General features: G+C 44.1%; 10 protein-coding genes and 1 long non-coding RNA gene across 14 annotated transcripts; 3 read left to right on the forward strand and 8 right to left on the reverse strand.

Annotated features, from left to right (window-relative positions):
* Positions 1-353: 353 nt before the first annotated feature.
* On the forward strand, positions 354-80,330 carry DNHD1 (dynein heavy chain domain 1). The gene is made up of 41 exons (XM_064575855.1): positions 354-414; positions 675-1,509; positions 4,713-4,886; positions 9,924-10,127; positions 10,204-10,314; positions 11,951-12,107; positions 24,260-24,745; positions 24,879-24,930; positions 30,142-30,407; positions 30,479-30,722; positions 39,440-39,597; positions 40,083-40,575; positions 45,846-45,973; positions 46,080-46,272; positions 46,671-46,765; positions 47,260-47,467; positions 48,859-48,984; positions 49,300-49,397; positions 49,499-52,385; positions 52,596-52,770; positions 52,934-53,126; positions 53,368-53,656; positions 61,904-63,518; positions 63,708-63,916; positions 64,132-64,336; positions 64,413-64,515; positions 68,119-68,268; positions 68,518-68,700; positions 68,837-69,268; positions 69,446-69,922; positions 74,582-74,861; positions 75,093-75,245; positions 75,420-75,598; positions 75,728-76,690; positions 76,890-77,076; positions 77,228-77,350; positions 77,435-77,636; positions 78,443-78,534; positions 78,699-78,848; positions 79,010-79,818; positions 79,980-80,330. Exons 1-41 carry the CDS (start codon positions 354-356, stop codon positions 80,328-80,330), a joined length of 14,496 nt encoding a protein of 4,831 aa, XP_064431925.1.
* Positions 72,811-112,073, reverse strand: RRP8 (ribosomal RNA processing 8). Of its 3 annotated transcripts, XM_045894231.3 has the most exons (8): positions 111,935-112,073; positions 111,171-111,443; positions 109,000-109,366; positions 108,319-108,772; positions 108,102-108,231; positions 107,611-107,717; positions 107,430-107,526; positions 102,554-107,203 (listed from the first exon to the last, which is right to left on the reverse strand). In XM_045894231.3, the coding sequence occupies exons 2-8, from the start codon at positions 111,267-111,269 to the stop codon at positions 107,084-107,086; spliced, it is 1,374 nt and encodes a 457-aa protein (XP_045750187.1). In that variant the 5' UTR covers positions 111,270-111,443; positions 111,935-112,073; the 3' UTR covers positions 102,554-107,083. The 3 variants fall into 3 exon arrangements, 2 of the variants coding, with proteins under 2 accessions (XP_045750188.1, XP_045750187.1); XM_045894232.3 differs by lacking the exons at positions 102,554-107,203; positions 111,935-112,073 and adding an exon at positions 72,811-101,938 and having other exon boundaries at positions 111,171-111,481; XR_010406998.1 differs by lacking the exon at positions 111,935-112,073 and having other exon boundaries at positions 107,147-107,203; positions 107,430-107,512; positions 111,171-111,481.
* ILK (integrin linked kinase) lies at positions 112,009-118,285 on the forward strand. Of its 2 annotated transcripts, XM_045894233.3 has the most exons (12): positions 112,009-112,143; positions 115,480-115,645; positions 115,800-115,895; positions 116,096-116,192; positions 116,291-116,374; positions 116,476-116,561; positions 116,704-116,813; positions 116,922-117,049; positions 117,132-117,253; positions 117,352-117,451; positions 117,558-117,688; positions 117,874-118,285. In XM_045894233.3, the coding sequence occupies exons 1-12, from the start codon at positions 112,055-112,057 to the stop codon at positions 118,021-118,023; spliced, it is 1,359 nt and encodes a 452-aa protein (XP_045750189.1). In that variant the 5' UTR covers positions 112,009-112,054; the 3' UTR covers positions 118,024-118,285. The 2 variants fall into 2 exon arrangements, with proteins under 2 accessions (XP_045750189.1, XP_054368052.1); XM_054512077.2 differs by lacking the exons at positions 116,096-116,192; positions 116,476-116,561.
* TAF10 (TATA-box binding protein associated factor 10) lies at positions 118,254-119,666 on the reverse strand. The gene is made up of 5 exons (XM_045894236.3): positions 119,404-119,666; positions 119,116-119,270; positions 118,813-118,877; positions 118,607-118,721; positions 118,254-118,424 (listed from the first exon to the last, which is right to left on the reverse strand). The coding sequence occupies exons 1-5, from the start codon at positions 119,633-119,635 to the stop codon at positions 118,335-118,337; spliced, it is 657 nt and encodes a 218-aa protein (XP_045750192.1). The 5' UTR covers positions 119,636-119,666; the 3' UTR covers positions 118,254-118,334.
* A 484-nt stretch (positions 119,667-120,150) lies between these two features.
* On the reverse strand, positions 120,151-127,646 carry TPP1 (tripeptidyl peptidase 1). The gene is made up of 13 exons (XM_064577051.1): positions 127,492-127,646; positions 127,321-127,392; positions 126,903-127,042; positions 125,576-125,726; positions 125,238-125,365; positions 124,907-125,085; positions 124,530-124,728; positions 124,189-124,382; positions 123,893-123,957; positions 123,339-123,459; positions 123,097-123,255; positions 122,799-122,924; positions 120,151-122,630 (listed from the first exon to the last, which is right to left on the reverse strand). Exons 1-13 carry the CDS (start codon positions 127,533-127,535, stop codon positions 122,490-122,492), a joined length of 1,719 nt encoding a protein of 572 aa, XP_064433121.1. The 5' UTR covers positions 127,536-127,646; the 3' UTR covers positions 120,151-122,489.
* Positions 123,402-124,330, forward strand: LOC135362380 (uncharacterized). Its single transcript, XR_010406999.1, has 3 exons — positions 123,402-123,526; positions 123,652-123,957; positions 124,189-124,330. It is a non-coding gene; the product is annotated as an uncharacterized LOC135362380 (long non-coding RNA).
* A 757-nt stretch (positions 127,647-128,403) lies between the features above and the next one.
* On the reverse strand, positions 128,404-163,989 carry DCHS1 (dachsous cadherin-related 1). Its single transcript, XM_045894229.3, has 21 exons — positions 163,721-163,989; positions 147,812-149,719; positions 141,503-141,691; positions 141,174-141,405; positions 140,797-141,033; positions 139,427-140,452; positions 139,012-139,205; positions 138,703-138,799; positions 138,459-138,616; positions 137,396-138,260; positions 137,062-137,301; positions 136,847-136,972; positions 135,994-136,203; positions 133,878-134,756; positions 133,645-133,758; positions 133,266-133,477; positions 133,023-133,177; positions 132,699-132,829; positions 132,300-132,583; positions 131,808-131,946; positions 128,404-131,473 (listed from the first exon to the last, which is right to left on the reverse strand). Exons 2-21 carry the CDS (start codon positions 149,597-149,599, stop codon positions 128,862-128,864), a joined length of 9,888 nt encoding a protein of 3,295 aa, XP_045750185.1. The 5' UTR covers positions 149,600-149,719; positions 163,721-163,989; the 3' UTR covers positions 128,404-128,861.
* A 23,946-nt stretch (positions 163,990-187,935) lies between these two features.
* MRPL17 (mitochondrial ribosomal protein L17) lies at positions 187,936-189,569 on the reverse strand. The gene is made up of 3 exons (XM_045894228.3): positions 189,241-189,569; positions 188,841-188,909; positions 187,936-188,499 (listed from the first exon to the last, which is right to left on the reverse strand). Exons 1-3 carry the CDS (start codon positions 189,535-189,537, stop codon positions 188,224-188,226), a joined length of 642 nt encoding a protein of 213 aa, XP_045750184.1. The 5' UTR covers positions 189,538-189,569; the 3' UTR covers positions 187,936-188,223.
* A 36,074-nt stretch (positions 189,570-225,643) lies between these two features.
* Positions 225,644-226,574, reverse strand: LOC123857415 (olfactory receptor 6B9-like). Its single transcript, XM_045894226.1, is given in 3 exon segments — positions 225,644-225,690; positions 225,693-226,406; positions 226,409-226,574. Coding segments are annotated over 3 exon segments (927 nt in total).
* A 24,363-nt stretch (positions 226,575-250,937) lies between these two features.
* On the reverse strand, positions 250,938-251,896 carry LOC123857413 (olfactory receptor 6B9-like). The gene has a single exon (XM_045894224.2). It carries the CDS (start codon positions 251,880-251,882, stop codon positions 250,938-250,940), a length of 945 nt encoding a protein of 314 aa, XP_045750180.1. The 5' UTR covers positions 251,883-251,896.
* A 9,885-nt stretch (positions 251,897-261,781) lies between these two features.
* LOC123857414 (olfactory receptor 226) lies at positions 261,782-262,721 on the reverse strand. The gene is given in 2 exon segments (XM_045894225.1): positions 261,782-262,478; positions 262,480-262,721. Coding segments are annotated over 2 exon segments (939 nt in total).
* Positions 262,722-286,654: the final 23,933 nt, after the last annotated feature.

Consider the following 286,654-nt stretch of genomic DNA (forward strand, 5'->3'; position numbering starts at 1 on the left):
TGCCACTTTTTCCTCTCCACAATCCCCCCAACCTCATCCCGACCAAGTAGTGCTCTGTGCTTTCTGCCCTCAACAGCCCCCGACAGCCCATGGGCAGATGGGACTGGGGCTTTGCGGCCGCTGAGTGACGACCTGTCTCTCCCCTTCAGGCCATTGCCAGGCTCCACTCCCAGTGACGGTTCCTTGCTGTTACCACGGTTCTCTGAGTGAGCCCTCTACCGGTGTGTCAGTTTGCCTCTGCAAGTGATCACTCCTGTGTGTGCCAGTCTCTCTGTGTGGGCAGCTGTGAGTAGCGTGAGCCTGTGCTTGGGACCCAAGTCCCAGTTCACCAATTTCTCCAACAGGCAATTGGGATGGAACCTCACCAGCACATAAGTCTCTCTTCCCTTCCATTGCTTCCTGTACCCCTTACAGGTGAGGGGAACTGTACCCTGGGTGGTGGGAAGGAACTCTTGTGCAAAGAGGGCCCCCGCCTGTTTTGGGCCTGCTTCTTACCAGAGGCTTTTGGGAAGCTGTAGGGAGAGTTGTCTTCTGCTGTTCTGGCTCTGCCTGCAGCTCCATCCATTTCCCTGTCCTAACTCTTTCCCCTTCCCCCAGCACCTTAGACCCTGACCATCCCTGGCCCAGAGCCTAAGGCCCCTTCTCTTGCTCCTCTCCTGGGCTGGGCCAAGCAGGTGAGACCCAGCAGCCAGGAGCCTGGAACTGGCAATCAGAGCCTGAACAGTGGGCGAGGTCAGTTCGACAGCAGTTGAATGCCCAGCTCCTCTTGGTCTCAGAGCAGAAGGCAGGTCCGTCTCCTGAAGACGCGGCATCTGAAGACCATGAATCCCAGCACTCCGTCTGTGTTCCAGAAGCAGAAGAGCAGCCCCAGGACCATCAGAGGCAGCAGAGGAAGTTCCTGAAGGCAGTGAGCCAGTCACAGCAGCCCACGGTGCTGGAGCTCCTGGTGGCGGAGCTCCAAACTCTGTTCTCAGCTGTGCTGCAGGACGGCAGCCCCGCAGCTTGGCACTACCTGCATGCCGTGCTGCGTCTGCTGCCTCCATATCGTGCACTGCTTGTCGGTCGCCTTGATCTGCTGCCCTTCCTGGAGCAGCTGTCCCACCGGGCCCCCTGGGTCCAATCCCAGTTCCAGCTGGACCTGCTAGATGCCATTGAGCAGGCCTTCCCCCCAGATACCTCTTTGTTAGAGGGTGCCTCCCATATTGAGTGCTGTCCCCAGAAGCAGAAGTTCCATCGTGGGCCCCCACGCCCAGCCTGCCCTTTTGTGCAGGCCCGGTGGGGTGGGCAGCAAGTAGGGGAGGAGTTGGCTACATGGCTGCGACCACTGACACTGCCTGAGCTACAGCACAGCCTGGGTATTGTTGGTGCTCAGGTGGCCCTGAGAGAGGCCTGGTGGCTAGATGGCCTTAGCCTCCTGCCCTTGGCACTGGCGACAGACATCCCCATACAGTATGAATGCAGGGGCACTGACAATGCAGTGGAGGAACCTGTTGGAAGAGCAGAGACTAAGTAAGTGAGGGACCCAGACTGGGGCTTTGAGCGGACGAGAAAAAGAAGCTAGTTTATGGGTTCCTCTAGGGTCACTTGGATGTCTAGAGCCAGATCGCTATTGACTTTAGGCATTAGCCTGACCCCAAGCCATGCTGGTCGAAGCTGCTTCTCTCTTCCTTTTTGTCTGCAAATAAATTGAGTGGTCTTACTGTTCATCCCCATTGGGCAGTGCAGAAATTCATGAAAATCAAGAGTCAGCTATAAGGAAGCCAAAGCTTCAGAAAACAGCTTGAGTTTCCAGAGTGTCCATTCTTTCTCAGATGGTGCTAGAAGCTTCCTTAGTTCTTTTTCTTACTCATTCATAATCCCTGAGCCTCGCCTCTGGGCCTACCCAGGACTGGGTGCTGGATGTTGGGTACAGGTCCTTCCCTCAGGGTGTTCCTAGGTGAGTGCATGTCTGAGGGACCTTCCCACTCATGTCTATGTGAGCTAAGCCAGCCCCAGAGCAGATCAGAGTTGGCAGCACTGCCAAATGGGACTTTCATTCTGACCCTTCCAGAGTCTCTTCCTGCCCTGCCGGTGTGGGTATCCTGGCCCCTTGAGTGCTGATTGTTCCCCCCACCCCCCCACCTGGTTCTCATTGCTTCTTTCAGGATTTCACAATACCTACAGAGACCTCCTCTTCTGAGAGTTCTCTAACTCTAGTCTAAGAATTTCCCCCCATCCTCTGGCCTGATTTTCTAAGTGCTTTGCAGCTTGTCTAGGACATATTCACTGTGTGGGAAGAATAGTAGCTTTACCTTTAATCTAGGTTGGCTTCCTCAGTTTTTGCTGTAAGTTTATGGCTGGGTCAAAGTTTTTCCTAAAAACTTAGAGCCATATGGTGGACAGATAGATAGGCTCCTGGGGCCCTGATGGAAGGGGCCAGTGCCAACAATTTATGTCTTCAATACCCCCAGGAGACTCTTTTTCAAAGACCTGCCCTGTGCTCTGAGTAGGTTTCCTTTCCTGGGAAATATAATGGAAGTGAGAATGGGCTGAGATGTTAGGAAGGGGTCAAGTTCTATGCCTTCTCATTGAACCTGGTGATAAACCCCTGAGGCCTAGCTAATGTGACTTAATTTGCATGAAGTTCTCCAGGCCTTTTGCCCTAGGCATCCATTCATTCAATAAGTATTATTGGATATCCAAAATGTATCAGGAACTGCTAGATGCTGGAGATACAGAAGTGAACAAAACAGACTCAAATCTCTTTCTTTGGAGTTTTACAGTTAGGAGAGTAGGTATTAAATAAGTTGATACTAGTAAAATATAATTACAAATTGTGGTAAGTGCTAAAAAATCAGAGAATACTGCCTTTCTCTTGGCTGTTCCTCTGTGTGTGTGTGTGTGTGTGTGTGTATACAGGTAGGGGAAAGCACATCAGAGGGGTTTGGGTTTAGATTGGAGTTATTAACAAAATATCTTGCAGGTTATGAGGGGAAATAAGAGGAGAGTTTCAATGAGGAGGAAGCAGTTAGTAGAATTAAATGCTACTGAGGCAAGTAAGAAAAATCTGAAAAATATTCATTGGTTTTAGTAACAAGGAGGAAGTTGGTGAGTGTGATTTATTTCAGGGGAGTTTTGTGAGGAGGAAGCCAGATTTTAGTGCATTCAGGAGCAAATGGGAGATGAGAAAGTAGAAATAACATTTTACTATTCTTTCATGAAGCTTGGTTTGAAAGGGAGAGAGAAATAATAGGACAGAGGGAAATAAAAGTGTCTGGATAGGACTCTTAAAAAAAAAAGATGGAGAGATGTTCATAGCCCTTCAGGCAGTGCTTGAGCAGTGGGCATTTAATAACTATCTGTACAGTGAATGAGTAAATATAGGCTAACGGTAAGAAAAGGAAGAGCCTGAAGATACATCACGAAGAAGCAATCAGGGATCCATAGCACAAATGGAGGAATTAGTTTTGCAGAGAAGAAAGGACATTGCTTCCTCTCAAGTTGATTAGGAGGGGATTAGGATGGGAGTCTGTGCAGACTCCCTGTGTGGGAAGGCAGCTGAACTAGAGGAAGTTAGTTCATGGCTGAGAGCCCCAGTTTTCTCTGGGCAGAGAAGGAGGCCGAGAAGGGGATGGGACGGGGGCCTGGCAGGGCTGGGCATAGGGGTAGGTGGAGGCCTGTGGAATAGCAGCTGAAGAGTCTGAAAGAGAGAGCCGCTTGAGGACTTGTATGAAGATATCAGAGCAGAGTGAGCCCATAGTTGAGATTAGATACCAGAAATCCATAGAGGAGCTGATATTCCTGGTTCTGCAATCTTCTGAACCAATTTAGATCATGTAGGACATTAATTGTTGAGGAAATGAAACTTTAAACTGTTACACCATTAAGATATCCTGATCCAACATCAAAGTTACAAACCCTATTGTTGATACGAATTTTAGAATAGGATTGCACTGTTATCCCTGGGGTACCTTGTTCTGTTTATCTAGGTTTGGGTCAATTAATGACGTTAGTATACTTGACAGATTAAATCTAAGTTTAATTATTCAGATTTTTTGTTTGTTTGGCTCGTGCTCTGAGGTCACTCCAACCAGAATTATTAGTCCAGGTGATTAGTTTTTGGTGTCTTGGATAATTAATTTTCATATCAATTTTGTTGGCTGGTGTTCTGGAAAGGTGAGAAGATTGAGAGCACCAGTGCAGGCTTGAGGGGGACGAAGGATGCACCATTGGATCCTGACTGGAAAGGAAAGGCTGTGAAACTAGAAGTTGGGTGGTGATGGGGGAAGAGCAAGAGTCACAGGCAAAGAGATCATGCAGAGTTGGAAAGCAGGCATAATGGGGCAAAGATAGATCTAGAACCTTAGGAAGGTTCCTATGGAGGAGAAATCCAGGACTGTGGGCTTGCAAGGTGATGAGTTGGGAAAACAAAGTTTTCCTATTACTTTTATTCAGTATTCTGTAATACTGACTTCATAGTAATCACATTAAGTCCAGAATGGTTATTCATGTATCAGAAAGGGAGGGGTTGTTCATACATAGGTCTGTGTGAATATAGCTGTTTGACTATATTTGCCCAGTATGTGAGTACTGTGGGTATAGGTGGTAGACAGGCTCTGGCAAGACCACATCACGCCCTCCTAGGCACCTGATCTAGCTTCTCCTTTCACTGGCTAACAGTGCCAACCTGACCTCCTGCTTGGTCTCTTTTCTCCTGATTTTTTATTGTATAGGCCTCAGCTTGATTCAGAAGTTCCTGGCAAGGAGACCTTCCAGAAGAGAAGCACTAGCTTCTCACCTCAGACTTCCCTCCTGGGTAGCCAGGTGAAGACCATTCTGAAGACAGAGAGATACCTGAAGAAGATCCACTTCCTCTATCTCAATGTAGCTCCCAGCCGGTACTTTAGGTAAGAGGTGTGTCCTGACCCCTTCTACTCTGACCACTCCCTGGTTTCCATCCATGCTGTCTCCTGTCCTTCCTCCTCTCTAGCTGCCTCTCCTCTGTCTTCCAGTTTCCCTCCCTCTTCGCTTCTCAGCCTCCTCCTTTCCATTCTGCACCTCTGTTTTGCTCCCCTTTGCTCTCACAACCTTTGGTTTTAGTCGTCCTCTTCTACTTTTGGTTCTGTCTTCTTTATTCTCTCCTAAGAGGATAGAAACATGTGGTCATAGCCTCAGAAGGGAATTTAATGGTTGTCTCTCCCAACTCCAATACAGGAGTCAGGTGTTTGAATCTTTATAGTGAGACAAAGCTTTGAGTTTGCCAGGGTATCCCCTTCCTTAGACTGAACCAAAATCTGCTTTCTTTTAACTTCTACCTTCTGGTCCTAGTTTTATCCCTGGGGCTATAAAAACAAGTCTCTCCTCCTTCCACATGACTCAGGAGGCTTTCATTTTCTTCTTTTAGCTCTAAAGTTTACATATTTTTTAAAGCCTGATTCAAGTCCCATCTCTTCCCAGAAATAACAACAATTACCATTAATTAAGTTTTTCCAGGCATTGTGCTAATAATAATAAACACATGACGTGTTACTTAACCTTCACCTACCAGGTAGGTGCTATTATTATTTCCATATATGAGATGAGTGCCCTGATGCATAAAGAGGTTAAGTAACTTGTCACAAAGTAAGTGGTAGAAACAGACAAACCTAGGACTGTCTTAACTCAGAAGTCCATGCTCTTAAGACGTACATCGTATATCCTCCCAGAAAGCCTTATTTCCTGCATACACTGCTCTCTTTCTCCTGAGTTTATGTAGCCCTACTGATCCGTATTATCCATGCATTCATTAATCAGTTCATTAACATATTTTCACTGAGAGCATTGTGCCAGTTGTTAAGCAATTGTCTTTTGGCTCTAACTTTCCTCTCCTCTCCCTGCTTCGAGATACTGGGGCTGAGACTCTGCAAACTTTATTCCTCCTTTTTCAGCTGACCACCTGTTTAGGTTTGATTAATAGAGGGTGTTAGAAGGAGACTGGACAGCAAGATAAGAGAAGGGTATTTCTCTTTCCCTCGCTTGCTCTTTCTGTCAGTACCGGTCCTTCACCCTGGCGACAGTAGGCACTTCTGAATTAGCTTCTTCATGATTCTGAGCTGGGGGGCACCTACCCATCAGAGTTCTGCATCTTGACTGCATGGCCCCTCCTCCAAACTCCTTCGGTACCAGTAGGAGCCCAGCAGCATCTCCTTACAAATCCAGATCCCAACTCCACAAGCCCCTCCTCCAGGCCCAGAGCTTCTGAGAATCCAGTTCCTTCCCTTTGTTCCTCTAGTTCTAGAGTTGGCATCGATTCCTGTGGTTATTGTATCTGTGCTATCTCAGTGTTCCCTTTTTGCTTTTCATTTCTTCAACCCATTAAAAAAAAAATGCTGTCTGTTAAATTCACTTTGTTGAAATGCCGAGTTTGGTTTCTGTTTTCCTGATTGGACCCTTACTGATCTCATGAAAGGAAATGAACTTCAAATATGGAATTCTGAGATTGATTTCTCAATGTCTTTGACCTTGAACAGTACTGAACTCTGTGCTAATGGGATATAGGATACTAGGAATCCATGACATGTAGTGACATCAAGACTAATTAAATTATCACTTGTGGCTGAATGTGATGAACTACCTACTGATACCCAGGCGCCACCACACTTGACTGACTGGAGGTAATGGTAATGGTGTCAATGTGGGATGGGGTGCTTACTGGCTGTGGCAGAGAGCTTACACAAGAGAAAATTACAAGCTTAGAACGTGAAACTATCAGCTCCATCATAATCAGAGAAGCAGCACCATCAAAGATAATTAGACATAGAGAGACAAGAAACCATGAGCAAGAGAACTAAAAAGGCAGTGGATAATTATAGGACCAACATCTGCCAAAGAAGGAAACCCAGTGAAGTGTCTTTAGCATTTGGTGGTGCTTTTCCCCAAACAGAGATGCCTGTCGATTCCAGTATCAGCAATTGTGTGTCAGTTTCACTATCTGTTCCTGAAAGACTGAGAAGAGGAGTTGAGCTTTGCACAGGCACAGACAGCCAAAGATCAGAGGCTGCAGCTTGGGGCCCACACCCAGGAGGGATGTGTTTTCTGCTTCAACCTATAATGTCACCAGGGTCCCAACCCAGAGCCCAGGGCATTTAGCTTCGAGTTCTCTGTTGTGTTCATACAGATGATTTTCATATTTTATTCACTTATTTTGCCTTTTTCTAGTTGTTCTCAAGTGAGGGTGTTAGTTCCAAATTTCTAGTTGTACCATCAGTAAAAGCAGAACCTTGGCATTTATTGTTTCGTTTTGTTTATTTGTCGAGTATCAGGGTTTTTTTCAATGTGTTTGAATTTGCCCAATTTTTCTTGTATTTGCCCTAGATTTTTTTATTACATTTTTTATTTCAATTGTAATATATTTAAGATTCAATGTTATATTGGTATTTTTCCTAGATGTTGATTCATACTCAGAAAGGAATTTATTCCTTTACTTCCTTAGAGCCTTTGCTCAACTGTCCCATCTTCACCCTCCACCTTCCCCTGGCACTGCCAACCTCCTTTGCCTCTGCTTTTCTTCCCCTCTCATTTATTACATTTATCATCAGGGCAGGGATTTTTGTTTGTTGTGTTTAACAATGTATCCTGAGTTTAGAACAGTTTGGCATAGAGTAGAGACCCAGTAACATTTGTTGAATGAATAAATGAATGAATGATCCAGAGTAGGAACAGATTTAAAGGCAGTAAATGATGAGTTCAGTATAGAACTTGCTGTGTTTCATTAAGGCATAGAGTTTGCAATGTTTTGGAAGCAGGTGAATAGTCTCTAGCATCGCTTAATACTCTAACTGATCTGAGCCCTTTGAGGGCAAGGACTATGTAGTAGTTATTTCTCTGTCCTCATCTCCAACACAGTGCTTGGACAGAAGGGAAACTTGATAAATGGTTTAACTAAACTCTATAAAATCATAAATGAGAAGAAGAGGAAAAAAGCAACTTTAAAAAAGGAAAAAAGAAGGAGTAGTGTTCATTAGAAAGGTCATAGGGGAAGGATCCCTTGGGAGAGCCTGGGATCAGTTGGGATAGGAGGCTATCCTGTGGGAATCGAAGAAGCCCAGTGGTTAAGAGGGGTGGCTTGAGTCAGGTAGATTTGGTTTTAAGTCCTATATTTTTCCCTTAACTACCTTGGACAAAGTTCTAACTCCTCTTTACTTCAGAAGAAATAGTTTGGGGGAAAGGGTACTTGGGAAAATCTAGTCACTTTGTCAGAAAGGAAACAAAGCTTTTATATGACTTGATTTAGTGAGTTCATTCTGGTATCTATCTAAACGCTCTTTTTTTTTTTTTTTTAAGATTTTATTTATTTATTTTGAGAGAGAGAGTGCATGAGAGAGCATGAGCCGGGGGATAGGCAAAGGGAAAGGGAGAGAATCCTCAGGCAGACTCCCCGCAAAGCTGGGAGCCTGACGCAGGGCTCAATCTCACAACCCTGAGTGAGATCATGACCTGAGTCGAAATCAACAGTCGGACGCTTAACTGACTGAGCCACCCAGGCACCTCTCTATCTAAATTCTCTTAAGTCATTTGCTTAATAATGTATTCTAGAAAGTTGAGAGAAGAGATAGAGGAGGGCCATTTTATCTCTTAGGCATTATAGGCATAGGACCTGAGACATAATAGCTTTTAAAGGGCTCTAAAATATACTTAATACTTAAAAATATTATTGGTTCCAAGTTATGAAAATAAAACTGCAAAATAAAAATGGATAAATTTGCTTTATTGAATGTGCCCAAACATAGCATTATGCTAACTAGTCTCCTGCAACTAGATACTATTGTATAGCTGCATATAAATGCCACTTAGTGTGGGATGTAGGTGCATTGTGCCGAAGTAAGAGAACTTAGTAGGATTTTAAGATGGCTCTGGAGGCACTTGTCTGGTTCTCTAGGGTGCAGTTTTCCTCTTGATTTGTGTGTGTCTAGCCTTCTAGTCACCCCCTGCTTTTCCTCATTCTCATTTACTCCAAAGAGCACCCCCTAATGATCTCTGTGTGTTATTTCAGTACCTAGAGATATACATATTTTATCATTTCTAAGATGTACTTTTTCTCACATTTTAACATCTCTGAAATTGTGATGCATCTTACGAATTGGTGGAATCACATTGGCAGCATTTTAAATTTTAGTGTTTCATTAAAAAAGAATGCTGCAGCTTACAACTGATGGCATCTTAGATTTGATAAGATGTAAAGTATCTGGATCTGGAGATACGAATGCCTTAGAACTGGCTAGGTGCCTTTTTCTTTTTTCTCCTCTATCTTTGGCTTCCATTTATTCTTTTTTTTTTTTTTTAAGATTTATTTATTTGAGAGAGAGAGAGAGGAAGAGAAAGCACACACAAGTGTGTGAGTGCGCAGAGGCTGGGGCAGAGGGAGAGAGAAACTCAAGCCGACTACACTGAGCAAGAAGCCCACACTACGGCTTAACACTGGGGCTCAGTGTCACGACCCGGAGATCACGACCTGAGCTGAAACCAAGAATCGGGCGCTTAACTGACTGTGCCATCCAGGTACCCCTGGCTTCCATTTATTCTTAATAATATTTGTTTCCTCAAACAAATATTTAAATATTTAAATATTTAACCTCAGTCGGTTAAGCGGCTGCCTTTGGCTCAGGTCATGACCCCAGTACCAGGCTCCCTGCTTGGTGGGGAGTATGCTTCTCCCTCTGCCTCTCCCCCTGTTCGTGCTCTCTCTCTTGCACGCACGCTCTCTCTCTCAAATAAATAAATAAAATCTTTAACAAAATATCTGTTTCCTTTTTTTAGTTTGAACATCATTCTGCTCTCTTTCCCCTCTTGCAACTCTCCTCTGCCTTCATCCCTGCCTCCGTGTTTCTGCTCTCTCTTCTTTGGTCCCTTCCTGAAGCCTGCACAAGTTCCCAGGGCTCCTGCTGATCAGAGCTCTTTTTTTAAAGGCCCTATAGCCTGATGGTGGTGCCACCAAAGAAGGTGAACCCTGAGCACTACATCTTCTCTCCCTTTGGGATCCTGCATGTGCATCCTGTGGAGGGCAGTGAGACAATGACGCTGGGCACCTGGCACCGCCACTCTGTCCTCTGGCAGCAGCTCCAGTCCATTCCATTCTTCAAATATTGCCTCTTATACAAGGCCTTGACCCGGTAGGTGGTGCTGGTATGGGGTTTGGGGACAAGGGCTGCAGGGAGCAATAGCATGTCCCTGCCCTCTGATCTGTAGTTGGAAGAGGAGCGTGACGTTACAGGGGCTCCACCGGTGCCGGACTTTCCTCGGGAAGCACCTGCTCTTGGCTGTGCCCCACTTTGGAGCTGGGCTTCTGCATATTAGCAGGTAGGGTCTTCAAAACGCACTGCCAATGGATGTTTTAAAATTATTTTGACAAAAAGTATTAACGTGCTCCTTGTAGAAATTTTGGAAAACACAAAAAAGCATGAAGGAAAAAAAATCTTTAATCTTAACCACACATAACTAACCACGACAGACATTTTGTTGCAAATCCTTCTAGTCTTTTTTTCTATCACCTATATACAAATGTGGTCATACTTGACATATTGTTAAGTAACCAGGTTTGGTTTTTTTTCTGAATAATGTATTCTGAGCATATCTTCTTGCAATTGTGTATTCCCCACATCAACTTGCCCCAGATCATACAATTATTAACTATTGGATCTGGGGATATACCTTCAGTGTGTGAATCCAAAGTCTCTACTTTTTCCATGTATCTTTTGGATTCTTTTGGGGGGGTGGGGGACTTAGTTATTCCTATTTTCAGTACTTTTTTTTTACTTTTCCTATGCTCCTCAGCCACTTCTAATTATCTTCTCTGACAGAAGATGCAAACTCAAATGTCTATGGGGCCTGTGCGGGAGCTCTGGAAGAAATGCAGTGGGTTAGGTGCAGTACATTAGGGACTGTGGGGAATGCAATCTGGAGGCTACATGTAAGTAGGACAGTCACTACTCAGTTCCAGCTGACTGTTACCACTGGGAATATGGGTACAGCTTGCCAGCTGCCTTATTTTTTTTTTCAGGATTTCCTGGAAATATGCATTTTGTTTTAAAGTGCTTTAATTTTACCTAGTTAACTCAAATTTTTATTAAAACAGTGGGTTGGACAACTCTTAGTGGAACATATGAAAACATTTTCAATCTGAATTTGACCCACAGCCTACCAGTTTGCAACCTTTGCTCTAGGGATCCTCCAGTCTAGCCTAATCATCATGGTATAATTAAAGGCATGAGGGCTTGAAGGCTGGACAGATCTGAATTTAAATCCTGAATACTAGCAAGGGATTTTGCTCTTTGAGCCTCATTTCCTGATATGAAAACTAGGGATGAAGATTTCTACTACACAGCTATGGTGAGAATAAAGTGAGATTGTAAATATAAAATACCATGTTAAATGCCTCTTAATAGGTACCGAATAAAATGACACCCATTATGATCATCCTCTGCTTATTTGGGGTCTTTCGTCTTCTTCAGGTATTTTTAGAGATGTAGAGTTCTCGGAGAGGGTGGGGTGGTAGTGGATAACAGAGGCAGATTTTCTCAGGGATAGCCCATGGAGAAGTTGGAGGTTCACCACCTTTAATCCTAAAACTCATCTGTCCACCTAGACTTTTAGGGCCCTTAGCTTCCTCTATTCCAAGGAAGAAGCCTGTGTAGTCTCTCCTTCTAAGTCAGACTTTGGGATCATTTGACCCTCTCCTAGCAGAAAGGTCACTTAGTATTAACATTTGCACATACCCCAGGCCTTTCCCAAAGAATTCCCCAGCCAGCAACTTCCTCAGCTTGAATTCTTCCAAAGAGCTCTCCAAGAGGAAGCTGTCACTGGAGGTCACTAGGAATATTATGACCCTTCCTGACCTTTGCTTATTCTGAGGTGAGCTGGGCTAGAAAGAGGTCAAAGGTATTCAAGGAAAGAAGGCTGAGATGCCGGCTCTGATGAGCTTCGCCCTTGATCCCAGGCTTTTGCAGGAGCTGCGCTCTGTATCCTGGCTCCCCCAAGAGTCGGATCGATGCTATGAGCTGCTGGACTTGCAGCGGGCTCTAGCCAAGGAGAACCACAAGGCTCTGCGGCTGCTCAGTCGCTGCCTGCACCTCTGCACATCCATCCTGCAACTGGTAAGACGCTCCAGCTTATCGTGACCCTGTTCTCCAAGGTGAGCTTGCCAGAGTTCCAGTGTCCTCTTGGCTTAAGCTTCTCCTGGGATCCCCTGTGTGGTCTGGATGCTGCAGTTGGCTCGCAGCCAGGGTCCTGCGCAGCAACAGCAGTTTCTGTTGTGGAGTGGATGGATCGATTATAGATGGGCAGAGGCTTGGACTCAACCTTTTCCCTAAGGGTTGGTCGTGGCCTTGAGCAGGGAGGAGAAGAAACATAACAATACTTTTTCTTCAGTTGTTTGTGCCGAGGGCATTAGGGAATTTGAAAGTTGGAATCTGGATCTTTTATGCTGCTGGGCTTATCTTTGAACCTATTTGAACCTTTGGCAGGCCACTGTGGCTGGTAGAAGCATCCAGTGATGGCGTCCTTCCTAATTATGCCTACTTTGCATCTGTAGTACATGCCCCCTGCCTAGGGTTCCTGGAGGCCCTGCTGTGTGTTCGTTTCTGTCGCTATCATTTGTTGTCTGTCAGGTAGGGCTGGATATTTACACAGTTGTCTGGCTGATCACCATCTGCAGGGATCATCTAGTTCCAAGAGAGGGGACCCACCCAGATTTTGTGAACATGAGAAATAACGTAGAAGAGGCTCCTTGTGGCTCCTTTAGCCTCCAGACAGTAACAGCTGGACCTGCCATTGCACTGAGCTAAACAGGGCAGAAGGTGGGGGCAAGCTCTTCTACGGCCTTTCTCTACCTCCTAGTTCCTAAATCCCACTTTTGTTTTAATGTTACAAAACTCGTTATAATTTTTTAACAGTCAGTAGTTTATTTTGTTAATTAAGGTATAATTTATATGCAGTAAACAAATTTTAACTGTGCAGTTTGTTGAAATATTTGCATATATATACATCCATGTAACCACCACCCAGATCGAGATACAGAACATTTCCAATATCTCAGCAAGCTCCCTTGTACCTCTCCTGTCAGTACCCCCACAAAGGTAACCAATACTCTGGTCTTTGTCACCATAGATTTATTTAGTCTGGTTTTGAATTTCATATAAATGGAATCAGCATGGCTGGCCTTTTTTTTCCCACTCAACATAATGTTAGTGAGATTTATCCATAATCTTCTAAGTAGTGATGGTTCACTTTTTTGTATGCTATGTAGTATTTCCCTCTCTGAATGTACCACAATTTATTTATTCTCCTGTTGATGGACATTTGAGTTTGTTCCAGTTTTTGCTATTATGAATAATACTGATATGAACATTATTATTTTTTTTTAAGATTTTATTTATTTACTTGACAGAGACAGAGAGACAGCTAGAGAGGGAACACAAGCGGGGGAGTGGGAAAGGGAGAAGCAGGCTTCCCGGCCAAGCAGGGAGCCAGATGTGGGGCTCGATCCCAGGACCCCGGGATCACAACCCGAGCGGAAGGCAGATGCTCAACGACTGAGCCACCCAGGCGCCCCTGATATGAACATTCTTGTACAAGTCTTTTGGTGGATATAAACACTCATTTGTTTGGAGTATATGTTCTAGGAGTGAAATTGCTGGAATAGGGTATATGTATATTTTGCAGTGCCAAACAGTTTTCTAGAGTGGTTGTACCAGGTTTATATTACTCTAGCAATGTAGGAGATTTCCAGTTGCCCTATGTTCTCACCAACACTTGTATTGTCAGGGTTTTTAATTTTAGCCAAACTGGTATACAGTGGTATCTCATTATCATTTTAATTTGTGTTTCTATGATCACCAAGGTTGTTGAGCATCTTTTCATATGTTTATTGGCTGTTTTGGTATCCTCTTCTGTGAAATGTCTTACTCTCTCGCTCATTTTTAACTGGGCCATCTGTTTTTTTTCCTATTAATATGTAGGAATTCTTTATATATTCTAGATATGAGTCCTATGTCAAATATATGTATTATAGATATTTTCTCCCAGTCTGTGGCTTACCCTTTTACTATTTTAATGGGTAAAATTTTACCATTTTTACTATTTTATTTTAATGGTGTCTTTTGATTAACAGTTCTTAATTTTCTTGAAGTTCATTTTATCAACCTTTTCTAGTTGGTGCCTTTTGAGTCCTGGTTTAAGAAAACTTTGCCTATCCCAAAGTCATGTAGCTATTTTCCAGTTTTCTTCTAGAACTTTTATTACTTTTTCTTTCATATTTAGGTCTATGAGACATTTCAGATTAATTTTTATGTATGGTGTGAGGTAAGAGTCAAGTTTTATTTTTCCTATTTATTGAAAAAAACCCATCTTTTCCCCACTTAATTACAGTGGTGTCTTTTTCTTAAATCAGATGACTATACGTGTGGGTCTGTTTCTGGACTCTCTTCTGTTCCATTAGTCTATTTATCTGTTTTTTTAAAAAAATTTTAGTTAAGTTCAATTTAGTTAACATAAACTGTATTATTAGTTTCAGGAGTAGAATTTAGCGATTCATCTGTTGCATATAATATTACAGTGCTCATTACATCAAGTGCCCTACTTAATGCCCATCACCCAGTTACCCCATCCCCCCACCCATCTCCCCTCTAGCAACCCTCAGTTTGTTTCCTATAGTTAAGAGTGTTTTATAGTTTGCCTCCCTCTCTGTTTTCATTTTATTTTGTTTTTCCTTCCCTTCCCCTATGTGTATCTATTTTGTTTCTTAAAGTCCACATATGGGTGAAATCAAATGGTATTTGTCTTTCTCTGACTGACTTATTTCGCTTAGCATAATACATTCTAGTTCCATCCACATCGTTGCAAGTGTCTTTTTGTCAGTGTTACACCATCTTAATTATAGTAGCTTTATGGTATGTCTTGATATCTGGTATTATAAGTCCTATAACTTTTTGTTATACAAGTTTTTTATTATACATTTATTATACAACCTATGCTAGGTTCTTTGAATTTCCATATAAGGTTTAGAATCAGCTTGTTAATTTCCACAAAATAATTTTACTGGGATTTTTTATTGGCTTGCTTTAAATTTGTAAATCAGTTTGAAGGAGCATTGATATCTTAATAATATTTCACTTTCTAATTATAAACATGGATCTCTTCATTTATTTTGATTTCTTTAATTTCTCCTACTAAGGTTTTATAGGTTTCCTGTAGAGGTCTTGAATATATTTCATTGGATTTATTACTAGATATTTGATATTTTTTTGTTGCTATTATAAATGGTATTTTAAAATGTTATTGTTTTCTAAAAAATTTTTTTAAAGATTTTATTTATTTATTTGACAGAGAGAGACACAGCGAGAGAGGGAACACAAGCAGGGGGAGTGGGAGAGGGAGAAACAGGCTCTCTGCCAAGCAGAGAGCCCCATGCAGGGCTCCATCCCAGGACCCTGAGATCATGACCTGAGCTGAAGGCAGACACTTAATGACTGAGCCACCCAGGCACCCTAAAATGTTACTGTTTTCTAATAGTTGCTGTACCCTATACAAAAATTAGTTCATGATGGATAAAAGACATAAGTGTGAAAAGAAAATCCAAAAAGCTTCCAGAAGACAGTGTAACATTTTTATTATCTCAAGGTTTCTTAAACAAAATATAAAAAATATAAACCATAAAAAAATCAAGACATTTATCTATACTACAATTAACTTTTTAAAAAGCACCACAGAGTGAAAAGACAAGCAAAGGCAACATGTAGAGCCACTTTCTATGCTGTTGTGTGGGATGGAATGGAACTTGTCCCTGTTGGCAGTCACCCCAGAAGTTGGGGGTGATGTAGGGGAAGGAGAGGATTGGTCATCATCCCACCTGGTAACTGAATTGTTACAGAACCAAGTTTGTACTCTGTGCCCAATAAAAGCTGCCCATTAAACTGTAGCATTACTAAATAACTAAAATTTGAAACATTAAATAAATAATGATATAAAAATGTAAGCATTTGGTAGATAACCTTTATCAATTTTTAAGGATATTTCCATCAATTCTTAGTTTGCTAAGAGGTTTTATCATGAATGAATGTTGAAATTTGTCCAGTGATTTATTTTCTGCTTCTATTTAAATGATTATGGGAATTTTTCTCCTTTAATCTAATATGGTGAACTGTCGGTGTTAGACCACTTTTGCATTACTGGGATAAACCCATTTTCTTTCTTTCTTGTATAACTTTTTATTTTTATATAAGTTCAGATTTATTAGGAGAGTTGCAAGGATAGTATAATAAATTTTCATCTACCTTTTACCCAGATAGTTCGTTTGTCTCCTTTATCATTCATGCTTATTCTTCCTCTATGTATGTATACATTATTTTCCTCAACCATTTGAAAGGTTTAAGTTGCAGATATTAAATTCATTTACCCTTAAATATGCCAGTGTGTTTCTCTTAAGAACAAGGGCACTTTCTTCCATAATTCTAGTATAATTATCAAAAATTAGGAAATTTCACTTTGATACAATTTTTATCTAACTCACAGTCCTTATTAAAACTTTGCAAGTTATTCCAAGAATGTCCTTTATTTCTGTTTTTTTTTCTTGTTTTTTCTTGTTTTCTTGTTTCCAGTCCAGAATCCTGCATTGCATTTAGTGGTCACTTCTCCTTATTCTCTTTCCTATGTCACAGTTCCTCTGCCTTCTTTTTGGTTCCTTGTTTCATCATGGGACAGCTCTACAATAGGGTCTTCATTTCAAGGCCACCTCCCTCACCACATCAGACCAAGAACAGCCTTAGCTGAGCTCTTGCTTGGCAATTTCCCCTTTCCTGTTTTGCTTCCTGCTCTCCCTTAGAGGCTTGTTTCCTGAAGACCATGCCTTCAATAAATCACATTTCCCCAAATTTGTGGGGAATCCAGTCTAAGAAAATTATATTAGACCAAGTTCATTCATTGTTTTATGCAAATATTCTACAGCCACAGTAACTTTAAAAAAAAATTTTTTTTAAACTGGGTATTATTTGTTTCAGGGGTAGAGGTCTGTGATTCTTCAGTCTTATATAATACCCAGTGTTCATTACAACACATGCCCTCCCCAATGTCCATCACCCAGTTACCCCGTCCCTCCACCCCTCTCCCCTCCAGCAACCCTCAGTTTGTTTCCGGAGATTAAGAGTCTCTTATGGTTTGTCTCCCTCTCTGGTTTTGTCTTGTTTCATTTTTTCCTCTCTTCCCCTGTGATAACTTTTCTTATCCACTTTATCTTTCAGTTTCTGAGAGATATATGTTAAAAAGCCCCTCTTTTAACTATAGATTTATTAATTTCTCCTTGCTATTCTTTCATTTTGCAACATGTGTTTATTTATTTATTTATTTATTTATTTATTTATTTATTAAAAGATTTTATTTATTCATTTACTTGAGAGAGAGAGAGAGAAACAGCATGAAAGCGGAGAGGGTCAGAGGGAGAAGCAGGCTCCCCGCCGAGCCGGGAGCCCGATGCGGGCCTTGATCCCAGGACTCCGGGATCATGACCTGAGCTGAAGGCAGTCGCTTAACCAACTGAGCCACCCAGGCGCCCTGCAACATGTATTTAAAAATCATGTGTGCATCCTCAGTGGTGAGCCAGTTTATCATAGGTGATAAAGAGTCAATTACCTTTGGAACAGTTTCAGAAGAATAGGTATTAATTCTTCTTTAAATGTTTGGTAGAATTCCCCTGGGAAGCCATCTGGCCCTGGGCTTTTGTTTGTTGGGAGATTTTTGATGACTGCCTCAATTTCTTTAGTGGTTATAGGTCTGGTCAGGTTTTCTATTTCTTCCTGGTTCAGTTTTGGTCATTGATACATCTCTAGGAATGCATCCATTTCTTCCAGATTATCTAGTTTGCTGGCATATAGTTGCTCATAATATATTCTTATAATTGTTTGTATTTCTTTGGTGTTGGTTGTGATCTCTCCTCTTTCATGCATGATTTTGTTGATTTGGGTCATTTCTCTTTTCTTTTTGATAAGTCTGGCCAGGGGTTTATCCATCTTGTTAATTCTTTCAAAGAACCAGCTCCTAGTTTCGTTGATCTGTCCTACTGTTCTTTTGGTTTCTATTTCATTGATTTCTGCTATGTTCTTTATTATTTCTTTTCTCCCACTGGGTTTAGGCTTTATTTGCTGTTCTTTCTCCAGCTCCTTTAGGTGTAGGGTTAGGTTGTGTATTTGAGACCTTTCTTGTTTCTTTAACAAGAATAAAATCTTTAAAAAAAAATTTATTTATTTATTTGAGACAGAGAGAATGAGAGACAGAGAGCATGAGAGGGAGGAGGGTTAGAGGGAGAAGCAGACTCCCCACTGAGCAGGGAGCCCGATGCGGGACTCGATCCCGGGACTCCAGGATCATGACATGAGCCGAAGGCAGTCGCTTAACCAACTGAGCCACCCAGGCGCCCGAGACCTTTCTTGTTTCTTGAGAAAGACTTGTATTGCTATATACTTTCCTCTTAGGACTGCCTTTGCTGCATCCCAAAGATTTTGAACAGTGTGTTTTTTCATTGGTTTCCATGAATTTTTAAAAATTCTTCTTTAATTTCCTGGTTGACGCATTCATTCTTTAGTAGGATGCTCTTTAGCCTCCATGTATTTGAGTTCTTTCTGACTTTCCTCTTGTGATTGAGTTCTAGTTTCAAAGCATTGTGGTCTGAAAATACGCAAGGAATGATTCCATTCTTTTGGTACCGGTTGAGACCTGATTTGTGACCTAGGATGTGATCTATTCTGGAGAATGTTCCATGGGCACTAGAGAAGAATGTGTATTCTGTTGCCTTGGGATGGAATGTTCTGAATATATCTGTGATGTCCATTTGGTCCGGTGTGTCATTTAAAGTCTTTATTTCCTTGTTGATCTTTTGCTTAGACGATCTGTCCATTTCAGTGAGGGGGGTGTTAAAGTCCCCCACTATTATTGTATTGTTGTCGATGTGTTTCTTTGCCTTTGTTATTAACTGCCTTATATAATTGGCTGCTCCCATGTTAGGGGCATAGATATTTACAATTGTTAGATCTTCTTGTTGGATAGACCCTTTAAGTAGGATACAGTGTCCTTCCTCATCTCTTATTACAGCCTTTGGTTTAAAATCTAGTTTGTCTGATATAAGGATTGCCACCTCAGCTTTCTTTTGGTGTCCATTAGCATGGTAAATGGTTTTTCACCCCCTCACTTTCAATCTGGGGGTGTCTTTGGGTCTAAAATGAGTCTCTTGCAGATAGCATATTGATGGGTCTTGTTTTTTAATCCAATCTGATAGCCTGTGTCTTTTGATTGGGGCATTTAGCCCATTTACATTCAGGGTAACTATTGAAAGATATGAATTTAGTGCCATTGTATTGCCTGTAAGGGGACTGTTACTGTATATAGTCTGTGTTCCTTTCTGGTCTATGTTACTTTTAGGCTCTCTCTTTGCTTAGAGGACCCCTTTCAATATATCTTGTAGGTCTAGTTTTGTGTTTGCAAATTCTTTCAGTTTTTGTTTGTCCTGGAAGCTTTTTATCTCTCCTTCTATTTTCAATGACAGCCTAGCTGGATATAGTATTCTTGGCTGCATATTTTTCTCATTTAGTGCTCTGAAGATATCATGCCAGTCCTTTCTGGCCTGCCAGGTCTCTGTGGATAGGTCTGTTGCCAATCTAATGTTTCTACCATTGTAGGTTACAGATCTCTTGTCCCGAGCTGCTTTCAGGATTTTCTCTTTGTCTCTGAGACTCGTAAGTTTTACTATTAGATGTCAGGGTGCTGACCTATTTTTATTGATTTTGAGAGGGGTTCTCTGTGCCTCCTGGATTTTGATACCTGTTTCCTTCCCCAAATGAGGGAAGTTCTCTGCTATAATTTGCTCCAATATACCTTCTGTCCCTCTCTTTCTTCTTCTTCTGGGATTCCAATTATTCTAATGGTTTGTCTTACGGTATCACTTATCTCTCGAATTCTGCCCTCGTGATCCAGTAGTTGTTTATCTCTCTTTTTCTCAGGTTCTTTATTTTCCATCATTTGGTCTTCTATATCACTAATTCTCTCTTCTGCCTCATTGATCCTAGCAGTTAGTGCCCCGATATTTGATTGCACCTCATTAATAGCCTTTTTTATTTCTACCTGGTTAGATTTTAGTTCTTTTACTTCTCCAGAAAGGGTTTCTCTAATAACTTCCATGCCTTTTTCAAGCCCAGCTAGTATCTTTAAAATCATCATTCTGAACTCTAGTTCTGACATCTTACTAATGTCCATATTGATTAGGTCCCTGGCAGTCGGTACTGCCTCTTGTTCTTTTTGTTGAGGTGACTTTTTCTGTCTTGTCATTTTGTCCAGAGGAGAACAGATGAAAGAGAGAACAAAATGTTAACGGGGTAACAACGTCCCCAGAAAATATACTCTAAACAAATCAGAAAAGACCTGAAGCCAGGGGAAAAGAAAGGGAAAGAAAGAAAAAAGAAAAAAAAAGAAAAAGATAAAAACAAACAAAAACAAAACAAAACAAAAATAGAATATGATCAAATATGATCAGGCTGGTGCATAGATCAGTGCCACACACTAGATTTTGGGCATATTTTGGTCTGTTAGAGAAAGTGCCTCCCAAAATTGTAAAGAAAGAAAAACTTATATATGTACAAAAATAAGGGTTAATATGATGAAGGGATGGAATATGACTGTAAAGATGAAAGTTATAAAAGATTTTATAAAAGGAATTGATAAGAAGTTGGTTGAAAAAAGAAAGAAGAGGATTTTAAAAAAGAGGGGGGGAGAGAATGTGATCAGGCAGGTGACTAGAACAAAGCCATACACTAGAGATTTAGGGTATATTTTGATCTGTTAGAAGAAACTGTATCCCAAAATTTTAAGAGAGAACAATATATATATATATATATATATATATATACCAAAAATAAGGTTAACTACTATGAAGGGATAGAATGTGACTCTAAAAATGAAAAATAGAAAAGATTTTTTTAAAAAAAGGATTGATAAGATGTTGTTTGAAAAAGGGAATAAGAAAAGTTCAAAATAAAACAAAGAAAGAAAAAGAAAAAAGAGAAAATTTAAAAAATTAACTTTGAAAGACTAAAGAATCATGGTAAAAAACCCATGAATTTTATGTGCAGTATTCCCCTAGCCCTGGAGTTCTGCCATTCTCGTTGATCGGTAAACTTGGTCTTGGCTGGCTGTTCTCGCTGATCTTCTGGGGGAGGGGCCTGTTGCCGTGGTTCCCAAATGTCTTTGCCAGAGGTGGAATTGCCCTGCCCTTGCCCGGTTAGGGCTAAGTAATCTGCTCAGGTTTGCTCTCGGGTGCTTTTGTTCTCTGCAAGCTTTCTGTACAGCTTTGGAGGTGGAGAGTGAAAATGGGGGCCTCCCAATCTCAGTCCTGGAGGAGCCGAGAACTCGGGCCCCACTCCTCAGTGCGCCCCCAGAGAAAAGCAGTCAGTCACTCCAGTCTCCCCGGCCTCTGGCCGCACTCCATGCTCACCTGGCCTGTGACCAAGCGTTTTTTATCTCTGGCACCCGACCCCCATGTGGAGTCTTCAAACCCAGCAGATCCCTGCGCTGTGCTCCCGTGCTGCTCCTCCCTGGGGAGGAAGGGGAGTCTCCCCTGATCTGCCACTTGTTGGGTCCCTGCTGGAGGAACAGTGGCCCGACTGTGCTGCGGATCACAGTTTATGGCAACCCCGAGCTGAGAGCCCGCGCCTCGGCTCCCTCTCTGCAGCGGGCTTCCCCGCTCCGATACCTGGGAGCTCTGCTGCCCTCAGGCACCCCCAGTCTTTCTGTGACCCCGAGGGTCCTGAGACCACACTGTCCCAGCGAGTGTTCCACCCCCACTTAGCCACTGGAGCGACGTCCCTCAGCGGAGCTGACTTCTAAAAGTTCTGATTTTGTGCTCTGCGGCTCTATCACTTGCCAGAAGTGGCCCACGGAGGCCCCTCCCCCGCCGTCTATTCTCCGAATATCGCCTCAGATTCACTTCTCCGTCCGTCCTACCTTCCAGAAAGTGGTCGCTTTTCTGTTCAGAGAGTTGCTGCTATTCCTTTCTTCGATCTCCTGTTGAGTTCGTAGGTGTTCAGAATGGTTTGATCCCCATCCAGCTGAAATCCTGGGACCAGACGAAATCCAGATCTCCTACTCCTCCGCTATCTTGCTCCCCCCGCCCACGTTCCACTTATATTTTTATAACAATGTCTCTTTCATCTCTTTTTCTAAAAGCCCTAATTGCAAACCCACACTGTCACCAGCATTCCTGATCTCTCTTTCCCTACTCTGTTTTCTTTTCATAGCCCTATCACCTTTTTACATATAGTATAAATTACTTACTTATTTTGTTTATTGTATCTCTCCCCCTGCCTCCAAAAGGGTAGGGACTTTTATTTGTTTCATTCACTCCTATACCTCTAGTGCTCCTCATAGGTTATGCCATAGAGTAGTAGGTGCTCAGTGAGTGTTTTGAGTGAATGAATGTCAAGTGTGGATTTGTATCCACGTCTTTCTCCCAAGCACAATAAGAACTTTAGTGCTCTTCTGGTTTCCTTTCTCACCTCTCATCCTCTCCTCACCCTCCATCCTTCCTAGTATGCTTTATGCTTATGTTAAGATTCCCTGGAATTTAATTCCGGATGGTTGTGAGGATTCTTGTTTTGCAGCCTACTCATTTAGACTTGGCAATATGTTTTACAAATGTCTTTGCTCATCAAAGCTTCTTGTAGCTCTTGTATTCATTTTCCTCTCTCAGAAATATACTTTTGTATATTTTTTTTCAGAGAGAATCTGTAGATGGTAAATTTGGGGGGTCTTTGTATATCTAGAAATGTCTTTATTCATCTCCAATCTTCAGTGATACTGTGGCTACATACAGAATTCCAGGTTTAAAAAATTTCCTCGGGGCGCCTGGGTGGCTCAGTTGGTTAAGTGACTGCCTTCGGCTCAGGTCATGATCCTGGAGTCCCTGGATCGAGTCCTGCATCGGGCTCCCTGCTCGGCAGGGAGTCTGCTTCTCCCTCTGACCCTCCCCCCGCTCATGTACTCACTCTCTCTCATTCTCTCTCTCTCAAATAAATAAATAAAATCTTTAAAAAAAAAATTTCCTCATAACTTTGAAGGTATTGAAGATGTTACCCCTCAGTGGTGAGGTTTTAAAAATGTATACTAATTATGATCTGGTATAGTAATTATTGTTGTTGTTTGTGTGGTTTTATCCTAATTGGTGCTCAGTAAGCCCTTTCAGTGTGAGTGCTACATTCTTTTTATAGTTAACTTTGGAAGTAGCTGTGCCAGGCACTGGGTTAAGCAAAGAGAAATGAAATAAGATGTGACGAAGGCCTTCCTCGAAGAATTTGCAGTGTAGTGGACAAATCACACGAGTAACTAGATAGTGGTGATGCACTGGACTAAGGGCTACGAAGTGGGAAGCACTTAGTACAGAGGGTATTTCTAGAGCATGGAAGAGAACATCTCACCAAGTCAGAGGGCACGTTTGTGCATGATGTGTAGCTTAGGCCTCGAGTGCCTTATGTCTGGGTCTCCAAAGACTGGGATTTGAACTCAGGGTGAGTGTAGAATACAATCCACACACACCAGTTAGTTCTAATCACAGGCTCTACCAGACATCAAAAAGGACAGGAGAGCGTCAGGGACAGTCGGTCCATCTGGCCAAGCATATCTTGCTGGTGTCTCCCCTCTGTCCAGAGAGGTGGCAACTGTCAGCGGCTGTGTAGGCCAAGAAACCTCCCAGATGTGAGAAGGACCCATAAAGAGGCTCTTAGACTTTTACCCCACATTTCCCACCCCCAGTGGAAAGTCTCAGGAGCCAGAGACCCCTTCCACTGTCACACAAAGGAGTGTTATGCTAGCCAGCAGGCCACACCTCCCAGGCCATGTGATTGGAATCCATGTCCTGGAATTATTGCTGAGCCTTACTTATCCAGTCTTTCTCCTTCTCTATGTAATTTGTGCGTTGTAAACCCCTCTGTTTACACATGCACAAATTCTATTTGAGGTCTACCCCAGGGGCTTTTTAGTAGACAGGCCTGGCCTATCAAATTAGCAGTGTGACCTCTTAATGTATGTTCTTCATTTTGCATCTTTTCTGGTCACTGAAAGATTTTGGGGGCTACTCTCTATTAAAAAGCAGCCCTCCTTGGGAATATGTAGGTGCTAGGTTTCAGGCTCTGAGACCCGCGAGTTTTGCAGAGGCCAGTGGGTAGCCCGTTTGTCCTCCATCCTCCTTCAGTTCGTTGCCCACTCTCTATGCTGACAGGTTCACGAGGATACGTATCACATGCAACAGGGCCTGCAGGAGCGAGTGAAAAACTGCAAGAGGATCAGGACGGACCAACGCTCCGTATACCTTCAGAGGGTAGAGTGCCAACAGCTGGAGCAGAAGCTGAAGCAGGCAGAGGCCTGGTTGCTGCGGCTGGGACAGCTGGCCCGCCTAGTAGACTACATGATTTGCCAGAGCCTTGTGTCTATCGTAGAGGAGGAGATAACCTCCTTTGTGGCCAACATGCTGCAAGTGAGGTGGTGGGTGGCATGTGGGGAGGTGGGCAGAGGCAGGCAGCAGACACTGACATGTAGCCCCCTGACCTCTCCTGGCCCTTCCTTACAGGCCCCAAGGAAGAAACCCTTTCTCTCAGCCCAGCTGGTCTTTGACAATCATGGCCAGCTGTCTCATGAGCCGTGTATTGAAAATATGATCCAGATTTTAAATGTGGGCCTGCAGTCTGTCAAGGCCTCTGTCCTGAAGGTATTCTGGATTGGGCAGGGGGCTGGCTGTAGGAATTCCCAATTCCTATCCTCTGTGTAATTAGAAGCTCTCAGCCTGGTCTGAACCCTCACTGGTTTCCATTTCTGCCCCCTCTACATACCTTGGCATGAAGGTAATGCAATCTCCAGACCTGAAGACCCCCTGCGACTCCTTGTATTCTGAAGGTATTTAAGTAAGGAGACTTAGGCAGGGGGCAGGGAGGGTGGAAGGAGGGGGACAGGCACATGCACAGTATCAAGGGCATGGCCATAGAATCAGACCTTGGGTGTGGATGGAACAGCTGTATCTGGGTAGTGCACACAGGTGTTGGGGGGGCATGTTTTTGCTCACTCAGGTGTGTGCTTGTGTGTATGTGTGTGCATGCAGTCGAGTGGAATGAGAGGTGTATGAAAGAATGTGAGTGAGTACATTGTCCTTCCTCTGGTTCATCCAAACTCTGTGAGGCTTTTCTCTAATGTTGTAATGGCATTTTGTTTCCTGTTAAATTTGATTGCTAAGTTAATTTGTACTTACTTGAACTCTGCTTGTTCAATATTTGCTTTATTTCATACAGCTCTTTTTTATTTCATATAGGATAATCCATTAATATTATTGAGCCATTATGGTTACCAGTTATTACTGGTTATCAGTCCTCAAACTTGTGAACCACCAGGGAGGAAATACATCTTCACACTTCCTTTATTTGGAATACTAACCCAGTTACAAATAAAATCAATACAGGCATTCAGTCACATCTGACATGTAGGTGCTCCCCCCGCCCTTAATTCAACTAGTATGTTTTCATGAAGATGATTTAAAGACATGAAGTTAATTTTAGGAAATAGGTGACAGGGGAGGAAAAGGTTCATTGAAAGGAGTCCATGTCTTTTACGGATGACACCAATTTGGGCACATTCTTTTCTCAAGTGAATCTAGGATAATGGGTAGAGACAACTGATGTTTGTTTACATGATACAGTGGGACCAAACATGTTAGTTTACTAACCTATAACATGGGAATAAGAAGAATACCTAACTTGCAGGATTAAAAGAGGTAATATGTCTAGTGTAGTGCTCAGCACGTAGTGATACATGCTATAGATAGTAATTTCTTACTGTTACTAGTATTAAAGATAGAAATAAACCAGATATTTCACATTATTCTCCCATTTAATACTAATTCGTATTTTGGCATACTGTAGTAATTTTCTTTGAATGGCAAAACAGATAAAAACCTTAAAAATTTTATTCTAAGTTCTAATGAAAGTGAAAATGTTTACTTGCAGTGTCTTGGGTTACCCCTTCTACTTTTTTTTTCTTCGTGGGCAGCAAAGCAAAGTTTACTGGGCGATAGGCCAAAGCTCCCAAAGAGGGAGGGGACCCGAGAGGTTTGCCCACCCCTTCTACTTTTAAAAGAACACCATAGACTGATATATTTAGGGGTTAAATGTCCTGATGCTTGTTATCTTACGTTCACATGTTTTAGGGGAAAGAGAGGAGGAAAAACAAACAAAGCAATGTGACAAAATGTTAATAACTGTTGAATCAAAGTGGATGGATAAAGGGATTTGTAGTACCTTTAAACTTCTCTACATATTTGAGATTTTTCGGAATCAAAATTTGAAGGAAAAAAAAAAAAGATCAGCATGGAAAATCGAAGTAATAACATGGAGGAACCAGAACCAAAGTTCTGATTTAGGGATTTTCTTAAGTTCTTTATGAAAATTGGAGTAGCATTTAATAAAAGTAAATACTGAGTAGTTAAAACACAACTAGTAGTCTTTAAGAAATGTACATCTATCTGAGAAATCTTTTACTTAAGTGAGGCAAAATTTGCATGGCATTTTAACCAAATTACAAAATGATTTTGGTGCCTCTGTGTATATTTTCAAAAATATGAAAAATCAGCCCCTTACAGTAGAAACTTACACACTGACTAGGTTCTGGTCCCTAGAAGAAGACCCAGCCTATTACTAATAAAACAGGTGCAGCATATCCTGCAGTCTTAGGCTGCATTCTCCAACATTTTCCAGAGAACAGTCTTAGTACTGGAACATTTTGCAACTAAAAAGAGATGATCAATATTGTTATCTGATGTCCTTACAATCTTATCAGGAATTTTCTGCAATTTAAAACTGGGAAATTACAACTGGATAAGATTTTTCTCATCTGGCAGGTGTCAAGTTCAGGAACTTAAAGTTTTTATATTAACTTTACCAAGATCAGTGTATCTTTTTGATATTTTATGATAAACTTTTTTGTATATGTTTTGGTTGGGATGGCTTTGAAGTTAGCTGAGAGATATAATGCAAAGAATGAACCGGTCATTATTGTATTTTTTTGCCAGGGGGCTGCATGTGGCTGGGGGCGGGGGGCGGGTGTCTTGGGTGTGTGAGGTATGAACAGTATGACCAGCAAGAGAAAGAATAGAGGTAAGCAGTGTAGCAGTGAGTGGATTGATCATTGAAAGAGAAGAGAGACTTTTTTCTTGCCACTCTGTGACTAAGAAATTCTGAAGAGATGAAGAGTTGTATAAATATGCTTGACAAGCCGCTTTGCTGCTGTGTGTAAAATGTCTGAGTGACTCATTCAAAGGAACCTACAGTGAACGTCTATATTATTTGGTTTTTCACCGTTGGATTGACATTTTAAAATGCAGCTCCATGTTGACTTTTGTGTTTCTTTGATTTAGTTGATATCAGACTTCTTATCATAAGCAAGCTTTATTTTACTCTTATGTTGGCTATGAAGTAAGTTATTAGTGATTTCCGTTTTGTTTTGTTGGGATATCGCAGTCACCAAGTTGTGTTAAAAATACACTAGCTTTTCTTCCCATTGCTCAGAATCACACATGAATCGACTGTATCGCACCATATTGCTTGAGCGCTCTCGTGGGTCTTGGCACCTTGAATCACAGTTCTTCAACCTCGTCTTGTGTTTTGGAGCTCACAAAACGGAAAGTGACCAAATTCAAAGACAGAAAAGCTGTGGCAGCACCATGCTTCACAGAAATGGAAAAACTAGGTTGTCAGGAAGAGAGCCCTGTCTCTCAAGTTGCTGCTTATCCTTTTATCTCAACTTCTCTCTGTGCTTCTTCCCAGTTCCCCTGACTCTCCCCTAAAACGAGCTGTCTCTGCCTCCTTTGAACTTTCTGCTCCCTTATAACTTGCTTCCAAATGACTTGGGCTTTCTATGGTACCAACTCCATCCTTGACTCGATACGGTCTTTCAGTTTTCCTGGATGTGTGACTGACTTATTTCAAATTTTCAAGACCAGGAATATATTGATTCAGCCTATCCTATAGAGAGAACCACATATCCATAAGCTCTGGCAAAGGGGAATTGGGTTATGGTACAAATTAATTGGTTTTAGCTATAAGGAAAAGCAGATCCTCTAAGAAGGGTGTGTTTGGTGGAGGCTCCAATCTTCAGCTATGCTTGTATTGGCTACAAACATTCATTATGTAGGCCTAAATGTGCACATTGGTTTTGGGTAACATATTTCTGACTTAGAACTCGGTAAGCAAAAAGGGGAATTTATTGACTCCCATAACTAAGAAATACCTGGATGCAGCTAAATTCAGGCTCAGCTGGATTCAAGGCCCAGGCAATGTCATCAAGGCTTTATTTCTCTTTCTTAGTCTTTTGACTTTGCTTGTGTGTTCAAATTCTGAGTCACTGAGAATGCTTTCAGTGGAAGTAACAGAAGACCTAAGAGTAGCCTAACAATAACAACAATTATCTCACATAGCAAGAAGTCTCTAGGTAGATGCTCCCAGGGTTGGTTCAGTGGCTCAAAGATGTCATCAAGAGTCAGGCTCCTTATATCCTTCCCCTACTCCTTTCTGAGGTCAGCTGTAGGTAAGGGCAAATTCTCTTAGAGGGGTGTGTGTGGCAGGGGAGGCTGAATTAGAAACGTTTTCATCCCAAGGCCTCATAGTTGCAAGACAAGCTCCAGCTCCAAGCATCCCATTCTTATGCAAGATCAGGGGAAAAGGGGAGGAACATTGGAGGGAGATCTCTCCTTGCCTGACTCTCACATTTTATCAGGAAAGGAAATCTTCCAGAAACTCCCCAGCAGACTCACTTTTATATCTCATTGTAAAAATCTAGGTCATGTGGCTACCTCCAGCAGCAAGAAGGGCTGGGAAATCAAATGGCTGACATTTCTAGTTTCTCACAGAAGATGGGCTCTTCCACTGCAGAAGAAGGGAGAAGGGAGTAGCTCTTGGGTAGTCAGCCAGTATGCCTTCCAAGGTTCCATTCTTCCATTCTCAAAACGTGGCAAGCAAGAGAGTTACCAGCATTCTCTATAGCATCATTTCATACTGTATTATTTCCCTCCTAATAATTTATATTTAATAAAACCTTATTTAATTTTAGTTCTACAAGTAACAATATATTTAAGCTAACCAGCAGTCTTTATGTTGATTGGTCTCTCAGTAATTGTGTGAAGCTCATTCTCTATTTAGATTCCTTAGGAAGGGTTTGTGGGAGCAAAAATTTATTTTCCTTTTTTCCTGGATACCTGGACATTTTTTTTTCTTGAAATTCAGTAATTTTAGTAGAATATGTCTTGTTGTTGAACATTCTGAGGCAGTGTCCTCAATTATGCTCTTTCAAAATGTAGTTTCTGCTTTTGTTTTTTAAAGATTTATTTATTTATTTGAGAGAGAGTACTGGGCATCTAATTTCTGAACATTTCGATGCTTTTCCCCCCTTTTTGCACAAAGTTTTAACACAAATACTGAAATTGGCAATTAACCAGTTTCTAAGAAGTTAAAGGAGAAGCCAGGCTCAAGGATATTCCTTAAGACAGATACTAAGGACAGCCATGTTCAACAGCTTTATCCACTCCTCCTCTGTTCTACAGAGGCTGGAGTTCTACGAACTACATTTCCCAGATCTCCTTGCAGCGAGGTGTTGTATGTGATTTAGGTGTGCATGGGACTTCAGTTCACACAGAACTGAGGTAAGAGTGGGAGAGAGGCAGCGCCTATGCCTTCCATTCTGCTGGAGGCGATCGTGACAGAGGTAGTGTGCTTCTGTGGCTGGTGGTGTGGAAGGGACATCCCAATTTGCCAGGCAGCACTGAGCCATGGATGCTTAGCCTAGAGTGTTTGTTTTTCAGTTCTTCCAACTATCTGCAAACCATTTAATATTCTATAATAATTCCCTTACTGCTTATACTAAATAAATTCTGTTTTCCAAACCTGAACCCTAAATAATAAATTCCCTCAGTGGGTCTGTGTTTGTGATATAGATGTATGTGTAAACTCACTCAGGAGCAAGGAGTGTGTGTGTGTGTGTGTGTGTGTGTGTGTGTGTGTAGAGACAGAGGTTGTGTGGGGACCCTGCAGGGTACTCAATGGACAATTATGGCATGTGCCCCACTAGAAGAAGATGAAGAGGAAGATTCGAACACGGAATTGGTGATGCCCAAGCTCCAGGGCCAGCCCAGCGATGCTGTGCACATCTTCTGTGGCCCGAATATAGGGTTGGTGTGGCCCTGGAAATCTCACACTATTACCGAAGCCCTAGAGGTCCGTGGGTACCGGCTACGGGGCCAGTACTTGCCCCCCAATTATAAGCAGCTGCAAGAGGATCTGGACAACAATCCTCGGATCCAGCAAGCACTGACTACGCAACAGGCCTTGCTGGAGGTGAGAAGAGAGGTTTAAGGCGGGGGGTGATGCCCACTAATTCCTGTCATAAGCACCTTGTCTGTGCCTAGGGCATGCTGTGGGAGGTGAAGGAATTCTGCAGGGAACATCACTGGATGACAGGCATTCATCAGTTCCTGCAAGCCTGGGGGCCTCAGAAGCTGGAGTCCATGAGAGGTTGTCCTCTCAAGAACTACGTGATGCTGGTGGGCTGCCTGAACATTTGGCAGACCCATGTCTCCAATATACCTGACAAGTTGGTCACAAAAGGCAGATTGATGCTGCTGAAATGCCATCACATACAGTCAGAGATGGGTGAGTGCTGCTTATCCTCTTTCCTTTCCTTCTGCCTTCCTTGTCTCATCCGCTTGGCCCTCCTCTGGCCTGGAATGTCCTCCAAGTGCTTTTGGTGAAGGCCCCTCATTGGACCTGTAGAGCCTCCCAAAGGCCCAGGTCCCAGGCCCTTCCCTTTGCAATGAAAGGTGTGACCATTACAGAGGATAGCCTCTCTATCTGCTTTGGCCCTGCTCACTCCCCATACTCTTCAGGAGTCATGTTTCTGTCACCTGACACTTTCTATTTTTCTGACCTGGAAGTAGTTTAAATCAAATGTGACTGAGAAAAATCTTAACGTACTCCTTAGGCTCGTGAGCTCAGTTTCTTTGCAGATATTCTCAGGAATCAGGAGTGCCCCTCCCCACGGATGCAGCGGAGTCAAAATTGACAGTATAATTTGCATGTATAAAAAGTTATTCTCTTTAACTGTTATGGTCTTACTCTGTAGTCATAACTTCTGCAGATGCTGAGAGAATGTATTCCAATTGAACGTGAAAGCATTTTTCATTTAAAGCAGCACTTAGGGTCTAATTCAGACTATTTTGGGTATTTGATCAATTCAAAATTCATTCTACAGTTCTGGGTTGTTTTTATTCTCAAGTGCCCTCTGTTCTTCTTCTCCCGCAAGGTGGCATCTGGCATTAGAGAGGGCTGCTGGGCTGTGTGCTCTTCTTTGCTGGCTTCTGTCTGCCCTTACCAAGTGTAATACATCTCTGCCTGGCCTCTGCCCTCCTTCTAACTAGCTGCTTCTGGTGCAGCTGTGGCCTGAGCTGGTGTAACTATATATGTTCTCTTGGCTGGTGGAGCCCATAGTGTCTACCTTTGCTGACTTGGGCCTCCATTAGCTCCTGCTGGCTTTGCAGGCCCTTGGGATTTTAGTGAACCCTTCATCTAGTCTTCGTCTTAGGCTGGCTAGCCCCATAGCTTCTGCTTTAGGGTCCCTCACCCCGCTGCATGGAACCCATCCAGGCCCACTGGTTATTAACTTTCCATTGTCTTCTGTGTCTCCTGCCATTTGGGACTTGTGGGGGACTTGGGAGCAATGTATTTGGCCCTCTCTTTGCCACAAGGCACCACACTGTGATTTCTACGCTGGCATGACTATCTCATGTTGGCACATGGGTACTCTGCAGTGGTAACTTCCTGAAGTTCCACATGGAAAGCGGAGCTCAAGCCCACTCTGTCATCTGTTTCCTCTTCAACCCATCTGGGTTTCCTTCTTGTCTTGGTTTCCCTCTGTCCCCTGAGTAGGCCAAGGCCCAGCTGTCGGGTCTCCCTGGGTCTCTGAGAAATCCTCTTTAAGACTTCATTTTGTTCCTGTTTTTTTCCTCCCTTCCAACAGGAAGGATGTCTCGTGCTATTGTTTACTAGCTAAAGTGTCTCTGCCTAGAAGCTGGTCTTAGAAAGGCTCACAGTGGGGTAGACCGGAAGCCACTGATTTGTTCTTCTAGGGAACAGGAGGTGGTTCTGTTTTCTCACCTAGCTCCCAATAACCAATAGTGTCTGCTTCCTGCAAAGAGTAGATACTGTCAGACCCATGGCCTGCATGCGTGCTTTCTTTATGAAGGTGGGTGGCCTTGGGGGACCCTGAAAGAGCTTGCTTGAAAATGCTTGCCTGCCTTGCCCTTTGTCTTTGCTCTTCAACAGATGAAAACGCATGCCTAATTATGCATCTTTTGGGCCACAAAAATTCCCCACTCTTCCCTCCCTCCACCCCACCTAAATGTACAGGGGGTTCAGGCTGGCATGGCAGGAACAGGGAGGGCCTGTGGCTGGCCTGCTTTGTTTCTGACCCCGTTTTGGGAAGGCTTTCTCCAGTGTTGTTCGGGAAGTCTCTGTTCTTCCTCGTTGGTTAGATTCTTGGTCCTTAGTCCAAGATCAACTGGCCTCTTCAAAAACAACAGATGGAGAGAGAAAAACATGGGGTTCAGAATCCTGGGTCTGCTTTTCACTGGTTTGTGTGACCTCAGGTCCCTGGGCTTCATTCAGTTTATTTGTTTGTAACAGGGATATAATAATGCAGTCACTCACAGGGTTCTGACAAGGAAGAGTAAATGAGATATTATTTGCAATGTTTCTAGCATTGAGACAGGCATGCAGTAGGTGCTTAATTTTTTCACTTAACCTTATCCCCTTCTCTCTACCCTTATCCTTCTTGTGATCTAGTTTTGTCTGCTTATCCTCCAACTCTGTTCCTCTTCTGCCTGGGCTTCCTTGAACTGTGAATGACGTAGTCACTCTTGTGAGTTAGCGCCCATCCTTTATTCTTCCCTCTCCCGGACTCCACCACATCCAGGCTGTCACCAAATCCCTCCCATTTTCTGCCTGCTAAATCTCTCTTAAGTCTGTTTCCCATCCGTCTCCAATTTCTAACCCCCAGCAGCCCTGGTATTTCCAGCCTATCGCTGATTTAGACCGTCCCATGTCACTGTTGAGCTCCTCTCTGCCCTCACCTGTCTGCCCCTGTGGCTCTTAAAAGCAGCACCAGCCCAGCTACTGTGATGGGCCCCAGGGATCATTTGTAAAAGGTTAAGTTCTCTTCTTGGTGTTCTCTTCAACCTCACGTGCCCCTCCAGGTGTTCCCCCCCTCTCAGTTTTCTCAGTCTCAGTTCTTGGTATTGAGTCCCATTGGTTACTCCCTTCAAGGCTCCAGAAGGGTCATACCCAGTGCGTTTCAATTCTCTGTCCCTGGAACTCACTATCTCACTCTCCAGTTGCGGATGCTCATAGAGGATAAGTCAGTTTATTTTCACCCCTCACAACATAGAACAGAGTGCAGCAAGGCTGCCTGAGTTTGAATCTTTGCTCGGCCACTGTGTGATTTTTTTTTTAAGTTTTTGTTTGTTTGTTTGTTTGTTTGTTTAAAAGATTTTTAATTTATTTATTTGACAGAGACACAGCGAGAGAGGAAACACAAGCAGGGGGAGCGGGAGAGGGAGAAGCAGGCTTCCCGGGGAGCAGGGAGCCTGATGCGGGGCTCGATCCCAGGACCCTGGGATCATGACCTGAGCCGAAGGCAGACGCTTAACGACTGAGCCACCCAGGCGCCTCTTTTTTAAGTTTTTATTTAAATTCCAGTCAGTTAACATAGAGCATAATATTAGTTTCAGGTGTACAATATAGTAACTCAACACTTCCATACAACACCCTGTGCTCATCACAGCAAGTGCCCCCCATAGTCCCCATCATCTATTTCACCTATCCCCCCACCAACCTCCCCTCTGGTAACCATCAGATTGTTCTCTACAGTTAGGAGTCTGTTTTTTGGTTTGCCCCCCCTCCTCTTTTTTCCCCTTTGCTCTTTTGTTTTGTTTCTTAAATTCTACATATGAATGAAAGCATATGGTAATTGTCTGTCTCAGACTGACTTATTTTGCTTAACCTAATACTCTCCAGCTCCATCCATGTTGTTGCAAATGACAAGATTTTATTCTTTTTATGGCTGAATAATATTCCATTGTGTATATATACCACATCTTTATCCATTCATTAATCGATGGATACCTGGGCTGCTTCCATAATTTGGCTATTGTACATAATGCTGCTATAAACATCTGGGTGAATGTATCCCTCTGAATTAGTATCTTTGTATTCTATGGGTAAATACCTGGTAGTGCAATTGCTAGATCTTAGGGTAGTTCTATTTTTAACTTTTTGAGGAATCTCCATACTGTTTTCCAGAGTGGCTGTACCCAGTCTGCATTCCCACCAACAATGCAAGAGGGTTCCTCTTTCTCCACATCCTTGCCAACACTGTTGTTTCTTGGGTGCCTGGGTGGCTCAGTTGGTGAAGCCTCTGCCTTCAGCTCGGGTCATGATCCCAGGGTCCTAGGATGGAGTTTTGCATCTGGCTCCCTGTTCAGCGGGGAGTTGGCTTCTCCCTCTACCCCTCCCCCCTGCTCGTGATCTCTCTCTCTCTCTCTCTCACTCTTGCTCTCTCAAATAAATAAATAAAATCTTAAAAAAAAAGAAATTGAGAAAAAAAAAGACTTGTTGTTTCTTTTTTTTTTTTTTTTTTTTTAAAGATTTTATTTATTTATTTGAGAGAGAGAGAATGAGAGACAGAGAGCATGAGAGGGAGGAGGGTCAGGGAGAGAAGCAGACTCCCTGCTAAACAGGGAGCCCGATGCGGGACTCGATCCCGGGACTCCAGGATCATGACCTGAGCCGAAGGCAGTCGCTTAACCAACTGAGCCACTCAGGCTCCCCAAGACTTGTTGTTTCTTGTGGCATTAATTTTAGCCATTCTAACAGGTGTGAGCTGATATCTTATTGTGGTTTTGATTTGCCTTTCCCTGATGATGAGTGATGTTGAGCATCTTTTCATGTGTCTGTTGGCCATCTATCTGTATGTCTTATTTGGAAACATGTCTCTTCATATCTGCTGCCCATTTCTCAATTGGATTATTCATTTTTGGAGTGTTGAGTTTTATAAGTTCTTTATATATTTTGGATACTAACCCTTTATCAGATATATCACTTGCAAATATTTTCTTCCATTCTATAGGTTGCCATTTACTTTTGTTGATTGTTTCCTTTGCTGTGCAGAAGTTTTTTATTTTGATGAAATCCCAATAGTTCATTTTTGCTTTTGTTTCTTCTGCCTCAGGAGTCATATCTAGTAAGAAGTTGCTCTGGCCCATGTCAGAGAGGTTATTGCCTGTGTTCTCATCTAGGATTTTGATGGTTTTCTGTCTCACATTTAGGTCTTTAATCCATTTTGAATTTATTTTTGTGTGTGGTGTAAAAAGTGGTCAACTTTCATTCTTTTGCACATAGATGTCCAGTTTTCCCAATACCACTTGTTGAAGAGACAGTCTTTTTCCCATTGGATATTCTTTTCTGCTTTGTTGAAGATTAATTGACCATGTAATTGTGAGTTTGTATCTGTTTTTTGTGCCAGTACCATACTGTCTTGATCACTACAGCTTTGTAATATAACTTGAAGTCTGGAATTGTGATGCCTCCAGCTTTTCGTTTCTTTTTCAAGATTGCTTTGGCTATTCAGGGCCTTCTGTGGTTCCATACAAATTTTAGGATTGTTTGTTTTAGCTCTGTGAAAAATGCTGTTGGTATTTTGATAGGGATTGCATTAAATGTGTAGATTGCTTTGGGTAGTATAGACATTTTAACAATATTTGTTCTTCCAATCCTTAAGCATGGAATGTCTTTCCATTTCTTTGTGTCCTTTTTAATTTCTTTCATCAGTGTTTATAGTTTTCAGAGTACAGGTCTTTCATGTCTTAGGTTAAATCTATTCCTAGGTGTCTTTTTGTTCTCGGTGCAGTTGTAAATGGGATTCATTCCTTAATTTTTCTATCTGCTGTTTCATTATTGGTGTAGAGAAATGTAATGTCTGCACGTTTATTTTGTATTTATTTTGTATCCTGCAACTTCACTGAATTTGTTTATTAGTTCTAGCAGCTTTTTGGTGGTCTTTTGGGTTTTCTATATATAGTATCATGTCATCTACAAATAATGAATGTTTGACTTCTTCCTTGCTGATCTGGATGCCTTTTATTTCTTTTTGTTGTCTGATTACTGTGGCTAGGACTTCCAGTACTATCTTTTTCTTTTTTTTGAGATTTTATTTATTTGAGAGAGAGTGCACAAGGAGGGGGAGGGACAGAGGGAGAAGCAGACTCCCCATTGAGTGGAGAGCCCAATGCAGGGCTCAATCCCAGGATGCTGGGATCATGACCTGAGACGAAGGCAGACGTTTAACTGACTGAGCCACCCAGGTTGTCCCTACAGTACTATCTTGAATAAAAATGGTGAGAGTGGACATCCCTGTCTTGTTCCTGACTGTAGTGGAAAGGTCTCAGTTTTTCCCCCATTTAGGATAATATTAGTTGTGGGTTTTTCATAAATGGCCCTTATTATGTTGAAGTATGTTCCCTCTAAACCTACTTTGTTGAGGGTTTTTATCATGAATGGATGTTGTACTTTGTCAAGTGCTTTTTCTGCATCTACTGAAAAGATCATGATTCTTATCCTTTCTTTTATTAATGTGATGTATCACATTGATTCATTTGCAAATATTGAACCATTCTTGCAGCCCAGGAATAAATCCCACTTGATCATGGTGAATGATTGTTTTAATGTATTATTGGATTCGGTTTGCTAGTATTTTATTGAGAATTTTTGCATCTGTGATCATCAGGGATATTGGCCTGAAGTTCTCTTTTTTAGTGGTGTCTTTATCTGGCTTTGGTGTCAGGGTAGTGCGGCCACATAGAATGAATGTAGTTTTCCTTCCTTTTCTATTTTTTGGAATAGCTTGAGAAGAATAGGTATTAACTCTTCTTTAAGTGTTTGGTAGATAACACCCAGTGCTCCATTCAGTACGTGCCCTCTTTAATACCCACCACCAGGCTAACCCATCCCCCACCCCCCTCCCCTCTAGAACCCTCAGTTTGTTTTTCAGAGTCCATCATCTCTCATGGTTCATCTCCCTCTCTGATTTTCCCCCCTTCATTCTTCCCCTCCTGCTATCTTCTTCTTTTTTTCTTAACATATATTGCATTATTTGTTTCAGAGGTACAGATCTGTGATTCAACAGTCTTGCACAATTCACAGCGCTCACCATAGCACATACCCTCCCCAATGTCTATCACCCAGCCACCCCATCCCTCCCACCCCACCCCCCACTCCAGCAACCCTCAGTTTGTTTCCTGAGATTAAGAATTCCTCATATCAGTGAGGTCATATGATACATGTCTTTCTCTGATTGACTTATTTCGCTCAGCATAACACCCTCCAGTTCCGTCCACATCGTTGCAAATGGCAAGATCTCATTCCTTTTGATGGCTGCATAATATCCCATTGTATATATATACCACATCTTCTTTATCCATTCATCTGTCGATGGACATCTTGGCTCTTTCCACAGTTTGGCTATTGTGGACATTGCTGCTATAAACATCGGGGTGCACATATCCCTTCAGATCACTACATTTGTATCTTTGGGGTAAATACCCAGTAGTGCAATTGCTGGATCGTATGGTAGCTCTATTTTCAACTTTTTGAGGAACCTCCATACTGTTTTCCAGAGTGGCTGCACCAGCTTGCACACGTACTGAATGGAACACTGGGTGTTATACGCAAACAATGAATCACGGAACACTACATCAGAAACTAATGATGTAATGTATGGTGATTAACATAACATAATACAATTTAAAAAAAAAGAACAAGGCATTTGTACTCTGCAAAAAAAAAAAAAAAGTAAATAAATAAATGTTTGGTAGAATTTGCCTGTGAAGCCATGTGGTCCTGGAGTTTTGTTGCCATTGTGTGATGTTGATAATGTCGTTAAACCCCTCTGAGGCTCAGTTTATTAATCTGTAAAACAGGGACAATAATATTATCTACTTCAAAGAGTTTTTGTGAGGATTTAAAGGGTTAATACAGGTAAAGTAGTTGATATTGTATATGGCATGTAGTAAGCAAGCACTCTATGCTGTATTTTGTGGTATACTGCATTTCATATTTATTTTTTCTTTGTCTCCTTCTTCTTCTTCTTCTTCTTCTTCTTCTTCTTCTTCTTCTTCTTCTTCTTCTTCTTCTGCTTCTTCTTCTTCTTCTTCTTCTTTCTTCTTCTTCTCTTCTTCTTCTTCTTCTTCTTCTTTTTTTTTTTTGTAAGTAGGCTCCACGTCCAGTGTGGAGCCCAGTGTAGGGCTTGAACTCATGATCCTGAGATCAAGACCTGAGCTGAGATCAAGAATCAGATGCTTAACTGACTGAGCCACTCAGGCGCCCCTGCATATCATATTTCTATATTGTATTTTGCTCTCCTGTGCATATTTTAACATCTCTGAACTTAAGAGGTGTATTATAAGTGATGGAATGTCAGATTTTAAATGGCATCAATTTTTTCTTTTTGTGTGGTATATAAAATAAATGGTGTTTATTATAATCAGTGGTATCTTGGTGCTGTCAGTGATTTGGTGAGGCCTCATGCCAATGTTACTCCTGCCCTTGGAAACGGTGGAGTTGTTCATATCACCAAAGGCAGCCTCTAAGATTACCTTCTAGCCCCATATCCACCTGACAGCTTCTTCTTTTAATCCTTAAAAACAAAGAGCAGATTACACATTCTTCTTGGTACCTCTTCTACTGGAGCAAAGCCACTAAGGCTCCGCAAACAGAAAGCTTTCATCGCAATAGGGCATTCTGCTATTCACGAACATGTCATTCCCGTGCCTTTGCACGTGCTATTTCATCTGCTTGGCGTGGCTTTGCTCTTTGGAGCATTAGCTACTCGACACATTCAGCTCCAGTGTTCCCTCCCAGGGGAGGCCTTTCCCAGCCTCCACAGGCCTCCTCTCCTTTCACTATATCAGGCTCAGGACTTGCAGAGCATTTATCACACTGGTTTGTGATTGTCCATGTGTTTGTCTCTGCCACCATACTGTGAACTTCTGAGGGTGGGAACACTTTCTGTCCCACCCAGTCACTCTGGTCTCCTGGTGCCTGGCACAGCCTTTAGTAGCCGTGGACAGCTGTGGACAGCACCAGTGAAGAGCCGCTGACCAGACACTGGGCGGGGGTCCAGTAAGTGTTCACTGAGTGAAGGAATGAATTCATGGTCTGGCTTCCCCATTACTCCTTCCCCACTCTGGACCCACAGCACTTCCCCAGCACCCCTTCTCTTTCATATAGCCCCCTACCATCTGACCCTCTCCTGTCTTCAGAATCCAAGCTGGATAGCATCAGGAAGGACATTCTTACACATGTGCAGAATGAGTGCTGGACCCTCAGTCAGCAACTAATAACAGAGCTCATGGATTTCACGGAGGTCTTCCAAACCATCAACTCAGACATTCATACCATTGCACGGTGCTCCCAGAAGGTAGGCTCTTCCTGCCTTTCCTTCCCAGCTTATCCAGGGGCCCATTTTGCTCACATGCTCAGCACACTCTTCTTCAGGTCTCTGGTGAGCTCCCAATGGGGCTTGATGCTTTTAAACTAGGCTCACGTATGTGATCTGCCCTTACTAACTCTCACCCTGTTCTCATGGCCCTCAGTTTCCTCACGTCAGGAAAAGGCCGTGGCAAGATGAGAACCACAGTCCTGCTTTCAGAGATAGTCCTGCTCTCTGTGACAGTCAGCTAGGGATCTATTGCCCTGTCATGATTTGGTGTGGGCGGAGCTGCACTGTCTTCACAGAGACCTGGGTCAGATGGGATCTGATCCCACAGTGCCCCTGATCCCAGTTGGGTTAATGGTGGCTGCTGGGGTCTGGAGCCTCTAGAAGGTGGGAGTGCCCCTCAGGGGTGAGCCCAGACTGGTGCGCAGGGTTGTGGGGGTGCTGGTCTCATGCTGTGGCCCCTGCAGTTGAACGAGGCCAATGAGCAGTACAACATGCTGGAGGAGCGAATGGAATACATACGGTCACTCCACGAACTCATCCGGAACCACTTTAGCCTCTTTAGTGCTGAGAACGAGGCACTGGACATCTCGGTGAGAAGGCAATTCCCGAAGTCACCCATGCCTCCCAGCCCCCCTCCCCCCCACACGCTTCTGCTTGACCGCATTCTGCTTGCCCCACAGCTCCTGGATGTGTGGGAGGCATTTCAATTTGAGAAAAGCCAGGCCTCAGAGTTCCTGCTCAGCAAGCGGCATGCCATCGTGCCCAAGCTACAGCAGCTGATAGCCGCGTCACTGGTGGAGCTGGAAGGCCTGATTGACAAGGCCCTCTCCGGCCCCTTCATGGACCCTGCACAAGAGCAGAGGAGCACTGAGCGCCAGCTCATCTCCCTGGAGCGTCAGTTCCAGAACACAGCCAGCCACCTCAGTGAGCTGCACCATGCCTATGCCACCTTCACTGGTACTGAGGATCCCTGCCCCCCACACCATCCTGTGATAGACCCTGCAACTGAGATAAGGGTCCTGTGTCCTGAGTGTCCCTAAGCAAGTCTCGGGAATCACATAGCTTCCTTTTAGTCTCTTCTATAAATGAAAATTGCAGGATAAAATCTTGCATTGGCTATGTCAAGGGTTGTGCTTAGGGTGGGGAGACGGGGGCTCACAGGACGTCACAGGAAGGCAAATAGGTGAATGTTCCATTAGTATGTGATGGGGTTAGAGGGCTGAAAGCCCGTGCAGGAGAAATGAAAAGGTGCCCTCCTTGTAATTCTTAGCCTATTCAACCCAGTTCCAGGCTGCAGGGCCTAGATAAAAATAGGTCTTGATAAGCCGTAGCCACTGCTCCCAGCCAATGTGGTGTAGATGGGCAGCTGCTGTGGGTCTCCCTGACCCATAGGCTGAGACCAACAGAACTGTTGAGCCCTCCGTACAATGGTGCAGCTAGGCTGGTTCCCTTCTGCACATAAAGAACTTTGTGGGCTCAAGTTTCTTTTCTCAGGTGCAGTCACTTCTATTGGTTACTTTTATCCCCTGGAAGGTCACATTGCTTCTGAGTTGCCTCTTGGTCAACTACCAACTATTGCCAACTCTGCCTGTGGGCATCCCCAGTCCCAGGGCCATTGGGCCAGATGTAAGGTGGAGGACACCCTGGACCTTCCTCAAGCAAGGAACTTTTTCTTTGGCCAAGTATGGAGAGACCCTTGTCCCATACTCTAACTGACATAGACGACAGAGCTTGAACTTTCTTCTAGGGATTGGGGATGTTTGTGGAAAAGAGATTGGGAACCCAGGCCCTGTGATGCTAGGCCCAGGAAACCCCACAGTACTGCTTTTAGCTCCTTCTTCCATCCCCGGCTCTTCACCAGACTCCCAGTGTTTGTTAAAAGAATCCAGGATCTTAGAGCTAGATTATTAATACTATTCTTTATTGTTCATTACATATCTTTTATTTTACTCAATACTTTTGACATTTGCTTGGTTTTATAACCACGTTAACAACTATTTTGACATCTAAGGTTTACTGATTTTGTTTACCCACTACCAATTTTTTTTTTTTTTTGAGATTTTATTTATTTATTTGACAGAGACACAGCGAGAGAGGGAACACAAGCAGGAGGAGTGGGGGAGGGAGAAACAGGCTTCCCATGGAGCAGGGAGCCCGATGTGGGGCTTGATCCCAGGACCCTGGGATCATGACCTGAACCGAAGGCAGACACTTAATGACTGAGCCACCCAGGCGCCCCACCCACTACCATTTTTTTAAATTGAAGTATAGTCGACAATGAATGTTACAGTAGTTTCAGGTGTATAACATAGTGATTTGACAAATGATTCTATATATTATGCTGTGTGGACCACAAGTGCAGCTACCATCTGTCCCCATATAATTCTATTACAGTACTGTTGACTATATCCCTATGCTGTCTCTTTCATCCCAATGACTTCTTCATTCCATAACGAGAGCTATATCCCCCTCCCCTTCACCCATTGTGCCCAACCCCCACCCCCTTCCCTCTGGCAAATCTGAGTTCTCTGTATTTAGGGGTCTGTCTCTGCTTTTTGTTTATTCTTTTTTTTTTTTAGATTCCATATATAAGTGAAATTGTATGGAATTTGTCTTTGTCTGACTTATTTCACTTAGCATAATACCCTCTAGGTCCATCCGTGTTGTCACACTACCATTTTTAGAAATACCACATCTTTTCATTATTTTCATTCTTTCCTTAAATGGCTATAATATTTCTTTGATACTTTGAGTATTTATTTTTTCTAAGAAGGGAGTTAGAGATGTTAAAATTTCTAAGATCTTTATGCCTAGAATGACTTTATAATGTCCTTACATCACAGCTTGGCTAAATACTGAATTCTGAATTCACAAATTTTTTTCCCCAAACTTAGGCTATTGCATCACTGCCTTCTGATAGTTGGCATTGTGGGCAAATTTGATACCAATCTAATTTTTTTTCCTGGATAGGTAATCTGTTTATCAGTTATTTGATAATGGCTGTTATTATATTTGCTCTGGTCTCCTTTCAGAATTCATACTTATATTTTGGATTTTCTGGATCTCTTCTCCATTTCTTTTATCTTCATCATGAGTCATTCCTTTATTCTGAATCCTGGAGAAATATCATGAGCTTGTCTTATAAACTTCCACTCTCTGTAATTTCCATTGCATTTTAAAATGCGCACACATATTGTATGTGTATGCATGCTTATGTGCACATATATATGTATGTAAGTGAATGTGTATGTGTATATAAACCTGAATGGATCTTGGTTGCTAAGATCATTCCCTACCAGGGCTCCTCAGAGAGTGGATGATTCCAGGGCTATCACAGGGTAGGTACAAGATGAGCCTAGAATATTTTTTTAACCCAGAAGGTAAGAGAGTAATAAATTCCTTTAATAAGTGATGGGAGCATGTCACAAGGACACAGAAGGGATGCCACTGGCCAAAACTGGGACAATTTAAGCACCAAAGTACAAAGTAAACTATTGGAAAAATAGGAATTGATTATCCACACTAATAATAAATAGATAAATAAATCAATGAGGGAGAAATGAGGACTTGCACTTATAGTAGAGTGCCAAGAGTCAACTGGAGAAAATCTGTAGGGAAAAATCATCATTTTGCAAACATTCTAATAAATATTGGATCAGGTAAGGATCATTAGTGGATGTCAAATCTGGGGGCAAATTTGATGAGGAGTAGAACATTTGCACAGTCTTAGAGATTCTCCTACAGAGACTACTTATTAATTGCAAGGGAGGGGAAAAAACACCTTAGCAATTATTTAGTAGAGAAACTGGGCAACATTTTGACCAGGTGATCAAAGATTAACATCACCAATGAGGGACAGATGATCATGTACCTCCAGACATGATACCCAGAGGACACAAAAACTATTCAGTAGTCCAGCTGAAAATTAATAACTTCAGTCATGAAAGTCATACAGAACATGAACTTTCTGTTAACAAAAAAAAAGAGACAAGGGGGTCAGTATACTTCAAAAATGTCTGTTAGAAAAGATAAAGGCTGTGAGGCATGTTCTAGATTAAAAGAAGTTAAAGGGACATGACAAGTAAATGTGGTACTTGATCCTGGGCTGGATGCTGTACTTGAGGGGAAAAATGCTATATAGGACATTATTAGGTCAGCTGACAACATTGGAACACAGACTGTAGATTAAAGAATTCTATCAATGTAATATATGAAGTTGATCACTATACTATAGTTATATAAGAGAATATCCCTCTTCTTAGGAAATACTCATTTGAGTTTTCGGATAATAGGGCCATGAAATATGTAACTTACCCTTCAGTAGTTCAGAAAAGAATTATGTGTTTGTGTATACATATGCCCATACACACACAGAGCATGGAAACACAACTGATAAAGAAAACGGGTAAAATGTTAACAAAAAGTGAATCTCAGGAAATGGTATATAGATATTCTTGTTACCGCTTTTGCTTGCAACTTTAAAAGATTTGAAATCACAGGGCGCCTGGGTAGCTCAGTTGGTTAAGTGTCCAACTCTTGATTTGGGCTTGGGTTGTGATCTCAGGGTTGTTGAGATTGACCCCCTCAGCGGCCTCTGCACTCAGGGCGGAGTCTGCTTAAGATTCTCTCCCTCTCCCACTCCCCCGCCCCATCTCCACTCGCGTGTGTGCTCTCTCTTTAAAAAAAAAAAAAAAAGTGAAATCACTTCCAAATAAAGTTTTAAAATGCAGTGGAATTTACTGAGTAGATACCACAGCAAATGTCTGTCAGAGGATATTTGCTGTTAATCCTCAAGTTTGTCTTTCTCCTCTCATGTGTCTGGAGATATAATGCCTGTTCTTTCTTACAGAGGAAGTTCCTCATTTGTCCACTATTTGATGTTGAGACAACTGCTACCAAAGATTATATGAGTCTGTAGCCAGATCTTTTGAGTTCAGACAAAGAAAGATTGGAAGAGTTTAAATTCACTATCATTTTTTGGGGGGGCCTGCATCAGATGAGAGCTCTGTTAGCGTGATAGTGATTCTAAGCCTTTCAGTATTCTGCTCTCCATGATGGATGATGTTTACACATGTAAGATGCATGATTCCCAGCATCTGGGCTTTATTTTATCACTTTTTCTCTCACTCAAGAAAGTATACTGGAACTCAAATGAATGAGAATGACAATTTTACTGCAATATCCTTAAATCTGGTCTGATAGCTTTTAATTGCAAATCTCAGGACTATAATAATAATAATTATTATTTTTAAAGATTTATTTATTTGAGAGAGAGAGCATGCACACATGCATGCCCAGCAGGGAGGGGCTGGGGGAGAGAAACCTCAAGCAGACTCCCCACTGAGTGTGGAGCTGACGTGGGGCTCTCTCTCACTACCCATGAGATCATGACCTGAGCTGAAACCAAGAGTTGGACAACCAACTGAGCCACCCAGGTGCCCCCTCAGAACTACAATTAATATTACCTGTAAATTACTTTTGACACATACCTCACAACCGAATATAAATTATTGGTCAAGAACTAATGCAGCAGCTTATGAGATGAAGGGAGGGAATGATGACCCGAAGTACACAAAATAGGAAGCATCTCCATTTACATTTTACGGCCTTCTCTGTGGGCCCAATCTTTAGCATATGCATCTCTGTGGATTTGTCCATCTGTCTAACAGATATTTGTTGAGTGCCTGTGCTGTGCACGGGGCTTGCAGTGTATCAGTGGACAAATCACAGACCTCCTGCCCTCACAGGCCCAATATTGTAGCTGGGAGAGAAAGACAACAAATTATAAACGTAAAATATAACCAAATTATATGGGGTATTTTAGAAAGGGCGAAGTGGCCCAGAGAAAAGAAGAGAGCAGGTAAGAGGTGTCGGGGATGGCGGGGAGGGTAGCAGTTCGTAACAGCTCGGGCTCCACGGGTCTCATGCAGAAGGACTTGGATTTGGTGAGAGAGTGAGGTATATGGTTCTCTGAGGGGAGAGAGTTCCAGAAGAGTGACCTCCAGTCAGAAGCCCTCAGCAGGAGAGAGCATGCCTGGTGCATCCGAGCAACAGGAAAAACTGTCCCTTGGATGGTCCCCACCCACATTGTACTGGACAATTGTGGCTTTCAGACCATTGTTTCTGCCATTATGGGCTCTTGACTGACCATTCCCCACCACGCCCCTCCCCGCGCAGCCCCCCCCCCCCGCCCCCCCGCCCAGGCCTCATCCTGCCCTACCCCACAGGGGACGAGAGTCCTGTGCCCTTGCCAGTCCGCGGGACCCGTCCGATTGTCCTGCAGCAGCGCATCTGGCATCTGTACCGGGTCATCTCTGAGAGCATCAGCGAATGGAAGTGCGTGGCTTTTGCCAAGGTTCTGACACCGCCCTCGGAGCCCCTGCCTGAGTGGAGAGTCTGCCGGCGGGCGCGGGGGAAGGTGGGGAAGGGGCTCCGGCTGACATGAACCTTTGTTGCTCCAGTTCAGCATGACTATGGCCCAGGAGAAGACAGACGGCTGGCTGACGGAGGCAGCCCGGATGAGTACAAGCCTGGGGCTGCACAGCCCAGTCCTGCAGTGCTGCGTGCGCATCCTGGAGGAGTTTCGCAGCTACCTGCCATTACTGACCAAGCTGGGCAGCCTCCAGCTGCAGAGCCTCCAAGCCCTTCTCAGAGGTGTGTTTTGGGTAGAGTCAGGGGGAGGGGAAGGAAAGGACGTGGGGATTAGAACGATGTAACAACTCGGTTCCCTGCTCCTCCTATAGGCAACATCTTTCCTCCCTGGGTTGCTCCCTGCCTTGCTCCCACAGGGACCAACATTTCTGAACCTCTGCACCATCATGTGGGTCCTCTCTGCTGACTTGGGCTAGACTCAGGCTCGAGTCTTAGCTGTGGGCTCTGTGTTGTGCTCTGGACCCTATGTTCTGAGTTCTTGGCTCTGTGTTGTGCTTTCAGATCTGCTCTCTGGGGGCTGGGCTGGGCTGGGCTCAGGGCTGCAGATCTGGGGCTCTGGGATATGGGCCGGGCTCTGCCATGCACTGGGTGTTGCTCCGACTTGTCCCCTCTACCTCCAGCCTTAGGGCTAGACAGTCTCTACAACATGGAACTCCTAACACTGGGCCAGCTGCTCACTTTTCCGCTGCTGGATTTTGCAGATCGAATCAATCAGGTGGGGCCCTCCAGAGAGAAGGAGTTGGTCCAAACCCAGGACCTATTTGCTAAGCTGTAATAGATCCAGTTAAGTTCTAGCAACCGCTCGCGACAGGGGGTCGTAGATACTGGCTTGTGGGTGGGAAGGTGGGAAGTTGAGTTTGCTGTCTTGCCTGGAGGTTGTGGGGGTCTGATGGGTGGTTTCAGACTCTGAGAGTATGCCCCACTCCCAAAGTTGTGGGCACACAGGATTGCAGATGTCCCCCAACACCTGCCCAGTTCCAACATGAACTGATTAAGGTAGCGTCCCCAGCTGAAACCTTGCAAAAGAGTGGGTTTCAAGGCAGCAGTTTTAGGTCAACGCCTGCTGCGGATGGCATGTCTGAAGCCAAATGGTCCTACTCTCAATCTCTGACACTTCCACTCCCTTGAGCCCTGGCCCTTGAGTCCCAGCTTCAGGGGTATCCCCTGAGCCATCACCCAGTGCTGGTCCCTGAGACCCAGCTGTTCCAGATCTGGCAGGGTGAAAATGAACGAGTCCACGCCCAAGAAACCCTACGGCGGCTGCAGCGGGTCTGGGAGTCACGCCAGCTTCGCCTCATCAACTTCATCCTGCATGTGCCCTACGAGCCCCCAGCCTTGGAGCGCTCCAAGAAGCAAGTGATCCGTAGCCCCCAGTGGGAGGTGGTGGCCAAGGACAGCGGCACCTTCATCCTTTCAGGTGAGACCCAGCCCTTGCGGCCCAGTTGATAGGCCGCTGCCAGGGGCCACATTTGTCCACTGTGTCCACCAAGCCCTGTGGGATCTAGCTTCTCCAGCAGGGCCCCATCCTTACTGGACAGGAGGAGACATCAGTCTGTCCTGAGACAGTGTCTTTCATGTAGCTCCTATTAAGTCTTAATCTTGGGAGCTCCCTCCTCCTGCCCAGTGCCTGCCTCTTCAGCAAAGGTCCTTCCCTTTCTGGGTGTACTAAGAAATCCCTCACCGTCATGTCTCTCCATTTTCCAGTGCTCCTTCCTCCAGATTGCATCCTGCTGTCTGATCTTCTGCCCACTCATTTCCTCTTTTGTCGTTCCTACATGAAACCTACCTGCCTTCTCTGAGCCAAATACAGGAGGTGTGGGGGTTCACAGACCGAAGTCCTGTCCCTCAGGAGCTCCCAGTCCAGTGAAAGAGGACAATAGAATAGAGATGAGTGCATGGTGGAGAACCTAACCGAGGGCAGTAGAATCTCAGAAAGAGGACCAGCTTCAAAGGACCAGGGAGAGTCAGAGGAATCTTCTCTTCCCACAGGCAAAGGCCTCATGCTGACCCCTGAAGGAGTAGGAGTTTGCCAAACTTACAGGGAGAGAAGAGCATGCCAGGCAGAGGGAACAACATATGTACAGGCCCCGAGATGGCATAGTTAGGGAATTGCCAGTAGGAGAGAAATTCTCTTATCCAGCCCACTTGAAACCCAACCGGCAAATTCAAAGTTAAATAGGAAGATCATAAAATATGATGTATATATGGCTTAAGATTTTTACTTTAGCTTAAAACATATAAACATACATTGATTTACTAACCTTTTATCCAAAGGATAAGAGCTTTACTTTGATTTGTCGTTGACTGATAGAAGTTCCTCATCGCCTTTCCTGCATTAATGCATTGTCCACCATTTCCGCTTTCAATTTCTGTAAAGTTGGGCAGTGACATGAAGACACTTGTGAAGTTGCTAGAGTCCAGAATTTTTCTAGATTTTTATTATAATTTCCCAAGTTTTAAAAATTGACTGGCCTATACCTAATTTAATATCATGTTTTTATCAACTCACCTTTACTGAAGGCTTTCCATAGTTTCTGTAGAACCAGCAACTCCTTCCCCACCCATATTTCAGTGCTTAACATATTAGATCAAATTCTGTACTTAAGATTATAACTCACATGAACAGGCTTGCAGACACATTCTGACTCTCGGTGAGCATACTTTTCACCTAGTGGAAGAAGACATGTTTGGGTCTTCTAGAGAATAGCTTGAGAACTGTGAGTTTCAGTGTAATTTGGGTAATAGTCATCCCTGCCCTTGCCCCATCTGACTGCCAGCTCAGCTGAGCTGGAACCCACTCTTCCTTAGATTACAGCAGCCTGCAGGATTCTATCCAGGAAAGTCTTCAGGTGTTGTTCAAGATCCTGGCCATCCAAAAGTCAGGAGACTTAAACAAAGTAGCTTTGGAGTGGGTAACCATCATGCATAGCCTGAGTGAGTGCCGGCCTCTAGCTGGGTGAGTGGGCGGGACCTGAGGTGGGACAGCCTGGAGGGATGGGGTAAGAGGTGGGGTTTGGGTGGCGGGGGAGATCAGAAGGACAGAGTGAGGACCCCCTTCAGAGCCACTTCTTGGGCTGAGGTGACCAGGCGAAAGTTTATTCACGGCGGAAGTTTGCTGTCTTCCAAGCAAGATCCCTGGGTCCTGCTGAGTGTTTTGGGGGGGCATCCTGAGAGGTCAGGACCAGCTGGACCCCCTCGCAGAAGCTAAACCCTAGTCTCCATCCAGTGTTCCTCTGGCTGCTCACACAGGTGCCCTGCTGGAGGTGTGGGTGACTTTCCAGCAGCAGTGGATTTTTCTGAATAAAGTTCTGCACGAGATGAAGATCGAGTTTCCTAGTCCTGACCTGGTAGGGAAAAAGAGTGAGGCAGGTGGACAAGGGCTACTGCGCTGTGGGGCTCAGGTGGGGAGGGAGAGCTGCCCTCACTTTTACCCCCTCTCTCACCGCAGAACTCCCGGTTCAAGGCCACGGATGATCAGTATCGGACCCTGATGCAGATCTCTGTAGATGACCCCCTGGTTCTGTCACTTATAGTGCCCAGTGTCAAGCGGAGCCCTCATTTCCAAGGGCAGCAGCTGCAGCAGCTGCTGCAAGCAGGCTCCGTGGAGCTGGAGGGCATCATTATGGCTCTGAAGAACGTGCTCTATAGTGTGTGTGCTCATTTCCCCCGCCTCTTCTTCCTCAGTGATAGTGAGCTGGTGGCCCTGCTGGCTGCCCCACTGGAGTCCTGTGAGGCTCAGCTGTGGGTAAGACGCTGCTTTCCTCATGTGCACGCCGTGAGCTTCACGTCCAGCCCACCTGACGAACACATGGGTGACCGGGAGGCAAGCCCCAACACATCGACTCAGGTGGAGGCCCTGGCAGTGCTGGGGGCAGGTGGGGAGCAGGTGAAGCTGCAGAGGTCCATTCCCCTGCATCCAGATCTCCCCAAGTGGCTGGCCTCCCTGGAGAAGTGCCTGCGTTCGGCACTGGTGCACAAGTTGCAGGGCTGTGTGGCCTCCCGCCTTGCTCTGGGCCCACCGATGGATGAGGCCTTCAAGCAGCTGCCCCAGGAAGACCAGCTGCCCCCACAGCTGTTCGCCCACCACTGGTTCCACCTGGTCCAGGCCTTCCCTTGGCAGTGTGTGCTGGTGGCTGAGGAAGTGCTGTGGCGGGCAGAGGTGGAGGAGGCTCTGCTCGGGGGGAGGGCCTCGGCCATGGTCCCCATGCATGTGTGCAAGCTCGAGACCCTGGTGCACTTTATACGGGCCCAGAGGGCCTCCCAGGGCGAGCAGCCCCTGGCTTCTGTCCGCCAGACCAGCCTGCTCAGTGCCCTGCTGGTCATGGCAGTGACTCACCGGGATATAGCACAGCTCCTGCAGGAGCACCAGGTCAGCGATCTGACAGATTTCCACTGGGCTCGCCAACTCAAATACCACCTGGGTTCACCTCACATCGTTCCCCAAAGCCCCCTGCAGAGTCTCAAGACGATTGCATCGGCTGCGACTTCTCCGTCGCCAGCGGCGTGCTGGGTAGACGTGCTAGGCCGGTCCTTCCTGTACAATTATGAGTACCTGGGTCCCAGACTGGGGTCTCTGCCCAGCCTGTTGCCTGAGCGGCCAGCCCTGGTACTGCTGCTGGCCCTGGAGGAGGTGGCCTGTGGGACTCTGCTGGGCCCCGAGGGAGTAGGCAAGGCAGCCACGGCGAAGAGCCTGGCACGGGCCCTGGGGCGCCAGCTGGTGACGATGCCTTGCCTGCCTCAGATGGAGGCCCAGAGCCTAAGCAACTACCTGCATGGGGCCTTGCAGGGCGGTGCCTGGTTGCTGTTGGAAGCCGCCCAGCGCCTGCCCCCTGGCTTGCTCTCCGCCCTGGGCCGGCGCCTGGCTGACCTGCACCACCTCTATGCCCCGCTGTACCAGGAGGCCTCCCGCAGCATCAGCACCATGGACCCCACGCAACCCCAGCTCCTCGGCAGTGGCTTCTTTGAGAAACACCACGTATACGTGCGCCTTGGCTATGGCTCTCTCCTGACGCTGCGCTCCCTGAGCCCTGCCGTGCCTGCCAACCTGCGCTTGCTGCTGCGGCCTGTGGCCTTGACTCTGCCTGACCTGCAGCGAGTGGCAGAGCTGACCCTGCTGGGTGCAGGGATGCGGGATGCCTCCCGCATGGCTTCCTGCCTATCGAGATTCTTCGCCCTGGAGCTCGAGCTGGTGTCTGCGCCCCTGCCTTGCCGCTTGGCCCTGCTCCAGCACGTACTGGAAGACATGATACAGGATTTAAACACAACCAAGGAGGAGCCCAGGTCCCAGCAGGCCCACAGCCTGGCTGTGACCGAAGAGGCTGCCCTACTGCGTGCCCTGCTACGCTCACCGCTGTTCAGCATCCTCACTGGTATCCGCCTGCACAACCTCCAAGAGCTGCTCTATGGGCTCTTCCCTAATGCCAGGCAGCTGTTGGCACAGCCTGTGGCCCACGCGCCGAGGAAGCCACTGCTGGTGGAGGAACTGCAGCAGATGGGCATTCATCCCAGCCCTGACAGTCTGGGGTCCCTGGAGCAGCTGAGCCAGGCTCTGGGCCGGGCTCTGGGTGTTTTGCTCCTGGGCCCTGCCGGCAGTGGCAAAACCACTTGTTGGCACAGCTTATTTAAGATCCAGAATCGGCTGGCGGCCAGGGAGGACGCCTCAAGCCAGGGCTGCCAGCCGGTGGAGATCACACACCTGTACCCCAATGTCCTCAGCCCCCAGGAGTTCCTGGGATGGCTAGAGGGCCCCTGCTGGCACCACGGCGTCTTCCCTAGGCTGCTGCGTGCAGCCAGTCCGGGTAAGACTGTGGGCCCAAAGGGGCCACCACAGGAATCAGTGGGGACCCAGCACTGGATAATATGTGATGGGGTCGCCAGTGCGGCTTGGCTGGACTCCATCACCTGCCTCCTGAAAGACGCCCCCCAGCTCAGCCTCCCCAACGGTCAGCAGATAGCACGACCCCCAGGTACTTTTCTCCTGATGGAGGTGGGAGATGCAACAGGCGTGTCCCCCACAGTGGTGAGCCAGTGTGCCCTGGTCTGGTGTGGTGGGGAGCAGACGTGGCAGGGGATGCTTAGCGTCCTGATGGCAGCCCTGCCCCACGAGTACCGCCTGCAGCAACACACGGTCACCGAGCTCAACCACCTGGCCAAAGTGCTGGTGCCAGCGACGTTCCAGTTCCTCACCCGCCAGGGCGCCAGCTCTCTGCTGCATGTACATGGGCAGCAGGCCGTTTGCCCAGGTGTGGCTGAAGTCACCAGCCTGGCCCGTATCTTACGCTGTCTGCTGGACCCCTACCTACGCATAGATGAGGGGCAGAAGGCACATGTCTCAGGTGAAGGGAAGGGAAAGGGAAGGGACGGTTTGGAGATGAGGGGCCTTGAGGAGAGCTGGCAGAGAGCTGGTGCCTGGAGCATGGGCTCTTCGGTGGGCTTGGGCCAGGGGACCGGAAGTGGACAGTGACAGCCAATCTCTACTCTCTCCCCACCCCCCACCCCCACTTTTCCTACCCGGGCTCCCATTCTGGCCATGGGGACCTTTGCAGAAGACCTCAGCTTTAGCGAGGTGGCCCAAAGCTTCAAGTCCTCAAAAAGCAGCTCTCTGAACTGGTCCCAGGTTGACAGTGATGATGTACCTAATCAGCGCAAGGAACATTTGCTGGCTATCAGCAGCTTTCTTTTCGCGTTGATCTGGGGCTTTGGAGGCCACCTTCCCTCCAGGTATCTGCAGGGGCGGGGCTGGGGGGTGACGCGGAGGGCTGAGATGGACTGGCGCATGGGAGTTAAAAACCCAGGTGACATCACTGTCGGGGGGCGGGTGGAGTGTGTGTCACAAATGGTACTGTGGTAACTGACCCTTTTGCTCGTACACCCATCTGAACAGGCTCTGGCCCCTCTTTGATTCCTTCTTGAGGGGTTCTATCAGTTGCCTCTCCAACTATCCTGAGCCACCGCCTTCAGCCTTGGTGTTTGATCTACATGTGTGCCCTGATAATGGGACCCTGGTCCCCTTCGCTGGCCATTACCTGGGCAGCTGCATCAGGGGAACTCTGGGCACCTTCCACCCTTCTCCGCAGGTGTGAAGACAGTGGGGCAGCAGCTGGGGTTGGGGCTCAAGGAGATATCCTGGGGGAGTCCATGTTCTCGGCCCAGCTAAGGCCCACCTGCTCCCGTTCTTTGATATGTTCTCACAATCACGAGAACATGTGAAGTGTTCTGCGAGTGCAGCTCTAAGCCGAGACCCCTAGACTTCGCTTTCAGCTAAATTACTCTCCTAAACTGGTGCTGCCCCAGTAAAGCCCTGCTCCTGTCCCACAGACTGAACGGCTCTTGTATGTGGTGGACCTGCTTCTGTCAGAGGGACACCCCGTGCTGCTGGCTGGAGAGGCGGCAACCGGGAAGTCCACCTTTGTGGAGGTGCTTGTGGGGCCCCAGCATCCGTACGTGCGCAGCCCCATCCACCCTGCCTTCACTCCCATCCACCTTCGCCTGCTGCTGAGTCGAGGGGCCCAGGGCCAAGCACAAGCTGCCCCATGGCCTGGGCAGCACCTGGATTCTAAGGGCTCCCTCCTCTTCCTGCTGGAGGATCTGCACCTGGCCGCTTCTGGTAAGGAGCTGGGTGGAGGGAAGGAAGGAGTCGTTGTGATCTCTTAAGGCTGTAAAATCCCTAATAATACTTGCTGACTCCCAATTAGACACCTACAGACCAAATCTCAGCATCCCATTCTTCGTATCTGCTCATATCTGCTCATTGTTCATGTGCTCCCCGAACAATCACACCATCTCTGTGTTTGGCTGCTAAATCTTCATCCCCAGGTCAGGCTTTTCTTCTAAGCACTAGACCTGTTTATCCAACTCCTTACTGTGTATCTCTACCTTGTTGTCCCATTGGCACTTCAGACTCAACTCATCATCTTACCCCTAAAACCTGCTCCTGTCCTCTAAGTAACTAGTACAACCATCCATCCAGTCACCTAAGCTAGAAATCTTGTTGGCATCTCCCCCTTTCTTACCAAAGTCCATTCACTGTGTCTCTCAATTTGGCATTCTAAATATCTCTCAAATCTTTCCACTTATTTCCAGTCCATCTTCCCTGGTTCAGACAGTCATTACCCGGACCATTGGGAATGCTCTTGCAAGGCTCCTTACAGTGAGGCTTTCTTCTCTAGGCTCTTACACTCTGTACTCTAACTGGACTCATCTATGTACAGGCATTCAGTAAGTCAAGCTTCCTCTAGCCTCTGGGATTGCTGTCCTCTCTGCCTTCCCTACTCTATTTATCTGGCTAGGTCCTTGTTCTTTACAAATAATCTTAGTCACTATCTTCTTCAGGAAACCTGAGCCTCCTGGCTAGGTTAGATACTCACCTTGTGTTCTGTACAAAAGTCTGTGACAACCATGGTTTTATGATTATATGTTCACTTGTTGATCCTTCCAGTACACTCTGAGCTTCATGAGAAGAGAGATTTGTCTTACTCATTTTGATAGACTCAACAGGAAGCAAGTGCTCAGTAAGAGTTTGTAGAAGCAAAGATTAGAAAGGAAAGGGGAAATTGTGGTAAAAGTTTGGAATATTGAAGTTTAAAGTTTCTAAAGTGGTGTGCTTCTAGATGGTGACAGGTTTGAATATGGCCATGGGAATGGGCAGAAATGGAGTCAGGGAAGTGAGTGGACTAAAGCATTAGCTGGATTGTCCAGTTAGACACTGAAGTCTTTTATGGGATGTAGAAAACTTGAATCAGGTGGTATACAATTTATTGAGGGCTATGTTCTGCACATTTTATCTAGATCATCTTTAGTGTTTATAAAAGCCCATTAAGGTGGAGATTTGTTTGGGTGCCCGGGTGGCTCAGATGGTTAAGGGTCTGCTTTTGGCTCAGGTCCTGATCTCTAGGTCCTAGGATCGAGCCCCCATGGGGCTCCCTGGTCGGCGGGGAGTCTGCATTTCCCTCTCCCTCTGCCTCTCCCCCTGCTTGTGCTCTTTCTATCTCTCTCTCTCAAACGAATAAATAAAATCTTTAAAAAAGATGAAGATTTGTTATGATCATTTTAAAGATGAAGAAACTGAAAGATTTTATAACTTGCCCAAGACACTCTAGCCAGTAAGTGTCAGAACCAAGATTAAAATTTAAGTCTGTGTAGCACCAAAACCTGTAATTTTCTACAACTCTATTATTTGGGCCTTTCAGTGAATTTGCACAAATAATTTGTTATTGTCAGTGGAAAATAGAAAGAGTAAATTCAGATCTGTGGATAGCAACTGAGAAGAGATTTCAACAGGAAGGTTGAAAACATTGCAAGTAGTGTTGTGGAGTGAAGTATATTACAGCCGGCAGCGTAAAAGATATCCCAGGGTGACAGCCACTAAAACATCTAGTATAAAATAAAAAATTAATAAATGTACAACAAAACAAAAAACTGTGACCCACTGTCTGGAAAAAACAGTCAATAAAAACTGACCTTGAAATGGTCAAGAAGTTGAATCCAGCAAATATTTATAGCAGCTATTACAGCTATTATAAAAGTCCTCAGGTACTTAAAGGAAAATATGACCTGAATGAATGAACACATAGGTAATCTCTGCAAAGAAATGGAAACTACTAAAAATAACTAAACAGAAATTTTAGAAGTGGAAAATACAGTAACTGAAATGAAAAATTCACTGTATGGTTTAATAGCAGATTGGAGCTAGCAAAAGAAAGTCAGTGAATCCTGAAAAACAAAAAAATATTGAATATGAATAGAGCTCCATACACACACACAACTGGAGCTCCAGAAGGAAAGGGGAGAGAATAGGGCAGAAAAAAAAAACCTGTGAGGAAATAATGATCAAAACTTCCCCAAATTTCTTGGAAAATACTGACTTTTCAGATATAGAAAGCTCAGTTATCCCCAAGTAAAATAATAAAAAGAAAACCATCCCTAGGCACATCATAGTCATGACCTGAGCCGAAGACAGAAGCTTAACCCACTGGGCCACCAGGCGCCCCATCCCACAGATTTTGATAACTTTTTTTTCATTATTTTTCAGTTCAAAATATTTTCTAGTTTACCCTGTGGTTTCTTGGATGCATGAGTTATTTAGAAGTGTGGTTTTTATTTTATTTTATTTTATTTTATTTTATTTTATTTTATTTTATTTGTTTTTTAGAGAGTGTGAGAGCGAGGGGTGAGGAGGGGCAGAGGAAGAGGGAGAGAGAGGATCTAAAGCAGGCTCCACACCCAGCACAGAGTCTGATGCAGGGCTCGATCTCATGACCCTGAGATCATGACCTGAACTGAAATCAAGAACCAGACGCTTAGCTGACTATGGCACCCAGGCACCCCTAGGAATGTGTTGTTTAATTTCAAAGAATTTGGGAATTTTCTAGGTATATTATTGTTACTGAGTTTTATTGTTGTAGTCAGAGAAAATATTCTATAAATTTTAATCCTTTGAAATTTGTTGACAGCATATCATCTCTCTCTTTCAAATAAATAAATAAAATCTTTAGGAAAAAAAAATAAAAATGCTAAAAGGGACACCTGGGTGGCTCAGTCAGTTAAACAGCCGACTCGATTTCGGCTCAGGTCATGATTTCAGGGTCTTGTAAGATCAAGGCCTGCGATGGGCTCCACGCTGGGTGGGGAGCCTGCTTAAGATTCTCTCTCTCCCTCTCCCTCTGAACTGCATGCCCACCCCCCTACCCTGGCTCCCTGCCCCTCGTGCTCTCTCTCTCTTAAAAAACAAATGCCTAAAAGATGTTCTTCAGGTAGAAGGGAAATAGTATCATATGGAAACTCAGATCTACAGAAAAGAATGAAGAGCACCAGAAATGGTAAATATGTGGGTGCATATAAATAGCTATCTTTTTCATCTCTTAATTTCCTTAAAACAAAGTCAACAGTTTAAAAATTTTTATTTAAATTCCAGTTAGTTAACTTACAGTGCAATATTGGTTTCAGGAGTAGAATTCAGTGATTCATCACTTACACATAACACCCAGTGCCCATCACAAGTGCCCTCCTCCATACCCATCACCCACCTAGCCCATCCCCCACCCACCTCCCTCCATCAACCCTCAGTTCCTTATCTTGAAGAGTCTCTTATGGTTTGCTTCCCTCTCTCTCCCCCTCCCCATATGTTCATCTGTCATTGGCAATGGTGTGGATGGAGCTAGAATGTATTATGCTAAGCAAAATACATCAGAGAAAAACAATACCATATGATTTTACTCATATGTGAAATTTAAGTAATAACGTTTCTAGATGGAGTTGGTAATGTAGACAGAGGTAGAAAATAAATTGGGACACTAGTAAAAGGATAGGGTAGGGAGCAGGGAGTAAAAATTATACTATTGTAAGGTTCTTACATTCGTGCAATATGAGATAGGAAGTGGGAAAGGTCAGGTATGAAGTGTGAAGTGGCATGATATTACTTAAAAGTATCAAATCATTAGGGAGGCATAATATTACCCTGGAAAAATCACTAAATAGGGGTGCCTGGGTGGTTCAGTCGTTAGGCGTCTGCCTTCGGCTCAGGTCGTGATCCCAGGGTCCTGGGATTGAGCCCTGCATCAGGCTCCCTGCTCTTGGGAAGCCTGCTTCTCCCTCTCCCACTCCCTCTGTTTGTGTTCCCTCTCTTGCTGTGTCTCTGTCTGTCAAATAAATAAATAAAATCTTTAAAAAAAATCACTAATAATAGCAAAGAATATAATTTAAAATATATAATATTTTAAATATACAAATACTTAAGTTTTGTAAAAGGAAGCAGAAAATGAGCAATAGAGAAATTAAAAATAAAAGAGACAATTAGAAGACAAATGATAGTATGATGGACTTTAAACCAACCATATGAATAATGACATTGAATGTAAACTCCTAAGCACTCCAAAAAGTCCTTCAAGACAAAGGGTATTACCAGAGAGAGAGAACTGGATATCTCCTCCTTAAAAGATTTAATTAATAAAAAAGACATCAAAGTTCTAAATGTGAATGCACCTGAAACAGCTTCAAAATATATAAAGAAAAAAATGGATAGAAACGAGAAAGAAATAGCAGGTACAAAAATCATAGTAGGAGATTTAACACTCCTCTCAATAATTGATAGAACAGGAGAGAGGAAAAGGAAATAAGGTATAGATCTACATAACACTATCAACTGTATGTACATTTACAGAACGTCATACCCACCAACTGCAAAATGCATTTTCCTTTCAAGAGTACATGGGGGGCGCCTGGGTGGCTCAGTCGGTTAAGCGACTGCCTTCGGCTCAGGTCATGATCCTGGAGTCCCTGGATCGAGTCCCGCATCGGGCTTCCTGCTCGGCAGGGAGCCTGCTTCTCCCTCTGACCCTCCCCCCTCTCATGTGCTCTCTCTCTCTCTCTCATTCTGTCTCAAATAAATAAATAAAATCTTAAAAAAAAAAAAAAGAGTACATGGAACATTCTCCAAGATAGATGATATACTGGGCTATAAAATAAGTCTCAACAAATTTCAAAGGATTAAAATTTATAGAATATTTTCTCTGACTACAGCAATAAAACTCAGTAACAATAATATACCTAGAAAATTCCCAAATTCTTTAAAATTAAACAACACACTTTTAGGGGTGCCTGGGTACCATAGTCAGCTAAGCATCTGGTTCTTGATTTCAGCTCAGGTCATGATCTCAGGGTCATGAGATCGAGCCCCACGTCAGGCTCTGTGCTGGGCCTGCTTAAAATCCTCTCTCTCCCTCTTCCTCTGCCCCTCCTCACCGCCCCCTCACACTCTCTAAAAAATAAATAAAATAAAATAAAATAAAATAAATAAAATAAAATAAAAACCACACTTCTAAATAACTCATGCATCCAAGAAACCACAGGGTAAACTAGAAAATATTTTGAACTGAAAAATAATGAAAAAAAAAGTTATCAAAATCTGTGGCCTGGTGGCCCAGTGGGTTAAGTTTCTGTCTTCGGCTCAGGTCATGATCCCAGGGTCCTGGGATCGAGTCCCACATCAGGCTCCTTGCTCAGCGGGGAGCCTGCTTCTCCCTCTGCCTGCCACTCCCCTTCTCGTGCTCACTCTCTGTCAAATAAATAAATAAAATCTTAAAAAAAAAAAAATCTGTGGGATGTAGCTTAAGCAGTATATCCCCAGAATGCAAAGGTGACTCAACATTCAAAAATCAGTATAATTCATGACGTTAACAGAATGAGGAAAAGTTTAAGATCATCACAATAGATAAAGAGAAAGCACTTGATAAAATTCAACTCTGTTCATGGTTGCAAACTAGGAATAGAAGGGAACTTTCACAGTTTGATGAAGGGCATCTATTAAAACCTATAGCTAATTATATACTTAATGGTGAAATATTGAACACTTTCAAAGATCAGTCACAAGGCAACAACGTCCACTTTCACTGCTTCTATTCAATATTGCACCAGAGACCCACATCAGTGCAATAAGAAAAAGAAATAAAAGCCTTTAAAATTGGAAAAGACAAAGTAATACTGTCTCTGCTGACATATAATATGATTTTCTACCTAGAGAATCCTAAGGAATCTACAACAACAAAAACAAACCCTACAAAACTGCTAGAATAAATAAGTGAATTTAATTTAGCAGGGTCAGGGCGCCTGGGTGGCTCAGTCGGTTAAGCATCTGCCTTTGGCTCTGGTCATGATCCCGGGGTCCTGGGATCGAGCCCCGTGTAGGGCTTCCCTGTTCAGCGGAGAGTCTGCTATTCTCCCTCTGCCTCTCCCCTCCACTTGTGTGCTCTCTCTCTTTCTCAAATAAATAAAATCTTTAAAAAAAATTTAGCAGCGTCATAGGATACATAGTCAATCTATTGAAATCGTTAGTATTTCTATATCCTAGTAACGAGCAAAAATTTTAAATATAGTTAAAATATCATCTGAAAGCTTAAAATATTTAGGAATAAACTTAGAGATGTACACTGAAAATTACTAAATATTGCTGAGATAAAGGAAACTTAAATTAATGGAGAGATATACCATGTTCATGGGTCAGAGGAGTCAATATCATTAAGGTGCTCATTCTTCCCAAATTGATCTATAGATTCAATGCAATGCCAATCTAAATCTGAGCAGACTTTTTTTTTTTGTAGAAAATGACAGGATTGATAAACTCATTCTGAGACTTATAGAAATGCAAAAGGCCTAGAAGAAACAAAACGACTTTGAAAAAGGGGAACAAAGTAGAAGGGCTTACACTAGTTATTTCAAGGCTTCCTATACAGCTATAGTAATCAAGAGAGTAGGGTACTGGTATAAGGACATGGATACAAACAGACTAATGGAACAGAATAGAGAATCTGATATATGAACATATATGGTCAACTGGTTTTCAACAATTGTGCCAAGATAATTCAAAAGGGGAAAGGATAGTCCTTTCAAGGAATGGAGTTGAAACAACTACATATCTGTGTGGGTGAAAGGGAACCGTACATCCTACCCCATGACATACACAAAAATTAATTATAAATCAATTCAAGACCTAAATGTAAAAGCTAAAACTATAAAACTTTACAAAAAAATGTTAGAGAAAAATCTGTGTGACCTTGGTTAGATGAAATGATTTCTTAAATAGGACACAAAAATTGAATTTTAGGAAAATTAAAAACCTATGCCCTTCAAAAGACACTGTTAAGAAAATGAAAAATGGGCCATACACAGAAATATGATACACATATCTGACAAAGGACCTGCCCAGAATACATAAAAAAGCTCTTACAACTCAATAAGAAAACAAACTCCATTTTTTAAAAAATGGATAAAAGAATAGATACTTCACAAAGGTAAGATTTGTGAGTGGCCAATAGCACATGTTGCAGTATTATTCTGCAGAGTCAAAACATGGAAACAACCTAAATGCCCATCAGTGTGTCACTGGATCTACAATTCTGGTATTTTTATACTGGAATACTACTATTCCAATAAAATGCAACACACTGATGCACACAAAACATGGGTGAATCCCAGAATCATGCTGAGTAAGAGAAGCCAGACGTGGCAAACTACATACTATATGATTCCCTTTATATGAAGCTTTAGAACAGGCAAAGCTATGGGGCTCCTGGGTGGCTCAGCATCCAACTCTTGGTTTCGGCCCGGGTCGTGGTCTCAAGGTCATGGGATTGAGCCCTGCTCAGGCTCTGGGCTCGGCTTGGCGCAGAGTCGGCTTGGGATTCTCCCTCTCCCTCTGCCCCAACCCCTGCTCGTGCTCACTCTCTAAAATAAGTAAAATCTTAAAAAAAAAAAAAAAGAACAGGCAAAGCTAATCGATAGTGATAGAAATCAGATCAGATGGAAGTTCCTGGGACAATGTGGTAGGGGGACTGACTGCAAAGGATCATGAGGTAACTTTCTGAGATGATGAAAATGTTCTAAATATCATTGGGGTAGCAGTTACATAGATGTATACATTCGTCAAAACTCACTGAACTATACATTTAAAATGTATACATTTTATTTTATATAAATCATATCTTAACATTGACTTTACAGAAAAGCACATGTGCTAACTCCCACCTCTGCGTGTGATGGTTGCACTTTCCCCCTCTTGTGGTCAGATCAGGTTTCCATCCATCTCAGCTTCCAAACCTTCCTACCGTTAACGAATAATTGGTCACAGAAGTGGGATTTGCGGGGAGAAGAAAGAAGAAATTACTTATGTGTAGGGAGAGTGTGGGGGAGAGAGATCAATTTACTCAGACATGACCGAGTCCCAACGCACCAGGTGTACAAAATTCCTTTAGAACCCTGTGTGCGCCAGAAGTAAAGCCAGTGATGCAGGGACAGGAAGAAGAGAGTGACACTGTCATGTGCACCCCTGCATGTCCTCACTGTTGGTCTTCATGTCCCACAGACCCAGAGAAGAGCTGCCAGCCAGTGTTGGAGACTCTGCGCCAGGCCATAGATGGCACGGTGTACGCCCACAGCACCTTGGAATTGCAGACGCTGCAGCCTGTGGTCAACTTCCTGGCCACGGCCACAGTACCAGGCTTCTGTGAGCGCCCACTGTGCCCACGCCTCTTTCGACTCTTCACAGTGCTGGCCCTGGGGAGCGTGACCCAGGCCATGCTGCTGAGCAGGCACACACCGAGCATCCAGGCCTGGCTTGAGCGCTTTCCCTCTGTGGAACGGGAGGGGCTTCTAGCAAAAGCCTTGGTCCGGGCCTCGGTGGAGGCCTGGGAGGCCGTGGGCAACTGCTTTCTGCCTTCCCCCCTCCACCCACATTACCGCTTCTCCCTGCACTCTGTGAGCCAACTACTGGGCAGCTTACAGCTGCTGCCCACCAGGATGGGCTCCCGGGGCTTTCTGGACTGTCCCAGCCATCAGGAGCACTTGCGCCGGGTGTCAGGCTTGCGTGGCACCCGCCTGACGATTATGGTGGCCATGCGCAACATGGTGCGTCTCTGGTTGCACGAGGCCCAGAGAACCTTTTGTGACCGGCTGGACAGCCCTAGGGAACGCTCTCACTGCGCCAAGCTGCTCCTAGAAGTAGCTCAGAGTGTGTTCTGCTGTGGGCCAGCACCCCAGAATGGGGCCAAGGGCTCTGAGGAGGAGGAGGAGGAAGAGGAGGAGGAGGAGAGGGTGCCTGAAGTGGAATCCGAAGGGGAGCTGGCCCAGTGGGAAGACTTAAGCAACAGCGACAGTGAGACAGAGGAGGAGGAGGACCCTTATGGCCTGCAGGTCACCACCAGCTCACCCTCCTGTGATTCGGGTCTAGCACCTTCCATAGCACCAGTAAGGAGGGAGACCATAGAAAGCCTAAGTCCGAAGATAAGCCAGCAGGAGGGCACAAAGGCTTCTGGCTACAGACTCCAGTTAAACAGAAGCAAGAATAGGTGGCAGAAAACCTCCCGGAGGGACACGGCCTCACCCCTTCTGCTACCAGTGCTGCTACTCCGCCCCCAGGAAAAGCCCTCAGACCTGGTGTTCAGTCAGGAGCTGATCCTGGGGTCCAGCTCTGAGAGCCCCAGCTTGTACCTGGAACGGCAGTGGGAGAGCCTGGAGGAGCAGCTGTCCACTGCAGCTGCTCAGTTGAAGCTGAACGCCCACCTTGCCCGGTGCCACTCCATGGCCAAGCACGTGGCCCGCCTGGTCCGGGTGCTGGCCAGGCCCCGGCAGCACGGCCTGTTGTTCTCAAGGGCTCTGGGTACTGGGCGCCGTACGGCCATCACTCTGGCAGCTAGCATCTGCCAGGCCCGCCTCTTCCATCTGCCGTCTGGCGCAGAGGACGCCGTCCTCCAGTGCCTACGGGAGGCCAGTTGGCATGCTGGCGTGTTAGGCCAGCCGGTGGCCCTGCTGGTGCCCAAGGGTGTGGATCTTACCACCCTTCATCGTCTGCTGGCCCTGGCAACCTTGGGCAGTTTCCCTGACCAGTATACAGAGGCAGATCTGGACAGCATTGAAGAACATCTCCCCAGGGAGAACCTTAGTGTCAAGCAGAACAGCAAGAAGGAAACGCTGTTGCAGAGGTGAGGTCAGGAACCCCATGGGAGGGGCTGCTCTGCTCTCGCTCTACACTGGCCAAAAGGCCAAAAAGAAATCTAAGAGCTGCTGTGAGGGCTCAGAAGATGAGGGCTAAGGGGTCAGGTTTGGGACTGGGGCCTAGATGGGCAAACAGGGATAAAGGGGAGGATGGTATCTGAGCCCCTGGCCCGCAGGTTCTATCAGCAAGTCTGCAACCACCTGCATATGTTCATCCTGCTTGGAGATGACCAGGCCCACAGACAGCTGCCCTCCACCCTTTTCCTGAGGCTTCTTCAACTGGCCATTGCTAGCATTGACCGCTATGAACCCTGGGACCAAGACTCCCTGATCAGTGTGGTCCGGTACTACCTGGAAAGCACTCAGAATCTATCCATTGATGATGGTGAGCCCTTTCTACCTGTTCTCACTACTCCTCTCAACCAGGTGTTAGTGAGGACTCAGGTCAGTCTCTCTCTCTCTCTCTATATATATATCTCTCTCTCCCTAGAACCTAGTGATCCCCTTCACCTTTTCTGCCTTCCTTCCTGAATCAGAAGAGGGTCCCTTTACTTTCCCATTCTCCTATAAACTCACAAGCTAAATTCATGCCCATTTCAGACTCCTTGAAGTGCCCAGACCTCCAGGCGTCAATTCCCAGGGTGGCCAAAGCCATGGCTCTCATTCACCTTTCGGCTGTCAGCTACTATGGACACCTATGCCCTGAGTTACCACTCGTCACCCCCAAGACTTTCCTAGACTTTCTGGACGCCTTCATGCTGCTGCAGCAACAGATGACCCTGCAGATTAAGAACAAGTTCCAGCGGTGAGTGCTCCCATTTCCCGCACTGTACCTCCTTCTGCTTCCTTGGGCCCACTTTATTGGTACATCGTATCTCCAGGATCCAGAATGCCTTAGAAAATTTGAGAATGCTGATCGAGAAGCACAATGCCTACACCAACTTTGTCTTCAACTTGGAACAGCTGCTGAAAGACTCCCGCAAGGTAAAGGGGGAGAAGATTATGAGGTATGCACAGGAGGGCAAAGCAGGAGCCCCCAGGGGGCTTTGGAGGAACCAACCAGAGTGAACCTTAGCTCTTATCTCCTGAGAGTACCCCTTTCCCCAGGGGATCTCTTTAATCCCTGCTGCCTCCTCCTCTAGAGTTCAGGCTCAAAGTTCCCCATGGCACAGCTGAGACCAGGCTGATTCTTCTAAACACAGGAAACCCCAGTCTGCTTCTGCTGTCCTTAGTGTGTACTTTGACGATGGGAAGTCCAGTATACTGTCCAAGATCTGAATAGATTCCCATCAGGGATGAGGCAGAGATTACATTCTCACGGTTGCCTCTACTCTTACCCCTTCTTCTGGATTCTCTATCCTGGCTCATTGGCACACCTCTTATGGCCATCCTCCTTTCCCACACAGCTTTGTCCCTGTACCCTCTTCCTTCCACAAAAGCACCAACTACACAAGGCTCACATGCACACTGGGGAAATGTGGATGGGTGATGGCAGCAGAGCAATTTACATTTTTAGACCAGAACCAGAAAGAGATTGGAATGGTACACTAGACCTCACTGTCCTGAACTTCTTTAGTCACCCTCCTCTACAGGGTATCTCCCAGTCACCAGCTCTTCTCCTCACCTCTCCCGGTGCCCACTCCACAGTGTTATTCAGTGCTCCACCTTTCCTTTAGAGCTCGTCCAATATAATTCTCATGTAACAAGAGAGAATTTTTCTAGTCCAAATCTAAATCCCATTTTTTTTAAAGATTTTATTTATTTATTTGAGAGAGAGAGAGTGAGAGAGAGAGCACATGAGAGGGGGGAGGGTCAGAGGGAGAAGCGGACTCCCTGCCGAGCAGGGAGCCCGATGTGGGACTCGATCCAGGGACTCCAGGATCATGACCTGAGCCGAAGGCAGTCGCTTAACCAACTGAGCCACCCAGGCGCCCAATCCCATTTTGTTTTTAATAAGAGAAATTCTGAAATAGCTTTTTTTTTTTTTCCTTCCTGCTACACAAGGCTTTGGTGAAGGTTCAGGGATAACTTCCAGAGAAGTAAACTAGTGGTCAACCCACACACAGACAAATGCTTCCCCTCTACTGGGCTCTCAGGCCATAAGCTCCCAATGCCTAGCCTGTCTCTTTTGATGGGTGCCTCAGGGCCATCACCCAGTGCTGCACAACTCTAGTAGGAGTATGTATTCCATTGTATCTACATGCATGGTTGTCATCGTGTTCTCTGTAAACGATGCTCCCTAGAGTTCTCACAGTACTGGTGCCCTCCTACCATCCACCACCAAGGATCACTAGCTTAGATGAAACCTCAAGACTCATTGAGATTAAAAAAAAAAAAAAAAAGTTCACATAGGGACAGGAATGGCCTCCCGCATGTTTTCCAAATTCCAGTTTCTTGTCTTGGGTCCTACCATTTCCCAAGATTATTAATACCAGGAATTATTAATCTGGTTTAAAGGTGCTATTATTCTTTGATCCCTGGGTCAGTTATATCAAAGGACAACATAAGAAGCCCAAAATCTGGATAAGAGATGTTCATAGTGGAGGTGCCTGGTTGGCTCAGTCTGAAGAGCATGCAACTCTTGATCTCAGGGTTGTGAGTTCAAGCCCTGTGTTGGGTGTAGAGATTACTTAAAAATAAAGTCTTAAGAAAAGAGAGAGCGAGCGAGAGAGAGATGTTCATAGTGTCAGAGGCATTCAGTGTCAGATCCCTTGGCCATTCATTCAACAACCATAATAGTGTGTACTTCTTTCAGAGTTCCCCACCCCAGGAAACGGCATCACCATCCACTTAGTTAAGCCAAATCCCAGGAGTCATTCTGGAGCCCTTCGTCTCTATTCTCTCTCATATTCAGCTGGTTCATTATTCATTACTGTACTCTACAAAAATTAATTGAACTCCACTCTTCTTGTCCATCCACTTATTAATACTTATGTCCGTGTCTACATCTATGTCTACATCTAGATCTAGGTCAATAGAATCCTTGCTACAACTTTTTGAGGTGGCTATCCTTTTTCCCATTTTACAGATGAGAAAACTAAGATCCAGAGAGGTTAGGATGGGGATTAAATGAGATTGCACATGGACAGCATTTGAATGTCCTGGCACATAGTAAGAGCTCAATAAATGATAGCTCCTCCTAATAAGAAAGATAAGGTACCATCCTTGCCTTCATGGTACCTAGTTTACTGGAACATATAGACTCATCCAGGCAATTACAAGACAGTGTGCTATGACAGAGAAAGTCCATGGTGCTCTGAAGTATCAAGACTTTTCTAGAGAAAGCAAAGTGCCACAATGAGTTATGTGTAGAACATGGCAAGCACTGAAAACATTCCTTAAATATGGAAACAAATGAATGAAGTGCACAACGTTGATACCTGGAGGTTAGCTAAGATCTGGGTGGGGAGGATGTCACAGGCTGAAGGAAAAGCATGGGCAGATGCCCAGAGGCGAGAGAACGCATGCCACATTGGAGGAGCTGAAAGTCAGGAATGGCTGGAGAGTGGGGTGCTGGGGGAGGAGAGACATGAGGTTGGAAAGTGGAGTCGAGGCCTCCTGGGCACAGAGGCCTCATAAACCAACTGGGAGAGTGGGGAGTGTTCGGGAATGTGAGGATGATGGTCTTTGGCTGCAGCAAGGAGAGCAGAGTAGAGCAGAAACTAAGACAGCAGTGAGGAAGCACGGGCCCAGGCAGGGGAGCACACAGGACAGACAGGTAGGAGGCAGACCTGAACAGCCTTAAAGACGGGCTGGGGTCAGGGGAATAGAAGAGATGGAGTCAGGGGAACAATGAGGTTTTCTTCCTTAGGAAACTTGGGTGTGTTTTGCCACAGTTCTCTGAGAAAAAGAACAGGTGAGGAGGCAAATAAGATTGCAAGAGACCTGATGGGGCGTAGCCAAGACATTGTTCCTTTGGGGACATGTGGAGTCCGGGGAGCATGCAAGGCATCCAAGAGGAGACTGCCACTAGGCAGATGGATATGTGGATGTGGGGCTCAGGAAAAAATCGGGCTTGAGACAGCGATTTGAGAGTTGTTAAAATAGAAGTGGTAATCAAAGCCATGAGATTAGGGAGGACACATAGAAGTGTAGAATGAGAAGATACAGAGGCCCTGAAACATTGCTGAGGAATATTTAAGGGATGGTAGAGGAAGAGACTGAGAAAGAGCAACCAAAGAAGCTGAAGAAAGCCAAAGGATACCATGGGGTCATGAAAGTCAAAGGAAGACAATGCTTCAAGAGCGAGGGAACTGTCTTCTGTGACAAATGCCACTAATGGGTCAAGTAAGATGAAGAGTGTGGCATAAGCACATAGGCTTTGGAGTCAGACTGCCGGGGCCTGTGTGGCAGATCAGGAGAAGCAATCACCCACTTGGAGCTGCGTTACCAGGTGTGTGACTCACACATCAGCAAGTGACAGTTTCAGGGCTCAGTCCAGGGCTCTGGGCCTATATGGAGTTCAACTTGGTCATCCTGACTATCAAGCGAGGAGTATGCTGGAGTCCCAAGCCCCCGGGGCTCCCTCTGGGGTATTCCCAACTGGCCCAGGATCTGGAGCTGCAGAGCCTGGATCTCTGTTTGCAGACCGTCAGCATACATCAGCAGCAGCTAGAGAAGGGCAAGCTGCTGTTCAGGCAGCAGCTAGGAGAGTGTCAGCAGCAGGAGAACCTCATCGGGAACCTGACCAAGCAGCGGGATGCCCTGCAGGCTCAGCATGAGGCTTTCCTGGAGCAGGTGGGTTTTCCTGCTGCCTGCCCTGCACTGGTCCTCTCTTGGGAGGGGACAGCCTTTCACAGGATGCCCAGAGGAGAGAATGGGGTGACTTGTCATGGAGTCTTTGGGGTGAGGGGCAAAGGTAATAGGATGGCTTGAGGAACTGTCCCTCATGGGAACCCCTAGGAAGAAATGATCCCTCCTGGCAGCACCTTGAAGGAAGAGGACACTCTGGGAACTCACTTCAGGGGTGCATCTCTCCTCATTTAGATGGGCAAGGCCTTCCTGGGACCTCTGAGCCAGCTGCAGGTGGCTGACTTTGAGGAGATACGGAGCTATCGAGCGCCACCAGAATCGGTGGTCCAGGTGACCGATGCACTGTGCGACCTGTTCCACTGTGAAAGAGGCTGGGCCAGTGCCAAGCAACTCTTAGGCACCGAGGATTTTTATCAGGTAGGAATGTGGAGCACAATGGAGGAGGAGAGTGGAGGCCTAAGCGGGGCGGGGGGGGACCTGGCAGAGTGAGGCAGTTGGGGCAAAGTCCAGAGCACCTATGTCTGCCCCTACCCCTCTTAACACACTTTCCCAGGAGCTGGTGTTCTTCCCCAAGGAGAAGATGACGGACTCAGAGATGATAAAGTTAACCCAAGCTCTGAAGGCTCCAGGTATGAGTGACGCAGCTCTGCGGGCAGTAAGCATACCCGCAGCAAACCTGGCCGCCTGGCTCTGGGCTGTTCTGCGCTATGGGCTGGCCCAGCGCCGAGGACTGCCCACGGGCCTCCTGCTGCGGCAGATCGAGGCCACGCTGGCTCGGGAGCAGGCCCGCCTGGGCCACTGCCAGTTTCAGGCCCAGGAGACCCTAGAGCACAATTTGGATCTGGCCAAGACACTGGAAGAGGCTCGGGCTTCGAACAACCGTATGATAGAGAAACTCAGTCAGGCTCAGTGTGGCCAATATCACAAGTGGCCCATCAAGGCTGCACTGCTCACACCCATGCACTCCTGGACTACAGAGCTCCAGGTAACCAGCCCCTCCCGCGGTTCCCCTCAAAGCTCATTTCTGCACCACTGCCCCCAACCCCTCGGCTCCTCCCTGGGCTCTCCCTGCCATGCTTTCCTGCACCCCTTGCCTCGCTCCCTCTCTGCCTGTACCCTCCTCGCTGGCCCACATGCCTTCTGCTCTTCCTTCCCGTGCCAGAAGTTGAAGGGGCACTGCCTGACTGTGTTCGGAGACGCCCTCCTGTGTTCAGCTGCCATCATCTACCTGGGTCCTTTCCCACCAGTGCGGCGCCAGGAGCTACTAGACAAGTGGCTGGCTCTGTGTAGGGGCTTTCAGGAGACCCTGGGCCCAGATGATGTGGCACAAGCCCTGAAGCAGAAGCAGAAATCTGTCGTCGTGCCACCAAAGAAACCCCTGCTCTCCGTACGCTCTCCCTTCAGCCTTCTGTCCTTGCTGAGCTCCGAATCCGAACAGTTCCAGTGGGACCGAGACCTGAAGCCCCAGGCGAAGTCAGCCCGCCTGGCAGGCCTGCTTCTACGAAGCAACACCCACTACTCCAGTTGCCGTTGGCCTCTGGTGCTTGACCCCGGCAACCAGGCCCTCATCTGGCTGAACCCACTGCCTCTGCAAGAGACTAGATGCTTGGCCCCAGGCCCCACAGAGTACAGAGGTAAAGCCAGGGATGAGGAACATAACGCTTCTCGGGTATCTGAACTGCCAACACTCTCGGCCACATGTGGTCTTCCCTTTCATAATGAAGACACTAAATTTTTGTGGCCAGGGTATCCTAGACTTCATCAGTCCATATGATATTAGTCAACTAGTCACATTTACATCTTGGGGCCTACATTGCGATGATTCTGAATCTACATGGCTGACCAGTCCATGATCTTCTACTTCCCTGGTCTGCCCAGCATTCTTAGAAACTTGGCCTACAACTCAGAGCCTTCCTTATTATCCAAGTTTATCCCATGTTCAGGAATTCTGGGGAAGTATTTCTATTAGCTCTGCTTGGAGCAGAGACCCATCTGGGTAGAGTGTCAGAAGGAGGTGTTTTCCAGGGGAAGGAAGCAAGGGTGTTGTGTAGGGGAAGGAAAAAAGGGTGTTTATATTCCAGAAGAAAGGGTTGGGAATTGCACTGGGGAGAATAATAGACATCTACAATGGACTAGGTATGTAATAAAGTGGTCTGTAACACGGGCTCTGTAATCAGACTGTCTGGGTCAAATATCTGTTCTTTACTAGCTGTGCAAATAGGGCAAGGTACTTAATCGCTCTAAGCCTAAATTTATTTGCCAATAAAATGAACATCTTAATTATACCCATCTCATAAAACGTTGTATTAAGCAAGAGAATTCATGTAAAAGGGGTTTACACAGTGCCTAAAAATAATAAGTTCCGAAAAATGTTAGTATCACTACTAATGTATTACTACTACCATTATTCCACTCCATCCCTTGGCTGTCCAGCACAACCCTTCCATTGTGCCCATACCCCATTACAAAAATGCCCATGACACAACTATCTCATGTGTAACTATAAGTGAATTTACCCCCCTCTAGTAAGAGTCCCCTGAAGAAACCTCCAGCTGCAGCATCCAATTCTGAGTCCTCGAACTGTGAACGATGTTCACTGTTCTTGATCAGACCTAGATGTAGCTCTTTGTGATTCTATAACCTATGATAGAGTGCAAGCTAAATCTCACCCTAGTAATACACCTGATAGGCAGAGTGAAGCAAAATCAAATCAAGATAACTACAGTAAACTTCCTGTTTAGAGACCAGGTAAGGGTAAGAAACACACACTTGTATGTTAATCTTCCATCATGTGCTGTGTGACGCCAAACAGGGATAGTAAGGCGAATGATTAGCATCACTTCACTGGCTATAGAGTGAGTTCTTGGACAGCCACTTTGGCTGTCCTGGGTTCTGATGAACAGTATAATTTTCCTTGTCCATTGTCCCCACGGCTATCTATGAAAGGAACATTGGGCAAGAGTCCCCTGTTTGTAGCTGTTCTGCCTTACATATCCACTTCGTATTAGAATGGGATGGGGGCTTAGGATTTGCCTTAAAATTAAGCAAACATTGATCACTTGTTACCAGACAGGGGATTTTCTAGCTAATTCCTTTAAATCTCTCATCATTTCCCTGCAGATTTCATTTGTCAGGACTCTATTAGCTATTAACCAATGCCAGAAATCTTGGTATGTTCTCATTCTTGAATTTAAACCCCATTTTTTTTGTCTTCTCTCTTAACATTGGTTCTGGGGCTCTAGCAATCCCACTAAGCCTTAATGTAATTGTCATCCATCTAAACCTTGGCCTTCACCTCAGAGCTGTGGTAATAAAATAGTCTGAGTAGTGAGGTTAGGCTAATTGCCCATGGAATGTAGCCCCTATTACCTGGGGCTGTATCCAAATCAAAAGTGGGAGGGAGACTATTAGGTTTGTCAAGCAGGGAATGCTTAAAGAGAAGTGCTTGGGATGGACCTGGAGAATTAGACTTCCCTGATTTTCCAGGCTCTTCCAATAGCCAAATTTCCTATTCCATGCAACATTAGGTAGAAAATCATTTTTACAAATCAACAAGATGCATGAGTATCTGATAATCTGTGGTCTGAAATTGCTTGATATGAGCAGAAAGGAATTTTCTTTTTTTGGGAGGTTGTTCCTCTTATCTAAGAGAGAAGTAGCCAACGTGCCTTCTGCTAAATCCACTGAAGTTCAGTGAGCATATGGTCCAAGTCCCATGAGATAAACCAACTTCTTACCTACCACATAACATAGGAGGGAAAACAAAAATCCTCATTGCCCCTCCCCACCACTAACTCCCTGTATCAGCTAGGAATTCTATCATGATCAGTAACAAAAGCCCAACTTACCATGGCTTAAGAAATAAGGATTTATTGGGGCATCTGGATGGCTCAGTTGGTTAAGTTGACTCTTGCTTGACCTCAGCTCAGGTTTGGATCTCAGGGTCATGAGTTCAGGCCCTGCATTGGGTTCCACGCTGGGTGTGGAGACTACTTCAAAAGAGAGACAGAGACAGAGACAGAGACTAGAAAGAAGGATTTATTTATCTCACACTATAAGAAGTACTGAGATAAGCAGGCACAGGGCTTCAGTATTGACTTCAAGTACCCAGATTCTTCTACCTTTCTGCTCAATGATCCTTAGCATGTTGGCTTATCACATTATAGTGGGTTGAATCCTAACCCACAGAACCTATTCATAGGAACTTATTTGGAAAAAGAGTCTTGTAGGTATAACTAAGTTAAGGACCTTCAAATGAGATCACCCTAGATTATCTGGGTTGGCCCTAAATCCAGTGACAATTGTCCTTATAAGAGAAAAAAGAGAAGGCATAGGTACACAGAGGGAAGGCCTCATGAAGATGCAGACAGATAGTGCTGTCAGGTAGCCACGAGCCAAGGAACTCCTGGAACCAACAGAAGCTGGAGAAGGCAAGGAAGGAGTCTTTCTTAAAGCCTCCAAAAGGAGTGCAGCTTTCCCAGCACCTTGATTTTGGACTTCTGGCCTCTAGAGCTACAAGGAAATAAGTTTTTGGTTTTTTTTTTTTTTCCCAGCCACCATATTTGTGGTAATTTGTTACCATATTGGCTGCTATCCCCCCGAAGCATCATGTCAGAGTTGCTGCTTGCCATTTCTCTCCCTTTTATCAGGAAAGCAAAAGATCGTCCAGAAGTCTGAATAGCCAAATGTGGTAGGCAGAGTTTTGGCCCCCATCACCTTTGTCCTCCATTGTTACTCCTATAACTATGTTCCATGGCAGGAAAGACTATGCAGATGTAATTAAGATTACTAACCAATTGACCTTAAGATAGAGATATCCTGGATTATCTGGGTGTGCCCAATGTAATCACATGTGCCCTTCAAAGAAGCAAGGCGGAAAGAAAAGACAGGAAGATTTGAAACATGAGAAGAATTCAAGAAACTGTTGCTGGCTTGAAGATGGAGTGGGCTACTGGGAAAGTGTGAGGTAGAAATGAATTCTGTCAAAAACCAGTAAGCCTGAAAGAGGACCCTAGCCCCTGATGAGAACTGCAGCCCCAGTTGATGCCTGATTAGCACTGTGTAACCCCGAGCGGAGCATCCAGTCATGCTGTGTGGCGTTTCTAACCTTCTGAGCTCAAACATAATAAATGGGTGCTGGGCGCCTGGGTGGCTCAGTTGGTTAAGCGACTGCCTTCGGCTCAGGTCATGATCCTGGAGTCCCGGGATCAAGTCCCGCATCGGGCTCCCTGCTCAGCGGGGGGTCTGCTTCTCCCTCTGACCCTCCTCCCTCTCATGCTCTCTGTCTCTCATTCTCTCTCAAATAAATAAATAAAATCTTAAAAAAAATTAAAAAAAAATGGATGTCGTTTTAAGCTGCTAAGCGGTAATTTGTGGTAATTTGTTAAGCAATAGGAAATGAATCCACTAAACTGTGGACCAGGCAACCTCCATTCGCCTACTTCATAATGCTTAATACTTCTTAAAAAAAGATTTTATTTATTTATTTGAGAGACAGCACAAGCAGGGGGAAGAGGCAGAGGGAGAGGGAGAAGCAGACTCCCCGCTGAGCAGGGAGCCTGATGCGGGGCTCGATCCCAGGACCCTGGGATCATGACCTGAGCTGAAGGCAGACGCTTAACCAACTGAGTCACCCAGGTGCCCCAGTGCTTAATACTTTAAAAAAATTCTTAAAATTCTTAAATTTCTTAATACTTAAAAAAATATATTATTTTTCTTTTCCAGTTCCTGCAGTAGAGGCGGCAAAGGAGGAGACTAGGGAGGGAGCCATCAGGGTCCACCATATACCCCATGACTTGGCTAATTCCAGTTTATGGCCTTTCACTTACAAGTTGCTACTTCCAGGCACTGATTTCTATATTAGCAACAATTTGTTTCATTGTGATGGAAAATTAGCTTAGGCAAAAAGAGAAATACACAGACTCTTCTAACCAGTCTGGTGAAAGGCAGAAATGGAACTGATTTCAGGGATACCTAGAACCCCTCTCTGGAGTTCTAGAGAAACAGTAATGGCAGCTACCATTTGTGGAGTGCTTCCTGGGTCCAGCAGAGTGCTTTCTATGTTATCATTTCATGTCTTCTGCCCCTTGTAACCCTGGGAGGTACTCATTAATATCAATCCCATGTTGCAGACGAGTTGCAGATAAGGAAATTGAGTCGGAAGGAGCTTAAGTGACTCCTAAGTTGTCTTCCTGTGGGCCTTCCCTCATGAGATGGAGCCCTTGGGTGAACGATGCTCCCTAGGAGCCTGGCTCATCCTCTGAGAGGAGTTCCTCTGCATCTTTCTGCCACAGAGAAGGGCTTTGTGAGAAATCAAGAAGAAGAGGAGGAAGACGACAGTCGTGAAGAGTGTGATAAGGCTAAGGACAAGACAAAAGAGCGGAAGACAGAGGACAGGGAAAATGAGGAGGAGGAGGGAGAAAAGGAAGAGGAGCAAGAACACGAGGAGGAGGATGAGACAGAGAGGCAGAGGTCAAGGCCAGCCTCTGACACTGGGTCTCTGCCCCTTCCCTACCTTCGTGTACTCTCAGGCACTGACCCAGAGTTGGGTCCTCAGCTCTGGGAGGCAGCTGCCAGTGGTGAGAATGGGTCCCCATCCACCGTGTCCCCCTCTGTGGCCCCACAAGCCTCTCACCCCCAGCCTGACCTCAGCTCCCATCCCTAAGCCAGGCACTAACTGCGTGGAAGAGCCCTGAGGGAATCCTCCCATTAGCCAGCGGGGAGCTGGTCAGAGCCAGATTTTGGGGGGGTGGGTGGGAGGGGCGCGGTGCTGGCATGGTGGGTAGGGTGTCCTTGTCGCCCCCTCATAGGCCTGCCCGTGCTACTGACCAACATGGAGCTGGGCCTAGGGTGCCAAGAACTGCAGTGGCTACTGCAGCGGGAGGAGCTGAGCCCTTCCCAGGTGCAGCCGGGCTTCTGTCTCTATCTGAGCACTAGTCTCCCCCTCAGTGCCTTGGAAAAAGGTGAGTCCCAGTGGGTAAGTTGCCACCACAGCTTTGTGGACACACTAGGTCTCCCGCTTCACTCAGTCTGGCCCCGAGCAAGCTCAGGACTGTGGTCGGGACATGTGCCTGGTGTACCCCAGCCACTGGCTTTGCCAAGGGGGAAGGGTTAAGCATCTCCCATGTGACCCCAAGTGCTAGGTTATGAACTGCTGAAGGGGCTGAATGTGCTGGATCTGAGCCTGAACATGGATATCCTAGAAGACCAGATGCTGCATGAAATCTTGGGCATAGAGTGTCCCGAGCTCAAGAGCCGTTGGCGGGACCTAAAGACCAGAGCCCTGGACAGCTGTGCAGCTGTGGAGGCTGCTGAGGTGCCTGGGGGTCCTGGCTATGGGTGGGGGTGAGCTTTGGAGGGGCCCGGGTGTGGGGGCAGAGGTGGGTGTGAATGGCTGAGGACTATGGGAAAGGATCAGACCCACGGAATGGGTGGCTGTTTGCAGGAGCGGCTGCTGCTGATGCTACTCCAGAACCCAAAACATCAGAAACCAGCTAAATTCCTACGGGACATGGTGAGGGCGCAGGCAGAGCTATGTCAGCTGCGCGCTCACTGCGAGGATCTAGAAGAGCTGAGACTGCAGGAGGTGGCATTGTGGGCGCCCTATAGGCGTGTGGTCTGGCACGCGATGGCCATAATAAAGGCCCTTAGCCCGCTGCAGAACCTGCTGCCCCTTTTCCGCATGAGCCCCGACAACTGGCTAGCGGCCACCAAGCGGGCTCTGAACAGCATGAAGCAGTGTGAGATTCACCAGGGGGAGGACCTGCCCAGCCATCTGCTGCATCTGAGAACACAGCTGACCCGCCAGCTACTGGGCAGCACCGTGGCTGCCCTGGGCCCGATCCACGTACCACTGGTGGGAGCCTTGGGTGCTTTGGCGCTGCTGCGAGCGGCAAGGAAAGCACCAGAGCTGGAGAGGCTAGCCTTTGTGCCTGGCCTGGCAGCCTCCCCTAGCACGGGCTACAGCAAGCCAGGGGTGGCTCGGCCGGCCTGGCTGGGGCTGAGAGCCTGGCATGAATGTGGCCTGTTGGAGATGTTGCCCCCATTTCCGGGGCTGTGTGCATCCCTGGCAGGCCAGTCCAGTGTTTGGCAGGCTTACCTGTCATTGTCATCCACAGTGCTGGGTCCTGCACCTGGGCCTGGGCCTGGACCCGATCCACTCAGCCTCCTCCAGAAGCTGATTCTGTGGCGTGTGCTGCGACCTGAGTGCCTGGCAGGAGCCCTGGCAGACTTTACCACCAGCCTCCTGGGCCGGCCCCTGGACGAAAACCTGGGTGCCTCCACCATACCCTTCGAACACAGCCAGGCTACTCAGCCTGTGCTGATCTTGTTGCCACCACCTGGTCACCCCACAGCCACCATGCATCCCCTGACTGTCATCCAGAAACTGGCTGCCAGGCATGAGCAGGTTTGAGCCTAGTCCCTTGGCCACAGAGACACCAGACCCCTGTGGGCCAAGATGGGGTGTGGTGGCCCCATCCCAGTATTCTTATAGATCTTTCTGGCTAACTCAGGGATTTCTGGGGTCATTTGTGGCATTCCTTTGGGTCCCTTGGGTCACCCCAGGATCACTTTGAGTTCTCTGCCACCTCTCTGTTGGTCTTCAGGGGCAGAAGCATCTGGAGGTGATCGCCCTAGGCTCTGAAGCCTGGGACCCAGTGTCAGCAGTGGTCAGCACGCTATGCCAGGCTATGCACAGAGGGCACTGGCTGGTGTTGGAGAACTGTCATCTGATGCCTCGCTGGCCAAAGGAGCTGCTACAGCCCTTGCTGGGGCTGTTGGATGGAGCCAGGGGTGTGTCTGCTACCTAATCCAGTACTGGGCCTGAGCTTGATCCCCTCACCCCTGGATCTCACTCCTGACCCCAGAGCCTCAAGTCTGACCCCTAAACTTGTGTCTGACCCTTTACCCAGTGATTGATCTCAGCCCCATATCTGACCCCTAGTGGTCTCGGACCTGGAGTTAGAACCGCTTCTAGCCCAACCTGCAAGCAGGAGTGTGACGACCGTCCACAGAGATTTCCGTCTTTGGCTTATTTTGTCTGCAGAGGCTATTGCTTCCTTACCAGGTGAGGAGTCCCCGCTATAGGCTCTCAGATTGAAGGAGGAGGGCAACTGTGCTGTGCTGACCCAGCACTCTCCTTCTGCCCCAGCTGCGCTGACTCAGCACTCCATGCCTGTTTTCTGGGAGCAGTCTCTGGAGCTGGGCCACGTCTTGATGGACAGCTTGGAGCTAGCCCAGCAAGAACTCTCTGTGCAACCCCCAGCAAGGGTGCTGCCTCTGCTTCTCTTACATGGCCTCCTGCTACACCGGCAGCAATATGGAATGAAGCTGCAGGCACACAGGGGGCGCTGGTGAGGGACCCCTGTCCATCTTGTTCAGTCAGTCATTCAGCAAACACTGAGCATTTTCCATATCCCTGAGGAGTACGACTAATTACTGCCTGGGCAGCACCAAAGTGTGCGGGCAAGGGCAAGTCAAGAAAGGCTCCTCCAAGGACTTTGAAATCTTGCTTTGAATTGAGTCTTGGAAGCAGAGGCAGATCAGGTGGAGATGGGGCTTTTCTGCGCAGAGGGAACTAAGCTCAGCAGGAGGAAAAATATTTCAATGTGGCTAAGATGGACATGCTGGGGGTTGGGTGGGGACAGGCGAGGCTTATGGTAAAGGGCCTATAAGACCATGGCAAGAGGCCTGATTTTATCCTGAGGATAGTGGGAAGCCACTGGAGAGTTTTAAGTAGAAGAAGTGTGATCCTAATTATCTGCTGGAAAGATCACTCTGGCTGCAGTGTGGAGAATGGACCAGATGGGACAGGGCTGGAGGCAAGCAGAGCCGTTTTAGGAGGCTCTGGCAGTCTGAAGGGACAAGACCATGGTATGGGTGGTAGGGACTAGGGTAGTCCCAGCACGGATAGAAAGTAAATATGGAGTGAGGAAGAAAGAGGAGTCAAGGGTGGCTCCCAGATTTCTGCCTAGGACAACTGGGGGCTGGTATAGGAGGAAATGATGATTTCAGTTGAAAGCAAGTTGAATTTGAAGTGCTAAGTGGCAATGACTAGTGAACCGTCGTGAGTCTGGAGCTTGGGAGCTTGGGCTAGAAAGACCAGAGTCCTCAGCATATAGATGGTTCTGAAAGCCTACTTCCTGCTCCCCTCCCCCAGGAGTACAGTGACCCTGACGCAGGTCCTTCAGATCCAAGAGCAGCTGTGGGCCGGCCTTAGCAATCCCAGTGCTGCCATGCAGGAGCTAGCGGGTGAGGCCCTTCCTGTCCCATGTGGTCATCAGCCCCCAGGACAGCCCTGAAAGGGCAGGAGTGGGAGTACTGGGATAGGGGCATGATTCCCAGCTTTGGTTTTGGTTTGGGAGGTGGTGGAAACTGCAGGGGCTAAAACTGAGGGACTCTGACCTTATTCTCAGCTTCCGTTTTCTATGGGGGTCCTGTGGGAGACAAGAAGGACAGGGAGGCCCTGATTAGCCTAACACAGGCCTGCCTGAGCCCCAACAGCCGGAGCTGGGCTCAACCACACACACCCCAGTATCTGCTGTCTACTCTGTTGCCCAGCCCAGGTAAGCTGCAGCCAGGTACCTGTGTTGGGCTGGGGCACAGTCTGTGTAATGCCCCCCTCAGGAATGTGAACCGCGGTACCAACAAAGGTGTAGGATGGGGCAATATTCACACAGTTATGGGATGGTGGCTTAAAGTGTCACCCCTCCCCTTCACCTCCAAGAGCTAGGGGAGCTGGATGCTTTGGAAGAGTGCAAGGCCCAGATGCACCTCTTGCCCACACCTCCTGAACCCCAGAGCTGCGGACTGAGCGCTGGCCCCCAGGCCTGGCTGTTACGACGCCAGAGCCGCACTCTCTTGAACGCGCTGCAGCGGAGTTTACCCACTTGGGTTTTTGCGTCTCGAGGAGGCTCCCGACACGCTGAAAGGCGGCTGCGGCAGCGCCTAGTGCAAGCCAAGTGGAGGCTGGAGTCGCTGCAGGCTCTGCTGGCGGAGACCGCCCGTCAGGAAGAGTCTGGCGCCGGGTGGCTGGTGCTGGGACTGAGCTCGCAGCGGCCTCTGCAGGCCTTCCTCCAGACAGAGGTGCTGGAGCTGAGCCAGCTGGCGGGTGCACTGCATCGGGACCTGGATTGCCTGTTGCAGCAGCTGCAGGGCGCGCCCCCGTGCGCCTCCCCGCGCTGTGCGGCCGTGGCCCAAGCTCTCTGGACTGGCCGCCTACCCCCGCCTTGGCGTCCCCATGTGCCTGCTGGCCCCCAGCCACCCTGGCACTGGCTGCGACAGCTGTCACGCCGTGGGCAGCTGTTGGTTCGCTACCTGGGCGTGGACACCAAAGTACCAGAGCGCATCTTTCACCTCTCAGCCTTTCGCCACCCACGCCGCCTGCTGCTGTCACTGCGTTGGGAGGCTACCTTTGCTACCACCACCCTGAACCAGCGTGCGCCTAGCTCGAATTTCTCTGGTTGCCAAGGCTCCAGCTCCAGTGGGCTCCCCCATGAACATCAGGAGCTGAACAGCAACCCTTTGCACCTCCAGGTATCTTCATGCCGCCCCTCAAATCCCTGATTACACCTTACAATTACCCCACCTTGCCTCTTGGTGATCTTGCCTCCTCAGGAGCCCCATATGCACTGATACCCCTCCACTAGGAACCCTCAGCTTCCTAGCCTTGCCTGATCAGCTTCTGGCACCTCTAGGTGGTGAATGGTCCAAATCCTACCGTTCCAGAGATGGGGCTGCTGCTGATTGGGCTCCAGCTCCAGAATGCCGAGTGGGACCCGTTAGCAGGGGCCCTGCAGGACAGCACCTGCAGCCAGCCCAGCCCTCTGCCTCCGATCAGCGTCAGTGCCCAGGCCCTGGGCCCCAGTGACTTGCCACCCCCACCTGGCCTGGCTGTGTATTCCTGTCCTGTGTACCTGGAAGGGCCCCTAGGTATCACTAGGCTGCACAGCAGGCACATTCTGATGCACCTGCCCCTGCCCACGAAGCTCAGCCCCGCCACCTGTGACCAACGGAGGGTCCATGTGTGCAGCCCACCTTTGCTGTGAGCCCTCAAACAAAATAAAGTTGGGGTGATTCAATGAAGGATTTCTGAGATTTAGCAGTGCAGGGGGTCTGCACATGGAGAATTGCCCTGCTGAGGGGAAGACCCAGTGTGCACAACTGAGAGGGGAATGTTGGTATCCTGTGGGAGATGGGCCTGGTGTTGGTCATGCATCCCAGGGGCTTGGTAGATGGGGATGGGTAATACACAGGATCCCGAATCCTCACCCAGCTTTCTACTGGGGTCTGAGTACTTGTGTTAAATCCACAAGAGATATATTTTTTTATCACAAGCGATATTTTTGAAGAGATAACATTAGAACTGAAAATTATTTTTTTAAAGCTTTCATTGTATTATCGAGAATGCCTCCATCTTTCCCTACCAGTCATCAACCTCCGCTGTGATAGATTCTCCAAGTGAGTCATATACATAAAAAACAAAAGCCAAATAAGATACAAGGTTTTATGTGCATTCAACAATTATTTTTTTTAAAGATTTATTTATTTTTTGAGAGAGAGAGCGCATGCGGGAGAGCATGCAGGCTACTGGGGGGAGGGGCAGAGGGAGAAAGACTCTCAAACAGACTCCCCACTGAGCAGGGAGCCCCAGCCTGGGCTTGATCTCATGACCCTGAGCTGAAATCAAGTCAGACGCTTAACCAACTGAGCCCTTCAACAATTATTTATTGAGCACTCCTCTGAACCAGATGCTCTTCCTGGCACTGATGAGGTTGTTCCAGAGCAGGGAGACAGACAAGAAAAGGTCAGTGTATAGGGAAGTTAAATTTGATCTGTATGTGCTATAAAGAAAATAAAGGAGGCTGATGTGTTAGAGCACGACTAGAATGGAGCAGTTAGTATCGTTTAGGTGGTCAGGCGATGCTTCCTGAATATGAGAAAGAGAGCTATTTGAAGATGTTGGAGGAGTGTTTCTTTTTTTTTTTTAAAGATTTTTATTTATTTATTTAACAGAGATAGAGAGAGAGCACAAGTAGGCAGAGCGGCAGACAGAGGGAGAGGGAGAAGCAGGCTCTCCGCCGAGCAGGGAGCCCGATGCGGTGCTCGATCCCAGGACTCTGGGATCATGACCCGAGCTGAAGGCAGACGCTTAACGACTGAGCCACCCAGGCGCCCCTGGAGGAGTGTTTCTGGGTAGAGCCCTCAGTAGGCGCAAAGGTCTTGAGGCAGGACAGAACATGTAGCTGGAGTATGGTGAATGAGGGGTAGGGTGATTAAAAATGATGGAAAGATATAGACAGGGGTAGATCACATAGAGCCTTTTCATGATAATCACCTTGTATTTTATTTTTAAAAGCATAAGGAGGAATCTAGTGCAGAGTATTAGGTATGAGAGGACATGATGCAAAGATCACTCTGGCTGTTCTCTATGGCGAATGGGTGGAAGAAAATCCAGAGTAACAAGGAACATTTGTTTGGAGGCTTGAAGTAATTCTAGTGGGAGATGATGGAGTTTGGATAGGGTCCCAACAGCAGGGATGGAGAATTGATGGATTTAGGAAATATTTTAGAGGCAAAGCCAGCAGGACTTGCTGATGGGTTGTATGTGAAGAGTGAACAAAGAGGACAAATCTAGGATGACTCCGAGATTTTAGGCTTGAGCAACTGAGTGGATCATGGTGTCATTAACTGAGATGAGAAATTTGAGAGAGGGACTTGCTAAGGGTAGGGAATCAAGAGTTCTGCCTTGATATGTTCAGTTATTATTAGGTCTTTGCATGCTATCCCAGGACAAACTTCTCTGACAAAAATTGGGTTAGCATGTAACTGAGCTAAAAGGCCTACATGGGCTCCTCTCCTTACCCCTAAGCACCAAAACTTACTAGGTACAACCTACGTCCCCCGCTGTATGGCTAGGTGTGAACTGTGTGGTGGGAGGTAATGCAAAGGGCAGTGTATACTGAGCGCTGACACACAACCTCTTGAGCCACCCGCCTCACCAGTGAATGTGGTGTAACCGATGTCCTTTAACAAAAGGCTGAGCAGAGGGGCAAAAAGTTCTACTTTCCTCAGAAACCCTTTCCTTTTCTTTTCCATGGTCAATCAGGGACAGGGCTGTTCCTTTAGGAGAGGAATAAGCAGATTATTAAAGAAGTCCGTTTGGATAAATGAACCGTACCCTCTATCCACATATACCATCGCTACTACCTATCCTCCAGTGGAAGCAGGGAGCAACAGTGCAGTACCTGTAAAACCACCTAAAATTGGTTAGAACAGAACATTTTCTACAAATCCACACTGTTTTCTAGACTGAAATTCATTCTTTTTCTCTTTTATGTAGGATTTTCTTCTTTTATTTTTGTAACTTCAGCTTTATTGAGGTATTAAACTTTTAATCAGAGACTATAAATAAGTACCATATGACTATCTGGCTCAAATACAATGACTGCCATGTGAAAATATTCCAGACCAGACAATTTCACTATTGTCTATCAGATAAATTAAAATCCCATTAGGAAATCAAAGTCCCAAACAATGAAAGGAAGGAAGAAGTAAGACACACGACAAAAGGGAGCAGCAGGTCCCATCCTGTCCTGATGGATGGCGGTAAATGAAGTAGAGACAGGAGGGACAAGTATGACAAAATCAACCTCATCTGGGACTTGGGATGCAGCAGTAAACTGAGGTACTGTGGAGAAAATGCTTTTGCCCTTTTCCCTACTAAGATTTTAAAAGGAAACTGCTCTGCAGCATGGACCTACTGTGGCCCCAAGAGCATTAAGAGGGCAGACTGGCATGGCCAGGAAGAAGTCCCTTGACCCCTTTATGGTATGGATACTGAGCAGAGACCCTTTTGGCCTGATGGATATGAGGCAGAGAATCACTGGGGTCTGCAGTACCAAAAAGGGTTGTTGAGAGGAGGCCAAATTGACAGGGAAGGGCACAAGGGCCTGACAGTGGAGAGAGACAAGACCACCAATTTATCAGCTTTAGAAGCAAATGTTGGTAGAATGCCTAGGTATGGGACGGGGCCAGCCATGCCCAGAAGATTCCAGCTTTTGCACACCCAAGAACCAGTATTAAGCCAGGCAAGCCCTTCCTTCTGATATCAAAATGCCACATAAGTCCTCCTGTCTATACCCAGATGCCACTTTGGAGAGGAGCAAAGGTAGAATGCTCAGACTTTTCTGAGCATTTATTTTAAAAAGAATGCATGAAACCTGAAGAGACTGAATTTATTTCTAGACTCTACTACTATCCAGTGGAGTGGAGGAGGGAGTGAGACTTGTGAGGAAAATCAGAACAGTAATTGAGAAAGGAGCTAAATTGTATTTGCATATCCAAATTTGTAAGGAAATTTGTGATCCTGCTCTGTATATTGCATGCACTAATAATCCCAAGACCAAAAATCTCATTGAATTCTGCTCTGTAACTCACCTGAAACTCATTTATTTTTGTAGTTTTTCAGTCTAATTTGAAATCCTCACTCAGAAATAGGATAAATAGGGGGAAATGTCTGAAATAGGGGGGAAAAAAAAAAGTGCCAGTTTCACCCACTAATGCCTAAGAAGCTCCGGTATCTAAAAGATACTGTTACCATTCCATTTTACATATTCAATAAATTATCCAAGGTCACAAAGTCAGAAAATGGTACAGCCAGTTTTGGAATCCAGACATTTGTCCCCAGAATCCATTCTCCATATGGCTTTCTATTGTCTCTTCCCTACCAAATGTTGAGGATATAGTGAAAAACAAGCATTCTCATGCACTGTTGGTAGGTGGTTATCCTGGTATAGTTATTCTGGGGAGCAATCTGGCAGCGCTTGGTGAAATTAATTAAATATACTATGTTCTAAGGGAAACAAAGGCAAAAATAAACTATTGGGACTACATCAAAATAAAAAGCTTCTGTAGAGTGAAGGAAACAATCAACAAAACTAAAAGACAACCTTCGGAATGGGAGAAGATATATGCAAATGACATGTGATAAAGAGTTAGCATCCAAAATATATAAAGAATTTATAAAACTCAACCCCCCAAAAAAAAATCCAATTAAAAAATGGGCAAAAGACATGAACAGACATTTCTCCAAAGAAGACCTACAGATGGCTAACAGACACATGAAAAGATGCTCATCATGACTTATCAGGGAAATGCAAATCAAAACTACAATGAGGTTATCACCTCATACCTGTCAGAATGGCTAAAATCAGCAACACAAGTAACAACAAGACTTGGCGAGGATGTGGAGAAAAAGGAACCCTCTTGCACTGTTGGTGGGAATGCGAAGTGGTGCAGCCACTGTGGAAAACAGCATGGAGGTTCCTCAAAAAGTTAAAAATAGAACTACCCTATGACCCAGCAATTGCATTATGAGATATTCACTCAAAGAATACAAAAACATTAATTCAATAGGATACATGCATCCTGATGTTTATAACAGCATTATCTACAACAGCCAAATTATGGAAGCAGCCCAAGTGTCCACTGATACATGAATGGATAAAGAAAAGGTGGATTGTGTAAGAACTGATGAATCACAGACCTGTACCTCTGAAACAAATAATACATTATATGTTAAAAAAAAAAAAAAGAAGAAGAAGAAGAAGGTAGTAGGAAGGGAAAAATGAGGAGGGGGAAATCAGAGGGGGAGATGAACGATGAGAGACTATGGACTCTGAGAAACAAATTGAGGGTTCTAGAGGGGAGGGGAGTGGGGGGATGGGTTAGCCTGGTGATGGGTATTAAAGAGGGCACACATTGAATGGAGCACTGGGTGTTATATGCAAACAATGGATCATGGAACACTACATCAAAAACTAATGATATAATTTATGGTGATTAACATAACATAATAAAATTAAATTTAAAAAAAAGGTGGGATATGCGCAATGGAATATTCAGCCATAAAAAAGAATGAAATCTTGCCATTTGCAATAACATGGATCGATCTAGAGGGTATAATGTTAAGCAAAAGAAGTCAGAGAAAGACAAATACCATATGATTTCACTCATATGTGAAATTTAAGAAACAAACAAGCAAAGGGAAAAAAAGAGAAAGATAAACCAAGAAACAGACTCTTAACTATAGAGAACAAACTGATGGTTACCAGAGGGGAGGTTGGGTGGGGGGATGGATTAAATAGGCAATGAGGATAAAGGAGTGTACTTGACATGATGAATGCTGGGTGATTAAAATAAAAACGTAAAAAAATATATTTACTATGTTCTAGCAATTCTGCTCCCAGGTTTACGTCTTAGTGGGTCACACACAAAGTGAGTTGGGACATGTTCTCTCCTACTCTACTTTCTAAAAGAATTTGTGTTGGATTGACATTTATTTCTTCCTTAAATGATTCATAGAATTTGCCAGTAAAATCATCTGGGCCTAGAGTTTTTAGTTTTGTTTTTGTGGGGGAAGTCTTAAATTAAAAATTCAATTTCTTTAGTAGATTTAAGGCTAGGTTTTTTACTCGTGAATTTTGAGAGTTCTTTGTATATTCTAGCTACTAATCCTTTGTCAGATATGTAGTTGGCAAATATTTACTCCCAGTCTAAAGCATTCTCTTAACTGGATCTCTTTCATAGAGCAAAGGTTTTTAGGTTTGATGAAGTCCAGTTTATCAGTTTTCTTTTATGGATCATGCTTTTGATGTCATGTTTAAAACTTTTTGCCTCATTATAGATTTTTCTCCTGTGTTTCTTTTCTAAAGTTCTTTTATTGTTTTGTACTTTACATTTAAGTCCATGATCTATTTTGAGTTAATTTTTGTCTAAGGTGTGAGACTAGGTCAAGGTTCATTTTTTTTTTTTTTTTTTTGCCTAAGGATGTCCAAGGTCTCCAGCTCCATTTGTTGAAAAGGCTTTCTCCCACCCAGTTACTTTTGCACCTTCGTCAAAAATCAGTTGGGCATAGTTGTGTGGGTCTATTCTGGGTTTTCTATTCTGTTCTACTGATTTATGTATCTATCCCTCCCTCCACCAATACCACTATAGTCTTGATTATTGTAGCTGTATAGTAAGTCTTGAAACTGCGTAGATTGATTCCTTCTACTTTATTTTTTCAAAACTCTCTTCCTATTCTAGTTCCCTTGCCTTTCCATACAAATTTTAGAATGATCTTGCCTATATCTACATAAAATCATGCTGGGATTTTGATAGGAATTGTGTTAAGCCCTCCTCTGTGGTTTACATGTGTACACAAATGACATCTTTACCATGTTATGTTTTGCAATCTGTGAACATGGTATGTTTCTACCTTTACTTAGATCTTTGATTACTTTCATCAGCATTGTATAGTTTTTACCATACAAGTCCTACAAATGTATTTTAGGTTTCCAACTAAATATTTCTTTGTGAGCAAGTATAAATGGTATTTTTAATTTCAGTGTCTACATGTTCATTTTTAGTGTACAAAACCATGGTTTTTTTTTTTTTTTTTTTTGTATGTTTATTCTGTACCTTGTAACCCTGCTGGGGTTTTGTAGATCCTTTGGGATTTTCTATATAGACAAACATGTCAACTGTAAATAGCAACAGTTTGAGTCTTCTTTTCTGATCTGTATGCCTTTTATTTCCTTTTCTTCCATACCACATTAGCTAGAACTTCTAGCACTATTCTGAATAAGAATGGAAATCCTTGCATTCTTTTCAATTTTAGGAAAAAAGCATACAATTTTTTCACCATTAAGTGTAATGTTAGCTATAGATTTTTAAGAGATTTTTTCTGAAGTTGAGGAAATTCCTCTCTATTCCTAGTTTTCTGAGTTTTTATCATGAATGGGTGCTGAATTTTGTCAAATGTCTTTTCTTATCAATTGATGTAATCCTATGACTTTTTTCTTTAGCCTTTAAATATGGTGAATTACATTGATTTTCTACTATTGAACCAGTCTTTGTATTCCTGGAATAAATTTCATCTGGCCATGGCATATAATTCTTTTTTATATATTGCTGGATTCTATTTGCTAATATTTTGTTGAAGATTTTTGTGCCTATATTCATCAGGGATATTGGTCTGTAGTTTTGTTTATACCATCTCTTCCTGGTTTTGATATCAGAGTAATATTAGCTCCATAAACTGAATTGGGAAGTGTTCCTTTCTATTTTCTGAAAAAGGTTGTGCAGAATTAGTGTTATTCTTTAAACAGTCGGTAGAATTCCTCAGTGAGACAGATAATCAGGGTCTAGAAATTTCTTTCTTGGGAGTTTTAAAATTGTAAGTTTAATTTCCTTAATAGTTTATAGGGTTAGTTATTTATTTCATATTGCATGAGTTGTAATACTCGTGGGGTTTTTTGGAGGAATTGTTCCATCCTAACTACGCTGTCAAATATGTGTCTATCCAGTTATTTGTAGTATTACTTTATATAGTATGTCTGTAAGATCTGTAGTAATATTTTACTCCTGATGTTGATAATTTGTGTCTTTTCTGTTAGTCTTGTTAGAGGTTTGTAATTTTATCCATCTTTTCAAAGAAATGGCCCTTTGTTTCATTGGTTTTGTTCCACAGTTTTTCTGTTGTCAATTTCATGGATTTCTGCTCTTACCTTTATTATTTCCTTTCTTCTGTTTGCTTTGGATTTATTTTGCTCTTTTTCACCCCTAGATTATCAAGGTGGGAGTTTTGATTATTCATTTGAGACTCTCTTTTCTAATGTATGCTTTTAGTGCTATAAACTTCCCTCTCACCATCGCTTTAGCTGCACGAATTTCGATATGTTGTATTTTCATTTTCATTACATGCAATGTAACTTTTAATTTCCCTGTCTCTTTGACCCATGGATTATTTGTAAGTACATTGTTTAGCTTCTGAACGTTTGAAGATTCTCCTGTTACTGATTTCTAGTTTGATTTTGTTGTGGCCAGAGAACACACTCTATATGATTTCAGTTCTTCTAAATTTTTCAAAATTTATCTTATGGCCCAAGATAGAGCCTTTCTTGGTATATGTTCCATGAGTACTTGAAAATAATGTGTATTTTCTTGGGTGAAGTATTCTATAAATGTCAATTAGATTATACTGGTGGAAGAAGTGTTGAGTCCTTCTGTATACTTGTTGATTTTCTGTCTTAGTTGTTTTCCAATTTTTGAGAGGGGTGTTGAAGTCCCCAACTGCAATTGTGGTTTGGTTTTATTTCTCCTTTCTGTTCTATCAGTTTTACTTCATATATTTTGCACAATATTATTTGGTATATACACATTTACATTGTTTTATGTCTTCTGGATGCATTGATACATTTATCATTATATAATGTCCTTCCCTGTCTTTGTCAAATTCTCCTTCTCTACTTTATCTGGTATTAATATAGCTACTCCTGCTTTAATTAATTTTTGCAGAAGTTGTTTTCACCCTTTCTGTTCAAATAACTTTATTCCAATAAAGAATAACCAAATAAAGAATAACCAAAAGAATGGTTATTCTTTTAGGGTAAGTCTGCTGGTGACAAATTCTCCTACATCTGAGAATGTCCAAATTTCCCCTTCATTCCTGAAGAGTATTTTCACTGGGTATAATATTCTGAGTTAATAGTTCTTTTCTTTCAAAACCTGAAAAATATCATACTACTCCCTATAGTTTCCATGGTTCATGAGAAATCTCCTGTCATTCAAATTGTTTTCTTTTAGGTAAGGTGTCATTTTTTTAAGCCACTTTCAATATATATTTTTTTAATTTAGTTTTCAGAAGCTTCATTATATGTTTGATATTGATTTTTTTTTCATGTTTATCATTTGGGGTTCACTCTGCTTGTCTCTTGTCAAAATCTGGGGAATTTTCAAGTATTTTTCATCAAGTGCTTTTTCAGCTCCTTCTGGGATTTTGATGACACAATGTTAGATCTTTTGTTATAATCCCACAGGTTCCTGAGGCCCTGTCCATTTCTTTCAGTCTATCTTCTCTGTTATTCAAATTGAGTGATTGATATTGTTCTTCTCTTACCCCTTTTTAAAAAGTTTATACTTTTCAGTTCTAGAATTTCCATTTGGTTCCTTTTTGTAGTTCCTGTCTCTGGCAAGGTTCCCTATCTGTAATATTCACTCAAGCCATACTTTCCTTTAGTTTCTTATACATATTTTCCTTTCATTGCTTGAGCACACTAATAACAGCTACTTTGAAGTATTTGACAGCTAAATCCAATATCTGAGCCCCCCAGAGTCAATTTCTATTGAGTGTCCTTTACCCTGAGTATAAATTACTGTTTATAATTTCATGTTTTTCTAACAGGGTTATAATTTCCTGTTTATTTGCATGTCTGGTAATTTTGTTTGAAAGCTGGTTGTTGTGGATAATATGTAGTAAGTTTTCCTTCTCTTATATTCTGAAGATTTATTGGTGGTGTAGTTATAGCAGGCGATCTGGGGTGAGGGTAGGCTTAAATTGCAAATCTTTTATTTCCTGTGTTATGTAACAGTAGATAGTTGTGCTTATTTCTTCCATCTTCTAGCAGCAGCTTGCTTTTTTTTTTTTTTTTAAAGCCTGGTCTCAGGGCATCTCCCATATATATAGTTTAGTCACTGGCCCAAGATGTGAGCAGACTTTGGCTCAGATTTTGGGGCTCACTTCCACTACAGTCATTTTGCTTCTGGGGTTTTCCATTTAAATTTCCAGCTGTTCTCCATTACCAAACCCTGACCTCTGACACTTCAGTTGCTACCCAAGCTGGACATGAATTGAGGAATGCACTCAGTCAAAAAAGTAGCAAATTTGCACATCTTGGCCAGTGCACTTCTGTCATTCAAAGGAAGACTCTTCACTGGACTCTGCCCGCTTTATTTGGTAGGTCCCGAGTCTCCTCCGTGCATGTGTACTTTAGCAGTCACACAAAGACTTGGGCAGAGTTTATGTTCATATTTTGGTCTTACCCCTCATGCCACTCTCTCACTTCCAGGATTTCTGCTCTTAAGTTTCCAGCTGCTTTACTAGCCCTGAACTCTGTTCTCTGTTATTTTGAGCCAGTAAGGCTGTGGTTTTCTGCCTTTGGAACTGGTAGATGGGGTGGGGTTGGGAAGAACCTTTAGGCAAAGACCACAAAATCACATTTTACCCACTGCAGTTGAAGTCTTTTAAGGGTAAATTCTCCTCTAGTTTTTGCCTGCTTTTGTTCACTTTTCAGTGTCTTCAAATAGTTGCTTTTTGGCTTACATTTTGTTTAGATTTTATAGTTGTTAATTTTGTTATATTTTATTTTTATTATTTTTTTAAAGATTTTATTTATTTGACAGAGAGAGACAAAGTGAAAGAAGGAACACAGGCACGGGGAGTGGGAGAGGGAGAAGCAGGCTTCCCGCTGAGCAGGGAGCCCGATGCAGGGCTCGATCCCAGGACTCTGGGATCATGACCTGAGCCGAAGGCAGATGCCTAACGACTGAGCCACCCAGGTGCCCCAATTTTGTTATATTTTATAAGGGAATAAAGGCCTGACAAATTAACTTGAAATCTGGAAGCAAGACTCAACATACGTTTTTAAGAGAACATTTATAAGAAAATTCTCTACCCAATTTTTTGTGGTCACAAGATTTGCATAATCTAAATGTCCTTTACTAGGGGTATGGATATGTTAAAAGTTCTAAACAGACACTCTGGAACACTACACAGACATTGGAGGCAAGTAAGTCCTAGATCCTAGGAGTACAGTACTGAATAAAATAGATCAAGTCCCTGCTGCCTTGGAATTTACATTCTAATGTGGAGAAATACACAGTAATCATATAAACAAATGAATGTATAACTTAAAAGGTGATGATAAGTTCCTTGAAGAAAAACTAAGCATGGTAAGGCCAGTAGAGGGGGGGGGGACTATAAAAACTGACATTTGAACAGAGACCTGAATAAAGTGCATAGTGAGCCATGTAGATATCGTGGAAATAACAATCCACATAGAAGGAATATTAAGTACAATGACCCCGTGGCAGGGGCATGCCTAGCATTTTCAATAAATAGCATGGTGGATTGTGTAGCTGAAAAGACATGAGTAGAGGGAGTGAGTATTAGATAACTGGAATCCAGAAAATACAGGGCCTTTTTTTAACTTAAAAAAAAATTTTTTTTTTAAGATTTTATTTATTTGACAGAGAGAGACACAGCGAGAGAGGGAACACAAGCAGGGGGAGTGGGAGAGGGAGAAGCAGGCTTCCCGCTGAGCAAGGAGCCTGATGTGGGGCTTGATCCCATGACCCTGGGATCATGACCTGAGCTGAAGGCAAACGCTTGATGACTGAGCCACCTAGGCATCACAAATGCAGGGCCTTTTAGGCCACAGTAAGAACTCTGGACTATGTTATTTGAGTGAGATGGGAAGCCATTAGAGCATTTGAAGAGGAAAAGTGAGTTAAAGGTACATATAGCAACAATGTATAGCACTTAATTAAAAGCACTGTATTGAGAAAAAAAGATTTATAGGAAAATATGTTCACTCATGAGCATAGCTGTAAAAGTCCTATGCAAAATATTACCAAATTGATTTCAGCAATATATTAAAAAGGATAATAATCAACTAAGGTGATTATATTCTAAAAATTCAAGGTTGATTTCACATATGGAAATGAATCTATTACTTGCTACATTGACAGAATTTTTTTTTTAAAGATTTCTTTTTTTGAGAGAGAGAGAATGTGTGTGTGACAGGGGGCGGGGGGTGAGGGAGAGTTTCAAAGTGCAGGGCTTAATCTCATGACCCTGAGATCACGACCTGAGCCAAACCAAGAGTCAGATGTAACTGACTGGGCCACCCAAACACCCTTACACTGACAGAACTTTTAAAAAATATGTATGATATCTCAATTCAAAAGCAGCATTTGGCAAAATTTGAAATCCAATTCATGATAAAAATAATAGCAAACAGAAAGGCACATCATTAATCTGACAACCATTAATCAGAACCTCACTGCAAATATCATACCCAATGATGAAATACTGAAAGCTTTTCTTTCAAGTTTGAGAATGAGACAAGCACTTCCACCAACATCACTTCTCTTGAACACAGTAACAGATCTCCTGGCCAGTGAAGTAAAGCAAGAAAAAGAAATAAATGGTACAAAATTGGAAAGAATGAAATAAAATTGATAACTTCAGAAATAATGAGTATGTTTGTAGAAAAGTAAAAAATACAGATATATTATTGAATTAATTAGTAAATGAGGTTATTTATATTTAGTAAAGGTGCTGCTCCATGGTCAACACATAAAAAATAGTAATGTATTTCTATGTATAAGCAAGGAGAAAATGAAATTTTAAAAGATCCCATTTGTAAGTCATTAAAAAAAAAACAACGAGTAAATGCCAAGGAATAAATCTAACAAAAGAGATGCAGAACTCTGGGGCACCTGGGTGGCTCAGTCGTTAAGCGTCTGCCTTCGGCTCAGCTCATGATCCCAGGGTCCTGGGATCAAGCCCCGCATTGGGCTCCCTGCTCGGCGGGAAGCCTGCTTCTCGCTCTCCCACTCCCCCTGCTTGTGTTCCTGCTCTCGCTATCTCTCTCTCTGTCAAATAAATAAAATCTTTAAAAAAAAAAAAAAGAGATGCAGAACTCTGTACATCAATCTATAAAATATTATTGACAGCAATTAAAGAAATGGAGCATATAGGCCACAGACTTGAAGACTCACTATTGTAATTCACCCCAAACTGATCCAGTGTAAGAAAATCCCATCAGGGTGTCTGGGGAGCTCGACAATCATGAAAATGCAAAGGGTCAACAACAGTCCTTTCGGAAAAGAAAAATTGTGTGGGACATGCTGTACCAACCATGAGGACTAATATTAGAAAACTATTGCAATGAAAACAGTGAGGTACTGGTGCCAAGATAGACATATAGATCTAGGAATGGATTAGGATCAGAAAACAGGCTCACATATACAGAGAAAAATATGGAAAGGAGGCAATGCATAGCAATGGGAAGGTTTTTTCAGTGAACAGTTTTGGATTAATTAGATATCCAGATGGAAATAAAATTAAACTCAGGTTCCTCTTCTAACCACACATAAAAATCAGTTGCACATGGGTTGCTGGCAAAATACAAATACTTCCAAAAGATAATTTAGTAGAATATCTTCACCATTAGGGGGTAGGAATGACTCCTTAAATAGGTACACACAGCATTAATCATAAGGGAATGATCGATAAACTAGACTATATTAAAATTAAGACTTCTATTCATCAATAAACACCCATGAAGAGTGATAAGGCAAACTGCAGAATGGGAGAGGATACTTGTAATACATATAACTTAAAGGGGTTATATTCGGTATATAGCCAAAGAACTCCAAAAACAGTAAGAAAAAGATAATCCAATAGTAATGGGCAAGGGACTTGAACAGGCACTTTATAGAAGAGTATTTTCAAATAGCCAGTAGAATCATGAAAAGATCAATCCCATTAGTAATCAGGGAAATGCAAAGTAAAACCAAATGACATTAACATTACACATACAACTGGGGGGAAATGCCACAAGATAGCAGAGATATGAAATAAAGTGAATTCTCATATGGATTAAACTCTCATATTCTTTTTTTTTATTCTTATGTTAATCCCCATACATTACATCATTAGTTTTAGATGAAGTGTTCCATGATTCATTGTTTGTGCATAACACCCAGTGCTCCATGCAGAACGTGCCCTCTTTAAAACCCATCACCAGAAAAAAAAAAAAAAAAAAAAAAAAAAACCATCACCAGGCTAACCCATCCCCCCACCCCCCTCCCCTCTAGAACCCTCAGTTTGTTTTTCAGAGTCCATCGTCTCTCATGGTTCGTCTACCCCTCCGATTTCCCTCGCTTCATTCTTCCCCTCCCGCTACAAACTCTCATATTCTTGATGAAGAGTATAAATTGAAAAATTTGGAGCAGTTTGGCATTATCTGCTAAAGTTTAAGGATATTCATACTTTACAACCAAACAGTTCTACTCCTAGTTATATTCCCAACCTAAATGTGTACACACGCACAAGAGGCATTTGCAAGATTATTCATAACATTATTTGCAGGAATCAGAAACTGGTTATTAGGTGGTTCACAAATCTTGTTTGTCTTCCCCCTGGGTACATGGTGGGAGTGTACTTACTTTCTTTCTTTTTTTTTTTTCCTTAAAGATTTTATTTATTTATTTGAGAGAGAGAGACTGAGAGAGAGAGCACATGAGAGGGGGGAGAGTTGGGAGGGTCAGAGGGAGAAGCAGACTCCCTGCCGAGCAGGGATCCCGATGCGGGACTTGATCCAGGGACTCCAGGATCATGACCTGAGCCGAAGGCAGTCGCTTAACCAACTGAGCTACCCAGGCGCCCTCTTTTTTTTTTTTTTTACCTTGAACTATATATATATATATATATTTTTACTATGTTACGCTAATCACCATATATCAGTTTTTGATGTAGTGTTCCATGATTCATTGTTTGCATACAACACCCAGTGCTCCGCGCAGTATGTGCCCTCAATACTCATTCACCAGGCTAACCCTTCCCTCCACCGCCCCCTCCCCTCTAGAACCCTCAGTTTGTTTCTCAGAGTCCATAGTCTCTCATGGTTCGTCTCCCCCTCCGATTTCCCCCCTTCATTCTTCCCCTCCTGCTATCTTTTTTTTTTTTTTTAACATATAATGTATTATTTGTTTCAGAGGTACAGGTCTGTAATGCAACAGTCTTACACAATTCACAGCACTCACCATAGCACATACCCTCCCCAATGTCTATCACCCAGCCACCCCATCCCTCCTGCCCCCCACCACTCCAGCAACCCTCAGTTTGTTCCCTGAGATTAAAAATTCCTCGTATCAGTGAGATCATCTAATACATGTCTTTCTCTGATTGACTTATTTTGGTCAGCGTAATACCCTCCAGGTTCCATCCCCATCGTTGCAAATGGCAAGATTTCATTCCTTTTGATGGCTGAATATTGAATTGTGTGTGTGTGTGTGTGTGTCTACACACACACAACATCTTCTTTATCCATTCATCTGTCGATGGACATCTTGGCTCTTTCCATAGTTTGGCCATTGTGGACATTGCTGCTATAAACATTGGGGTGCACATACCCCTTCAGATCCCTACATTTGTATCTTTGGGGTAAATACCCAGTAGTGCAATTGCTGGATCGTATGGTAGCTCTATTTTCAACTTTTTGAGGAACTTCCATACTGTGCACTTTCTTATCAACTATGGAGTTATACATGGCAAGGAGACTTGTTTTGGCCAATTACATAGAGGGAAAAAGGGCATGTGTTACTTCTGGGCTGAAACTTCTGGTGCCAGGGAGTGATGTGCCTTGTTCCCTTTTCTTTCCTTTTGGAAGCATGTACTGCATTGGCTAGGGACCCTGAGTGACTATGAGTAGTCCCTGCCTCTTCTGTGGTGTTAAGCCATTAACATTTTGGATTTTTATTTCCTGCAGCATGGCCCAGCCCATTCTAATTGATATACCACTCAAAAGTGTACATGAATAGTTGAATCAATCAACTGTGGTTTACAGTTGTAATTTACTCACAGAACAGGATAATTCTACAGTAATAACAGTGAAAGAAATTCATTTGTACTCAACAACATGGATGAATCCCATAAACTTAATGTTGAGTAAAAGAAGCCAGACACATGGAAATATATACTATTTAGGTATAGGTACTTAAAAAGGGGTCTGAGCACTGAATTCCACCATGGGGGGGGTCCCCCATACCAACAAGTAATTCTCTGAGACACCAGCAGGTTGTCCTACAACTCACCTTAATTCTGACACTATCTGCCTAGAGACAGCATCAGATTGCACAGATTTAGGGCTCAGTCCTACAAGACTGCCCTCCTCCCTCATATCAGACACTAGTTGAAAATCCAGGTTTCAACTGGTGCTTCTAACTGCCTACAGATTGGAGATTCCAATGACCGCCCCACTCCTGGGATTCAATTAATTTCCTAGAATGGCTCACAGTTTATTTACATTTACTGGTTTCTTATAAAAGAATACAATAAAGAATGCAGCTTAACATCCAGGTGGAAAAGATGCTTAGGACAAAGCATGTGGGAAGGCAAACCTTCCATCCCAGGTGACTTGGGGCATTACAAAAGTTGTCTCATTAACACAAAAGACAGTTTCCCAGCTCTCATCACTAGGAAATTCCAATGGTTTTAGAAGCTCTGTGTTAGAAATGGGAGGAAGCCCAAATACGTTTTTTTTTTTTTTTAAGATTTTTTATTTATTTATTTGACAGACAGAGACATAGTGAGAGAGGGAACACAAGCAGGGGGAGTGGGAGAGGGAGAAGCAGGCTTCCCGCCGAGCAGGGAGCCCGATGCGGGGCTTGATCCCAGGACCCTGGGATCATGACCTGAGCCGAAGGCAGACGCTTAACGACTGAGCCACCCAGGCGCCCCTGTATTTTTTATTATAAATCACAGTATCACAAGGCTTAACTAGTAAGACTATACAGAAAAGCAGGGAAATTAATGTCATGAGAGTCAGGATGATGGTAACTTTGTATGGCTGAGAGAAGAAAGTGGTTAATGTTTGGGAGGTAGCATAAAAGGCTTTCAGGTGCTGAGGCTTTCTCAATTTGGATGGTGGTTACAATGGTGCTGGCCTGTGACAAACAATGGGCTAAACATTTTTGTTTCATTTACTTTTCTATACGGATGTGTGTTTTGTTTACTTTTCTGATGTGTTTAACTAAAAGGGATTTGAAAAAAAAGATCAATAGTTGCTTTAACAACAAACCTTCAAGGGTGTAATGGTTGAACCATAAAGAAAATGATTTCTCACTCATGTGAAGTCCAAAACAGGTGTTCCTAATGATGTGGAGAACAAAGGCAAAAGAAAAATTAAATTTCCTTACTACTTACAGTCCACTGACAAATCCTTGAAATAGGAAGAGTGACATTCCTCTAGGAACTCAGCTGCCTCGATGTTAACACTTTGCTAACGGCAAAAGGCAATCTTAGCCCGACCCCCCAGGATCCTGTCAGTCAATTTCAACATTTAAAAACTACTTTGGAAATTTCCTTTATCTCTAAACTCCCCCAAGATACACGTTGACAAGCATCCTCCCAGCATCTGGCCCACTGATATCTGGGGCTTCTCTCAGCCATACAAAACAAAGTTACCATCATCCTGACTCTCATGACATTAACTTCCCTGCTTTTCTGTATAGTCTTACTAGTTAAGCCTGTGATACTGTGATTTATAATAAAAAATACATATTTGGTCTTCCTCCCATTTCTAACACAGAGCTTCTAAAACCATTGGAATTTCCTAAGTGATGAGAGCTGGGAAACTGTCTTAACCTAAACAGTAATAAATGACCTTTTCCCAACAAGAGCTAGCCTCCTCAAGGTACTAGGAACCTGTGCTATCCCTAAATACCTCAAAGCCTGTGCTATCCCTCACCCCCTCCCAACTTGAAAGTATATAATCGGCCACTCCTCATGACCCCAGTGCAGTTTTCTGCCCATAGGTCCTGTCCCCGTGCTTTCATAAAACCATCTTTTTGCACCAAAGACATCTCAAGAATTCTTTCTTGGCCATCAGCTCTGAACCCCACCATTTCCTACATCACTAATTGGTGGGTGGCTCTTCTCTAAGTGATGTTTCAGGGATCTAGGCTCCCTCCATCTTTTGGTTCCAGCATCTTCAGCATGTAGCTTTCAAGGTCACATGTGCAAATGCATGAAGGTGGCCATAGTGGATAACAGAGGACTATGCATAGGAAAATATAAGGATCCAAATCTGCAAGTAGCACACATTAGTTCTGCTATCATCCAACTGGCTAGATTTAATCCTGTGGCCACACTTAAGCATGAGGGGAGCTGGGAAACAGAGTCCGGCTGATTTCCCAGGAAGAAGAACATGGGTGTGAGGAACACCTGGCAGGTTTCTGCCACAACACATATATACCAAAACCATGTATCTGCCCAAAGATACATATGTATCTAGGGACATGCAACAAACACCTTTGGGTGAGGAACAGAAGAGTGAGAATCAGGAATAAAGGAAACAAAGAACAGAAGAGGGGGCTTTCATGAGCCAATCCTAAAACAGGACCACAAAGAGGCTTAACTCAATTCTCAGCATCAATCGATGCAGCAATGAAAGAGACAAGAAGTCCAGCAGCAACGGTGCCAGAAGCGCCATCCTAACCGGATTGACTCTGAATTGTGACCCTAGTCTTTACAGCTTTCCATCCTCTCCTGGTCCAGTCTGTTTTCTAAGCCTCACTCCTTGGACTTCTCACAAGTTCTTATTACTTACTGATGTCCTCCCAGGACTTTCTCTTCTTAACCACACTTTGTTATAGCCAAACTCTGTACGTGTCACAGAGTAGATGGGATTTTACCTGTTGAACCTCCGTCCCATGTGGAACTTCAGCCATTACAGTAAGCATCCTTACTTCATCCTTGGCGTCAGTGGGAAGGTGGCTACAGAGAGCCCAACATCTAGATAAACCTGCTTTCCAGCAGCAACAGCCAAGCAGCAGGAGGATGACCCTGGCCTCCCAAATCCCGTGAGTGCATCTAATTGATGGAACATAATTTTTATAAGAACGCTAGCTCCAAGGATTTTAATTTCTCCAGGTAGCAAAGAATTTGAAGCAACAAGGTGAATGGAGGCATATTACTATGTGGCTGACAGAAATGACAAAGTCATCAGAAACGACATGGGTTATATCCCTTGTTTACCTATTTTCTTTGGGCTCCTAAACCACTACATTATCTCCGCCCACCCCCTTAACACACTCTGGTTGTGTTGCAGCAGCTGAGATTCTGCAAACTCTTATTTCCCAGAATCTACTGCCAGCTGGTTCCATTAGGTCCTGTCAATGGGACATCCTAAAGGGAAACTGAAAGTGAAAGTCAGGAGGAAGGCCCTTCATTCCTGTTTTCCAGATGCTGTCACCCTACTTCAGGGGCAGGCAGCTGTTTCCAGCTACTAGCCGCTTCTGCATTTAGCAGCAGCTTCGCCACACTTGTCAAGAGATTTTAGCAGCAGACAAGCCATCATGCCCTTCCTCAGATGTCCAAGCACTAGGTACGTGGAAGGAGCTTCCCCCACAAAGCTCTGAGTATCAGCCAAAAGGGGCCCCTTCTCTGAGCTCCTAGTTTCCGGTGATTATACCACTTCTTCCTGTTTGTTGTCCCAGGACTTGGGATGTTCTCGGATATCTCCAGTTATTAATTTCCGAAATACATCAGCAACTTCTTCCTACTCTTTCATTCAGCCTTCTGACACTTGGAATCAATTCTCCGTATTAAATGCCGTCACTTGAAATACTTAGTGTGGTTTGCATTTTCCTGACAGGGCCCTGATTGATAGGTGAATGGATATTAAAAACACAGCTGAGTGAGGGAGGGGGGTGGGAAAGTAAGAATATGTGGTCAGTAACACTCTATATAAATAAAGCGTACACACACAAACAGTTCACACTTCCTAAGAATATGTACATAAGAACGAGGACATTAAATGAGGTTTTCAGTTGTCTAAGATCTTTGGGTAATACACCAAAATTGAACACAATAGGTAACAGGTACTGACACATTCTAATGAAGGTGCTGGGTATATCCACATAGGATTTACTCCTAAGATAATAAAGCTGATCCAGAGCCCCCCAACCTTCTACTGTATGAGAAGTGGGAAATGAAAGATGCACTGATGGGAATTTTTAGGAATAGAGAACTTTTCCTCCCTGAAAGGAAAAGGTGCAGTGCTGTTCCCTCCATCCTAAATCAAGTGAGGAGGGCTCCAAAGAACCATCTGTAGTCATTTTGTGTTTCCACAAGGGACAGGCTTTATATTCATTCCAATTACATTCTCTAGCTAGAGGTCTGCCACACCCAGAAACTTAACAGAGCCATCTCCATATGACCACTGAGGTGGAGCCTGGGGCAAAGGCTTCTTGGGAGAATAGAACCTGAATCACTTATGAAGGTTTGGAGTCCTATGACTGTAGAGACTGGTGCTTTATTTCTCATATGGAGAAGTCAGTCGGGCTGGCAGGGGCAAGCAGGGAGAGAGGAGTCAGCTGCTGGGTGGCCTGCACTTTCACTGTCTGGTGGGACAAATATGCATGAGTTTCCAGTGGGCTTCTTGAAAGAAAACCAGTCTTGAGGTGTTTGCTGGAACCGCTCCCAGGAGGGCTGCCCGGGGGTGGGGGGGGGTGGGGGGGGGTATTAGTATTAGGAGGCTGTGGATTCACGGACAGGGGCAGGAGCTGAAGGGGAGTGTGGGCTGTGTATTATAAGGAGGGAAGCAAAGCCAGTCAGTGCACAAGTCCCCATGGGGCCTCCAGAGAACCCCAATAGCTCACACAGAGGCAACATTTAAATGCCTGTCTTAGTAGAGCACACTGATGGGAGTTTAGCTTTTTCTCCTCCAATGTGCCCTCCCCATCCCAATCCTAAGTAACAGAGGAGGTAAAGAATGAGTGAAAGCAACAGACCATGTTTCCCCACCCCACTGAGCGGGAGGAAGAACAGCTCTGAATTGGATAAGTTGCTCACAGGTCACTGAGGTGTGGGAAGAGATGAGGGAGACAAATATATTTAAAATGCTAATATTTTAGATTGGCCTCAGTTATGTTGTAGAGAATAATGAAACATATTTACACCAGAGTATTAACAATGTAGAAAGACCCTTGAAGTAAGGTCAAAAAGGTAAGGGCTGTGGCAATCAGCGAGACTCCCAAGAAGTAAAAAAGTAGGGTGTCCCTGCCCAATCAAGAACACATCACCTTGTGACCATCAGAATCAAGAGACCAAGAGTAACAAAGATCTAATAACATCCTTGAGTTCCTAAACCAATGTCACCAGCCACCTACCTTTGGGTTTCTAATAATATTAGAATAAAAATCTAATTTGTTTAGGACATTCTTCAGTGGGATATTTTCTTCTGGTCACAATCAAAATGCAACTGACAGGGGCGCCTGGGTGGCTCAGTCGGTTAAGCATCTGCCTTCGGCTCAGGTCATGATCCCAGGGTCCTGGGATCTCCCTGCTTCTCCCTCTCCCTTTGCCTGCCGCTCCCCCTGCTTGTGTTCTCTGTCAAATAAATGAATAAAATCTTAAAAAAAAAAAATGCAACTGATAAAATGAGTATCTCAACTTCCTCATGTGAGCATTTTTTCTCTCAATTAAGATTCAAAGTTATGGGACAGGTAGGAGTGTTGATTGGCACCTGGTAAACGGTATGTTTGAAGCACCCTGAAGGAAACAAAAAGGGTTTTGTGATCTAGAGTAAGGTGGACAGGGTGCCCAGAAAACATATATTAGCCAGGGTATATAATGCTAACTTCTGTAACGTTCCCAAAACTCAGTAACTTAATGTAACAGAGGTTTCTTTTTGTTTAAAGTCCAATGTGGATGTTCTTGGTCAGACAGCTTTCCTCCCAGCAGCGACTCAGACTCTATGTTCTGACTCCACTGTCTTCAAAACATGTGCTTCAAGATTACTGAGGAAGGCAGGAGGGGGTGTGGGAATGTGGAGAAGACGCATCCACTCTGTAGCTGCCTTGGTCTGGTAGTAAAACACCACTTCTACTCACTTTCCATTGGTGAGGACTATTCACAGAGCCCCACCTTGATGCAAGGAGCTGGGAAACGGAGTTTAACTGTGTGTCCATGAATAGGACATTTTGGTGAGCATCTAGCCAGTTTCTTCTACGGAAGAAATGCAGATACTGGCGTGAAGATCTGGAAGATGAAAATGAGCTCATCACGAAAAGTACTGTAGAAAGATGGGGCAGCATGTGTAAAGAGCCAGCAGGAGCAGCTTGGAATGCTTGAGGAAAGAAAAGCAAGCCTGTGTGGCTGGAGCCTCAGGAGGAAGCAGTGGGTTAAGATGCAGTTGGAGAGTGAGGCCTGGGCAGATCACACAGGGCCTGAGAACGAGTCTACGTCTTTTGTTCTCAGAACACTGAGAACCCATTGAAGGATTTTAAAAAGAGAAATGACATATCTGACATACATTTTAAAAATCACTTGGCTGTGTGGGAAATGAATGGCTTTGGGGGCAGGAATGGAAGCAATCAGACCATTAAGGCAGTTGCTACAGTGGTCAAATGTCCCAGAACCAGGGGGCCAGTCTGAGAAGTCACCTGGGAAGGAGGACGACCTGTGGATAGAGAGCTCTACTTGCAGGTCTGTGTCTGTGAAAAGCTGTGAAGGGCTTTGTGCAATTATGTAAATGCTTGCGTGTTTGGAGCTGAGCTGCGTGTCTGCCAAGATCATGCTGCTTCCTTTGGAACGGTGTTCCCGCAGGACTGAGTTACAGGAACAAAAGCTGGAGCACACCAAAAACTGCAGCAGCAAGAAAGCTCTCAAAGCACGCTGAACAAGCACAAGGCACAGGCTGCCATCCAAACCCAACCTTATTCCTACCCCCCTCCAAACTTTTCTCATTTGCGGGCACTGTTCCCTGCTGTGGAGAGAAGCCGCAGCAAGCCTATGACTTTTCAGCTCATTCTTAGTTAACAATCTTACCATCTCAAGCAATTAGAATGTCTAACCCTATGTAACAATAACTAACCTGCACCTACTGTAGCTTTAGCTACTTTCCCCTCCCGGCCCTGCCCCACTTACGTCTAGTCTCCAGGAGCCTGAGCTGGGGAGGGGAAGAATCATCTGTATGCTCTCTGCTCTTCTTACCTCCAATCTACCTAACAGCTGCTGACTGCTCTGGGCCCAGCTGCGCAGAAATAAGGGGGTAAGAAAGGAAAGAAGGTTCTTGCTGGACTGGGTGGTTCTGTGCCCTGTGGGCCTGACAGATATTAAAGGGGACATCCCAGCTGCCCCCGACCCTGGTGGATGCAGCTGTGGTGGGTGGTCTCCTGCAACTCCCTCCTCAGCCCACATGGCACACTCCTAGCTGCTCTGTGCTGAGGTCTCCCTGCTTCCTCAAATGGTCCTACTGGAAAGGACCCAAGACCACCCCACACTTCCTTCTCTCCTGCAAGATGCACAGGATACACACATGCCTCAACTGCCACGGCAAAGTGTGGGAATGCAGGCCAATGCAAAAGCAGCGGCACTCCCCCGGCTTCACCACTGAACAGTTAGTGAGCCTCTGCTTGCCCTCTACATGCCCAGGGCGGGAGTCAGACTCCAGGCTCATCACTCCTCGGCCGTAGGAATATAAATACCTCAAGCTTCCTGAATGGTCCCAGTGGAGTCCGCAGTTAGATCTGAGGTGAGGGGGGTGGGCCCTCACAGTCCAGCTGTGCTGTCTCACAACAGCAAGCTCTCTACAGAGATCCTACACTGTCTCTCCCCATGCATCCTCTTTCCGACCTTGAACCTCAAGCATGCTATTAATACCACCAGCAATCATACTCCATTTCCCTCATTCGTTCATTCCCTCTTAATTCTCGTAAGGACGTTTACTCTCTCCTCGCCTCAAAACTCCAACCCCTTCCCTGCTACTCTCTCAACCCTGCTTCCTGCTTCACTGTGAGAAACCAAAGCAACCAGAATAGAACTTTTCAAACCCTAGCCTGATCTCCTGAATTAGAAACTGGGGGAAGGCTCGGTAATCACTGGGTGATTATAATGCACTGCCTTGCATGGTAGAGCAACCCCCTCCCACTTACCGCTTACTACTCTTGCCCTTCCTTCAATCTTTTCTCCAATTGTTCTTTAAACTAGGTTGCTGTTTGAGCAGCTGGCATGCGGTTATTTCCTAAGGAAATATACTGTTCCCTCTCCAGCCTCGGCTCTCAGCATTAAACACTGAAGTCCAAGAGTCTGGGCTTGCCCAAGAGTCTGTCCTGAAGCTGATGATAGAGCCAGGAGGCCCCAGAGCAGGCTCAGGGGAGTCCTGCTTTCAGAATCAGAGCAACTGATGGAGACACTAGTGGGGCTGGGCTGAGTTACGGGGAGTCCAAGGCCTGAGTCAAACCCAGAGAGATATTTACTTGGGTGGATGGAGCCAGAATAGGCATAGGAAAAATCCAAATTATAAGTGAGGAGGACAAAAAAAAGGAGAAAAGCAGACCGCAGCTGTCTTGCTGAGAATTAAAAAAAACAGGGAAAATAACCAAGACCTACAGAATATAAACATTTGCAAAAGAACAGAGATAGGGAGCTATCAAAGGTAATGTGTGTCCCACAGTGAGATGCCTGCTACTCCAACACTTTCCTTGGACTTTGTGGCCTGCCTCCCCTTACCCCTGGAGGCTCCTGTCCCGTGCAGCTGCTGTAATAATCATTTCCCCAGAAATCCCCAGTGAATCCTGAGAAGCTGGAGAGGACTGTGAGGGTATTTTATCTTGGCTGCCTAGCAGCCAGCTCCTCACCAGCCTCACATCGCTCCCACAATGGAGGTCTCTCTAGTAGGCAGTCCAAACCCCCTGCACTTCTGAAATTCATGCCATCTAGCTTCCCCGTCACTTTGTCTGCAGATCTCCTGGATCCGCCCCCTCCCTTGAGAGGTTAGCACCTGTTCCATGCCAATTTCTACCATCATCCTGGAGAACGTCAGAGTCCATTCAGACAAGACCTCCCCATAATACCTGAGCCCTCAGTCCATTACCCAACGTATGGGCAACCTCTCTCGCACGCCTCTCAGGCACTAACCCCTGTGGCTTCACTCTAGACGCAGCCATCGCCTGGAGCTGCTGTGCTTCCAACACTAATAATTAAAGCACTCCAAATGCTGACCACCACCTCTCACCTGCCCAGGTCGCTTGTTTAACGATTCCCAGTGCAACAACCTACCCCTCTGTCTTCACTCTCCTACCTCTTCTACAATAGTGCATGATCTAGCAGTGATCAGTTACTTCTGAATGGTGTGAAATGCCTCCTTTCATTTCCACTGCATGGCAAGACTCCAACTCTGGATGATTCCTTAGTGCTCATTTTCCCCACAGCTACATTTAGATTCCTGAGTAGGCAGAGAAAACCACACCACTGGGCTGGCTGGTGTAACCATAAAGTCATGAATAATACCACTATAAATTCAAACAGGCCCTCAAGAGTATTCAGCAACCTTCACTCACTGCAGTCTGACTTCACTGTAAATTTTAACAGACCTTGCAACAGCGTTTGACAGCTGACAACTTCCCCATCCCTTCCTTCCATATTGAAAGCATCCATTCTCCCAGTTTTACTCCTCCATTTTTGGCCCAACCTTCTCACCTTGTCACCTTGACTGGTCCATTTGCCTTTGCCCATCCATCAAATGGTCCTCAGTTTTATTCAGAGCCATTTTCTCTTCTCACTACCTTACTCTGGATATCTTATCTATTCCCATGACTTGAATGACTACCTCTAGACTACTGATTCCCAAATCCTAGCACAGGTCTCTCCTGGCACGTTTACGTCCCTCTTCCAAATGAACATGGAACAGGTACCTACAACCCAACGTTCTAAACGGCAGCACCAGCCCAACCTGTTGCTCAAGTGAGAAACCAGACTCACTGAAGATTCCTCTCTCTCACAACCCTCATCAATCCCACCTGTTCTACCTGCTCAAGTTCTCCTATCTGCTTACTTCTTCCATCATCTCTAGTCCTCAGTGCCCACATCTTGTACCCTGAGCCTGGGTTCCTCCCAATACCCTGTTCTCATCAGTCCCACCCAACTAGACCCTGTTATTCCACCACCTAAGTGACAAGCTCTGGGAATACAAAGATAAATATGACTTGAAAAGACCACAGCCTAATGCACAAAGCAATCACAATGCAGTTTGGAGAATGCAGATGAAGAATTAATTCTGCTTTAGGAGAGGTGGAGTAGGGAACAACTAAGCTAGGACGAGTAAGACTTCATCAGTCAGATGAGTATTCCACAGACAGAACACATGCGAAGACACTGCGGTACACTGCCAAGCCTCCAAACATGCCCTCCGGCCTACAGCCTACCTCAAAATCTCCATTCCCTCACTGGAGGCATCTGACTGGCTCAGAGCCCTGGAAGCTGTGCCCCAGCGGGCACTCTCAGTTTTTGCCCTTCCAAATAGGTAAGATGCTGCATCTTTATACCTGGACATGGCAGATACCTTCCAGGAGAGGCCAAGGGTCTATCATCCCAGTTCATCTTTTTCCAACACCAGCCTTCCTTGCCTGTAGCTTTCCCAGGACATGCTGATCTGGGCCCACTGCAAGGTGGAAACAACAGACACTTGTGCCAATGGACAGCCCAATCCCCCAGCCTACCATGGCATCAACCAGTTGTTATTTATGAAGAGACCCAGCTCCCTTACCATGCTCCTCCAAGAACAGCTCAGAGTCTTATCAACAATCTCTAAATACCCTGAAATGAAGCCCGTTGAAAGGCCTATCTTGAGCTCTCCCAGAGTATTCCTCAGTCAACAAATCCATTCTTCACTCTTCAACCTCCAACCCTACCTAGGGAAGGACTGTAGAAAATAGTAAGGCTTACAACACATCACAGCCATAGCTACAGTTTATTGAGCACCTCTTATGCCCCCCCAGCCCTGGCTGTAGATTTTCTCAGCAGACGGAGATGAGAAGAGAGGAGAGATGCCAGGGCAGAAAGTCCACGTGACTCCTGATAGATGGAAAGAGGAGCCAAACCCAGAGATGCCTTGAATTCCAAACCAGCTAGTTCCCACATCTGGAGGACCCATAATTCCCAGATACCCTTGTATTTTCACAATAAACTCCTTATTCTTTAGCTAGCCTGAGTTACTTTATGCTTCTCACAAACAAGAAGGCTTCGTGAGAGCAGGGCTGAGCCAGGGGGTTTCATCACACTTTGGTCTTAAGACGGCGAAAGTGATGTTATCAGTTCCTGGGTCAGAGACTGGCTGGATACAGTCTTCAGAGTTCTGAGCCTGGAGTTCAAGACTTGCATCCCCTTTCAAGGCAGGCCCAGGGGTCACCTGCGCTTGTAGAGACATGGCTGAAGCTTCAGGCCTGTGAGTTGAGCCTTGGGCCCTACCCGAGGAGGCCCAGTCTTTTCAAAGTCAAACAAGAAGAAGTGGCTGTTGGTAAGATCCTAGGGGTGGAAAAAACCTAGTGAGCTCCAAATCCTCACCCCAGCTCCTCAAAACACCTCTGCTCCATGTCCCGCCCTTGCTCAGAAAGCTCCCCAGGGCTCTCCCATGCGTCATGCCTTCAAAGAGCAAATATCTGTGTCTGTGCCTATGGCCTCCTTCCTAAACACCATTACCCTAAAAAAGACCACATGAGACAAAAATAGGGAGACTTCTTGAGGCCCTCACCTTGGAGATGACCTTGAAGCCCAGTTTGGTCACAGCCCCCAGAAAGGTCCGAACATCTTCAAACCGGCTACTGACTTCAGCCACTTTCAAGAGACCCCTGAGAAGAATGAGAAGTTCTGTGTATATACACAGACATACATCTGTGCACATATACACATATCTGTGTCCCGGGAACTCCTACCCTTGCTTCAGCACTCGATTTGCCTCCTCTAGGAAGTCCCTGATGTTGGTTCCCATCAGCGAAAGGCAGAACACAGCCACATCCACAGACTCATCCTCCAGAGGCACCTGTAGAGAGTAGGAGTACTGTATAAAGCACACAACATGGGAAGCAGAAATCCAGCACTGAGGGGCACCTGGGTGGCTCAGTCGGTTAAGCAGCTGCCTTCGGCTCGGGTCATGATCCCAGGGTCCTGGGATCGAGCCCCACATTGGGCTCCCTGCTCAACGGGGAGCCTGCCTCTCCCTTTCCCTCTGCCACTCCCCCTGCTTGTGCTCTCTCTCCCAAATAAAATCCTAAAAAAAAACAAAACAAAAAAGAAAGAAATCCAGCACTGACTGCTAGCGCCAGACACCAGGATGGGGGTGCAGAGGGAGGGAGCATTAGAGATTGGCACATAGAGGCTGGGTCTAGAGCACAGGCCAGAGACACAGAGAGATAGAAGGGTTTACCTGGGCCATGTCACACACAGTGACCCTGGGGTCCAGAGAGGCCAAGTCAAAGCAGTGCACAGGGTTCCGGATACTTGAAGCCAGGCGGCAGTCCCCGCAGCCGAAGTCAGCCACCACCAGGGACGCAGGCCTGGGAGTGGAGGGGAGGGATCACTCACTGGTCTAGTCTGAGCCATGACTGACCCACATCGATTCTCAGTGCCCAACCCCCATTCACCGCTGGCGAAGATCCCTGGCGATGCGGTCCACTGGCTGTAGTGGCCACTTCTTGACTTGGCTCTGGAAGCCGCGGTGATAGAGAAGAAAGGCTTCAGGATCTTCCTGGAAGAGACGCTGTGCGGCACTGCTAGGCCCTGAGTATAGCTGTTCGTTGAGGTAGCGAAATCGGGCACCATCCAGCCGCTGTGCCATGCGGGCTCGCAGAGCCCCTGCCCGATCCTCACAGTTATCTGGGCTAGGGGCAGGAGGCATCTCTGTCTCCTCTTTGGGGGCTGTGGCTGGAGCCTGGTCTGGTGGCTGAGGTGGCCGAAACTTGTTCTTATGTCTACGTTTGTTCTTCTGTCGGTTCCGCCACTGCTTGCGACTCAAGGTTTGCAGGGGGTTGGCAGAAGTGGACCCAGGACTTTGCTTGGATTGGTCATTTGTCGCACTACTCTTCCAAGCTTTGGGACCTGAAGAGAGGGAGATAAGAAAGCGTATTTGGGGCAAGAGCCCCTGAATTCAGAGGTTTGGCAATCATCCTGGCCATACCCCTGTCCTTGAGAAAGACACTATGGCCTGGATGAACACACTTCTTATTGCCTAACCCCAAACCTAATGGTGGCAGGTAACCTCTGTCATGTACAGGATCAGCTGATCCGCCTCCCTGTTCCACACATATATACACAGCTACTAGTACCTGTTTGGTTATCATTGTCCTGGTGCTGGGCGGGGTTTGAGGGGACCTGTTTCTGGCATTTCCTCTTTCTTTTCTGTTCTTCAGCAGAGTCACTGGCACTGAGAACCCCTTTGAGGCACTTTTTGCTCCTTTTTACTTCCTTTTCTTCATAGTCACTGCCAGGTGGGCCCTGTTGTTGACATTTCTTCTTCCTCTTCTTCTCTACTTCAATAGAAGCACTGGCAGATGAGGTCTTTTTTGGGTGTTTCTTCTTCCTTTCCACCACATCCTCCTCAGAGTCACTGCCAGGCAGGCTAGGGGGTTGCTGGGGAAGAGATGCGGCCTCTAGGGCCCGTAATGTGGCCAAGAGCTGACGGTGCTTGGAGCCCTGAGGAAAAACAAGGGAAGAGAAAAGGGGTGAGGTGAATAGATGGGGCCTGGAGAATAAGAAGGCAGAAATGGAGACCTGATTCAGATGCTGGCAGAAGCATCTGGATTATTCTTAGTTAACTTCACTAGCTTGTCATGAAGCCTGCCAGACCCTGAACAACTTTTAAGTCACCATCTCAACCTTTGGGAGGCTGGAGAGCAGAGAAACCACCCATCTCACTTCTTCAATTTGCAGATGAGAAAATGGAGTTCCCCAGAGGACTGTGGTAAGGCCACAAGCAACAGGACCAAGGTCAGAGAATAGGAGTTCAACCCTCAATCTCAGCCTTTTGCCTGCAGCTTTCTATATCTTTCTGTAAAAGCTAGGGAGGTTTCTGAAAATAAGAGTGACAGGATCACAGGTGTGTACTTAAGATGAGTCTAGCCGTAGTGTAGAAAATAAATGGAAAGGGACAAGCTGCCGACGGAAAGACCTGTGGCATTGATTATAGCTGTAGGTTGAGGGGATGAAGAGGAGGGAATAAAGCAGGCAGATTTCATGTTGGATGCTCACTAAAAGGCAGGAAGAGCCTAAGGAGGTACAGCAGCCTTCACATCTGCAAAGGCTTAAAGGAGAAGGTCTCTTGTCTGGGAGGCCTTCTGGATTGAAGTCCTACTGGGAGGTCCCAGGCCAGGTACTTAACCTGGTGGTTTTCAGTACCCACTCTGCACCACTCCTTTAGAATGGTAGTGCTGGTAAAATCCTTCATTGTCATTCACCCTTTCTCTCTCTAATCCAAGCTCCACACTGAAACCAATGACTTTTTCAAAATGCAAATCTTAAAAAATCATTCCCCTGCTGAAACCGCTTCATTGGCTTCTATCGGTAAAATATGCAACACTTCTCCTCTACCTCTCCAACTTCAATGGCATACCCTCTCACTCTCTGTGCTCCAACCACACGGATTACTGTGTGTGTGACCCTAACAACAGGACATGTTTTCTTGCTCCAGAGCCCCTGCACGTGCTTTTCCTGTCCAAAATGCGTCTTCACTAACTTCTACTCAACAGCTCTCACTTAGTCGGGTCTTCTATTGGCCGCAGCCCCCCCCACCCAACATTCTGTTGGCCGCAAGCGCCCCCCCAACACACACACACACACACACACACACACATTCTGTTGGCCGCAAGCGCCCCCCAACACACACACACATTCTGTTGGCCGCAAGCGCCCCCCCAACACACACACACACACACACACACATTCTGTTGGCGGCAAGCGCCCCCCCAACACACACACACACACACACACACATTCTGTTGGTGGCAAGCGCCCCCCCAACACACACACACACACACACATTCTGTTGGTGGCAAGCGCCCCCCCAACACACACACACACACACACACATTCTGTTGGCCGCAAGCGCCCCCCCAACACACACACACACACACACACACACATTCTGTTGGTGGCAAGCGCCCCCCCAACACACACACACACACACACACATTCTGTTGGCCGCAAGCGCCCCCCCAACACACACACACACACACACACATTCTGTTGGTGGCAAGCGCCCCCCCAACACACACACACACACACACACACATTCTGTTGGCCGCAAGCGCCCCCCCAACACACACACACACACACACACACATTCTGTTGGTGGCAAGCGCCCCCCCAACACACACACACACACACACACATTCTGTTGGTGGCAAGCGCCCCCCCCAACACACACACACACTGCGTGCCCACACGCTCAGATCCCCCAGGGTAAGCTCGGCTTGAAACAGCTCCCTGCAGGGCCGCTCACCTTGATTTGCGAAGCTGAGGCGGGCCGAGGCCGCGAGGCTACAGGCGGGAGACCCGCGGCTACTGGGGCCTCCTCGGCCCACTCCGGCTCCTCAAACATGCCGGTGGGGTGGATGAAGTCGCGGGGTCCACACAGCTCTCCACGTGCAGAGCGCGTCTCTAGTGAACCGAAGGCCCGGAGCCGCCGGAACTGAGCCGGAAACCAAAGAGTGAAGCATGGGTAGCTAGAGCGGTCGGCGCGGCGCCGGAAACCATCGAGTTTAGGCACTGCTGGCTAGAAAGGCAAGGGAGGCGAGAGGGAGGGAGGAATGGGGGCCCGCGCTGGCCAGAGAGGGCCAGGGGCGGGGCCGGGCGGCGGGCGCGGCCGGACGGGAGTTCCCCGAAGAAGGCTCCTCCGGTCCGAGTCCCGGTGAGTGCGGGAGCACCCGTGCCCTTCCCCAAGGCTCGACCCCTGCCAACCCGTCAGCCTTCACTCGGCCCGAATACCGAGTAGGGAACGAGAGCCACCCCTCGGGAAGGACCCCCGATCGCCTCTCCCAGGGTTTAGGGTGCCTGAACTCCCCCCTCCCCCCCAGGTCTGTTCGCGGGTAGGGTCCCCGAGCTTGTTCGCCGACACCCCTTCAGGAGACTCTACTTCCTAATCACCCCCCACCTCGCGCGGACCCGCTTTCCCTCGCGCCCAGGGGACACGGTCAGGGATAATCCCGACTTCCCGAACTCCTTCCCAGACCTCCACTAGCTGGGGAGGCAGCAGGAGACCCTCACCCCCTTCACGAACACTTATCTCCAGTAGGGGACAAAGCTCGGGGTTCATCACCCTTCTCTGGATCCCTCCACAGTCCGCAGGCTTCCCCAATCTAGGGGACTCAGCGCCGGGACGCTGCTATGGACGACATTTTCACTCAGTGCCGGGAGGGCAACGCAGTGGCCGTTCGCTTGTGGCTGGACAACACGGAGAACGACCTCAACCAGGGGTGAGTTGAGGTGGCTGGTGGGTGAGAACGGCAAAGACATACTCCTCTCCGCGATGTGGGGTGCTCACGTTGGCTGGGGGCGGCTGACTTTCCTACCCAGTAGGACTAGTGCGAAGCACAGCCTGTGGGGGGCAGAGGGTCTCCACAGAGGAAGCTGTGTTTCGGCTGAATCTTGACTGCTCAACAAGAGTTTCACAGGCACAGGCTGCAGAGAGGCTTTCCAGCCTCAGTGAACTGCATGGGCGAAAGCTAGGAGGCAAGAGAGAGAGCGGAGTGTCTGGAAATTGTCTACAGGTCCATGTGGCTGGAGGATAGACTTCTATGAGCTTCAGTGGGCTGAAGCATTGGGTACAAGTGGTAAACCACAGGAGATAAGACTGGAGAAGTCTGCTGCAAGGGTCAGCCAGATCATGCAAGGGTATTTATGCTATAATAAGGTCATTATTCTAAGAACAAGGGTTTAAAGCCCTGCTGTGATATGATGAGATTGTCCATTTAAGTGTCATCTTGGATACCTTCTGAAGAGCAGGTGGCCATGTGGAGAAGCAATTGCTTAGTCTGTCCCAGAAGTGGTGACTAGAATGGGAGCAGATGAAAAAGAAAGAAGTGATCAGATTCCTGAAATCTTTAGGATAAAGAATTGATGAGACTTGGTGTGGGAAGTGAGGAAGCAAAGATGATGACCAGGGTTCTGGCTCACACTCTTGGGTAGATGGTGGTTGCTTTTACTGAGTTGGACAAGGCTGAAGGATGATGACTGCCGCTGTGACATGTTAAAGTGACTGTACAGTAGAGTAGAAATGTCATGTAGGTTGTTGGTTATGCAGATTCGGATTTCAGGAGAGCTGACTTGGAAAGACAGATTGGGAGGTGTTAGCATATCGATGATACCTGAAGACACGGGTGTGACAGAGACAGAAGCCTGCAAGACTAAAAAGGTGCAGCTGGAGGTTGCAGGAAACAGGAAAATGTTAGTAAAGCTCAGAGAAGTGAATGTTTCAATGAAGGGGGAGTGGTCAACAGTAGTATAGGCTGTTGAGAAGTCAAAGAACTTGAGCACTTTAAAGTAACTATTGAACTTACAATTAATAGTGTATTTGATGATCTTTGTGAAGGCTGCCGTAGAGGAAAATGGATGAAGAAACCAGACAACAGCGGGTTCCTTCACTTAACGTACTATGAACACCTCCTGTGCTAAAGGCCCAGAATCAGACATAATGCCAGCCCTCACGGCAGCAGCCTGGTGGCAGGTTCAATGGGAGGTGAGGAAATAGAGTGAATGTAGACAAGTTCTTCAGGGTTGGCTGAGACAGGCAAGAAAAGCAATAGTGATGTTGATGATTCAGGGTGGTGGGTTTTAGGGGTTTTTTGTTTTAAAATTTTATTTCTTCAGTTTTTAGGTTTGAGAGGTAAGGATCACCTATAATCTTTATCTAGGCTTCACAGGTTCTCATTAGGCTTTATGCTCTTCCTCCATAATTCCTGGTCACTTTTTCCCATTTTTCGTACTCTTTTATAATTTCCATAATTCTTTCATAATTCTTCAAAGGGTGCTCAGATAAAGACACTGAGTACTCTATTTTTGTTGGTAGGGTTATAAAGGCTTAGGTAAAGTTGTCCTGGGGAACTTGCATTTTATAAAACTCTTTAGTGCCAAAAGGTGAAGGGGTGGCATTAGTGAAACTGGAAGGCTTTGGGGGCCCAAGCAGGCTATATGCTGGATATGAGGTGGGGTGAACTCCCTGCAGGGCTCTTCGGGATTATAGTCTGTGGCCCTGAGGTGACAGGCATTCTGACAGTGAGTGGAACCTTTGTGCTCATATTTTGCCCTGAGGCTCTGGCCTGCTCGTGCCACAGACTGCAGGAGGCTGATAAACCAGGGCACAAATTAAAGATCTGGGAGGCAAAACTCACTGATAAGTAGGGAATGGCTGCTTCAGAGAGGGGGAGGAGGGAGTAATCCACCTCCCAGGAAAGCTTTTGGCTATCTCTAAGTGAGCAGATGAGGGCAGCTGTGGAGGGAAGTCATTAAAGGCCACACACACCCCATTCCCCTGGGGGAGGGGGACATCTGGATGGCCTGCAGTGGCCAGACCCCTGATCTGTTTCAGGCCACGCGTAGAGCCCCCACAAGGGAAGTGACCGCAGCACTAAGGCATCCGGAGGCTGCGGTCTCAGACCAGGGACCGCCCCCTGCCCCGCCCCTTGGATCTTCATACACAGGACTGGAGGGAATTTCCTTTTATGGCCCCAGGCTGTCAGGCAGGCCCAGCTCCCACCAAGTGTTTTCTTTTTTTTTTTTGTACAGTTCTTTTACTTTAGAAAATACATGTCCTTGGGGGTGGGGGTGGGGGAGTTAGATAGTTTTCTTTCTAAAGAAGCCATTCTCATTTTCCTGTTTTCTGGGACCAGGACTGCTTGAGTAGAGGAATCCTGTTTTACCAAATCCTGGTTTGATATCTGCCTCATTAGTAATGACTTATCAAAAGCATTTCTCTCTTTCGTTATAAACCCTTCCAAAACATTAATTCCAGTCCATTTTTAGGTCTTATGTTTCAGTACCAGAGCCAATCAGTAAGCTTGCTTCTTCTCCCATGAGTTGTGGCTTTCCTTCTCCAAGACACCTCTCCCTTGTATTAACATGCACTAAACACCTGCTGTCAATCCATTCTGTCAAGAAGCTCAGTCTAGCAGACAAGACAGCTCATTAAGATTTTTACAATCCGGGGCGCCTGGGTGGCTCAGTTGGTTGGGCAACTGCCTTCGGCTCAGGTCATGATCCTGGAGTCCCGGGATCGAGTCCCGCATCGGGCTCCCTGCTCGGCGGGGAGTCTGCTTCTCCCTCTGATCCTCCCCCTCTCATGCTCTCTGTCTCCCATTCTCTCTCTCAGATAAATAAATAAAATCTTTAAAAAAAAAAAAAAAAGATTTTTACAATCCAGTGCCACAAGTAGTATACCAGAGGGATGTGAAATGCAGTGGAAACAAAAAGGACCAACAGATGTTGCAAAAGGAATGCAGAGGAAACCAGATGAAAAATGCTACCATTTAATGAGATAGGGCATGCCAAGGAAGAAAGGCTAGTGGGAGATGGTGATGAAGACAGTGAATCATACGGATTTGTTGAGATTTCAGGTGGTGGTTGGATAGGTTTGAAGCTCAGGGGAAAGTCTTAATTGGATGGCTTTGGGAGTTGCTGGCATGAATGAGAATCAGAGTCCTGGACAGGTACGGTTTTCCAGGGAGATTATTCAGAATAACTATCACTTTTTCCCATATCAAAGCCTTTGCCCCCATCCCACCTCCAGATCAATGACCATTGTCCCTTCCTCAAAGGGATGATCATGGCTTCTCCCCCTTGCACTGGGCCTGCCGAGAGGGCCGTTCTGCTGTGGTTGAGATGCTTATCATGCGGGGGGCACGAATCAATGTGATGAATCGTGGGGATGACACTCCCCTGCACCTGGCAGCCAGTCATGGACACCGTGATATTGTGCAGAAGGTAGGCATGAATGCTCCCTCTCACCTACATTACATACATGTCTGGAAGTCAGTCACAAGCAATATAACACATGTGTACTCTTCTCCCTCCTTGCACGCCTCAACTCCCATCTCTCATTTGTCTTCTGCCTCTTCTACTTGGCCATGGGGACCAGCTGCTGCAGTATAAAGCTGACATCAATGCAGTGAATGAGCATGGAAATGTGCCCTTGCACTATGCTTGTTTTTGGGGCCAAGATCAGGTTGCAGAGGTGAGTACTAAGGCCCTGAGCCCTGGGATGGGTAGGAAGCAAAGTCTGAGCCTGAATGGAAGAGTCTAGAACCTTCAATCCATCCTGTAAGTACTGCTGAATATGTGACACTCAGAGTTGGTACACCACTTGTATTGACGGTTGGTTGTGACTGCCAGGGAGGTGGCAGAGCCCCTCATCACAACCCCTTTTCATTCCAGGACCTGGTGGCTAATGGGGCCCTTGTTAGCATTTGTAACAAGTATGGAGAGATGCCTGTGGACAAAGCCAAGGCACCTCTGAGAGAGCTCCTCCGAGGTCTGTCCCCCAACTCCAGTTTGTATCCTCTTGTCTTGTCCCTGCCTATCTCCTCGCTCCGTACTACAACTGGGACCAAAGCTGTTTTTCTTCCCCAGAGCGGGCAGAGAAGATGGGCCAAAACCTTAACCGTATTCCATACAAGGACACATTCTGGAAGGGAACCACCCGCACTCGGCCCCGTGAGTCAGTTGTAAGGGGAGGGGTGGTCAAGGGAATAACCCTGGGCTGCTGGAGCTGGGTTATGGTGAAGCTTGGGTACCTGACCTGCCCACACTCTCAGGAAATGGGACTCTGAACAAACACTCCGGCATTGACTTCAAACAGCTCAACTTTCTGGCGAAGCTCAACGAGAATCACTCTGGAGAGGTGACCCTGCCTTTCTTGCCCCTCCCTCCCCAATCTCCTACAAATTACCTGCTCTGCACCTGTTTTTAAGTTTTTCTTCCAGTTAGTGGACAAGAAAGCAGTGACCTTAGTTAAAGCTTCCTAACCCTTACCTGTCTCTCAGCTATGGAAGGGCCGTTGGCAGGGTAATGACATCGTTGTGAAGGTGTTAAAGGTTCGAGACTGGAGTACAAGGAAGAGCAGGGACTTCAACGAGGAGTGTCCCCGTCTCAGGTGGGGCAAAGCCTAAACAGGAAGCTGCTGGTTCCAAGGAACCCTGACTAGCACCCAAAGGGAGATCTTTTATGCTGATCTCAGCTAGGGATACTGTCCTTCTTCCAGGATTTTCTCGCATCCAAATGTGCTCCCAGTGCTAGGTGCCTGTCAGTCTCCACCTGCTCCTCACCCCACCCTCATCACACATTGGATGCCATATGGATCCCTGTACAATGTATTACACGAAGGCACCAGTAAGTAGTGGATACCAAATCTCATGGGATGGGGGGCAGGGTGTGTGAGCCTCCCCAAACTATTTGACTCTTGCCTCCTTAGATTTCGTTGTGGACCAGAGCCAGGCTGTGAAGTTTGCATTGGACATGGCAAGGGGCATGGCCTTCCTACATACATTAGAGCCCCTCATCCCACGACATGCACTCAATAGCCGTAGTGTAATGGTGAGGTCACACTTCACTCCTGGCCCAGGCCCCCAGAGCCCTTTCCCTGTCTAGAATAGGACTTACCTCCTTCCACATATCTATCTTCTCTTCCTCAGATTGATGAGGACATGACTGCCCGAATCAGCATGGCCGACGTCAAGTTTTCCTTCCAGTGCCCTGGGCGTATGTATGCACCTGCCTGGGTGGCCCCTGAAGGTGAGTGAGGGCATCATGTTGGGAGGTAGAGGAGGGCCAGCTCAGTAGTAATGGAAGGGGCAGAGACAGGATAGGCAGCTGGAACAGTTAAGTCCTGTTCCTCCAGCTCTGCAGAAGAAGCCTGAAGATACAAACAGACGCTCAGCAGACATGTGGAGTTTTGCAGTGCTTCTGTGGGAACTGGTGACACGGGAGGTACCATTTGCTGACCTCTCCAACATGGAGATTGGAATGAAGGTGAGAGCACAACTGTATGCACTTGTGTTGGGGGAATGGTGGTGGTGGTGACAATAACTATAGCAGGGCTGGGCTCTTCCCATATTTGTTCAAATATACAGTAATACTGTCCTGAGGACTAAGAGGCCTCTCCCTGCAGGATATTCAAGTTCTGAGACCCATTTTGTTTTTTCCTGTATTTGCAGGTGGCACTGGAAGGCCTTCGGCCTACCATCCCACCAGGCATTTCCCCCCATGTGTGTAAGCTTATGAAGATATGCATGAATGAAGACCCTGCTAAGCGGCCCAAGTTTGACATGATTGTGCCTATCCTGGAGAAGATGCAGGACAAGTAGAGCTGGAAAGCCCTTGCCTAAACTCCAGAGGTGTCAGGACACGGTTAGGGGAGTATGTCTCCCCAAAGCAGCAGGCCTCTGGTTGCCTCCCCTGCCTCCAGTCATGGTACTACCCCAGCCATGGGGCCCATCCCCTGCCCCCATCCCTACCACTGCAGCCCCCAAAGGGGCTAGGCTCAGAGCTTTGTCACTTGCCACACGGTATCTCCCAGCATGGGAGGGACCAGCCCTGCCTGTCACAATAAAGTTTATTATGAAAACAGGCTGGTGTGGGGACAAGGGGACAGACAAGTACATTTAGGTTGGGTGGCTCAGGTGAAGTAGTGCGGCTTCTTCACATTGATGCCATACTCGCTGAGGGCAGGGGTCAAGTCCTCCATGGTTAGAGTGTACTTGCGGTCCTGAGGGAAGAGGGAAGAGCACCAGCTGAGCACAGGAATCCCAGATTTCAATCCCAGGTGGGTGACCCTGAGTAGGTCTTTCACCTCCCCTAGGGCTTAGTTTCCCCAAAGGGATTTCAGAACAAATTAAGCCTCTGATGCTGTGGGAGGTAATTACTGATTCAATGAGCCTCCCCTCACACCTTGCTCTTGCTTCGGGAGCTGCCAGAAGCTGTGCCCTTCATTTTGCAGTGCTGTAGGGCATCGTTGGCAATATCTGAGATGAATTTCTGGGCAGCTAGGGAGATGAGCCGAATTCTAGAGAGAAAAAACTGGTGTGAGAAGATGGGACAATAAACTCCACACAAGCACTCAAGACTCTTAACCTACCCACCCAGACTGTACTCACATGCGTGGGTCCGAGGCCTCAAAGCCAGCACGGTTCAGGTAGTAGCCAGTCACTGCGTCTGGGATCTGAGAGATCAATGAGATGACTGTCAGTAGTATTTGCCCTGGGCGCTGCGGGGCTGAGAGGGTGAGGGAAATGGAGGGCAGGCCTGGCTTTTAGGAAGCTCACAGTTTGGGTGGGCAGAGGGGATAAATCAAAGAGCTAGTAGGGGAGCAAGTACAAAAGGAAGCTGGAAATCCACGCGGTGTAGCAGAAAGTTGGCCTGACAGCGCGCCAATAGCCTTGTTCAGGCAGGAAGCCCACCGTAGGCGTGTAATCCTCCAGCTGCATCAGGAAATCCACCAGAGGCGTGCTGGACACCACCGGCTTCACGTCTCCGTTGGCCGCGCTCGGCAGTACATAAACCCCGTTAGACATGGCCCCCTCCGGGGGCGCCGCGCCTCCCGCCGACACCGGAGCTGGAGGAGAACCAGCAAACAGACATGGAGGTGGGAGATGCGGGGCCCCGGCTAGGTCGGCCTCAAACCCTCTGCCCTCACCCGCCACTGGACCCAGCCCTAGGCGCTGCCCTCACCCTCACCCGTCCCTCACCCGCCCCACGCCGCTCGGCCGGCTCCCCGGCCCGCGCCGCCACGGGTCCCGTGCCCCCTGCCGCAGCTCCAGCCCCAGGTCCCCCTGCTGTCCCCGCGGGGCTGGCCTTATTCTCCGCAGCGGTGCCAGCGGGCAACGCTGCGGGGGCCGAGACCGCGGGCGCCGGGCCCGGGGCCGAGGCGGCGGAGCCCGGCGCCGCCTCGGGGTCCGCGCCGGAGCCGCTGCAGCTCATCGGGCCGGTGGGAGAGGCGGCGAACAGAGCCGCTTCCGCTTCCGCTCACGTTACGCACACACCAAGGGTGACGTCACACGCCCCGCGCTTTGCCCCTCCCATGCCATGTTTGCTGTCTCTCGGGTCTCCCGCCTCCCGGTTGTTTACCAGCCAGTGAGACGCTTCCGACAGGCCGCCTCCCACCCGCCCGTACTCCTAGGCCCTTTCGCCGGGATGTCAACCATCAATGTCTAGCACGCTTTTCCGCGGGTCTGGGACCCCTCTGGGAACCTGGCGCTTAAAGACCTCGTTTTGGGACACCCCTCAACCACAGGTTGCCTGCCAGTCTGCATCCTTTCTAGTTCCCTTACTCAGCCTTTTAAGGGTTGGAAAGCCCCACTCCCCTCCAGCTGCCAGAAGTGAGGACAGCAGGGGAGCGAATAGTGCTGCTGTAGCTAGGAAGGGAGGTATTTCAGCTTGAGTATGCAAAATCACGTATGTTTGCAATATATGCAAAATCACGAGTGAGGGTGGGGTTTTCAAGCAACAAACATTTATTTAATTCCTATTTGCCAATCCTGAGCTAGGGCCTGGGAGTACAAAGTTCGGTAGGACAAGACTCTAGTCCTCTAGGCACCAACAGTCTTCAAAGGGAGGCAAAGAGGTAAACTGGCATTTTCAATACTATGCTGGAGTTACAATACTAGAGGTAGACACAGAGTATGCAGTGCAAAGGAGAAAGGGAACTAACATCTGCTGCCTACTTCTTTGTGTCAGGCACTCTATCAATTTTATTCCATTTAATTATTCCCTGATTATTGTTAGAGGCAGGTACTGATATCCCCACTTAACAGAGGAGGGAAAAGACTCAGGGAGATGGACTTGTCCAAGGCTCTCTCCCAGTCTACATCAGAACCAAGAATCAAACAATGTTTGGTTTGAAAAAAAATCTGGGATTTTTCTGCTATACCAAATCATTTTCTGCTATACCAAAATCAACTAGCTTCAGAGAGCCAAAGGTTCACTGGAGAAGACTTCTGAGCTGGGTCTTCAAAGAATCCTGGAAACCAACCAGGCAAAGGGAGTCAGGGGTCATGTTAAGGGCACAGAATATCTTGAGCAAAAGTGAAAGGGGGGAAGTGGAGGAAGGGGGAAGGAGAACACGGGAGGATAAACAATTTGTTACTCAGGAAAAATAGCAAGGAAAGGATCAGGTTTGTGAGTCAGAGCAAAAAGCCAGAACTTCATCAGTAATCTTTGAAGGGTCTTAAGTAAATGACCTGATGGGATTTGCATTTTACTCTGGAAAAATGGTTTTATGGACAGGCAGGAAGTAAGGACATCTTTTTCAAGAGCCTCCTAGAATTCAGAGGAGAGAAAATATGGTTCTAAGCTAATTTAGTAGCAGTAGAGATGGAGAGAAGTAAATGAGTTCTAGATATTCTTAGGAAATGTTAGGCAGGACTTGTGGATTGATAAAAATATATTTAAGAGGTGAAATCAGTAGAACTTATTGACAGTGGTAATAGGGAGTGGGAGGTGGAGGAAAGGGGAGTCTAAGATAATACTTAGGCTTCTGGCTTGCTTGGAAGAAGCATAGTCTCATCTACCAAGAAGGAACACAAGAGAATGGTCTGGAATTGGGAAGGAGGGAGATGAAGTATTGAGTGTCATACACCTTGCATTTGAGGTATCAATCATCGTCTGATAGAAAGTCTGATTTACGGAGGGGTAGACGAACCATGAGAGATGATGGACTCTGAAAAACAAACTGAGGGTTCTAGAGGGGAGGGGGGTGGGAGGATGGGTTAGCCTGGTGGTGGGTATTGAGGAGGGCACATTCTGCATGGAGCACTGGGTGTCATGCACAAACAATGAATCATGGAACACTACATCTAAAACTAATGATGTAATGTATGGGGATTAACATAAGAATAAAAAAATAAAAATTAAAAAAAAAAAAGTCTGATTTAGTGAGATGGTGACAGCTGTGGATACAGGTGACTAACTTGTTCCAGGGAACACTGGGTAGATTGAGAAGAGCAAAAGAGTAAAGATGAAGCAATCAAGTATACCAACATTCAATGAGGAAGAAGAGAAAGAGAAGGAAGAAGAGGGAATGGTCAGAAAAGAAGTTAAGCCCTGAAGGCTAAAGAAGGAGAGGCAGTGGACAGCTGTGACAGAGAGCCCATAAAGCAAAGGCTGGGAAGAGTGCACTGGATGAAGCAGCAGGACGGCCATTGCTATCATTGTCAGGGGAGGAAAGAGGGAAAAAGTGAGAGCAGAGGTCTCACTGCACTGAACTGAGGAGAGAACATGAAGTGAAACAGTGTACACAGAGAGCATAGACAACTCTTCGAAAAAGCCTGGTTGAAAAGAGGAAGAAGAAATGGGGGGGAGTGAAATAGGGGGGTTCGGGGGCGCCTGGGTGGCTCAGTCGTTAAGCGTCTGCCTTCGGCTCAGGTCATGATCCCAGGGTCCTGGGATTGAGTCCCACATCGGGCTCCCTCCTTGGCGGGAAGCCTGCTCTCCCTCTCCCACTCCCGCTACTTGTGTTCCTGCTCTCGCTATCTCTGTCTCTGTCAAATAAATAAATAAAATATTTAAAAAAAAATAGGGGGGTTTGGGGGGTCCCAAACAATACTAGTTATAGCATCTATAGAGAAACATGAGGCAGGAGTAGGGAGACGTGAGCGTGATAGAGTAGGGTAGGGTTGGGAGTCAAGTCAAGCTCACAAAATTTCAGGGTTAGGGAGATAAGCTGTCTGCAGCAGTCTATGGTTGAGGGTTCAGCAGGGCTTCCAACAGTGCAGAATAAGGGACCAAGCCAGCAGCTATGGGGCAGGGGATAGGTTCACTCTCCAGCAGGAAAGGGTCACGGGTTGATTAGTGTCTTCAGCAGAGCTGGGAAGTTGGGTGTTCCCCAGCCTGTCACAGGATCCCAGCCAGGGCCAGAGCAGAAACCCTGACCCTGCACCTCTTCATTCAGACAGGACTCATGGCAGCCATGGGTTACCTAGGGAGAAGGTGGATATCAGATCTGGGCCTGTCTGTACCAGTACTAACAGACTAAGCCCCCTTACCTTGTATTTACATTTCAGGACCCCGTCAGAACTGCCCTCAAGTTCATCTTTGCACTCCCCATATTCATGAAAATGTCCACACCCTTCCCTTCCATACTCACATCAAAGAGTCCTGCTCCACGCTGCTGGTAGAGCCTTGGGTTGAGAAAGCCAAGAGGGGGGTGGCCACTGAGGATTCTATGTTCATTTATCAGGGACAGGACCCCACCAAATACTGGAGTAGAGGCCTATAAGAGTGAGGGTGTAAGTAGAAGTTAGGGGTTCAGAGTGATTGGATTTGGGGGAGGGATGTTTGAAAGGATCAGAGGTCTCTGAGGAGACAGGGGTTCTGGGTGCAAGGTCTTAGTAGAGGGTGAGCATAGTTCCTGAGTGGGGGCTTGGAGCCAGGCTGATTCTTACCGAGGTGCCAGACACCCATGGAATGGGCACGCTGTTGCTGACCACCCAGTAGCCATCGGAGAGTGCAGCCACATCTGGATAGGCACGGCCACTGGCATTGAAATAACTGGATGGTGGTAAGTGGGGACTGGAGCTCAGGAACTGGGCTACAGCTTCCTCCTGAAAGATGTTGTTGAGTGAGTACTGTCTGCTGAACTGAGGATCCCTCCCACCCATCCATCCATCCAGACACATACACATACCTGGTATGAAGGCTGTGGGAACACATTGCTGAAGCCACCACCACTGATGTAGTCAACGATCTCATTTGTGACTCGGAATGGATTCTGGAAGGATGTGCCTCCCACTGTGGTGACATAGGGGCTGAAAGCAGAAAACAGCACTCACACTGTATGGGTTCCAAGGGGACTTCCAAAATGTGTGGAGATGGGTAAGTGTGGGCTCGCTTTGCTAGAGGGGCTGGACTCTGTGGGGAAGCAGGTACATGAGAAAGACTAAGAGATTTTGAGCCCTCAAGGCATGGCCTGAGGTGACAGTGCACACTTTTGTCTACAGAACATTCACCAAATCTTCTACTAAAATGCCTGGGAACTGAGAAGAGGAATACTGGGAACTGCATTCCACCCAGAAGCCATGGGGCCTAGACATGTAGGAAGAAGGGAATGCAGCAACCAGAGCTGGTTAAACTGAGGTCTTAGCTACAGGAGCACCTGGTGGGGTCAAAGCAAAGTTCTAGATCATGCAGCCATAGATGAAGATTGGTGGTCACAGGTAAGTAGTGGGCTGGGGTGCTTACCTGGAGGCAGGGAAACTGGGACGGAACTGGTGTCTTCCAGAGACAGACCAACACCCAGCCCCACTGTCACCTGGGAGAAAGACCAAGTTTAGCACTCAGATTAATTGGTCAGAGCTTGATATGTGGGTTCAGATGTCAGAGAAGAAATTCAAGAGTTAGTCATTACTGCAAGAGGTCTGAGTTTAGAGGTCAGATCAATGGTCCCTACTGAGTTCAGATTGTAAGTCAGCGATCACAAGGGTCCCCGTGGGGTCAAAACTCCTGAGTTGAGGTAGGGTCTAAGTTTAGAGTAGGAGGTCACCTGAGGCAAAGAGCAGGGTAAGACCCCGAGCGGCTGCCTTCATGAGCTCCGTGTTGACCCGCTGGGTGTAGGCGCTGCTGAGGGAGTCCTCGTCATCCCCATAGCTCACGGTGTGCACATGCGGCAGGGCTGACTCATTACTCAGCAGCAGGAGCCACTGCAGGAAGGGCTCCTGTGACTCATGTCGGCCTGGATTTGGGGGGAGGGGAGGAGCACAAGGGCGGTCCTTTGGGAGGTTGTCACGGTCTCCCTCTAGCTCATGGGATTCCCTTGAGGGAGCAGTGAGCACCACTCACGACCACCCCTCTCCCCACCCACCAGTCCCCTTGGCAGTACCAGGGCTACTGTAGACCCAGGTGGAGATGTTGGCGCCGGCACTCATCAGGTATTCCACGTCTAGACTGGCCTCGATCCCAGCCCGGCCCCAGCCCTGCTGTCCAACCACACGGGCTACTGATGCCTGGTGTGCAAATTTCCCACCGAAGAGGCGCATGAACTCAGCCAGGTCCGAGTCATGGAAATACTGCTCCAGGAACTACAGAAGGATTCAGATCAGGTATCATGGGTCAGAGGATGCAGCCCCAAGGTCAGGCCAGGGGACACCATTCCAGATAGGGGGTGAGGACCCAGGGGAGGAGTGAGAAAGCAAGCCCCAGCCTGGGGAGGCATCTTGGGTAGGGTGTCAGGACCCTGGAGCTCTCTGTCCGGCTCACCTGGGCACAGGCTTGGCTGTTGTTGGTTGTGCCAGAGCCCACGTCTTGTGCTGTCAAGTTGTATCGCTGACGGATCACGGATGGGGTCACCCCCAGGTGCAGGCCAACAGTCCCTGACACCTGTGGCTCTGGGCGTTGCCTCAGGGATGATGTGGGGGGAAAGCGGTGCAGCCCGCCCACTGTGGGGAGGGGTCAGGCTTGAGGAGGAGATCTTTTAGACTCCAACCCCCACTTTACCACAGATCCCACCTCAAACCCCCCCATGGCACCTAAACTTTTCCAGCCCCTGGTTCTGCCTGCTTCAAACCCCACCGACCCCACTGGGTGTTACCAAAGTCCACATGAGGGGCCAAGGCCTTCGGCAGGTGGTATGGACGTGGGGACCTTATAACATGGATCTCTGCAGGTCCCCCCACATAGCGATGAAACTCAGCCCCAGGGAGCAGCAGTTCTGCCTGTCTGGAGGTCAGAGATCAGAGAACAGAGGTCAGAAAGCAGCACAGACCAGAGCAGAGGAGGCTACCTGAGCATTACTGCTCATTCTTGTCTCCCTGTGTGTTAGCTCTCACCCACAAGCTCCCACCAGCTTCTCAGCTCTCTCCCATTGGGGTGACTCATCTCCCTGATGGGATGATTGGTACCCTCCACGGGGCAATCCTTCCCTCTCACCGGACACTCAGCCAGCAAGTCAGAAAGTCCTGTGTGGTCACTGAGTGGCAGTTCCGGGCTCCAGCTGCCAAGAGCCATTTTTGGACTGTGCGGAAGGTCAGTGGTGATGGCCGGACCAGTTCAGCCACATCCTCTAGGGTCAGGTATTTTCCTGCAGGGATTCAGTAGAGGATCTTGACTTCATTCATTGCTTTTCCAAGTTGCCCATTTTGGACCTCAGCCAGGACATTGGGACTTCCCAGGGAACCTGGTACAGGGTCTTGAGGGATAGGTGGGAACTTTCTAGCAAAAAGGCAGGCTGTGCAGGTACAAGCTATATTTGGGAGCCAGGAGAAGAAAAGGCTAGGGAGACTTGGAATGCCATGGCCAGAAATATGGATTTACCCTAAAGGCCAGAAGGTTGCAAATGCTGCATCAGAACATGTATTGCCATAATCATAAACAACAAATGAGATTAAAAATTAAAATTTCCCATATTAAGTTTATTTCCAGTAAAAGTTCTCAAAACTTTCAGAACCAATTATAAAGTGACATCTAATTCAGTTACAGTCTTCGTACTTGTTGATTTTAAGCTTAACGTGATGGTGAGTCACTGTTTTCCTACAGAGTGCCATGTACACAGCTCCAGGGTGAATCTGAGCCTTCCCCCTCACACACATACCACTGCCACCCAACCATGAAGGGCTTCATGCAGGGGAGGGACACTATCCAGCATGACCACTGGAACAGAACACTGTTTGGGAGCAGAGTAGGGGGCAGGGTGGGGAGTGGGGTGAACCACTCCAGACTGGGCAGCAGTCTGGGTGCAAGAATAAACAAATGGGTGGGCGGTAACAAGCAATGGTAGAAAGCAGAGGACTCCAAAGGCTCTTTCAGAACCAGAACTGGAGATGATAGCTCTAGAGTCTGACTGGAGGAGGAAACAGGCATGGGTTTGAGGGTGGGGAAAGAATTTGAGTTGATGAGCACCTATCTGTACTGGATACTACGTCCCATGTGTCTGGTAAGTAGTAGCAGAATTTGAGTCCAGATTTGATCACACAGCTTGTGCTCTTAACTTTCAGGTTTCTAGCCTGATAAACATAGGTGGGGAGTTTTGGGGGAAGGAATTTGAGTGAGTTTTGGACAGTTTATTTCCTGTTCACTTTTTTTTAATTCAGAAACTCTTCAATGAGGGCCACTGCCATTCAACTGTCCTATATCACCACCTCCCTAGGCACCAAGGGCATGACCCTGACGTTATGTGCGCCATCCCACACTCAGCCCAGCCCTGGAGTCCCTTCACTGCATCCCACTTCCCAGCCCCAGTCCCTATTTCAATAGGCACCATAACGAGGAGAGCCAGGATCCGACACAGCCTGCACCAGCTCGGACAACGTTTCCACGTTCTGCTGTCTCAGGGCAAAGGTGAGACTCAGCTCTTCCTCGTAGTCTACACGGCCCAGGGACACCCAGCCTGGGGGCAACCTGCAGGGTCAGAGGTCAGGAACATGGCCTTTGTTAGTGTGGGGATGGGAAATATTAGTCATGGAAGGTTCAGGATTAGGGGCTGAGACCTGGGGTAGGATCCCAGGGGCAGATACGGCTCACAGGAGGTGAATGATTGGGGACTGAGCCTGGGAACCTGGGGATAAGACTATGGAGTGGGTACCAGGAGCTGGTAAGGGGGTGAGGGAGGCTGGGCCAAGACAGTGGGCATAGGACAGGGCATAGGAAAGGGGGCGGTCTGTGCTAAGTCAACTCACGTCCGCTGCTGGTCCGGCTCCGGGCTATAACTGCATTGGCCAGCGACTAAGAGGGCAAGGAGCCCGACGAGGCTGCAGAGGCGGCAGGCGGGTTTCAGCAGGGGCCGGGCTGCCACTGTATTCCCACCCTCCAACCTGACCCCCTCCTCCCGGGGCCCCCTAATTTCTTACCAGGTTCGGAGTCTCATTCTGCCTTTCTGGAGATCCGCTGTCATGTGACAGATCACATGAGCCTTATAGTCTACCGCGAGCACCAACACCACGCGGCTGCGGGGAAACTCGTGCCCGTGCTGGCTCCTCCTTCAAATGGGTGGTCCTAAATGCTGGAGATGGGTGGGGTTGCCGCCCGATCCTTCCTCTGCGGCCCCGCCAGCACTGGGTTCGTCCGGGCTCCAGACGCCCTCCCCGACCCCCGCCCGCACTGGGTTCGTCCCGGGCTCCAAACCCCACCCCACCCCACCACCGCCCCCCACCCCCGCCCCGGCTGCCGGAGTCCAGCTGGCACCCACCAAAGGGTGTAGGGCAGTGCTTAAGGAAGGGGCCCTGGGGCACACAGACCCACAGACCAGGGTTCCTCCTTAGCTGTATGTTACCGGGAAAGCACCCAACCTCTCGGAGCCTAGGTTTCATTTAGAATACGGAAGCGGCTGTATTTAAAGTGCTCTGCCTCACAGAATTGCAGTGAACATGTACAGAGATAAAGCAGGCACACCGCTCAGCAGAGAGCCTGGTGTGGCAAAGGCTCAAGAGACGTGAGCTCTTGTTCTATGTGGACCCTCAGGCCTAGAGCTGGCCATCCCCAAGATCTTTCCTCACCCAGCCAATCCCTCTCTATGTCAGTGCCTTAAGGAAGCCCCTGCTGTCTGCCTTCTGTCTGGCTTCCCAGCCCTTGTGAGTCGGAAAGGCCAACTGCAGACATGTGACACTCAGCCTCAGGCTCGGCTTGGGCTCCCAGTGCCATCCCCACCCTAGATGCCTGTGTCCACCACCCCTCTGTGCCCCCTGAGGTGTCCACAATGTATCAGATGCCTGGCAATCATCCCCCGGCCCCACGGCCCCCACAGAATACAGCCGGACACTGGATACAAACTGCAGTTTATTAAGGCTCCAGAGTGAGAATTGGCACTTGGTTCTGTGCAGGGGCAGGGGTGTCAGTGGAACCCAAAGGAGCTGGGCCCAAATAGGTTGGAGGGACCTCCCCCATCCCCCTACCCCCCAATAAATAAAGTCTCAGCTCCACCTCAGGGTGCTGGTGCAGGGCAGGAAGCCCTCACTGAGGAGAACCCAGGGCTGCTGCCTCCTTCATATTTCTCCCCGCATTGGACCTGGCCCCAGGTCAGTGCCCAACAGAGCCTCTGTGGCACTGTGCTCTGATGGGGCAGGGTGAGATGTGGGACCTACCCTCACTGGAGGGGTTTAGGATGGGGAGCTGGCCTCCCCCGTGGTCAATCATGGTCCGAGGCTGCCCAGGGCAGGCTCAGATGGGGCCTGCATTGGGGACGCTGTGCGCATCCCAGGTCGGGGCCCAGCCTGGGCCACAGCTAGATGTGCAGCTCTGTGTCATCGGGTGGCTCCAGGCCGGACTCTGCGCTGAGTGCTGAGGCTGAGGGGCCCTGGGCCACCCCAAATGGCGAGACAACGGGTGAGCGAGCAGCCAGAGGAGACAGTGAGGGTGAGAAGCTGGGAGACATGGCAGCTGAGGATAGGGAGCCTTCGTGGCTGATGGGGGAGCGGTGAGAGGCTGGTGGGAAGATGGCCCGGGTTGCTGCCGTGCTGGCTGGCTTAGGGGGCACAGACTTGGCTCCTGGGTGGGCCACAGCAGTGATGAGGGGTGGTGGGTCAATACGGGGAGCCGGGGGGCATGGCCGAGCTTCATCCTTGAGCCGGGCAATCTCTGTGAAGACACTGGCCAGTGGCTGGAACTGAGGGCACCAGCTCAGCAGGTAGTCCCAGTTATAGCTGCCACGGAGCTCCTCCTCACCAGCCACAATGGCTGTCAGTGCACCTGCCACACATGGCTTGCCATCTGCTGGGAAGCCATAGTCCCCGGTGGGTGCAGGGCTCAGGCCACAGCCCCCCAGGAAGGCTGTGGCAGGGGCTGGTGGGCCCTCTTCTCGGTACAGAGTGGCTCCTGCACCTGGCAGCAGCAGCCCTGCCTTGCGGCCCTTATACCAGGTGTCAGGGGCAGGTGGCTCGCAGGATGTGTCACTCAGTCCATCTGCATCCTGCTGGATGCCTGAGTCGGGGCCACGGGCAGCCAAGGAAGAAGCCACACTGGCCACACGCGGGAATTCATTGATCATGCGGATCTCGTCATCCTCTGCAGCCTCTGCTGAGCCTCGACCACTGGAGTGTGAAGGGTCCAAGGAGCCACCTCGGGGGTAGGGTCCTCCAGCTCCTGGCCCACCATAGCTGGGGAGAGTCTGGTGATAGAGGTGCTCTGAGGGTGGTGGGCTGGGTGGCTCTCGGCCTAGCTTCTGCAGAGAGCCACTGGCCAGGGGCGCTGCCTGTGACATCGGACCAGGTGCTGCCTCAGCCTTGCGGCTACGGGCCCGCACCAGCCCTAGGACCAGGGCTGCTAGTGCAAGCACCACCACAACTCCCAGGGAGGCCGCCACAGCCCCCACCAATAGCAGGTTGAGGTCGGGTGCCAGGCCTAGTGCAGTGTGGGTGATATCCACAGTCACGGGCACTGTGGCACTCCGGGAACCAGGCAGAGGCCCCCGTGCCACCACCTCCAGCCTCAGCTCCCGTGGTGCCTCACGCCGTGTCCGGCCTCCACTCCCAGAAGTGCCTGTTCCGCTGCCTGGTGCCCGGCTGTCCACTCGAAGGTACAGGGCACCTGTAGTCTGGTTGATACCAAAATAGGGGGAAGAGGTGGCAAGGGAATAGAGCACCAGGCCATCGGCACCTCCATCCTCATCTGTGGCCTGCACATGACCCAGGCTGTAGCCACGCCGGGCACCTTCTGGCACCTGGAAGTGGAAAGCCGGAGCCAGGAATACTGGGTCATACTCATCCTCCCCTGTCACCAGTACGGACACAGTGACCGAGGCTGAGAGATTCCCAGCATCCACAGCACCCACCAGCAGCTGGAAGCTTCCTGTGTGCTCATAGTCAAAGGCCACTCGTGCCCGCAACTCCCCTGTTGAGCTGTTCAGTGCAAATGCTTCACGGCCCTCAGGCCCTGGCCCGGCCTCCAACAGGCTGTAGCGGAGCCTCCCAAAAGCCCCAGCATCCCCATCAATCGCATGCAGAGTGGTCACAAGAGTGCCTGGAGGCTGGTTCTCTGACAGGCTGGTGCTGAGCAAGCTCAGTGGGAAGACTGGGCCATGGTCATTCACATCCTGGACCTCGATGGTCACTGGTGCCAGAGCAAAGTGTGCCCCAGCAGGGTCGGCAGCCTGCACTACAAGCTGATGTCGAGCCTGGGTCTCACAGTCCAAGGGGCGGGCGAGTCGCAAGGCACCTGAGCTCTCATCCAGTTCAAAGAGCCCAGAAGGGTCACCTGAGCTAAGGGTGAAACGCACAAGGCCATGAGGACCCGGGTCAGCGTCAGAGGCCTCCACATGCAGCAGCTCAGTTCCAACAGGTGTGTCCTCGGGAACCGCCATGCGGTAGGACGCTCGAGTGAAGACAGGGGGGTTGTCATTGACATCCAGCACAGTGACGGTGACAGGCACGGCTGAACTGCGAGAAGGCTGCCCCCGGTCAGCTGCAGCCACAGTTAAGTTGTACTGGGTTAGGCTTTCAAAGTCTAGAGGCTCAAGCAACACCAGGCAGCCCAGTGCCCGGGGGCCTAGTCCATTACCTTCCTCAGTCTCAGCCAGCCGGGGTTCCAGCTGGAAGACTCGGCCCCGGTTGCCACTGACAATGCTATAGTCCACGGTGGCATGGGTGCGGCTTCCATCGGCATCCGTGGCCTCCAGGGTGAGCAGGGTGGAACCAGGGGGCAGATCCTCAGTCACAGCCACACGGTAGTGTGGCAATGTGAAGCTGGGGGTGTGGTCATTCTGGTCCTGCAGCTGCACATGCACTGTGGCTCTTGCTGCCCGTCCTGGCATCCCATGATCTCGTGCTTCCAGCACCACGTCCACCACTCCTGGCCCCTCCTGGCCCAAGGCCACTGTCCCCACTGTTGTGAACAAAGTCCCTGAGATGAGAAGGGAATGGAGAGAAATATGCATTCAGCAGACGCTGTAGGTGAGTACAGGGGTGATCCTTTGGGGGGCCTAAGAAATGGCTTTGGAAGTCAGACTCCAGGGAATGGCCTATGTGCTGGGAATTTATGGAATGGTCTCCAGGATTCACGAAATGGCTTCTGGACATGCAGTCAGGACAGAGCTTAAAACAGAGACAAAGGAGGGAAAATGTTCTCACTGGGTCAGAGATCCAGGAGTTAAGAATTCAGGCAAATTCTAGGAATGGAGTGAAAATATGGCCAATCATGGTCAAAGATAAGGGGTCAGATCCTGGGAAGGACGTACCATTGTTGGAGTCAACACTGAAGCCCTCAGCAGGGGAAGCTAGGTGGTAGGAAATGTGACCATTGGCACCTGAATCCCGGTCAGTGGCAGAGACGGAGAGAATGGCACTGCCTGGAGGTGTGTGTTCAAGCAGTGTCACCTGAGGAGTGAGGACAAGTGTTTATGGCTGTTTCCCAGCTGCCCTATTGTCCACTCAGCCTATGTTCTGGAGCTTGGTCCCATGAGCCCTGCTTGGCATCCATGCCAGCTTGAAGCCCATACTCAGTGTTCAAACTGCCCACCTTCCTCCATTTCTGGGCACAGGATGAAGAACCTGGACATAGCTCCTAGGACTTGGAAGGCTGGTTTGAGATGGGACCCTCCCATCCCCAGGGCTCCATCCTCAGGTCAGTTCCAACATCCAGCCCACCTCAGACACTTCTAGCCTTGCCACTTCCTTCCAACATGAACAACCCTGGGCCCAGGTGTGGGGTCAGCTGGGGACATCAGTACCTGGTAGAGGCTCTGTGAGAAAGCAGGTGCATTGTCATTGACATCCTCCACAAATACTGTGAGGTTAGCATGGCCCTCATGAGGTCCATCATGTGCCAGCAGCTGCAGGTGATAGCAGTCACGTTGCTCAAAGTCCAGGGGGCCCGTGAGGGAGAGGCGGCCTCCATAGCGACCTACACTGAAGGGATCCTGGGGTCCAGATGGGCTCAGCACGTACCACAGCACCGGTCCTGAGTCCACATCATTCCCTGTTACCTGTGCAATCTCTGAGCCCAAAAGTGCATCTGCAATACATGGGACAAGTGTGTTTGGCATGGTCCAAGACACCCCTGGAGCCCCAGGGTGGGGTAAAGTGCTGCCCTACCACCCTCTCTACCTCTCACTTTCCCGAGCCCTCACCTTCTGACACTCGGAGCTCCCAGGGCTGGGGAATGGTGGGGCGATTATCATTGGTGTCGATGACCATCACCGTCAGGGTAGCTGAGCCCACCAGGGCTGGGCTTCCTCTGTCTGTGGCCATCAGTACCAGCCTGGACACAGAGCACAATCAGAGGTGGGGTCTGGGGATAAGGGAAAACCCTGGGCAGGGCTAGGAGGACTCACGACAGCCTGGGGGCCTGGGGGCCTCAGGATGTGGCCTAGAGATTGAGAGGGATTCAGGGCAGGGCTTGAAACTGGATGGAGCCAGGATGGGGTCTTGGAACCTACAGGGCCAGGCCTTACCGTGTTTCAGCCCAGATCTCACGGTCCAGGATGGCTGTGGTAGTAATAGTGCCTGTGCCTGGGTCTACATGGAACAAACCCCGTGCTGGTTGGGATGCGGCCAGGCTGTAGGAGATCTGTCCACTGGGGCCTTGGTCCAGGTCATCTGCCTCCACCTGGTGGGAGGAGGAGGCTGCTGGCACTGGGCTGGCCACAGACAAGTCTAGCCAGCCCTGCCCCCCATCTTCCCATCACATCCCACACCTGCAGCAGAGGTCCCTCCAAGGGCCGGGACTCAGGCAGGAAGGCCACGTAGTGGGGCCGCAGGAAGCGGGGAGCATTGTCATTGGCATCTTGCAGGGTTAGGGTCAGCACGGAGAAGGCAAAGACTCCCCCACTCTCCGCTTGCAACACCAGTCGCAGTCGTGGGCTGGTCTCGAAGTCCAGCCCCTCTGCCGAGCGAACTGTGATGGCTCCTGGGGGGAGGCAGAAAGCATCAGACAGCCCTTGCTTGCCCTGGAGCCTCCCTCTCTGATGCCCCTTCCTCAAGGGCAGCCCCTCCCCAACCAGGGCCTTCTCGGGCCCAAGGAGGAGCACCCCCAGGAGCCTGTCCTCTCACAGAGCCCCTGCTCCTGCCCCCTACCTGTACTCGGCTGGATGGAAAATGTCCCTTTCTCATTCCCACTGAGAATGCTGTAGGTGATTGGTCCACTTGAGCCCCCTGCATGGACAGCCTTAGGGGAGACAATGGGAGTCCCTGCAGAGAAGATGGTATTGGTTGGACCGTGAGCACTGAGGGAGTTTACCAGACATTTTTAGTGAGTAACCCCAGCCCATCCAGGGATACAAAGCTGGGAGGCATGGTTGAGGACCCACCTGGGGGCGCATTCTCACGGAGCATGGCTTCACTACTAGCCCGAGGAAAGCGGGGTCCACGCTCAGACTCCCCCTGCAGCCCAACAATGACCACACCAGTGGCAGAGCGAGCTGGACGGCCAAGGTCGGTGGCCACGACGAAGAGGACACGATCCCGGGGGCCCAGGGCTACAGGTGAGCGGGCCACACGTATTTCACCAGTGTAAGAGTCCACGGTGGTGCCAGGAGGTGGCGTGCCTGCCAGCCGGTATAGGATGGAGGCATTAGCACCAGCATCACGGTCTTCAGCTCGCAGAGTGGCCAGAGCCAGGGTCGGGGTGCTAAGGCTGGGGCCTGGGCGGGGCAGGTGCAGCCTCAGGGGACTGGTGGGGAAGGTGGGTGCATGGTCATTGACATCACGCACGGTGATGGTGACAGGTACCGTGGTGCTCAGGGGCCCAGCAGCTGCACCATCCACCGCACTCACAGAAAAGGCATAGCTGGGACACTGCTCTCTGTCTAGGGCTGTGGCTGTGCGTAATTCCCCAGAGCTGGGCTCCAGCAGGAAGGCTCCTGCTGCACCTGTACCCAGGTAGTAGGTCACACGGCCGTTGGCCCCAGCATCAGGGTCATGAGCCTGTAGCTGCAGCAACAGGGTCCCTGCAGGTGCATCCTCAGGCACCTCCACAGAGTAGGCAGGCACAGGGAAGGCTGGGGCATGGTCATTGGCATCCAGCACTGTCACTGTCACAAGCAGAGTAGCACTGAGAGCTGGCTGGCCTCCATCCCGGGCCTCTATCCGCAGCTGGAATGCTGGCTCCACCTCTCGGTCTAGTGGCCTCATGGTGCCAAACTCCCCAGAAGCTAGGCCTAGGACAAAGGCTCCTGATGGGTCCCCATCTGCAGAGAAGTACATGTGCACATAGACAAAGATGTGTCAGCCCATGGGAGTGAGGGTGATATATAGGCAACAGCAAATGGGAAGGGGTGGAGGGGAGAGAAACTGGGAGAAAGGAAGAGAGGAGAACCACAGATGGTAAAGGAAGATACTATAAAGCAGCTGTTCTCAGAGTGTGGTCTGGGAACTCCTTTCAGGGAGTATATAATCAAAACTAGTTTCATAGCAATACTAAAACATTATGTGCCTTTTTAAATTCTTAGTATCTCACAAATGTAGAGTCAAAATGCTTCCATGACAAGTGATGACATCACTTGTATAGTAATGGAATGTGTGCTTACGAATTCTTATGTCTTCTAGAACATAGATACAAAGTTTAGAGCATAAACGTGTATTTTCAAAGACTTATTCAGTTTTTTGTTGCTGTTGTTGTTTTAAAGATTTTATTTATTTATTTGACAGAGAGAGAGGAAACACAAGCAGGGGGAGCAGCAGGGAGAGGGACAGGGAGAAGCCGGCCCGCTGAGCGAAGAGCTCGATGACGTGGGGCTCATGGGGTTCGATCCCAGGACTCCAGGATCATGACCTGAGCTGAAGGCAGACGCTTAACCAACTGAGCCACCCAGGTGCCCTGACTCATTCAGTTTTTACTGGCTTACTTTTAGTTACACCTGCTATAATCTTTGCAATCTCACTGCCGTCCAACAAACTATTTGAACTCCTAATATTTCTTTGTGCCTATGAAGAAATACAGTAAGCAGGATACTTCACTGGCTGTTTTACAATGGTGTTTTAAGATTTTTCTCAGCTTTAATATCTAATATACTAAATATTGATGTAATGTGTTTATTATACATACATATTTGTATTATGTTTGTTATAATATCATATTATTATATCAATAAGTACTGATATCATATAAACAAAAACTCTTCAGGGTTCTCAAAAATTAAAAATATTAAGGGTTACTGAGACCAAAAAGTTTGAGAACAAGTGCTCCACAGGGAGAAACAAGAAAGAAAAAGAAAAGAAACAGGAAATAAAAACAGAGACACAGAGAGACATAAAGAGCTGAAGAGGCATAGAAAGAGACACTTAGAAACACATATATGCATGATTGAAAAGGTAGAAGACCAAGGAAAGGGAAAGGAAACCCAGACACACTGAGGCTGACATAAGCCCACAAGGAGTAAATCTGGGCAAGTGGTGCTAGATTAGCAAATGTGGGACATTTCTCACCCAGGATGTGGTACTGCAGCTGCCCATTGGCTCCCACGTCTGGGTCAGAGGCCCGCAGCACCGTAAGGGTCTGGGGGTCCTGGCCCTCTGGCACCTCCAGGGAGAGGTGGGCACTCCCAAAGGTTGGGGCATGGTCATTCTCATCCTCCACGGCCACTCGCACTGTGACATGGGTCAGCAGCGGGGGTGAGCCCCTGTCCCGGGCATACACTGTGGGGAAGCAAAATCAGTAATATGTAGCCTGCTCCCATCCATGGATAAACCCACACCACACAGCATTCACACATGTTCACCAGGTGCACATATGAACCAGAAAATGTCCATCTCTCCACACTCTGCAAGCACATGGGTGCCTACATGTGTACATGCACACATAAACATACATGTCAGAAGACTTTTTTTTTCCCCACTTCCCATACTTAGTGCAAGAAAGATGTATCTTGGATTAGTGGTAATGTGACAGAAAAGGCACTAAATAAGGTATCAAAAGATGTGGGTTCAAGTCCCAGCTCTACCGCTTCCAAGCTGTGTTAGCTTGCATAGGTCACTTAACCTCTATGGTCCTCATTATCAATATGCTTTTCTGTTAGATGGCCACAGTATAATCTGAGGGAATCCTAAAGGACAGAGCTGTGGCATTATGTATTTAAGAGTTTGTGAGATCACAACGGTAACAGCCTAAAAGTCAGATCACCTTGCAATCTGCCCAACTCTTGCCTCCCCAAAAGGATCCAAAAATATAACAAGCTGTGCTATAATAGGTGGAAGCTTCTAGAGGGTAGTTTGGAGGTTCTGCTCATGTAACACTGGTGCTCACAACACCTCAGGCTTTTGGGGTCCTGTCAATGTGTACCTGTCAGGTTGATCTCCTCCTGCTCCTCGCGATCCAGAGCCTGAAGAGTCGTGAGAACTCCAGTGTCTGGATCCAGGGAGAAGCTTTCGCCAGAGATGCCTCCATAAGTCACTTGCCCATTGGCCCCTGAGGAGGGGCAGCATGGAAGGAGATCAGAGGGTAAATATACCCTTTCTTGCCCAGTGACCCTCTCCACTCATCCCCTCAGGTCTTACCCAGGTCTGGGTCGGTTGCCCGCAGAGTGAGCAGAGAAGTGCCAGGCGGGCTGTTCTCACGCAAGAGGACGCTGTACTCCTGCTGCTGGAAAGCGGGTGCCTCGTCGTTGACGTCAGCGACACTGACAGTCAGGAGCTGCGTGGCTGAGCGCGGCGGGGAGCCGTGGTCGGCGGCCACCACTGTCAGTACGTGCTCAGCTCGCTGTTCCCGGTCCAGGGACCGCACCACGGACAGCGCTCCTAGGTGAGCGGTAGGGCAGGTTGGAAGGAAACCTCAACACTCTCTTCCCATCAGCACCCTCCCTCGCCCCAACCTCCTCCGGGCCCAACTCACCGGTGCTGGAGTGTAGCCGGAAGTAGCCGTCCCCGCCAGCTGCCAGGCGATAGGACACGCGTGCGGCTTCGCCCAAGTCCGGGTCCCTTGCTACCACGTGCAGCGCCACCGGCCCGGGCGGCTGATCCTCGGGGATGCGCACACGTGAGGGCGAGGCGAAGACGGGCGCGTTGTCATTCTCATCCGTGACAAAGACGCGCGCCGAGACGCGCGCTGCGCGCCGGCGGCTGGCGTTGGCGGGCCGGTCGGAGGCTTCCACGAGCAGCAGCAGGGCGGGTGTGGTCTCCCGGTCCAGGCCTCGCGGTGCGCTGAGCGCCCCGGTGCGCGCGTCCAGGCGAAGCGCGGGCACCGGCGGCTCCTGGCGCAGCAGGCGGTAGCGCACGTCGCTGTTAGGGCCCGGGCCGTCGGCGTCCGACGCGCGGAAGGTGTACAGCGCCGCGCCAGGATCCGGGTTCTCCGGCAGCGCCAACGCCAGCGGATCGCGCGCGAAGGCCGGCGCGTGCTCGTTCTCGTCCTGCACGCGCACCTGCACGCGCAGCAGCCGCGCCCCCGCGCCTCCCGGGCCCTCAGCGCGCACAGTGAGAGCGCGCCACGCCGGGCCCGCCTCGAAGTCCAGGGGCCGCGCCAGGTACAAGCGCCCTGAGGCCGCGTCCAGCGCGAAGGTGCCCTCTGGGTCGGCGCCGCCCACCAATGTGTAGGTGAGTGCGCCCACCCCCGCCGGCTCCGGCGACGCCACAGAGCCCAACAGGGAGCCCGGCTGCAGCCCTTCGGCCGCTGTCACCGTCAACACGACGGGCACTGGAGCCGCTGGGTCTGGCTCTGAGGGATCTGCTGGGGGCTCAGCGGAGCGAACTGAGGGAAGCACCTGTTGTGGACGGAAGAGGAAGGACAGAATCAGTGGGACCCGTGTAAAAGGGGTCTGGGCTGGCCGACTGGGTAGCTGAAAGGGTAGTCAGAGTAGCCCGACTAGAGGACATAAGGATTCTGTGAAGGTGTAGCTCTTGGAGAAGCCCATAGCGGTGGCCAAAGAGAAGTGGACAGATTTAAGGAAGGGCAGCCGTACCTGCACCAGCAGCTGGAGGCTGGAGCTCCGAGGGGGGCTGCCTTGGTCGTGAGCACTCAAAGTCAGCACGTAGTGTGGCCGCTCTGCTCGGATCAGGGGTGCTGCAGTGAGCAGCTCCCCCGAGTGAGGGTGAAGAGTGAAGAGCTCTGAGCCAGGACCTGGGAACAGTAGAGGAAGAAGGGTGAGAGCTCAGCAGGTCATGCCATCACCACCAACTCCCTTCTCTCCACACCACCCCCCATACCAGTTAGTGTGTACAGGATGGTGCCGTTCTCCCCCTCATCTGGATCCTTGGCCTGCAGAGTCGTCACCAGTGTCCCTGGAGGCACTCGATCTGGTACCTGTGGGGACACACAACTCACCTACAGCTGTGTCCTTCCTGTTCTTGAGTTATCTCAGGGTCAAGTTCCCCTCACTTGAATGCAGGCAGAGCCCCTTTCTTGCTCTCACACCTGTTCCAAGAGCCAGTCTCTCTTACCTATACCTACAGCTCTGTGGGGAGCCCCACTGCCTCTCACACTTTTTCAGGGCAGAGTCCTGCCACTTCACATACCTGTATAGGGAGGCCCCCGCCAGCAGCCCCGGAAGCTTGCAGGAAGCTGGGGCTGTTGTCGTTGAGGTCGAGTACTGCGATGTGCACGGTGCCTGTGGTACTACGGGGTGGGCTCCCCCCATCCTGCACCTGCACCAGGAGCTGGTAGCTGCTCTGCCGCTCTCGGTCCAGGGTTTGGAGTGTGGTCATCTCTCCTGGGAGTGCAGGATAGGGATCATGTATGGGGTAGCTAGGGATGTACAGCCTGAGGCCTGCAGCTAAGAAGCTGGGGTTTAGGGAGTGTGGGAGGGAATGCCAGGGTGAAAGTCCAGGCTCAGTCCTGGTCCTCATGGCAGGGGTCTGGGGATTCTGTCTGGGTATTCACCAGTCTGAGGATGAGGCTATGAGGTCTCAGAATTTGGGCCCCAGTGCTCACCAGTCTGGGGGTGGATGCGGAAGGCCTTGCTGTCTTCTGACAGCGGTCGCAGGCTGTAGGTCAGACGTCCATTGGGTCCTGAGTCTCGGTCAGTGGCAAAGACCCGGCCCACGCTGGTCCCTGGGGGCTGGTTCTCAGCCACAGCCAGGAAGGTGGGCTCCTCAGACAAGCGGGGACTGTGGTCATTCTGGTTGAGGATGCTGACCCTCACGGTGGCTGTGCCTGTCTGCTGCCCCAACTCAGCTTTGGACCCAGACACTGCCAGTACCTTCAGTGTGTACAACTCCTGGGCCTCACGGTCCAGTGCTGCTCGCACCCATAGCCAACCACTCTGTGGTTCCAGGCCAAAGGGGTTACTTGGCCCATCTGCTGCAAGATGGTAGGTGATGGGGCCCCCATCTGGTGCTTGAGCTTGCACTTGCAGGACCTTAGTTCCAGGGGTGGTGCCTGAGGGCAGGTCCACACGGTAGGAAGGGCTGTCAAAATGAGGAGCCAGCCCACGGGTCCCCAAATCCTGTACCACCACCCGTAGTCGAAAGTGGCTGGTGCGGGGTGGGGAGCCTCCATCTCGGGCCTCCAACTCCAGCTCATGGGCTGGCCCCCCTGGGGGCCCCAGAGGTCCCATAAGCCGTACATGGCCTGTAGTGGGGTCCACAGTGAAGGCCCCACCACCCCCAGCAAGCAGGGTAAAGGTGACTCGACTGTTAACACCTGCATCAGGGTCCAGAGCCCGAAGTGTATAGATGGGGGTCCCTGGGGCAGTGTTTGGCGGCAGCAACACTGTGTCTTCAGGTGCAGGGAAGGCAGGGGAGTTATCATTCACATCATCCAGCAGCACACGCACCCGAGCTACAGCAAAAGCCGGGGGCACTCCACTGCCTGCCCGCACCTCCAGCTCCAGCACTGGTCCCAGCAGCTCCCGGTCCAGAGGGCGAAGTGTTTGTAACAGCCCTGAGGCCCCATCTAAGGAGAAGAGTCCTCGGGGATCCCCACCTGATAGGGCAAGGGTCACAGACCCCAAGCGACCTAGGAGAAGGAGAGAGGAATCAAGAAAGAGATGGGGGCACCTATTGAGTTGGGGACCTAGACTCTGATCTCAAGGAGGGCTAAGCACCATCCACACCTGTGTCTTTCAAACTATTAAGGGGAGGGGCAGGTGGTGGCAGAGATGCTGGGTGGCACTACGGTGATACTTCATGTGCCTGGGGATGAAGCAGAGTGCCTGCACTGTGCCCAGGGGTGTGTTGGGGATTTGAACCTGCACGTTTTGTACTGGGGCTATCTATGGTGTGATACTGTAGGGTGCTTTGAGATGGGTTATGTTGGGGTGGCTGGGTAGAGCACCAAATGGGTATAATGATAAATAATACCTGGTGGATTGCGTGCCTGGACTATGCCCACACTGGTGCCTGGTGCCACATCCTCTGGTACAGAAAAGACATACTGTAGTTGCTCAAATACTGGTGGCACAGGGGTTCCAGGCACAATGCTGACGTTGACTCGGGCACTGGGCTCTGCCTGCAGGCCACCTCCATCCTGAGCCCCAATCTCCAGCTGCACCACAGAGTTGGCCCGTCTGGCCAAGGGCCAGGCTACTGTCAACAGCCCTGGGAGAAGGGACAGAAGCAGAGATGTATAAGGAAACAGCACAGAGGTAGAAAGGTTATGGGAAGGGGGGGCAGTACTTCATTTAAGTAGGTGGGAAGAGGGGTCTGGGGACAAGCCCTGAGAATGGGAGGGTCCTCACCTGAGTGCTCATCCAAGGCAAAGAGTGGGGGGTTATTGCCAGCCAGGATGTGGTAGGAGAGTCGCCCGTGGGGCCCCTGATCAGGGTCATGGGCACGCACCCTCAGCACAGCTGTGCCTGGTGTACTATGTGCACTCAGACTGGCAGCATACTCCCGTGGGTAAAACTGCGGTGGGTTGTCATTCTCGTCTGACACAAACACCTTCACGTATACCATGGACTTGAGGCCTCCCTAGGGAGACAGGCAGCCATAAGACAGATGGGCCTTGTCTGGCTCTGGTGAATGCCCTATCCCAACACCCCAACCTGCCCACGGTCTGCCCACTCACCCCATCCACAGCCGTCACTGTGAAGTCAAAGCTTGAGGGTCCCTGATCTCGGTCCAGGGTCCGGGTTGTGCACACATCACCACTGTGGGCATCGATGCGGAACGGGGGAGACCCTGAGGCGCCAAGTCCGGCCCCCAAGGAATAGGAGAGGAGGCCAAATGGACCACTGTCTGCATCTGTGGCCGTCACCTAGGGAGAGGCTGGGGTGAGTGATGCCCCGTCTTTTTGACAGAAGAGCCAGAGCTAAGTGGCAGTTAGAAGGGGCAGGCCCTGGGCCAACTGGGTGCCAGAGTCTCTGGATGGTGACACTGAGAGGGGACCAGTAGGACGTGGGCCAAAACCCAACCTCACCACCTCAGACCTCACCACCTGGTTTAGGTTCCTGTGAGCTTCTGGTCACAACATTTTTGTCAGCTGGTCAATAGGTCAATACATAAACCTTGTTTTATGTGTGTTTCTGTTTAAAGACACCTAATATATTGTTGATTCATTAACATTGAATCCACAGCTGATGGCACTATAAATCATATCTGAATGAAGCTTATCTAACACATATATTGTCTTCACAAGGCACTTCATAAGGTTCCCCTTAGGAACACTAGGCAGCACTTTAGTACTACACTTAGGGACCATAGTAAAGAGCAAAATCACCAAACAAAAGGGACAAAAATGCGAAAAATGTGGCACCAAATAGACCGCAGAAAGGACCCTTGTTTACAGTACGAGCTGAAACATGAAGGCAGAGTGTTGCCTGGAATGTGCACATCAGTCCACTTGAATTTTTCATCATTCTGCACATGTGCTGGAATGACTGCAAAAGCTCCATGAGTATTGATTCGGGGGTTACAAATACATTTTAGAGAGTCGGCAAATTTACAAATACAGAATCTGCACATGATGAGGACCACCTGCACTGGTAGAGGAGCGTGCTTGGGGCTGTGACTGCAAGTTCCAGGTGGGCCACAGGGGGTTAGTGACCATCACCAAGTCTCATAATCACTCTGAGCAGAGAACTAGATGACCAATGGAATTACTGGGGCTGATGTTCTAGCCCTGCTTTTTCCTGAGTCTGGCCATTCCAGAGTGGGGTCTGATTGATTTGGGGATCTAATCACTGGAGTGATCGGGGTCTGCTCTGTGAATTTATGGATGTGGCTCCTGTACCTGTGCCGTTCCTTGCCTCTCAAGCCAACCTCACTGGAAGTGAGAGAGGGAGAATGGCAAGTCTATGGGATGTCAAGGTCATTAAGTCCAGGGGGCTCCTCAAAACTAAGAAGTAGGGGAAGGATTTCCTGGTTAATTCTTGGGTATCCCCCAGACTGGCTCAGGAAAAGTTGAACTATCAGACACCAATGTTAGGAGCCTCTGAACATTTCAGAACCAGAGCAGAGGAGACATCATTCTGAAAGCTTCTGAGTCTAGGACAGGGCCAGGCACACAGCAGGTACTCTATGTGTATTTGTTGAATAAGTGGACATTCTGATTACCCTGACAACAAAACCTTCCTTCAAACTACATTTTATACGTTGGGTGCACATTAGACCCCTGACAGTGTGTTAGCTGGTGTTGACTGCTGTAGACTGTGACAAAGTACTCTCTATGGATACAGGGGTCCTAGGGTCATGTCATGCTGTAAGAGGAGGCTGGAGAGTTCCCTCTTCTTAGCCAGAAAACGTTCCTCCGAGAGAAGGCTAGCCAAGGACTTCGGATTGTTGCCCAGGTCCTTGACAGAAGTGATTTGTGGCACTGTTTACCCTCCAGAGAGACACTAAGACCCTGCCATGGCTGAACCCTGGAAACCGATCCTGCTCCAACTCTACTATGGCTGTGGGCCCAGATATCCCAGGAGACAAACATCCCCCCACATCAATTCAGGCAGGCAGCAGCACAGCTGCGGCACCATCTCCAAAAGCTGTTAAAGACCTTTGCCCTCTGACTTGCTGCAGGAAGAAAGCAATAAATAGTGGTCAGGGGAAGTTGTCAGGAAGTGACCCCAAAAGGCATAGGGGCCGCTGACTGGAAATGACCAAGGCAGAAGTGAATTTCCCGCCCTGTGCAGCTCCTGCTAGAGGTTCCACTGCAAATGCACAGTCTCCCTTTCCAGCAGGCTCTCAGACCTGCTGCCCAGGCCAACCCTGGTCAGCTCCCTCTCCCACTCATCTCTCTCCTCCTGTCCCCACCCACCTCTAGCTCTCATCGAATGCACTATTTCAGGGAGGAAATAAAGACCCTTATCTGTGAATTTGCTAAAGTTCCTACCAGGCCACAAACTTACTGCATCCACCCCGTCCTGACCTCCTTCCCAGGTGTCTCCTGCTTCTCCCGCTGCCAACCCCCTCCACAGATTCCTCCGCCTCCCTTTCTCCTGCCTGTTCTCATACACTGTTGCTCCCTGGAATCTCGCCTTGGCCTCGTCTCACTCTGCATGCTCCCTCAGGACCTTCTCTTCCACTTCCGTGGCTTTGACCATCGTCTGCACTTTGACCTAGACCACTCCTCTGAGATCCAAACCTGTACATCCAGATGCCTGCTCAACATCTCCAATTGGATGTCCCACAGGCACCTTAAATCCAACCTGTCCAAAACTAAACTTATGATCATTCCAACCCCCTCTAATGACTCTTCCATCCACGCAGTTGCTCAAGCCAGAAATCTGTTCTTCCCTTTTCCTCTCCCGGTATATCAATCAACTGGGGACTAAGTAAATCCTCACTATCTCTCCTATTTGTCTATTCCTCTCCATCACCATTATCACTGTCCTGATTTAGGCCTGAGTCATCTCTCCCCTGGACTATTGTGATTCCTTTCTCATAGGTGTCTGACCCTCCAATCTGTCCTCTACCCCAGGATTTCTGATCCTTGGTATGACTGACAGTTTGGACCAGATAATTCTTTGTTGTGGTGTTGTCATGTGCATTATGGGATGTTTGACAGCATCCCTGGCCCCTATGCACTAGATGCCAGTAGCAACCCACCAGTTGTGACTATCAGAAGTCTCTAGACATTGCCTAATGTCCCTCAGGGGCAAAATCACTCCCAGTCATGAACCACTGCTCTAGACTACCAAAAGCATCTTTTGAGAAAGGAAATATGATCATATTACCCTTCTACTAGAAAATCTTCAACATTCTCTAAAGAAAAGTGCTCAAAGGCCTTGGCTTGGCTTGACTCCTCGCTGTGTGACCTACCTGCACATCTCACCTCCCACTCTCCCACTGCACACCTTAAACTCCAGAGGCAGATACTGAGCCACTTATAGCCCTGAACAAATCAGGCTCTCCCACTGCTCTGTGCCTGGAGCCCCCCTCCCCACCGTCTGGCCCCCTCACAAACTCCTGCTCAGCCTGTGAGTCTCAGCTTAAGGGTCACCTCTTTGGGGATGCATTCGTACTGCCTATCTGTACCTCACATAAGTCCCCATTATGGAAGTTCTTTTTATTGCAGTACAACAATTTTTTTGTACAAGAATCTCCCCTTTAGACTATAAACTCCATGAAGTAGGGGGTAATGACTCATTCATTACTGTATTCTCTGTCCCTAAGACAATGACTAGCACTTGGTAGATACTTGATAAATGTATACTGAATGAATCCAATATTAAGACTTCTTCTAACAGGTATGAACACCCAGTGCTCATTTTTACTCCTGCTTCCCTATAGTTACTAAGAGTAAAAACTCCAGGAAACCCCCTGGAGAGTTACTCTCTTTCTTCAGGCACTAGTGAGGAAGAAATTTGGAAGCCATCACCCATTGGTCCTGGGCCAAGAGGGAGAGTAAACACATGGGAGAGTGGGTGGGAGCTGGACAGCAGCAGGCAGGCAAATACCCTAGCCAGAAGGCAAGGCGTCAGCTGGGCCTAGGCACTGCCTAAAGTCTAGGCCAACAGGCAGCCTCTGAGAAGATGCTCAGGCATCTGGTGGACTTCTGAGAAGTAAAGACTTTAAGCACTAGTCTCCTAAAAGGCCTCCCTACCTCCTGTTTTCTGTCCTGCATCCATACTCCATGATGCAGCCAAAGCAATCTTCCCAAAAGACATATCAGCTTTGCCCAGAGCCCCTCACTGGCCCACTGTGATTTTTTTAAATTATCTTTAAAAAAAAAAGATTTATTTATTTGACAGAAAAGAGAGAGAGAGCGGGCACAAGCAGGGGAGCAGGAGAGGGAGAAGCAGGCTCCCCGCTGAGCAGGGAGCCCAACGTGGAACTTGATCCCAGGACCCTGGATCATGACCAGAGCCGACCATAGATGCTTAACCGACTCAGCCACCCAGGCGCCCCAGCCCCCTGTGATTTTTTTTTTTTTAAAGATTTTATTTATTTATTTGAGAGAGAGAGAATGAGAGACAGAGAGCAGGAGAGGGAGGAGGGTCAGAGGGAGAAGCAGACTCCCCACTGAGCAGGGAGCCCGATGCGGGACTCGATCCAGGGACTCCAGGATCATGACCTGAGCCGAAGGCAGTCGCTTAATCAACTGAGCCACCCAGGCGCCCCCCTTTTTTTTTTTTTTAAGATTTCATTTATTTATTTGAGAGAGAGAGAATGAGAGACAGAGAGCACGAGAGGGAAGAGGGCAGAGGGAGAAGCAGACCCCCTGCTGAGCAGAGAGCCCGATGTGGGACTCAATCCCGGGACTCCAGGATCATGACCTGAGCCGAAGGTAGTCGCTTAACCAACTGAGCCACCCAGGCGCCCACCCCCTGTGATTTTTAAGACAAAGAGGTGGTTCACAACTGGGAGTGATTTTGTCCTCTGGAGGGGACATTAGGCAATGTCTAGACCAGCTTGTAAATCTGGTCCATGTCTACTATTTTGTCTCAGCTCTCTGCAGTTCTTCGCAGCACAGTTGAGGCCAATCTGAACAATGCAGTCACCTAACACATCATGGGGTTCTGCAGCTCTGTCTGAAGGCCTGGAATCCCCATCCATATACTCTATATAATCCATTTGGCAAAGTCTCATTGGTTCTTCAAAGGTGCCCTCCTCCAGACTCCCACAGCACCTCATATGCCATCTGATGCAGCACTAGTAACTGATGTGTCTCCCTGTCTAGACTGGGACCTGCCTGGGAATAAGACCGTGTCCTTTCTTTGTTCCCTGGGACCAGAAGAGTGCCAAGCTCATAGTGGGTAAGTTAATTCTTGAATATATCACTTATCCACTGATCTAATCCATCCTTCACCCTTAAAGCAAGTTAGCTTCCCCAAAAAACAATCTGTAGAAAGGAGGGAGGGATGAATAGGTAGAGCACAGAGGATTTTTAGGATGGTGAAACTACTCTGTATAATACTGTAATGCATGTCATTATATATATCCATTATACATTTGTCCAAACCTATACAATGTACAACATCAGGAGTGAACCCTAATGTAAACTATTTTGGGGGGTTTGGGGTGATTATGTGTCATTGTAGTTTCATCAGTTGAAACAAATGAACCACTCTGGTGGGGATGCTGATAATGCGGGGAGCGGGTACATGAATGGGGACAGGGGATATATGGGAAATCTTTGTCCTCAACTCAATTTTGCTGTGAATCTAAAACTTTTCAAAAAATTGAGACAGTCTGATCATGCCCTTTTCTGGCTCAAAGAAGTTCAGTGACCACCTGTGCCTTCCAAGTAAAGACCTAACCCCCTTAAAGCTTGGTGTCCAAGGACTTCTGTAATCTGACCTCAGCCTGACTCTTCAATTTCATGCCCCCTCTGTCTCCTCCAGGCCTGACTTGCAGGCACTCTGTGGCTCCCAGAGTCTGTCCAGGGCTCCCACCTCCTCCTCAGAGAGGCCTTCCTGCTCTGGACATGGGCATGTGATCTCACTAATAGTTCTTGTTATCTCTCATCCTTGTGCCTGAGCACAAATGTCTCATCAAGGCTCAGCTCCATGGAGGGAGATGGGGGTTTCTTCCAGCAGAGCCGAGCAATGGGATGAAGGCTCCGTAAATGCTGGCATCTCTCTTGGAGAGCAGGAGCCACATGGGTGCACAGAATCTCCATCTCTGCCTTTCAGAACAGCTTTGAGATTTTGTAGAGTCTCTCTCCCTTCTTGACACCACAGGACACTTTTTCCTCTAGATCCAATCTTAATTCCCTCAACTGCCTTACCTGGCCCACCTCTTGCACCTGCTTTCTCATCTTGTCATGAGCCCTCACCCTCTGTACAGACTTTGGAGCTCACAGGATAGGATCAAACCCCCTCACATAAGTCACCATAAACATACACCTGCAAGGCTTGGTTTCTGTTCTGAAGTCCCCTGTGACCTCTAATTCACTCCTGCCCGCAGCAGCATCCTGCTGTGTGCAGGACTTACCCACCTGCAGGAAGCAGGTTCCAGGCTGGGTGCCCTCAGGCAGTGAGGCATTGTAGAAAGTTCTCTGGAACTGGGGCTCATTATCATTCACATCTTGCAGGGCCACACTGACTGTGGCAGACGAGGCAAGAGGAGGCAAGCCCCCATCTGTGGCCACCACAATCAGCTGTGGCTGAGGTTCCAATTCATAGTCCAGCGAGGCAGCCGTGGTAATGATGCCTGAAGTGGGGTCGATGGAGAACCAGCGGGTGTGGGCACCAGGGGCCAGGCTATAGGTGACTTGACCATTACTGCCCTGGTCAGGATCCCGGGCCATCACTCGCACCACGAAGCTGCCAGGCAGTGCAACTTCAGGAAGGGGCTCAGGTCTGTAGAGCTGACGGTCAAAGGTAGGCGCATTGTCATTGACATCAGTGACATGTAGTACAAAGGTAGCCTCAGCCCGCAGTGGGGGTGAGCCTGAGTCTGTGGCGGTAACCCGCAAGTTATAGGCATCCCGCTCCTCCCGATCCAGCTGCCGAGCCACACACACTAGGTAGATGACACTGTCCTGAGTGCTGAGGGCAAAATGGCCCTCTCCACCCTCCAGGGAAACGTTGACATGAGCAAAGTCGCCATCATCTGGGTCTGACACAGAGATGCGAGCAACAAGCTGGCCAGGTGGGGCAGCCTCGGACACTCGCGGGGAGCCATCTGCACTCAGAAAGATGACAGTCATGGAGGGCTGATTGTCGTTGGCATCTCGCACGTTCACAGTCACAAAGGCTGAGCCCAGCTCAGGGTGAGCCCCACCGTCCCGCGCCTGCACCACCAGTTCATGGACCCGCCGTTGCTCAAAGTCCAGTGGCCGCTCCAGCCGCAGCAGTCCTGTGTGTGCGTCAATGGAGAAGGGCCCATCACCCTCACTCTGCCTCCGGTTGATCTCATAGGTCACAGCTCCATTGGCACCAGCATCGGCATCAGATGCATACACCTGCAAGACAGGACTGCCAGGGGCCAGGCTCTCAGACACCACAGCATGATAGCGGCTCTGATTGAAAGCTGGGGCATGGTCATTGATGTCCAGCAGTGTCACATCCAGCAGGGCCTGGGCCCTCCGCGGGGGTGAACCACCATCGTAGGCCTCCAGTTGCAGCATGTAGTGTGAGCGGTTCTCTCGGTCCAGCTCCCCGGTAACTACCAGTTCTGGCACGGGAGCCCCATCTGGACCAGGACGTGTCTCCAGCTGGAAGGTCTCTCCAGCCCCATCACCAGACAGTGCATAGCCCTGGGTTCCTAGGCGGCCAGCATCTGCATCACGGGCAGGCTCCAGCGGGTAGCGGGTGCCGAGAGCTGTATGCTCGGGTATCTGCAGGGCAGCCCGAGCCTGTGGGAAAGCCGGAGCATGGTCATTGATGTCAGCCACTCGCACGGTCACTTCTACGGTGGCGCCATCAGGAGTGACTGCAGTGAATCGGTAGCGATCTCGCCGCTCACGGTCCAAGACGCGGGCTGTACGGACCACTCCGCTGTGCTCATCGATGGCCAGGTCTGTGCCCACCCCACTGCCCTCTTGGGCGGAGATGAAGTACATGGGAGGCGCTGCTGTGCCTGGAGGGAGCCCTGCACTGATGTCCCCAATCAGGGTGCCTGCTGGCTGCTCCTCATCGATCTGTAGGTCCAAGCTCCCGGCCTGACCCCAGGCACCTGACACCCCAGCCCCCAGCAGCAGCAGCAGCAGTGGTAGCAGGGGGAGGGGCCTGCAGCTCTGCATGCCAGTGCAGGAAGGCGCAATGCCCTCCTCCTTCTGCATGACAGGGGCAGTCCAGTTATGACTTGGGTTCCAGCTCTGGCCCAGGCTCCAGGCCCAGCTTGATTTCAGGCTTTGGATCAGGTCCAGCTCGGGCCCTGGCTCCAGCTCGGGCTCCCTGACCTGGGAGAAAAGCAGAAGGAAAAAGGTCATGATGGTAGTGGGGTGGGGTGGGGGGAGGGGAGGGGAGTGGAATCAATGATCCAGGGAGACTGGTATCTAAGCCACAGTAAGACTCCAGCATGTTCAGCCCCTCCATAGGGCATTTGTGCTGCCATATATCCATTTCAGACCCAAGAAGCTCCTGCTTCAGAACTCCTCAGGACCTATTCCAGTCTTTCCCTGGCAGGTCCCCATCCCACCCTAACCACACCCTACCCCCAGCAGATTGTTTTTTTCCTATTGTTCAGGTCTCAATGCCCTTGGACTCCCTTCCTTTCATGTCTGGACTTAAAAATATGGCCAATCCTTTCTCATTTTTCTTCTTATTCAGGACTAATATCTCAACAACCATGTGCTTTTGGTAACCTCACCTGAATCATCAAACTTCACCTTGAACCATCATGTTCTTGAGCTTTCTATCAGCATAGAAATATACAGGAATTCCTATATATAGGAATATATATGTATTCCCTTAGCCCCACTTCCCTCTCCATTCAACAAGGGATTGGGAACACATCAGTGACTAAAGGAAACAGTCCCTGGCTTCAGGGATGTCACAGTCCAGGGATTGGACAAGTAATTACAAGTATGATAAGGGCTGTAAGAAGTGCAAGCAGCTCTGAGGGCATATATAGAAGAGGGGTTTGTCATAGTCAGGGAGTCAGGGAGAAATTCTCTGAGGATGTGACCTTCAAGTCAGGATCTACCTAATGAGTAGGTATTGGCTAGGCAGTGGTGGGCAGAAAAGGGGGTTATAGAAAGGAGAGAACATTCAGAAGAGGGAACAGACAGAGGGAAGGCTTAGGGTCTACAGTGAAGAAAAGGCTGAGAGTGTTTGGGGGTGAGTAGGGACAATGTGTGTGAGATGTAGAGGTGTAGAGTGCTAGGGGGAGGGGATATGAAATGGGGCGGGGACTCATAAGCCATATGGATGATTTGGATTTATTTCTAGGGGTAAGGGAAAAAGCATTTTAAGAAGAGGTGTCATGATATGACTTACATTTTGTGATGATCACTATAGATAGGTGCCCTTTGGAAAACAGAAGGTATGCACATGGGACCGTTATCTTAGGACAGCCCCTATAATACATTTGTGGGAGTCCAGGTGATGGTGGTGCTTTGATGGTGACTTGATGAGTGTTAGCAATAAAAATGGTGAGAAGTGGATAGGTCTGCAGGAGGCTTAGGAGGTAGAACAGGCAGGGTTTGATGACAGCTTGAAGGGATTGTGAGCAGTCAAGGATGATGGGCAAATTTCTGGCCTTAACCATCAACTGGAGAAAGGTATCCTTAACTGGCCAGAGAGGGAGACAAAAAGAAACCCAGAGAGGGACAGTGCCTCTGAGGCTAAGGGGAGCCAGGATTTCAAACACTGCATAAGTTCAAGAGGGAAGAGGCCTCAAGCCCCATATGAAGGCCTTAGTGATGGAGGGAGAGCAGAATCATTGGAGAGGTTGCCCTGTCTGAAAGGTTGGTTCATTTCCCCCAGTTTCTCACTTCTCACATCCTCCTCCCTCCATGCCATGGGGCTTCCCCTCCTGTGACAATGCTCTCACTAGGCTTCCGATCATCTCCATGCTCTACATCCAATGAACACTTTTTTCTTATCTTCCTCTTACTGGATCTTTCTGGAACACTGGATCACTGATCATTGGCTTCTTGGAGCCTACTCCTCCTGGCTTCACATGGTGATACCCCACCTCTTGCTTCCATTGTACTTCTCTGTCCACCCCTCAATTTCCTACACAAATTCTTCTTCCTCTGCCCATCCCTTAAAAATTGGTGCTCTTCAGGCCTCAATCCTGGGCCACATCTTTTTCAAGTCTCCTCCCTATTCTGCCTGGGTGATCTTTCTTATCCATTCCTGTGCCTTCAATTCAATTGCATCAATTATTTTTTATGCACTGTCTAATTGTTGACGCCTTTCCAGTTTCCTTCCATCTCCAGCTCTGGAGACACATGGCTGGCTATATACTGGACTTCCTTAACAACATATCCCTAACCCTCTCCTCAAGCTGATTTTCTTCCTCCAATCTCTTTCCTGTGAGCAGCACCACCACTCAGAAACTCTCCTTGCTTCCTTGCTTTTCTTAGGTCTGATTTCCAGTTAGTTATCAAAACCTGACAATCTCAATGAGACATGTCTCAAGTCTGCCCTTTCCTCTCTCTTTGCACTGCTACTGTCCCAGTCTGAGCACTATCATCTCTCCTTTTGATTCCTACAATAGCCTCTAACTGCTCCCCCTGCTCCTGGCTTGGATCGTCTGACCCATCTCCACCTGACCAGAGCTATCCACATAGCTTTCACCAAATCACTCCTGAAGAGAGGCTTCCATGGGTTCCCCATTACTGACAGCAGAAAACTGCTGTCCCTCTCTGCAGATACACATACACACAAACCGTGTCGGCAGTTTCAGGGGGTTCATGGACACTAGGTGTAAAACTTCTAGCCCAAAAGATAAAGTACAGCTTCCTTAATATATCTTCCTGATCTGAGCCCTGCTGCCTCTCTAGTGCACCCGACCTTTACTGTCTTCCACTACACCCTGCATCCCAACACTAAAGCCATCCCCAAGTTCCTTCCCACTCCTTGCCCTGTATGTACTACTCTCTCGTCCTGAGATATCCTTTAAACATCCTTTCCAAGTGGCCATCTCCACTCAGACTTCAAGATCTGGTTCAAATGTCCTGTCTGCTGTGGAATTTTCTGCGACATCTTTCTCCCCTGGGGTCCTCCTACCATCTCCTCCTACCCTCTCCTGGGCTCCCACTGCCATTGGTCACACTGACAATAAATTGCATGGCAGCCCTGAATTGCAGCCCCCTTGAGGGCAGTGAGTTCAGGGTCTTAGTTGGTTTCTGTCCAGCACAGTATGAGAGGCCATCAGGGCTGAATGCATATTCAGAGCCTTTTAATTTTATGCCACCGCACTCACATGCTGACACAGACAGAAACGTCTGTGGACATGCCAACTCAGATGACATACACAAACACAATGACAGCCTGTGTCCCTGAGGCACCGTGGTCAGTCCTGTGGCTACAGAAGTGTGTCCTCGGGTTTTATGTATTAGCTCTGCTTTAGGACTTCCTGTCCTCCCAAGGGAGTTCTGACCTCTCGCTTACACTTCCAACCTCCAACTCTCCCACCTGTGTGAGGCAATAAAAAGAGCAGGGATTCTAGAGTTTGAGTTATTTTCCTAATCCATATGATTCTGTGAGAATTCGAGACAATGGAAGCAAAGAGCCTAGAGCTGAGCATCTGGTAGATGGATCCCTTCATCCTGGCTTCAGAGTTCTGGAGTTCTCTGTGTGCACTAAGACCCCTGTCCTTGGGGACTCAAGTCTGAGGAGCTCATGGAACTGCCACATGGGATAAACAGGTCAGAGGAATTCAGAACAAGGAGGTCTGAGTGAACATAGGTCTGACTCAGTGGGGGGAGAGGCTGAGTGTACGGGGATGGCCCAGAGGCCCAGGTCAGGAATGTAGGCCTAGAACTGAGTTAGGGGTCAAGGGTTTAGAGGTGGTCCTATTCATTTAATCAATCAATGGAGAGCAAGCAGTTATGGTTGGTGGGGAGAGAGGATAATGGACAATGAGGTCAATGTATTTATTACTGTATTAAAGTTTTCTGTCTGCACATCCAGAGACAGAATGCCAGCTATATGAGGGCCAGGATTATCTCTCATTCACCTTTGTGTGTAGCACAGAGTATGGTACATGATCAGTATGTTTTCTGAACGAAAGGATGTATGAATGGTATGAGATAAAAGCTCAGGTGAATGAGCAGCCTTGAAGAAAAGGGATCCAGGCCCAGACAGATGCCCCTTCTCCAACCTGTGTAGACCCTGCCCTCCTCATCACCCAAGTGGGGTTCCTCTCCACTGAAGACTCCCCCAGTACAGTCTCACAGTGGACGCACATCGGTGCATACTCACAGTCACAGACCCACACACAGCCAGATACACAGATGCACAGACTCACATACAGACAGGCACAGTCCACACACATACATACACGAGCAGGGGCTACTTCAACATATATGCAGTCAGTGCACGTACGTAGATACCCCTCCTTACAGAGAAGCGTATTTTCACACACACAGATGGGGATGTTCATTCCCATGGATCCTGTCCCCCCCCACACACATACAGGCATACACAGAGACCCACACATGCATGCCTTGTGCACACAGAAAGGCAAGCTTCTCACAGGCCTCACGTGGACAGGCACACTCCCATGATACCCTCCCCCACACATACACACAGGCATCCTCACGCACACCCTCCCTCCCACGTACACAGACAGATGAACTTCCACGTGCGCACACAGTGGCAGGCACGCGCGCACACACTTGAAGACCCGCCCACACACAGGCATGCTCTCACACATGCTGCCGGGGCACTCGTGGTCAGCTCTGTGGCTGCAGCTGTGACCTTTCGGTCCCTGGGGCCTCTGTCTGGACTGTGCCTCATCACTTCCTGCTCCAGGGCTTCTAGTTCCAGACTCTCTCCAGAGACCGTCTCATCCTCTCTCCAGCTCTCCTCTCAGCACCATCTCCCCATCTGTCCAATGCTTCTCACAGCCTCTTCCCCAGCACTTGTTCCTCCTCCCTGTTCCTGTCTCTTTCCCTTTCCAGGTCTGTCCTGTCCCTTCCCCCCAGATCTGGCCTCAGCTGTCCACCTGTCTCCTGCCCAGACCTGTCTTCTTTCTGCCCTCAGATCAGTCACTTCTCTCCCATCCAGTTCTGCCTTGCTGCATGCCCTCACTGTCCTGGTCCTGTTGCTCTGTCCTCTGGCTCCATCCTGCTCTCCCCCTCTAGCCCCACATCTGGGCCTCTGGAACCACAGCTGGTTCTCATTAGGAGGGGGAGGGGCGAGGCTGTTCATTGGGGCCTGCAATGTGATGTCAATCCTCCCCTCCACCCCACCACAGCCTGTGTGTCTACAGGACCTGGGAGCAGGGGGAGCATGGGAGAGGAAAGAGAGGTGGGTTGGGGAGGAGAAGTAGGGGGAACATAAGGGAAGGGGGTGCTCCAGGAGGAAGTAGAGGAGTGGCGGAGGTACAGACGGGAAGCAGGCTGGGGGAGCTGGCACCGCCCAGGCCTCCTCCCTCAACTTCCTGTCCTAGGGCCAGGGAGGGGCAGGGACCAGAAAGACAACAGGGTGGGTGTGCAGTGGGGGGGGGGGGGGGGGGCTGGAAAGGCAGATTGGAGCAGAAGTGGCAGAAGAGGGTAGCCTTGGTAAGCAAAGGGAGGGCCAGGCATAAAGGGGAGAGGAAGAGACTGAGAATGCTGGTGGGGGTGGTCGGGGGCAAGACTGCGGGAGAGTGAGCTAGTGTGACAAAGGAGAGAGCATGTGTGGCAAAGGGCAAAGGAGAGAACAAGCCAGTTACTACAGAGAGGGGAGCTAAGTCAGAGTTGGCTACAGCTAGCCCGGAAAGGTGTAGGGAGGTAAATAGAGGCGGGAGGCAGAGCTGTGCTGGGGGACAGAGAGGAGAGGAGAATGAAGAAGAGAGGGAGGGGGAGGGAGGAGAAGAAAGGCAAACTGGCCTCCCAGGGTATCCCTGACAACCCATGGGAGGGCTGCATCCCTCCAGAGGACTGGTGCCCAGGAGCCACTTCAGGGAGAGGCTAGGGACAGATATGAGCGGAGGGAAAGCCTCTTTTCTGAACATAGTGTGCTGGGCTCTACGCCAGGCAGTTCACAGACAGTATCTCATTTAATCACATCAACCCTATGAGGAAGGTGTCCTGCCTTCCACTGAGGAAACAGGCTTAGCATGAAACAACTTTCCTGAATTAACACAGCCCCAGTTTGATCCCAAGACTATACACTCCCTGCTGCCTGGGATGCAGGGTGAAGGGAGAGATGGAGAAAGGGAGAAATGATAGGGGAGTTGAAGGGAGGGAATCCTAGCAAGACAATGGAGGCCTGAAGAAGAGAACCCATGGGAGGAGGGGGACCAGGTATGAGCAGTCTGTGACAGCCCAGGTCAGTAGCAGTGGGATCAAGAAGACACAGATAAAAGTGGTGAGGTTGACAACACTTGGCCACTGACCCTTCGGGAAGGGTGGTGGAATGCAAGCGTCCAGATTGACTTCCAGGGTTTTGGCCTGGTTACTAAAGTGGTGCCATTAGGACACCCCAGAGGAGAGAAGCCATTTCTCAGATGCCCATTGGGAACTCCACGTGGCAATGTCCCAGGCACACTTGGATTTGCAGGTCTACAGGTTAGAAGAGAGGTCTGGGTTGGAGATAGGGATTTGGACAAATCCAGGGGTAACAGAAAACCATGGGCATGGAGACCCATCAGCAAGGATGTGCAGAGGGAGAAGAGGGTCTAGGATAGTACCCTGAGGAGGAGTCACATTTAAGGGGCAGACTGAGGAGACCTTTATTCTTCTTGGAGGAGAAAGAAAAAAAAAGAGTCAGTATCACAGAAGTTAAGGGAGGAAATATTTCAACAAGAAGGGAGGGATCGATAGTGTCCAAGGCTGCAGAGACTTCAAATAGGATGAGAGCTGAGAAGTGGCCATTGATTTTAGCAGTAAGGAGTTTGCTGGAGATCTGGGGAGAATAGTTTCAGGAGAGTCCGAAGGGTGCACACCTCCTGCAGTGGGGAATGATAGAGGATAAATCAACTAAACAACTCACCATAGACCAGACATCAGCATAGAGTGATTGATCAATACACACTGCACTTCTACAATAGGGAGGCAATATATCACAGTAGGGTAGGACAGGATGAAGTGGTGAAGACGTGGACTTGGCCAAACCAAATGTGTTTTGCCCAGCTTCACACTTTCTAGCTGTGTAACCTCTGGCAAGCCACTCAATTTCTCAATGCTTCTAGTTCTTCCTTTATAAAATAGGGACAATAATAGTACTTACTACACTGTGTTTGTGGTTAGAACGGTGTCTGGCACACAGTTCTTGTTTTGTAAGCACACAGGTGTGATTAGAAGATGGGCTCTGCTGTGAGGCAGACTTCAGTGGCACTTACAGTGTAGCCCCAGGTGAGTTGTTCAGCCTTTCTTAGTTGCCTCCTCTATAATGTGGGGATTAAAGTGCCCACTTTATATGGTTGACAGGAGTGTTAAATGAAAGAATGTTACCAAAAACTTAGCACATCACCTAGCACACAGTGAGGGCTCAATAAATATCAGCTGCTGTTCTTGTATGCCAGACACACAAAATAACCCTCAGACAAGTGTTAGTTCACAGATGAGGAAACTGAGGTTCAGCGGGTGGCAGAGAAATGTGGGACCCAGCTCTGATGGACTCCAAAGCTAGTGCATTGTTACCCTATATTGCTTCTCTGCTGGAAGGCTTGGAATGCTCTGATGAAGGGTCATGTCACTGGCCAGGCAACACAACAGGGAAGGAGAGCAAGCAGAATTCTGTTACAGGAGAATAACTCAGGCAAAGTGCACAAGGTGGGTTAGAGGAGATCAGTGATGAGGATACTGCCAGGCCAGGCAGAGGGTCAGGTAGGCATGGACCCAGGTGGTGAGATAGGAGAAGGGACCAGAGGATGCTTGGAGGTCTCTAGGAGACCAAGAGAAAATGAGAAGAGGCAAACTCAGGGCATGCATGTGAAATGATTCATTAATTGATTTATTCAACAAATATCTATTGAAGATGGGCCAACCATCATACTAAGCAGTAGAGATAAAGCAGTGACTTGGACAGATGGGAGTCCCTGCCTTTGTGGTGTTCACACGTAGGCAGGGCAGGGTGAGGGAGAAGGGGTGGTGGTGATGGGCAGCAAGGGCCTCTTCCTAAGGTCTGACCCTGACAATCAGAGTCTGGGCTGCAGAGGAGGCCAGCGAGGCTGGAGCAAGCAGAGGAGGTGAGAATATAGCAGCAACCCAGAGATACCAAGAGGGAAGAACAAATGTAGGGAAGTGAGAGGTTGAGGGGCAGGAGAATACAGTAGAGGGACGGAGATGTCGGAAGGAAAATTAGCTAAGTTAAGAGTTGAATCCTTAAGAGTTGTTTTCTTTCTGAATTCTCAAACAACTCTCTTAATATTACCTCCATTGTCACCAAAGGAAAGTGGAGTTCAGAGAAGCTAAGGTCACCCAGGTGGCAGATGATGTGGCTGGAAGGTCAGAGGGGGAGCCTCCACCCCCTCTTTTCCTCCCTTTCCTTCTCCTCCTCCTTCCTCACCAACCAAAAGGGTGGTGCCGTCTGGGCTCTGATAGATAACAGCTCCTTCTATGAGCAGCTTAGAGAGAAACATAAACAAGGACATTCTAGTGTGCCAAGGGAACACAGAGGGGCATCCTGACTCACACTTGGGGGTTACAGGCTGACTGATGGGAGGAGGAGCTCTCTCACCAGGGGACACAGGAACTGAGTAGTATCCCCTCCTAAGTGTCAGTAGTTGAAAATTCTTGGAAGTCAGAGGGTTACCCAGGAAACATGGGCCCTAGAGCCGAAAGATGGGGCAGGCAGCAGGAAGCCAGGAAGAAGATGGGATCCAACAGCCTGAACACCTGGAAGGGGCTTTTGCTTGCAGGTCGCAAGGCATCAGAGAGTCCAGTCTTGCTTCTGTTGCCACTGATAGGCTGGACAGGGAAGAGGAAGAGGGCACAAGTGTCTGGGAACCTGATATGGGGAGGAGCAGGACAAAGGGTGCCAGGATTTGGGAGGGCCCAGAGTGGGTGTGTGTGAGGGGTGTTGGAGAAAGGAGCAGCCGACAGCACCTCCCAGGAAGGGGACTTGGTGGAGCGAAGTGGATGGTGGGCATATAGGGCCTTGTGGCCTAATGGCAGGTCACAGCTTCCTCATTTTCCTCTCCCTCCAGGAACCCAAATGGGCACCTGGTGCAATATATTTGAATCTGCAAACTTCTGGTGCTCCTTAAATAATTTGCCAAACTGAATGAAAGAGAGATAAAGTACAGAGAAGGAAAGCAAGAGGATCCAGGAAAAGAGAAGCCCAGGTAAAAGGCAGAGAGGAGGGCATAGGGTGAGGAAGGATAGTTTGTGTGGGAGGGGAGCAGCAGTGTCTCCAGTGGGATACATGGGTATGTGTGGAAATGTCTCAATTGTGTAGGCTGCTGAGACCAGATGTCAGTCTTCTGAAGAGTGAGTGAGGGTGAGGTATGTGTAGTGAGGGGCCTCATTTATTCATTCATTTGTTCATTGTCATGAATGTGAATGTGGAGGGCCCCTGGGGACATGACAAATATAATATGTAACCCTGCCATCAAGAGGCCCCAGCCCAAAGATACAGAACAGGGAAGAGGCAATGACAAGAGTGAGAGAAGAGGATCTCAAGCCTGCATGCTGAGTTTGAGAGTCTCCTAACTTGTCCTATAATTCCTAGGTTTGAGACTAGATCTGAGGATGGGAAGGGGCTAGCCAGAAGAAGAGGGGAGTGAAGGGCTTTTCTGGGCAGAGAGCAGTATGAGCTAAGGTCCAGAGCATGGAAGAATACCGTGTCTCTGAGGAACTACAAGGAATTCAGTATGGCTAGAACTTCCAGTGTGAGGAAGGTAGGGAAATAAGACAGATGATGAGGCTGGGGAGGCTGAGGAGAGTCAGATCCTGAGGGATCTCATAAGCCTCAATAAAGTAGAGAGTTCACCCAAGATAATGGAAAGACACTGCAGGGGGCGCCTGGGTGGCTCAGTCGTTGAGCGGCTGCCTTCGGCTCAGGTCATGATCCCAGAGTCCTGGGATGGAGTCCCACATCGGGCTCCCTGCTCAGCGGGAAGCCTGCTTCTCCCTCTCCCACTCCCCCTGCTTGTGTTCCTGCTCTCGCTGTTTCTGTCAAATAAATAAATAAAATCTTAAAAAAAAAAAAAGAAAGAAAGAAAGACACTGCAGAATACCGAGCAGGGAATGCATGGCTAGACTTGCACTTTAGAGAGATCCCTCTTGCTGCAATGAAAAGAATGGACTGGAAGAAGGAAAAGTAGAAGTCTAGGGAGACAAGTTAGGAGACTCTTGCAGTAATTTGTGTGGAAGGATGGTGAGGTGAGTGCTGTAACTGGGGCCATGGAGCAAAGGGGATGGGATGCCAGAGAGAGCTGGAAAGGAGGTAGGACCAGCAGGTTCCGGTGACTTTCTGGGTTGGAAAAAGACATGTGGAGAAGGAATTGGCTGCAGTTAATTTCTGGATGTGTAGCTTGATAACTGAGTAGAGATGGTGGTTTGGGGGAGGAAGGAATGAGTTCAGGTTTGGACATTTAGGGGCTTGTGAGCTATTCAGCAAAGATCAGGTAGGAAGCAGATATGGAGGTCTGAAGGTCAGAAGAGAGGTCTGGAAGAGGTAGATATTTGGGAGTCATCAGCCTATACAGGTGATAAAGCCCTGGAAATGAATGAGATGGATCATCTAGAGGAGTGTATTCAGTGAGAAAATGAGAAGATCCAAGTCAGAATCCTAAGGAATGGTAACATTTAAGGGCTCCCCAAAGGAGCCCTCAAAGCAGAGTGGGAAGGAAGGGTAAGTAGGAGCTCTGGGGAGAGAGATGCATGGACCTCATCCTATGGTAATCATCTGTTTATCTGCCTGTCTCCTCCACTGAGGTTTAAACTTCCTGAGGGTAGGAATAGTGTCTTCTCTCACAGTGTTCCTATCATCTAGCAGTGTGGTTGGCACTAGAGAGCTCACTAAATGTGGACAGACTAAAATGGTGGCTCAGAAGCCATAAGACAAGAGTGGCTCAAAGGGAAAAGAATGATCAACAATGTCAGACCATGCCAAGGGGTCAAGCAGTTGAGGACTTTTGAAAAGAACCTCTAGTTTTGGCAGGTGAGAAGTCACTTTCTCTTAGGAGAGCCATTATACTGGAAGGTTGGGAAAGGGGAAGTGGGAACAGCTCCATGCAGAAGACCCTTTCACAGTGAAGCAAAGTGAGAGATCACTTTTCAGACACTCCTTGGCCACTCTTTGTCCCATTGTTCTTGAGCCCACCCATCCCACAAAGTCTCAACCTAAATTCTCAACCACACCAAGTGGTCGGTAATTTCCAATAAGCTAAGCTTAGCTTAGTTTAACTCATTGGGGATTACCAAGTTAAGGGAGGCAGGGGAGACTGGAGGCTCTGTGTGTGCTCACAGGAGGAAGGGGTATAAAGGGAAAAACTGGAGACATGGATAAGACATGGCATAATTAGTTGAGTTAGGTCCCCATGGAGGCGGGAGGGGATGGATGAAGTAGTCTTAAATAGAAGAGACACCTCTTCATAATTATAGGAAAGGAGAAAAGATTGAGGAGAATGCAGATAAAAATTTGAGGAAGGAGGCAGGAAGCTGAGGGAATTCATACTGGATGGCCTCACTTTTCTCAGTGAGTGAGACCAGCTTAACTACTCTTACTGCATCCCTTTCCTTCAACCTCCACCTCCATTCTGCCACTGAGCCCTGCTGACCCCGCTGCCTACACAACTCTTGAAACCATCTACTTTCTCCTTCTCTGCTGCCCCCACTCCAGTTCAGGCCAGGGTTCTCTCCTGGCTTCCTGCAAGAGCAAACCATCCTCCTTTTCAGAGCCTGCCCTTCAGTCTTCACACTGTCAGACTGGTAGTTCTAAACCAGATCTGATCATATCACACTATAGCCTCAAATAATTAAGTGACTCTCCATTATTTTTGGATTAGATAATCTTTTTCCTATGACCTACAAGAACTGCATGATCTAACTAACTGTCTGTCCACCTCTCCCAGACTTTCTCACCTCTCCTCACATCATGCTATTAGTGCCAGGCTCACTGGGTTGCTTTCTCGCTCAGATATACAATGCTTTCTGCAAGTGGACTTTTCCATGCTTGCTCCCGTGGCTTTGAATATTCCCCACCCAGCCCATCTCATCGCCGCCTCTCCTCTGCTGACTCCTTATTTATCCATCAATCTTAAGCACCCACACTCACCTGATAACCTGTAAGCTCCATAAGGGCAAGGACCATGTCCATTTCATTCACCCTTGTAATGCCAGCACCCACCACACTGCCTGGCACAGGGGAGGTAATTAATATGGGTTTGCTGAATGAATGAACCAGTGGTTTGACTACTTAATCTGCTGTAAACAATGGGGTGAGGGATGTGAAGTTAAGGAGTAGGAAGAAAATAGAAAAAATTTTTATTTATTTATTTATGGAGGGCCAGTTGAGGGTGGAATTTATAGAAGCATCACCTGGTGTGGTTGAGAATTTGGGTTGAAGCTTTGTGGGATGGTGGGTGGGTTCAAGGACAATGGGACAGAGTGGCCAGGGAGTGTCTAAAGGGATAGTCCTGGGTGTGTAAACTGGAAGGAAAGTACAAAGCCAGAAAGGGGCAGATCAGGAGAAAGCAAAGATGTCAAGGGCAAGAGGTCCTTATGAGGTTAAAGAGTAAGTGTAATGGGAGTGAGGGCATCTGAGAGCTGGAAGGACATAGGAAGCTACTGGCAGAGAGTGGAATGGAAGAGTTTACAACTTTAGAGATGGACCAGTTCTACAAAGTGGTCCTGGAAGGGAAGTAGAACATAACTGGAGCTAAGGAGCTCAAGAAACTGTGAGGCTGGGATATTAGAAGGACACTTAGCATCATGGCAGGATATAGGGTGAGGGGAAGACTGATCCAGGTCTCCAGTTTTCAGGGAACAAGAGGTTAAGCCTGGGACGTCTATGGATGAGAAGGAGTAATGGTGTGAGCATCATAAGTTAATGGGAACTTGTTTAGCAATTGGGACAGCTCACTCCTGGTGTATTCATGTCACCTGACAGTGTGCCTCCTGTGGGTTGTACAAGCGAGTGTGTGGTAAGGGTGATTGTAACACAGCCTCCTGTTAGTGTCAGGTCCCTGGGGCACCTGCTATGTATAGGCAGCTGTGATGAAGTATAACCTAGATGATGGGTTGGCTGTGCCAGTGTCTGCAGGGAAGTGCTGGCAGTAATAGTGTCTCCCGTGGTATGTGTTGGCCTTGACAATGAACCTGTGGGAATGTGTTGGCTGCACCAGTTCTGCAGTGGGTGTGTGTTGTCCTGAGAGCATCATCTGTAGGTGTGTGTTGTTAGCTCTGACACTGCTTCCTGGGGGGGGTGGGGGGGTGTGATGGCTGTGAAGGCATTTCTTGTGGATGTGTGTTTCCTAGGACTGTGTCCCTTGTGGGTTGAGTAGGGCTATGACTGTGTCCCCTGTGAGTATTTGAGGAGTTGACATAAGTAACAATATTTTTCTGGCCTATGACCCCATGGCTGTGGGCCCAACCCACGCCACACTGAGTTCATTGTGCTTCTAGACCTCCCTCTCCCCACCCCCTCCACGTGGGACCAGGCCTGCAGTGACCTCCCTCTGTCCCCTGAACAAGATTCTGATGTAGGCGTCATGGACACAAACTCAGAGCACCAGTCTGGGTGACCCACCTCCACTTCAGGCTTTGCCTGTATCTCCTCTGTTTCCCTTTACTTCTCCCCCTTAGTTTCTTTGTCTCTGTCTCACTTGTCTCTGTCACACACCCATCCTCCACATTCTGACACATGGTTCCCACAGAGGTAGACAACACAGACACACACACACACACACACTCTCACTGGGACTTGCTCACCATGACACACACTCATTCTGACCCCCACACCCTCGGAGTGACACGCACATACACACACAACCAGACAGATACACACGGACACACAACCTCCCAGTGACACGCACTGACTCACACTCTGCAGATGCACTCACACCCGGAGTAGCACACACACACCCTGCCCGCACCCCGCACCCACACCCCCCTCACACTTTCGCCGCCGCACACCCGACTCGATGACACACGCACACAAAGACCCCCAGGCCCTGCCCCCGCGCTCACGTTCACGCTCGCCCCAGTCCCGCAGGCCCAGGCCCCCCCTCCCCCATTGTCTCCGGCTCAGAACAAAGCCCCCGGCTCCACCGCCGCCGCCGCCGCCGCCCGGGAGAGGCCAGCGGGCCGGGCGGGCGCGGCCGGACGGGCCGGGCGGGCGCGGGCACTGACCTCCGCGCGGCGCGGGCTCCCTCGCCCGGTCCTGGGGCGCAGTCCGGCCGCGGTCAGCCCCCCGGGCAGCGCCCGCCCGCGCGGGGCCTGGGGCCGCGCATCGTCCGCCGCCGCTGTCTCCGGGCCCGCGATCAGCTCTGGGCAGCCGGCCGTCGGTCCGTGCGCCCCTGGCCGTCGGTCCGTCTTTTCCCCGCCGCCGCCGCCGGGGCGCCGCCTCCTCCACAGCAGCCCCGCGGAGGATGCGAGATTCGCCGCCGCGGCCCCGCGCCCCCTCCCCTCCCCTCTCCTCCCCTCCCCCGCCCTCCGCGCGGTAACCCGAGCCCCCGCCCCTCCGCCCGCGGAGCCCCCGCCCCCGCCCCCACCCGCGCTCCGCGCCGCCGCCCCCCCACCGCCAGCCCGTCCTCCCTCCGCCCCTCGACTTCCCGGCCCCAGTCCCCGGCGCCGGATCCGGCCCCAGCGCCGCGCGGTCCTCACGTCCCCGTTCTCGGTCACTTCGCCCGGCCCCCTCCTCCCAGCCCGATCTCGACATCCTCTCCCACATTCCCTTCTTCCATCTTCTTTCCCAGCCCCTATTCCCCCACCGTCCCCTCTTCTCCCTCACCGTCCTGTTCTCCTTCTTGCCCAGCCCTTCTCCCTTCCACCCTTTTCTCTCCACCTCCTCTCCCTTTCTCCCCATCCCCTTCTTCTCACCCCTTCTCCTCACCCTTTTCTCTCCACCCCCTTTTTCCCATCCCCTGCCCTCGGTCCTCTCTCCCCAGCGTCTTTTCTATTATCAAATTCTCCTCATCTCCTTTCTCAACCCTTCTCTTACACCCGGCTTCCTTCCCCATCGCCCCATCCTTCTCTTCTCTTCCCCTCTCTCCCCAGCCCCTTCTCACTTCCCTTTCTCCTTGTCTCCTCCTCATCCCCGTTTCCTCTCACCTCTCCCCATTCCCTTCTGCCTTCGTCTTTTCTCTATCCTTCTCTTTCCCCATCCTCTTCTTCCATCTTAATCTTTCCATACCCTCCTAGTCACTTCTGTTTATCTCATGCTCTATCCCTTGTCCCTTCTTCGTTGCTTAGCCCTCTTTCCCTCCCCTCTTCTCTCATCCCAAATTTGAGGCTAGAGATTGGAATGAAGGTATTGGAAGGAGGAGATTTGCGGCTGCTGGTCTAACTCAGGGTATAGTCCCCAGAAAAGAAAAATGAGATGGAAGCTGGGCAGGGAGTGGGGAAGGGGCTTGAGGGTCAACTTGGGAGAGAAAATGGGAAGATGTGAAATCAGACAGAGCTGGAGAGTATCAAAGAACTGGAAGAGTTTGGCCCTTTCCCTCCTGTCCTTCCTTTTGACTGTGAGTAGGTTGAGTCCAAAGGTATTCTGGATTTGAGAGGTGTACAAATGGTACAAAGAAATCAGGAACTTCTGGGAGAAGAAAACAAAGTTTCAGTTAAAGCAGAAGGGGGTGTAATTTTGAAAGGGAAGACTGAAGGAGAAGCTGGAATCCTTGAAAATATCCAGGTTTCTGGCTTGGGCAGCTGGGTGGATGGCAGTGACTTTCCTGTGCTAGACAAAAGGAGCAGGAGTAGCTTGCAGGGGGTTTATATAGAAAGATGATGACTTTTGCTTTGGGCTGCTGACTTTGAAGCGCCTGTTGGGTAGGCAGGTTTGTAGCTTAGAAGAGTGGTCTGGGGCGCCTGGGTGGCTCAGTTGGTTAAGCGACTGCCTTCGGCTCAGGTCATGGTCCCGGAGTCCTGGGATCGAGTCCCACATCAGGCTCCCGGCTCAGTGGGGAGCCTGCTTCTCCCTCTGACCCTCTCCCCTCTCATGCTGTTTCTCTCTCTCTCTCTCTCTCTCAAATAAATAAATAAATAAAATCTTTAAAAAAAAAAAAAAAAAAAAAAAAAAAAAAAAAAAAAAAAAAAAAAAGAAGAGTGGTCTGGGATGGGCATAAATATTTGGGAGTCATATGCAAATACCTTATAAGCTTGAATATAGGGTGAGGTTTTGCGTTTTTGTTTTTCCAAAATCTTCCCTCAGGAAAGAGGGAGTAACCTTACATTTGAGTTCTTAGGAAGTCTCTCATATTACAGGGTTTGCTCTCATTTATTTTGAACAACAAACCACTGGATAGGGCAGTATGGTATGGTGACTAAGCTTGTGGACTTGAGCCAGACTGTTTGGCTTGGGGTCCAGACTCTGCCATTTACAAGCTTTGTGGCTTTTGAAAAACTACTTAACTTGTCTCTGCCTCAGTTTTCTCATCTATAAAGTGGGGCTAAAGGATTAAATTATTTAATATATATAAAGTACTATATGTACCTGGCACATAGTAAGTGCTCAATAAGTGCTATTTTTACTGTTTGGGCAAGATGGATTAACCTGAAATATCCTCAACAATGCTATCTTGGATGCTTGTGTAGGTCACTTGCCACAGAATCCATTGTCAAAGAAATTTAACACGGCTTTGGTAACTATTCCTGGTAGTATGACCTCACAACTGCATGTGTTGGATGTCTCTAAATATGCTTTTTAAAGATTGCTTTAAAAAGTAATACAGTAGTACTTGGGAGGGGCTTCTGGGGTGCTGGAAGTGTTCTATTTCTTGACCTTAGTGATGCTATATGGGTGTTTCACTTTATGAAAATTTATTGAGCTGAACACTTATGACTTGTGTCCTTTTCTGTATGAATGTTATACTTCAATAAAAAATTAACAATTAAAATTATTTTTAAAAGGCAATAATACATTAAGGGATTTTTAGAGGTCATGAACACACTCTTGCTGGATGTAGGCCAAAAACCAACTGCCTTAGTGTGAGGGGTGAGGGACTGAAGACTTGGAGTACAGCCTGCTCTTTAAAGAGGCTTGACTGCAGGCAAGGAGAGAGACCGATAGCAGGGGGCGGGTAGACAGGTATTTTAGGAGGCCAGAATTTTTCAAATGGGAGAACCTAAATGTATTCCTTGCTTCCTTTATCTACCAAAGACACATGCAAATGCCCACTATGTGCCAGCTTTATACTTCAGATACATAGCTAAGATATGACTAAAGAGTAAGCTGTGAAGACAGATCTGCAAATTGGCACTGGGGAGTATAATGATAGAGGATAGTATGGGATTGTGGACATAGAGGGGATTCCTCATCCAGCCCAGGATTGGGATGTCAGCCAGTGGTGTCACAAAGATGATACTGGAACTGGATCTAGTAGGATGAGTAGAAGCATAGCAAATGGAGAGGTTGGAGAAAAGACTTTTGGGCAGAGTAAACAGCAGCACCATGTTCAAAATCACAACAGCATGAAAGAAAATAGTTTCTGATCATGGAGGTTGGTGCATAGGTGGTAGTAGTGGTGGTCCTGAGCAGACTGAGTGAGCTGGCGTGTGGGGCATATGGGCTAGTGTGAAAGGAGAAACCAAGGAAAGTAAATGGGGCCAAATCATGGAGGATATTATATGTCATACAAAGGGTCCAGGCTCTGAGGAGCCATGGAAAGCTTTATTTAATACAGGAAATGAAATGATTAAGTTATGTGACATCAACTTCATTAGGGCTGTAATACTGAGGATCAAAGGAGACCAAATAAGAGTTAGTTTCAGTTGCCTAGCTTATCCTGTAACGAGAGTCTAAACTAAATGGTAATAGGATTAGAAAAGAAGAGTAAGACATGAGAGAAATTACAGACTGACTAGAAGGAGTAGTGACATAGGAAGATTCTAAGATGCTTTCCATGTTCTTGGGTCATATAGTAGTGATGTTATTCATAAAGTTGGGAAAACAAAGGAAGAGCAGGTTTGTGAGGAGAGAGAGAAGATAATAATGAATTTGGTTTTGGAAATGATGAGTTTAAGATATATGTGAAATGGCCAAATGAAGATGTCTAGCAGGTGGTTGAATATAAAATTTGGAACTCAGAAGAGACTGCTGAGCTGAGGATAAATATTTCAGAGCCACCAGACTAAGGGTGGTTATGTGGAACCATGAGAATGGATGTGGTCACCTATGGAGAACATGTAGTGAGAAGAGTGTCTGTTAAGGGGTGGGTGAAGATTCACAGAAAGATTGGGAAGAAGCAACCGACAAGGTCAGAATTGAACAAGAGAGCAGTGTCCAATGTATTATCATACAAGTCAAGGAAAGAAGCAGCTATAAGAATGAGAATTGTCAGGCACCTGGGTGGCTCAGTTGGTTAAGTGTCTGCCTTAAGGGCTCAGGTCGTGATCCCAGGGTCCTGGGATGGAGTCCTGTGTTGGGCTCCTTGCTTGGCGGGAAGTCTCCTTCTCCCTCTGCCCCTTCCCCCAGCTCATGTGCTCCCTCTCTCTCAAAAATAAATAAATAAAATATTTTTTTTAAAAAAGAATAAGAATTGTCAACAGAGTAAAAATACCACAATAAGATGAGGTATGGCAGGTTTCTATTAGATTTTGAAATTAGGGTATAGCTGATGATCTCAGTGATCAAAAGAGAAGAAGTGAAGAACAAACCTGGAAGCATGACACTTCCTGAATTCAAACTATACTACAAAGTTTAGTAATCAAAACAGTAAGGTATTGACATGAAAACAGGCACATAGAACAATGGACAGAATAAGGAGCCTAGAAATAAACCCATTTGTATATTGTCAATTAATTTTCAACAAAGAATATACAATGAGGAAAGGATAGTGTCTTCAATAAATGGTATTGGGGAAGCTGGATATCCACATGCAAGAGAGTGAAACTGGATCACTAGCTTACACCATACACAAAAATCAACTCAAAATGGACTAAATTCTTGAATGTAAGACCTGAAACCATAAACTCCTAGAAGAACTTCAACATAGAGAGCAAGCTCCTTGACATTGGTCTCGGCAATGATCTGGATTTGATGCCAAAAGCAACAAAAGCAAAAACAAACAGCAAAGGGAACCATCAACTAAATGAAAAAACAGCCTATGGAATGGGAGAAAATATTTGCAAACCACATATCTGTTAAGCAATCAATATCCAAAACATACAAGAAACTCATACAACTTAAAGGCAAAAAACCCATAACCTAATTTAAAAATGGGCAAAGGACCTTAACAGATATTTTTCCAAAGAAGACATACAAATGACCACCAGGTATGGGAAAAGATGCTCGGCATCATTAATCATCAGAGAAATGCAAATCAAAATCACAATGAAGTATCACCTCACACCTGTTAGGATGTCTGTTATCAAAAAACAAAAGAAAAAAAAAAAAAAACCCAAGAGATAGCAAATGCTGGTGAGGATGTGGAGAAACAATGAACCCTTGTGCAATGTTGGTGAGAATGTAAACTGGTATGACCACTATGGAAAATATATGGAGGTTCCTCAAGAAATCAAAAATAGAACTGCCACATTATCCAGCAATCCTACTTCTGGGTATATATCTGAAGGAAATGACATCATTATTTCAAGGAAATATTTGCACCCTGTGTTCATTGCAGCAATATAAGCAAAGACATGGAGACAATCTAAGTGTCCGTCGACAGATAAGTAGATAAAGAAAATGTGGTATAGATAGATAGATAATAGGGGCGGCTGGGTGGCTCAGTTGGTTAAGCGACAGCCTTCAGCTCAGGTCATGATCCTGGAGTCCTGGGATCGAGTTCCGCATTGGGCTCCCTGCTCAGCAGGGAGTCTGCTTCTCCCTCTGGGCCTCCCGCATCTTGTGCTCTCTCTTTCTCATTCTCTCTCTCTCAAATAAATAAAAATATTTTTTAAAAAAGATAGATAGATAATAGAACAATATTATTTAGCTTTAAAAATGACAGGAATCCTGCAGTCATGACAACATAGCTGAAACTGGAGGGCATAGTTCTAAATGAAATAGCCCATATGGAGAAAGACAAATACTGCATTGTATCACTTACATGTGGAATCTTAAAAAAAAAAAAAAAAAAAAAATTGAGCTCATAGAAACTTGTAGGATGATGGTTACCAGGGGGTGGGGGAATGGGAGAAATGGGGAGAGATTGGTAAAAGGTGCAAACTTTCAGTTAGAGGACAAGTAAGTTCTGAGGATCTAATGTTCAACATGGTAACTATGGTTGATAATACTGTATTGTATAAGTGAAATTTGTTAAGAGAAAGACAGGGGCACCTGGGTGGCTCAGTCGGTTAAGCTGCTGCCTTCTGCTTGCTCAGGTCATGATCCCAGGGTCCTGGGATGGAGCCCCACGTCAGTCTCTGTTCAATGGGGAGCCTGCTTCTCCCTCTGCCTCCTCCCCCCCACTCATGCTCTGTCTCTCTCTCAAATAAATAAAATCTTAAAAAAAAAAAAAAAAAGGAAAGAAAGAAGAGGCGGAAGAATCCAGGCCACAGAGAGAGGAGGAGGGAGCAGAGGTAAACTGTAGTGATAGTGTGAGAGTAAAAATGGAATGGTATGTGAAAGAAACCACTGAGGAAAGAAGGGCAGAGTTTTTGGCCCACGGTACCAAACCTGGGAGACAACTGGCAGATGGAACAGGAACTCAAATACTATCAAGGCTTACTTTGTGTCTCTAGTTTTTGTTTTTCATTTTATTTTATTTTGCTTCATTTTTGCTTACGATTTAATTTTTTTTAATTTTGGAGTAATTTTAGATTTATAGAAAAGTTGCAAAGATAGTATTGAGAGTTCCCATACACCCTTCATCCTCTAATGATGATACCCCTCATTCCTCTAATGATAACATCTTATATAATTATGATACATTTGTCAAAAATGAGAGGTTAACATTGGTACATCGCTGTTCACTGAACTCCAGACTTTATTCTGATTTCATCAGTTTTTTCACTAATGTTCTTTTTCTATCCCAAGATTCAATTCAGGATACCACATTACATTTAATCTTCATGTTTAGTTAGTCTCCTCTCGTCTGTGACAGTTTCTCTGTCTTTGTTTTTGTTTTGTTTTGCTTTTTTTTTTTTTCATGACTTTGACAGTTTTGAAGAGTACTGGCCAGGCATTTTGAGGAACATCCCTCAGTTTGGGTTTCTCTGATGCTTTCCTTATGATTAAACTGGGAAGGAGTACCACGGAGTTGAAGTGCCCTGCTCATTCCATTATTATCAGGGAGTACATGATAGCAACATGGATTATCACAGGTGATGTTAACTTTGATCACTTGGCTAAGGTTGTGTCTGTCAGCTCTTTCTACTGTAAAGCTGCTTTTTTTTTTCTCTCTTTCCATAGTCTGTTCTTTGAAAGTGAGTTTCTTTTTCTTTTCTTTTCCTTCTTTTTTTTTTCTTTTTGAAAGATTTGTTTATTTATTTTAGGGAGAGAGTGAGTGCTAAGTGGTGGGGGGGTTGTTGGGGGGAGGGGCAGAGGGAGAGGGCGAGAGAATCTTAAGCAGATTCCACACGAGGGGCTCGATGCCGGGGCTGGATGTGGGGCTCGATCCCACCACCCTGAAATCATGATTTGAGCCGAAACCAAGAATTGGACACTTAACCAACTGTGTCACCCAGGCACCCCTGAAAGTGAGTTTCTAAGTCCCATAATCAGGGAAGGGGGGATTAAGCTCCACTTCCTGGAGGGGGGGGAACATATGATATATGCTATAATATGTAGTAATTATTTGGAATTAATTGTTTGGAAGATGCGTTTCTTCTCCTTCTTGATGTTTTAAACTAATTTTAAAATTAAAATTATATATGACTAGTCCAAAAAATAGGTAGGCCTTATTAAACACCGAAAAATTCAGAAATCCTGAAGAAAGACTCCAGATGGCCTGGGCTGACTCACATGCCCATCTAGATCAATCTTAGGAGCAGAGGCAAGAACACTTAAGAGGATTGCAGCTCCTATTTAGACTGATTGTTAAAAATGCTTTGGCATAAACTTGTCCATTTGCCTGGGGCATGCTTTGGTTCTTTTCTTGGTTAAGTGACCTCTCATTTAACCTTCAGATCTCAGCTGAAGCATCACTCAGTCACAGACCTCTTTCCTGACTTCTCTGACTAGGTCAGTCCATATGATGGATTCCCATGGTGCCTGGTACTCCTCCTTGGTGGTGGTTATCACAGTTGCAAGTTTCTGGTGTGTGAATACTTGATTAAATGTCTAAAGACTCCCCTAAACAGTCAATCTGGTGTATTCACCATTGTAGCACATACATGCTATACCTGCACATAGGTGATGTTCTGTCTGTATTTGTTAAGTGTATGCCTGACATGACATGTTGCTATTCCACAATTAAGAAAGGATATTACTGAGGTAGCAGAATCAGGGACCACTACTCAGTGGGTGAGTGCAGTAAGGAGAGAGAGGCAGGTAACAGGAGGCTGGCAGAAAGAGTGGGGAAGGGAAGGACTAAGGGACAGTTGCTTGGAAGAAAGCAACAGGACCATGTTTGACACTGTAGGTGAGGAACTAATGGAGAGGCAATGGCTGGTTAGCAGGTTCCAGAGGAGAGAGGAGGGACTGGAGAAATAACCATGAGTACAAGCAGAAGTTGGTCTTTAACAGAAGAGACAGGAAGGGAAGATGGGGAGGATGCAGAATGTGCATGTGTGAGGGAATGATGGCAGTGGGAGGAGGGTGGACAGGGCAGGAATTGAGGCCATCAAATGATCTCATTCTCTCTGGAGGGCAGTTGGGGCATGAGGGAGGCAAGCTGTTAGAGACCTTCAGGAGAGTATTAAAGGAGTGGAGGCACTGTTAAAGGGACTGACGGCTGGTGGCCTTATAGGCCTAAAGGATGAAGGAATTGAGGATGCTGGTGAAAGGGCAGAGGATACAGGCACAGCCACACTAAAGTCCTTGCTGGAAAAGAGGGGAGGTCATTTTGTGACAACAGTGAGGAGGGTAGAGTCTTGTATGACAAGATGGTATGATTCGCAAAGATTGGTGTGTGTGTGAAGTGGTTGCCTGCATTTGGACCTTGGGGACCCCTGAGACTGGAGACTCCTTCCCTCTTCCCCCCAGACACGTGGAAGGATTTGCAGAAGTGAAGAAGTGCTTAAGTAAAGCCAGCCTCTTGCACAGGAAGTGGAGGCTCAGAGATATATAAAGGGGCTGAGAATTTAAGGGGTTGTCATCATGAAATGGAGGTTTCAGAACAGAAAAGCTTGGGAAGTAGGTCCACCATGGAAAGGGTTAAACAGCAGGGAAGCAGTGGAACAAAAAGTTAACTAGGGGCAAGGAAGGACAGATCAGTGTGGGGATGGCGAAATGAGAAAGGGAAGATGACCCAGAAGACCTGCCTTGTGAGTGATGATTCTGAATGACAGAATGGGAGGCTGACAATTCCTGCTGGCTCTGTTATTCATTTGTTTCTTCTTAATGCCAGAAGAGGCACTGGGTAGCATCATTGTTGGTTTCAGACTGCTCCAAGCCTTAGCCCCCTGTTCAAATGCTCCTGAGAAGCTGCAATCATCAGAGCTCTTCAGTACAGCCCAGCCCTGGAGAAACTGAGCAGGGTTATTAAAAACTGGCCAGAGTCCAGGGTAGTCTGAGTTGGGATCTTCCAAGACCAAGTGTATTTTCCAGGCTCTGAAGGACTTCAATTCCCAATAGAGACACTAGGAAAGAAAAAAGGAAACTCCTGATTCCCTCCACAGAGCAAGAGCCAGAGGAAGCAGAAGGGGATGGGATCTAGAACACAGGTGGAGGGATCCAGTGTGAAGAGGAGGGCTGCCTCTCCTCTGGAATGGAAAGTAAAGAAAGCCAGTTCTCTGAATTTCAATTCACAGTGATCAATTTGCTGAAATTTACCAGTTTTGTCAGTTAAACAAAATTTTGTTTCTTTTAAAGTTATTTGTATGGTTTACAACAACTTGCATGGTTGGGCAGATTTTAACTACTTTTGAAGATGTCTACAAAGTGTCAGTTGACTCATTTGAAGTTTAGTTGAGCTTAGTTTTAGTTTTAATTTATTTGCAGCTGTTTCACTGAAGTCATTTTGGCATGGCTGGCCAAAGTTCAGTATATTCTAAGTTTTTCCTTCAAATCTGTGACTTTTGGGAATGAGAACTTCTTGTGTATTTTGCTCTGCAAGTGTTATGCAATGACTCAAATGTAAAAAATTTTATAAACAATCATGGTGGAGGGGTTCTATCTTCCAAAATATTTTCAACCCAATAATTTGCCTTTTTAAAAACTTTTTTTGTTTATTGCAATTTTATAGATATGGGCTGAAATATGACCATACTGTATTTTCATACTAGTTGGTAGATGGTATTAATAGTTACTATAATAAGTGATAAAATTAATTATATAAATTCTACTATAAACTTATTAGTTCAAGATAATTATTCTGAGATATCATGATGACCATTGATAAATGGGCCTCATGCTATAGTGACATCTAAGAAACAGTTGTAGGATTTCTGCCAGTTCCATTCATATCACAATAGGAAGACTACACTTTAGAAGGATTTCTGCTTATCCTCATCCTTGAGTATATAGTTGTTACTACCTCTAAATAGTTTTAGCTTTGATTTTATCTTTTATGTTTAAGTAGTTTTATTGCAATATGATTTATATGCCATAAAGTTCATCTTTTTAAAGTGTATAATTCACAGTGGTTTTTAGTATATTCATGGAGTTGTTTAGTATATTCACAGTGAATTTAGTAATTCACAGAGTATATTCATCACCATATATTCCAGAGTATTTTCATTGACCCAAATGAAACCCCATACCCACTAGGAGTTACTCCCCATTCTTTCCTCCCCTCAAGCCCAAGCAACCAGTAATTTATTTTCTATATCTGTGGATTGGCCTATTCTGGATAGTTCATATAAATGGAACTATACAATATGTAGTCTTTTGTTTCTGGCTTCTTTCACTTAGCATGTTTTCAAGGTTCATCTATGTTTTAGCATGTTTCAGTACTTCATTCCTTTTTATGACTGAATAATATTCCATGGTATGGGTATATCATATTTTGTTTATTCACTCATCAGTTGATGGACATTTGGATTTTTTCCACTTTTTGGCTATTAAGAATAATGGTATGAACATTTATATACAAGTTTGGTGTGTACATGGCTTTTCAGTTCCCTTGGGTATATACCTAGTTGTGAATTGCTGGTATGGCACATATTGTAAACTAAATGGTTAACGTTTTGAGGAAGTACTTGAGGAAATATTGCCAAACTTTTCTACAGCAACTGCACTACTTTACATTTCCACTATGTATGAGGGTTCCAATTTCTCTACATCCTCTCCAACACTTATTATTGTTCATATTTTTTATTATAATCACCCTAGTGGGTGTGAAGTGGTATCTCATTGTGGTTTTGATTTGCATTCCTCTAATGACTAATGATGTTCAATATCTTTTTGTATGCTATTGGCTATTTGTATATCTTCTGTGGATTCTTTCAAATTTTCCTCTGTCTTTGATTTTCTGTGGTTTATTTTTCTGTAGTTTGAATGTTCTATAGTTTCCTACAACTAGGCGTAGATTTTTTTTTCAGTATTTATCCTGCTTGGTGTTCTCTGAGCTTTCTGGATCTCTGGTTTGGTGTCTGCCATTAATTCAGAAAGTTCTTGGCCACTAGTACTTCAATATTTCTTCTGTGCCTTTTTCTTTCTTTTTCTCTGGTATTCCCATTTTACATACTTTCTTATTGTTCCAGTTCTTGTTATTTTTGTTATTGTCCCATGGTTCTTGAATATTCTGTTCTTTTTACCCCCACTCTTTTTTCTCTTTACTTTTCAGTTTGGGAAATTTGTATTAAACATATCTTCAAGCTCATTGATTCTTCCCTTGGCTGTGTCCTGTCTACTGATAAGCCCATCAAAGGCATTCTTCATTTCCATTATGATGTCTTAAATTTCTAGCATTTCCTTTCAATTCTGTCTCAGAGTTTCCTTCTATTTGCTTACATCATTCATTTCTTCTTTCATTCTGCCCTCTTTTTCCATTAGCATCCTTAGCACATAACCATAGTTATTTAAAATTTCCAGTCCCATAATTCCAAAATCTGTGCCATAATTGAGTGTAGTTCTGATGCTTGCTTCATCTTTTCAAACTTTGTTGCCTTTTATCATGCCTTGTAATTTTTTGTCGAAACTGGACATGATGTAGAAGGAACTGAGATAGATAGGTCCTTCATGTGAGATTTTATGTTTATTTGGCTAGGAGTTAGGCAGTGTTTACCGTGTGCTGTAGCTGTGGTATTGGAGGTTAAAATTTCCTCTAGTGCTCTTGTTTTTGTCCTCCCTGTTGTCTTTGGATTTCCCTAGAGACTCCTTCTTAAATAGGGCCTGAGGCTTGCAGTTCTTTTAGCTCTGATTCCTGTTATTATAGAGGAGCTCTATTGATGTGATGACAACGTGTGGGGGAAGAACTATTCTATAGTCTTTTAAGGAGCTTGTGTCCTTGGGCTGTGACTTTCACAAATGCCTCTGAACTTTTCTTCCCCACTTCCCACCTTAGCCTTAGGACAGGAAGGCTAGATATAGCTGAAGTTGGATATTTCCCTTCCTCCATGTCAGTTAGGCTTTGGTAAACCCGAGTTGGTTAGGCTCTAGGAAAACAGTTTCCCTGGAGGGCAAGACTTGCTAAGGAGAACAGAGAGACAGCTCTGTGCATCATTCAAATTGGTTATGTTTTCTGTCCTCCTGCTGGAAGCATGAGGAAATTTTCTCTGATCTTCACAGTGAGAACCTGGTGGGGCTCCTAATTCTTGTCAAATGAGAAAGTGGATATATACCTTCTTTGGAGAAATATCTGTTCAAATACTTTCTCCATTTTAAAATTGGGTTGTCTTTTTATTTTTGAGTTGGTGAGAATTCTTGATATAGTCTGGGTACAAGTTCCTTATCAGCTATATGATTTTCTCCCATTCTGTGGATTGTCTTTGCATTTTCTTAATGGTGTGCTTTGGATCATGACAATTTTACATTTTGATGAAGTCTAAGTTTCCTTTTGTTGTGTATGCTTTTGGCATCATATCTAAGAAACCATTGTCTAATCCAAGGACAAATTTACTTCTATGTTTTCTTCTAATAGTTTTATAGTTTTAGCTCTTATATTTAGGTCTACAATCATTTTAGTTAGCTTTCATATGTGGTGTACGGTAGGGGTCAACTTTATTCTTTTACATATGAATATCTAGTCCTAGCATCATTTGTTGAAAAGACTTATCTTTCCTCATTTAATTTTCTTGCCGTCCTTGTCAAAAAATAAATCTACCCTAAATGTAGGTTTACTTCTGGCCTCTCATTTCTCTTCCATTGAACTATATATTCTTATGCCAGTACCACACAGACTTGATTACATTGTAGAATTTTTAAAATCAGGAAGTAAAGTCCTCCAGCTTTTCAAGATGATTTTGGCTATTCTGAGTTTCTTAAATCAGTTAGAGCAGTATTTGCATCTTAACAATATTAAGTCTTCAAATTCATGAATATGTGATATCTTTATATTTATTTAGGCATTTTTAGATTTCTCTCAATGTTTTGTATTTTTCAGTATATAAGTCTTATACTTTTTTTTTTAAAGATTTTATTTATTTATTTATTTGACAGAGAGAGACACAGCGAGAGAGGGAACACAAGCAGGGGGAGTGGGAGAGGGAGAAGCAGGCTTCCCGCTGAGCAGGGAGCCCAATGTGGGGCTCGAACCCAGGACCCTGGGATCACGACCTGAGTTGAAGGCAGACACTTAATGACTGAGCCACCCAGGTGCCCCAGTCTTATACTTCTTTTGTTAAATCTATTTCTAAGCATTTTTTTCTTTTCAATGCTATTGTAAACAGAATTGTTTTCTTAATTTCTTATTTAGAGTTTTTCTTGATAGTGCATAGAAATACAACTGATTTTTGTATACAATTAATTTTTTTAAAGATTTTATTTATTTATTTATTTGTCAGAGAGAGAGAGAGCACACACAAGCAGGAGGAGCAGCAGACAGAGGGAGAAGCAGGCTCCCCACTGAGCAAGGAGTCTGATGCGGGACTGGATCCCAGCACCTTGGGACCACAACCTGAGCCAAAGGCAGAAACTTAACTGACTGAGCCACCCAGGCATCCCTACAATTAAATTTTGTATACCAATCTTGTATCTTGTAATCTTGCTCTACTCATTTATTAGTTTTAATTTTTTTTTGGTGGATTCCTTGGTAATTTCTATATATATAAGATCATGTTACTGCAAATAGAGATAGTTTTCTTCTTCCTTTCCAATACAGATGTCTTTTATTTCTTTTTCTTGTCTAATTACTCTGGTGGAACCTCCAATGCAATGTTGAATAGAAGTAGTAAGAATAGACATTCTTGTCCTGTTCCTGTTTTTAGAGACAAAGCATCCAGTCTTTTACTTTATTTTTTAAAGATTTATTTGAGAAAGAGAGAGAGGGAGAGAGAACGAATGGGAGGGGCAGAAGGAGAGGGAGAGAGAAACCCAAGCAGACTCCATGCTGAGTGTGGAGCCTGACATGGGGCTTGACCCCAAGACCCCAAGATCATGACCTGAGCTGAAACCAAGAGTCAGAAGCCCAACCCACTGTGCCACCCAGGTACCTCGCATCCAGTCTTTTAATATTAAGTATGATTTAAGCTTGAGGTTTTTTTTTTTTTTAAGATTTTATTTATTTGACAGAGAGAGACACAGCAAGAGAGGGAACACAAGCAGGGGGAGTGGGAGAGGGAGAAGCAGGCTTCCTGCTGAGCAGGGAACCCGACGAGGGGCTCGAACCCAGGACCCTGGGATCATGACCTGAGCTGAAGGCAGATGCCTAACGACTGAGCCACCCAGGTGCCCCAGCTTGAGTTTTTCATACATGTCATTTATTATGTTGAGAAAATTCCCATTATTCCTACTTTATTGAATGTTTTTGTAATGAAAATATGTCAGATTTTGTCTAATGCTTTTTGTGTGTCTAATGAGATTACCATGTGGCTTTGTTTTTTATTTTATTGATATGATATGTTGTATTACATTTACTTGCTTTTAGAATGACAAACCAACCTTATATTCTTGGGATAAATACCACTTGGTAATAGTGTATGGTTCTTTTTCTGTGTTGTTGGATACAGTTTGCTAGTATTTTGTTGAGGAATTTTGCATCTCAATTCTAAGGGATATTGATTTGTGTTTTTTTTTTTTCTTGTGAGGTCTTTTTCTGGTTTTAGTATCAGGGATAATAATGGCCTAGATAATACTGAGTTAGAAAGTGCTGTTTTTAACTGTCTTAATTCATAGATTGGTTTATCAGCTTGATCAAATGGGTATTATCTACTTGTTTTAGGTATCTGAATCCTAAGTGCCTGATATGAGTACCACATAAAAGTGACATTCAACAGTTTGATTGAAATCTGGTACAGAACAGATCTAATAAAAAGACTTCGGTAAAACTAAAAGTAAACTAAGTCAAACTGAAACGAATTGAAACTTTAAAAAAGAGACAGAATTCACAAAGCTATTAAACCTTTCCATGTAACACAATTTCTATAAATTCTATAAATTTTATAATTATATTTTATTAAGAAAGAACACATTTTTGGTGAATTGATAATTTTATCAAATTGGATTTTGGTGTCAAGCTGCAAGTTTGATAAATTTGAAAAATTTGATGAATTGACTTTTGGGTACCTTGGTTGTTGGATGAATTGTCTTCAGTAAATAGGTTTTCAACTAATTGCCTAGTGCCTGGATGCAGATAAAGGTCAGGAGGGTAGAAATTGAGAAGACCATGCCTGCAGCCTCCATCTTTTTTTTTTTTCCTTCGGTAAGTATGAGGTGAAGTTAAGTGCTATTAGCAAGAGATGAAGGTTACACAAAGAGTTTAAGAAAAGCAGAGAAAGTCTGCAGGAGTGAAAGAGATGACAGGATTGAGCAATCCAGGTTTGTTGTGTTCATGGTGTAGCTCTGTTGGTTCCAGTTCCAACAGTTGTATGATATTTTTTCCTAAGAGCTCTCAGTGATGAGGGCACAGAAGAGAAATCTGGGATTAGTAGGTAGGTAGGAAAGAAAGACATGGGATTGTATAGGAACTGTCATGAGAACTGATGAAGTATTGGATCATGACATCCAGGCTGGGCTGAAAAGGAAGAAAGTCCTGTTACACAAAGGAAGAGAGAGCTCAAAGGACTAGAGCTACAAGATGTTGAAAGTTTGATATATGTGCAAGGGGATGAGAGCCAGAGGCAAGAAGCTGGATTTAGAGAGCGAGCTTCTGGAGGGTAAAATATCAGGGGTAAAGTAGATCTGGTCATGAAAGGGTCAAAGGCCTGATAAAGAGAGTGGGCTGGAAGGATGAATTTCAGGAGAGAACAATGAAGAACTGTGGGGTCAGAGTCTTGGATGGGGTATCCAAATGGATAGAATGGTAGTAGGTCTTGGGATGGTGAGCAAGACTCTGGACCTAAGACTTCACTGAATGTGTGAGTGATCAGAAGGTGTCTTCCCCCCTCTATACCCCCAATCAGCCCAGCATGAATGACCCAGCCTGTTATAAAAAAAAGTTTGGGGGTAGCTGGTTCTCAATGTTTGCAGAACTCCTCCAGAGGTGCTTTTGACCACGCTGTATTTGCTTCTATCTCTGCTACTTCCATGTTGACTTCTGAGTCATGTTTGAATTCATGATATTCTGTCTGTCTGCTCTAGCCCATCATGTTAGGTCTCTGACTGATTGAATTTAATAATTCATTTGTACTAGCATATTTTCTCCTCAAAGGCAGACATAGTCAAACCTCAAGCTTGCCAACTGACTTCATTTAGGTTGTTGGGTCAGCAGATGCTCTAGGCATGCTTTAGTAGCTTAGGCCAAGACCATCAGAAGACCATCAGGAGAAGGTGGTACAACCAATGCTTTGAGTCCCAAAAGAGAAAGAGCTTTCAATAAAGGTAGAAGAGCCAAGGAAGCCACAATGGGGAATGAGAAAGCTCTTCCCCCCCCTTTGCCCTCAACCCAAGATTTTTTACTTTTCTCTCAATTTATATATACTCTTATGTGTCACCATACCTAAGACTTGGCAATAGTACTTATCATAAAATTGTCTTAGTCTGTTCATAATAAAATACCACAGACTGGGTAGTTTATAAAAAACAGAAATTTATTTTTCACAGTCCTGGAGGGTGGGAAGTCCAAGATCAAGGTGCTAGCACAGTCAGGTTCTGGGGAGGATCCTCTTCCTGGTTCATAGCTGGTGCCTTCTCAGTGTGTTCTCACATGGTGGAAGGAGCAAGGGATCTCTGTGGGGTCTTCTTTATAAGAACACTAATCTCATTCATAAGGGCTTCAACATAACCTAAGCACCTCTCAAAGGCTCCATACCCTAATAATACCATATGAGCTTTAGGATTTCAACACACAAATTTGGGGGGACACAAACATTCAGACCATAGCAAGAAATGAATACATTAACCTTCAAATTTTACTTTTTAAATCTGCTTTCTTCTCAAGTTGCTGGTATATCTCTGCCCCATTTCCCCTTTTCATTGTCACACTTCTCAAGTTATCTTTAGGGTTTTTGCTTTTGCCTCTCTCAAGAGACTGCTCTATCAGAGGTCAACAGTGAACACCCTAATTTCCTAGTTCAATGGCCAAAGATACTCATTAGTCCATTTTTCTGGAGCCTGGCCAACTTTAGGTTCTGAGAATACAAAAATTATCTAGTGTCTGCCCCCAAGAACTCAATCTACTGAGGGAGATAGACACAAATGGGTATTTTTGACACCCTCTTTGTCTGGATTTTGACACACCAATGTTCTAGTTGTAGTCCTTCTTATTACCCTCCTCAGACGGTTTCTCTTTCTCTCTGTCCAGCCTTTGAATGTCAGCTCTCTCAGGTCTTCTTTCTTTCTTTTTCTTAAACATTTATTTATTTTAGAGAGAGAGCGAGCAGGGGGAGGTGTAGAAGAGGGAGAGAATCTCTAGTAGACTGCCTGCTGAATGTGGAACCCGATGCAGGGCTTGATGTGGGGCTCAATGCCAGGCTGACATGGAGCTCCATCTCATGACCCTGAGATCATGACCTGAGCTGAAACTAAGAGTCAGACGCTTAACTGACTGAGCCACCCAGGGGTCCCTCTCCTAGGCCTTCTTTCTCTTACTGTGTATTTTTTGACTGGGAAATCTCATCTGGTATAATTGCTTCAACTCCCATGTTTGTGGGTGACTTTCACATGTGTATTGTTAGCTTACACATATCCTCTGATCTCCAGAATAACTGTTCAAGAGACAGCTCCTTAACAGAAATATGTCTACAACGAAGTTCAGCACAGTGATCTCAAATCCGCTTTTCCTCTGCTATCCTTGTTCTCTGTGAATGTAATTACTCTACCCAATTGCCCAGGTAGAAACCTGGTATCATCCTGGATTCTTATTGTCTTTCCTCGTGTAATCACGCACAATGTCTAGTCTGTTCTGTCTCCTCTAAAGCTGCCTGGTCTGTCAGCTTCTCTCCATCTCCCCTGCCTCTGGCCTCATCTAGTCTTCCATCAACTCCCTCTGGATTCCTTAACTAGCCTCCTATTTGGTTTCCTTGCTTCTAGTCTTGCCCCTCTAACCCATCTTCCACTCTGATGCACGAATGATCTTTCTGAAATGTAAATCTGATCCCTTTTCTCCCCATTTGAAAATCCTTCAGTGGCTTTCCCTGGTCTTCAGTATAAAAACTAAGCACTTTATCATGTCTTACAGGGCCCTTTGTAACCTGATCTTGCTTGGCTTTCCTGCTTCATTTCCTCCACTTCTTCCTCAAATACTAAATCCCAGCTGTACCAAATTACTTATTTGGAATTTCTCAACCACTCTATGTTGTTTCATAATTCAGTGCACTTATACCTGCAGATCTTGCTGCCTGTAATATCCTCCCAGCTGATTTCTCTCCCCCATGCTTAATGAATACCTATTCATTCTTTAAAATTTAGCCCTTGCATTGTTCCTCTGAAAAGTTCCACACGCACCTTCTTTCTTGGTACTTGGTATGCCTGTGTGCATCACTTTCGTAATACCTGTCTTAACTATGTTATACTTATTTGTTTATGATCTTGTCCCTCCAGTTGGCCTGTTGGGTCCCTTATTTTCTATATTCCCATAGTGCTTTGAATGAGAAAGATTATGCTTGCTAAATGGATTTGATAATTATTTTTTGAGTGATTCCTATGCACAAAGAAGACACTGTACTAGGTACTGTGTTGAATTTTGCAGGTTTTCTTGCCTCTCTTAAAGGCAATTTCTCAGTCTTCTTCATAGTTTCTGTATCCTGTCTGTCCCATAATGTCTGATCTCAGCCTCCTTTCCTTCTACGTATACACTCTGAGTCACCCCATCCATTTCCTTAGCTTTAATTGCCAACAACTCCCAAAATCTGTTCTCCCAGTGAAGAACTCTTGCCCAAGCTCCAGATGCTCTCAGGCATCTCAAACTCAGCACAGACAAAAACTAAATTTTTCCTTCTGGTACAAAAGAAAAAGATAAATGTAAGAAAGACTCTGAGATCATATAAAGGAAAAGCAAATAGAAATTAACCCAGAACAATGGCAGACAGTTTTCAGTGATTTCTTTAGGTACAGCTTTTGTATTTTGTATTTCTCCTTGAAGGTAATAGCAGTAAAACTTTAATGCTGTGCTTCTTGTGCTGGGCTACACAGTAGTGTGTCAAGGTCTATGTGAAGCTACAGTGTGAACAAGCTCAGCTTCCTAGAGTATCGACTTTGACAGAAAGCTTGTATGTGTGTAATTTACAATATTTAACTTGTAAGAATGAAAACCATTTTTTTTTATATTAAACACATATAATGGGACAGAGAGAAAATGTCAGAAAAGTTTAAACTTTTTTTCCTCCAAATATAAGCACACAGACCATTTCTATTAAGGCAGCTCAAATTTAACTACTAAATTCATGTCCCAGGGTCAGAGGAGAGCTATAATATGCCCACGCATTTAAGGGCATAGAGAGGAAAAGCCTAAGGGTACAGACATTACCCAGCAGTGAACAATGGACAACCAGCATTGCAGGAAGTTCTTTTTCAGATGAAGTGGGAGGAAACCGGGGCAGGGAGGAATTACTGAGCCCAACCAAAATGCAGAGCGAGGCTGACAAACTTAGTACAACACACTGATTCAGTCAATAGACATTTATAGATGCCCATATTGTCCCACATTCTCTATTGTGTGGCACCAGAGTAAATTAGATGTGTCCCCCCACCCCCAAGGAGTTCACTCTCTAGTAATGGGTGCTGAACAATGTAATTGTGCCATTGCTACAATGAAGGATGTACAGCATGAAACTGGACCATGGGAAACATGCCTAGCTTCGATTGGGGGAATTCAGAGAATACTTCACAAAAGAGGCATCATTTCAGCTTTTGGCTAAAACTTGGAAAATGTATAGGTGTCTTCTGCCTGTAGGTTGGCTAGAAATATTTCAGGAAGTTGGGATATGAAATGTGTGGGAAATGAATTAGACACACACATTCTTGACAGTCATCATGAGCATGTAAATCCCTGGAGAGCCCATTTCTTTCGTCTTGGTATACTCAGCAGTATAGCTGAGCACTGTCACTGTATAGTACCATAGTTATTGGTTTTGTAAAGTTCAGCTAGAGTTGAATATGGACATGGCTTACTCCTCCTCACTTAATAAACATATATTGAGCACCTATGATGAATTTGGTCCTTTGGTAGGAATAGAGTTATCCAGAAGATTGAGTCCTCGGTTCCTGGCTTTGGGAGCTCAGCTGAATGGAGTCGGTGAAGCAGACAAGCACTTGCAGGACAGTGTGATGAATGCTCTAATAGGCATATGCCCAGAGGACTGTAACTGCACTCAGGTGGGGACCTAGCCCTGTTTGGAGGGTTGTGTGAAGTTTCGAGGTAGCCTCAAAAAAGTGACTTCTGAGGAGAGAATCGAAAGATAAGTAAGAGGTTTTGTGACATAGGGCAAGCTATACTAGAGGCAACCTCACGTACAAAGGTCTGATATGTTTAGAGAACAAGTAGTTTCCTATGAAGGGTGGCAGCAAATAATGGTGGAAGAGGCTGAGTGGTGGCTGTGCCAGGCCATAGAATGCCTTTGTGTCATGAGAAAAATCTGGATTTTATACAGCAAAGGCAACGGTGAGTCACTGTAATAATGGTTCAGATCAGTGTTTTTCAAAGAGCAGGTTGTAATCCATTAGTCAGTTGTACAATTATTTTGGTGAATTGGGATTGGCATTTAAAAAATAGTAACTAGAGAAGAGTTGACAGTATTAGTGTGCATCATATTTGTTAAGGTAAACAATGTTTTGTGATGCCTTTGTTTCAATTACATATATGTGAACAGTGTTCTAATGTAAAGAATTTTTTGATCTGTGGGTTTTGAGAAACACTAGTCTAAAGGTTCAGTGGCACAAATTAATACCTCAAATTACTTTTGTAGCAATTAACAGAAAACCCGTGCAAGTGGGAATAATCACTAAAGATTATTACTGTATAAGAGTTTCTTCTAGTTATTCTGACCTGACATTCTGTCATCTTCAGACTAAAGCCAGTTCCCCATGGCTCTCAGAATAACATGCTACCTTATTCTTATCCACTCAAGTAGAGACCAGATTCTTATTGCTTCAAATTAGTTTAGGCCCGTCCATCCCTGAACCCATTAAGGGCAAGGGGATGGAAATACTAGGACTCCCTTAGACTAATGAATGTTTGGGAACCAATTGCTGTAGCTGTAGGGAACTATGATGCAATGTGGCAAATTCAGTGCATTATGGAAATACTGTAGCAGGACCCCGGTTTACAAAGTAATGAATTTAGGTGCGGGGATGGTCAGAGGAGCCACCCAGATGCCAAGAGTCTGTGTACAAGTTAGGTAGGTGAAAGGGGGAGAGTTCTCTGGGTGATAGAGACTGCATGAACAAAAGGTGGTAAGGGGAGCTGTGTATAGGAAAAGTCAAAATAAGGACTTCCGCACTTCCTGAGCATAAAATTAGAGGCAGGGAAGTAAATGGAGTAGTGAACAGATGCCTAGTCACCAAGGGGATCATGGTAAGGAACCAGAATTTTTTCCCCATAGGAAAGGAGGATGCACTGGAGATCATCAAGCAGAGAATTAAGACATCAGATTTCTATTACTTCATCTGCAGTGCGGAGGGAGGAAAATTAGGAGGCTTTTGCAGTAATCCAGGATAGAGATGTCTTGGATTTCAGGCTAGGAAGAGGTGACTGCAGATTTGAGAAACATTATGGAAAGAAAACCAAGGCTTGCTCATTTGACTGTAGAGTAAGTGTAAGTAAACAGTGCCTGGCTTTTGCAGTTGTGTCTCCTTTGGATATTGGGCTTATATTGTGTCACTGATTTGTTGAGGCTGGAGTAAATTTGTTATTTTTTGAAGGAAGTGGACATAGCTGTCAACCTTGCCATAAAGAACCAGAGCCCAAGTCAGAGAACCTTTGGAACTCCAGTGTATCTGGGCCCCTCTTGTGGGGGGTTGGAATTTCTTAAAGAGGTGCTTAGATGGATTTGAGGGCATAGTGCACTCAAGTGAAAAGTTACCATTTATAGGCCAGATTAGAAAACTGATACATTGTTGTTTATTTCCCTTATGCTATCCCTGAGCCTCTAGTAAACATTTTAGGACTCATGTAGTCTTTTATGGGCCAAAATATTAAAGATGCAGTGTCCCATGAGGCCATTGTGGCAGGAGAAGTGGCGCTTTAGATTGTGAGCTCCTTAATGGCAAAGGTTGTTTCTTCTCATCTCTAGATCCTTAGTATCTAGCCTAGGGCCTGACATACGCCAAACACTTGATAAAGATTGTATTCCTAGTGACTAAAATGATGCTAGATACTAGCAGATGCTTATTAAGCATTTAAGGAACTGTTGAAAGCCCCAAAGGGAGGTCTGTTTCTGGGGACTAAGAGGAAAAGCTATGCGAGTTGAGCCATAACCCACCTATGGTAATACTTAACAGATGTGGTTTTAATTTTAAAGAAAGTACTTTCTCGGGGCGCCTGGGTGGCTCAGTCAGTTATGACCCCTTTGGCTTGTGTCATGATCCCAGGGTCCTGGGATCGAGCCCTGCATTGGGCTCCTTGCTCTGCGGGGAGCCAGTTTCTCCCTCTCCTCCCCGCTTGTACTCTCTCGCTGTCTCTCCTCTCTCTCTCTCAAATAAATAAATAAAATGTTAAAAAAAAAAAAAAAAAGAATCAGGGATGACTCCCGAGATATCTAGCTGAGGTGAATGTTCATGCCAAGAGGACAGGAAGGAGGTGAATTTTGGGGAAGCATTCAGAATTGTAGGTTTTGGGAATAAATGCTTTGAGTGTCTACTATATGTCACTCAAAATATGTCAGAAAGAGCTTTCTGGCAATAGCGTGAAAGACAAATTAGAGGGAAAGAGATGGGAGAATCCTGTTGGGAGCAGATGAATCTTAAGACTCAAGCAGCTGCAGGGAAAGAGAACAGAACAGCTCTGTCCCTGAAGCTAATATCTACCTGCTAAACCAGTGACCCCTTCCATCCTCACCCTTACTTTCTGACAATGGTTGGGTTTAGCAGGCCAAATAAACTCTGAAGGTCCAGCCTAAGATAAAATCTCTTCTTTTCACTGTACTAGAGATATGGGAACTGTCAGGCCTTGCTGCCAAGTGTTCAGGCAGGGATGATAGTTCCAAGTCTTCCATGACTACTATCCTAGTCAAACCTCTGAGCCTGAGGCATGGGCCGCCTGGCTGGGCTAAGTCTGGCTTCACAATAATTAGTGGATATCAAGGAGCTTCCTACTTCTCATATGCTCTGGCCATTCTGAAGCCGGATTTCCCTTTTCTGAGTTCCCAGAGAAGCCCAGTTTTGACAACAATAAAAACTTCCAGGAAATTCCCAGCACATTTAACTTCCTAACCCTCCTCCCACCTCAACTCTCTCTTTATTACCCCACCCCCAACGCCCACTCCAAGAGGAAGGATCTTATCCTTTACTGAATACTTCCACCCCCTTGGCCAGGAAGGTGGTACATCTGAGTTCTCAGATCCTCTCTTCTGAGACCTATTTGGGGCTGAGGCGAGCACATGAGGGTAATATGTGATCCTGCCTAGAAACAGAGGAATAGTTGTAGTGTTCCTTGAAGTTTCCTAAGGCACCAGATTATTATGGAAGATTCAATTCTAGATGTTCACTCTCCTAGCCTGTCAGGAAGTAATCTTTCTCTAAGAAATCCCAGGGGCTCAGTCTCTATGCTAGATGTCAAAAATCAATCACCTTTGGAGGCCAGTTTGGAATTATAGGATATAAGCCCCATAAAAACTGACATTAAGAAAAACAAAACTGCTAACCAAACACAACTCAGAATAAGAGCCAGAAACATAAGCAGTGAATTTACTAACCCACGGAGACTGAGCATTTGGATAGTTCTCATTCTCCAGAAATCCCAAGGGTAGGAAAAAAAAAAACACCCATATACATACATATATTCATACAAAGAATTTTATCTACTGCAAAGAGATGATTATCTGGCTCCCCAGAAGCTTCTTGTCTCCATTAAAACTGTCCATTAACAACTCTAGCTCCAGTTCTTCTTAGAGATTAAAAGAGCTCCAAAGACCTGTGATCATGGGCATTGATGAGCGGGCCACACACCCTCTGGCTCCAGTCAAATCCCTGGTGTTTGAGCTGTGTGGGAGCCGTGGATGCTTGCTTTCTGGTCCTGCCGCAACCCTTGAAGCAGCTGGTTTAGAAGTGTAAGGTCGCTGTCTCTGCGAGGCAGGGGCAGGGGTGGGAGGCAGTTCCCTTTATACTCGATCACTGCCATCTTGGCCCGATCCTGCTTATTCCGATTTGGGATCTGCAGCATTCTCGTGTAGCCCCCATTCTGACCTTGGTACCGAGGGGCCAGTACTTGAAACAACTTTGGGATCAAGTCTTTCTCCTAGAGCGGGAGAGTTATCCAGGAGAGAGCAGAGTCAGGCACTACTGCGGAGACACATTTAACTTTCAGCACTTCCAAAAACAGGGTCCAAACACATTCACACAGAACTCTTCCATCCCCTAACGTGGTAGTGTCAAAGTTACACAGAGGGGTTACAGGCAATTGTGCAGTTTGGTTCACGTAACATTCAACTAACTTAAGTCACACGTTTCTAATTTAGTTTACAACATCTGTCTGTGAGTGTCTTAGCTTAATTCTGCCCAGTTCCCCCTTCCTCTAACAATCCCCTCCCCCACAGGGAGCAAAAGATGAGATTTGGGAGGGAGATACGATGCACTCACCGTAAGCCAGAAGTCAGCCATGCGCATGGCTTGTTCGTTGGTGTCTCCCAGCTTTCCATAGTCGATGAGCTGAGGGGACATAACATCACTGATTCAACCCGAGTGAGAAAGGAGGCGCAATCTTACTTCTCTAATGCGGGACCGCAACCCATTCATTCCACCAGCAAAGCATCCCTCTAATTCAGGCCACTCCTAACTCCGCAGCTCTAACTAGTCGTCCATTTGAGGGGCCGGAGGAGAGGGGTCAACTCAGGGTACCAGGGGATTCAGACTTTGGGCGGGGATTGCCAGGGCTATCCCACTCGTCCCCCAAGTCCAGCCGCATCTCAGGCCTGATGCTCCTGGAGGACAGAAGGGTCCCGCCCCCAACTCACTCGCCTTGCGTGGCCCCGCCCCTCACCTTCTCGGCGTAGCCCCTCATTTCGTCCACGCGCGCCCATGACGCCTCGATGCGTTCGTGTCGCACCAGGCCGGTAAGCAAGTTCCGCAACAGGTGGATGCGGGACTCCGGACCAAGGCCCAGACGGCGGAATACACGGCCATGGGAGATGGCGGCGGCGACGGACAGCCGCATTTTTCCTGACTTCTCTCCGCCCCTGTGAGGCCGGAACTGGAAACTCGAAGGGAGACGCCGAGGAGACGGTTTTGGGAGGACGCATGCGCCGTACCTAGGTGCGTGGTGGACGTGTTTGCGCATGAGTATCAGAGCCTGCCTCGTTGGCAACCTGGGGGAGGGCGGAGAAGAGGTGTTGGCTTCTTCCAGAGGAGGAGAGCGAGGCGGGCCTCGGGCACTCCTTGTCGCTCCGGGGAACCAGGCGCCCCCTAGTGTGGGACGAAGCGGCCGTCGAGTTTCTCCTGGGCTGCGTCAGTCATCTTGTGGCCTCTAGGGCGACAGGAAGCGCCGCGGAGCCTGCTGGGAAAGTGAGTATCTGAGGGGAAGGCCGCCCCCCCGGAGGAGTCGGGGCGCTGTAGCCGGTGGCCCAGCCAAGTCCGAGCGGTGGCGAGCCCGCGTGTCTGACACCCCGAGCGTGTCTTTTTGTCACAAAATTATTTTCCGCAATAATGGGGAGATGAAACGAATAACAGTGATGCTCAGAAAAGAAGCGCAGTTAACTGAACATTTTCTTTTGTTGAAGTACATATAGTAACCATCCCAGTTAGGAAGTACAGCAAAGGAAAAGTAATGGGTTAATACTTTTTAATTACATCCGTGTATTTTTTTTAAAAGGTGAGAAACATACCTATGCATTTGTGTTAATGTGTAGTAGCGTTCTAGTTTCTGTTTTTGAGTCTTAATGTCTGCAAATTGGCAGACACTTTGCAGTCACTTTGTCAAAATTACTCCTTGTTGTGGGTTGAATTGTCTTCCCCTGCCCCGCCCCCAGAAAGATTAAGCCCAAACCCCTCCCAACCTCCACCGCACTCCCCTCAGAATATGACCTTATTTGGAAATAGGATTATTGCAGTTGCAATTAATTATTAAGATGAGGTCATACCGGAGTAGAGTGGGCATCTAATCCAAATGACTGGTGTCCTCAAAAAAAACAAAAAACAAAAAAACCACAAGTGGAGAGACAGACACACAGAGTGAAGACAACCATGTGAAGACTAGAGACACACAGGGAGAATGCCACGTGACCAAGAAGCCAGAGATCCCAGTTAGGCAGTTGGGAGCCAAGGATCGGCAAGGATTTCTGGCAGACACCTGAAACTAAGAGAAAGACATCGAACAAAATTTTCCCAAGATTCTTGAAAGAATTCATGGCCCAGGTGTCACACTGATTTTGGACTTCCAGCCTTCAGGACTATGAGACAATAAATTGTAGAGCAGTGTATTAGTCTCCTAGGGTTTTAGGAGACTAATAACATGTTCATGTTCAGTAGATAGCACACTTAGATTTGTCACTCTGTCCTCGCTCATAGGTGACCAGAGAACACTTCTTGTTAATTTTAATTTTGAAAAGTTTTTTTTTGTCTGAAGTAGTTAGGAAAAGTCTTAAACATATGGATATGTTGGCATAGATTTATACAAATCCTGTTTCACAATAAATTCCAGAAATTATTATATTGTCTGTGCCTTATTTCTTTGGGATCAATTCTTGCAGCTTTCAGGATTTCCACAATTGAAAATTCATCATAAATTCCTAGTGGTAAAATCTTGTGAAGATTTTCTTCAGCAAAAGTCAAGAGGATGAACTGACACTGTGACATTATTTTATGCATTGCTTTAGAAGAAATGTCCACTTTGTGAAAACGTACAGCACCAGACATTGTCCTTAATTATTTTATTTTATTTTTTTTTTAAATTTATTTATTAGAGAGAGAGAGAGCGCAAGAGGGCTAAGGGCTAGAGGGAGAAGCAGACTCCCCGCCCAGCAGGGAGCCCGATGCGGGACTCGATCCCGGGATCTGGGATCATGACCTGAGCCGAAGGCAGTCGCTTAACCAACTGAGCCACCCAGGCGCCCCTGTCCTTAATTATTTTTGTCCGTGAAAGCCATCATCTCTTGTCTCTTCTGGCAGTCCTCAAATTTTGATTCTTTTTTCTGTCAATTTCCTTATATTTTGTTGTTGCATAGTTATAGCTTTCTCCACAATTTCTGTGAGCTGGTATTCATGGAACAATTTTAAACCTTGGTGTTTTACTGTGTGTTGTTCAAGGCTTATTCTTGTGGTTTGCAGATATTTTTGTGTCTGATTGACCTCATCTGATACATTACCTTAATAAAAAAAATAACTTGGAAAAGAAAAATCTTTTGCAACTAAAATTGTTTATTTTAAATTTACTGTTTTAAAAGTAGGGCTATGTTCTGCTAAAAGGTTAGAGTCCAAAATGCACCAGAAGTGAATTTGGAAGATCACAAATTCTTATGAATTTACTGTGAAAAGTAACATATGTGGCCGAATTTGTGAAATTGGTATTTCCTCAAATTAACTTTTCAGGTAGAATAAAATATTTGTTAGTGAATTAGTTTAAAAAGTGATAATTTGAAGCCTACATAGATAATATAACTCAGCAGTAAGCATAACAACTAGAATTTAGACCAAAAAAAGATTTTTTTTTTTAAAGATTTTATTTATTTATTTATTTGAGACAGAATGAGAGAGAGAGAGCACATGAGAGGGGGGAGGGTCAGAGGGAGAAGCAGGCTCCCTGCCGAGCAGGGAGCCCGATGCGGGACTTGATCCCGGGACTCCAGGATCATGACCTGAGCTGAAGGCAGTTGCTTAACCAACTGAGCCACCCAGGCGCCCCCAAAAAAGATTTTTATGTGAGGGTTATTGTATCACTAACACTGTTTAGCATTGTGTAACGTGATAAAAATCAGGTTGACTTTTGGTTAGTTTTATTGTTTGTTTGTTTGTTTTAAGATTTTATTTATTTATTTGAGAGAGCACGCACACGGGTGGGGGAGGGATAGAGGGAGAAGCAGTCTCCCTGCTTAGCAGGGAGCCAGACCTGGGGCTTGATCCCAAGGTCCTAGGGTCATGACCTGAGCCGAAGGCAGATGCTTAACCCACTGAGCCACCTAGGCGCCCCTAGCTTTGTTACTATTTTAAAATCCTTTACAGATAGTTCACCTCCTTATGGTTTCAGAAGGGCAGATTGCTGCTACCTCCCCACCAGATACCAGATGGCTCTGAGTATCCAGCTGAGCCTCCAAGGAAGGTACTCAGATGAATCTGAGTATTCTGGGGGAGCCAGGACTTGGAGTAACTCTGTTGACAGTCCAAGTTGAGCCCCTGAGGCAGTGTTGGTAGTGACTGTAGCTAGTCGGGCAGAGGTGAGGAAAGTGGTCCTAAGCAGTGTTGTGCAGCAGCTGAAGAAGAAAGACCCCAGTCTATAGAAAATTGTTACACATGAAATTTCATAGCTTCTGCTGGAAGAAGGGGGTTGGACTTGGCCCACACTACTGCAGAGAACCCCAGTGTGATGTTGTGATATAATGTGTGTGTGTGTGTGTGTGTGTGTAGTCTTTGTCCAGGTTCCTGTCACAGAGTGAAAATTTCCTGAGTGATGGGAATGAGAGGGTCTTTTGTTATCATAAAAGCCCCTTTCAACCATACCTGAGTTTATGCTAATGAGGTGTCTCTTGGAGGAGGGGGGCTGGTTAACAGAGGAACTAACCACATGATTAGAGTAATTAGAGGGTTGGTGCTTTCCCTTCCTCTGGGGAGGTTGGAGATTGACCTAATCACCAGTGTCCAATGATTTAGTCAATTGTGCCTGCATAAGACCCCTAAACAATGGGGTTTGGGGAGCTTCTGGGTTGGTGAGCGCATTGAAGTGCCTGGAAGTTTAGCATGTGCCTAGAGAGGGAATGGAAGCTCTGCACCCCTTCCTACATACCTTGCTCTATGCATCTCTTCCATTTGGCTCTTCCTTAGTTGTACTTTTTATATAAACCAGTAATAATAAGTAAAAGTGCTTTCCTGCCATTCTAGCAAATTATCAAATTTGAGGAGGTGATCATGGGAACCCCCGTTTTATAGGTGACAACCTGGGACTTGCAATTGGCCTTGAAATGGGGGACTGAGACCTTAACCTGTGAGGTCTATGCTAATTCCAGGTAGTTAGTATCAGAATTGGCTTGTAGGACCCCCAGTCAGTGTCTTTAAAGAATTAGAGAATTGCCTGGTGTGGAAAACCCGCATATTTGGTGTCAGAAGTGTTTGAAGTAGAGAAGTAATCTTTTTCCTGTACTCTGAATGACTGCATCCTATTCTGTTGAAGCTTCCATGAAGCAATGTCCTGGGAGCCAGTACAGGGAGTTCAGCAAGGGATGTGGTGATGACGGTGGGAAGCAATTGTCAGATCCTAAGCCAACTTGTGGTTCTATCCCTGGAATCCTGATTGTCTAGAAGTATCATAGGTCCTGATTCTTCATGTGTTTTACTTTCAGGTCAGGGTCTTAAAACCTCTTTGGACCCAATGTTCTGGGAAGGATTAGACAAAGATAGAGCCCATGTCTGGTATCAGATAGAATTGTGATCATATTAGAATCAGTTAAAATGAGTTTTCCACAATTAGAGTCATTAGGATATTGAGGATAACTATAAGTCAAACATCCCAGTTGGAAACAAGACACCTTGTAAGCAGTTGAATTTAGGAAAAGAAGTTACTGATATATAGGCATCTAAAGTTGGTGGTGGTCCAGGGCTGTAGAGAGACATAGAATTTGGACAGAAATCAGCATAACTGTCTGTGGGGATATTTCCCTTTGGAAATGATGACTAGCTGTTTCCAGCTTGGCTTACTCTCTTCATGTGGTGTTCTTTCCCCTCCTTGCTTCATTTCCTTGTATTATTAGTGAGATGAACTGCCTCCTGTTGGGATTATAAGGTCCTTCAAGGTCAGGGAAGGACTCTGACTCAGGCATCTCCTCTCCCACTCCTGCTCCTTTACCTCCAGCCTAGTGCTGTGCTTTTTTTTTTTTTTTTTTTTTAAGATTTTATTTATTTAGGGCGCCTGGGTGGCTCAGTTGGTTAAGCGACTGCCTTCGGCTCAGGTCATGATCCTGGAGTCCCTGGATCGAGTCCCGCATCGGGCTCCCTGCTCGGCAGGGAGTCTGCTTCGTCCTCTGACCCTATCCCCTCTCATGTGTTCTCTCTCTCTCATTCTCTCTCTCTCAAATAAATAAATAAAATCTTTAAAAAAAAAAGATTTTATTTATTTATTTGACAGAGAGAGAGAGAGTGAGAGAGGGAACACAAGCAGGGGGAGTGGGAGATGGAGAAGCAGACTCCCTGCCGAGCAGGGAGCCCGATGCGGGCCTCGATCCCAGGACCCTGGGATCATGACCTGAGCCGAAGGCAGACGCTTAACGACTGAGCCACCCAGGCGCCCCTGTGCTTTTTTTTTTTTTTTAAAGTCTTTTTAATATAAGTTTAAAAAAGAGAATTTTGATTTTGTTTTGTTTGTTTGTTTGTTTTTTGGTCTGTGTCCTGGAAGATTTCACCTTTACTTGGAACAATTATTTATCCCTCCCTTTGTCTTTCACTTGATAGATACTTATTGAGGATTTACTATGTGCCTAGGTACATTGCTTGTGTTAAAAAACAAAATTCAGTTGAGTAAACTTGAAGATCCAATTGGCTTTATTCAATAATTCATGAATATAGCAGGTCCCATCTAGCAAATAGAAAGGAGCTCTGAGGAGTTGTATAAAATAGAAGGTTTTTATAGGCAGAAAGAGGGTGAGACAAGGAAGTTAAAAAAAGGATTATTTTAGGCAAGAAGCCCAGTGTCAGGATATATAGACTGGGACAGAGAAGGATGGAAGGTATATCTAGGGAGGCAAACAGAAAGTATCCAACACAAGCAGTGGGAAAAAAAAATCACGCCCAGTTCTTGCATTCATAGCATTTATATTATAGGAAAGCTATTTTTTTTTAAGATTTTATTTATTAATTTGACAGAGAGAGAGATAACGAGAGCAGGAACACAAGCAGGGGGAGTGGGAGAGGGAGAAGCAGGCTTCCCGCAGAGCAGGGAGCCCGATGTGGGACTCGATCCCAGGACCCTGGGATCATGACCTGAGCCGAAGGCAGACGCTTAATGACTGAGCCACCCAGGCGCCCAGGAAAGCTATTTTTAAAAGGAGTTATGTATACCCCTGGGGGTACACATGACTCTGCAGGAGATACACATGTATGGATAATTTTTTAAAAAGATTTTATTTATTTATTTGAGAGGGAGAGAACGAGCAGGGGTGCATGGCAGAAGGAGAGGGAGAAGCAGGGAGGCCAGCATGGGGCTTGCGGCTTCATCTCAGGACTCTGAGATCATGACCTGAGCTGAAGGCAGATGTTTAACCGACTGAGCCACCCAGGCGCCCCCTTGTATGGATAATTTTAAGGTAATTTTTACCAGGTCCTAAACCTCCATATGTCTCTTCTAAAATTGATTTGCCTAGGAATATGTCTGTAGTAGAAATAGCATTTTGGTTCTTTTTTCCCATCTCACTTTTCATGTCGACTCTTATCTCATTTTTAAAAAATAAAGCCGTTCCTTTTGCCCATTTTGAATCTTATTATGGTACACTGTTCCCTGAGTAAAAAGTCTATCTATCTAATCTATCTTAGAATTAGAATATTCAAGACTTATAAAAATCATGCTGGGGGGCGCCTGGGTGGCTCAGTCGGTTAAGCGTCAGACTCTTGATTTCAGCTCAGGTCATGATCTCAGGGTCATGAGATAAAGCCCCGCATTGGGCTCCGTGCTGAGTGTAGAGCCTTCTTGATTCTCTTCCCCCCGCTCTCCCTCTGCCCCTCCCCCTGCTCGTGCATGTATGCATGCACTCGCTGTCTCTCTCTCTCTCTCACACACACACACACACACACAAAATCATGCTGGGAAATAACCTACAAAATGTGTTCTGTGTTTTCATTAATTTCAGTAATGAAAAAAATGAGTATCTTTATTCACTTAAGTCTCAGTTGTGAAGGTGTTCAGGACAGTCACCCCCGTCCCCCATATGCCACTTTGGCATGTGGCTTGTTTTTGGCTGAAGTCATTGAGACCCTGTGGGCTCAAGAGAAAGTTTTGTCCCTTCCTTAATCATGCAGAAAAATCTAAATGGGGGTCTTTCACAGAATAAGAATTATTAACATAAATTTTATCTGAGTTACCCATCTGTATGGTAGGGCAAACATCTCATTACCAAACATTCTACTCTTCTTATTTTACTTTTTATTTTATTTTAATTCCAGTATAGTTAACATACAGTGTTATATTAGGTTTGGGTGTGCAATATAGTGATTCAGTGATTCTATCTGCTGAAAAATCGGCTGATAGCCTTATGGGGTTTCCCTTATATGTAACTATCTTTTGTCTTGCTGCTTTAAAATTTTTTTCTTCTATCACTACATTTTGCCATTTAATTATAATATGTCTTGGTGTGGATCTGCTTTTGTTGATTTTATTGGGGGTTCTCTGTGCCTCCTGGATCTGGATATCTGTTTCCTTTCTCAGATTAGGGAAGTTTTCAGTTATTATCTCTTCAAATAAATTTTCTGCGCTCTTTTCTCTCTCTTCTCCTGGGACTCCTATAATAGGAATGTTATTACATTTGATGGAGTCGCTGAGTTAGTTCCCTGAGTCTATTCTCATTTTGCATAATTCTTTTTTCTCTCTTTTGTTCAGCTTGATTACTTTCCATTACTCTGTCTTCTAGGTCATTAATTTGTTCCTCTGCTTCTTCCAGCCTGCTGTTCATTCTATCAAGCATGTTTCTCATTTCGCTTATTGAGCCTTTTATCTCCGCTATGTTATTCTGTATCTCTGTGTTAATGGTCTCACTGATGTCCTCCACACTTGTCTCAAATCCAGTGAGTAGCCTTATGATCATGCTTTAAATTCTCCATTAGGCATGTTACTTATATCTGTTTCACTTAGATCTCTGGCTATGGCCTTATCCTGTTCTTTCATTTGGGACAAATTCCTCTGTCTTCTCATTTTGTCTAAGTCTCTGTGCCTGTTTCTGTGTGTTAGGAAAATCAGCTACATCTCCTTTTCTTGAGGGAAATGGCTTTATGAAGAAGGCCTGTAGTGCCCTGCAGTGTAGTGTACCCTGTTCCCTAGGGCCTGGTGCTTCCAGGAACATCCCCAGTGTGTGCCCAGCATGCTGTGTTCTGCTGCTCTTGTGTTCTGGTTGCTCTATCCTGCAGGCCAGTCATCTACAGAGTCTCTCCTTGCTGCTGGGGGCAGTGTTTGATCCCTGGCCTGAATGTGATGAGTTTTAACTGGGTGTGTTCTGGTCTGCTTGTGAAATGAGACCTGTCACTGGTGCTGCCACAGGAACCAAGGCCTCACAAAACTCCCATGTTGGGAGACGAGGTGTTGGCAGGGGTTGGGCCCATTTTATGAGGGAGTCCCCTCCCTCCCACTGGTACTGAGGCAAGCATCCTGGGAGGGACAGTTCCACTAGAATGCAAGGGGCCAGGCCTGATGTAAGCAAGTTAGGTGCTATGCTGGTTTCCGCAGGTGGCCCTGTGCTAATGCTGAAGGCTGGGGGAGGGAAAGGGCAGCTGCCAGTTCCTTTGTTCCTGGAGAGGCCTCTCTGTTAACACTGCCTCTCTGGGACATGCTTGGAGATAAGCAAATAATCCCACTATGTGCCCTAGGCACTCTTTAGATTGCTGTTTCCAGGCTGAATGTCTGCAGGCTGTTTGCCTGCCTTCTAAGAGCAGTCCCAATGCCTCTGCGCTCTTCTGAACCAAGCCCGGTGACCTTTACAACTTCAGGCTTTAGGGACACCTGGGTGGCTCAGTTGGTTGGGCATCTGCCTTCGGCTCAGGTCATGATCCTTGGGTCCTGGGATCAAGTCCAGCATCAGGCTCCTTGCTCGGTGGGGAGCCTGCTTCTCCCTCTGCCTGCCACTTCCCCTGTTTGTGTGTGTGTGCTCTCTTTCTCTCCTCATGCGCATGCGTGCGCTCTCTCCCTGTCTCTGACAAATGAATAAAATTTAAAAAATAAATACATAAACAGCTTTAGGCTTTAAGCCCCACCAGTTGCTAGAAGTCACAAAATTCAGCCCCTCTCACTTTCCTAGCCGTTGCTATGGGAATTTATTTTCCCCGTGCACCCCCCACCCCCCATGTGTTAGTCTGTCTCTTGCCCTTCTCTGTGACCCTGGCTCTCTCCCCACTGCAGCAGCCACAATCTGTTTCTCTCCCAAACCATGTCTCTGCACTTTCTACCTTCTTCAGTGTTTCCTCTTCTCTACCTTTGGTTGTGGAGTTTGTTCTGCCAGTCTTCAGGTTGATTTCTGGGGCATTTAGGATGATTTGGTAGAGTCTAGGGTCCTCCTACTCTGCTGCCATCTTCCCAACTACCCATCTGCTCTTCTTATCACCCTGTGAAGTGCATTCCTTTCCTCTGAAATCCCAGATTCCTACCCCTTTCTCCTCAGTTCAGAATGATATATATACACACCTCATTTTGCTTGACTGTCTTTGGAATTTCCATGTCTGTGTGGATTCCCTGTATATACACTATTTTTTTAAATTTTATTTTTTAAAAGATTTTTATTTATTTATTTGACAGAGAGAGAGGCAGCGAAAAAGGGAACACAAGCAGAGGGGGAGTGGGAGAGGGAGAAGCAGGCTTCCCACTGAGCAGGGAGCCTGACATGGGGCTCAATCCCAGGACCCTGGGATCATGACCTGAGCCGAAGGCAGACACTTAATGACTGAGCCACTCAGGCGCCGCCCCCCCATATATACACTATTAAATTTGATTTTCTCCTGTTAATATGTCTCATGTTATTTGATTCTTAATCCAGCTAGAAGAACCTTTGAGGGACAGGAATTCTTGCTCCCTGACAGTTGCGTATTTCATATAATTTCAGGAATTAGGAGATGAAAATTGTTTATTTCTGATAGTTTAATGTTGCATCTAAAAGAAAAAGCAATATATATTAAAGGTAAGTGAATCAAGAACATTTATTCGGACTCATGGAAGAAATGTTTTAATTGGCTTTTTATTTTTTAAAAAAGTTTTATTTGAGAGAGCACGTGCATGCATGGGTTGGGGGAATGGGGCAGAGGGAGAGGAAGAGAGGAACTTGAGCAGACTCCATGCTGATGTGGGACTCAACTTTACAACCCTGAGATCATGACTTGGGCAGAAACCAAGAGTCAGAGGCTCAACTGACTCTACCACCCAGGCCCCCCTTAATTGGCTTAAAAAAAAAAAACAGCTTTATTGAGGTAAAATTTGCATACCATAAAGTTCTTTCGTTGCCTTTTGACTAAAGTTTGGGTACTGTGAACGCATATCATTTTAGTTCTGGCTAATGTGTTCTTGCTGTCACTTTTCAACTAATTCTCTGGTCATTTATTCATTCCTACCATCTACTTAAGAGATTTAGATTTACTTAAATGTGTTATTAATTCTGTAAACAATGCCCTAAACAATAACAATTAATATACCTTCTTACACCCTGCACTTCCAAGTGGCCCAATATCTTTTTTGACTTCTTTTGTTTTTGCTGTTAATCTCCACTGAACCCAGTATCACTTTAGCATTGGGTATTATTTGTCTAAGAATACATGAACTAATTTAAAAAATCCTGCCCATCCATTTCTTTGGGTGATGTATTTTCAGTAACAATTTATTCTTTATGTTTAAGACTTATTTATCACAGATTTGTGAAATATTTTGTTGTATACTAACAAAAAATGGAAATGATAATCCATAAGAAATCAATTGATATTTAAATTTTAATTTTATATACGTATTTTTGTGGCAGAGAAGTGAAGGGAAAGAAGAATTCTTCTCTATCTTTTCGAAGTCTTCCAGATGGACTAAGGATTAAATTTACATGCAATAAGGGACGCCTGGGTGGCTCAGTCAGTTAAACATTTGTCTTTGGCTCCGGTCATGATCCCAGAGTCCTGGGATCGAGTCCTGCGATCGAGTCCCACGTCAGGCTCCCTGCTCAGAGGGGAGTCTGCTTCTCCCTCTCCCTTTGCCCCTCCCCCTGCTCCTTCTCTCTCTCTTGCTTTCGAATAAATAAATAAAATCTTTTTTAAAAGTTGACATGTGATAGATCAATAGAACAAAAAAATCCAAAATTTTATTACATGTGCATGGAAGCCCACTAATGCAGTTGAAACCTAAAGAAATGATCAAGGCAGGCAGTTTGTATCATTTTTAAGACAGACAACAAATCTGCGAGAAATTGACAGGACAAAGAAAACTTAACTTTAGGAACTTCAATTAAGGGAATTCTAAACAGAATTTGGGCTGGGATAGTAAATTAGTAAAAAGTAACAAGGGTTGTTTATATAGCCTTGTCAGTTCCAAATTTCCCATCTCTGGTGATAAGGATGTCCCTTTACTTCCTGGTACAGGGAGGCACCCTTCATATGGGAGATGTATTTTCTGCTTTCAACAGAACAGAGTAGAGTCTGAGTGTTTTTCTTGCACAGGCTCTCAAGTAACTTTTTAAAATAATCAATATGCCAAAATGGCCCATCTTGGGGCAGCCTGCCCTTGGCCCTACAGAAGCCATGTATGCAACACATATAACTGACAAAGGGCTTGTGTGTAGAATATGTAAAACAAACAAAAAAACTCCTATAAAATCCTCACAAATAAAAATAGACAAAAGACTTGAGCAGGCACTTTATAAAAGTGAATAAATAACCAAATAGTCAACAAAGCATGAGAAGATGCACAATCTTATGGTAATCAGGGAAATGCATATCAAAATTAAATTGAGATAGTATTACATACCCAGAATGACTAAAATTAAAAAGACTGATAATACTTCATTTTCCCTGTGCACTCCCCTGTAAGTGTTGTAAATATGAAAAGCAACTGGAATTCTCTTGTACATGGCTATTAAGGATATAAATTCGCACAGCGACTTAAAAAATTGTTTGGTGTTCTCTACTGAAGTTGAAGCTATATCTAGGATATAGATAGGTAGATCTCTACTATGACCTAGCAATTCTACGCCTAGTATATATCTAATGTAAATGTGAACAGATAGACAATAAAAGACATCTACAAGAATGCTTATAGCAGTACTATTAAAAATATACCCGAGCTGGAAACAACCCTAATGTCCATCAATAGTATAATGAGTAAACAAATTGCATTATTGTCATATAATGGGATATTATACAATGATGAAAATGAACTACCTACAGTTCCATTTAGCAACATAGATAAATCTCACAATGTTGAGTGAAGGAAGTTAGGCACAGAACATATACACTATATCATTCCAGTTGCCTATTCAAAACCAGTACTAAAATATGGTTGAACCTCTGGAGTAGAGAGAGTATACTGATTAGAAGAGGGCATGATTAAGGGTAATTGAGTGGATGGGGATGGATTCTGGGGTGTTGGTAATGTTCCATAACTTGACCTGGGTGGACCTAGATGGCAGTTACCTGAGTGTTTTGTGATAATTCATTGAGCTGTACACATGTAAACTGTGTGGTTTTTTTAGTATAACTTACATTTTAGTTAAAAAAAAAGAAAGGCAGAAAAGCTATATTCTTTTATAGCCTTCCGACTCACTAAGAGTTATTTCTCCCTGGTAGGTGTCATATTGATGAATAAAGGCCCCCCAAACATGTCCATACCTTAATCCCCAGAACCTGCAAACATGTTAACTTACATGACAGAAAGAATTTTGCAGATATGATTAAAGATTTTGAGGTAGGGAGAGTAGCTTGGATTATCCAGATAGGCCCAATGTAATCACAGGGTCCTTATAAGAGGGAGGCAGGAGGGTCAAAGGTAGAATGATGCACCATGAGAAAAACTTGCCTGGCCATTGCTGGCTTTGATGATGGAAATGGGTAATAAGGCTAGGAATGTGGGCAGCCTCTAGAAGTTGGAAAATGCAAGAAAATGGACTTTCCCTGGAACGTTCAAAAGGAAAGTGGCCCTGTCACTAACTCATCCCCAGTAAATCAGCCCCATAAGACTCATTTCTATACCTTATACCTCCAGAACTTTAAGAGAATTGATGTGTTGTTTTAAGCCACCAAGTCTGTGATAATCTGTCACAGCGGCAATCAGAAAGTTACAGTGGGTTATACATTGTCAGAGTACGTTGCACATAGTAGGTGCTCTGTAAATGTGTATTGAATGAATGCTCAAGCTTCCAAAATGTCTGATTCTTAATTACAGTAAAGGATTTTAACAATAAATATGGATGTTTCTGTGAGAATTCAAGACCAGTATGATGATGTGATGTGACCAGGCAGTTTTCTTCCAGTCTGTCTCCTCTTAATTTTCAAACCGCCTTAAACTTTCTGGTCTAAAGGTCTGGAGGTGAAGTTAAAAGATCACAGGGTTTGTAGTAATTAGACGCAACAGAATTGGGGATGAGGATGTGGATGAAGGTGGCGTGATTAGGGCTTTTCTTTAGTCCATCAGAGGCATTCATTTGTCAGGAGGGAGATTAGGATTTTTTACAAAAGAAATACAGAAAGAAATAAGCCTGAAGTAATATTAGTCTTTGATGTCCAAAATGAATTTTGCCATGTATTAACTTAAGACTCAGTCACAGAAATGGAGTATGCAGTCACATGGTCAGGTAGAGGGAGGCCCTGGGGTTTAACTTTATAAACTTTATAAAGATGCCCTGAGATGTCTCACTGAGACAGTGAGAGAGGGAACACAAGCAGTGGGGAGCTGGAGAGGGAGAAGCAGTCTCCCCACTGAGCAGGAAGCCTGACATGCTAGACACACTAACCCTAACACTAACCCTAACCCTAACCCAGAACACTGGGATCATGACCCAAGCCGAAGGCAGATGCCCAACGACTGAGCCACCCAGGCGCCCCTAGATGCCCTGAGTTTTTATGTGCTGTGGATGCTTAGTTGAAGCCCAGTGGGCTGCCATATGCCTATGATAACAGAGTGAGTTGACTCAACCCTGAACTGGACTGCTGGGCCAACTTTTGAGGTGGACGATGTGAAATTAACTACATGTTCTGCAAACAGAAGAATCCTTGGTACAGCATCAGTAGCTCAGGAACGTTGTCCGTGCCAAAAGTCTAGACTCTATGTTAACTAGCCAATTCAGCAGCAGCCTCCTGCAAAATGTTCAGCAGTTAGGTGCACAAAGGACAGTGCTCCAGATACCAGTAGGTGGCAGCCACCACAAGAAAAACCAGCATGAGGCTAGAGTCTCTTCTCAATGCCAGGAGATGAGAGAAGCGTACATTCTTAACACCATAATTTTGGGGGAGAGATGCAGAGAAAGGAGAGGCTCTCTAAGTGATCAAGCATTATTTTATCCAATAAAGATCAAATGCTTCTTAAGAGTATATTTAAAATGTCAGATTGGATTAAGTTTAAACTAGATTGAAACTAATTAATTATTTTCTCCTGGTAACAAGTGAATGGGGATTTGGGAGGGATATTAGATTACAGAATAAAATAAGGAGAGTAAAGTATTTCTCTACATCATTTGAGTTGTAGTATATGAGTTAGGATTCATCCCAAATTGCCCTTTTGCAAGGCCATTCAGATTTCTTCTTGGATAAGCTTTTCAGAAGAGGAAAGAGCACCAGAGAAGTGCACACCAATTTATCTTTCTTTTTTTCCCCTTGTTTTTCCCCATCCCTTTTTCCTGGTCTGTCTTTGAGTTTGGGAAATTGGGAGGGAATTTAAACTTATATTCGTAGCCCACTTGCTCCTATATAATTCTTCCTTCTCTTTAGAAGAATGCTCTTCAGGCAGGAAATTAAAAAAAATATATATCCCCATTCAATAAAACTTTACTTAAGCTTGAATAAGTATGAGGCTCTGATAAATACAGGGTATGTACAGAAGAAAAAGGGAGCAGGGGAAATAGGGAAATAGATATTTATTTATGTATTTATTTATTTTATTTTATTTGACACAGAGAGAGAGAGCACAAGCAGGGGGAGCCGCAGAGGGAGAAGCAGGCTCCCTGCTGAGCAAAGAGCCTGATGCAGGACTCTATCCCAAGACCCTAAGATCATAACCTGAGCCGAAGGCAGATGCTTAACCAACTGAGCCACCCAGGCATCCCAGGAAATAGACATTTAAACAAATGGTTGTTATAAACAAGCACTTGAAAAACAAGCTGAAACTATTTTTTATTAAGTCTTAAATTTTAATTCCAACATAGTTAACATACAATGTTATGTTGGTTTCAGGTATACAACATAGTGATTCGGCAATTCTATACATTACTTAGTGCTTATCACGATTAGTGTACTCTTTATTCCTCATCATCTATTTCACCCCCCCCCCACCTTCCCTCTGGTAACCATCAATTTGTTCTCTGTAGTTAAGAGTCTCTTTCTTGGTTTCTCTCTCTCTTTTTCCCTTTTGCTCATTTGTCTCATTTCTTAAATGCTACATATGAGTGAAATCATATGGTATTTGTCTTTCTGACTGGCTTATTTCTCTTAGCATTATTCTCTCTAGCTCCATCCATGTTGTTGTGAATGGCAAGATTTCATTCTTTTTTATGGCTGAATAATATTCCATTGTGTGTGTGTGTGTGCATATATATATACACACACACACACATCTTCTTATTCCATTCGTCTGTTGATGGACAGTTGAACTACTTCCATAATGCAGCTATTATAAATAAAGCTGCTATAAACATTGGGATGCTTGTATCCCTTTGAATTAGTGTTTTTGTATTTTTTGGGTAAATGCTCAGTAGTGTGATTGCTCCATCGTAGGGTAGTTCTATTTTTAACTTTTTGAGGAACCTCCATACTGTTTTCCATAGTGGCTGCAACAGTTTGCATTCCCACCAGCAATGCACAAGTGTACCTTTTTCTCCACATCCTCGCCAATACTTGTTTCTTGAGTTGTTGATTTTAGCCATCTGACAGGTGTGAGGTGGTATCTCATTGTAGTTTTGATTTGCAGTTCCCTGATGAGTGATGTTGAGCATCTTTTCATGTGTCTGTTGCCCATCTGTATATCTTCTTCAGAGAAATGTCTGTTCATGTCTTCTGCCCATTTTTAATTAGATTATTTATTTTGGGGGTATTGAGTTTAATAAGTTCTTTGTATATTTTGGAACTAACCCTTTATTGGACATATCACTTGCAAATATCTTCTCCCACTCAGTAGGTTGTTTTTTGGTTTTGTTCATTGTTTCCTTTGCTGTACAGAAGCTCTTTATTTTGATGTAGAGTTTATTTCTGTGTATTGTGAAAGAAAGTGGTCCAATTTCATTCTTTTGCATGGTGCTGTCCAATTTTCCCAACATCATGTGTGATTGTTGTGTGTGACTGTCTTTTTCTCATTGTATATTTATTCCACTTTTGTTGAAGATTAATTGACCGTATAATTGTGTGTTTATTTCTGGGTTTTCTATTCTGTCCCATTGATCTATGTGTCTGTTTTTTTGCCAGGACCATACTGTCTTGATGCCTGCAGCTTTGTAATATAGCTTAAAGTCCAGAATTATGATGCCTCCGGCTTTGTTTTTCTTTTTCAAGGTTGCTTTTGCTATTCACAGTCTTTCGTGCTTCATACGGATTTTAGGATTGTTTGTTCTAGTTCTGTGAAAAATGCTGTTGGTATTTTGATAGGGATTGCATTAAATATGTAGATTGTTTTGGGTAGTATAGACATTTTAACAATAATTGTTTTTCCAGCCTATGAGAATGGACTGTCTTTCCATTTTTTTGTGTCATCTTGAATTTCTTTCATCAGTGTTTTATAGTTTTCAGAGTTTAGGTCTTTCACCTCTTTGGTTCAGTTTATTCCTAAATATTTTATTGTTTTTGGTACAGTTATAAATGGGATTGCTTTCTTAATTTCACTTTTTGTTGCTTCATTATTAGTGTATAGGAATGCAACAGATATCTGTACATTGATTTTGTATCCTGTGACTTTACTGAATTCATTTATCAGTTCTAATAGTTTTTGGTGGAGTCTTTAGGGTTTTCTAAATATAATATTGAGAGACTGAGACTGACTTTTATACTGACTTTCCAGGCCCATGTCTGTAAAACCATCCCAGATGCACAATTAATTATATTCTCTTCATTTTTGTCAACATTTCCACCTTGCATTTCCATCCCATTTATCACATTTTATTTTGTACTATGTTCATTTTTCCCTACCAGTCTGTGTACATCCTTGGAATGAGATCTATGTGTAATTCACTTTGTAAAGCTCTGGGTCCTGGCAAAATTCTAGATACACAGAAATGTTGAATGTGAAACTGTCAATCTCAGGCTGTACAAAGATATGTATGTTCACGGATATTAATTACAATGGTATTTATAATAGTGAATATTTAGGAACCTGGTTGCCTACCAGTAGAGACGTGGTTAATTATATACAAAGGAATATTACACAGGCATTAAAATATGCCATATCGTTGATCTTGAAAGGTGTCTATTGTAGATTTTGAGTGGAAAAGGAGATTATAGGAGAGTGTGTGTACTATACATTACCATGCATGACAAATTGTATGTATTTAAATATGTGTCCATACGCTTTGAAGGATGGTCATTTAAATGTTCACAGAAGTTAATTTGAGTGGTGGGATTTTGCGTTTTAAATTCCCCTTTTAAATATTTTTCCACATTTTTGTAATTTTTTCAATGAATAAATGTTATTTTTAAAAAATCAACAAAGCTGGGGCACCTGGTTGGCTCAGTCGTTAAGTGTCTGCCTTTGGCTCAGGTCATGATCCTGGGGTCCTGGGATTGGCTTTGCATCAGGCTCCCTGCTCGGTGGGAAGCCTGCTTCTCTCCCTCTCCCACTCTCCCTGCTGTGTTCCCTCTCTTCTGTCATTCCCTGTCAAATAGATGGATAAAATCTTTAAAAAGAAAAAAATCAACAAAGCTAACTGATAGTAATAATAATAACAATATAACAAAAAAAAATTTCATCAAAATCTGATTCTCTTTCTCTCTTTTATTCTTTTGTTCAAAACTCTTCAGGGTCCTATTGCATAGTGGTTCTCAACCAAAGAATCCAAATATTCCAGGGACATTTGGCAATGTCTGAACAAATATTTGGTTGTCATGATTGTAGGGAGTGCTACTAGCATCTAAGGGGTAAAGGCCAAGGATGCTGCTAAACATTCTATAATGCATAGGACAGATCCCCACCTCCCAACAAAGAATTAACTGGCCGTGAAGGTCAACCGTGTAGAAGTTGAGAAATGATCAGAATTATCCTGATAAGGCTCTTTACCACCATCTGGTGGTAAGCAGGGCCTACAACTTCTATGTAGTTTCAGCAGGAATTCGCATGATTGAACTCTAGGGCCTCAGAAATAAGATGGGAGGCTGTAAGAAGGATATTTATAGTTAGAATGGGAATCAAGGGAAGAGCAAGGAAAATTCATGGTTTAAAGTGTCTGTGATGTTCTTACTAAGACCAGTAGTTGCTTCTGAGATGGGTATAGTGTATTTGTGAACCCCATATTAAGATTCCCAATTTCATTGTGACTCCAGAGACCCCAAATAACTAGGTCCTGAGGCAAGAAAGGCATTGGGTGATGTTTATAGATTTTTTTAACTTGACAGATAGAAGGGAGCTGGAGTGATGATGGGAGTCTGCAGTTGGACCAGTAGGTGCCTCCCCAGTACACAGGATAATAAATCTGTTCTTCCAGGAATAATTCCAGCCCAGAGCACATGAAGCCAAGGTAGGGCTCCTTGTTTTGGCTCAATTTAGCTATCACCTCTGATTCCTTCTCAGGAATCCATTTTCAAGACCTAGGTTTCTTTATTTGACCCTACTCTTCTCACCCCCACCTCCAACAATATGTAGAAAAAGTATCTATTCTTGCTCTGCTCATCAATTTTACCCTCCCTCTCTATCCTCTAGTTTTTTGTTTTCTAATTATCATTTACTAATGAGCTGCTCACCTGGCAGCTATTTCTCATACTACTCTCCACTGCTCTCAACAGTGCTGTGGGCCACTGTTTATTTTCCTGCCTGCTGGTCACTCCTGGAAAGCCTGCATTCTCTCACCCTTTGAAAGGATGCTGCTCTCTTCTGACCAGTGTAGGAATATCATGCAGCCCTTATTTCTTTTTGGCACTGTTGCTTTATTTTCTACAACTTCATTATTCAAATCGGTTTAGAGGTAGCAATCTTTACCATGGCCTTAAATGGTGTTGCAGGGGGTGCCTGGGCGGCTCAGTTAAGCATCCCACATTTGATTTTGGCTCAAGTCATGATCTCAGGGTCATGAGATTGAGCCCCTCCGCTTGCGTGCTCTCTCTCTCAAAAAAAGGATGTTACAGATTGGTTTCTTCAGAAGCAGATGCTGAAGCAGTGTGTTTATTAGGGATGATCACCCAGAAAGGGGACAGAAGAAAAAGTTAAACTGTGATGCAAGTCCCACAGACCTTCATCAGCCAGGTGGGGAGCTCTGGAGCTAATGTAGCCCATCAGAGCATCCTCTGTCAGGCTACACTGGCCAGATATTTTATATATTCTGTTTCACTTAGTCACTGGATGCAGGCTGCCCCAGGAAGGTTATGACCTCAGGTGAAGGGACTCTGTGGGTGAGGCAGATTTGGAGGATCTGGCAGCTGAAGAATAGCTGCTTGCTCCCCTCTATTCCCCTCAGCTACAAGTGCTTCCTTGAAGGAAGATCTGGGGGGCACATTTCTGTGTTTACCACAGTGGAATTGATGGGACTCACAATGTAAACTACAAGATAAACACTATTGTTCTCCGGGGTCAAAGGAAAAGCACTAAAGATAATTAAACTAGTAGGGAGGTTGTTCGGGGCGGGGGGGGGGGGGGGGAGGCGGGGAACATGCCCTGGTTCATAACTTTTCCAACCTTGAATGAATGCACATCTCTTAGATGAGTAATTTTGACATGACCCTAGTAGTCTTTCTGGTATGCATAGAATTTCTAGGCCCTTCTGTATGTTTTCTGCTCCAGACTTGGAATCAGATTATTTCCTGAAAAATTCCTAGTATCTTTTAGTGGAAGTTTGTATTATAAGAGCACAATCCAGATGTTACAGAATATGAACCTGTCCTATGGTGCTGGTACTAGAAAAGTGTATTAGTGAAGGAGAAACAAGATTTGAAATACAACAAGATTGGCTTTGGGCGCTGTTAGGGAGCTGTTGCCAAGGACCCTAACAATGCTCTGATTCTGCCCTGGCCTAGCCACCTTCACCCCACACCTCCAACACTCATCCCCCTTTTATATCTTTAATCTTTACAGGTTTATATCTTTAATTCTATTTTATTTTTAAAATATTATTTAGAGGAAATAAAATACAAACACAGGAGCCAATAAGGCAAACACATTTGTGACCACTGCTATGTCAAACTGTAAAACTCACTAGCTACCTCTCTGTGCTTCTCTTAAGTGCCGCTTCCCAATTTTAATCCTTAATCTTCCTTTCCTCAATAGTAATTACTCTCTTGACTTTTATAGTAATTGCTTTAATTAGTTTTATATTAATTGCTTGCTTTTTTTTTCTTTAAAGTTTTATCTCCCAAGTGTTCATCTCTAGTCCCTGTGGTTTAATCCTGCCTATTAAAAAACAATGTGATATGTCTTCTAATTTTTTATTACTCTACAAGATTTCCCCTCTTTTCCTTTCTTTTCTTTACAGTTTTTCTTATGAACTTCCTTATGAATACTTGACCTGTTCCTACAGCCTGCATTTTGCTGGGTGCATACTGTTGGTGCAGTTCAACATGCTCCTATCTTTTGTATTTTCTATAAATTGGCAGCTTGATCGAGAGACTGGATAGATTTATGTATGCTCCTTTTGGTGTTTTATGTTCTTTCAGTGAGGAGGCATGTAGTCTGATTGTCTCTCTTTTTGTTTTGTTTGTTTTAAAGATTTTATTTATTTATTTGTCAGAGAGAGAGAGAGAGAGAGCACAAGCAGGGGGAGTGGCAGGCAGAGGGAGAAGGAGGTTCCCTGCTGAGCAAGGAGCCCAAGGCAGGACTAGATCCCAGGTTGCTGGGATCATGACCTGAGCCGAAGAGATGCTCAACTGACTGAGCCACCCAGGTGTCCTGTCTCTTGTGATAGTGGCTGTTGATGCTCAAAGCTCGGACGCAGTAATTCATTGGAGGATGCAAAATGGGAAAATTCTAATTTTCATTTATTTATAATCGAAAATCCTTTCATAAAGAAACACTTCCCCTCATCTACTATTCTGTAGCCCAGTGGTGGAGATCAAATAGGAAAGGAAGGATAATTGGTTGATTCTTTTTCTTCATTTACCTTATTAATTAATAATTTAATTATTAGTTTATTGTGATGTTTTCAAAACAGTGAATTGGTTCCCTGATATTTTCTGAAATGATCAATTTTATTTATTTATTTTATTTATTTGACAGAGAGAGAGAGCGAGAGCAGGAACACAAGCAGTGGGGAGTGGGAGAGGGAGAAGGAGGCCTCCTGCAGAGCAGGGAGGCCGATGCAGGGCTCAATCCCAGGACCCTGGGATCATGACCTGAGCCGAAGGCAGACGCTTAATGACTGAGCCACCCAGGTGCCCCGAAAGTGACCAATTTTAAACATATTTGGTGGATTTCAATAAATTATAATTTTTATTCTTTTGAAGCTCAGATTGTCCCATCTTTAATTAGTGAGAGCCCTTTCTAATTGGCTCCTGAGTAATTTTGACATGACCCTAGTAGTCTTTCTGGTATGCATAGAATTTCTAGGCCCTTCTGTATGTTTTCTGCTCCAGACTTGGAATCAGATATTTCCTGAAAAATTCCTAGTATCTTTTAGTGGAAGTTTGTATTATAAGAGCACAATCCAGATGTTACAGAATATGAACCTGTCCTATGGTGCTGGTACTAGAAAAGTGTATTAGTGAAGGAGAAACAAGATTTGAAATATATGGAGCCAGAAACTGATCTCTGGAGAATTCTTCCAGTGTGCAAGATCTGTAAGCCAGGACTTGGTTTTCATTGATACTTGAGTCAAAATGGAAGTTCTCTACTGTCACAAATGTACTTGATAAAGTATCATATACCATCTTAAATGCATCAAACTTTTCCCCTCCCTTTTTTGGTGGGAATTATGTGAAAGAGAATTCTTTAGGGCGCCTGGGTGGCTCAGTTGGTTAAGCCACTGCCTTCGGCTCAGGTCATGATCCTGGAGTTCCAGAATCGAGTCCTGCATCAGGCTCCCTGCTCGGCAGGGAGTCTGCTTCTCCCTCTGACCCTCCTCCCTCTCATGCTCTCTGTCTCTCATTCTCTCTCTCTCAAATAAATAAAATAAAATCTTTAAAAAAAAAAAGAATTCTTTAGTATTTTTGTGTTTATATTTTTTATTTATTTTATTTTATTTATTTTATTTTATTTATTTAAAAAAATATTTTTTTAAATAAAATAAATTTAAAAAATTGATCATTTCAGAAAATTATAGGGCACACACATGTAAGCACTACAGATAGTATCCTTACTACAAGAGAACAATAGAAAGTCACTGACCTATGAAAAGTATACTGCCAAAAACAAAGGAAAAAAGTTTTAGAGGCATATCAATCAGCTAATTAATACAAATATGTTGCTTTTGGATTTTGTGGTTTATAGTTGTTAACTTTTAACATGTAATTTGTTACATTTCTTCTAAAAGTTTTCATGTTTTTAAAATTCCTTTTGCACCTACTTTTGGATTTATAATCATGTTTTCTTTTTCTTTTTCTTTTTTTAAAAATTTTATTTGAGAGAGAGTGAGTGAGCGAGCATGAGTTAGGGGGAGGGGTAGAGAGAGGGGGAAGAGGACTCTCCGCTGAGCATGGAGCCTGATGCTGATGCCGATGCTGGCCTTGATCCCATTCCCAGGACCCTGGGACCATGACCTGAGCTGAAGGCAGACCCTTAACCGACTGAGCCACCCTGGTGCCCATGTTTTCTTTTTCTTTTAGAGAGCTTTCCAAATCGTATAAACTTCAGGCACCTGTATCTACTCCCACACAGAGGCCTAAGTCTTGGCATCTCAACCTTTTCTCCCATTATCTTTGCCTATATCTGCAGCCTTATCTCTTTTCCCTGCTGCTCCTATGTTCCTGTGACACTGAATTCTTTGTCATTCCTGACCTGTAACTATCTGGCTGCTTCATGACCTTCCTTAACTGCCCCTCTTAGCCTGGAAACCATTTCATACCTGTTATCCTTCTCAACTCCCTCATCTTTTAGGTCCTGTCAGTCACTTCTCCCTTTGGGTCCCCAATGTCCCTTCTCATTCTTCAGTCACAACACTTGTTAATACTACATCAAACTTACATATGGGTTGGTATAAAACCCTTGAAGATGATGGCAGTAGCTGCTGCTTCTCCTTCTACTCTTCTTCCTCCTTCCAAATTATCTATTACTGACCTCTACTTCAGACCCAGGAACTCTTCTACTTGATTTTACAGGTTTTATCTAATTTAATTTTCCTAACAACTTGCTATTATAATCCCCAATTGATAGTTGAGGAAATAATAGAGTTAAAGATACAACTTTGCCCATATCACAAGACTGGTAAGTGGAAGATCCAGAATTCAATCCCAGACAACTTGACACCAGATTTTCTGCTTTTAACCACTACCATGCTGCTGCTTTTTCTTAATAAATGTTGACTGAATAAATACCAGGCACTGGAATAGGTGTTTCAGCTTTATTTCATTTTCTTGAAAGAGAACACTTACCCATAATTTTATTTTGATTAGAAGGGACTAATAATGATCATTATTATTTTGTTTTTGTTTTTATTTTAGATTTTTCTTTTTTAATTTGAGAGAGAGAGAGAGCAGGGGGACAGAGCAGAGGGAAAGGGAGAAGCAGACTCTTCCGAGCAGGGATCCTGATGTGGGGCTCCATCCCAAGACCCTGGGATCATGACCTGAGCCCAAGGCAGGCAAAAAACAGACTGAGCCACCCAGGTACCCCTGATCATTATTATTATTAAGATCTGCTTCTACCCACAAAACACTTCTGACCCCAAATGTGTGGATTTTTCCATACCAAGCAATTCTCTAATTCTTTGCAGACACCAACTAGGTGTCCTTTAATTTAATTTTATTCTGACACTAAGTACTTGAGTTACTGCAGACCACACAGTTTAAGGGTTCAGTCCCACAAGACTGCCTCCCATTTCAGATGCCAATCATAAGTAGTAGGTCCCTGATTACCTACACATCTGTCCAACTTGGCTTCAAATTGGGTATTCCCACGACCCCATTCTCAGGTTCGATAATTTGCTATAATGGCTCACAGAATTCAGGGTTTTTACTTACTTACCAGTTCATTATAAATGATACTAGAAAGGATACAAATGAACAGTCAGATGAAGAGTCCTATAGGGCAAGGTTTGGAAGAATCCCAAATACAGGAGCTTCTGTCTCTGTGGAGTTTGGGATGCACCACCATCGTAACCTGTGAATATGTTCACCAAGCCAGAAACTCTCTGAACCCCTTCATTTAGGGTTTTTTTATGGAGGTTCCACGACATAGGCATGATTGATTAACTCCAGTCCTTTTCCTCTCCCAGGAGGTGGGGAGGGGCCAGTGGGCCTGAAAGTTCCAACCCTTTAATCATGTGGGTAGTTTCTCTGGAGACTAGCCGCTATCCTGGAGCTATGGAGCGGTCCATCCAGAGTTACCTCATTAGCATAAATGTGTTTGAAAGGACTTATTATGAATAACAAAGGGTACTGCTCTCACTCCTATAGCTCATGAAATTGCAAGACTTTTAGGAGCACTCTGCCAGGAACCTGGTCAAAGACCCAAGATCTATTTCTTATTATGTCACAGTATCTAACTAGTTAATAGTCAGAAATAATTGGAAACTTCTCCTGAGAGGAGCCTATGAGGCACCTCAAATGCCCCCTCCTATTTCTGGAGGGGATTCATTTATGTTGTCAGTCTTGTCCCTCTTCTTTTCTTTCTTCAACTGTGTAGAGGCTACTTTTAGGGAAACAGGGTTGAGCAATGGAATGTAGAAAGGGCCACAGTGACCACCTGGCTGAATACAGATAGATCTATCAGGCAACCAACCTCAAAATATCCATAGCCCCTATCTGACTAATGGGCTACTTATAACTAGGCACAGTTACCAAAAAGGGAATTCACCATACCTCCTCACCTTCCCTCTTTACGAATGGCCCCCACTCACTGCCTCCTGGCAGAAAGCCTTTCTTCTGCAGTCCAGCCTGCAGCTCTCCTACAGTGTATTCAGTAAACTTCTATCTCCTTTGTTCTGCTTCACGTGAATTCTTTCACCACCTTGCCACTGGCCTCCATCCTATCACCCAAATTTGGGTCCCCCACCCGATCAGATGGACACCACAATCTGTGTATAACTTATTCATTGAATGAGCTGGACTCAGTGGTGTATAATCAGTCTATTCCTTTATTTCTCTCCAGCATTTGCCTGCTACCATTTTATTCCCGATCTCCCTTTTCCATTCCTGAAACTATTCTTGGGAAGTGGCAATAACTTTTCTAGTCACTTTTGGGTATTAGAATATCTGATGTCTTAGGTATTAAAGAGTACAGTCCAATCTAAAATCAAAATGTACATCTCTCATCAAATCCTAAGCTGCTCTTCTTGGCTACCCGTCAGTCATCAAATTCAGGCCTGATTCATAATTTCGTAGGGCAGAGAGGGGAAGGATGTCATGGCCTGTTTTTCTTTTTCTCATTGCTCTATTTCCTTTCATCTTCCCAGTCTTATTATTTGGTTAGAGGAATGAGAGGTAAAGGGTCACTAGTGCTATTTATGATTTTCTCTTAGCTGACAAATACTCTGTGCCATGGATATTTATTAATTTATTATTATTATTATTTTTCAATTTTATTGTTATGTTAGTCACCATACAATACATCATTGGTTTTTGATGTGGTGATCCACGATCCATTGTTTTCGTATAACACCCAGTGCTCCATGCAGTACATGCCCTCCTTAATACCCATCACCGGGCTAACCCATCCCCCCACCCCTCCCCTCTAGAACCCTGTTTGTTTCTCAGAGTCCATAGTCTCTCATGGTTCATCTCTCCCTCCTATTTCCCTCCCTTCATTTTTCCCTTCCTTCTAATGTCCTCCATGCTATTCCTTATGTTCCACAAATAAGTGAAACCATATGATAATTGACTTTCTCGGCTTGACTTATTTCACTTAGCATAATCTCCTCAAGTCCCATCCATGTTGATGTAAAAGTTGGGTATTCATCCTTTCTGATGGCTGAGTAATATTCCATTGTATATATGGACCACATCTTCTTTATCCATTCATCTGTTAAGGGGCATCTCGGCTCTTTCCACAGTTTGGCTATTGCGGACATTGCTGCTATGAACGCTGGGGTGCATATGGCCCTTCTTTTCACTACATCTATGTCTTTGGGGTAAATACCCAGGAGTGCAATTGCTGGGTCATAGGGTAGCTCTATTTTTAAATTTTTGATTCATTATTTATTCATATTTATTCTTCCAATCCATGAGCATGGAATGCTTTTCCATCTTTTTGTGTCTTCTTCAATTTATTTCATAAGTGTTCTGTAGTTCCTAGAGTATAGATCCTTTACCCTTTGGTTAGGTTTATTCCGAGGTATCTTATGGTTTTTGGTACTATTGTAAATGGAATCGATTCTCTAATTTCTCTTTCTACAGTTACATTGTTAGTGTATAAGAAAGCAACTGATTTCTGTGCATTGATTTTGTGTCCTGTCACATTGCTGAATTTCTGTATGAGTTCTGGTTAATTTGGGGGCGGAGTCTTTTGGATTTTCCACATAAAGTATCATGTCATCTGCAAAGAGAGAGAGTTTGACTTCTTCTTTGTCAATTTGAATACCTTTTATTTCTTTTGTTGTCTGATTGCTGTTGCTAGGACTTCTAATACTATGTTGAACAATAGTGGCGAGAGTGGGCATCCTTGACGTGTTCCTGATCTTAAGGGAAAGGCTCTCATCTTTTCCCCATTGAAGATGATATTAGCTGTGGGTTTTTCATAGATGGATTTTATGAACTTGAGAAATGTTCCCTCTATCCCTATATTCTGAAGAGTTTTAATTAGGACAGGATGCTGTATTTTGTCAAATGCTTTTTCTACATCAACTGAAAGGACCATATGGTTCTTCTATCTCCTCTTATTAATGTGTTCTATCACATTGATTGATTTGCGAATGTTGAACCACCTTTGCATCCTGGGGATAAATCCCACTTGGTCGTGGTGGATGATCCTTTTAATGTATTGTTGGATCCTATTAGCTAGGATTTTGTTGAGGATTTTGGAATCCATATTCATCAGGGATGTCAGTCTGAAATTCTCCTTTTTGATGGGGTCTTTGCCTAGTTTGGGGATTAAGGTAATGCTGGCCTCATAGAATGAGTCTGGAAGCTTTCCTTCTGTTTCTATTTTTTGAAACAGCTTCAGGAGAATAGATATTATTTCTTCTTTGAATGTTTGGTAGAATTGCCCAGGGAATCCATCAGGCCCTGGACTCTTGTTTTTTGGGAGGTTTTTGATCACTGCTTCAATCTCGTTACTGGTTATTGGCCTATTCAGGTTGTCAATTTCTTCCTGTTTCAGTCTTGGCAGCCTATAGGTTTCCAGGAAGGCCTCCATTTCATCCAGATTGCTCAGTTTATTGGCATATAGTTGTTGATAATAATTTCTAGTAATTGTTTCTATTTCCTTGATGTTAGTCATGATCTCTCCCCATTCATTCATAAATTTATGAATTTGGGTCCTTTCTTTTTTCTTTTGGATAAGTCTGGCCAGTGGTTTATTGATCTTATTAAGCATAATGATAGATTCAAAAATTTCCCTGCATATCTGGTGTCTACCTGATTCATTCCAATTCTTTCTGTATAATAGCCTTTCTAATTAATATTAGGTCTGCATAGCATTGGACCTCCAGCAGTTCACCTTAATATTCCAAATGCCTTCAAACTACTAATTTAGGGCATATATATAATACATTATTTAATTTTGACATTCTCTTGTGAGGGCTATTTTGAGAGCTCTTTCAGGAGTCAGCAAACACCAGGGAGACTTTGGGTTCTCAGGAAACAACAATCCCATACAACATATGCGAAATGATATCCAAGCCTGACAATATTAATACAACATAAAAATTTGCCACTCAGTCAATGTTCAAAAAGCATTTATATTTGTCTAGTGAAATATAGGTTTGGTGCCTAGTGGTAACCTAGTACTTTGATGAGCAAAAATTTTTGATCACTATTCTTAAGAATTTCACAGTCTAAAAGTAAAGACATATCCTTAATAAACAGATATTCACAATACAATGTGAAGGAGGTATAAGTAAAGGATAGAGACTTTGTAGACATCTAAACCCACAGGGCAGGAAAGAAAAGTGAAGAAATATTTCACCCACTGGAATGGGTGACTTAAATTATCTAAACATGTAAGTTATTTGAGTTTTAAAACTATGGAACTAAAATGAATCATTCCTATGGACACTAAAATCATCCAAAATAGTGACAACTAGGGAATGAAAAGAAGGCTATGATCTAAGTCCTTGGGGTAACACTGAGGATGGATTTTAAATTTATATATATCGTTGACAAAGAGAACTGAGAGGAAGTCATGACCTCAAGGTCACCTAACTTACTAGGCTTCTCCCTGGATTCAGTTTTATCTCCTGCAATTCATTTCTGCACTGTTATAGAAATCTTAATATTACAACTTTGATGTTACTCTGTTACTTAACATACTTTCATGACTGCCCTCAAGATCCACTCCAACCTTCTTGGCATATTATGCAACATAGTTCATAATCTTGGGGCGCCTGAGTGGCTCAGTTGTTTAAGTGTCTGCTTTCGGCTCAAGTCATGATCCCAGGGTCCTGGGATCAAGTCCCTCTTCGGGCTCCTTGCTCAGCGGGGAGCCTGCTGCTCCCCCTGCTTGTTCTCTCTCCCTCTCAAACTCTTGTCCTATCTCAAATAAATAAATAAATAAAATCTTTAAAAAAAAGTTCATAATCTGGCTAGGCTGATCTGTTCTGCCTCATTTCTTTTTTTTAAATTAATTTTATTTTATTATGTTATGTTAATCACCATACATTACATCATTAGTTTTTGATGTAGTGTTCCACGATTCATTGTTTTCATATAACACCCAGTGCTCCATGCAATACGTGCCCTCTTTAATACCCATCACTGGGCTAACCCATCCCTGCACCCCCCTCCCCTCTAGAACCCTCAGTTTGTTTCTCAGAGTCCATCATCTCTCATGGTTTGTCTCCCCCTCTGATTTGTCCTGCCTCATTTCTTACAGTGACCCCAGCCTCCCCTCACTCCTCCATCCCTATCCAAACCCCACTTCCCTCCATAGTGATCAATTTGGAATTCCCCAAGAAACTGTTTTCTCTTGTCTCTAGGCCTTAGCACCTGCATGTCCCTCTGCCTAGAATGCTTCATTTCTTTCCTCTCATCCCATCCTTCATACCTTTGATCATTTTTTCTTGGCTACAGCTTCCTGGTTACTCCAGAACATTAGCTGCCACTACCTCCTAGAAACTTGACTTTCTTCTCGCAGAGTGAGCAGCTACCTTGACTATTATATTTAAATATTCTTATGTTGATCCTTAAATACAGGGTTTGTGTCTTATTTACAGTGTTTGTTCAACATACAGCACAGAGTCTGAATTATAGAATATCTTAAATGATTATTAGTTAAATGAATGAATGAATGAAGAGACCAACATTACTGCGGTGTTCATTACCGAGACTAACATTACTGAGATGGTCAAAGAGACAGGTATTGGTTCCTAACCAGCCACATTTCCTAACTGGATCCTGCCTAATTCCTAATCATTCACAGACACATACTTCATAATATCCCCTCAAACAGAGATAAAATCATTACCTCAGATGGATTGGAGACACTGCTGGTAGATTTTACTGTAAGATGTAGTAGCTTGTTTGAGGGAGCCAAGGAGTGCAAATAGAAATTGATGAAAAAGATGGATTTGCCAGTATTGGGGAAGGTACCAGCTGTGAGGAGGTATGTGAGATCAGTGATTCAAGGCCCTCCCATTCTTCTGGCTTTGCAGACCCCTCTGGGAATGGGCAGCCTTGTCTCTGAATGGCCAGCACTACTGAGAGACGACTCACATAGGAACAAGAGGTTGCCTGTCTCCTCTTATGTAAGAGTTAGGATAGACTGCTTCTCTGACCCAGTTACCCTTTGGAGGAATTTTTCTAGTCACTGAGGAATTGTCAGGCTGAGATCACTGCTTAGACTTTTTAAAAAATTATTATGTTATGTTAGTCACCATACAGTACATCATTAGTTTTTGATGTAGTGTTCCATGATTCATTATTTGCGTAAAATACCCAGTGCTCATTGCAATACGTGCCCTCCTTAATACCCATCACTGGACTAACCCATCCCCCATCCCCTCCCCTCTGAAATCCTCAGTTTGTTTCCCAGAGTCCATAGTCTCGTGGTTCTTCTCCCCCTCTGATTTCCCCTCATTCATTTTTCCCTTCATTCTCCTAATGTCCTCCATGCTATTCCTTATGTTCCACATATAAGTGAAACCATATGATAATTGTCTTTCTCTGCTTGACTTATTTCACTTAGCATAATCCCCCATCCATGTTGATGCAAATGGTAGGTATTCATCCTTTCTGATGGCTGAGTAATATTCCATTGTATATATGAACCACATCTTCTTTATCCATTCATCTGTTGAAGGGCATCTCAGCTCCTTCCACAGTTTGACTCTTGCGGACATTGCTGCTATGATCGTTGGGGTGCATATGGCCCTTCTTTTCACTACATCTGTATCTTTGGGGTAAATACCCAGTAGTGCAATTGCTGGGTCATAGGTAGCTCTATTTTTAATTTTTTGAGGAACCTCCACACTTTTCCAAAGTGGCTGTACCAAATTGCATTCCCACCAACAGTGTAAAAGGGTTCCCCTTTCTCCACAACCTCTCCAATATTTGTTGTTTCTTGCCTTGTCAATTTTTGCCATTCTAACTGGTGTAAGGTGGTATCCCAGTGTGGTTTTGATTTGAATTTCCCTGATGGCTAATGATGATGAACATTTTTTCATGTGTCTGTTAACTGCTTAGACTTTTAAAAACACTTTCACTCCTACTGCACTCTGAAGGAAAAGTGAATAAAAGAAAAATCCAAGAAAGAGGATATGAGAGGAAGACCCAAAAGTAGAACTTACAATGCCTGGCCTCACTTTCCTTGGGAGCCACAGTGAGCCAGGGCTCTGTCTTTTTTTTTTTTTTTTTTTTAAGATTTTATTTGTTTATTTGAGAGAGAGTGCATGCACAAACAGGGGGAGCAGCAGGCAGAGGGAGAAGCAGGCAGGGAGCCAGATGCAGGGCTCGATCCCAGGACCCTGAGATCATGACCTGAGCCAAAGGCAGATGCTTAACTGACTGAGCTATGCAGCTGCCTCCAGGACCCTGTCTTTGAGGATGGCTCTTCTGCCTTCCTGTGTGATGACAATGACTTTGACCTTTTTTATTTAAAGGGAAATCTCTCCCCAGCTGACATGTTCCCTCACTGGAAATGGTAGTCTAGGAGACAGGATTTTAATAAATCCCCTAGGTGTGATTCCTGACCTTCCACCTCTGCTTTCTCCTCCCAGTAAATGAGCTCTGCTGGCCCAGAGGGAACCCTCCACCTGTAAAGGAAACATGGAGGGCCATTTTCACATCTCTGTGCACTTAGTGACCATGCCTTGGGCTAGTACTACCAATCTGCTCCAAGTCCCAGGGTATAGTGAAGATCCCACATGTTCTCAGAAAAGCTGTGGAAGCAAGGCTATCTTAATCTTTCCCCAAGAGGTAGTCCTTTCACTGAACTTAAATAAGTATCTCAGTAAATTAACTAGAACAAATGCATACAGAGTTTTCTGCTTTGTTTTCCCTCCATAGATCTGTTTTCTTTTTAAATTTTCTCATTCAATATTTATTGAACTCCTATGTGCTAGATGCAAGATGCTAAATTATATAGCAATGAAAAAAATAGACAACTATCCCTCTGTCATGGATCTTACATTGGAACACTTGTAACATGGAAGGGGCAGCACTATGTTCTCGCTGGAAGAGACACTAACCCTGGATATAGATTTGCCTTTCCTAAATGCAGTGCTTCTGTCAAGACTACCATCTGTGGACTTACAAAATGACCTTATACACTGTCATGCTATTTCACATAGCATTGCTCCTGATCAATAAATGAAGTATACTTCATAGTAAATGAACTATAGCAATAGGCCCATCCTCATGGAATTCATTGATCTTAACATGTTCTCCACCATCACTGAAGTAGCTGGTTAGATCGTATGGTAGAAAAACCTTTTAAAGATGCAGTTACAGTACCAGCTAGCTGGCAATACTTTGTAGGCCTGGAGTAATGTCCTCCAGGATGCTGTCTATGCTCTGAATCAGCATCCAATATATAATGCTGTTTCTCCTAATACCAATATTCATATGTCCAGGAATCAAGGGGTTAAAATGGGAGTGACTCCATTCCTTATTACCCCTAGTGAGTCTTAGTAAAATTTTTGCTTCCTGTCCCTGTGACTTTTCTGGTCTAGAGGTCTTAGTTCCAAAAGAAGGGATGTTTCCACTAGGAGATACACTAATTTCATTGAACTGTCATTTGAGACTGCCACCTGGCCACTTTGGTCTCTCGGGTCTCTAAATCAATAGGTGATTGATTCTGATCCAAGGGGAAATTGATTGCTACTATGTAATGGAGGTAAGGAAGAATATGGGATACAAGAGATCTCTTGAGTATCTCTTAGAACTACCATGACTGTGATTATAGTTAATGGAAAATTATAACAATCTAATTCAGGCAGTACTTCTAATGGCTCAGACCTTTCAGAAATGAAGTCTTGGGTTACCCTACCTGGCAAAGAACTATGAACCACTGAGGTGCTTTTTTTTTTTTAACTATGTTATGTTAATCACCATACATTACATCATTAGTTTTTGATGTAGTGTTCCATGATTCATTGTTTGCATATAACACCCAGTGCTCCATTCAATACGTGCCCTCTTATCAGCAGGCTAAACCATCCCCCCACCCTCCTCCCCTCTAGAACCCTCAGTTTGTTTCTCAGAGTCCACAGTCTCTCACAGTTCACTGAGGTGCTTTTTGAGAACAAAAAGAATATGGCATGGATGGTTGAAGAAGTCAATCACAAATACTACTTAAGACCCTGTGAGCAGTTGCAGAAATGAAATGAGATTTGTAATAGTTTAATAGTTATTAGTATTTCTTCTATTATGAATTATTCACACATAATATTTGGTATATAAATATACATATATCTATATATATCACAAATATGTTTTCATTTTCTTATCTTCTTTATCCCTGTGCCACCTAAGATATATTAATAAATTAACTTTATATCACAATATTTAAGTTATAGGATATCAAAGGAGAAGAGCAAACATTCTCCAAGGACTTTGCATCTTCTGGAGCAAGGGTTAGCATATTTTCAGTTTTACACAGGATAGTTGTATTGTGGTAGGTGGAAGTGTGACTTTGTATTTGTCTTGATTTGGAGATTGTGTGGTTTAAAGAGATGTGTATGAGTGCCAGGTTGACAAGAGATGGACTGTGGTGGTCAGTGTTTGTGTCAACTTGGCTAGGCTTTAGTCCCCAGTTTTTCCATCAAACATTAATCTAGGTGTTGCTGTGAAGGCATTTTGTAGATGTGATTAAAGTCTATAATCAGTTGACTTTAAGTATGGAAGATTATTCTAGATAATCTAGAGGAGCCTGATTCAATCAGTTGAAAGGCTATAAGAGCAGAACTGAGACTTCCCTGAGGAAAAAGAAATTTCACCTGTGGGGAAGCAGCTTCAGCTCATGCCTGAGACTTCCAGGCTGCCCTTTCTGACAGCCTGACCTATACATTTCAGATTTGCCTTGCCAGCCCCCACAACTGGATAAGCCAGCTCCACATAATAAATCTCTTAATTTATATCTCCTACTGGTTCTGTTTGGTTGAAGTCTTACTTGTACATCCAATACAAACTTTTCTGCAATAAAGGGAAAATTTTACCAATTTAGTCATCTGGAAAACTTCCTGCTACTCTCAGTTTTGACAATTTATCTATTACTTTCTTGCTGGTTCACTGTCTGATGGTTGTCCAGGAAAATCATAGCCTTTTCCTATCCATCTCTGTCTCTGCAGATTTCTACTCAGCTACAGGTCATTCTGTCTTCCCTTTTTGAATGCTACTCTTCCAGTTTGAATAAAGTAATATAACTGGAGTACAACATTAAATATGTAGCATAATTATAAAATCTAATTACATACAGCTTTTGATCTTTAATTTTTAAAATCTGAGTTGTGGATGAAGTTGTTAATTTTACTATTTTTCTACTTTCTGAATGTTTTAAACATTTGAAAGTAAAGTATTTTAAATATTAAAGTAAAAGAAATATGAAAAGCAAACACATCATAAATGGAGAAAACAATGCACTGTATGGAAATAGTAAGTTAACTTTCTTGGAAATCAAATTCATCAAATAAAGTAGAAAATAAGTAAGTTCACAGAGGATTTGTATAACAAATGATCTAATGGCTATATAGAAAACTTGAAAATCAGACAGTCTAGACTAGAAAAGGAATGTCAGGTTAGAAATATAGATGATACTTGAGGTTATAACAATAAATGACCACAGGGCTGCTTAACCAGAGTTGAAATGAATTTTAAGAATAAAAAATAATCTTGTGAGATTTCAAAATAGCATTAATTGTCTATTAGGAATTAACAAATGATTTTTGAGCAGAAATATATATAGCATAACACTGCTCTCTTTTGATAAAAAGACTAGAAAATTCTAACATTGGGTTAAGAAATTCTATGATTCAAAATAGAGCATCTTGTATTATTTTTAGTACCTGTGTGAAGGCCATGGCCCATAACCCTTCTTTTTGACTAAAGAAAAATGGTATATATCATTATGAATATACAGTTGTTAGGCTAAAGTAATGATGGCCAGGAGACTGTAACAGGTTTAGATAAATTGGAAACTACCACAGTCTATAAAATATAATAATCTATATAAAATAAATTAAAACAATCTCATGTGACCATATACAAAAAATACAAAATGGGAAGACCACATAGTTACAATGTAAATAAAGTCAAAACAAAGCAAATAGGGTATTTAAATCAATAACCCAATTAAAACTTATGAAATGTGGTTTCCAAAGGGTTGGGGTAAAATAGTATGCCTGCAATCCTTAAACTCTTGGCAGACTATATTTCATTAATTCACTCATCCAGTATTGTTGCTGAGCCAGACAGAATCCATCTCTCCTATCATTTTATAATGGCTGAATGAAAGCATATACTAAGATATTGCATCCACCCTTCTAAAATCAAAAGGAAAACAAATGAGAAGAGGGAAAATCCTGCACATCCAGGCCAAGTACCATCTAAGCAAAAGCACTTTTATGACCTCTTGTCAATGTCAATGCTTCCTTTACTTGAAAAGGAATGGGCTTTAATGAATTGCTACTAGTTTTTCTGCTAGCTGCTGACTCTATTACATCTAAAAAAATTATATATGTAGAAATTCCAACGAGGGAAGAAAATTTAAGCATGAAATTATATATTATACATACAATTTGTTGGAACTTCTACATTATGTATACATTTTTGTATTACAAAATTATATATTTTATATATAAATATTGTATATAATAATATATAACTACACACACAAACACACACACACACATATATATATACACACATATGTATATTAATCTTGTTTTCTCTCTGCCATGTTTTCTATCTTATGGTGTTTCTATTACATCCTAAAAGGAGTTATCTTTTATATTTCCTTAAATTCAAAAAAGTAATTACAGTGAGATATCATCAAATATTATAAAAGGAACCAGGCCCCTAGCCTTCTAGGAAGCAATAAACAGATCCTAACCATAAAATTGATGATTGCAGAACCTCTTTTTGTGTACTCCTCCTAAGACAGAGAGGGCTTTTAAAACAAAACAAAATCAAAATGGAGAAATCTCACCAATAGAACTCTAAAAACTAGTTGGATAATGACTGATTATTTCTTAGCATCTTCATAAAAATAAAATTATTTTATAACTCCAATACCAATGCATGTCTCATAAAATTCTGGTTATTTCACTCACTGCATTATAAAAGGAAGCATTTAATTAAATCCTGAATGTAAAGGAGATTTTCTTTGATATCTGGCCTCTTATCCTTTAATTGTGTACTAAGTCAGTATGTTTAAAAATGCAGACTTTCACCTAATGTAAGTGTGTTTTGAGGTTAAGTCAAATGAAAAGAGAAGGAATGTCTAAGTCTCTTTAGCAAAGAGAATCTTTCAAGAAAAGGGCTTGGCCACTTGACATGCTTTGTTCCTCAGGCAGTAGATAAGAGGGTTGAGCATTGGAGTAAAGACTACGTATATGGCTGAGATCAATTTGTTAGAATTGAATGAAGCAATGGCCCGAGGTCGGACATACATGAAGATCACAGCTGTATAGAAGATGACCACCACTGTAAGGTGAGAGGCACAGGTAGAGAAGGCTTTCCACTGCCTAGTGGCTGAGGGAATGTGCAGAATGGTAGAGACAATGAAGCCATAGGAAAGGACAGTGGCCGAGAGAGGAAACACAAGGATGAGAATGGCTAGCACAAAGTCTGCCATCACAGCCATAGAAAAGTCCATGCAGGCCAGTTTGAGGATGGGGGAAACATCACAGAAAAAATGGTTCAAGGTATTATTGCCACAGAAAGCAACTTGGGAGATGAAGTATACCTTTGCCATGGAGATGGTGAAGCCACTCACCCAGGAACTGATTGTCAGCTGCACACAAAATCCTGTGGTCATCATGGCTGGATAACAAAGAGGACAACATATAGCCACGTAATGGTCATAGGCCATGGCAGCCAAGAGCACACATTCAGTACAGGCAAGTGAGATGAAGAAATAGAGTTGGATCATGCATCCCAGGAATGAGATGGTATTGGGACTAAGTAGGAATCCAGCCAACATCTTGGGGACTATGACAGATACATACCAAGTCTCCAGAAAGGACATGGTGCCCAGAAAATAGTACATGGGCTGTGCAGGGACCCAGTGATCCATACAGTGAGAATGATGACCAAATTCTCCAACAGCACAAACAGGTAGGTGATGAGGAAGAGGAGGAAAAGCAGAACTTGTAGCCAAGGGGAAGTAGGGAAGCCCACCAGGATGAATTCACTAATATGGGTGATATTTTCCTTTGACATGGCCAGGACACCAAAAGACAAAGGATTTAATGAAAATAGCGCTAGTGAGATCCACATTAGCAGCAAGGTGCCCTCGGACTACAGGTACTTTATCATTAAACTTAACCCTAGTGCCACAATCTGGTTCTGGAGTGTGATTTGAGAGTCACGAGAGGCCACAAGATCCTCTCCAGACATTAGAACAGGACCTGAAAATAAATCCACCAAAGACACAAAGTTAAGAATCTCAAAGCAGAATCATGAAGTCAGATTCAGGATTTAGGCCTTCAGATCTCAGTCAGAAGGTCTTCAGGTAGTACTAGGAGTAAATACTTTCCTTATCAGCGTGTTTCCAGATTTCACAAGCAGCTATAAGGCAGGAAACCATCATGATCAGAATAAGTGCCAAGGATGGTCTAGGGCAAGGCAAGGAAGCAGAGTAGTTCAAATTCTGGAGAAAATGAAAGCAGAATACTAACTGGAAAACACCCTCCTTATAGGAGAATTTCTGACTTTGGCCTACTCCTTGGCTATATAGTATGTCTCTTGAAAATGCTGGCAAAACTATTTAACAATTAGTTGCCTATTTTTAGGCCCATGGCTTAAAAAATTGAATGAAGGGGCGCCTGGGTGGCTCAGACGGTTAAGCGTCTGCCTTTGGCTCAGGTCATGATCCCAGGGTCCTGGGATCGAGCCCCGCATCAGGCTCCCTGCTTAGTGGGGAGCCTGCTTCTCCCTCTCTGCTGCTCCCCCTGCTTGTGCTCTATCCCTCTCTCAGATTTATCTTAAAAAAAAAATTTTAAAAAAATTGAATGAAGAAATGTCTGCTCTATTAAGTAATTAAATATATTTTGATTTTTTAGATGGCTCCTCATAGTATAATGATAGTTATATATATATATATAGTTGTATATATACATATAAAATAGTTCACGTTTGATCTCAAATTAATTTGTACATTTCATCTATACCCTCTCCAAAGACTCGTTCAAAATTTTTATACTGCCAGAAGTGTTACCTGATTAATTCTATCTTACTCCTTGACTCTGAAACTTCTCCTCAATATGGACACTGCTGAGCACAAGTTGCATTTAAGGAGCCGCCTTGAGAGTGGAGAGTAAGGAACTTCAACAACTCAGAAGAGTCCTGGGTTTCCTAGGGCACAATAGGATCTGAAGAGAGAATTGAAATTTAAAAATACTTTCTTCACAAGTGGGGATAGAAGAAAGAGAAAAGTAGAGATAAAAGTTTAAACACTGGGTGTTACATGTAACTAATGAATCATTGAACACTACATCAAAAACTAATGATGTACTATACGTTGGCTAATTGAATTTAAAATTTTTAAAAAGGGGAAAAAAAGAACCCAATAAAAAAAATTTGCTTGACATTACAAATAAAATTAATCTGAAAAGAGAAACATATTTTTCAAGGACACCAATAGAAATGACCTGGAAAGGGAAAGGCAGAATTTAGGGACCTGAAAAGCACAAGATATGGAATTTTCTAGATGTTTAGTAGTGACTTCTGATTTGTTATATACTGTGTGGGCCAAAGCCCCTAGATCTCCAATAAAGTAGTTGGTTATATGTGTTGAAAAATTACCACAGTAAAATAGAACTCAAATTTGACTTCTTTCTCCACTAAAAATAATTTTCCTTTAATTAATTTTAACAACTCTCTCGGGGAGGTCATTTTTGCCCATTGTGAGGCAGTATGGAAGACCTAGCCTAAATTGGAACAATTACAAAACAAGACTGTGAAGGAATTTTTACATGTGAATGCATACTCATTCATGTCTGATATTCTAGGAATCATAGAAAACAAAAGAGTAACATAATAAGTGACTTGCCATGGACAAAAGGAGCCCCAATACTCAAAGTGTACTAAAGCATGAAGAAAACTTCAAGGGAGGAGGAGCAAGATGGCGGAGGAGTAGGAGACCTAAATTTCATCTGGTCCCTGGAATTCAGCTAGATAGGGATCAAACCATTCTGAACACCTATGAACTCAACAGGAGATCGAAGAAAAGAATAGCAACAACTCTCTGAACAGAAAAGCAACCACTTTCTGGAAGGTAGGATGTATGCGGAGAAGTGAATCTGAGGCGATATTCAGGAAGACAGAGGGCAGGAGAGGGAGCCTCCTTCAGCCACTACCGGCAAGTGATAGAGCAGCGGAGCACAAAATTGTAACTTTTAGAAGTTGGCTCCACTGAGGGACGTTGCTCCAGTGGCTAAGCAGGGGGGGATGGAACCCTCGTGAGACAGTGTGGTCTCAGGACCCTCAGGGTCACAGGAAGACCGGGGGTGCCTGAGTGCAGCAGAGCTCCCAGGTATTGGAGCGGGGAAGCTGGCTGCAGAGATGGAGCTGAGGCGCGGGCTCTCAGCTCGGGGTTGCCATAAACCGTGATCCATGGCACAGTCAGGTCACTGCTCCTCCAGCAGAGACCCAACAAGTGGCAGATCTGGGGAGACTCCCCTTCCTCCCCCGGGAGGAGCGGCATGGGAGCGCACCACAGGGATCTGCTGAGTTTGGAGACTCCACACCAAGTTGGGTGCCAGAGATAGAAACACTCAGTCACAGGCCAGGTGAGCAGGGAGTGCGGTCGGAGACCGGGGAGATGGGAGTGATTGACTGCTTTTCTCTGGGGCTCACTGAGGAGTAGGGCCCCAAGTTCTCGGCTTCTCCAGGGTGGAGAATGGGAGGCCGCCATTTTCTTTTCCGTCCTCCAAAGCTGTACAGAAAGCTTGCAGGGAACAAAAGCTCCCGAGAGCAAACCCAAGCAGATTACTTAGCCCGGACCTGCAAGGGTGGGACAATTCCGCCTCCAGCAAAGACATTTGGGAACCACGGCAACAGGCCCCTCCCTCAGAAGATCAGCGAGAACAGCCAGCCAAGATCAAATTTACCACAATGAGAATGGCAGAACTCCAGCGCTAAGGGAATACTGCACATAGAATTCATGGCTTTTTTCCCATGATTCTTTAGTCTTTCAAAGTTAATTTTTTTAATTTTCTTTTTTTTAAAATTTTTCTTTTTCCCTTTTTCAACCAACATCTTATCAATCCTTTTTTTTTTTTTAAAGATTTTTTATTAATTTATTTGACAGAGAGAGACACAGCGAGAGAGGGAACACAAGCAGGGGGAGTGGGAGAGGGAGAAGCAGGCTCCCTGCAGAGCAGGGAGCCCAATGCGGGACTCAATCCCAGGACCCTGGGATCATGACCTGAGCTGAAGGCAGTCGCTTAACCAACTGAGCCACCCAGGTGCCCCAATCCCTTTTTTAAAAAAATCTTTTTTTTTTTTTCATTTTTAGTCATATTCTATCCCTTCATAGCAGTTAACCTTATTTTTGGTGTGTATTATTCTTTCTTTAAAATTTTGGCATCCAGTTTTTTCTAACAGACCAAAATATACCCTAATATCTACTGTATGGCTTTGTTCTAGTCTTCTGCCTGATGACATTCTCTCCCCATTTTTTTTTTTTAAATTCCTCTTCTTTCTTTTTTCAACCAACTTATCTTATCAATTCCTTTTATAAAATCTTTTATAATTTTCATCTGTACAGTCATATTCCATCCCTTTATCATATTTACCCTTATTATTGTACATATATAAGTTTTTCTTTCTTTAAAATTTTGGGAGGCACTTTCTTCTAATAAAGCAAAATATGCCTGAAATCTAGTGTGTGGCACTGATCTATGCACCAGCCTGATCATATTTGATCATATTCTGTTTTTTTATCTTTTTCTTTTTTTTTCTTTTTTCTTTCTTTCTCTCTCTTTTCCCCCGGTTTCAGGTCTCTTCTGATTTATTTAGTGTATATTTTTCTGGGATCGTTGTTACCCTGTTAGCATTTTGTTCTCTCATTCATCTATTCTCCTCTGGACAAAATGACAAGATGGAAAAAATCACCTCAAAAAAAAGAACAAGAAGCAGTACCGACTGCCAGGGACCTAATCAATATGGACATTAGTAAGATGTCGGAACTAGAGTTCAGAATGATGATTTTAAAGATACTAGCTGGGCTTGAGAAAAGCATGGAAGTTATTAGAGAAACCCTTTCTAGAGAAGTAAAAGAACTAAAATCTAACCAAGCCAAAATCAAAAAGGCTATTAATGAGATGCAATAAAATATGGAGGCTCTAACTGCTAGGATAAATGAGGCAGAAGAGAGAATCAGTGATATAGAAGACCAAATGATGGAAAATAAAGAAGCTGAGAAAAAGAGAGAAACAACTACTGGATCACGAGGGCAGAATTCGAGAGATAAGTGATACCATAAGATGAAACAATATTAGAATAATTGGGATCCCAGAAGAAGAAGAAAGAGAGAGAGGAGCAGAAGGTATATTGGAGCAAATTATAGCAGAGCATTTCCCTAATTTGGGGAAGGAAACAGGCATCAAAATCCAGGAGGCACAGAGAACCCCCCTCAAAATCAATAAAAATAGGTCAACACCCTGACATCTAATAGTAAAATTTACAAGTCTCAGAGACAAAGAGAAAATCTTGAAAGCAGCTCAGGACAAGATGTGTGTAACCTACAATGGTAGAAACATTAGATTGGCAACAGACCTATCCACAGAGACCTGGCAGGCCAGAAAGGACTGGCATGATATCTTCAGAGCACTAAATGAGAAAAATATGCAGCCAAGAATACTATATCCAGCTAGGCTGTCCTTGAAAATAGAAAGAGAGATAAAAAGCTTCCAGGACAAACAAAAACTAAAGGAATTTGCAAACACAAAACCAGCCCTACAAGAAATATTGAAAGGGGTCCTCTAAGCAAAGAGAGACCCTAAAAGCAACATAGACCAGAAAGGAACACAGACAATATACAGTAACAGTCCCCTTACAGGCAATACAATGGCACTAAATTCCTATCTTTCAATAGTTACCCTGAATGTAAATGGGCTAAATGCCCAATCAAAAGGGTCTCAGATTGGATTAAAAAAACAAGACCCAACAAATAATGCAATATATGTTAAGAAAAAAAAAAGAAGAAGAAGGTAGCGGGAGGGGAAGAATGAAGCGGGGGAAATTGGAGGGGTAGACGAACCATGAGAGACGATGGACTCTGAAAAACAAACAGGGTTCTAGAGGGGAGGGGGGTAGGAGGATGGGTTAGCCTGGTGGTGGGTATTGAGGAGGGCACATTCTGCATGGAGCACTGGGTGTTGTGCACAAACAATGAATCATGGAACACTTCATCTAAAACTAATGATGTAATGTATGGGGATTAACATAAGAATAAAAAAAAACCCAAAAAAACAAAACCAAGACCCATCAATATGCTGTCTGCAAGAGACTCATTTGAGACCCAAAGACATCTTTAGACAGATTGAAAGTGAGGGGGTGGAAAACGACTTACCATGCTAATGGATACCAAAAGAAAGCTGGGGTAGCAATCCTTATATCAGACAAATTAGATTTTAAACCAAAGACTGTAATAAGAGATGAGGAAGGGCACTATATCCTACTTAAAGGGTCTATCCAACAAGAAGATCTAACAATTGTAAATATGCCCCTAACATGGGAGCAGCCAATTATATAAGCCAATTAATAACAAAAGCAAAGAAACACATTGACAACAATACAATAGTAGTGGGGGACTTTAACACCCCCCTCACTGAAATGGACAGATCACCTAAGCAAAAGATCAACAAGGAAATAAAGACTTTAAATGACACACTGGACCAAATGGACTTCACAGATATATTCAGAACATTCCATCCCAAAGCAACAGAATACACATTCTTCTCTAGTGCCCATGGAACATTCTCCAGAATAGATCACATCTTAGGTCACAAATCAGGTCTCAACCGGTACCAAAAGATTGGGATCATTCCCTGCATATTTTCAGACCACAGTCCTTTGGAACTAGAACTCAATCACAAGAGGAAGTTGGAAAGAACTCAAATACATGGAGACTAAAGAGCATCCTACTAAAGACTGAATGGGTCAACCAGGAAATTAAAGAAGAATTTAAAAAATTCATGGAAACAAATGAAAATGAAAACACAACTGTTCAAAATCTTTGGGATACAGCAAAGACAGTCCTAAGAGGAAAGTATATAGCAATACAAGCCTTTCTCAAGAAACAAGAAAGGTCTCAAGTACACAACCTAACCCTACACCTAAAGGAGCTGGAGAAACAACAGCAAATAAAGCCTAAACCCAGCAGGAGAAGAGAAATAATGAAGATCAGAGCAGAAATCAATGAAATAGAAACCAAAAGAACAGTAGGACAGATCAATGAAACTAGGAGCTGGTTCTTTGAAAGAATTAATAAGATTGAAAAATCCCTGGCCAGACTTATCAAAAAGAAAAGAAAAATGACCCAAATAAATAAAATCATGAATGAAAGAGGAGAGATCACAACCAACACCAAAGAAATATAAACAATTATAAGAACATATTATGAGCAACTCTATGCCAGCAAATTAAATAATCTGGAAGAAATGAATGTGTTCCTAGAGATGTATGAACTACCAAAACTGAATCAGGAAGAAATAGAAAACCTGAACAGACCTATAACCACTAAGGAAATTGAAGCAGTCATCAAAAATCTCCCAACAAACAAAAGCCCAGGGCCAGATGGCTTCCCAGGGGAATTCTACCAAACATTTCAAGAAGAATTAATACCTATTCTTCTGAAACTGTTCCAAAAAATAGAAATGGAAGGAAAACTTCCAAACTCATTTTATGAGGCCACCATTACCTTGATCCCAAAACCAGACAAAGACCCCATCAAAAAGGAGAATTACAGACCAATATCCTTGATGAACATGGATGCAAAAATTCTCACCAAAATACTAGCCAATAGGATCCAACAGTACATTACAAGGATTATTCACCACGACCAAGTGGGATTTATCCCTGGGCTGCAAAGTTGGTTCAGCATCTGCAAATCAATCAATGTGATACAATCCACTAATAAAAGAAAGAACAAGAACCATATGATCCTCTCAATAAATGCAGAAAAAGCATTTGGCAAAGTACAACATTTTTTCTTGATCAAAACTCTTCAGAGTATAGGGATAGAGGGTACATACCTCAATATCATAAAAGTCATTTATGAAAAACCCACAGCGAATATTATTCCCAATGGGGAAAAACTGAGAGCTTTCCCCCCAAGGTCAGGAACACAGCAGGGATGTCCACTATCACCACTGTTATTCAACATAGTACTAGAAGTCCTAACCACAGCAATCAGACAACAAAAAGAAATAAAAAGCATCCAAATCAGCAAAGAAGAAGTCAAATTCTCACTCCCTGCAAATGATATGATACTTTATGTGGAAAACCCAAAAGACTCCACCCCAAAATTGCTAGAACTCATACAGGAATTCAGTAAAGTGGCAGGATATAAAATCAATGCACAGAAATCAGTGGCATTCCTATAAACCAACAACAAGACAGAAGAAAGAGAAATTAAGGAGCTGATCCCATTTACAATCACACCCAAAAACCTAAGATGCCTAGGAATAAATCTAACCTAAGAGGCAAATAATCTGTATTCAGAAACCTATCAAATACTCATGAAAGAAATTGAGTAAGACACAAAGAAATGGAAAAACGTTCCATGCTCATGGATTGGAAGAACAAATATTGTGAAGATGTCAATGCTACCTGGATCAATCTACACATTCAATGCAATCTCCATCAAAATACCATCCACTTTTTTCAAAGAATGGAACAAATAATCCTAAAATTTGTATGGAACCAGAAAAGACTTCAAATAGCCAGAGGAATGTTGAAAAAGAAAAGCAAAGCTGGCAGCATCACAATTCCAGAGTTCAAGCTCTATTACAAAGCTGTCATCATCAAGACAGTATGGTACTGGCACTAAAACAGACACATAGATCAATGGAACAGAATAGGGAGCCCAGAAATGGACCCTCAACTCTATGGTCAACTTATCTTCGACAAAACAGCAAAGAATGTCCAATGGAAAAAAGACAGTCTCTTCAACAAATGGTGTTGGGAAAATTGGATAGCCACATGCAGAAGAATGAAACTGGACCATTTCCTTACACCACACACAAAAATAGACTCAAAATGGTTGAAAGACCTAAATGTGAGACCGGAGTCCATTAAAATCCTAAAGGAGAACACAGGCAGCAACCTCTTCGACCTCAGCCGCAGCAACTTCTTCCTAGAAACATCGCCAAAGGTAAGGGAAGCAAGGGCAAAAATGAACTATTAGGACTTCATCAAGATAAAAAGCTTTTGCACGGCAAAAGAAACAGTTCACAAAACCAAAAGACAACCGACAGAATGGGAGAAGATATTTGCAAATGACATATCAGATAAAGGGCTAGTATCCAAAATCTATAAAGAACTTATCAAACTCAACACCCAAAGAACAAATGATCTAATCAAGAAATGGGCAGAAGACATGAAGAGACATTTTTCCAAAGAAGACATCCAAATGGCCAACAGACACATGAAAAAGTGCTCAACATCGTCCGGCATCAGGGAAATCCAAATCAAAACCTCAATGAGATACCACTTCACAGCAGTCAGAATGGCTAAAATTAATAAGTCAGGAACTGACAGATTTTGGCAGGGATGCAGAGAAAGGGGAACCCTCCTACACTGTTGATGGGAATGCAAGCTGGTGCAGCCACTCTGGAAAACAGTATGGAGGTGCCTCAAAAAGTTGAAAATAGAGCTACCCTATGACCCAGCAATTGCACTACTGGGTATTTACCCCAAAGATACAAATGGAGGGATCTGAAGGGGTACGTGCACCCTGATGTTTATAGCAGCAATGTCCACAATAGCCAAACTGAGGAAAGAGCCAAGATGTCCATTGACAGATGAATGGATAAAGAAGATGGGGTATATATATACAATGGAATATTATGCAGCATCAAAAAAATGAAATCTTGCCATTTGCAATGACGTGGATGGAACTGGAGGGTATTATGCTGAGCAAAATAAGTCAATCAGAAAAACATGTATCATATGACCTCACTGATGTGAGGAATTCTTAATCTCAGGAAACAAACTGAGGGTTGCTGGAGTGGTGGGGGGTGGAAGGGATGGGGTGGCTGGGTGATAGACATTGGGGAGGGTACATGCTATGGTGAGCGCTGTGAATTGTGTAAGACTGTTGAATCACAGACCTGTACCTCTGAAACAAATAATACATTAAATGTTAAAAAAAAAAAAAAAAAGAAGAAGAAGAAGATAGTAGGAAGGGAAAAATGAAGGGGGGGGAATCGGAAGGGGAGACCAACCATGAGAGACTATGGACTCTGAGAAACAAACTGAGGGTTCTGGAGGGGAGGGTGGTCGGGGGATGGGTTAGCCTGGTGATGGGTATTAAAGAGGGCATGTACTGAATAGAGCACTAGGTGTTATACGCAAACAATCAATCATGGAACACTACATCAAAAACTAATGATGTAATGCATGGTGATTAACATAATATATTAAAAAAAAAACCTTCAGACCACTGGAACAAATAATTTTAAGAGCTGAATTCTAGTCCATGATCTATCTCTTACCAACTTTGCAATCTGAATCAAACCTCAGATTATCTAAATTTTAATTCCCTTGAGAGTGAAAAAAGGATATAATCTTAAAAAATTCAACAAATCATGAATGCAGACATTTTATAGCCTTGTTAGTGGTTAAGAGAAAGATCTATTGAATATGTATTGGGGACCTGGTCCCACAATGCACTTTGAAAATATAAAGATGAAAAAGTCAGATTTCCCTTTTTCAAAATCTTGACAAATAGATAACACAAGTAAGCAAGCCATTATAGTCCAATGTGTTACACCCATAAGAAAGATACATATTCAAGTAGCCCATATGAGGAAGGTCCTAATAGTGCCTTTAGAAGTGGCCTTCAAAGAAAGCAATGGATGGAACTGGAGGGTATTATCCTGAGCGAAAAAAGTCAATCAGAGAAAGACAATTACCATATGACTTCTCTCATACATGTAATATAAGAAACAGGGGACCTTTGGGGAAGAGAGGGAAAACTAATGGGAAGTCATCAGAGAGGGAGAAAAACCATGAGAGACCCTTAACTATAGGAAACAAACTGAGGGTTGCTGGAGGGGAGGTGGGGATGGGGTAATTGGGTGATGGGCATTAAGGAGGGCACGTGATGTCATAAGGACTGGGTGTTATACGTGACTGATAAATTGTTGAACACTACATCTGAAATCAATGATGTACTGTAAGTTGGCTAATTGAATTTAAATTAAAAAAAAAGACAGAAAGCAATGGGGTTTTCTTTATCTACACCTGGGCAGCTGAGCCCTGCTAGAGAAAAATCACAAAAGAAGACAGATGATACTGCCACAAAAGAAGACAGATGATACTGCCATAATTTATGGTCATGGAGCTCAACTGATTCACAAATAATGGCTGGCTATCCTACACTATGTTTTAAATCAATTCACTCTCCACGCTTCCCAAAGTCTCTTGCCTCTGATCTCCAATCTGCCACCCTTACTCACTTCTCTGACTCTCAGCAGACAATTTTACCTTTTATTTTACAAATGAGGCTATAGGATGCATATTTATTCAACTTCCCACTATCAAATCATTATGCTCACCTTCTCACATCTTTGCCCATTCCTTCTTTATTTCTTATCTAAGACCAGTCCCTCCATCTGCTCTACACATCCCATTTTCAGGAAAATCATCTATCAGAGATCCCCTCTCTTTCTGTATATTAAAATCATTCTTCTCACAAATATTCATTGAGTACCTACTATGTGACAGGCACTGTTCTAGATACTTGAAATAGCTCACTGAACAAAACAGACAACAAGCCCTAATATTAAGAAGTTACATCCTAGTGGAGGGATATAGGTAGTAAACACAGTTCTTCTCAAGACTTTGAATAAATACAATAAGGATATAAATGTGAGAATTGATGAGCTCTGTGGAGAAAATAGAGCAAGGAAGGTAAAGAAAATCAGGAGTGTAGAGAGTTGAGCAGATTCATATTTCAAATAGGATGATCAGGATAAGCCTCATTGAGCAGAATCATGAAGGTGACAGCCATTTGGCTGTCTGATTGGAAGAGCTTTCCAGACAAAGGAACAGGTAGTTCAAAGACTTTAAAGTGAAATAAAATGTGAGAACAGCAAGTCCAGTTGCTTGGAGCAGAGTGAGTGGAAGGGAGAAATGAAATCAGAGAAATAAGGGGTAGGAGAAGTGATGATGAGCAGATCACCACAGGCTTTCTAAGCAGTTGTAATCATGTTGGCCTTTACTCTGAGTAGATAGGGGACACTTAGAAAGGGTTAGATCAGTTGAATGACTTGATCTTATTGATGTTTTAAGAATTCTTCTGGCCTGGGGCACTTGGGTGGCTCAGTGCAGTTGGGTGGCTCAGTGCAGTTAAATGGCTGCCTTTGACTCAGGTCATGAGCTCAGAGTCCCTGAGATCAAGTCCCGCAGCAGGCTCCCTGCTGAGCTCCCTCTAGCTTCCCCTGCTCCTGATCAATCTCTCTCTCTCTCTGACAAATAAATAAAATCTTAAAAAAAAAAAAAAGTTCTTCTGGCAGGTTCTTCTTATCTAAATCATTTCCTACAACTTTTTAATGGTTAATGAATTATCTCTTTCTAAAAACAGTCCTTCTTTACTGGTCATATTTTTGCATCTGCCTGAAAAAATTGTGCAATTAATTAATCCCTCTCTTTCCTCTCCTTTGATTGCCTACTTTCTACTGCTACTACCTCTCTGGTAATATTACCTTTTTAAAAATGTTAGCTTTAGTTTCCCACTCCCTAACTCCTCACCTAACCTTAGCCCCTACACCTTCAATCTTACCATGACAGTTCCATGTACTGAGAACACTAAGACAAATAGACGTTGGAGCTATTTAGTAAAGGAGAAAGAGAAGGGAACAGAGAATTAGAATATAATGTAATAAGCATTGAAATAGAATATTGAGTGTTCTAATTCTCAATAAAATACTAAGTATTGGGAACCCAGGGTAAAGAATAACTCTTTGTCAGAGGAGCCCAGAAAGCCCCTTCACAAAGGAGGTGCCATTTGAACTGAAATGAAGCTTGTAGAGTTTTGGAGAGGAGGAGAAATATCAAGGAGACAATAGCAAATGCAAAGGCACAAAGTAAAAATAAGTTAATGATGGAATGATTTGCATTTTGATTAGAAAGAATTGGTGGCATGGAGGAGGGAAATGGATCAAGATAAGACTGGAGCATGATGATTGTATATGATTAGTCCTCTTCACACTTTTTCCTATAATTTTTTACTAATTCCCTCCCCATTTCCACACACTGCGTCCTACAACATCTGACAAAATACCTCTTGTCACACTGACCACATGTGGAAAACAAGATGAGTCTCATTTGCATATTCTCTGATTTTAGCCTGGACTCCCTTGATTTTTAAGATTAGTATTTTATTCTTGAAACTTTGAGGAAGTTGATATTACTGTATTTCCTCCAGCATGACCTAGATCTCTGCATATACCCCACCATTCTGAGTACATGAATGAGGGCCACATGGAACTACTCTCCTTCACTTTCTCCCAGTTTTCCCACTTGGCCTTCATCATCTTCACTCCTCATCTCTGCCTTCCCCAATATAATCTATCCAATAATAAAAATATTCATCCTTTATTGGGTGTCTATCATATGGCAGAATTTGTACTAGGTTCTTTCCATATTTTAACTTACTTAATTCTCACCACAACCTAATAAGGTAGATATTATTGGTCCCACATTACAGATAATGGGGTGAATACTTTGGCCAAATTCATACAAGTAAGAAGTGGTGGAGATGGAATTATAACCTAATACTGTTAGTGCCCAAAGCCTATGCTCTTTCTACTAAGCCATAATCCTCCCTCTTTAAGTATTGCTTCTCAACTCTCTCTCTTCCCACTGCCATGCTTCCAGTTCATACCCCAATATTGTGTATCCACAGTCTGTTCTTTCCTTATTTCTTTACCATCTCACCCACTCTCCTGATCTTCAGTCCTGATCCTCAAACTGAAACCAATTTTCCTTTTAATTCAAGTCTTTCATGTCCAAGCTCCTCATAGCTTTTATACCAATGTGAGCCTTGGTTCTAAAGTTCCAAAACCTGATTTATCTAGTCATTTTCCATAGTAACTTGCCTCCCAAACATGTATAACATTCAAGACCTCCTAGTACTCATGATGCTTTTCACCCCATCCCTAGTTAGACCTCCATACATGTCTGAATCTATATGGCCTTTCCCACTGCACATTGACCTCTAATCCAGCCACTGACTGACCTGGTGTGTTCCACCTAGTCACCATTTCCTAACTCTGAAGGTCTTTATTAGGAAAAGAGTGTTGGCTTAGAGGAGGCTCACTGACTGAGTCAAAGGAATAGATTCATGTGTATTTTTAAAAAGATTTTATTTATTTATTGGAGGGAGAGAGTGGGTGAGAGACATGAGCTGGGCGTGGGGGGGCAGTGTGGGGGAAGGGCAGATGGAGAGAGAGAAGCAGACTCCCCTCGGAGCAAAGAGCCTGATGTGGGCCTCAATCCCAGGATCCTGGGATCATGACCTGAGCTGAAGGCAGACTCTTAACAGACCTAGCCACCGAGGTACCCCTAGATTGATGTGTATTACTTGGAAGATGCTATAGGTGGGAAATAGAAGGAAGGGGAAGTTAGGTGAGAACTAGGGGAATAGTGAAATAAAGGAATGTAGTTTGTATAATTTGGGTGAAAGTAGGATGGAAAGAAAACTTGAAAGTTCAAGTCTCAGCAGAGGTAGAGTGGGCATGCATTACAAGAGGCTAGAACCCATACAGAGGCTAGCAAAAAAGACTATTGTCCACTTAAGACAACACATATAGATACTAAACAGTATTCCTTTTTCCAGACTGAGTGATTTTGCTAAAATAAATATGATCATGGACTCTCCAGTTCAAATCCTGTAGTGACAACTGTACATCTGAACTCCTTACATTGCATAGCAGGTCTCTCATGATCTGACCCCCTACATTCTTCATATCTTAATCTTCCTTTGTTAGATACTCAACTGAAGCTCAAGCCACACTGAAGAATTTTTAGTTTTCAGGGCAACATCCTTCTTCAAGACTGTGCAGTTGTGCATACTCTGTCCTCTACCTGAAATTCTTCTTAGCTCTTGCCATCTGGCAAATGCCTACTCAGATTCATCCTCTTTATAAACTCCCTACGCACCCCCTACTATCACCTACCTCCCGCCCATCATCCCCAGCTATCTGGTTTTGTAACATGTAACATCCCCAGAGCATCATATCATGACAACATGTATCATTTTTTTTGAAGATTTTATTTATTTGACAGAGAGAGACACAGCAAAGAGAGGGAACACAAGCAGGGGGAGTGGGAGAGGGAGAAGCAGGCTTCCTGCTGAGCAGGGAGCCCAATGCGGGGCTCGATCCCAGGACCCTGGGATCATGACCTGAGCTGAAGGCAGACGCTTAACAACTGAGCCACCCAGGCACCCCAACATGTATCATTTTGCTTACCTTTCACCACTACTAGATTTGTGAACTCCTTGAAAATACCAGTTTTATCCTGTTTTCATCTTGTTCATCTTTTTAGCTCTAGTGTCCAACATAGTTCCTGATGCATGGTTGGCCCTCAATAAGCAAATAATTTGTGATATTCAATCAAGGATAGGTGTCTCGCCATAGTGCATGCTGTTTACTTCTCTTTAGGGATCTGGGAAGTAGGTTGTCTTGGTTGAGTCTGGTGTGGAGACCGTGGTTCAGTTGCCCAGTGACCAGATCTGTGGAGAGCTACTCACAGGGAATATGGCCTGTTTTGCCTCTCCACCTGAAAAGATTTACAGATAAGTTATAGAAAGGAAAATGGAAAAGGAAATAAAAAAGAGCCTTTGGAATAGCCTGATCTAAATCCTGGAAAATTGTTTCTCTGTGAAACTCAAGAGTTCCATGACTTTGTGATTTTCTTTGCCTGGGAAAGACTCTGGGGTCCAGATGGATTATAAGGAAATGAAAAATTACTCTGCTATTGATTCAAAGAAAATGCAGCATAGCCAAAATGCAAAGGTTATTTCTGGGCCTGTTGAATGCTCCTGTTGGATGATAGCCCAAATGAGAAGAAATTTTTCTGTTTTGTGTGTTTTTTTTCTGTAGCTGTTCGATGTGTATCTTTTCCCATTCCTCTCTCTTGCTCTCATCCTGTTTCTCTGCCACTGAACTTGGGCTGGCTTTGCATGTTGACTCTTCCCCCAGACCTCATTCAGGCAGAACCTGGATAGGAATAGGTCAAGGATGCAACAAGCCCACTGCTCAGTAGAGACAACCATTCTTTAAAAGACACATCCTTGGGGATCTGGTTCACAAGTGCTATAGGATTTTCAAGAGCAACAGTGACAAAGAAATTAGAGAAATTTCCCTAGTGATCTCTGAAGGTCAACAAACAGAGAAGATGCTAGATGATTATCAATGGAGAAACAGAGAACAGCAACAGCTTCATAGCAAATCAGCCTGGGATTGATCCTAATCCTGATCCCAAGCCTTGATTTTCCTTCCTCTCTCTGGTTGTCTGGGAAGTAACTATTACTCGTGATCTAGGACTTTAAGGCATTAATATTACTGAGAGAAGTGCTGGTGAGAGGCTGAAAATACAGAAAAGATGATTGAATAGTGTTAATAATACAAGCTAAACTCTAGGGAGAAGCACAACTTTCTCTCTATTCCCTTCACTCAAGAGTGCTCCCAAGCATCAAAGACAAACAACTGTACATAGAGCTAGGGATCAAGCTTTGATGGGTAAAGCAAATTTAGAAGTAGCAAGTTTTGTCTCTTATCTTTTAAGGAAACTTCTCTTATCTTGGCTCTTCCTTTGGGAATGTTTTACATTACTCTTCTCTTCTGTGTTTCATGTGAATAGTTATTGAGAGTAACCCAAGGAAGCGGTTTTAGAAGGAGGAATATCCATTTCCAGAGACCCAAGAAGAAAATAACCTGGGATTCCAAGCAAAGGAGGGCCAGGAGGCAAGGCAAAGGGCACATGAAACAGGCAGCTGATGGCATCTCTGCTCTAAACCTTAAGATTGAAACCTTCTCTTTGCCCATTTAATCTTTTCATGTCTCCTTTAACCATCAAAGTGTTAAGACCTTGAGGGCTATGATTAGACTATGGGTCTAGGGGAAAGTACAAGAGACTGCTCAGACTTTTAAAGTCTAGGAGTTAGATCAGTAGAACAAGAAATGACCTTGTGTCTCAGATCTGGTCCAGGCCTGCTCACCAATTAAGAGACTGAGGACACGTAATCTAACATGCAACAGAATGTGTCTTTGCCTGCAATATCCCTTTTGCATATAACTCTCTTTGAAAACAGCAGGTGTGGTAGCAGCAGCTGAAGGCTACTGTCCAATATTTGAAATTTTTCTTAGTTCCCTGTTAAATACTTTTGATTAGAGGTAAGACTATCAAACATAAGTAGAATTTTGGTGCCATCTATATAGCATTCATGTGAACATATTTTTTGGACTAAAATTCATGAGCAAGAACAGAGATCATTTTTTATGTGTGGATTTATTTTTATACAAACACATAGTTATATGTCAATTTATATAATAACATATCAATTTATCCATTCAATTAATATCCTTTACTAAAAATAAATTTAGGTGAAATAATTATGAAATTCAACAGGAAAATAGTTATTATTATATTTATGTGATTATTTTCATCATTCATTTAATGTGGGGGCTTACATGGTATTTTTCCATTTATGCTTATAAGGAACTCTGCTTCGGTCAATATTCATAAAGTTTATTGATTTGGTTAATTTGATTATCAATAGCTGAAACACTGGAATTCTAGGATAATTCCAGATACCTTAGAAAGTAATTAAACTATCCATTCAAGCTCTCATGCCAGAAACCGTTGAATTATTCTAAACTTTAATTCCTTTACCCCAAAACACCCCATCAATCAAATGACTAAGGTCATCTCTATTTAAAAATTCAGACTACCATCAGTTGGGACTTAAGGACATCTGTGAATACATAAGAGCAAGAGCAACTCTTTACAGAAAGCTGAGACTAACTAATCAATAATTAACAATTTTCCCATGGTGATTGTATCATCAGTGTTCTGTTATATGTAACGGAAATCACCTTAGCTAGTTTAGGTAGAAAGAGAATTTGGTTCTTTAAAATCATTGAGAGAGCTGGCATAGGGGGCTTTAGGTTGAACCCCAGGAACAACATTCAGCCTCCAGAAATTCCCTCATCTCAGTCACAATAAAGTTGCTGCTGTTGTTGTGGCTTCCTCTTCAGGGCTGATGGATCAGAATCTACTGGCTCCAGAACTTTGACCATAATTTACATCAGCCAAATCAATGTCCCACACTCTCCCTCCCTCTGCATATGATTTATGTGTGAACCAGGGTCCTATATAAGCACACTAGAGAGGATCCTAAACATGAATGAAAACCTGAGAACTGTAGTTTTAGGTTTTCCAGCCTCAGCATGTTAGAAAGTATTGAAATGGATATGAAGAACTAATACATGATATTTACCTCAGTCTAAAAACTGGAAGAGTTTGAAAGAATAGGGTATTTAAAAATTAGAACTACGCCAGAAGATTTGGAAGGTATGGGCACTGTGGCTTTCGACAGAGAGTAGACATACATTCACACAGGGATTTACTCATCAAATATCTATTGACTATTGAATAGATAATAAATAGAAATAATTTTTAGTAATTGCGAGTCATACCGAAATGTCTATGATATAAGAAACTTATAATCTAGTATGAGAAATAATATGTATATTTGAATCATTATCAGTATAAGACAGAGTCTGGAAGAATGTTATAACCAAGATATTGTCACACTAAATAGGAGTTAAGTGCAGCTAGAGATCATTTCTTTCTAATAGTGTGGGGATAAATAACCAAAAGCTGGAAGTTGGAAAAAATGAAGGAAGCTTCATGGAAGACTTGGGACTCCAGCCCAAGTTTTAAAGATATTATGAGCAATCCTGTTTATCTTGTATTTTGATGAATAATTTAGAATAATATGTGTCAAACACTGTGCCAGATGTTTTCACATATATCCATTACAATTTTTTTTTAGTATAGTTGACACACAATGTTACATTAGTTTCAGGTGTGCAACATAGTGATTCAGCAAGTTCATAGGTTATGCTATGGTCACCACAAGTATATCTAACATCTGTCACCATACAATGCTATTACATTATCATCATTGACTGTGTTCCCAATGTGGTGACTTTTATTTCCATGACATTCATTCCATAACTGGAAGCCTGTATCTACCATACCCCCTAACCCATTTTGCGCCTACTCCCCTCCCCCTGACAACAATCAGTTGGTTCTTGTATTTACAGGTCTGATTCTGTTTTTTGTTCGCTTGTTTATTTGTTTTGTTATTTAGATTTCACATATGAATGAAATCATATGGTATTTGTCTTTCTCTGACTGACTTATTTCACTTAGCATAATACCCAGCCATGTTGCAAATGCATGATCCCATCCTTTTTTATGGCTGGTATTATTCCATTGTGTGTATATATATATATATATATATATATATATAATGTATATATATATATCACAACTTCTTTATCTATTCTTCTATTGATGGACACTTCAGTTGCTTTCATATCATGGTTATTGTGAATAATACTTCAATATACATAGGGGTGCACATATCTTTTTGAAATACTGTTTTTGTTTCCTTTGGGTAAATACCCAGTAGTGGAATTATTGGATCATATGGTATTTCTTTTTTAAAATTTTTGAGGAACCTCCATACTGTTTTCCACAGTGGCTATACCAGTTTACACTGCCGCCAACAGTGTATAAGGGTTCCTTTTTCTCCACATCCTTACCAACACTTATTATTTCTTGTCTTTTTCATTTTAGCCCTTTAGATAAGTGTAAGGTGATATCTCATTGTGGTTTTGATTTGCATTTCTCTGATGATTAGTGATGTTGAGCATCTTCTTATGTGTCTGTTGGCCATCTGTATGTCTTCATTGGAATAATGTCTATTCAGGTCTTCTGCCCATTTTTTTCCCCTTAAGATTTATTTGAGAGAGAGAGCAAGAGAGAGCAAGAGAGCATGGTGGGGAGGGACAGAGGGAGAGGGAGAAAGAATCCCAAGCAAACTCCATGCTAAGCATAGAGCCCCACATGGGACTCATCCCCCAACCCTGAGATCTCGGCCTGAGCTGAAACCAAGAACCATTCACTCAACCAACTATGCCCCAAGTCTTCTGCCCATTTTTTAATCAAATATTTGAGGTTTTGTTTTAGTGTTGAGTTGTATAAGTTCTTTGTGTAGTTTGGCTATTAACCTCTTACTGGATATATTATTTACAAATATCTTATTCCGTTCAGTCGGTTGCCTTTTTGTTTTGTTGACTGTTTCCTTCATTGTGCAAAAGCTTTTTATTTTGGTGTAGTCCCAAGAGTTTAGTTTTGCTTCTGTTTCCCTTGCCTGAGGAGACATATACAGAAAAATGTTTCTGTGGCCAATGTCAAAGAAATTACCACCTATGTTTTCTATGAGTGTATGGTTTCAATCCTCACATTTAGGTCTGTAATCCAATTTGAGCTTATTTTTGTGTATGTTGTAAGAAAGGGTTCAGTTTCATTCTTTTACATGTAGCTGTCCAGTTTTTCCAAGAGACTGTCTTTTTCCAATTATATATTCTTGCCTCCTTTGTCATAGATTAACATGTAAATGTGGGTTTATTTCTGGGCTCTTTATTCTGTTCTATTGATACATTTTTGTGCCAGTACCACATTTTTATTACTACACTTTGTAGTCTATCTTGAAATCTGGAATAGTGATAACTCCAGCTTTGTTTTTCTTTCTCAAGATTGCTTTGGCTATTTGAAGTCTTTTGTGGTTCCATAAAAATTTTAGGATTATTTGCTCTAATAGTTTTGTGAAAAATGCTGTTAGTATTTTGCTAGGGATTGCACTGAATCTGTAAGATTGCTTTTGATAGTATGGACATTTTAACAATATTAATTCTTCCAATTCATGAGCATGGAATATCTTTCCTTTTGTTTGTGTTATCTTCAGTTTCTTTCATCAGTGTTTTATAGTTTTAGGGATATAAGTTTTCCACCTCCTTGGTTAAGTTTATTGCTAGGTATTTTATTCTTTCTGGTGCAATTGTAAATAGAATTGTTTTCTTAATGTCTCTTTCTGCTAATTTATTATTCATGTACAGAAATGCTACTAATTTCTGGGTATTAATTTTGTGTCCTGCAATTTTATTGAATTCATTTATTACTTATAGTAGTTTTTTGGTGGAGTCTTTAGGATTTTCTATGTATAATATATTATCTGCAAATAGTGACAGATTAACTTCTTATTTACCAATATAGATGACTCTCTCTTCATTCTTGTCTGATTGCTGTGGCTATGACTTCCAGTATTATGTTGAATAAAAGTGGTGAGAGTGGATATCCTTGTCTTGTTTCTGATTTTAGATGAAAAGCTCTCAGTTTTTCACCATTGAGTATGATGTTAGTTGTGGGTTTTTCATATATGGCTTTTAATATGTTGAATTATGTTCCGTCTAAACCTACTTTTGTTGAGAGTTTTGATCATGAATGGATGTGGAATTTTTTCAAATGCTTTTTCTGCATCTATTGAGATGATCATATGATTTTTATTCTTCAACAAATATATTCATTTTTATTTAATTTTCATGCCAACTTTTGAAGGTAGGTATTATGACCCACATTTCACAAATGAGGAAACTGAAGCTCAAAGAAATCAAAGTTCTAATAACCTAAGGAATACTCAACGATAACAGTTGGTAATGTCAGAGGCTGAAGCAAAATATTTGCCTCCCAATTATTTTCCCAGGTACCTAATTGTCAGTGAGGCTGTTTTAAAAGCCTGATTATGTTATTTATTAGTAAACCTGAGTGAATGAATTAGAAGCACCTAGAAAAATATATTGAGGAAATTCTTTTATAGATCCTAAAGTATGGTCTGACTTACTCTGATAAGGAAAGAAGTACAACCTAAGAAGGAAAGAGTAAGGGATTCGTTCTGTGCAGTAAACTAACTTATGCTAATTCTAAGAGGAATTAAGTGTTTCTTAATGGCATACACACTCTTACAATAAATGGCAGAAAACCTGGGCATGATATATTCAATACCTGAGTTTAAATTTGCTGAATGTGTTACTCAGAACTCTCAGAATCAATTCAGTTTGGCAGTGGCATCATGTGAATGGAAGAAAAGTAGAAGGTATTTATGGAGAAATACTTGAAAAATTTAAGTGTGGAACAAATGGTTTTACATTTTAATTCAAGTTCTGTCATATATCATACTTAAGTAGAAAATGAGGTTTGCCTGTGTTATGTTATTGATTTCAAAATCTAAACATATGGGATTTTTAGAGTGTTATTTTATTCCAAGCATTCCCACTGAGATTTATTTCAATTTGACTAACATTTATCAAGTGCCATATCAGTCAGGATTCCAGTAAGAAACAGAAAGTAATGTTTGCTGAAATTTTTGAGTAGAATTAAATGTCATGACTAATTCACTGAGGTTGGGCAAGATAATGACAACTGACAAAGGATGTTGAGCCCCATAAGGATTAGCAGTGTAGAAACCCAGTGATGGCTGCAGCCTCAGAAGCGACACCCTTGTTGTAGGAGCTGTAGTTATGGCCAGTCACCCACCCAGGAAAGCAGAAATGAATCCCTTGCCATCTCTTGCCTGGTATCATTCAATTTCCTACTGATGCCTCCTACCGGCTCAATGAAATTGGAAGCCAGAGGCCAACAGAGCCAGAGTGTACAGTCAAGAGAATCAACTCCTCCCACCCCCTCAGAGTTGGGGTACACAAAGGGTTAAAGGAGAGCAAAGAATAGATAATGGGGCAAGGGGATAGAGAACTAACACCACAGTTGCCTACTACTGTGTCAGGGACTGTGGCTGATATTGTGGACTCAAGGATGAATAAGGTTAGTTTCTGCCCTAGAGGAACTCACAATCTAGTGAGGAGTCAAACACAAACTGTCATCTGCCAATCAGAATGAAAAGTTGTTGTAGTTGAGGCCTTGTTCCCGCTTCACTCTCTCAGTGACTACCATTCATCTAGTAGAAGTGTTACAAGCTAAAGATCTAGTACTTGCAGGAACTGAAAACGACTCTATAGAACTTATTATATGTTTATAAACCTATATAGTAAGAAAATCCACAAATTGGTAAAATCTGGATAGGTAAGCATGAATCTATTTCCTCATGTGACCCCTTTCTTCCTCATGTCACTTTGTGCTAATCATCTTTCAGGTCTTTGAGTATGCTGCTATTTATTTCTCTTGCCACTCAGCCTTTCCTATCTCTGCAACACCCGACCTTCACTCCTGCCCACTATTTTTCATTTAATTCCTTCAAGTGTTAGCCTAAATGCTACCTCTGCTGGAACATTTTCCCTTACTTGCATCATCACAGTTCTAACACTGAAGGTAATTGTGCCTTTATCTTCCCTACTCACCTCCGAGCTGTTTGAAGGAAGATTCTGTGTTTATTTTTGTTGTTGTTGTTGTTGACTAGTATATTCTCATGGGCTATCACAGTCCAAAGAATAGGAGCACAAAAAATACTGAATGAATGAGTGAATAAATGAAGGAACGAGGTTAAGCAAGATAATTTAGTATATTGTAAGCATTGAGTACATTAAGGTGACTAATATCATCAAAATGGATGTTTCATTTTGAGGATTAGTAAAAAACAAGGTGGAGTTGGTGTAGGTGGGAAAAGACTAGATATTATTGAGGTTCATGAATGCTAGAGTGATTCTAAAGTAATAATAATAAGTAGAATGAGTAGGTCCTATTTAATTCAAATTGAGAATTCTTAAGTGGTAAAGTAACATTGTAAGAGCAATATACATATGAGAAAGATTAGTCCACACATGTTGAATAACATTCAACATTCAGGAGACCAATTTTAGATGCCTACTTAAAGTGAATAGGATATAGAGAGGAAAGGTAGCTCTTTCTGATTTTTTTTTCATATTTTAGTTTCTGTTTTTTCTCAATTTCACTTTCAATTCTGTAGAATTCTCCCTGGTACATTTCTTTTTCTAATCAGCAGATCCCTCAATGGTATCTAACAATCTCATTTGTCTTAGAAAATTTTGTATTCATTTTTCACTTTATTTATGTGTAGGACATATTTTATATTGATATATTGAGGCTTTCAGCTCAAACATATATTGATGTAATGGTATTCCATTTGTTTGCTGATAATAGTCATATTACAGCATGGGAAGGCCATAAGAATTCAAGAGCCCAAAAGACAATTTCTCAAAAGACATATAACAACTGCAAAAGTTGCAGTAATACAAATTATCTCATCTCTCATGAAACTATTGATCCCATCCGTAGAATGAGAAATGAGCTATTATAGTCCTGGAAGGAGGCAACAATTGGAAAAAATTGTGAAATGATCAACAATATTATTTTTTTTTAAAGATTTTATTTATTTATTTGAGAGAGAGAGAATGAGAGAGAACACATGAGAGAGGATAGGGTCAGAGGGCAAAGCAGACTCCCTGCCGAGCAGGGAGCCCGATGCGGGACTCGATCCCAGGACTCCAGGATCATGACCTGAGCCGAAGGCAGTCGCTTAACCAACTGAGCCACCCAGGCACCCTCAACAATATTATTAATATCAGTGGTAGTTGGTCATCATTAACCCAATGCAATTATAAACATCATTATCACCACCATCCCTACGACCACCACCACTACCATACCATTATCAATTATCATAACATCTACACATATCTTACTGGCTGGATTGCTTCTTCCTTCCAGGCATCAATGTTTGTTAAATAATGTGCCCCTAGAGCTACTATCACAGACTCTTATATATAGAGAGAATCTAATACAGTGGATTGTGGAACTAGACTCCACAAGTTCAAATAATGGCTTTGATATTTATTAACGATGCAATGTTGATCAACTTATTTAACCTCTCCATGTATGTTTCAGTTTCCTGATCCATAAGATCAGGCAAATAATCATAACTAACTCATAGAGGTGTTATGAGAATAAAAGCGTTTATTATATGTAAAATGCCAATAACACCAACTTATATATGTCAAATATTTATTATTATTACTCTGCATGTCAAAGTAATTTTTAAATATATACAGTGTGTATTAAAAATAATTCAAAATTAAAGAAATACATAATGTGTCCTGTTTCTAGTTTTAATTTTTTCCTCTTTTCCCATGTGATTTCTTTAAGAATGTAGATTTATAGAATAACACTAATAAGCAGAACCATGAAGTGTCACAGGAATGACATCCTTGCCAAGACACTGTCTCCTCCTCAAGACAGCAGGGCTTAGCTGAGCAGGAGGCACTGTCCAACCCTCATGGTCTTTTTGATAGCATTTTTTACTTCCTGGTTCCTAAGGCAGTAGATGAACGGATTTAGCATGGGTGTGAGGACTGCATACACAGCTGAGATTAGTTTGTTGGAATTAAATGATGCAATAGCTCTGGGCCGAACATACATAAAAATCATGGCTGTATAATAAATTACGACTACAGTGAGGTGTGATGCACAGGTGGAGAAGGCTTTCTTCCTTCCCTGGGTGGAGGGTATCCTCAGAATGGTGGAGACTATGTAGACATAAGAAAGGACAGTGGTGATGAGTGGGAAGACAAGAATGACAATAGCCAAAGCAAAGTCCACTAGCTCAGCTGTGGACATGTCTTTGCAAGCCAGCTTGAGAATTGGTGAAATGTCACAGAAAAAGTGGTTCATGACATTAGAACCACAAAAGGCAACATGTGAAATGAAATAAACCTTGATGACAGAGACCATGAAACCACTCACATAGGAGAAAGCCACCAGCTGTACGCAATAACCTGTGGTCATAATGACTGGGTATTGGAGAGGGTGGCAGATGGCCACATAGCGGTCATAGGCCATGGCTGCCAGAAGCACACACTCAGTGCAGGCGAGTGCGATAAAGAAGTAGAGTTGAGTCATGCAACCGGTGAAGGAGATGCGCCATCTCTGTAGAAGGAATCCATCCAGCATCTTGGGGACAGTGACGGAGACATACCAGACCTCCAGAAAGGACAAGCTACTCAGGAAATAGTACATGGGTTTATGGAGGGAGCCAGTGATCCAAACAGTGAGCATGATGATAAGATTCTCTACTACCACCAGCAGGTAGACCACAAGGAAAAGGAAGAAGAGCAGGACTTGTAGCCATGGGGCAGTGGGGAAGCCCACCAGGATGAATTCACTGACCAGAGTGATATTTTTCCCCAGCATGACTAAAAGCACTGAGAGGTATTGAAGTCTTATATAACAGCACTACAAATAATGAAGATGATTATGCTACCAGACAAGAGACCAAAAGAAGTTAGTAAATCAGACTTTCCTGCAAATGACTCATAAAATAACTTCATCAACACAAAGTAATCTTTAAATGTGAAAGCACATATTTCCATCAAAGTTTTTTGTTGTTCTTTTTGTGTTTGTTTTTTATGAAAGTCTCCCAGAATCAAAATGCACTCCCAGAAACCAATATTGAACTGTATGTTAACTACCTAAAATTTAAATTAAAAAAAAATGCACTCCCACCCTTAATTCTCACTCCCCTGATTAAATATTTGAATGTCACTACCCATGTCATTCCCAGGTCCTTTGTCAATAAACATAGATAGTCTCTCCCTTGTTGGTTCCAGATCTCTGTTTAATTAGGAACTTATTGCCTGAAGATTTCTTTCCTCCCTAAAGGAAATGTGAGGGATAACCTCATGTCAGAAAAAGTTTCAAAGTTTAATATTTGGGTGATCCATTGGCTGTAGTCCTTTGATCAGCACAGTTTCTTCAGACTTTATTTGTGGAAATAAGAGATAGTAATTCTTGGAAAGTTCCTTAGTGACTCTCCAGTTGCTTTCAGATAAAAATGGAAATGTTTTCGATATCACACATAGGAGGCACTTCATATATTGATCCAGCCATGTATTTCTTCTGCCTCATCACTCATGACCCTCTAAATGGTTTCCATGATCCAGACATGCTCAACTAGTTTTTGCCCCCCAAACACACTAATCACCCTCACGCTTTGCTTACACTCTTCCCTCTTCTTATTGTGCCCATCCCCCAATCTTTATTGGCTGATTCAAGATTCAAGATTCCACTTAGAAGACATCTCACCAAAACTCAGTCAAGAGCTTCAAAAACATTTGCTCCCAGTGCACAACCCCTTCACATGTTGAGATTTCTCTCCATTACACTGCAGTTTTCTAAAACTCAGGGAGATGTTGGTAAAAGGGTATAAATTTCCAGTTACAAAATGAGTAAGCTCTGGGGATCTGATGTGCAGCAAGGTGACTGTAGTTAACAATACTGTATTACGTACTTGAAAGTTACTGAGAGTATATCTTAAGTATATCTTCTCACCATACACAAAAAGTGATAATTATGTGATATGATGGAGATACCACTTAACCTTATTGTGATAATAACTTCACAACATATGCATGTATCAAATCCTCACACTGTACACCTTAAACTTGCCCTTATATCTCAATAAAACTGGGGGAAAAAAACTTTGCCTTCATGACTGTGAACCCAATGCCTAGGATAGTGATTAGAAAATACATGAATATTAAATGAATATGGATTAACAAGTGAATTAATGAATCCCTTGGAGCTTTGGGATCCATAGGAAATAGATCAGTGGCAGAGGAATGTGAATTCAGGGTACTTTGCTGGCAGAAGGCATCTATCTATCAGGCTGCAGATCTTAAGCATAGCCTCAGCTTGCATATCCAGGGTATTGTCACAGCAAACATATCCACAGGGTCTGAAAACAGTGGATATGATCCCTGGTCTCAGGTTACTTGGTAGATTGGGTCTGAAAATATCATCCAGTGTCTCAGGTCTCCTAGAGGAGTAAGGAGAAAGGAGGCAGGAAGGCATGTGAATATAGTGTAAGGATAGGTAGCTCTTATAATGCTGGAAGAAAGCATATTTGTGAGGTAGCCCAACTATTTTAACCTGTGGTCCACAGGGTATCTTTTGAAAACACATGAATGAATGTGTCTCTCTGTTAAATATCACACTCATCCATAAAGATCCATAAAGACTGAGGTCAGGTCCTGCCTTTAGAACATTGCTCACTCCTGCCAAACACTTTGTCTGTCATACTCTTCACTTGACACACAGAAGGTGGGAGGCTGATCAGGGACTCATTGGACTAGAGATCTTCTGGCCATAGCTCATAACAAGGGACAGAAGAATGAGGCACTGAAATACATATTACTGACTCACTACCTCCTCTCCACAGCAGCATCTATCAGCAGAGCTCAGCCCTGCTTGCTGGATGGAAAGGGATTGTATTTTACCTCCAAGCCTCCTCCAACACCTTCAACCTGAAGTAGTTCATTAGTAAGCCATTTCTGGCCTAGTTTTTCAGTGCCTTTCACCTAATAATTTTCCTTGGGAAAAGCAACTGGTTCTGGGAGCAGAAAATAGTGAGCTTTCCCATGTTCTTGTCTCAGTGGGAAGAAGAAGAGACTTTTCTTCAGGGCATGTATAACATTCCACATTCTCACCATCAGCCACACAATTTCCCACACATTTACCTTTGTCTACTAGTTAAGAGCATTGACTTTAGAGTCAGAACAAGGCTATTAGGTGTGTCATCCCGAACAGAATATTCAACAATTATGGACTTAAAGATCCATTGCTGTGAAATAGAATAATGTTAATAATGCCTATCTTACTTGTTTGCTGTGAAAATAAATGTAATAATGCACGGAAATCACTTAACATAGGAATTGGTCCATGGTTTTTCTCTATAAGTGTTAGCTATTACTATATTATGTCACATTAGACTCACACATGCTAGTCACTCACATGTGTTCATATAAACACACAGACATTCATTCTCTCTCTCTTTTACTCATCTTTTTTCTGTTACATTCTGGGGGAAAAGGGAAGCCAAATTTCCCGAAAGGACTATAGCATCTTTGAAGAGCTCTGAGTTACAATCACTCATGCCTCTTTCTTATCCTCTCTCTAGAATATTGCTTTCATATATTCAAGCATACCCCTGTTACTTCATATTTTCCTCCACTTTTTGGCCATGGATGTACCTCTCAGCTGGTTTTATTTTGTATCATAGAGAAATGAAGAATTCTATCTTAACTATATTCTTTGTTTTCAGAACTGAAAGCACTAAGCTCTGGGGTCTCTTTTATGGTATCTGAGGAAATAAATCCTTTCGTTGTACTATAAAACCTTTTTTCCAGTCTTGTATGTGCTTATTTCCAAGAGACAACATGGACACCAACAGACTTCTTCTAGAATAAGAAACATATCTTTTGGGCCTGGTCCAACACCCAAAAGATCCCACAGCTGCCCACATTTCCCCAACCTTGGGTAAAGAAATAGTGAATCTTCATTTTCCCATTAATTCTCCACAATACCCTTTCTCCTGTCCATTCATGGTGCTTGTAGCCACTTCCCCCAAGTCCCTCTTCATCTTCCTTGGAACTTTCTTGAATCAAGATATCGGATCAACCAATCTCACCTGCAACTTTCAACCACTCACCATGGTCCACCTGCCCTCTCTTCAAGAGTGGAAAATTTTGCAGACATTTGCAACTAAACATGGAAAAGCAGACTGGCTTGCATATTTTTATACTTCACCTGGAGATCCACATCTGGTCTCTGCTTAGACTGCATGATAGGTATTGCAGCATTAAGACAAGTCTGGAGCTGAGGCAGGAGAATATATTTAACACTCACCTACAGCTTGCCCATGTCTTCTTCCCAGGAGGCTCACTGACAGTCTCTCCTGGCTCTAGGGAAACTCTGTATGTGCTGCTAAGACTATGTCCAGAGGATTTTGACAGGGAAGCTGAATCTCCATTTACCTACTAGTTCCTGTTTATACCTGGACCAAGTTTATTTATATCTGTGGGTGGGATGTGGCCCTTTTCTCTTACTACTATATGTAATTTAATGCAACACTAAGTTACTCAAAACCAGGATAAGAAACCTAACTAGGTTAATAAGATAACCAATACATCCATTTGCTTATTCACAAAATCACAATCAGCTTTTATTGAGCTTTTATCATGTGTAGGGTGCTGTGCTATATGTTATTTGGAATAAAAATATATAAGTCATGGTTTCTGTCCTTCAGGAACTTGTAGTATTCTAAGTAAAATAATAAATACACACTATAATGAGCATAGAATGTGACATGTACCAAAAGAGAGGTATAGCCATGCTCTAGGAACTCCAATGAGGGAGTAACTTAGGAATTTAGAAAAAGATTCAAGAGGTGTCATTCCAGACTCATACAGGAAGATAGTGTGGAAGTAGTGTGATGGGAAATAATTTAGGTTCAGCAGTCAGAAGATCCAGTTCCTAATCTAGGTTCTACCATTTTTAAGACCTTTGACCTTATAAAATTGTTTTTATTTCCCAGTTTATTCACCCATAAAATGGGATAACAATAATTCACTTGTTAACATCATATCATTAATGTTAATTTCAAAAGTAATATGTATATGAAAGCAATTTTTAAAAAAGATTTTATTTATTTATTGGACAGAGAGAGAGCACAAGCAGGGGGAGTGGCAGGCAGTGGGAGAGGGAGAAGCAAGCTTCCCGCTGAGCAGGGAGCCCGATGCAGGCTCGATCCCAGGACCCTGGGATCATGACCTGAGCTGAAGGCAAACGCTTAACAAACTGAGTCACCCAGGTACCCCTATGAGAGCAATTCTAAAACAGCTTTGTGATAACTACACAAATGTAAGATATTACCTGCGTTGGAATGTGAACCACAGCCATGAGTCGATCAGAAGAAATGAGGTGAGAGGGCTTTCAGTGTAGACAGACTAGCACAGGAAAGAGTACAGTGAGAAGTGAGACAATGTAATAATGAGGCCCCTGCAGTGTCTAGTGGTCACACCCACCAAACTTAGACTCCAGGAACTATTCAGTCATTTGATCAATGTTTGCGAAGCATGTGCTGTGAGCTAAGAGCAGTGTGAAATGACAACTCCTGTCTGTCAAGTTATTCACAGCTGAGTTAGCCCATAGACTCTGTTATTAATTGTTGTCTGTAACCATAAAATTAAGAATCAAGTGCTAGAAGTTTTGTTGTAATGAAGGCCTGGGAAATATACTTGTGTCTCTGTGAGTAACCAAAGGTGGAGTAAGGGAGTGAAGCAGGGGTTTAAAAAATGAGAAATCCTAGAGAAACTTTAGATCCTAGAAGGAACCTAAAGGTCTATGTGTGACTAATTAGAATTTTATGGAGAAGGATGGATCTAGCTCTTTCCCTACCCTCCCATATTCTTTGTCTAAAGGCATGTGGTGAGTTGGCACTAATTCTGGGAAGGCTGGGACCACTGGGTCCTCATGAAATGAGACTATGGAACATGAAAATCAGGGAGGGTAATTATCCCCTGAGGAATGACTCTAAGAGAAAATGAAAACACCTATAAGCCTTCTCTTCTCTGCAGGCATGAAACTGTCCACTCACATTTGCCAGCACCAAATGGTGCTGTCTGAAAGAACGGGTACAGTTTTGTTAGGGCTGCTAAATGTAAAGCAAGAACTATTTGTCAAATATACTCCAACTCTCTCTTATCAATCAGCAAAAGAAAACAGCATCAATATATGAATTTCATGAGACTTAAAAATCCAGTAAAATTTGAAAAAGAGGTTTTCAACATAACACATAAAAGCCAAATATTTGCTGTACATATTGCCATAAGCAAAAAGGGACAGCTTACTTTTAGTATTATGAAGTCACTGAAATCAATCAAGGTCTATTAAATTATTTGGTATAAAGAGGCCAATAATTTATTTCTCTTTTAAATAAAATTTTTAGGATAATATTCGTTTTACAGAAAAGTTTTAAAGATAGTAAAGAGAGTTCTCATACTCTTCTCCCCCAGTCTCAGTTTCCCCTAATATTGTCACATTACATTGCCCTGTACACTTTCAAAAGTAAGAAACCAAAACTGGTATATTATTGTTAACTAAACTCCTGGTCTTATTCAGATTTTACCAGTTTTTCCTTATCCTTTTTATGTCACAGGATCCACTCTAAGGTATCACATTCCATTTAAATATTTTGTCTCTTAAGTACCCTCTGATAATTTCGCAGTCTTTACTTATAAGGGCTTTTTAAGCAAAATAGGGTTTTCAGTGCTATAGAAGAACTGTTATTTCTAAAATGCTCTTTTCCAGAAAGGTTTTTGGATATTTTCTGACTTTGTTCAGTGTGAAATGTTAGCAAATTATAAAGGGATTTGATTTTAAAGTTCAAGTAAAAAAAAAAAATCACAATCTAAAATTCATCTGTGCAAGGTTTTATTGGGCAAGAAATTAAAATAAAGACCAAAAGGGGGGAAAAAAAGACCAAAAGGAAAACAGATCATATTGTGAAGAAACTTGAAAGGCAGACTAAGAAACTTGAAGTTTATAAAAGTTGATGGGAACCAGTAGATATTTTTGAGCATGGAAGCCCTCTATGTTGATCCTCACTTATTCTGTAGATGTGAGTTACCCTGGCCACTCTGAGTATCTGTCCTACCTGAAACACCCAGTCTGGATCAGTACTCTTATCTCTTGTAATGATGAAGGAGACTGGAGACATCCCCAGACACTGCTCTGGCAAAAGAGAACTATAAAAGAGTCACAGTATCTATGCAATATATATATATATTTTATTATTATGTTTAGTTAGCCAGTGTATAGTACATCATTAGTTTTTGATGTGGTGTTCAGTGATTTATTAGTTACATATAACACCCAGTGCATATCACAACACGTGCCCTCCTTAATACCCATCACCCTGTGCAATATTTTTAAAGAATGGCAGGCTATAAAAACGGTCTGAAACAAACAAGATCAAATGTAACAGGGATAAAATAAAGTCTTCTATGTAGGTTGAGGGCAGAATTAATTAATTAATGGAGGATGAGTGACACTTCATCTGACAATTAATAGTTTACTTGAAAAATCTTAGGTTTTGTGACATCAAATTCATTATGACCTATTAGGATCACCACACAACTATGAAAATGCAGTCCGAGTCAAGAGAAGTTTTGATCTTGCTGTAATTCACATGGACTCAAGCATCTTTTCATTCATTGTTATAGAAAAATGAATATATGCAGGAAACTGTGCTAAACACTTTTCCTATACCTGAAATAATTGGTTTTAAATTTTGAATTCAGAATTAGAGGTGTTTTTTAAAACTCAAAAAAATAATGCATCTCACTATAAAAAGCCTGGAAAATAAAGAAGAGCACAATGAAGGAAATCAATGTCATGTTTTTACTTCCTACTAATTGGAGTTAACCTATAAGGAGGTTCATATAATAGCTACAACAATGATGCCCAGAGGATGACACTCCAATCCCAGACGGTAACCCCATTTCAGAAATTTATTCTGTGGAGATAGTTGGGAGATGTGTTTTTGATGAACTTTTATCTAGTCATTATAAATATACATTATAATATAAATTATAATAACAATAAAATATAGAACATAAATTATAAAAATACTTATAAGGTTATGTAATTGTTTTGGCACAAAAAGATATGAATATTATTTTAGAATTTTAATAAGTAGCAACTAGCAAATAATGCTCGATTTCCTTGCTAGTAGCCTTTCATACTTTATTAAGCAGCAGAAAACTATGGAAAGACAGGCTGCAACAACAAAAGGTTCCCACATCTGGAGAGAGAAGCTTAATGTCAGCTGTTGTCTTCAGGGTTCTGGGTCTTGGGTAACTGTAGAGAGCTAAATTTCTAAAAATCATACTGAGATACCCTGTCACCATTTCTCTGTCCAGATGAATAAAGTTGTGTATCTTATTGGGTACGAAATGCTTATTTAAATAAATATGTTGGCAACAATACCTTTGCCACAGATTTCAGTTTATAAGAGTAACGGCTACATTGCATAGTTACAGCTAACATTTCAGTTAATTTCCTTCTAGTCTAATTTAAACTAATAAATAAGACTGATATTTTTTCTTTTTTTGAGATGGTCAGATTTTAGATATGTTTTTGCAGGTAGAACCAGCGTCCGCTTCAATGATATAACATCTGTGCTATCTCACAATATTCTTTGCTCAGAAAAGCCTATGCTTTGGCGTGCCTCGGTGGCTCAGTTGGTTATGTGTCCAACTCTTGATCTAAGCTCAGGTCATGACCTCAGGGTCATGAGTTCAAGCCAGGAGATGCTGGGCGTGGAGCCTACTTAAAAAAAATTTTTTTTTGAAAGCCTATGCTTGGTTTTATGCTGGGCTGTCATAAGCTTTTTTTTTTTTTTTTAAGATTTTATTTATTTATTGGACAGAGAGAGAGCACAAGCAGGGGGGGTGGGAGAGGGAGAAGCAGGCTTCCCGCTGAGCAGGGAGCCCGATGCGGGCTCGATCCCAGGACCCTGGGATCATGACCTGAGCCGAAGGCAGATGCTTAACCGACTGAGTCATGCAGGTGCCCCTGTCATTAGCTTTTTAAAATTAATTTTATTTATTTTTTATTTTTTTATTTTTTAAGATTTTATTTATTTATTTGAGAGAGAGCAAACTAGAGAGAGAGAGAGAGAGCACAAACAGGGGGAGGGGCAGAGGGAGAAGCAGACTCCCCACTGAGCAGGGAGCCCAAGGTGGGCTCTATCCCAGGACCCTGAGATCATGACCTGAGTTGAAGGCAGATGCTTAACTGACTGAGCCACCCAGGTGCCCCTTAAATTAATTTTAAAAACATGAGTACAGGTGACATACAATGGTAATTAGTTTCAGATGTACGACACAATAATTCGACTTCTCTATATGTTATGCTACATTCACCACAAGTGTAGCTACCATCAGCCTCACTACATTACTACTATAATAATATCATCAACTGTATTCCTTATGCTGTGTTTTTTATTCCTGTGACTTATTCATTCCGTAACTGAAAGCCTGTATCTCCCACTCCTCTTCACCCATTTTGTCCATCCTATACCTTCTTCCCCTTTGGCAACCATCAATTTGTTCTCTGTACTTATAAGTCTAATTCTGCTTTTATTTGTTTATTCATTTGGTTTTTTAGATTCCACTTATGAGTGAAATCATGCTATTTTTCTTCCTTAAGAAGTGACTTATTTCACTTAGTGTAATGCCCTCTAGATCCATCCATATTGTTGCAAATGGTACATCTCATCCTTTTTTACAGCTGAGTAATATTTCAGTATGTGTGTGTGTGTGTGTGTGTATAAATCTATATCACATCTTCCTTATCCATTTGTAAGCCTGATACTTTTGATGCTGTTACATAACCTAATATTTGCATTTATTATGTTAGGAATATTTTTTCTGTCATTAGCTCTGTGTAGATCATGTTATTTTAAGACCTACGTAGGATTCCATTTAATATATAAACTATAAGTTTATGGGATAATAATTCCTTAATTATGGAGACAGAAGATTAAATAAACAACTGTACTCAGTCACTAGCTCCATGTGAGTAAATCAGGAAATGAAGCTAGAAATCTCTGTAGTCCAGGAGGTGATATGTTGCCTACACAAAAATTCTCAGTTTCCTATCTGCTTGCCTTGTAATTCATACTAGAATAATCACCTGGGTCCCTGCTACCTCATAGGCTACAATCAGTGGCTTGTGGCTAGAAGAGATCTCACCAGAAGTCTTCTAATGCTATCCCATAATGAAGTCTGTGCTTCCTTGAATGGCTTCCTCCTTCTGCTTTCCTTTTCTACACTTTCAGCGTCAGAACTAAAACAAAGAGCAAATCCAGGAAAGGCCATTTAGAGAGATACTAGTTCTGCATTTGTTTGCTTATTTAAATATTGAAGTGCAATCAGCCTTCTGCGCAGTCAATCCTTTCTGCCCCACCAGATTGCATGATACATGAACCTGTTCTATGTAAATTACACTAGAGCAGATGACATGAGAACTTCTAGCATGTATTTACAATGTTGTCCAGAAATCCAGTTGCCAGCTTGCAATCCATCCCTCTTCTTTCTCCTGGATTAGTTCCTTGTTGGTGTTTTTGAACCCTAGTTCCTAATTTAGGCCATAAGAGCTTCTCTGGACTTAAAAGAAGATATAGATCCCAAGTTTAAGAGCATTTTCTACCTATCTTGGCTAGCTTTCCCCTGCTTAGCATCCTGGCCCTAGAATAGGTGCAGAGTACGGCATAGGGCTCTCTTGACCTCTTGATTGCACAAGCAGTAAATGATAGGGTTAAGCAATGGTACAATGACAGCATAGAGTACAGAAACCAGCTTGTTGGTGTCAAAAGCTGAGAGTGCCTTTGGCCGGGCATAGATGAAGATACTGGCAGCGTAGAAGATGATCACAACAGTGAGGTGAGAGGCACAGGTGGAAAAGGCTTTATGGCACCCAGCAGCTGAAGGAATGCGCACCAGAGCACCAGTGATGGCCATGTAGGAGGCCCCAGTGACAGAGAGGGGCCCCAGCAGGATAAAAATGGCCAGAACAAAGTCTGTAAGCTCTGCTGTTGACATGTCAGTGCATGAAAGATTGAGCAATGGGGAGACATCACAGAAAAAGTGGTTGATGATGTTGGGTCCACAGTAGGAGAGGCGAGAAATGAGTAAAACCTTGACCATGGAGATGCTAAAACCTCCAGCCCAGGAGCCAGCTGCCAGCTGTACACACAGTCGGCCACTGACAATGACAGCATAGTGGGGAGGGTGGCCGATGGCCACATAGCGGTCATAGGCCATAACAGCAAGAAGGACACACTCAGTGCAGCCCAGTCCCAGGAAAAAGTAGAGCTGTGTCATGCAGCCCTCAAAGGAGATCAGCTGTCCATGGCTCTGTTTGGACCCAACAAAGCCAGCTAACTTTGGGAATAGTGACAGTAACATACCAGATCCCCAAGAAGGACATATTAGCCAGAAAGAAGTACATGGGTTTGTGAAGGGTGGGGTGGTTCCTAATTGCCATAATGATGAGTGTATTTTCAGTTAGCACCAACACATAGGCCAGCAGAGAAAGGGCAAATAAAAGTGCCCGCACTGGTGGAGGAGCTGGGAAGCCCAGCAACACAAACTCACTTATCCTCCCACTCTGGTTCCTCTGCTCCATGGTGTCAGTCTTGCCCACTGCTCTTTAGGAGAGAGAACAGAGGATCTTCAGGAGCCAACAGCAACAACCCAGCCTTTCTCTTGGTGGGTTTATATTGACAGAATGCATGTAATGCATGTCATTCATCACTGAACTGAGGCCATCACTTTCTTCTGTAATCTTGAAATGAGCTAAGACAAAAGTGGACAAAAATAAACCGCTTCATATTGGTGATAGGATAAAAATCTGTTATGGCCCTTGGAGAAGCATATACCGATAAAGTGACTACTAGTTGGTCCCTGAAGAATATAGATCAAAACCACAAATAGTAAGAGAGTCTAGGCTGCCCTAAAGTAAGAGTTTGTTTGTGAGCTAGATTGTGACTCTGTTTTGAAGAAATAAGTTACATAGTGGAGGAATAACAATAATGTATAACACAATTGAGTACTTACTAGGCATTGATAGTGTGGGCACTGTTTCAAAATATTTGCAGATATTAATACACTTAATCTTCTGAAGAATGCAGTGAGTTCGTACTATTATTAACCCCACTTAACACCTAAGAAAACTGAGGCATAAAGAGATTAAGTAACTTGTTCCAGGTCACACAGATAGTAAGAGATGGAACCAGGAAGTCAGGACCTCAGAGCGTCAAAAATATTCAGGCAACACAAAGAAGGGACTATAAGATACATCCTGGATTTACATCTAGGGTAGAGAATCTTTAGAGCTCAGCTACAGAAGTGACTCCATACTACAAGAAAGAGGGAACAAAGTAGAACCCAAGAAAGTCACAGCATTTATAGAAAGAAAGTTCTACATAACCTAGCACTTAAGAGGAGGACTTGGGACCCACCTAGAAATTATATTAGGAAGTGGATTCTAGATGGTAGAAGAGCTGAGAATCCCATCAGTTCTAAAAGTTGTGCTCCCTTGGAATGAGAGTAGAACACCTTCCTTTAGCATTGTTAAAAATTAAACTGAGGCATATTAAAATTTTCAAGAGTTTATTTGAGCAAAATTGATTTAAAATGGGCGGCACCAAGCTGAAAGTGGTAAAGTGTGCTCTACAGACAGAAGCTAGTGGAAAGGCTTTTATAGAGCCGACTCAAAAACAAAGCAAGGGCATTATTTGATTGGCTACAGTTTAAGTGGTTGCCTTATTTGGGAAAGTCTCACTGGCTGTTTGTGATTGGTTATTCTTAAATTTTGTTTTCTTGGTTATGAGCACATTTACAATTGACTCTAGCTTAAGTTTTGGTTTGCTTAAGCAGGCAACCAAGGCATGAGAGCCATCTCAATCTAATGGCTTCCTTTTAAAAAATATTTTACCAGGAACAAGACCAGTATAAAAGTATACATGAAGTAGAGGACTGTCTTTGTTTATCTTGGTATTGAAAATAAAATTTGCCCTTTCAGAACTTCAAGCCTCTTCTGAATTTGATGTGAAACAGAAGTGGACATATTCACATGGAAGTTGGTGCGAAGAAAGGGTTACTGTCTCCCTAGTGTCTCTATCTGGTCATACACTGGAAGGGAGTACAGAGATTAGAAAGGAGACTAGGAGAGAATCAGCTTAATACCAGGGTGCTATGTCCCCTCAGGAGTTTCCTTACTTTTTAGTCTCAGGCCTGTTCCTTTGAGGTTAGCAGGGGCAGAATGTGCTCACATACCAAACTTCAACCTGATAATGATTTTTTCTAGCTTTATTGAGATATAATTGACATATAACATATAAGCTATACTATGTGACAATTTGATACAAGTATATATTGTGAAATGTTTACCGTAATATTTACCTCACACAATTATCATTTTGTTGCTGTTATGACGAGAACACTAAAGCTGTACTCTCATAGCAACCTTCAAGCAAACAATACAGTATTGTTAATTATAGTCGCCATGCTATACATTAAATCCCCAGAACTTATTCATCTTATAACTGAAATTTTGTACCCATTGACCAGCATCTCCCCATTTCCTCCACTCCCCAGCCCCTGAAAACCACCATTATAACTCTATTCTCTGTTTCTTTTTTTTTATTATGTTCAATTAGCCAACATATAATACATCATTAGTTTTTGATGTAGTGTTTGATTCGTTAGTTGAGTCTAATAACCAGGGCTGTGTTTCTATGAATAGCCAAGATACAGAAACAACCTAAGTGACTATCAATGGATGAATGGATAAAGAAAATGATATATATATGTATATGTATATAATATACATGTATATTGTGATATATATGTACATACTTGTATATAATATACATGCAAAATGTGATATATATGTATATAACATACACACACATATATATATTTATATATAATGCAATATTATTCTGTCATAAAAAAGAAGGAAATCCTGACATTTGTGACAATATGGATGGACCTTGAGGGCATTATGAGAGGTGAAATAAGCAAGACAGAAAAAGACAAATACTGCATGTCTCACTTATATATGGAATCTAAAAATATTGAATTTGCTAATGATTTTATACCTGAGTTTCTCTTCTCTTTATGCTTTGCCATCAGTACTTGACCATTACTAAATACTTGAGCCCCTTGCATTTCTCGCAGTACTAAAGTACTTTAATGCAATTACAAAATGCCCATATCCCTGGCTTGCATTTCTCATCACTCCCTTCCTTAACATTCACACGCAAAGTTTTATTTATTTCAAAATTCATGGTGCATCAACTATGCTCCTTCAGAGATTTGATACATAAAAAGTAAATAAGATACTAAGTCTTTAAATAGTTTATAATCTAGTGGGGGGGACATATCTTCATCTTCTCATCCCTGAAAGTTTAAACTGCCATGCCTATCCCTATACTACATACCAGCTTCATAAAAGGGAACCTTAAAATTACAATTGTTATTCGTATCCTTACCCTTGATTCTTTCTCCTCAGTAACTGCCTCATATACCATTTATTGTGCATTTGACCCTCTTGGCCTCAGACCTTTTGCTCATCCTTTAATTTTCTCTATCATGTTTGATGCTCTGCATGCTAAAGAAAAAAAAAAGAAAGAAAAATTAGCCTCTCACATGTGGACTCCTAATTGGTTTCACTGCTTATAGTCTCTCCCTGAAGCTCAAATCTGACCATTTCACTTCCTACTTAAAATTCTTCCATAATACCGCACTGCCTACACAATAATGTTCAAGTTATTTAATAGGGCATATAAGTATTTCATGATATGCCACTACTATTACCAAAACCTTATTTCTTGCTAAAGCATACATTGTATTTTATACCTTGCAACTCTTGGCATACAACACGCTTATCACCTCTGTACCTTTGCTCATGCTGCAATCTCCATGAGGGTAGCTTACTCCTAATTAACCTTTAGATCTTGGCTTGTGGGGCATCTCCACATAGAGACATTAACTGTCCTTCTTTCTTTCCTTTCCCTGACACTGGTTTGGTGAAGCTCCTCTCATTACTGTTTCCGCTGGAGCCTGTGAAAGCCCAGGTATTATTTTACTAGCTATGTCACTGCTGCTATTACTTAGGTGGACATAAAGGAGGAACTTTATGCCAAAGTGCCCTATATGTCCTTAATGGTATAGCAAGGAGTGGACATAATTCTCTTGATATCACACGAGTCCCTCAAATACAAAATGTCTAGAAAAATATTTCCTAAGCCTGTTATTCCTTTATCACAATCAATAACATTAGTTTCCGTGCAGTCACCTATACCAGAGATCTGAAAATTTCCTGTCTTCCATACCTATTCTTCCTACCCAAACCCACATCTCACCCACAACTAATACAAGTTCTGTCTCAGCTTCCTCTTTAATTATCTCTCATGTCTGTTCCTTTCTCCTGTCCTATTTCTACTGCCTTCCCCCTAGTCCCTTATGTCCACCAGCTCCTTGTTATTTCTTAATTTAGCTATTTCAATAGCTAGGAGTTTCATAGGATAGGAGTTTGGGTTTTATTAGGTGTAGAGAGTAACAGGAAGAGGGATGTATTGGACAGAAAGAAAACATGGGGAAATTGACCACTTGAAGAGGAATGAAGCAGGTAATAGAATACACTCACTTTATTCAGATGCCTTTGATTCAGGGTCTTCCTAAGATGACCAGGCTAGTTAGGAAAAGACTTAGGGAATGTGTATAAAAGAAAGTTGATGCATCACTACAAAGAAAGATGGTATAGAAACTCCATCTTCTCTTTCTCCCATGATCAGAGAACACAAACAAATCAGGCAAGATTCTTTTATCTTGCACCTCCCTCCTATCATCTCCCTTTTGCCCTCCTCCTTCTGATGCTTTGGGATGGCTTTGATGCAGGAGCCCAAGAGACCAAAAGAAATACAAGAGAAAAAAAAAAAAAAAAGACTGGGACAGACTAAAAGGATATGTTTGGGAAATTTAGGAAATAGAAATTTATCCGGAAAGCTACATGAAGGAGAAGGTGTCACAATACCCTACAACCTCGTAATTTCTCCCCCTGCCTTCTTCCTTTTCAGTCTCTACTTCTTTCTATCATGCCACATTCCTGTTCAAGGGAAACCTTTCAGCTTTGAGCCAGCCCCGTCTGGGTTTATATCCTAGCTGACTCATGAAATCTTGGGTAATTTATTTAACATCTTTGAGCCTTAGATTCCTAATCTATAAGGTGGGATTAATGTACCTCACAGAGCTGCTGAGAAGAGTAAATGTTATGAGATATATAGAGTGCTTGGAACATGATAGGGGCTCAACAATGCTAGACTGTTTCTTCCTTTATCTTCCAATACCATGTGGGTAACATTTCTTAATTCCATGATGTCATAGAAGGAGCACTGAATTGAGAGTTAAGGTTTCTGGGTTTTAGTTTCATGTTTGTAGTTGATATTTTGTTTAATCCAGGGTTTGTTAAAAATCAGTTTATTTTCCATAAAATGACAACATATATTATGGGTGTTTTGGAGACTAAATGAAATAAAGTTTGTGAGAAGACTTGGCACAGTCTCGGTCCATAGTAATCAGTATAAGTAGAGGTTAATAATGTGGGCTCCAAGGGCACCTGGGTGGCTCAGTCAGTTAAGCATCTGCCTTCAGGGCGCCTGGGTGGCTCAGTTGGTTAAGCGACTGCCTTCGGCTCAGGTTGTGATCTTGGAGTCCCGGGATGGAGTCCCGCATCGGGATCCCCGCTCGGCGGGGAGTCTGCTTCTTCTCCCTCTGACCCTCCCCCCTCTCATGTGCTCTCTCTCTCTCTCAAATAAATAAATAAAATCTTAAAAAAAAAAGCATCTGCCTTCAGCTCAGGTTATGATCTCAGGGTCCTGGGATTGAGCCCTGCATTGGGCTCCCTGCTCAGCAGGGAGCCTGCTTCTCCCTCTCCCTCTGCCCCTCCCAACTGCTCATGCTCTCTCTTTCTCAAGTAAATAAATAAATACCTTTAAAAAAAAAGATAGTGTGGGCTCCACAGTCATACCACTTCTGTTTAACTATGTGATCTTGGGGAAATTATTTAACCTCTCTGTGCCTCCATTTTCTTGTCTGTAAAATGGAAATAGTTCTAATAATCTCACAGAGTTGTAAAGATTAAATAAAGATTAAACATATGGATGGGAGTTTTTTTTTTTTATGTTCCAGTAAACATTTATTTACAAAAATAGGCAACAGGATGAACTTGTTCCATGGGCCATGTTTTGCCAATGTTTGCCCTAAGTGTTGGAAGCAATCATATTCCTATTTTATGGGAGTAGTGTCATTGTGATATTCTGGAAATAGTGAGTAGTCCAGTTGTTCAGCAACCAAAATCATAGATACTTAGTTTGACAGTAACGAAAAACTTAACTTTACTTGTCTAAACTGTGTTTTGTTTTGTTTTTATTAACACATAATGTATTATTTGTTTCAGGTGTACAGGTCTGTGATTCATCAGTCTTACACAATTCACAGTGCTCACCATAGCACATATCCTCCCCAGTGTCTATTACCCAGCCACCCCATCCTTCCCACCCCCCTCCACTCCAGCAACTCTGTTTGTTTCCTGAGATTAAGAGTCTTTGGGGCACCTGGGTGGCTCAGTCGTTAAGCGTCTGCCTTTGGCTCTGGTCATGGTCCCAGCCCCGCATCGGGCTCCCTGCTCTGCAGGAGGCCTGCTTCTCCCTCTCCCACTCCCCCTGCTTGTGTTCCTGCTCTCGCTATCTCTCTCTCTGTCAAATAAATAAATAAATAAAATCTTTTTAAAAAAAGAGTTTTTTATGGTTTGTCTCCCTCTCTGGTTTCGTCTTGTTTCATTTTTCCCTCCCTTCCCCTATGATCCTCTGCCTTGTTTCTCAAATTCCACATATCAGTGAGATCATATGGTAATTGTCTTTCTCTGATTGACTTATTTCACTTAGCATAATACCCTCTAGCTCTGGATGGGAGTTTTTTAGAAAAATACCAGGAGTGTGGTATTTTTCAATAAAGTTAGCTAGAGTTTAAGAAATATTTGTTAAATTTGAGTCTGTTGAGACTGGAGAGAAATTATTAGTGGGAATAGTAAAGATAAAAGAGAAGAATCTTTGATTTGGGAGGAAACAGTTCTCAGATTTTAAATAACCAATACAAAATAAGTATGATTGGGCAGTTATCATTGTCTGGATCAATGTGTTATTCATAAGCCTCAACTGATCCCATGATAGGAACAAAGCTCAGTGCTCCAGAAAGTGAAATGGCTCAATTTCCAAAGCTTCTTGGATTTTGGAATTGCAGGTAAGGGCTTATGGAATCTATACCTACTTAAAAATATTTAAAAATAAATGCATATACCAAATGGGGAAATACTAGATACATTCTTATTAAAATGGAAGATGTCAAAAATATTCTTTGTACCCATTATTTCATATTGCTTTGGCAGTTTTTGTCAATACAATACAACATGAGAGAAATGAATAATACATATTTAAAGATATATGCAGAAATATTTTCATATATGATTATGCTCATGAAAAATAAGAGTACTAAACTAAAACCTATCTGATAGTTGTAAGAAATACTTCATAAATATTCCATGTACCCTTTGCCCAGTTTCCCACAATGGTAACATGTTACAAACTATAGTACGCTAATCATGTGTTGACATGGTCGCAGGCAGGATATAGAATAACTTCATCACAAGGATCCTCATGTTGCTCTTTTATAGGTAAACCCATTTCGCTCCTGCTCTTATCCTTCCCTTAAGTCTTGGCAACCACCGTCTGTTCTCCATTTCTATAATTTGTCATTTCAGAAGTGCAATATAACTGGAATCATTAGGAATTGGCTTTTTTCACTGAACATCATTCTCTGGAGGTTCATCGAGGTTGTTGTCTGTATCAATAGTTCCGACTTTTGTTTTTTATTGCTGAACAGTATTCCGTGCTATGGATGTTCCTCTGTTTGTTTAAACATGCACCAGTTGAAGGACATCTGTGTTGATTCCACTTTAGGCTACTATGAATAAAGCTGCTATAAACATGTATATATAAGTTTTCATTTCTTGAGGATAAAAGCACAGAAATGCGATTACTGAGTCATATATTAATTGCATGTTTAGGGTTTTTGTTGTTTTTTGTTTTGTTTTGTATTTTTAGGGGGAGACGAAGGGGAGGGGCAGAGGGAAAGGGAAAGAGATAATCTTTTTTTTTTTTTAAGATTTATTTATTTATTAGAGAGCGAGTGAGAGAGAAACAGCATGAGAGGGGAGAGGGTCAGAGGGAGAAGCAGGCTCCCCGCTGAGCCAGGAGCCCAATGTGGGACTCGATCCCAAGACTCCGGGATCATGACTTGAGCCGAAGGCAGTCGCTTAACCAACTGAACCACCCAGGGGCCCTGGGAAAGAGATAATCTTAAGCAGGCTCCATGTCCAGTGCAGAGCCTGATGAGGGGTTCAATGTCACATCCCTGAGATCATGACCTGAGCTGAAATCAAGAGTCCCACCCACGCTTAACTAACAGCCACCCCCAGATGCCCAAGCATGTTTAGTTTTTTGTTTTTTTTTTAAGATTTTATTTTTTACTTATTTGAGAGAGAGAATGGAAGAGAGAGCATGAGAGAGGGGAGGGTCAGAGGGAGAAGCAGACTCCCTGCTGAGCAGGGAGCCCGATGCGGGACTCGATCCTGGGACTCCAGGATCATGACCTGAACTGAAGGCAGTCGCTTAACCAACTGATCCACCCAGGCGCCTGTATGTTTAGTTTTTTAAGAAACTGTAGACTAGTTTCCAGAGTAGATGTATCACTTTACATCACAACAGAAATGTATGAGTGTTAGTTTCTCTGCGTCCTTGCCATCATTTGGTGCTGTCACTGTTTTTCATTTTAGTGTTTTTGATAGATATGTAGTGATATAGTATTGTGATTCAATTTGAATTTCTCTAATGGCTAATGAAATTAAACATCTTTCATGTGTGTATTTGCCACCAGTATATTGCCTCAATGAAATGTCTCTTTGTATCTTTTGCCCATTTTCTACTTGGATTGATGTTACTGTTTTTAAACTGGTGTTTTGAGAGTTCCTTATACGTTCTAGACCCTAGTACTGTTTACAAAGATATTATCCCAATTCACTGCTTCTCTCTTGAGCCTCTTTTTTTAATTTAAATTCAATTAGCCAACAAATAGTATATCATTAGCTGCAGATGTAGAGTTCAGTTATTCATCAGTTGCATATAACACCCAGTGCTCATTACATCACGTGCCCTCCTTAATGTCCATCACCCAGTTACCCCATCCCCCCCACCCACCTCCCCTCCTGCAACCTTCAGTTTCTTTCCTCATAGTTAAGAGTCTCTCATGGTTTGTCTCCCTCTCTGATTTCTTCCCATTCAGTTTTCCCTCCCTTCCTCTATGATCCTCTGCACTGTTTCTTATATTCCACATATGAGTGAAACCGTATCATTGTCTTTCTCTGATAGACTTTTTTCACTCAGCATAACACCCTCCAGTTCCATCCATGTTGATGTAAATGGTAAGATTTCATCCTTTCTGATGGCTGAGTAATATTCCATTGTGTGTGTGTGTGTGTGTGTGTGTATACCACATCTTCTTTATCTATTCATCTGTCGATGAACATCTCGGCTCTTTCCACAGTTTGGCTATTGTGGACATTGCTGCTATAAACATTGGAGTGCAGGTGCCCCTTTGGATCACTACATTTGTATCTTTGGGGTAAATACCTAGTAATGCTTTTGCTTGGTCCTAGGGTAGCTATATTTTTAACTTCTTGAGGACTCTCCATACTGTTTTCCAGAGTGGCTGTACCAGCTTGCATTCCCACCGACAGTTTAAGAGGGAATTCTCTTTGAGCCCCTAATAGAGAAAACCTTTTTAATTTTGATAAAGTCTGCTTTATCAATTTTTTCTTTTATGAATTTTTTGGGGGTGTGAATTCTAAGGATGTTTTGCTTTACCATAGTTTCCAAAGATTTTCTCCTATGTTTTTCCTCAGAGTTTTATAGTTTTATATTTTACATTTAAGTCCATGTTCCATCTTGAGTTAATTTTTGTATAAGGTGTGAGACTTGGGTCAATGTTAATTTTTTTCATCCATGGATGCTCAAATGTTCCAGCACCATCTGGTTGAAAGTCCTTCTTTTCTCCATTGAATTACTTTTGCACATTTTTCAGAAATCAATAAACTTATTTTTATGGGTCTATTTTTAGATTCTTTTTTCTGTTTCATTGATCTATATGTCTATGCCTCCATAAATTACACACAGCCTTGATTACTGAAGCTTAAGTGATAGAGGTTTTAGCTAATGCTATGATGGTAATCATGGTGCAATATATAAATGTATCAAATCAACATATTGTACACCTGAAACTAAATGTTATATGTCAATTATAAAACTGAAATTCTTTTATATTTACCCATGCTTTTGCTTACTGTGTTCTTACTTCATAATTCCAAACTTCTTTTATCATTTCCTTTCAGTTTAGAGAACTTCTTATACCCATTATTTAAGGGTATGTCTGCTGGTAACGTATTCTTTTAGTTTCCCTTCGTCTGAGAATGTCTAAATTTCCCCCTCATTCTTGAAAGATATTTTCACTGGGTATTGGGTTCAAAGTTGACTGTTTTTCTTCAGCATTTGAAAACTAGGGTGCTCCTTCTTTCTAGCCACCATAGTTTCTAATGAGAAATTTGCTGTCATTCAAATTGTTTTCCCTTATAAACAAGGCGTTTCTTCCTTACTGCTTTCAAATAAATTTTTTCTTAATCTTAAGTTTTCAGAAATTTGTCTCTGGTATGGCTTGTGGATTTCATTGGGCTTATTCTGTTCAGAGTTCACTCAACTTATTGAAATCTGTAGATTTGTCTTTTGCCAAATTAAGGGATTTTCAGCCACTACTTGAGTACTTTTTCAGCCCCAATCAAGAGATTGCTCCTCTCCTTCCTGGACTCTGATAACCTGAATATCAAGAGCTTCTGTTATAATCTCACCAGTCTCCTCCATTCTTTCCTTTTCCCCCTTCATTCCAATGTTGAGCCCATCACTGAACTTTTTTATTTCCTTATTTTGCTTTTTAACTCTAAGATTTCAATCTGTATCTTCTCTACATGTTCTATTTATTTGCTGAGATTCTATTTTTTTTCATTTGTTTTAAGTGTGCTCATAATTCTTCATTATAATGGCTACTTTAAAATCTTTTTCCATAATTCTAACATTTCTATAATCTTAGAATTGGAATCCTTGATTGTTTTTATCATTCAGTTTGATGGTTCTTGGTATGATGACTAATTTTCTATTGATACCAGAATATATTGGGTATTCTCTTATGAGATTTGCATCTGATTTAAACATGTTTTTGCTGTTTTTTTCTGACATTTCTCCTACATGAGAGGGAGAGACATGGCCCTATTATTGCCAGGTGTGGGTAGAATTCTCAATTCATTATTTACCTTCCATTGACATCCAATGTGGAGCTTCTCATTACTGCTGGGCAAGGATGAGTGTTCTAGCTACCTATTACTCCACTGACACCTTCCCAGGAAGAGTAAGGGTGCTTTAGTTACTGCTCCCTATATGGCCTCTACTGATACTACATGGGTGGCCTCATTACTGCTGGATGGTGGCCAAAGCCCTGACTCTCCTCTAGGCATCTTCTGACATAACTTTCAGATGAAGGGAGGACATCATATTACTGCTGGGTGGGAGGAGAAGTCCAAACTCTCCAATGACACCTGGTGGCAATGGAGCAGAGGAGCTCATCACCTTCCAGTGGAGGTGAAATTCCAGGCTTCTCACCCAGCCTAGTGAGGGTGGAAGTCTAGACTCCCCACTCAACCTTTGCTAGTATGGGTAGGGCTAGGACCACAGTTTTTTCTATTGTATTTGGCCGAAGTAGAAAGGTCATTGTCTAAAACATTCTGTCTTGCTAGTTTGCCCCTTTCCTGGTTATTTAGTTAGGAAAGAACACACTTTGGTTGGAGCTTTTGTGTTTGTATCTACTCGCATGTCTAGATTTCTGGCTTCTCCAGTATCAGGTCTGGAATATATAATGTCAAATACAAACCCAGAGAACTCACTACAGTTTCATTCCTTGGGCCACAAGATCCCTAGCTAGTCAGCCTTTCCTCCACCTTTCAGAGGCTTATGTTTTATATATAATGTCCAGGGTGTTTAGTAAGTGGACAGAATCAGTAAAAGTGGAAAATCAGTTTTAATAGCAAAATAATAACAATGTGTTGTGAAATTTATAAAATATATATAAGTAAAATGTGTGACAGTAGTAGCACAAAAGAAAGAGAGGTAAATGGAAGCTTGCTTTTAGAAAAAATGTTGATTTACATGAGAATAGTTATATTACTTCAGGGTGGATTGCTAAATGTTAAGGATGCACATGGTCATCCCTAGAGCAAACACATAAACAAACATTAATTCTATAAGCATAGTTAAAATACCAAAACAGAAGAAAAATGCTCAATTTAAAAGAAGGCAGGAAAGGATGGCAGATACAAACCCAACCATTTCAAAATTAGTTGTAAGTTTAGTCTGTTTTAACAGAAATTGATTTTTGTACTGACAAATTTCACAATAAGCAATTACTTTAATATAATTTGGGAGTCATCATGTAGTAATCTTTATGTCTATAAAATTTACTCTGTGGATTATTCATGATAAATGAATAGTAGTATTACATTATGATGCCTATCATGATAAAAATAGTTAAGGATTAAAGTTGGAGAATAAATATTCCCCATATTTACCCTAATTATTTCTATTTAATTGGAGTAGACTAGATATTCCCATTAAGAGGCAGAGATTATCACCCTGGGTTAAAAAGTATGACCCAAATATATTCTGTCAACAAGAAACGCCTTTTATTTATTTATTTATTTATTTATTTGACAGAGAGAGACACAGCGAGAGAGGGAACACAAGCAGGGGGAGTGGGAGAGAGAGAGAAGCAGGCTTCCCGCGGAGCAGGGAGCCCGATGTGGGGCTCGATCCCAGGAACCTGGGATCGTGACCTGAGCCGAAGGCAGACGCTTAACGACTGAGCCACCCAGGCGCCCCGAAACGCCTTTTAAATATAAAGACACAAATAAGCTATAAAAAAAGAATGAAGAAGTGGTATATAAAGCAAACACTAATTATAAGAAAATTGGAGCAGGTGAGTTAATAAACTGTATCAAGAATTTTCAGAAAAATAAATACTACCAAAGAAAAAAGAATTTCCTAATACTAAAAAGATCAATTCATCACATTGATATAATAATCCTAAATTTGAATGTCTCTAATAACAGAACTTCAAAATGTGTGAAACCAAAATGACAGAATTTAAAAGATAAATAGGCAAGTTTACAATTATAGGAGGAGCTTTCACCAATCCTTTCCCAGTAATTCATATAACAACTAAACAAAAATTCAGTAAGGATGTGAAAGACTTGAACATAATGTGTTTCTTTTCTGGCCTATGTACAAATAAGTGAGTATACTAAAATAAAAAATAAAAGTTTCTATTAGTATTACTTGGCTGGCCAAATTTAGCATTTCGTGTTATGGTTCATATTATTTTCCTTCTGTTTAAGAATGGATTGCTTAGTTTCCAATTTTAATCTATAAGTAGTTTTATCATGACAGACATCATAATGTAAAATTACTATTCAATTATCATCAGTAACCCACAGAGTAAATTCTGTAGACATAAGGATCTCTTCATAATGATTCCCTAATTACATTAAAGTAATTGCTTATTGTTGTGAATTTTTGTCTGTATAAAAACCAATTTTTGTTAAATTTGTTAAAATTTGTTACTTGTCACATATATATTATTTTTATATGTGACTTATCACACATATATATTTTAATAATATATATATTTAATAATATTTTTATTTTAAGTGTTATAATTCAAAATTCAAAAATAAAATACTAAATATATTTATTGATAGACATTGGAAATTAATTCTTCAAAAGTATCAGTATTTGAAAAGAGATTTTTTTTTCCTGGAGCAAATGAAAAAATCGGATTGTCAAATACATTTTTAGAGAAAATAGATGGAATGCTTTAAAAAAGAAAAGAAAAAGACATCAGACCTACTAGTTTCAAAAGAATGTGACACAAATACATCATTGGTGTGACAATATTTTCTACCCCTCTGTAAACCCTTAAGTGATGAATTTCAGTAAAAAATAAAAAACTGGCAAGTGAAACAACTTCAAGAATCTGTTCCAAATAAATGTACTTTCTGCCAGTCTCATTACATGGCTATATTATTTGAATATTAAACAGGATATTTGTTGAAAATTATCCACTTCAATTATGAAGTTTTAACTTTCCAAAAGATAATATAGACAGTGGGATGTATTATGTTACTGTTTACAGTTCTTTTCTCTCTAGGGTAATTATGTATCCCTGCAATACTGAAATCCAGCATGGCCATGTGACTTGCTGTACCTCTCCTTGGTACAAGAATTTTATATCTCTTCCTGATAAATTCAGATTTAGCCATGTGACTTCCTTTGGTCCATGAAATGTGGGTGGAAGTCTATGTCCTTTCTGAGTTGAAGTTTTAACAGTTTTCTTGTAGTTTACCACCTTTCTATTCTTCCTCAGTCATGAGACAATGAGATAGAGGATGCTCCATTTGCCCATGTCCTCCAGTAAGAAAACACGGAGCAACATTGCAATAAATCCACACTGCAAATGTAACATAAGTAAAATATAAACCATTGTTGGGATGCCTGGGTAGCTGAGTTGGTTAAGTGTCTGCCTTCAACTCATGTCATGACCCAGGATCGTGGGTTCAAGTCCTGCATTGGGCTCCTTGCTCAGCGGGGAGCCTGCTTCTTCCTCTGCCTTCCATTTGGGCAAAATGGCTCAGGGAAAATATAACAAAGATGCTGCTCTTCAATAGATGACCCTGAACAATACTTCCAATTGAATCTAAAGAAAGAAAAGCATGGGAGTTCCAGTTGAAGATGGCACCATAGGAGGATCCTGAATTTACCTTCTCCCACAGACACACTGAACCCACAGTCACATATGGAAAAATTTCCTCTGAAAGAAACCCAAAACCAGATGAGCAACTCCTACATATTGGGAGAATGAGAGGAAAAAAAAAAAACAAACCCTACATTGAAATACATGGAGAAGCTGAGACTCAATGTTAGCATAAACTGCATCCCCAGCACTGCAGCCCACAATCAGGAGGGAGCTCACAACTCCAAGCTTCTCACTGAAAAGCAAAGTTTTGCAGTCAAATGCTCTACCACTGAGCTATACCCCCAGAGCAAAGGTTTTGAATCCCCAATCTGGCACCCAATTTTTAAGACTTGCCTCTGAGAGACAAGCCTCCCAAACATCTAGCTTTGAAACCAGCAGAGCTGTATCCATGAGACCCACAAGATTATAGTGAGCTGAGAAACAGTTCTTAAAGAGCTTGTGCAGAGTCACCCACCCTAGGGCCCAGCACAGAGGCGGCCAACTGAAAAGCACTCAGACTTTCTGTGAAATAGGCCTTATTTGCTTATCTTAAAGCTTGGCCTGAAGGGTGGGCATCTAATTGAACACATTGGCAGCCTACTGAAATACTCTCCTAAGACAAATGCTAGTGGATACCATCTCTGCACTCTCCCTCTGCCTCACTCCAGGTTGCCAGTATCTCCTGGAAAGGAGCTTATGCACTCATCTGGCACCCTCATTTTTGTGGCTGGGGAGACACCCTTTGATCGCCTGGCTCTGGTGGCCAGCCAGGCTTATGCTTACAGGTCCCATAGGCCTATAACAAATGAAGAAAGAATACTTAACTGGCTACACCCTAGGCCACAGAGGAGAGACAACAGGCTGAGGCACCAGTCTGTCTGTGAAAGAGGCCTATTAGCTTATCTTCATAGCTGTGGCCTGAGGGGCAGGCTTCCAATTAAACACACATCTAGGGGCCAGCTATAGTACTCTCCAGAAAAAGGAAAAGCTGACAGGTGCCATCTTCACACCCACCCTCTGTCCTACCCCAGCATGTCAGTGTCTCCAAGAGAGGTGCTGTTGTATGTCTGGCACACTGGCTTTTGTGGCTGCCACCCAGAGAACACATCCCTTGATAGTCTGGCTCGGGTGGTCAGTGGTACTTGTGTTCACAGATTTAATGGGATGATAGCAAACAAATGAATAGTTCTTAACTGGCTGTCATGCCAGGGCTCAATACAGAAAGAGGATATGGAAACACCCATATTCCACTCTTCCCCTGAAAGAGGTACATTTGCATATTTTAAAGCTGCTGCCTGAAGGTCTGGCTTCTGATAGCCTGAATCTAGCTGCTGACATCTAAGTGGGACATCAAAGGTCTTAGCACACCCTTAACTACTGGAAGCCACTAAAAATAAAGTAGAAAGCTTGGACAGTCACAAAGGTTTGAGATACAATCAAGAGCTAGGGCAGGGTTGATCAATAAATTTCATCTCTACAAAGGCCACTCTTTCAGACTGGGACAGGTGGCTGTTTTATCTAATAGAGAAATAGAGTAATATATTCCAAATGAAAGAACAAGCTAAAACCCCAGGAAAAGATCTTAATGAAATGGATATAAGTGATTTACCCAATAAAGAGTTCAAAATAATGGTCATAAAGGTGCTAACTGAGTTAAAGAAAACAATAGATGAACAAAGTGAGAATTTCAACAAAGCGATAGAAAATATAAGCAACAAATGAAGGTACGGAGCTGAAGAATAATATAATTGAACTGAAAAATACAATTGAGGGATTCAACAGCACACTAGATGAAGCAGAAGAAAGAATTAGTGAACTCAAAGACAGGATAGTGGACCTCACCCAAACAGAGCAGTAAAAAGTAAAAAAGAATGAAAAAGAGTGATGATAGTTTTTAAGGGACTTATGACAGTAAGTGGAATAATATTCACATTATAGGTATCCCAGAAGGAGAAAGGGGCAGGAAATTTAATTGAAGAAAATAATGGCTGAAAATTTCCTAACCTGGGAAAGGAAACAGACATCTAGATCCAGGAAGCCCAGAGAGTTCTCAAATAAGATGAACCCAATTCCCAATTCTTCACACCAAGACACATTTTAATTAAAGTATCAAAATTCAAAGACAAGGAGAAAATCTTAAAAGCAGCAAGAGAAAAACAATTTGTTACATATACAGGAACCCCCATAACACTATCAGCAGATTTTTCAGCAGAAACTTTACATGCCAGAAGAGAGTTACACATTATATTCAAAATGCTGAAAGAAAAAAAACAAAACTCCCAACCAAAATACTATACCAGGCAAAGGAATTTACCACTGCTAGACTGACTTTAAAAGAAATGTTAAAGTGACTTCTTTAAGCTGAAATGCTGAAATGAAAGGACACTAATTAGTAACAAGAAAACATATGAAAGTATAAATCTCACTGGTAAAGGTAAGTATAAAGTAAAATTCAGAATAATCTAATGTTGTAAAGGTTGTGGGTTAAGCACTTATATAGCTAGTATGAAGGTTAAAAGACAAAAGTAGTAAAAATAACTATAACTACAATAATTTGTTAAGGAATACACAGATAAAAAGATGTAAATTGTGACACCAAAAACATAAAACATGGTGGGGGGGGGTATAAAAATGTAGAGCTTTAGGATGGGATCAAACTTATGTTGTTATAATAAAAAAATTAAAAAAAAAAAAAGAAACAAAGGCATAAGGAGGTTAAATAACTTGGCCAAGGTTTTTAGCCATGAAGAAGTGGATATTTGAATCCTCCATATTGTTCTCATCTCTAATTTTATCATCTGTTCCTTGTTCTTTTTTATTCATATTTGCATGAGATATTCTTATACATGTGTATGTTCATGTGAATTGTGAACTAGCATTTCAAATTTCATGTTAAAAAATTTTTTATGTTAAGTTAGCCACCATACAGTACATCACTAGTTTTTGATGTAGTGTTCAATGATTCATTCATTGCATTAAAATTTTTATCAGGTTTAAAAAAAAACAAAACCAAAAAACTTATGTTGTTATCAATTTATAATAGACTGTTATAACTTGTTTTATATAAGCATCATGGTAACCACAAGGCAAAAACCTTAAGTAGATACACAGAAGATAAAGAGAAAGGAATATAAACATACCACTACAGAAAAATCATCAAATTACAAAGGAAGAAAACAAAAGAAGAAGAAACGGACAAAGGAATTACAAAACAACCAGAATACAATGAGCAAAATGGAAATAACTAACAACCTGCTTATCAAGAACCACATTACATGTAAATAAACTAAATTCTTCAATCAGAAGACACAGAGTGGCTGAAGGGATAAAAACAAAATGAAACAAAACAAAAACAATGCATCTATATGCTGCCTATAAGAGACTCCTTTCAGATGTAAGAACACACACAAACTGGAAATGAGGGGATGGAAAAAGATGTTCTATGCAAATGGAAACCACAAGGAAGCTGGGGTAGCTATACTAATATCAGACAAAATAAACTTTAAAATAAATACTGTACTAAGAAACATAGAAGGTCATGACATGATGATAAAGGAGTCAATCCAACAAGAGGATATAACATTTGTTATGAACCCATGGGAGTACCTAAATATATAAAGTAAATATTAACAGATCTAAAGGGAGAAAGAGACAACATATAACAGGAGGGGACTTTAATGCCTCAATTTTATCAACAGATATATTATCCAGACAGAAAATCAGTAAGGAAACATTAGCCTTAAACAACATGTAGACCATACACAGAACATTCCACCCAAAAACAATAGAATACACATTCTACTCAAGTGCACATGGAACATTCTCCAGTATAGATCATATATCAGGGCACAAAACAAGTCTTAATAAATTTAAGAAGATTGAAATAATTTCAAGCATCTCTTTCAACCACAATGGTATGAAACTAGAAATCAAATACAAGAATAAAACTAGAAAATTCACAAATATGTGGAGATTAAACAACATGCTACTGAACAAATGGGTGAAAGCAGAAACCAATAGGTAAATAAAAAAAATACTTTGAGACAAATAAAATTTGAAATACAATATAACAAAACTCACAGGATACAGCAAAAGCAGCTCTGAGAGAGTAGTTGATAGCAATAATGCCTATATCAAGAAATAAGAAATATCTCAAATAAATAACCTAACTTTACACCTCAAAGAACTAGAAAAAGAAGAACAAATGAAGTGCAAAGTTAGTACAAGGAAGGAAATAAAGGTCAGAACAGAGATAAATGAAATTCAGACAAAAAAAAAAAAACAACCCAAGATAAATGAATGAAACAGAGTTAGGGTTGTTTTTTGTTGTTGTTGTTGTTTTTAAAATTAACAAAATTGACATTTAGTTATACTTATGAAGAAAAAATATAGTGGACCCAAAGAAATAAAATCAGAAATGATAGCGGACATTGTATAACCACTACAAGAAATACAAAGGATTATATGAACAATTACATGGCAACAAACTAGACAACCTAGAAGAAATAGATGAATTCTTAGAAACATACAATCTATCAAGACTGAATCATAGAAGAAATAGAAAAACTGAACAAATTGATTATTAGTAAGTAGATCGAATCAACTACCAAAAACTTTCCACAATCAAAAGTCCAGGACTAGATGATTTCACTTGTCAATTCTATCAAACTTTTAAAGAAGAATGAATACCAACCCTTTTCAAACTCTTCCAAAAAATAGAAGAGAAGAGAACACTTCCAAGCTCATTTTATGAGGCCAGCATTACCCTGATACCAAAACAAGACAAGGATACCACAAGAAAAGAAAATTAGAGGCCAATATTCCTGATGAATATCGATGCAAAAATCCTGAACAAAATATTAGCAAACTAATTCAGCAATATAGTAAAAGGATCATACACCATGATGAAGTGGGATTTATTCCAGGGATGCAAATATGGTTGAACTTCCACAAATCAATCAGTGTGACTTACCACATAACAGAATAAAGAATAAAAATCACATGAGCATCTCAGTAGATGCAGAAGCATCTGACAGTATTCAACTGACAATGTTCATATCCATTCATAATAAAAACTCTTAACAAAGTAGGTATAGAGAGAATGCATTTCAACATAATAAGGTCCATATATGAGAAGCCCACAGCTAACATCATTTTCAAAGATAAAAATTGACAACTTTTTCTCTAAGAGTAGGCAAAAGATGATGATGCCCACTCTCACCACTTTTATTCAAGACAGTATTGGAAGCCCTGGCTGGAGCAATTAGGCAAGAAAAAGAAATAAAAGGCATCCAAATTGGAAAGGAAGAAGTAAAACTATCACACAATATAAAAACCTAAAGATTTCAGGCGCCTGGGTGGCTCAGTTGGTTAAGCAACTGCCTTCGGCTCAGGTCATGATCCTGGAGTCCCTGGATCGAGTCCCGCATTGGGCTCCCTGCTTGGCAGGGAGTCTGCTTCTCCCTCTGACCCTCTCCCCTCTCATGTGCTTGCTCTCTCTCATTCTCTCTCTCTCAAATAAATAAATAAAATCTTTAAAAAAAAAACAACCTAAAGATTTCACCAAAAAACTATTAAAACTAATAAATGAATTCAGTGAAGTTGCAGGATACAACGTCACATAAAAAATCGGTTGTATTTCTATACTCTAAAAACAAACTATTACAAAGAGAAATTAAGGAACAAATCCCACTTACAATTGCATCAAAAAACACAAAATATTTAGGCATAAACTTAAACAAGGAGTTTAAAGACCTGTATACTGAAAATTATAAGACATTGATGGAAGAAATTGAGGAAGACACAGTAAATGGGAAGATATTCCATGCTCATGCATTGGAAGAATTAATATTGTCAAAATACCCATATTGCTCAAAGCAATCTGCTGGATTTAATAGTCAAAAACCTTCCCACAAACAAAAGCCCAAAGCCAGATGGCTTCATTGCTCAATTCTACCATGCTTTTAAAGATGAATTAACACCAATCTTTCACAAACTGTTAGAAAAAATTAAAAAGGAAGGAAGACTTCCCAACATACCCATCAGTATTACCATGATATCAAAACTAGGGAAAAATCTACTTGGCTGAAATGTGTGAATAAGGATAAGAGAAGTAAAAATTGATTGTATAGGTAAAAAAATGCCAGACTATACAGAGGTGTTTTGAACATGTTACAGATTTTGGGTTTAATCTAAGTGTAATGGAAAACTCTTGAAGCATTTTGAACAAGGGGTAATTTCTTTTTAGAGATAAATATGTCTACTGGGTGGATAATTTATTGTAAGTGGCAAGAATATAAAGAGAGAGACTAGCAGGAATGACAGTAGACTAGGTGAGAGCAGATGCTAATTTACCTTTGGGTAGGTATGAAAGACTCCACTTATATTTCTGGGATAAACAACATTATTAGAGTTCCTTTGAGATTGAAAAGGAGAGAGGATGAGCATGCAGTAGAAGCATGGTAGCAAGAGAAAGGTCAAGAATTTAGTTTCTAGTTTCTCAAAGCAGATACAGTGTTGTGTATGTTAAAACTAATATAATAAATAGTGAGGTATTCAGTAAAACCATAAAAATAGTTACTGAACCCAACTCAATCCTTGGTGTACAAGAACTTTCAGACCAGTGGGGAGACAGACATATAAACATCAGGACTCTGGATAATAATATATGCATAATGATTGGAAGTAGTAGCAAAGCAAGAAGTTTTAAAAGGAATGGGAGCCATTAAGATTATATGTGAGATAAGACATTCCAAGACAAGGGGCGCCTGGGTGGCTCAGTCTGTTGGACGGCTGCCTTTGGCTCGGGTCGTGATCCCGGGGTCCTGAGATCGAGTCCTGTGTCAGGCTCCCTGCTCAGCGGGAGTTTGCTTCTCCCTCCTACTCTCCCTCTGTTCTCTCTCTCTCTCTCTCAAATAAATAAATAAATAAATAAAATCTTATAAAAAAAAAAGACATTCCAAGACAAATAAGTAGTAAATGCAAAAGGTGTAGAAGTCTAAACCTTCAAATGGGTAAGAGGGTAAACTCTGAAGCCAAAATGCCTAGGCTCATAATTCTGGCTCCGTCTTTCTGAGTAGCGATGACATTGGGCAAGGGGAGCCTGGGGTGGTTCAACTGATTAAGCGTCTGCCTTTGGCTCAGGTCATGATCTCTGGGTCATGGGATCTAGCCCCTCATCAGGCTCTCTGCTCAGCTGGGAGTGTACTTCTCCCTCTTATTCTCCCTCTGTGCTCTCTCTCTCTCTCAAATAAATAAATAAATAAATAATACAATCTTTAAAAAAGACATTAGACATGTTACACAGCATCTCTCTTTTTTTTAAATTTTATTATGTTATGTTAGTCACCATACAATTCATCATTAGTTTTTGATGTGGTGATCCACGATCCATTGTTTTCATATAATACCCAGTTATATAGCATCTCTTGACTGAGAGATATCTATAAAATGGAGAAGCCTACAACACCTACTTCATTGAGTTGTTGTGAAGTTTAAATGATTAATATATGTAAAATGCTGCAGGATACATAAGAACTATAGAAATATTAATTACAATGATGATGAGAGTGGTGGTAATAGTAATGAAAATGATACCTATGGAAAAGAAAGTCTGGAGATCAGGGTAGGGAGATAGACAGGAGTCAAATATTCAAAGCACTACCGTGTGGAAGACTTTGAATTTATTTTGTGAACTATTTCTATTTTTTTCTTGAGCAGTCTAGTTAAACATTTGTCAATTTTGTAGATGTTTTCCAAGAACTGACTTCTGGTTATACTGATTCTCTGTATTTTAATTCTATATTTCATTTCTGTATAAAATTTTATTTCTATTAAAAGATTTTAAGGGGCACCTGGGTGGCTCAGTCAGTTGAGCGGCTGCCTTCGGCTCAGGTTATGATCCCAGCGTCCTGGGATTGAGCCCCATGTCGGGCTCCTGCTCAGCTGGGATTCTGCTTTTCCCTCTCCCTCTGCTTGCCTCTCTGCCTACTTGTGTTCTCTCTTTATCTCTCTGTCAAATAAATAAATAAAAAATCTTTAAAAAAAAGATTTTTAAGCATGAAATAATAAAGCTATGTGTTTGAAAATCTGTCTTGGCAGTAGTATGGAGAATGTGTGGCATGGGACAAAGCTTGTGGGATAGAGACCATTCAAAACGCTTATATACTTGTTCATGAGCCACAGACTTATAACACAAAACCACTTCTTAATCTCAGAATTTGAAGTCCTCCATCAAAATGGGTCAGCAGGGTAGGCATTCAGCAGAGCTGACAGATCAGAATAAAATCACTGCTGCCCTGGACTGCATCCACTGTCCTGTTAGCCTGCAGGACAGCAGGGATTTGAGCTTCAAAGCTGGCCTGCTTGCCAAGATGAGTCATTGGGAGGTGTGGCTCTGCAGCCTGAGTTCATTAGCCCTCTCCCCAGATCTGATCCTATTCACCTAAGCTTTCCCTTCAGGCGCCAGGATAGGCCACTGGGAGCCTCAGTCAACTGTACTCCCTGAGCGGCAGTGTGCCTCATTAACAACTTTTTAATGAGGTCACAGGCTGTGACTGCTCATTAATAGGCTGGTTAGTCTGCAACCCCAGGGATGGAGGAGAATGAGGATAGAAGCCAGTGAGAACAGAGCTCAGGCTGCATCAGAACTGTGTCAGAGGGAGAGAGAACAATCCCCCATTAGCAGAGACTCCTAGGCATTCACTCTCAGGTCCCCAGGCTCTGTTCTGACCCTCAGAGACTGATTCTGCTGGTAGAGGTCTGGAGGGACTAAGGCCTTAAGAGGGGAGCAGTGATCCCACACTCGGGCCAGAGATTCTTGAGGAAATCAAACGCTCTTCAGGTTTTCTTTGATGCTTGAGTAAATGGGATATTGCTCTTGGAACTTTTTGTCCCCTTGCTTTCCATAACCATGAATTTCCTTGCTATTCCCCCCCACACATCCAAGTGCAGATTCTTTTGTATTATTTCTCAAGTCTTTTTGAACTATACTTATCATGGGAGTTTAGAGGTTGGCCCTCATCTTCTGTCTTCCTTGTGTACTATCTCTTAGAGATCCCATCCATTGCCAGGGTTTCAACAAATCCTGTGGAGATGAAGCCTGCTTGTGGAGGTGAAACTTGGGTATTGGCTTATATCTCCCATCAGGATTACTGGTAGAGCCTCCTAACTGATCTCCCAGCCACGAGTCATATTGCAGACTTACATGTGCCTCTCATTCTAATTCATCCTCCTTACCATCTCGAGTTCTAAGTGTGCATGTGAAAATCTGTCATTTTCATACTTAAAATCCCAACAATTCACCCTCATCTTCAGGATGAAATTAATGTTCATATATTATACAAAACCCCCTCTATTTCAGTTCTATGTAGTTCAGCTCTAGTTTATTTTTCCAATTTTGGTTCTTACCATTCCTCAACCATATAGTTGAATAGATAGTCAACTATTGCCCTTGGGAACTATTTTCTTTCCCCCTACACCATACATCTCTACTTTCTCTAAATATAGTCCTTTTTATTCCACTCAACAATTTATAATCTGAGAGACATGGGT

Source organism: Mirounga angustirostris, unplaced genomic scaffold (genome assembly GCF_029215605.1).
Source record: "Mirounga angustirostris isolate CCGP_5_RB_7025 unplaced genomic scaffold, mMirAng1.0.hap1 SCAF_13, whole genome shotgun sequence".
In the NCBI taxonomy this organism is placed as follows: Eukaryota; Metazoa; Chordata; class Mammalia; order Carnivora; family Phocidae; genus Mirounga; species Mirounga angustirostris.

Bases quoted from the DNA above. Each gene is read 5' to 3' on its own strand.
- LOC123857413 (XM_045894224.2), bottom strand. From the start codon at position 251,882: ATGCTGGGGAAAAATATCACTCTGGTCAGTGAATTCATCCTGGTGGGC.
- RRP8 (XM_045894231.3), bottom strand. From the start codon at position 111,269: ATGTTTGAGGAGCCGGAGTGGGCCGAGGAGGCCCCAGTAGCCGCGGGT. The intron at 108,773-108,999 runs GTACTAGTAGCT...CCCTCTCTTCAG, and splicing joins GGACAATGATAACCAAACAG to GTCCCAAAGCTTGGAAGAGT. The intron at 107,527-107,610 runs GTAGGAGTTCCC...CATTCTTCTCAG, and splicing joins AATCGAGTGCTGAAGCAAGG to GGGTCTCTTGAAAGTGGCTG.
- ILK (XM_045894233.3), top strand. From the start codon at position 112,055: ATGGACGACATTTTCACTCAGTGCCGGGAGGGCAACGCAGTGGCCGTT. The intron at 116,193-116,290 runs GTCTGTCCCCCA...TTTCTTCCCCAG, and splicing joins TCTGAGAGAGCTCCTCCGAG to AGCGGGCAGAGAAGATGGGC. The intron at 116,562-116,703 runs GTGACCCTGCCT...CCTGTCTCTCAG, and splicing joins ACGAGAATCACTCTGGAGAG to CTATGGAAGGGCCGTTGGCA.
- DNHD1 (XM_064575855.1), top strand. From the start codon at position 354: ATGGAACCTCACCAGCACATAAGTCTCTCTTCCCTTCCATTGCTTCCT. The intron at 47,468-48,858 runs GTGAGACCCAGC...ACTCTTCCTTAG, and splicing joins CGGCACCTTCATCCTTTCAG to ATTACAGCAGCCTGCAGGAT. The intron at 77,077-77,227 runs GTGTGTCTGCTA...TCTGACCCCTAG, and splicing joins GCTGTTGGATGGAGCCAGGG to TGGTCTCGGACCTGGAGTTA.
- DCHS1 (XM_045894229.3), bottom strand. From the start codon at position 149,599: ATGCAGAAGGAGGAGGGCATTGCGCCTTCCTGCACTGGCATGCAGAGC. The intron at 136,973-137,061 runs GTAAGACCTGAG...GCCCCTCCTCAG, and splicing joins GGCAACCGACCCAGACCTGG to GGGCCAATGGGCAAGTGACT. The intron at 133,178-133,265 runs GTGTGGGATGTG...TCCTCCCACCAG, and splicing joins TGGAGGGACCTCTGCTGCAG to GTGGAGGCAGATGACCTGGA.
- TAF10 (XM_045894236.3), bottom strand. From the start codon at position 119,635: ATGAGCTGCAGCGGCTCCGGCGCGGACCCCGAGGCGGCGCCGGGCTCC. The intron at 119,271-119,403 runs GTGAGGGACGGG...GTTCTCCTCCAG, and splicing joins GGCCGAGCGGCGTGGGGCGG to CTCCGGTGTCGGCGGGAGGC. The intron at 118,878-119,115 runs GTGGGCTTCCTG...TTGATCTCTCAG, and splicing joins TGGAGGATTACACGCCTACG to ATCCCAGACGCAGTGACTGG.
- TPP1 (XM_064577051.1), bottom strand. From the start codon at position 127,535: ATGACAGCGGATCTCCAGAAAGGCAGAATGAGACTCCGAACCTG. The intron at 124,729-124,906 runs GTGAGCCGGACA...ATCCTTCTGTAG, and splicing joins ACAGCCAAGCCTGTGCCCAG to TTCCTGGAGCAGTATTTCCA. The intron at 123,460-123,892 runs GTAAGCACCCCA...TTCTGCTTTCAG, and splicing joins CCCAGTTTCCCTGCCTCCAG to CCCCTATGTCACCACAGTGG.
- MRPL17 (XM_045894228.3), bottom strand. From the start codon at position 189,537: ATGCGCAAACACGTCCACCACGCACCTAGGTACGGCGCATGCGTCCTC. The intron at 188,910-189,240 runs GTGAGGGGCGGG...ATGTCCCCTCAG, and splicing joins TGAGGGGCTACGCCGAGAAG to CTCATCGACTATGGAAAGCT. The intron at 188,500-188,840 runs GTGAGTGCATCG...CTCCCGCTCTAG, and splicing joins TGGCTGACTTCTGGCTTACG to GAGAAAGACTTGATCCCAAA.